The sequence below is a fragment of the Photinus pyralis genome, unplaced genomic scaffold (assembly GCF_008802855.1).
Source record: "Photinus pyralis isolate 1611_PpyrPB1 unplaced genomic scaffold, Ppyr1.3 Ppyr1.4_LG1, whole genome shotgun sequence".
NCBI lineage: Eukaryota > Metazoa > Arthropoda > Insecta > Coleoptera > Lampyridae > Photinus > Photinus pyralis.
In genome coordinates this window covers 50596842-50857719 of record NW_022170249.1, presented here as the reverse complement: position 1 = coordinate 50857719, position 260878 = coordinate 50596842, and the positions used below count along the sequence as shown (strand labels likewise).

At 36.3% G+C, this 260878-nt stretch overlaps 4 protein-coding genes across 7 annotated transcripts; 1 reads left to right on the top strand and 3 right to left on the bottom strand.

Moving 5' to 3' along the window:
* Positions 1–683: 683 nt before the first annotated feature.
* On the bottom strand, positions 684–5112 carry LOC116158690. 2 transcript variants are annotated; one of them, XM_031471514.1, is made up of 2 exons: positions 4538–5108; positions 684–4199 (listed from the first exon to the last, which is right to left on the bottom strand). In XM_031471514.1, exon 2 carries the CDS (start codon positions 3020–3022, stop codon positions 1496–1498), a length of 1527 nt encoding a protein of 508 aa, XP_031327374.1. In that variant the 5' UTR covers positions 3023–4199; positions 4538–5108; the 3' UTR covers positions 684–1495. The 2 variants fall into 2 exon arrangements, with proteins under 2 accessions (XP_031327374.1, XP_031327375.1); XM_031471515.1 differs by having other exon boundaries at positions 1688–4199; positions 4538–5112.
* A 12840-nt stretch (positions 5113–17952) lies between these two features.
* Positions 17953–21107, bottom strand: LOC116159743. The gene is made up of 9 exons (XM_031472820.1): positions 20577–21107; positions 20199–20320; positions 19996–20140; positions 19857–19942; positions 19670–19803; positions 19239–19447; positions 18705–18895; positions 18501–18657; positions 17953–18453 (listed from the first exon to the last, which is right to left on the bottom strand). The coding sequence occupies exons 1-9, from the start codon at positions 20641–20643 to the stop codon at positions 17984–17986; spliced, it is 1581 nt and encodes a 526-aa protein (XP_031328680.1). The 5' UTR covers positions 20644–21107; the 3' UTR covers positions 17953–17983.
* A 52828-nt stretch (positions 21108–73935) lies between these two features.
* On the top strand, positions 73936–229908 carry LOC116177615 (hemicentin-2). 3 transcript variants are annotated; one of them, XM_031496629.1, is made up of 14 exons: positions 73936–74224; positions 100481–100613; positions 114476–114690; positions 114828–114938; positions 114988–115194; positions 115780–115931; positions 126639–126783; positions 128476–128603; positions 163490–163649; positions 183079–183372; positions 214493–214849; positions 215065–215373; positions 221549–221601; positions 229196–229908. In XM_031496629.1, the coding sequence occupies exons 1-14, from the start codon at positions 74092–74094 to the stop codon at positions 229205–229207; spliced, it is 2409 nt and encodes an 802-aa protein (XP_031352489.1). In that variant the 5' UTR covers positions 73936–74091; the 3' UTR covers positions 229208–229908. The 3 variants fall into 3 exon arrangements, with proteins under 3 accessions (XP_031352489.1, XP_031352494.1, XP_031352501.1); XM_031496634.1 differs by lacking the exon at positions 221549–221601 and having other exon boundaries at positions 229196–229274; XM_031496641.1 differs by lacking the exons at positions 73936–74224; positions 100481–100613 and having other exon boundaries at positions 114554–114686.
* LOC116177636 lies at positions 196679–198180 on the bottom strand. The gene is made up of 2 exons (XM_031496653.1): positions 196817–198180; positions 196679–196765 (listed from the first exon to the last, which is right to left on the bottom strand). Exon 1 carries the CDS (start codon positions 198085–198087, stop codon positions 197008–197010), a length of 1080 nt encoding a protein of 359 aa, XP_031352513.1. The 5' UTR covers positions 198088–198180; the 3' UTR covers positions 196679–196765; positions 196817–197007.
* Positions 229909–260878: the final 30970 nt, after the last annotated feature.

The following is a 260878-nucleotide window of genomic DNA, read 5'->3' as shown; positions in this document are numbered from 1 at the left end:
ATAATTCATGGATTAAACGAACTTACCTTAATGATGTTTAATCCTAATTATATGATCCCTCGTCGAAGAAAATAACTGACATGTAGTAACTTCGCTTGGCGTCAAGTATCACACATTTAAAAGCTAAGCAAGCAAAAAGGAAAAAAAATAAATGGGTCCCCCGCCCGTAACCATCCATCAGCCGCTTGCCCGCTGACTTCATTCTAGTTTAAAGCCCCTGTTGCAACGGTCAGGGAGGGATGGGGGTGGGAGTTATTTTCTTCGACGAGGGATCATATAATTAGGATTAAACATCATTAAGGTAAGTTCGTTTAATCCATGAATTATATTTCTCCCTCGTCTCGAAAATAACTGACATGTAGCCGTTTAAAGTAAGTTGCAACAAAAGTTTCAGGATAACGTGTAATACCGTATAATATACCAATACTAATACATAGTGTAAAAAACATGAAACCAAAACATTAATCTCACTTAAATTGCATTTAAACTGTAACTACTATGTAAAACTGTGTAACTATGTAAAATTTAAACTGTAACTACTAAAGAACTAAAGACATTAGGGAGTAAGAACCGCCCTCGCAAAATGCGTACCATCTGTTACTATCGGCCTGTTGTAGAAAAGCGCGAATGCCTTGGATTTTTCGGTCCAACCCGCTGCTAACCGTATTGTATCAAACGAGATACCCTTCTTCGATGCCAGTGAGGTAGAGGCATGTCGAGTGCTGTGAGCCCCAAAATGGCTCGTATCTACGCCGCTTTGCCTTAACCCTGTTTTAAGCCATCTACTTATGGTCTGGCTGGTTGCAGCTCGGTAGGGTTTTTTATAAGTTATAAAAAAAACTAGAAACGCTACCTCGAAAGGAGTGTGTTTCTTTCAAGTACAAGAGCAAAGTCCTTGCGGGGCAAATGGAAATATTATCATCGAAAAAAGGCAATATGAGAGTTGGCTGAATTCTTTTAACTCTAGAAGTCTTAATGCGCTTCGAAATGGGAATTTCTATCTTATCAGATAGCCGCCGAATGTTATTAATTTCGATGCTCGCCAAGGTCTGAACGCGTTGTCCTGTGGCTAGCGCTAGTAACATCGCGGTCTTGAGCGTTAGAGTCTCTAAGGAAAGATGGGTGCTATTCAGCGAGCCGAAATGATTTAAAACCGTCGCGGGGTCCCACGTACTGCCATATTTTGGCAAAGGAGGCCTTAGAGCGCTTAACCCCTTAAAAAATCGCTTTACCCTTAGATCTTCGCTCAGGTTTGGACCAAACAGCTGTGAAAGAGCAGCCCGGTAAGAATTCAGCGTACTAAAAGATGTGCCCCGGTTAAATTGCTCAGTAAAAAACTTCAAAACCGCTGGTACCGAGATAACAAGGGGGTTTAAGTGTTCATTATCGCAGTATTGCCACCACATACGCAAGCCCCCATTATATTGCTTAATAGTATTGGGAGTTATTGAGGCTAAACAGATCTCTAGGGATTCAGAAGGAATCCCCATGGCTTTTAAGGCTTTGATGATACAATCCCGGCCACCAGGGTAGTTTTTCTCCATAGGGGATGTGGTATCCTGTTAAACAACAATAAATCCCTATTAGGTTTAAAAATAATTGGGGGGCCTTCTAACAGAGAAGTAAAGAGAGGGTACCACGGTTGGGAGCTCCAGAGAGGTACTATCAGTATGCCCCTGGCCTTGTCTGTTATAATTTTCCGCAGCACTCTTAGTATTAGTGCAAACGGAGGAAACGCATAGAAGAAAAAATTCTTCCAATCTATAGTAAACGCGTCAATAGCAATACTCTCCGGATCTCTCAACCATGAGACAAACTTTGTGCATTTGGCATTATTTTTGGTAGCAAACAGATCTATCTCTGGTTGACCAAAACCGTCCAAAATCTTATTGAATGCTGATACATTTAAGGACCACTCCGATTCAATCTTCAGACAGCGAGATTCTGCATCCGCAATGATATTGTCCGAAGATTTAATGTATGAAGCATATATAAACAAGTTTCGCGTTTCGCACCATTGCCAGATGATCCGGGCAAGTTCATTAAGCTTCGGGAATTTAATACTACCCATTTTGTTTATATAGGCCAAGGCCGTTGAGTTATCGACTCGACAAAGGATGTTGCAGTTACTTAGGTTTGCAGCAAAGCATTTCAGACCATAAGACACCGCAAGAAGTTCGAGATAATTTATGTGGTGATGCCTTTCTGAATCTGACCAAAATCCCCGCGATTTCTCCGAAGAACAACTAATGCCCCATCCAGTCAAAGAGGCGTCTGAAAAAATCTCAATACTGAAAACATCTAATCGAATCGGGTTTATCGCGCATGGTAAGTTGCTTAACCACCACTGTAATTCCTTTAAAACTTGAGAGGATATGTCCATTTCTTTATTATAGTTGCCTGATGTACCCAGCGCCAAATACTTTTCTCTTTCAAGCAGTTTCGTGTAAAGCCAACCGTATTTAACGGCAGGGCACACGGAAGTCAAAGTTCCTAAAACTGTAGCAAAGTCCCTGATTGAACAGCGTTGTAATAGCGAAAATCTGTTAAGCAATTTTAATGTTTTGGAGATTTTTGTAGATGGTAAACTGATGGACATATCTATTGAATTGTATACAAACCCCAAGTACTCAATCTCTTGTGACGGGACTAGTTGACTTTTCTCCAGATTCGGTATAAACCCCAAAGACGTGATAAGTTTCAGAGTCTCTTTAACATTGTGAACACAACTCTGACGAGTGTTTCCAAATAATAAAATATCGTCTAAATAAACTACTGAAATAAGTCCCTTTTTTCTAAGGTGTGCAAACACTGGTTTCATTAGTTTGGTGAATATTCGAGGAGCTACATTTAGTCCAAATGGCAAACAATTGTATTCATATATGTTACCTTCAACCTGAAACCTAAGATATTTCCTGTGGTTTTTATGAATGGGTAATAAAAAATAGGCATCTTTTAAGTCAATCTTGGCCATAAAGCAATTAGTAAAAAGAAGCCTGGCAACAGTGCGATGATCCTCCATCTTAAAATGCTCGCAAGCCACAAATTTATTTAATTTTTTGAGATTTAGGATGAATCTGTAAGATCCATCCTTTTTGGGCCTGAGAAAAAATTTAGACAGAAACTGATTTTTGCATGGTTTGACCTTGTTTATGGCCCCCACAGACAGGAGTTTGTCAACAGAGCGTTGTACCGCCGCCCCTGGGTAGCCAGACCAACCGGGCCTATTGGATATTCGCTGCGATGGTAATTTCCAAAATGGAATTTTAAGGCCTTTTACCCAACTTAAAATTACCCTGTCATTACAAAACAAATCCCACTTTCTATAGAAAAACTTGAGTCTGCCCGCTAGCACCCTAACCTTTAAAAGTGGCCTCGAAAACGGTGCTTCTTCGGGTCCCTCGGAGGTTGACTGAACTGCTGTGGAGCTTGTTGTCTGAGTGGGTAAGGAGCTTGTTGACGGAAATTGCCCCTTCCTCGGTGAGCTCCCCGCAGGACCCGAGTCGGGGCTCTGTAGTTTAAAGACCTTGAACTCAAAGCACTAGTGTTGGATCTTGACCTTGATGGTGTTGAAGCGGTTTTGGGGGGTCTTGCTTTGAGGGTTTTTCCACAGTCTTCCAAATTTTTGAAAACTTTTAACCTTTCCTGTAGATCTTCTCCAAATAGAAAGTTATCCAGGGAAATCCGCTTATTGGCTTCTTGAAATTCCTTACTCAGGTTGATAGAGATTAAGTCCCTGCGTGTGACTGTTTGAGAATGCCACAAATCCGCCAACAAACTCCCTGCCCCATATAACAGTTCAATATGATGCCTGTCTCCCCCCCCTGGCTCTGCTAGAATTGAACTGAGGACCTGGCCCACGGCGGAGATGCTGCCTACCACCAATTGTTGTAGTTTCTGCAATTTAAGGTCTCTTGCAATTTGCGACAGAGAAATGGCTTTTTCCAACATTGCATTTAATTGTGGTGCAAGTAATTTCTGGAAATTTTCAGGTGGAGGGAGTTTTGACAGAGACTTGTTCCTGTCTTCATCTGACAGCCCTGATTGCAAAATGCTTTCCCACCGTGGCACCAAATTACCATTAATTTTTGGCCCATGCACAATGGTGGGTGCCTCATTAGGTCCTAAGATGTCCAACACATCTTCACTTAGGGCCGCCGCTGAACCTTGGGCGGCCTCCCCTTCGAAAATAATGTTATCTAAAACAACGCCTTGTGTTAAAACTCAGAGGCACACAAAGCTGGCAAAAACAAAAAATGTTGTCAAATGTTTTCGCACATAGAAACCTTACTATGTTAACGAGAGTTCAAAAACTCACTGCTTGAGCTTAAAAATAAGCCTAGCGTCCAAAAAAAAATTTTGAGCGTTCAATAGCTCAGTAAATCATGTTTCATAGATTCATTACTATGAAGAAGAGTGCTCAACGACTCTTAATGAACATACCCTGTATGTTCTTAATCCTACTGTAACAAAAGTAGAGATTCTTCGAGTGCTCAATGACTCGGAAAAATAAAGGTAATAAAGCAAAGCCCCTTACCTGCCATTGAAACGTCCTCTGCTACTGCGTCGCTCGAAATCGGAGAGTCTCGACTGCGACGGACCTCACTAATGCGGATGGGAAATCCGCAGCGTGAGCGTGAACGAGAGCGAGAACGAGAAAGGGAGCGAGACCGTCGGTGACGAATAGGCGACGGACTGGCAGCCGCAGGAGACGAGCTTCTGGACGATGACGAAGACGAAAGTAAACGTCGACTTCTACGTCGCCGCCCCCGACCTTCAATTCCTTTAACTCGCCTCTCCAAATCCTCCAACACCTTCAGGATCCTGCCACTCTTCCCCTTAGGACTCCGTGCCCTAATACGACGAAACCCCGGCATAACCAAAACACTGCGCAAAGAACAAAAAAAGGAACGAACGGAAAAAAAATTTTCCAGACGTGCGAACGTACTGACACACAAACAAAGAATGAAGTCAGCGGGCAAGCGGCTGATGGATGGTTACGGGCGGGGGACCCATTTATTTTTTTCCTTTTTGCTTGCTTAGCTTTTAAATGTGTGATACTTGACGCCAAGCGAAGTTACTACATGTCAGTTATTTTCGAGACGAGGGAGAAATATAATAATAAATAAAGGATTTCAGATCTGTAAATTTCTGTCCTTAAATTTTTATTTGAATAATTCATTGTTGTATTAAAGTAGAACGGGCACAAAGAAAGTTCGAATGTTACAATATCATTTGTCTGTTTGTAATAATGCCAGATGAGTAATGTGGCCAGATTTGATTTAATTAATAATAAACGAACAACATTTTAATTATTGCAAGTTTCTCGGATAATCCAGATTTCCTTAAATGGGCGTCAATGGTCGATAATACTTTTCCGTAATCACGTAACCTCAATTTGGTTAACAAATTTAAATCTAATTTTATCATGTATGGTGTTACTTTAAATTGGTGTCGCTTCTAAACAGGGCGGCGTGCGTAGGATTGGTATTTTGATGGTTTTCCGGAGCAAGATGGTCGATGACTCAAATTTGTACTTGTGGGCAATGCCAAACTTATTTACTGATTGTCTAACGCTAAACAGTAGGACTATGTTGTGACAATTACAACTATAACTCTTCTCTTTCCAAAGTTTGGTAGGTTTGTTACCATAAACGGAGAGAACGACGAGAAAAAATACCATATGGTCATTTCAAACCTATTTTACCAAATGTTTCAGTGGAAACATTGAGACATATTTTTCAGTAATAAAGGGTATAGAAAGTAATTGGTCATTAGCATAGTGGAACACTTTCCGTCAGTTTAAATAAATAAAACTTTTATGTAAATAGGTAGGTACTTATAATAAGTGGTGCAGCATTTGGGAATTCAACGCTTTGTCAATGACGGGCCTGATTTTTTAATTTTTATTGCAGCAAATTGTGTCTCGGCCAACTCACCGAGAGTGCCATTTTTAAACATGAGTCACTGATTAAATACAAAAAGGGGTAATGGACCTCGACTCGACACTTTTGTCAAGTCAAGATTCATCCTAACACTTTTGTTTCTTTTAGCTCTAAAAATACCATTCTTAACATCTGTACCATGACAAATTATCTTGTGAACATATCATTATAATTTTGTAGGCGCGTTAAAAGTGGAAGTTTATCAGATGTATAATCAAGGTGGCGTAGGTCTTGGATTTATTATGATATTATGCTGAGATTATGGCAACATTCTTAACAGCTGGTTTCTTGTATACAGACCCCCTCATTCGCGTATGTACCGATAGTTAGTTGTATGTACTACATGGCGCCAGACCGAATACCTTGACATTTATTTATATTTTTCCAAACTACTCGCTCACCAGCACATGCTTTTTTCAATTACGAACTTGCTTAATTAATCGGTCGAATAAACTCGGTTTTGAATGTACGCTCCAATTAATTTGATTCCTTTAATTGGCAGGCCGATGTTCTTGATTATAAATGATATACAGCAGAGGTGTTGAATAATCTTGTATCGTATTTGTAGTTTAATTAGCCATAACGTATACACTACCATTCCGTGCTTATTGCATAAGTATTCATTATACTTGTTTAATTACATGCATTTCTCATTGTGGTCATTAACGAGTGGAGTAATCCCGTTTAAGAATCACTTTCCCCTTTCTACCAAGGTGCACTCACGCTTCAAAAAATCAATTTAAGTGCCGTATTATTGTCATATAAAATCTCGTATAAAATATAATAGAAACTAGATCAATCATTATCGAAATTAAAATTTTAATGTTGTTTATTCTATCTCAAATATTGTGTATTGGAAGTGGCTATCAACCGCACTTGCAACCGCCTGTGTAGTTGTAATGTTTTTTAAATGCCTTAGGTATAACTATAAGTAATGCACTAATATAATAATAATGTGCACTTCCAAGCGTTGAAAACAGCTCCCGTTTAATCATTTAATTAACTAAAAACGTACTACATTTTCATTCCGTCTAAAACCAATTGGGAAAAAAATACATGAGGTATGGACACACTAACCTATTTTCGTATAGTTAAAAGCGAGGTTAAAAGACAAAACTCAATGTTCGTACTTTCACTTGCATTCGACATGTTTTAAAAAATAGAAAATTTGGATCAGTTCCAAAGTTTCGGAAAAAGAGGAAATTAGCCATATTCGTTTTTATTTGTTTTCTGACCGTGTTTGAAAACAAATATCACTTTGTCATAGCTACTATTACAAGATGCTGCCCACAGATGTTAATTGCGACGTTTGATCTTTCAGAAACTATAATCATATTTTTATATGAACCGGAAAATAAGTACATAGTGTATTGAATAGGATTTTTTAAGGTTGGAGTCTGCATTTATAACGTTATGGAGATACTGCGTGCCTAATTTTCAGGCGAACCAGTGAACCGAATTTGTTGAAATTTATAGTGTAGTAAACTAATATAATTCTACACAAAATGAACAATTTTGAAAAAAAAATTTCAATTGGTTTGGGAATTACAGTCAAAAAACCGCTTTTTTTCAAAAAAAACTTCAATATGTAAGTTTACTCACCTACATTACGCCAATGAAAACCAAAACTTTTTTTGGCGTTTCGTTTTCCTGAAAATTAGGAACGCAAATTCTAATAATTAAAGGTTCACACCTTCACTCTTATCTACATAATAAATTATAACATCGTCCAATGATATGTAAAGTTCATGTGGAGATACATGTTGCACTCGTATTACACAGAAATACCCACCTACTTCCTATATAATATATAAAACACAATTATACTTTATATTCATTTATACCTATGTACTTACCGTTGGTAGGATCCTTATTCTATATTTATGTATCAGGCTATCAATAGAAATGAAAAGACACACTACCGAATTGAAAACCCAAACTTTGTTATAGTATGGCGTTTGATTGAATTAAATCGATTTATTGATTACTTAACAGTTTTTTGCGCATTTTTTTGGAAAGTAATTTTATCCATGGTAGGTATTCTAATGAAAAGTCTCAACGAAAAGAATTGATTTCTACCAAACACCATCCACCTCCCCTTATCGAGATCGGTTACTTCATCGGTACTTTACCTGATTTTCGCAATGTACGTATAATTGCATAAGGTATTCCTAAATGTGATGCAAATACGGAAGGGGCTAATTCTTGGTTTATTTTATGACTAAAAGTTTATATAAACATTCATAGTTCCGCAAACGTTTCGTTACTGATCTACAGGATGTTATAACTTCACCGTACACTTTATAAATTAAACCTGTAATTTGTATATAACACAAGATACAATTTCAAATGCGAACTGTCAAGACTCTAAATAAAATCAAGAGATTATCCAAATAAAGCTAAGGTCATTTTAAAAATTATACATTCATTTGGCTAAGTAGGTGCCTACCGAAAATTGTATTTTTATTTCTCGACAACGGTCGCAAATATGAAAAAATTACAAATTACCAAAAAGTTTCCAAAGAAATCATAAAATCAAATTCTTATGTCGTTCTATGTACCTAACCTGGTCTAGATTATACGATAAATCGAGAACGGAAACAATTCTGTTCTAGATGAGGTTTTCAACAATCGATATTTTATTGTAATTAGAAAGGTATGGTTATCATTTTAAGCATCGAAGGACCATTATAATTTTGTCGTTGCCGTACATACTGCACCATGTAGAATTCTTTAAAATCGATTCTTTACGGTTAATCATTTTTGATCTCCACGTATTTGCGAATAAAACTGTTGGATATTTTTATTACCATATTTAGTTTATCTCAAAGTTAATGTAAAAACCTATTTATTATTGGTGCATAGGTAGATAGGTACCTGCTATCGGTATAGGAACCTCTAACATTATACGATCTTGTAATTTATGAATATATATCTAATGATCGCTTATTTAGGTACTAATACTCTTATTTACACAAACTAATTTTTTACCTAAAGTAGTTCTATATAGGGTGTCTAAAATTGAGTAAGATAATATCTATCTTTGTTATTATTACCCATACTTACAGATTCAGTTAAATTGGCAAAATTGTGTAGTTTTTGATGCGGAGGGATATTTCGATGCGATATTTTGAAAAAAAGTGAAAATCGTTATTTTTTAAAAAGTTCAGATATTTTAGTAACAAAGAGTAAAAGTTGCAAGATTCGATGGGATAAATTCAATGCACGCAGAAAAAATTTTTCAAAATGGCGGTTTTCGAGATATTGTCATCAACTTCATCATTGTAAATGGATGCCGTATTGGATTTTTACTCATAGCATTGAATTTATAACTTATAAATTCAATGCTCATAGTTTGATACATGTTTTTTTTTCTTTCCAACCATATACCGGGTGGTGCCCAGCGCGACGCAGCATAAGGATTTCAATGGTAATTTCTTTATAGTCAATTACTAGCTCCCCTAATTATTTTAGAGCAAAAGTCTAAATATGTTTCTTTTAGAGAAAAAAATACTGCATCTGCTCATACTTTTAGTTATAATTTTCCGTTTTTCAAAAAAATAAACTTTCTATAGAACATACGCAGCCAATTTTATTCCATTCAATGCAATTAGTCTAGTCATAATACAAAAATTGACAATTATTTGTTACTTTCACACATTTGCGCATACGCCATTCTGCCCAAAAGCTTTCCAGCTCTTCCTTTATGTCTAAGAATTTTGTTTGATTCGGATTTCTGATGCCCCAAAAAGTGTGGGGTCATTTTTTACCCCAATGCAATACCTAACTCCCCATATGTATACTTTTACAATGCTTTTACTAACGTGGTGATTATAAAAACTACAGTTCAGCTTCAGCGCTAAATTTAATATTTAAGTAAGAAAGTCCGTAAATACGTAAACAAAATAAGGTGTCATGAAAGCACTAAGTATTTTGTTATATAAAAATATCAATTCACAAAACTGGAACGAACGTAAAAATAAGAAGGTAGCTAAACCTGAAATAAATGCAATTAAAATCTTATCATTTATATACGGATGTAGACGGATTTAATTTCACAAAGTGTGGGCGGCTAAAGATACATGTAAATATGACTCAGATTCTCGAGCAGGTAGTCGTATTAAATGATAAGGCGGAGTCCAAGCGTTTCAGCAAATGACGACTTCAATGACATCTGTTAGCTTTATGAAAGAAATAACGGCAAGAGACCCCAGCCTTAACGAAGACAGCGATGTATGGCACAATATGATTCTTTATTATGTCATTTAAAGGAACCATCAGCGGTATTCTGACATTTTGTCAACGCCTACTGCATTAAAATGTTAAAAATTATTTATTTTATAGGAAAAAGACTTGTTATTATATTTTTAACATTTTGGTGTGGTAAGCGTTGACAAAATGTCGAAATAATTAATTATACCTAATAAAGAACTCTATTGTGCGATACATCATTGTAGTGATTTTAGATTTAATTAAAAACGAATCGTAATGAAATGTGCTACGCGTTTTTAATTCAATTTGACGGTAATTTTAGACATTTTTATATCATATATTATTCAAGTGTAAAATATTTCAGCTAAGATGATGGAGTGATATTCAGCTCCGAAATCGATAGCTAAAAGAAAAAATAAAGCATTATTTTATCGTGTTACAACACGTACCTACTTACCACGTTGTAATGTAATTTATTAAGTGACGTTGCGTATGGCAATCTCACTAAGGCCCATGTAAATACGACATTCAGGTACTGCGGTGGTAATATCACAGATTTGGTGGTAATATGCAGGTAAATAATAACGAAAAAGTAATCCAGAACAGAAAACGATGAGAACTTAAGAGAAAAGTATGAGGGAACACTGAGAAAACTGCGAAAGAACACTGAGAGAAAACAAATCCTTCAAAAGTACGTATTAAAAATAATCCTGAGTGATAATTAGTTGCAAATATAAATCCGTTAAGCGATTCAATGGAGCAGTCACAAACACATCAGACATATTGTGATGGCCACTCCCAAAAGTCCTTATTCAGGTAGACACTTAAGTCAAATAAAAGCAATGGCGTATCGAGAAAATAATTTGCACATAACCACTGTACGCCGAAAAAATACAAGCGCACGCAAGACCAAATTAAGGAAGGGATAGAACAAAGTGCAGAAAGGTACAAAGCATGAACTCTAGCGACAAGAGAATGAAGTAAGGTCAATGAAACGTATAACATTCGGATAGCCTCTACCGGTGAAAATAAAGAACTAAAGTGATAACAAATGTACCATAAAAATCACTACATCTTAACCAAACGGATTTACAAAGGAAATATTAAGATGGCGTAAGAATATTGAATATAATTACAGTAACAATCGAATGTTAAATAAATTAAGATAAATGTTCAAGAAAATAAACGTTACACATTTCCTTTGGAAAAAGGCGATGTGTCTTGAAATAATATGTGGCAGTTTTTTTATATGTACAAAGTACATATTGTATTGACTGCCCTTTTTCATTACGAATACAACGATGTACGGCACACAAAAAGAAAACAAAGTTGGAAACTGTTGGTTTTAACAGGATGGTGTACCGGCGCATAACACCCTAATCGTACGACAATACCTCTCGGAAAATAAACAAATATTTTTTTTATGGTTTGTATCTGTTGAAATAACATCAGAACAATAAAAAGAAAATCGGCAAATTTTGGTGTTTCTGACATATCTTCGGAAGTATAATAAATATTGCAATTTAAACGTGTGAATGTGCATATTTTCGGCATATCTCTGCTTAGGGAACAGATAGATATCAAAATGCGGTTTTTACTGATATCTTCACTTTTTGATAATCATATCGCTCCGTTTGAAATTTTCGAAAAAACCTGCAAAATTTATGCAAATGTCCTCTATTACTCATCACATTTACTAAAAAGACTGCATTCATGTAAAATCTGATTACACGAAGAGAGCTTTTTACCTAAACTAAATCCAAGTACGTTCCACTCTTTAAAGAGATTTTCCCCCTTCCATCAAACAAATTTTTTTCTTTCAAATTTGGAATTTAACATAGAAATTGCTGTAGCTAATTATAGGAGTACAACAAGTAGAGTATATACCAAAGGATTAATGTGTGACCTAGTCGTCGGGATTAAACCACAATTTTAGTCCCTTGATATATTATAATATACTATTTTTGCTTACCGTTGTCAATCATTGTTATACTGGTATTCGTGCCAATTTTAAGTAATTACAACTCGCGTATATGTATAAATAATAAAACTACTTATGCCCGTTTGCACCGACGAATTTAAGCGTAGCTTAAATCCATGGCAACCATTGTTTAAATAATCGTTGCCATGGATTTTAAGCGACCCTTAAGCTAAACCCCGCTTAAATTTGTCGGTGCAAACGGGCATTAGTGTTCAATAACTTTTAGGAGATTTAGTGTCACTAGACAATTAAAGTTAATTTGTACATACCTGAATTAGGTGTCAATCGCATAAAAATAATTGTATGTTTCCCCTTCTACCTACGTCAAAACGCAATCGAGGGAAAAGGCAGATGATGAATGAAACGGGATCGATTTGTAGGGGCCGCAGTTTCTATAGTAACGGAAAATCACCTTCCTTCCAAACGGCTCCCTCTGCCACTCAAGCGTCTACACGTATCGTGAACAATGTAAGCATAACGTACGAAAACGACACTATCTTAAGGACTGTCTGCAACAACAAAATACGTATGCAATGGAAGTATCTATACGTCGATATAATTTCTCGTCAGTTTCATATTTTACGTTGCTCCAGGACACTTGAATAAAACGATATTTTGAGATATACGTTTATGCAGCTGATCTCCTATCTCGTAAAAGTACTTTCCGATAATGTTCGGGATTAGGGTTTTAGTCCCCCTATATGGCGTCTATCAACTGAATCGCAGTTATGTGTAATAAATCTCAAATCGTAACGGTCGATAGAAATACAACTTCTTCATTTAGGGGAATTAATATAAAATACCTATATTGCTTTAAAAATAAACAAGATTAAAGGGCCTTTTGATTGAAAATTCATTATTTATGTGCAAGGACTACTTCGACGAACAGTAGTATATTGCATATTGTTGTTGACCAGAACAACTATTTGAAATTAACAGTATTTGTCATACCAACACGAGCCTACGGGTGGAGTGTCACGGGCCAAAAGAGTGATTTTAATAGTTGTGTAAAAGTAAAATTTCTTTGTAAATGGCGGTGCAATTTTCAATACAACTTGGATTTCCCGTGCGATTTTTGTCCATTTTGTGTTGTCTAAAGGAAGCGTAGAGAAAATAGAATGATCGTAGCGAATTCTATTATTCAAGTTTATTGTGTGCCTTCACTCCAGCATCTTGGAAAATTTCTCATAATACACAAATATTGCTATTCTGTGTATTTATCATGATACTGTATTACATCGTTGCTGAACTTATATACAACAAGAAACTACACCCTTTCAAAATTGCAGTAGGTAGGTATATATTACATAACACGCGATTTCGTGCCGTGTGACACATCCTGCGAAAGCTAATGGCATTCCAGAGATACATTATTAACTTTTTCTTACGAGTCACTAAAAGTCTAAAAAGTTGCGAAAATAATGTGACAAACGCTTTATGTTATTGTTACACTTGGAAGCCACGTGCGCGTTTTGTTTTGTAATGGCCCAAAGGTTATGAGAAAACAAAAGGTGCGTGTGTGTTTTGCTTTCGGATTTATTTTTCAAGTTAACTAAATGCATAATTAGATATACTTTTCACGGCGACAGTCTTTCTCATGTTCATCATTCATAGGGATTTCGCAATCCATATATATTAAAAACCAAACTATAGGCTCACCCCTGTAGCTTTGATAAAATTCGTGATATTGTTATAAAAGCTAGATAAGTGAGAAAAGTTCCACAGTTTGGACGAATTATTCAATGCTCCGTTCTATGTTAAACGGAACATCGATATTTCCAAGTTTACCAGGTTGATTGCATTTCTAAAAACATTTTCGAAAGGTAAGCAACCAAAAACAGTCACAAATTCTGGACTTTGACCAAATCACTCGATTTGTTACGGATGCACCGGACCAAACATTTCTTGTCGTAAAAGTAACTACAACATTTTCCATCAAATAAATATAAATCATTTTAGGTGGTACTTATTAATGGGTTCGATATGATTTTGGTTACTGTCCCTAAAACAAGAACAAATGTGTCTCGATTGTTCCTGATTACGAAACACTATTGGATATAGGGTATATGCTGATCTTAAACCATCTACCTCAAGCAACCGCAGATTTTTCTTCAACTACCGTAACGGGAGGTGTACAAATCAATTTATCGGAATAAATAAAATAGGTCGGATACCAAAGGCAATAGCTAGCTACTTTCTTACAAATACTTAATGCGGAGCTATTTTCGAGACTGCTTTCGGATCATCCGCTTCTCATTTAGCTAACAGCGGTGGCGATCTTTTAACTATTAAGAGGATGGTGGCTGGAAATCTTCCACCGTAGCTGAAAGTTGTGTAAAAGGTTCATTGAAAAAGAAAATAGAAATTTCACAAATGTTTTCAAATCAGCATTGCAGATTGTATCGTGCTCAAGATAGTTTATAGACGACGATATACGAGTACAAAAAACAATGCGAATTTGCAGAATCGAGTGGAAGATCGGCCAAACTGTGCAAATGAAAAGCTCTGTAATATCGCTGTCCGAAACACACTTACCAGGCGTAGTAGGTAACCATGCAGTCGAGAATTGAGTGATAAACTTGAATGTTTATAATAATTGCTCCGTGAAAAAGTAGTTTCTAGTCTTTCGTGTAATTTTTACTTTTTGGTAGTTAACTTAGTTGATGAGAACATCAATCGAAATAGAAAAAAATCAAAAACAATCACTGAAAGAAAATTGCAGTTGTTATTATGTTAATTGCAAAGTAGAACACTGCAGAAAAACACACATATAGTGACAGCTACAAGTTGCACGAATAGTTTCTAAAAACTTGTCGAATCAATTTTGCAACAGTTATACTTGCATTATTCATAATCTAATCAGGGAACCATTGTAGTAAATTTTGCCGTAGTTTATTAGAATTTTCATGCATATTTTATAAACACTTATCGAAAATTGTAGCAAGAATTATTACAAGTATTTTCACATTTCTTTATAAAGTTATGCAACCACTACTGCAATTCTAGTAAAATTCAATTAATTAAAATATAAAATCATTGTAAAATTGCAGAAAATACTTTAACAGTATATAGCAAAAATTTACTGTTAGATTTCAATAGATATTAAAGTGTCTTATGAATTTCACTGCAATAACTTACAAAAATATTTCCAAAACATTTGACTGCTTATTGCAATCTTATTTAACGGTGCTACTTAATTGTAGTAAAAATTATCAAAAAATAAATACTTATTTGATTTATTTAAAAAATAAAAAGCATATTTACAATACATATGTTTTAAAATAACAAATAATAATTTACAATACATGTTTCAAAATAACAAACAATACATCATCTTTTAAGCATTTCACGAGAGGAAAGTTGTCACATAAGTCATTATAATTAATTACAACAAGCTGATCATTATCTTTAATTTCGTATGCTTGATATTTTTCGTTAAAATTTAATGTTAAAGTTGCAGAAACTAGAAAATAAACAACGTCCTCCATCACAAAAATATTTCGTAGTATACCAAATTCAGGTAAATTCCCGTGTACTTTCAAAACAAGTACCATTTCAGGTTTGTAAAGAGTGCCTAAAATTTCTATCCTTTTTACAGTAAATATATTGCGTGGCATTTTCAGAAAATACATTTTGTAAGTTTCATCATCAACTGGTAGTTTAGAACCAAAATTATTAATAAGTAATTTACTTTTATCAAATGTTATTATGTCATAATAAAATTTTAGTTGAGTTTTAATAGTTAATGTGTGAAGCATATTTTTATATGATCCAGAGATATTTGAAGTTAGTTTTGAAATTCGATGTTTTTGTTCATATCTCATACTCCAGAGATGAATTAAGGGACCGGACATGGCCAATATATTTGGGTAATGGACCATGTGATGAAATTTTGGTAGTAAATGTATCTGAAGACGTTTGCATAAATTGTGGTGCTCTTCAATTAACGACTTTAAAAGTATGTTTTCATTAAATTGAACGCTAGGAGATAATGTTATGTCCAATATTGCTTTTAGTGTAATCCATAAATCCCAGATCGGTAAATCTAAATTGGTTGGTATAAAATCTCCTATAAGTACACCCAAATATCTTGATAGGAAAAGCATTTCTGCTGCTGAAAACTTTAATTTGCCTTTTAACATTTCGAGTGTAATTACGGGAGGTTTATTGGCCGTTTCGGCGCCAAATGTATTGAAACCTAATATTCTATTGTTTAATGTTGTTAAGGAAAATAGTTGATATTCTAAAATTAACTTATTTAGAATTATAGTCATGTCATACATGCAGACTCCTTCTAAAAGGTCATGCATTATGTCTACTGCAAAATTTTCTACTACGTGAAAGTTTTTTATGTCATTCCAAATACTATTTTCTTTTATACCAGTTTGCGATAAGTCATTAAGCTGTAAATCTGATTCATAATTTTGAATAGTTCTTTTAATTGTATCGTCACTACAACAAGCAGTATAAGAAACGTTTTTTGGTATTTTACAAAATCTACATCTATAGGTCGCTGAAAAGCTTTCCGTAAAACCTAACATTGTGTGCAACGCAAGATTATCACCCAATAACAATGCTAGTTGGAAATATACCTTTTCTTCTTTATTTCCATAATTAACAACTATGCCCTCGGATTCTAAACTGTTTAGTTCATCAACAATTGGCTTAAAAATATGTTTATAGCCTAACCTTTTGTCATTGGTATAAAATAAAGACACCAAAAATATACTTTTCAAGGAGTAAAAGTACTGAGGTAAACAAGGTATAGTGCAATATACTGCACCCAATTTATTTGTTCCAGCCCGAGAACCTAACGCATTCCCCAATTCGTAGTCATCATAGTATAAGAATATCGGAAGAGTAAATTTATCAGTTAATTTCGACTTCCAATGTTTGCCTTGGGTAAAGTTGCTGAACACCTTAGAATTTTGCAATTTCGTTAAATAATGTTTAGTATCTTGCAATACGCTTGGTAATTCCAAAATGTTTTTAAACATTTTTGCCATACTAAATACTTTGGATACGTTTTCATGGGGCAATAAAACGTTGTCGCCATTTTTCTCAAGTAAAACCAACGAGTGCCCAATAACATGATCTGATGGCTCAATAAATGCTGATGATCGACTAAAATATTTAAACCTTTTGTATTCGGTATTCATTTCCTGAAAAATAGTTTTTAAGGCGGATATAAAATCTTTTAAATTTTTATTACAGGTATCATCTTGTATCTTTGAAAAGTAGTTTAACTCCAAAAATTCTAATATTGATATAAACAAAGATTCTGTTTTATGAACCACAAACTGTACAAATGATCTTGGAATTAAGGAGTTTGAGTACATTTCCAAAATATATTTTACAATTTCGTTTTTTAGATGTTCAATGATATCCTGAGCACTTGTATTTTCTTCTTCATTATTTTCTTCAGTATTGGTATTACGAAATGTGACTGGGTCAATATCATTGCTAGAAGAATCATCTATACTACTGTCGTACCTAGTGCAATTTTCCTTAGTGACTGTACTTGCATCTACTGTAATATTTATGGGTGTTACAATGTTTTGTGATGGAGGCGATAATTTTGAAACCCCGTGAGTTTTGAGGTGTTTGTACAAAGAGTTGATGCTGCTAAATTGTCTATGGCAATTACTTTGCTTACAAAAAAATGTTGAACATTTTTTCAATTCGTGTTCAATTTTGTAATGAAAAAATAATATTTTTGTGGATTTACAAGATTTTTGACATACAAAACAAATAAACATTTTTACTTCCTATAATAACAAAAATTGTTAGTAGTACGTAACTTAGGTTCCTAAATAAGACGTTAAAGCCGATATGAACCAAAGCATTACGCATTACCTAAATCAGACATCAATGCATTCACTGAAATGTAATTCCTATCAAATTTTGTATGAATGTCGTATATATATTTTTGTAAGAAAGTCCACGCCGCATCACATTCTTTAGAGTATTCTGCATTTAGAACATGACATGCCTTAAATGTGATATCTACAGCTTTCAATAAGGTATCAACTTTCAACAATTCTGTGTTAATGCTCACATAACAACTTTCGATGGAATCTATTTGCTTACATACCACCACGGGGACAGGTTGCGTAGTTAGCTTAAATGATGCTAATTTACGCTGCCTTTCCTCAAGCACACTTTGAACATCGCTACTCTCTTTAACAAAAATTATAAATCCGTTCAGTGATTCGATTTTAGATGGTCGCCAATGCAAACCCACTTTTTTGGTTTTAATGTTCACCGTATTAAACAGCAGGGGCAGTACACGCAACGCGAAAATTTCGTCCAAATCTAGAAACAATTACTATAAAGATTGAATGTATTTGAAATATTCATACCATCAGATTGGATAGCTTTATAGTCATCCAGCAAAGATTTTATATAAGCGTCCTTTTTTTGTTTAGCAAATGTAATAATTTTTTTCGCAACCATTGGCCATTTTACATAAAAGACTGTTTCTTTATTGGGGTACGTGTTGTCGAAATCAATTTCAAACTGAAAAGAACTATTGGAAGAAATATCAATATATATAAGTAACTTACGAAATGATACGACAAAGGACTTCTCAATATTGGGTATTGCTTAAAATATTGGTCAATGGAGACCATTCGATTGGCTCTCTCTTTAGTTGTGAGTTTCCAATAATCTAGTACCTGATTCTTAGGTTCAGTATTATTTTTAAGCCATAGTAGAATATCTTCGGTTTGTTCATCGGTATTTTCGGGAGCAGCTTCTGTTGAACAAATTGAAGTTAAATTACTAATTATTAAAGTTAAATTGCTAATTATTAACGTTTTATTATTTTAAATAACTACATAGGTAGTTACAAAATTTTATTAGGTAGAACCGTTGTATGCAAGTACTACTAATTACGTTTAAAAATTTTTGTGATTACCTGCCTGTCAAAATTTAAAAAAAATGTATACATATTTCATGAAATGCTGTTTTGTTTATTCTGCATTTTTTGAGAATAAAATTACTCATCAAACAAAATCAGTTACTTCATAACTGGTATAATAAACAACTTTTAAATAACATAAATCAACGTATCCAATGATTTTGGATTAGTTACATACCTGAAGTAGTTAAATTTTCTTTTTTTGCCAGCAAACCAAATTTTTTTAATAGTTGGCGTTGGTATAAATACACATTAAATAGTTTCCCTCTTGCTGCTTTTGGTTTTCCTGCATTATTTACATAGGGCACATAGTATACTTCTGGCCTTTCATGTAAGAAAAGTTGATTAATTTGATCAGCAAGGTAATGAAACCTTTCAGACGAAATCCTGCAAGAATTATGCACGTATTAATGAATAATTTGTAACAGATATATTTTAAAGCAAGAACACAATTAGTCAAGTTAAGTACCTAACCATACAAGGAACGAGGCACGTAAAGTTTGATAATCTTAGGTGCTCTTTGTATGGGTACTTGTGTCCTTAATGTTTTCATCAAGGTAAATATAACTAGTAGGTATCTATTGTAGAAATGAAATAAAAAATGGGCACCTTTTGGTAGTTGATCGCTTTAACTCCCGCCTGATTACAAGCTCACAGAGTTTATTTCGCATAAACTGTTTTCCCTCACCATAGCTTGCTATCACCAACTTCCCCTCCTCACAGTCTAAAGCTTCTAGAATGTCCTGTAAATAATTAAATAATAAAATCCATAAGTTAGGCAATATAATGAACTTACGGATGTTATTACGTTGGGATTACATTCAAATGGTGTGCCAAGTGCGGCACGTTGAGTATAAATGAATGTACTTTCTTTCAGCTCATCTTTAAATTAAAATCTTATAATTGGTAAATTGGTCTATAAATTATATAACTACCTAAAGGCAGAAGTGAGGAAGATGTTGACCCAGACGGAGCTGGAGATGCAGTTAAAGTAGAACTTATATCTGTGGAGATATCGTCACCTCCACCACCAGGGGACTCCAATGAATCTACGTATATTAGCTCATTCTCTTTTGATGCCTGTAGCAAATAAGAAATTTAAAAATACAATACAAGCAAGTGAAATACTTATTCGAACCTCATTAATTAAAAAAGTTTGGTATTTGTTCCAAAATTTAATTCTTATTCCAAATGTCGGAATGAGCTCTTTGAGATTCTCCAAATTTAGGCAAAGAAAAACGTCGCGATCAACTTGTTGTTCTGGAAATATAAAGCAGATAAATACATGCCGCACAGTAGGTACAACGCAATCTATTTAATCTTTTCTTATAATTTGATTTTTTTCAATTTAATTGTTTTGCTTTATTAGGATTGCGTAATGTAATGAAATATTATAAAAAATAAGTCAAACATTAAAATACATTACCATCGTTTAGCGTTTATGAGTATGGCGGAAGCGGAGGTGTAGGAAAAATGCACAAAAGAAAAATTGAAATACCTAAAGCAAAATACTTACCGTGAAATGACTCCACAAGATCTGTAAATCCCCATTCTAATAATTTGGTTTTCACAAACTCGTCCATCTTACCTAGGTACAAGCGTTTTTTTTTTGGATTAAGTATGCTCTTACAGTTAAACACAACACTGACGCAGTAACGACCATGTAAAAGGACGTGGAATTGCTTGGTTTAGCGCTTTCTAAGTACAACACAGTAGTAACTGATTATACAATTTGCAGCTTCGTATGTCGAGCTTGCAGTAAAAAGTGCTGCAAGTTTTGTGAAGGCTTTTTATTTATAAGCAAAACTATTTGCATAAATTGCGTTAATATATTAAATAAAGAGAGTATTGTTATTAGATATATTGCAGAGGAATTCACCGAAGTAAGAACACTAAAATAATGGGCGAACTTTTCTTGCAAAAACCTTAATTTTTTTTAAAGACGAATGTTTGCAAGATAATATGAAATATTACTGTTTGAAAATGTATTTCTTCTTACAAATTTTTGAAATTTCATACGCAATATCACTCGGGCAATTTTGCAAAAAAAATTTATAGTCATGTTTTTTCAGTGTAAATATACCGGGAACAATAAAAATGCTTCTAATGAAGAAAATAAATCGTTACTGTTACTAACTTACGGAAGAAGAACATAAAGAAGATGTTCTTTTTTATTAGTCATCGCAAAAATAAATCTGAAGACTGAGTGCTTTCTAATATATGTTTAGAAGGAGCGCATAAAGTAACAATCGTCAAAATCCACTTGACTTTACGGTTTGTAATAAATGTTATAAAGAGTACCTTTTTAGCGCTTATATTAAATTCATTCATATTTATAACACTTCATAATTGGGAATTTCGGGTTCTGATGTAAGAGCATATGATGTGGGCTCGGGTGTGGCAGTATGAGAGCGAATATTGACATCCGGTAAAGTTGAAGTTAATGGGGAATTGTATCCATGAGTAGTAGATGGATGTCGGAGATTGGCCATTGGTTCTGATTTGATATTGGAATTTCTTGTCGCGTAATTTTCTCAATTTCATACTCTGAAACCATATACATAACTTCGGCTTTCATTTTTGCTTTATCTATTGGCGAAAATGTTGAAGCTGACCGACTCTTAAAAAAACATATTTTTTTACTACTACCGTCTGATTACATAATTATTGACCTTTTTTTCACTTGTAAAGTGGGCTTTCTTTCTCGGTAGTTGTTCAAAGTGGTTAATAATGTGGACATTATTAACTACTAGTCAATAATGAGAACTGTCAAGCTGTCACTTTTAGAAATCACAACCCAAAATTTCGCTCAATAAACGTTCTATAAAATGTATAATTGCCACCACCGTCATTTGTAGAGAAATTACATACCTACAATTATCACATTTTGAAAAATCGAACGAAATTACTGTTGATTCTGTTTACTAACATGGTGAATATGGCGATTGTTCCAAATCGCGTCAGGCGTAAGGCGAAATAGTTCGACATTATCTTGCTTGTAACTGAAACTCAACTTACACAAAAAAAAACAACCTGGTCAGCCTCTAACGAGTGTGGCATGCTTATGTGGTGCAATAATATGAATGTTAAACATGAATAAGCAAATGTCTAAGAAATATTACTACAATTCCTAACATTTGGTCACACCTCTTTTATTGGCATGATACTTGGAAATTATAAGTAACCAAATAAAAATTTCCAATGGTGCAACATCGATTATTAACGAGCTCCTAGCGAGTTTATAATTTTGCGGTGTCTGTCCGTTAGCACGATATCTCGAAAACGAATGGACCGATTATTTTGCAGGTGGATTCTTTATCAAATTTGTAGATCGGAGTTCGTAAATTGGCAATGTAGGCCAAAAAATAAGGAAGACCCTTTTGACATCTTCGTGAGGTATGAACCGAATTGCATGAGATGAGATGAGCCAAATAAAACGCAAATACAAAAATTGAGCCTAATCGATCAACAGTCACAGTACCCTTTTCGCATCTCGACCATTTACAAACCGGATTGCAAACTTTCTTATTTATGAAGGTATTTAAATGAAATTTGATACATAGGCACTTGGAATAAAAGCAAATGTAGCGCCATTCTCCAAATTTGGTTTTGTGCAGGATATGCAGTGCCCACTTTCATATTTATGGAAGCAATTAAATGAAATTTCATACATATACACTTTAAATAAAAGCAAAACTAACATCAGGTTTAAAATTTGGTTTTGCACATGCTATAGCCATACCCAGGAGCGTTTTGTATATTTGTTTAGTTTATTTTAGTTTTTAGATAGGTCTTTACTAAACAAGTTGGGCGCTATGAGCAATTTCACATATTATGTTGGTTCGATTCTTTGCTGTGAAGCATAATTTTGTTGAACTGACGGACCATTCGTTTGCCACGTACTGCATATATTGGTTCCGTGCAGCCAATCAAAGGCAAAAGCGGGCAAATGTGTAATAGCATCTTACGAAACCGAAAGTCATTGTGTTATAATTGACATTAATCAGAATTAAATCCGTGTTTATTAACTGAACATCGTGAAAGGAAGTAATTCATTTTCCTAATAAGTCAGACAATCCTTAAATTAATCATCTCACTTACTTTTCTGCCAAATAACTCTTCAATTCATTTATTTTTAAAAGTAAAATAAAGTAATGGTGATTGAAATGTGCGGTAGAGTAAAACTGACAGCATTATTATTCCACGTAGACCGGTAAGGCTTTTTTCTTGCGAATATACACAAAACGGTACATTATTTGCCCTTTGAGAAAACAGAAAACGAAGAGAGAATTTAAAGTCAATGAAAAGTCAGCGTTTGTTTATTTTTTTCTATTTGTACGGCAATAGATACTGTACCCTTTAAGTAAATTTCGCGATCCCTTGTTTTAGTTTGGAACTTTTACAACAGAAATGTATATGAAATTTAATGTATAAAGCGAATGTGTCTTACACAGATGCATATGCTTTAATGCAGAAATCTAAACAGAACACTAATTCAGATTTAATTTTACAGGTGAACTACCCGACTTATATAAAAGAGGGCATGCAACTTCATATTCGAGCGTGATACAATGACACTTGTGGAATTCTACTTTTGACGATTCACACATAGAAAGAAACAAACATAATTTAATGAGATTCACTCGTAAGAACCAGGAAATTACTGTGGATCTCAGTGGAAGGAAAAGATGTATATTTTATTTCCCACTTCAACCGCTCAATCTTTTATCATGTACCATTAGCCTCTCGTGCCCTTTCTCCGCTGGTTAAGGTATTATTGTGGCGAATATTCTAGAACTCCGGAGAGACATCGCGGCACCTTCAACTCGATAAAAGATAGTCACCGGCATTAAGAGATAAAATCCAATGCGACGCACTTTTTTTCTCAACGAACATCCCAAGACCAAAGGGAGATTTTGGAATCAATTAAAAAGTTCGGCAACTCCAGGACCTCGAGCCATATAATCGCGACAGGAAGACACACCTGTTTAGGTTTATAAAAAAACCTTAAAATATTAGACAATTGAACACAACCGCACTTGCCAATTTCATACAATTTAAATGTTCTTCATCTGACCTACGTTAGTTTAATGAAGGACGAAATCATCTGCGGCGTGAACAGTTTCTCTCAAAAACTTAAAAAATTGTTACCACAAATGATGCGGGCTATCAAATTTGGACATAACCCTGTAAATACACTAACTTCACCAAGGGTGCTACTTATTAATTTAGCCCAAGGCGTCTTGTCATCGGCAACTTGCTATAAACAATCTCCAATTTAAATTGCAAGAAGTAATATATCTGGGAAGTAAGAGTATAAATGTACAATTATGTTTAGACACGCTTTAACCAACCCCGATGAAACGAAAAAAAAACGCAATAACAGACGTAATTAGATAATACGCTTGGTTTGTAAAGGCAGATATGATGTTAACGGTGTGATAGCGAAAGTTTTAACAGTTGGTGACTAGTTTGAGTAGTTAAATAAAGCTCCAATTTAGGTTGAATTTCACGAATAGAACGAGGACACATCGCATTAATTATTTAACGTAATGCAATATCCTCCCAATTTAAATATATGGAGTTATTGTGAATTAAACAAACACCGAAAACAGTATATCTTACATTAAATCGGAACGTTTGTTGCTATACTAATTCCACGGTAAGCAAGATTTATTAGTAAATTTATAGCCTGTCTGACTATTAAAATGCGCGGATATAATCATAACAGCTAGCGTGGGTTCTATTCATTCTAACGCTTTCTTTGTTTCTATTTTGCAATGGTCCGCAGAGCTCAAGAGAATTTCAGTAATCACGTGAACCTCATTACATCTTCATTAGCGATTGCGCTGATTACACACATACACTACGTGTAACAAGCCAAGCCCCCATGCATATATGAATATGCTATTAACGACGGCTTACAGCCGTTTGCCGATAATGTTGAATGCATTTTAGTACCTCGTCGTGCGGTTTTTGTTTAGAACATTTACAAATGTTAACACGTTAATGGTTTAACTATAAAATTATTAAAATTAACTACGATAGTTCCCTCGGAATAATTTCATTTTACTAGCTTTTAATGGTTGTATGAAACGTGAAACACTTCCAACGATACTCGAATCTATTGACAGCATGCTAGTGCTTTGTAGCACTAATTAATTACTGTGTTGTACGGTTTTGCGGTTGTAATCACGCAAAGATCGCAGGTACATGTACTAAACGAGTTGAATGTAATTGATACTACAGGCTTGTCACATAAGCTCCGATGCTCGTCATTAAGATGACGTCATTAATAATACAAAATTGACAAACTTTTTATAAGTAAGTGTACGGGTATATAAAAGTATCAGGAAATAGTGTAATACTGCTACCCAAACTGATACTATGCCATCAAAAATGAGTTTTTTAAATGTTATTTTGCCTTTATTTTTGAGTGGGCGGGGTTTCAGCCAAGGCTGCTATACCAACCCAACCCACTATACAATTACAAATATCCATGCACGAACCCGGATTCAAACCAGGGACCCTTAGCACCACAGTTCAGCTTTAACTGAACTGCGCTACAAGGACCTTCGTCTCGTTCCGTAAACTTCGTTCTCGTAACTACATTGTATGCTCGTTGTATAATATACGATTGTATAATGTATAGAATTTTTGCTACAGATCATGTCTAATACAGCAAAATACTCGGTTAACATTAAATCCGGATGATGACCGAAAAATTTGTACAATTAAATTGAAAAAAAAAATGACTGATTAAAAACCTTATCACACGGTTCGCAAATGGTCTCTTTTTTAGACATTGGTCTCTTTTTTCAATGCTGGTCTCTAAAAGTCTCTATTTTTCATATTTCGTCTCTAAAGTCTCTAAATTTTGCATGTTAAAAAAATATAATTCATAATTATTGATAACCCGCAGAAATTTTACTGTACATTTTTAGCGCATAAATGTGCTATTGTTTGCGTTTTGTCCGTCTGTCCGTCCGGACTCACTTCTGCCATTTCGAACTACTTCTAGGAGAATGGTCCTAGAGTCCTGGAATTTTTTGCAGTAGGTCAAATTTCGCTGTCTAAAAGGGGGCCCTCTCACGAATTATTTCCCGAGTTTAATTAAAGGTCTCAACTCAACGAAAGGAACCGTTTTCTACAAACTACTGCCCTTCTTTCTGTCCTCTTATCAAAGTACGGCGGGAGGGGGGGGAGTTATATCCTTCATGGTACTCTAATGAAAGGTTTCAACGAAAGGAATTAATTTCTACCAACCATAGCCCTCCTCCTCGACCCCTTATCGTGATCGGGTATATTCCCTCATACCTCAAGAACGGATTGTCGGAAGAGGGTACTCACAAAGGAGGATTGAGACGTCTGCAAGAAATATATCCATTGGTGATGTCAAAACAAAAGCTATTTCGGTTAAAAAATGCGCTTTATCTGCACAAGAGTTGTGCACAATGTATGTATACTTGTTTATTTATTTTACGTACGTAACTGTGTCAAATAAAACAAGTTAAAAAGTAATCGTAAACGATTTACATAAAGCGCATTTCCACTTGCATTCATTTCTCATTTGTAAGATGCAACTTCTGTTAAAATCGTAAAAATCCGGCCACAAATATGAAAGATAGCGTTGCACATGGGCAATCCATTGTTGACGTGCTACTTCAATTTCAGTTTATAAGAAGAATTTCATTTCAATGCTTTTCTAAATAAGAAAGTTGGAACTGCGCATGCGCAAACCTAAATTTTAAAACTAATTTACTATAACTAACTAATAAACTAAGATTTTCCTTAGTTCCAAGCGCCTAAGTATCAAATTTCACTTAAATAGTTCCATAGATAAAAAAAAAGTTGGCACGGCGCATGCGCAAAATAAAATTTTGAAACTGGCGCTAGATTTTCCTTTATTCCAAGTGCCTATGTATCACATTTCATTTAAATTCTTCCATAAATAAAAAAGGTGGCACTGCGCATGCGCAAAGCCAAATTTTGAAACTGGCGTTTGATTTTCCTTTATCCCAAGTGCCTATGTATCAAATTTCGTTTAAATTCTTCCGCAAATAAAAAAGTTGGCACTGCGCATGCGCAAAACCAAATTTTGAAATTGGCGTTTGATTTTCCTTTATCCCAAGTGCCTATGTATCAAATTTCATTCATATACTTTTATAAGTAAAAAAGTTTGCAATTCGGTTTACAAATGGTCGAAATGCGAAAAGGGCACTGTGAATTTTGAATCGATTCGATTCAACTTTTGGCATTGCGTATTATATGGCTAAATCTATGCCCATATTGAATTTCATGCAATTCAGTTCATAACTAACGGAGATGTAAAAGCGATCGAACATTAAACAAAGTTATCGTTCACACGGACAGATAGATGGACAGACAGACAAAGGAACAGACGGAGAGACCAACCGGCAGGCGACAGATAGCAATGCAAAATTATTAACGATCTCTAGGATCGTTAATAAACGGCAAAAGTGTAAAATTATGGAACATGTAAAAAACGGTTTTTTGTTTTTTTTACAATAACTTTTTTGTAAGCGGTACAGAAAAAATTCCTTCCTTGGTACAAGACTCGACACCATAACGAACCAAATAGCGAAAAAAGTAGAACAATAGCTCTTAAGATAAAAAACTAGTAGCGTCGCAAAGTTAGCGGACGGACGGACAAAGTGGCCACAATAGCGCATTTTTTTTTTATTTTTGTGGAAATGCGCTAAAAATACGGAATTGAATGGACAAATTTTAACATTTATTAAACAAGCACTAAGTAGGGCCGTAATTTGAAAGTGCATTGTTTACCTGAATACATGAATTAAAGCCATTAAAGGGTACAAACCACGAACCTTTGACAACTAATTTAAATGTAAATTTTTGTTTAATCCGAATATGGAAAAAATTCCACTGCGACAAAGTAAAACCCCTCAAGAAATTTCACGACCAATCGTGTACTTATGTTGTAAAAATGTCACAATTCATAGTAACCTATTTTCTGCATATCCTCTGCACGTTGAGAAATTTCAGATACGTCATATAAATATTCATTATTATGACAGATACCTCATACTCATACAGATTTATTTACGTTTAGAAGAGAGTAAAATCATTAGTCGAATCTAATTACACATATCTAATGCGTTTTATTACTAATTATGTAGACTACCGGTTGATATTTATTTTGTAATAGATGAGATACATAAACGGCAATATATCTAAACAAGTATAAATTGTGCACAACTCTTGTGCGGATACAGCGCATTTTTTTAAACCCAAATAGCTACATTTCTTGAAGACGTCTCCATCGCCCTTTGTGAGTACCCTCTTCCGACAATCCGTTCTTGAGGTATAAGGGAATATACCTGATCACGATAAGAGGGCGAGGAGGAGGGCTATGGTTGGTAGAAATAAATTCCTTTCGTTGTCACCTTTAATTAGAATACCATGAGAGATAATACTACTCCCCCCCCCTCCCCCCCCTCTCAGGCAAGTTATAGTTTGTACAAACCAATTTATTTCGATGAGACCTTTCATTGGAATACCATGAAGGTACAACATGTGTTACCCCCCCCCCCTTCTAAAGTTTAACTTGGCACCACTAAAGCCATGCGTATGCAAAATCTGAGACCAATTGATTGTCGATGTAAAAGTTATGCACGTTTTACTTTCAAAAACAGCGTCTCGGGAAATAATTCGTGGGGAATTTGATGGCCGTCTGGCACACCTTCAAGGTATAGACTACCTACTGAAAAACTTTCCAGGAACTCTGGGACCATTCCCTAGAAGTAGTTCAAAACGGCTGAAGTGGGTGCATATGGACGGACAGACGGACAAAACGCAAACAATAGCAAGTTTTTTTTAATTCTTAAAAAATGCGCTAAAAACACAAGAACTATTTATATCTTTAACTTTTATTTTTTTACTGCGTTTACGTGGGTGTTTTTATCAGTGTGTAACAAAAGTGGATCACTAAAACTTGGAGTATTTGTTTAAAACAAGTTAAAAAGTAATCGTAAACGATTTACATTTCCACTTGCAGTCATTTCCCATTTGTAAGATGCAACTTCTGTTAAAATCGTAAAAATCCGGCCACAAATATGAAAGATAGTGTTGCAAATATGCAATGCATTTTTGACGTGCTACTTCAATTTCAGTTTATAAGAAGAATTTCATTTCATTTTGAGACCAATGTCAGAATAGTTTTAAATACTACATTTCAAAAAGTTTGCAAACATTTGCCAACATCCTACTAAATAATTACTCAAAATGTAAGAATAACAATTTAAGGAACAAGACTAGGACAACAAAAAATTGAAAAAAACTGATAGACTAAATAGACTGTGTCTATATTCTTAAAATATATTATTAATTTTATATTTGTAGTATTTATTGAAATCTGATCTAGCGGCCTGGGCCAGTCCGGCATTGCATATTCCTTACAAGCTGTACTTTTTACTAAAACTGCTGTAAGTTGGATAGAAAAAGTTATTTTTTTAAACTTCCTTATTCAAAAGGTTATTTTTATTTATTCATAGAATGAAGATGGAAGCCTACGATACTTACCGGGCCTCATAGGCGGACAAGACAAATTTCCCATTTCACTTTCACACAAGTAGGTACCTATAACTAATAGTTATTTATGGTATAAGTGTGTTATATTACAAATAAGTCACGCGAGAAAAAAGTAAGCCCACGAGGCCGTCAGGCCGAGTGGGGTTATTTTCTCAAGTGACTTATTTGTAATTAACACACGTGCACCATACAAAACTGTATCCAACACCTCCTCAAGCTGGTTTAAAACGTGGAAATCTTAAAAACTGCGTGTTCCGCGAAAAGCTAGAGTGCATGGAATACAAAAGCAATAATTCGTTGCTATGGGGAATAATAAACAACAAAAAATTTAGTCAGAAAATTTATATGGATTTACTTATGGTTCCTGTACTTTATCTTGCTAGTGAGTCCATAACTCATTAGTGGGCTATATTATACCTTACTCGTTTAATTTCGTCATGATAATGACTGGATAACATAGAGGTGTTGGATAAAATACTTTATGTACTGCAAAATTCATATTAACGAAGATATAAGATATACTGCATATTTTTGACTGATAATATCTTTAATTTTATAAGTTTAATGTAAATTTGAATCTCACAAACACAATTTGAAAATCGATTACTAACAATTATTTGAAACATAATTCCTTTGCGCGTTCACTTATTCTTAAAATCGCGCTATTTACTTCAGCTGCTGAAAAAAAGGAAACAAGAGACCATTTCTTAAAAATTCCTTCTGAAGAACATTTTTGTGTCCTTTGGCCACAATTCATTCGATATATGTGATACAATTATAGCAATAACAAAAAATTTTCTCGCATGGTGAATTTTTCTCTGCGCGGATAATAAATGCGCGATTTTGTAGGGCCTGTTAAAACTATACTAATACCAGATAAGGCATTATATACGCATAATTGGAGGCGCATATTATTCTAGTTTAAGACACCGGGATTATAATGATATAGTTCCTAGAAAAAGAAATATGATGATGTAAAGATAGAAAAACGCGGATTTACTAACATCGTTTTTTCTTCAATACTTTAAACCTAAAAATTAATTACTTTTAGTGTTATTTAAAATTAACGAACAATTTTTTACAATAACTTTTTTAGCAATAAACGCAGAAAAACTTCCTTCCTTGGTGCAAACCTCGACACCATAACTAACCAAATAGCGAAAAAAGTAGAACAATAGCTCTTAAGATAAAGAACTAGTAGCGTCTTAACGAACGAGCGGACGGACAAAGTGGCCACAATAGCGCATTTTTTTTTATTTTTGTGGAAATGCGCTAAAAAGAAAATTAACTTTAAAAACCAGTTTTTATTTCAATGGAGAGAAAAACGACATTGAAGATACCAACGTGAATTAATGTCTAAATTTGCAAGAATATAATGCATAAAATCCCAATTCTTGTAATTATACCTACTGCAGCGTTTATATCAAGGCAGTGACCAAGAAACGCCGAAGCAAAGACGACATCCGGCCCATCCCACACAAATCGCCGTCGTAAACCTACACTTCAACGTTGCCATAGGATTGTCTATGGTTGGTTGCCTACGTGGCAGTAAGCATCCGATTATCATTACTTTAGTCGGCGATCGTACATACCCAGTCAATCTAGGTTTAAAAGTTTCAAAAATGGCCAAACATGTTCTTTGGACAAACCTCTGATCTTATCCTAAAACCCCACATGTGGGGGGTGCGCAACAGGCCGCCATTTTAGATTTTGTCATTTTTTTCGGTTTTTTCTCAATATCCCGAAACCTATTTTATAACCACTTATGCCCGTTTGCACCGACAAATTTAAGCGGAGCTTAGCTTAAGCGTCCCTTAAAATCCATGGCAACGATTATTGAGACAATGGTTGCCATGGATGTTAAGGGACGCTTAAGCTAAGCTCCGCTTAAATTTGTCGGTGCAAACGGGCATTAGATATACAAAATGAAAGCTCATTCATTAAATTTCCTACACCTTTCTAGTGAACTCCACCAGTTCCACCCAGCAGGCATCCTCCCTGGCTAGATCGCGATTTATTCCTAACGCATTAACTTTAACATATCGCTTCAGTTAGATACAACATTCTACGGATCTGCAAAGTGTGAATCAGTACTTAACTAGAACTGCAAGTAATCGCGTTCTTACACCCTATACTATGTAAAATAATGTTAGATATAGTAACATAATGTTGTTCAATATAAAAATAATAAGTGTGACATAAACAATTTCCCGGTTTAATTTAACTCTTGTAATAAATACTTCACATCCACGAGCCTTAACCAGATTCTGATGCTCAGAAGGTAAATATAATGAACTTATATTGGGGTTAGTCATTGTGCAACATGTTGGCGACCACAACAAATGTTCTAACGGTATGTAATTCTGTACCGAACATTGAGAAGTTTCACGGTTCAATCTAATTATGGTTTTTGGAAATGTGCGATGAAGATGTGTGTCTAATGCTTCAGTATGGAACCAAGTTAGTGACACATTAGAATCGTGTAATAGTGAGGGCAATAGGGCACTTGCAAGATTGCTGTTCTGTTCATGTATGTAGTGCGAAACGTAATAGAAGCATGGGGCAATCTTTAAGTAGCTTATGAGGGAATAAGTAAGAGTTGGGTATGAAGTGCTCATCACTACAATTACCCAGTACAAATAAAAGCTGAAATCAGATGAAGTGAAAATCGTCTTGAAGAAATTGCTATAAAAAATGAATCGGTAAATGACTGTAGTTACTAAGGATAATGGGAAAAAGAAAATTTTCAAGAAGAATATTAAATGTTATTCTTGTGGACAGTGGTCATTTAAAGTCAACCTGCCAATTCTGCCATATTGGAACACACACTAAAGAAATCGGCCGAGCCAAAAGGGATTTTTAACTTAAAAGTGTAAAGTTCCTTTGATGTAGCGAAAAACACGCTTAGCCGCTGACATTTTCCTGGTTTTTTGTTCGACAAAGCGTAAGAAATATCAGGTCCGCCGATTTGTACTACATGTAATACACAGACATATATGCCTCGTGATGAGGCATTTCCTTCATCCCATTATTTTCTTCTTTTGTAGGTGGTGAGAAGATTTAGGGCCTAAGTGAGGTTAGTATTGAAAGTGACAATGATTGTGATTAAAAATGTAATTATTGGAGTTCTTACTTATTATATTGTCTCCACTCTGTAAATATGCGCTTACAAAACCCTCACATAGAGACAACCATTCTTTTTAAATATAGAAGTACTTTATAAGAAGACTGTTGATCCTACATAAAAAGTTCAGATAACCTTTTCTGTGCAGACTCTGTAGCTACATTTTGTATTTCAAACTTTTTTTCTTAATCTGAATGGTTACTGATAACAATAGGAAAACGTGTTTGAGATCGCGGCCATTTTGTTTTTTTTTGCCCATAACATTCAAACGCACTATTTTTAAGGGTGCCAACATCGAAATGAAGTTTCCAGGGTCAAGTAAACATGTTGAGACTATGTTTGGGCAGTGGTTGATTATTTATAATTAAAAGTATTGGAAACTAATGTAATGAGATTTAATTGTAACAGGTAAGAAATATACGTGTGCATTGGTATACCACTAAAACTAAACTCCCCTTATCATAAACATAATATCATTTGTATACAAAATTCTCATACATGACAGAGACTACTTCCACACTTTCATCATCAAGGGAGCTTGTTTCAGTACATTTGATAGAGGACTATATTATGTAAAATGACACATTTACAAAAAAACTCATTATTTTAAGTAGGGCGAATGAAATTTTAATTACATATATAAATGGAGTGAAGTTCTTCGTAGGCGCAGTTTAAGGGCTGTATTGAGTAAACAATAAGGAAAATGCCTTGAAAATTGCTAAACAATAGACAACACTGTACAGACATAAAAAAATAATTCATATCTCTACGTGCGATTCTGTGGCACGTACAAGTAATGCTTTACGCTTTAATACAACAGCGGAGATTTTGAACCACTCGCATTTTAAAAGGATTTATTTTGTCGCATCAGTGCTTATAATTCAGGTATAGAATTCAATGTAAAATTAGAACCAATCACACACGTCACCCGAACATCACGTTACAAAAGACGAGCAGGAAACAGTTGAAGTTCATATGAACGATGAACTGAACTGGAAAGCGAACATTCATAATTTAGCTAGCAAATTAAGCTTTGCTGGAGGGATGCAATTAACCAAAATACAACAAATATCAATTATAACAGTTTCCTCTCATGTTATAAATTAATGGCTAAGTAACAAAGACATTTAAATCGTTTCGTTGCTACGTGCGCATATTCTTTAGATTATGTATTTTTGTACGGAACATTTTAGCAATTACATAAGCATTGATAGTGGGCTGCAAAAGCGTTGAACATATATAATTTCTACTGAATATAAAGCTCCCATTCATTAATTTCAAACGTTCTGCTATTTAGATGATACGTTTAGTTTTAACGTGAAGGACGTCAACACAATTATAAGGTTACCAGTAACCTCAATTCCGAGCATACAATATGCATTATCATTATATATTTAATAATTTATATTAATATTAAATAGGAGCTTGACACCTTTTTCACTTAATACATTGTTACACAATTGGTCAAATAAACCCTAGTTGATAATGGACAAACTATGTCATTTAAAAAATTTGCTGGGGCTAGCACAGATACCACTTGCGCATGCGCGATTCTGCCCTTTTATGACTATGAATATGTGTACCAAATTTGGTTCCAATCGGTTCAGCCTTTTAGCGGGAAATGAGAGTACAGACGCACCGACAGACCGACATCATCGAGATTTTGTTGGATTCGAATTCATGGAGCTTCAAAACGTGTATTTGGGGGGGGGGGGGGAGATTTTTTTTACACCAATAGAATACCTCCCTTACTAACGTGCGGGTGGTAAAAATCTGATATAAAAGCATAATGTCCACTAAGGACCCTGAAGTACATTACTGTGCCTTTGACAACCCCTGGTACACTGCATGCATGCCATATAGTCAAATTGTTGAGGAATTGTGGTTACTCTGGATGTATTGATAGGCGATGAACGAAGAAGGGTTGAATGGTCAAACGTGGACCGGCTTCAAGGGCAGGCAGGTTTGCGTTTTGTCAAAAAAAAAACTCCAAGCCGCATATTGAATGGCAGTCACAAAAGATTAAAGTACGTGCTTCACTTTCATCTGAATGTATTATGTTATAGTTTTTTTGTAGTGTACTTTTGTTAAATTAGTTACTTTAATCTTGGTTGCAAAGATTAAAGATAAAAAGGAAGCACCCAGGCTTTCAGAACGCAGGCTTATTAATAAGATGTTTGGAATCGTTAACAATCTTTTTCAATTGTTGAATTCAATTAACCCTATTGGTAAGCGATGTCACACTCCGTTGAAATAGATCAATGTATCCTCATCAACTCTGTGGATTATCTCAGCAGTATCAAAACAGTGGATGGAAGATTTTTGCATACGGTTAATAGGAATATGTACACAATTAAATTAATTAACTGTCACGTAAGTGATATTGATTGTGGAAAAGAACATTAAGAATGTGTTGATAATCACCGATGGTAAAATGCCGATAGATGACAATTTTACTTGACATTTTGTCACCAATTGGTAATGTCAATGTGCGCAGAGAAAAAAATTTTTAAATGTCTTGATCATGGATTAGAATGAGCAAATATATATATATATATATATTATATATTCACTTTCTTCGATACAAATTCAGAACATACAGCAAGATGGGGATGAAGTAGAGATTAAAATTCCACTCAAAATAAAAACGTCAAGAAAAGGTGGTACCTATACAGTCCACGCTGTATTTGCTTTCCTTTAAACAGAATCCCTGCATTTGTGCTGCGTCAACCTTATCTTAAGGTTACTTTGCCGCAAAAGGCTTTCAACATCTGCATAGTAATGATCTTGAAGGCGAGGCGGGAGTATAATTATAAGATCAAACGAACTTACCTGAAGTGAAGTTGCAAATTTACTCGTTTCTCGGCGTTTTATCTTGATCCGGGACCCAATGACTTTAGATATCAAAAATTAACAGTTTGTTTTGACCGTAGACGCACTTTCATTAATTAGAAACTCAAATCAGAGGCCCGTCATTTGAAATATTAGCACTAGCTCTTATTCGTATGTGTCACTGACGCCTGACCGTAACTCTCCCAATCATATCAACCGATTGTATGGAATGAGTGGTGGGCGCAAAAGGTGCCGATGAAGGATGCACTTGCTCGTTCGAATACGACGTTGTCTTGCTTTAATTAATTTAAAGCAAGCCTGAGCAGTCCGCCACCGACGTTTCTGTAGTCAAGGATATCGGAGGAATGAAACACGATGACCATAAAAATTCAGTCGACTTGCTCATGGCGAAGAATACTCTCCTTGGTCCTACTGTTAACCCATGATAGCGTAGAACTCCAACACCCACTGTTCGCCCATAGCGTAGGATTACTCTCATCCGTGTTTCAGCTGCATTTAACATCTGGAGCCAATCGATTTTTATGAGTTCAAGGATAAGTGCTATGGAATATGAGCCGGATTAAAAGTCGTGTTTCCGAATAAGGGGCGCAATTTTAATATTTGCCCTAGCAACCATTTGGGCATGCTACGTCACGGTTCTCGCCCACATCACAAGTGTATTTTTAAACTATTTTTAATCATTTAGATGTTTTGGAAGAACCAGGTTCAATCAATGTCAATTTCTGGGATTAGTGTCATCGTCCAGAACAAGAAAGGGATAATAAATAAATAAATAAATCCTCCTCTGCCTTTCCATTTTCAGTAGCGAGAAGATAGTTAACGGCAGTCTGGGTTTCATCTTCGCTTTCCTCATCAATCGAAAGTTCGGTGCTATTTTCACAGTCTGCGTTGCACTGCATGCAAATGATGGAGCATTTTAAACCAGCCTTTCTACAGCCACATGCTGGACCAAAAAAAGCAAATAAAATCCACACTTCAAAATTGCGCTGCGCATCCGCAAAACCCAACTTTATTATTTATATCGGAGAAAATTTAAAAATGTTTCCTGTCGAGCCCCGTACAATGTGGCCAAGAATTGTTCTCCCGCCACAGCTATGTTGAATCTGCACCTACTTCCTTAAATACCTTTTGTCTGATGCAATGCTTTGGTGCAATAATTTGTAAGTTTATCAACTGCTTTACCGAAGGGGAATTGATTGCTAAGTGTAAAATTAACAGAAATTTAACAACCACCGATATTAGATTCTCTACTGACACCGCTATACACTGTGTCCGAGTCAAGAATTAAGATTTTGTTGTTAGATGATACCATTGAATTTACAAATTATGTTATTCAGAGTTATTATCAGTTCATATACTCGACGCAATTTGAGTTTTTTAAAAGTGCACATGGGCTTTTGCACACAGTTCAACGCCCATTTAATCTTATTTTAAATATTGTTTGACTTATAATTTGCGACGGAACAATAAAATTATGAAATCCTGAGATGTTTTACATAATTTAATTAGTTATACTGCAGAATTCAGAACTTCGCTCCCCATTTTCTCAATTCCCAACACCGTAATTGGTATTACATATTTAATAACGGCGTATATCCGCATCATATTCGTAAGGTTTTTGCCCCTTTCATTTGCATTTTCGTTTTTCTTGAAAATTGTCTAAACGTTAATTTGTAAGCAAGCGATAAAGAACATTATTTTGCTATTCCAATTAGGCGTACAAGGTTTATTTGAGTAGTGAGACGTAACATATTAAAACTGATATGCTTGTCACGAAAGATTACCTTGATTGATTTTTGTTATGACTGTTACTTTTCTTGCGATTTGTGTACTCAAATGACTCGTAATGCAAATGCAGCTAAAATACCAATACACTAGTAACTAGTTCCTACACTCCAGTCACAATGACCCTAAGACACGTTATTTTTGTCCCTTCATCGGATACTTTTAAGCGCATTTTCTAACTCCTGTTTCTTGTTTAAATATATTTTTTTCACATTTTAACCACAAATGCTTCTAGTAAAGACAAGCATATCGCATATTCTAAAAATCAGATGTGCGCAACGTCATCTTTATTATTTATGGAGACATTATTTTAAAATTTTAACAAAAGATTCTTCTAGTAAAAGCAAATATATCGCATTAGGTGTGCGCATGTGCAGACTAAGCAATGCTAAAAGAATATTTGTGGCATCACTAGTGTGCAACCGATACATTTTGGTGCATGTTCGTTGAACATTGTATATGCAATTAAACATTGTATAAAGAAGGCCAACAAGATATAAAATTTATTCAAAAATCGCAATACGGAATTCGAAGAAATGGGTGCTATAATCGCTCTTGTCCTTCGCTTTCGAAAAAAAAGAAAGAAGCGATATTGGGTACCTCAGGTTGTAAGCAGCAGATTGTTGAAAGGGCAGTTTCTGCACCATTAGAATATCCTCAAAAGTTCTTTCAATTCTATCGTATTAGTGTTGGAGTAATGGAGCCCCATATAATAATTTACCAAAATACTACATTGACACGCTCCTCTACCCATATATCTCCAGAACGGATTGTCGGAAGAGCGTACTCATAAAGGACGATTGGAACGTCTGGAAGAAATATATCCATTGGTGATGTAAACACTTCAAGAGCGAATATCTCGATGGTTGGTCGGAGGAAAGTTATCTCCAAGGCAAAATGGATCGCCGAAGTAAATACCTTGACAACGAAGTGTCGGAAGCGGGTACGCATAAAAGGCAAGTGGAACGTCAGGACGTGACATATCTATTGGTGATGTCAAAGCTTTCAATGCAAATATCTGCAGAATGGAGTGTCGGATGATTTTGAATGTATGCCAGGCGGCCTCTTCAATAATCATCTACCAAGAAAGTGAACATAGATAGCATGCTACTACCTTATAACCCAACCATTTACTAAGCTATTTCGATTTTTAAAAAACCGCACTTTATCTGCACAAGAGTTGCGGAATTTATACTTGTTTCATATTTGTACTTTATTTGAAATATAATATCGTTACAGTTCTTTTACGTTATGCACAATATGCAACGATGAAAGTGTTTCGTAAAAAATCCTAAACGAGCAATAAGAAAATCCTTTGTGAGTAAGTTTCAGATTGTTTTTCCAAAAGCAAACTTTTAAACTGTTTGTGGTCGTTTTTATATAACAAAATAAAATGATTTTCCGATTTCGAAACTTTAACAATATATCAACAAGTTCACGTTGCTGGTTTCTCCTTTGTGTAGCACATTTCCCAAAAGGCATAATGCTCGCATTTAAAGTTAATCGTATTTTTTAATTTTATAATTTTTCACACACCTTTGCGGAATTATAGTCGTTCTAACATACTGGATAGATGAAAGGGAAATGCGTTTAGAAAAATGAAATGATTTACTTAGCAAAGAGAAACTGAAAGTTTTCTTAATTATCCATGAAATGAAAGTATCTCGGACATTTATGTACCTTTACAGATTAGGAAGGGAACTGCTTACAAGGATCGAAAAGTTCAGAAGTTTAATTAAGCAAAGTTAAATAATGGATAGACGTCTAAGTTTTCTAGATCTGTTTTGATTTATACCATTTAAATTTCAAAGCTCTTTGGATTACAGACCCGCTTACTATGGAAATTGTTCCAATATTAGCAAGGAAACAATGTGTAGTACTACTTAATAAGGGAATATAAGGTTTTATGTGCAAGAAACTCGTTAACGTGCAGGTTATCTGTACAAAACGTTATTTTGCGGCAAAATAACGTTTTTTTGGCAGATAACCTGCACGTACAGGGCTGAATATCCGTTAATTTGAAAATCAATGAAATTTATTTGTATTATACAAATAGAAAAATGAAATAATAAATGAAGGACGCGAAATATGTCTTTAAATCATAAGGGTTTCATCAATATATTCCAAGCTCTACGATAAACTGTGGGTCTGTCTAATTTGCAATCACTAAACGCTATTTTAATTCAAATTCGCGTACTAGTAAGTGTCGCTTAATAATTGCTGATATCTCATTAATAATTGTGTGTTCATTTGTAAATTGCTCTAACACCGCAACATAACGTGGTTCCATAAATGTATTAACTCCCTATAATTAAATTAACAATTTTAGGCAAACTCATCACTTGACACATATACAGAGTGAAGTGATATTGCTGTTAAATCCGACTTTAGAGGTTATAAGTGTTCATGTTTAATGAGAATATTGTGTATGCATCAGGTAGTAATAACACACTGCTGCTTCTCTTTGACGTACAATGTGTTTGGGATAATCTTAAATTATGAAGTGTTCATTGGGATCATGTAGTCAACAGATTTATAGCGTATTTGACTTTGAATTACAGAAAAAATAACAAAAAGAGTGTGACCGGAATTACAGCAGGCGAAAATTATTAGATGAAATTTGATTCCTTTTTACTTGGATAATTTAGGTCCCAACAAGCAGATACCGGTGTGCGATTTACTACGTGAGTGCAAAACTTATGATGTAATACCCCATGAAATGAATCGAGCTAATGCGTTGCGAAGTAAGAGAGTACCTGCCCTACTCTGGAACCAGAGTTCGCTTGCCAACCATCGCGCCAGAATGTACCGCGCACACCAGTTCTTCGGCTCCATGTTTGAATGCCTTGAACAAGAACTATTATTATTATTATTATTATTATTATTATGGTCGGTGTTTCTTGTGAGAACTCAGGTCTAGCCTGGTTAACTAATCGCACGGATTAAAATCAAGTAACGATTAGTGTCTGTGTCTGTGTCTGGTGAAGTTATGTAGGGTCCTTAAAAAAAAAAAAAAAAAAAAAAAATCGCACACGTACATTGGACATCTAGGGATAGTATGTAATTCGTACTCTCTGATGAGCTATGTGTCGTGCGATCTCTTTCGAGGTAAGCATTGGCTTCCATGGAGGTCGGGATGTATGTGCGAACCTTTGCAATGGGTAGAGTACCCTGTAAATAAAGGGAATTATTCTCTGTTAGACTCAATGAGACGTTTGGTACTGGAATAGTAGTACCGTCGATTTCTCCATTTTCAATAATTAGTCCTAAGGTTAGGGCGTAGTTAAGCGCGCTAGGACTTTTCATGTATGGTTGAAACCATAAAACGTCGGGCATGACGTGTCGATTTGGGGTAAACGTTGAATACTTGAATGGTGGATTAGTATCGTCATATGGACTTTGTCCAACTAAGTAAAATTTCGAATCAATACCTTTTGGAGGTGGTGTCAGTGATGCAGAAAATTTTGGGGCAGGAGCCATGTAATTGATATACGATGCGTATTTTACGTCATTCATTAATTGGGTGTCGGAAGTCACGGAAGAATTCGGTGTCTTCAGAGCATGCCAAGTTGGAAGAGTGGATGGCCAGATAGAATGGTACAGGATTGTGATGCCTGATGCCTTATCTAGAATGGAGCCAAGGCAAGGAGAGCCTGGACTGTCTTCCTTTATGAAGGATGAAACGTCGGTCAATATGTCGAGCATTATGCTAATGTTCTCCGCGTGGTAACACAGGAGTAGTTCATAAGGGTCGACGTTGGCGTCGTTTCTATATTCGGGGAACTCTAAATCCGTGCGGGCAAGGGTGGGTCTCTGAGTAAGAGCGCGGCCTACAACTGGATTAAAAACTTTCTCGAAACGGTTGTTTAACCAGTTCTTATGTCTCGCGATTCTTCTGTTATCTGTATTATTATTATTATTATTATTATTATTATTATTATTATTATTATGTGGATCCAGGGGATTCGCCATTCGATACTGTCCTCAGTGTTCGGGAAACGCAAGCGAAGGCGCTCGATAAGTCGCAGAGAGATTACCTACCTCTTCGATCCAGGCCTAAGCCTTTTTTCACAACTAAGACGATTTTTGACTTTTATCTGCAGCTGTATTGGTAAGAGTTTTTAGACGATTTTGTTATAGTGGTAAAAATTTTGAATCTCGCAGGGTTTGTTCTAATCGGAAGAAGTGTTTGAAGAAGTTTATGTCACATCGGAGAGCGAGACAATATTCAGGTGAGAAGGTGGCGCAGCCGCCGCCGAAAGCAAGGGTATCTCCCACCCTAGAAAACGAGATTTCCGAAAGAATCAAGTCCCATAAGAGGTTCTTTTATGAAACTTCTTTCTTAATGTACTATTAGCATTTCATTGGTCGATAATTCCAGGCGTCAACATTATTTAAAATTCAATTTATTTGTAGAAAAAAAGATATGTAACGAAAATAGCCATAAACCTGTTCCCCGCTAGCAAAACTAAAAGAAAAAATTACATTAGATGGCGCCATTTACTGCAAAGGGACGATTCTTCCCCCTCTTTGAATCATGGTAGTCGCGTTTTTTTTGGATACGTTTGAGACAGTCTAAATTCGTTATTTAATTAAATCGGTATTTACAGACTAACAAACAAGGCACGAGTTTGCAATGGTTACAACCCAATCGCCATTTAAAATAAAAGGCCTACGAGTTTTTAAATGCCAATAAAATAATCTTTTTAAGTACATTTGTAAACAACTCGAATAAAGTTGATGATTTATGGGTAAATAATTGCAAGAGATTTATTTCGGTGCGGAATTTAAGCTTTAGCTCCGTAGAGGTGAAATTAGATTCTTTTCATGCATAAAATGAATTGGAATTTAATTAAAGTGCCATTATAAAAATAGCGCCCCATACAAATTGTGGCTGTTGATTTTTCTATTTGCTCACAAGACACAATATTGGATTTAGCTCAGTTACGTTATTATATGGTCAGCGATTTGTTACATTTAGTAAGATCCTTTTATTATTTTAGCGGGCATTACCTCGGAACAGTAATGGATCTTTAATTTTCTAACCCGGCTGCTTGTTAAGTAATCAGAACTTACAAATAATTCTAAACAGATACTTTATACTTTAGCATATGCCTAGCATAGTCGCTTCTCTCAGAATTTAGTAAACTGTCGTGGAGATGTGTCCCTGGTAGGATCTAACAGGAGTGTATCTCCACCTGGGCTGCGACATATGCCAAAAAATGCGGCGGATTTTGTGAATTGCGGAGGTTGTGGTGGAGGGAGAGGGAGCTAACTGGGTGTTCCCGGAACCGAAAGGGTATGGCCACAGCTTCGCCATTGAAATTCTGCATTAGAGGGAACTATGCTTCCTGCTGATGATGGTCTCTCCCCCGGGCGTTCCATTACTTTCTGTTACCTCCCATCCCTTGGTCTCGTTTCCTTCCTTCTTGTTTCCCCCTTTCTTATTGTTCTCTTTCTGTCTCCTCCTCCTCCTCTTGGCTGCTTGTGCTTATGTCTGAGTCTTCCTTCACCTCTCTTACTCTTCTGCATTCTTTCTTCATTTTGTGTTTGTCTTTGCTCCATCCTTCCCATCTTTCTATGGGAATCCCCGAGGCAGCCACCGTTTGATCTATGGTGGTGTTCCATGTGAAGCAGGGTCGACTTACTTTCCATTCCGAGGTGCGTAGATTCTTGGCCACCTGCAATATATTATCTTTGTTCCTCCTGTTCATATGCCCCCAGTGTCTCGGCTGCCTCATCTTCAGTTTCCTGGTGTTCGTCTTCCCATTTAGTAATTCCCTTATCTGCTTTTTGTGAAATTGCTGTTTTCAATGAATTTCCTTAATGCCTTCCGTTCCGCGCTCCTCAATGTTTGTCTCTTGCTCTTTGTTGGAGCTATGATCGTGTTGTATCAGTATTTTCAAACTGTCCGGTATTCTCTTCTCTTGTATGAAGTTCCGGATTCCGTGTGTGACTGAATGCGTTGATTATTATGTCTTTCACTGTGTTGTGCCTATTGAGTGTGCTACTTATGTACGCTCCCAGATATTTTATCTTGTGCTTCATGGTTATCTTCCTCTCGGCTATTGTGATCTTTCCTCCTTCTTTATATTGGGTATTGCTTCCTGGGTCTCTTCTTTGTTTATTTGTAGGCCTGTCGTTTCCAGATATACCTCGCTGGTTTGGACAAAGTCCTCGATATATATATATATATATATATATATATATATATATATATATATAATATCACCTCTCAAGTCTCAATAAGATAATGTAAACGAAACAAGTATTAACCTTAAAACATACAAATAAAAGAATAATTCAGGTACATGTCCAAGCTCTAACGGCTGACACGTCATCTGGAATAAAGGTTGAGGAGAGTACTCCTTCAAGCCAATTTCTATCATCGTGCGAAAATTTAGTACCACCTTGGGTTCCAAGCTTCACGGTCATATAATCGGTGAAATTTAATAATGGCCAGTTGTTCAAAGCTGAATCAACTAATAGGCCTTTCATCTGGGAAATAGACAGTTGCGGGCTATCCACGGGGTATTCGAGAAAGAGTGCTATTCTAAGCATCTTCGCCACGTCGCGATTAACGTGTAACCCACGGGCAACATGGTCTAGGAATTCAAATTCATCATGTCTCAAAGCAACGAGCACTTTATGTGGGTGCACACTAAAACCAAAGTCTTGGGAAAGTCGACTGATCCGTTCAAGATCAGGATACCCCTAATTCGATTGGTATTCCAAAAGCTGAATCATCACCTAAAACTCTAGTACGAGTCCAAATTTTCAACTGAAAATTTGTTTTGTTGTTGGTTGGTTGTTGTTTAGTTGGCTATACGTGATAAGTACCGTATATGGTTCTGAGACATTGGGACCTAAAGAACGTAAGAAACTCAACACAATAGCTGGGCCCCAGACGTAGTCATACTTGGGTTTCATGGGCCGCAGGTTGTAAAAACCCGTAAAAAATCGCCGCACCCTATAGTCGTTTGCTAGTCCTGGTGAAGCCAAGAGAGCAATTGATGATCTGGCACTGTTAAGTGTGCCATAAGACGCTCCTTTCTCATAGCAACTTGTAAGGAAATCTAACAATGTAGGAACTGAAACTTCAAGCTATGTTCCCGGAAAGACAAAAGTGCCATCATCTTCGTAACGCACCCTCGTACTACTTCCAGGTTGACACCGCTATGGAAGATGGCAGAATGCTTCCAGTGCTGGATGAGAGTCCTTTATTACGGTAGGCTTGTATGACAAGAGACCTGCCACCAGGGTAAGCGTTGGGCACAGTGGGTGCTCCTTGCTGGAAAGAGAATCCAAATTTAAACTAGGCTCCAGAAAAACCGGACTATCTACTAGTAATGCCGTAAAAACTGGATACCATGGTTAGGAAAGCCAAAAAGGAACCACTAGGATTCCTTCTGGCTCTTCAGCAATAATTTTTTGTAATACCCTCAGTATAATGGCAAACGGTGGAAAGGCGTAGAAGAGCCAACCCCTCCAATTGAGATTAAATGCATCTATGGCAAAGGAGTCTGGATCCGGACCTAAGGAACATAACCCTAAAAACGGCTGTGGTAAAACAAAACCTACCTGTAGGCGTATGCGTAGTCACTATCGATGGCGGTGGTGATTCAAGGTGGCTAGCGCTATCCACGTCTAAATCGGCTTCTGAATTCGCATAAACGGTGTATTATCTGGCTCAAGTAGACGAGTTGTTACCTCCTTTGTTTGCATGTAAAGCACGCTGCTATTTTCCCCATGATCACCGGCACCGTCTGCAACGGTCGCAGAGCGAACACGTTTTCCCCGTGGTTTTTTGACCTTTTTTTTTTGGCTTTTCTCTAATGTCATTAATTAACGGGACTTAAAGACAGGGACACACACTTCTCGCCAAGAGGTCTGTCATGGCCTTTCATGTAGACATCACAGGTTGCGACCTTGGGTAGATAGGAAGAACGGTTAAACAAAGGTTAGACACTTAGGAGTCCATTAGGAGGGTAAATCTTTGATCTTTAAATATTTAGCCCAATGTTGATTAGGTATTCTATGACTATGTCATATGTGGATTTAGAGTTAGCACACAGGAGCGTAGCGATGTTCAACGGCAATTGTGTTCCTCTTTCGATTAACCGAGAGTACATATGATTAATGAACGGCATCCTCAACGCGCAATTAAAAAATATGTGATTCAAGTCGCCAATCTCCGCCCCGCACATACACATTGGCGAGTCAACCACCCCAATTCTGTGGAGATGAGAAAGAAATCGTCCATGTCCGAATTTAAGACGTGCAATTGAGACGTAGTATTTTTTTGGGATATGATGTTTGATGTACCATGGTTTGAATTTCACCGTGGGCTCAATTGTACTATACTGCGTTCTCCGTTCTTCATAGTACTCTTTCCAATGATTATTATCCCACTCGTCTAACATCTTGCCTTTAAAGAAGTTGAGGAGGTCGGACTTTGGGGTATCATAACTGAGTTTAACCCCATCTTGCGCTGCCTGTTTCGCTAATCCGTCTACCATTTCATTAGCATGTATCCCGGAATGGGCCTTGATCCAGAAAAATTTGACCATATGACCTTTCTGAATAATTTTAGACTCCGCGATGATTGCTGTAATTATCGGGTGGGTGTGAAAGTAATGCTTCCTCTGATTGATTCCGGCCAAAACACTCCTGCTGTCTGACATAATAGCAAGGTTCTTAGTTACCCTGTGGATCTTAAAGTATTTTAATGCTTCGAGTATTGCTATTGCTTCCGCTGTAAAAATGGATACGATTTCTCCAAGTTTAAATAACTTGGACACCTTGTTCGAAAGCTGGTAGAATGCACAACCAACTCCCTTCTTGCTTTTTGAGCCGTCTGTAAATATAACCTCCCACCCTTTTAGGTTTTCTAAGATATTATAGTACTGCTGTATAACGATGATTAAATTTCCCATATACCTTGGAAAGTACGTTTGGAGGATCCTAGTGTAGAAATCATGGTATGACGCCTCCGGTTTCTCTTGTACGCAAGGGGGCATGTTTATATCGTGAACGTAAACACAGGCAACTGCGAGTGGCGGCGATTTCTTTTTCGACCAAAAACTCGATGATTGGCCGTAAAATACGTCACTAAGGTTAAAACATTAAATCTGGTCGATATTCACAACACCCTCCATAAGTTTTTTCGCCTTGCTTTGGTATATAGTGTGACACCTAGCGATTAAATGAGGGCACTACATACTAATGATGTGTGATGAAGGCGAGGCGAGGGTATAATAACGCACATAACTCGTTACCGAAATCTTTTAATTTTACGTAAACGTGTGTATTGCACCACCTACACTCATGGTCAATTTCAATTAACCTACATAATCGTTCATAATCAAACTTATTAGTTAACAGGAAATTTCACTTCACTCGATGTGCAATAACATCAAAATTTACGAGACAAATTGAGTACAGAAGTTACTCCTACACGCAAAACAAACCTTCAACACAAACTAAAACATGGGGCGATAGACTTCGATCACATTTAAATGCAGTATAATTTTAACCTCTGCTTAATATAACTAATGTTAATATATGATTAACTACTGCAGTCAAGAATGTAGAGATAATTTAAGTAAATATTGCAGTTATTGATGGCATTCATTTCGAGAGTAATCAAACATTATTTAGCTCTGTTGTCGGATAGCATTTAAAATTTATGCCGACTGTATTATGATTATAAATGAGCAAACAAAATTTCAAATACATTTTGTTTACTTTAGAAGTATGTTACAGCAGCCTCCATTTATTTACTTGAGGAAGTACAACGTTTAAGGATTCAATGGTTATGATATAACATGCAGACAAGTAATATATTAGCGTATAAATTCCCTATTATTCCACATTTGAAATGTTTGCGTTAACGTAAACTCACAAATAGTACAAATGCATTGAATTCCTGTATTTTCAGCGTTGATATACTGCTTTTCGTGGAAAGAGAAACATTCTATGTTTTTAAACACGGTTCAAAAGTATTATTTGTAAACAAGATGCAGGGTATTTCCCTAAATGCGAAATCTAAACGCAGTAGATTCTTCCACGAAAGGGCGCACCCCTGGTTCGGGGTGCGAAAAAATTCTGATTTCGACGAAATGCCACTGCAATTCTTGGCCGGACAACGAAAATGGAGAGAATTCCACGAAATTTGTTGTGTACATACTTGATGAGTTAAGGAACAAAATTGACGAGTTTTTTAAATAACTTGAAGATTGGGCCTTCGGGTTACAAAGTGTCCCCCGCCTACTAGTGAGTGCATGTAGTTAATTGAAAATTTGCAATTTACGTATTTTATAAACGGTTTATTTAAGTAATAATTATAATAATATGCTTTATATTTTTTGTAAGTTGGTAAGAAACATACATTCAAAGTTAAAAACAGAAACGCGCAAAAAAAACAAAATCCGCATTTTGAAATGTTTGTGATAAGAACTGTTTGATATCAGGCGAAAGTTCAATTAATTTCAACGATGTGCGTTTTATTTCGGCGTAAGTGGGAATGTTTGGCGCGTTCTTTTGCAAATTTGTAAAGTTGGTGTTTCTTTAAATATGGGAGACAACAAAAGAACGTTACTGGTTTGCGACGGTTGGAAAGCGTACAAGTTTCTTTACGTTATTACTGAATATTGTTATTGAAGGTAGCGATAATTAAAAGAAACAGTAAGCAGAATGTAAATAACTACAAATCTTTCTTTACGATCGGTCATTTCCAATCTTATAGAAAAAGCCACGAAAACACCTTTAGTGAGTTTTCTTCTTTGCAACAACTTGCTCTCAGCCTCAGCGTTCGCTATTTACAATTTTATTGAGAATGTGATGGATGCAATGGCGAGTAAAAAATTCTATGGCTATTCTCTATGACCCTTACCAAGGTATTGGACTGTGTGGATCATGGTATGGTATTGGACAAATTAAACACTTATGGTATTAGGAGAATAGCAACTTCCTGGTTCCAGATCTACCTCTGTGGCTGGCGTCAGGGTAGTGTTCCCGGGTCCAGCTCTATTCCTCATCTATAGAGTCCACAATATTTGCGGATGATACAACCGTAGTAGTTCCATAAAATAGCGTTTTTGCAAGTGGTTGGAGAAAACACCTGCAACTCAAAAGACAATTGTCTTGTAACAGCATTTTATTCTTTGTTTTCAAACCTATATACGTTGTACACCAAGTATAATATGTTCCTAATGATTAGAATTTAGGTTTACTATGGACTTTTACGCAACTTACTTAAAATTAAACCGTAAATTACATATTTAGGAAGAGGGCATTTTAACACATTTAAATGATTTTGTTTAACAGACTTACGTCGTCAGTTGTTTACCTGTGCGTGTTTTTGTACAGGTGCGCGCCATAACAATTAAAAATGAAGCTAATTGGCTAACTATAAACAAGAAAAGGGATGAAGTAGGTACCTATCAATTGTATTTCTCCAGTTTGTTATGCTACAAAAACGTTTTACGGCAAGTTTATGGACTCTTTTTTTAGTATTATGTGTAGTTTATTACGGACGGTAAAACCAAAAGGAAATTTATGTGTTTATGCATTTGCTTTAGGCCTTAATGTATTACATAGACAAATCACGCTATCTTTCGGTATGGATGTTAATTCTGTTAGTAATCTTATTTAGAAGAACTTTAGGGAATACAAATAGTGGTGTACTTCACTATTATTGTATCTCCTATTCTCGGGCTTTTAAAGTAATGGTTTATATTGTTCCTTTTGCTCTTCTTTTATGTTTTGGACACGATTAATGGATTCCCCTTCCCTCTTACAGAAAGAGAGTAAGAGGTTCAACATGCACAGTCGTTCGGGAACATACGAAGGATATTTAAGTCTAACTGTACTTCTTTTTATCAAACGCTATTAAAAATAGAGTCGACTGGTTCAGCACATTTTAGGGGTTACGCTATTTTGCTGTTATTTATAACATTTGGTGGTTATAATATGCCGCGTGCTTAATAACGACGAAATTAAGACAAACTGCCTAATCAGGAATTTAATAATAATGAATAAATCATACAGTGAGTTTTTCTTTAAAGTGAATATACTCGTAGAATGTCTATTATCCCTATATTCACTTAAAAAAACCGCCAACATAATATATGATGAACATATTGCCGCGTGTCACAAACTGAACCAGCCTTTATTTATGCTTTTTTAGGTTGTGTTTGAATTTACGTTGGCGAAATATTCAATTTCAACAGAATGTAATATTTATTGCTGAATTGTAATGGAAATAAATTACAATAAATCTTTGGTTCGGAGTAGTCGGCAGAATGCTCGAAACTGATCTGCCACAGATGAATAATTCACCTCAACCCCGGTTCGAGCACCCGACCGTAGAAGATGCAAAAGGGAAAAAGATCCAAATTCTGAGTGCGTTTTCTATTATCTAAACATCCATTTCGAGTAGGGAGAACTGGGATTCCTATTTCGTACATATACCTTCGATAAGTTAAACCAAATGAAACTGTTTTTAATTAATTACTCCTTTCCCCGATATCGGAAAAATATGGGATCGATATCAAACTTCAAGTTTTATAAGCGCGCTTTATTACGTTTTCTTAAAACGTATACGTATTCGTAAAGAAACGTATATTGGCAATTTTTGACCATACGTTTATATTGCGTATACGTTCAATTGTGTTCGTTTTTCTGCGAGCGCGTATGGCGTTCGCAAACGCTCGCAACTGACGTTTTGTGGGTTATGTATTGGTTAGTGTTGAAGTTTTGACTCATGAGACTTGAAAGGTATCTACTAACAACAATGGATGAAGCTGTGAATGTGTTTGTAATAGACAATTTAGAGAATGCCGAACGCAATTATCGCCCGAATAGGAACCGTAATCCTTGCAACCCCATAGAAGTCTTAAATGAAGCACAATTTATCAAAATGTATCAGCTACTTCTTTCCATGAGTCTTGCATTTTCTTGCACGTCAAAATCGTAGTTTGTTTCCCTGCTATTATATCGGGGTGGTTTTTAGCAAAATCTACTAGCCACCCTTTTTGGTTTTGCGTGGTATTGCACCCTCGCTTTGGCGTGTCCATAGCGTTTTCAGTATTCATGCTAATCAATGCCCTAAATATTATTATTCTTTAATTTGAAATGACTGAGCAATATCTTCACCTCACCACCTAAGCTCAAACCCAAACGTCAATAAACGTCAAATAGTCCGTTTTAGTTCTAATCAATCAATAAAGGCGACGTTGTCATATGCACTGTACGTTTCGGTTCCAGGCAGTTACGAACAGTAGTCAAAAATTGCATTTGGAAAACGTATACGTTTTTAAGTCTTCGCATCTAAGCGTATACGAATAGATGCGACTGGTTTCAAAAATCGACCCCCAGCTCATTATACTCACTTGCTTTGCCGCAGGTCAAACGGCGAGATCATCGATATCACCAGGGGCCTATTTCATAAAGCTACTTTGCAATTTTTCACTCGTCACTTTGCATGTGCATAATTTTGAAGTGCAAAGATTATTATCTGTTTCATACAATATTTTAGTCAACGTAGCACTCCGTGTGTTATTAATGAAGTTATATTAATTTGAAAAATGACAGCCATAATATATGTATAAAATATATATCTTGTAATGATGCGAAATTTAATAAGATTAATTTCTAATTCGACTCCTGTAGGAATCTGAAATTAATCTAAATTTCTATCAGGAGAGGGCGGTAGTTAGTTAGTCATGCTTGTTGACATTCCCACCAGTACCATTACCGTCACCATTACATTCCCACTTCCCTCCAAACACTATAAAAGTAGAAACCGAACCAGAAGAGGGGTCTTAGGTCTTAGATCTTTGCCCTGGTCCTAAGCACCACAGTCCCATTCCCGGAGTGGCGGTTGTAACACCGCTCTCACTCTCACCCTCACCAGTTACCTGTCCCTGAATTAGAGCCGGCGGTTGTAGGACTGTGCTCTTTCCCCGTTACCGTACGTGAATCTCCCAGTTACCTGTCCCTGAATTAGAGATGACGGTTGTAGGACCGTGTCTCCCCCCCAGTTACCGTCCCTGAATTAACGGCCGTATAGCCGTGCCATTAATTGACGTTACCTGTCCTTCCAGTAAAAAGATGTGCCGGTCGTATGACCGCGCTTTTTCCCAGTTACCTTCCGTGAATTAAAATGTACCTGTTGTAAAATTTCGGTAGACGCTGCAAATGTAAATTCGCGCTCGCCCGGAACAAGCCATCCTGTAATATAGCCTGTATAATGTAAACTACCTGCCGGTTGTTTATATTGGATGTTAACCAGATTAAATTGTAGATAATCAAAACTCCCAAGGAATGTCAAAGGACCGTTTGACACATTCTACTTGGGTCGCATTCAACCAGTTTATTTAGTTTCTTTATTTTTGTAAATAGTTAGTTTGTGTACATATACAGGGTGACAATTTGAAAACTTACCACCCCCCATATCTTAGTAAATAAACGAGATATTTAAAAAAATCAAAATCCGTTTCGGTAATTCGAAGGGGGAATCACAATGACATAGTTGGCGACGCACCCCCTCACACCCCCTGCGCCCTAGCCACCCCAACTTTTAAATTTTAAATAGGGACTCCCCATGTGTGATACGTCATTGGAAAGCTCTGAAAAAATGCTTTCCAACCATACCAAATAGCATTACATTTAGGTTAGTAATATGGAAAATCGTATTTAACTTGAACTTCCAAAGCCGACTCGACAGCAACTCATTTTTGATCGCCAGTTATAATCTATTCTCAAACTCTTGTCGAACCTTTCCTATGTTGGTTTTGCAATATTTCGACATTCTTGAATTATTCTCTGTCTTAGTTCGTCTAAAGTTCGCCGGTTGCGTTTTAAATACAACAGATTTCAAATGTATCATATTAGTTTATTTTTTGATTTGCACGATAATTACTAACCTAAATGTAATGCTATTTGGTATGGCTGGAAAGCATTTTTTCAGAGCTTTCCAACGACATATCACACATGGGGGGTCACTATTTAAGATTTAAAAGTTGGGGTGGCTGGGGCGCAGGGGGTTGGAGGGGGTGCGTCGCCAACTATGTCATTGTGATTCCCCCTCCGAATTACCGAAACGGATTTTGATTTTTTTAAATATCTCGTTTATTTACTAAGATATGGGGGTGGTAAGTTTTCAAATTGTCACCCTGTATTTGTTTAATTATATTAGTTTAGTTTATTAAAATAGTGGTGACCTGTATCTCCGGCTGTAGAGCTACTCAGCATAACTCGGTGATCCTGAACCATAGGCAACCAACCATACAGTTTTGTATGGGTGAACAGGAGGAGGTTTAGGAAAAGGAGATTTTTGAGGTCCTTGGGTTACCAAGAAGCTAAGGGTAGCCGGTAACCACTAGGGCAGTTACAATCTATATCTAAAAATTACAAAGTGACAAGTGAAAAGTTGCAAAGTAGCTTCATGAAATAGGCCCCTGGTATCTACTAAAGCTTCAGGACCTTATCGTTCCAATGCTCGCTCTAAATTTACTATAGAAATCAAAACCTGCTACTAATTGCTTATTATATTTGAAATTCAAAAATATTAATTTGCCCTCTTCTTCTCTGGCAAGAGAGCTTTCAGCGGCTGCAAAAACAGCTCAGATACTCTCACAGAAACGATCGCAAAACGGATAAATTTACTACTTAACTTAAATGCGGTATCGGCGGAATACGAACAATTAAACAAAATGAAAACATAGACAACTCACTCCTCGTTTTCTAGCGCAAATTCGGAAACTCCTTAATAACGAAGCGCTCAACTTAAAACGCTTGTAGATACCGGGTGTTCAGCAAAGCCGGTCGACTTCACAAATATACGATGTGGTCATAACTTCAGGGTCGATAACGGGTGGTTCGTTACCATGTAGTAAATATAATTAATAAATTGAGGTGGTATTCGGCCCCTTTGTACTACCTCTCTGACGAGAGTTAGGGTCACAACTATGGGACATGAGGGTCTCGAATAGAGAGTTGCTTCTATTTCTATAATAACAGTATTAGATTCCTTTAAAGTTAGGACTTAAAATTTTTAAGTAGAACGCCAACTTTGTAGGTTTATAAATAGCACTGTTAATATGATATTATTTAAGAAGACCATCCTCTTCTGAATCGGGAGTGGTGTAACAGAATTCCCCAGGCAGTCGTGCACACTAATATCAAGTAAAAATAAGAGTTCCCCTGTGGAACCTTGATGGACGCCGATGTAACAGTCTAGATAAGCAACCCCAAGTTCATTTTTGATAAATGAGGTATTAATATTGTAATGGCCTTGACAAATAAGCTCTACGGTCTTAACTTAACCTTATTTCCAATTCTTCATCAGGTAAGGTATTTTCCCGTTTAGGAGACTGTAATTAACAGTTAATTAACAATTGCCGACTTTTGATAAAAATTATTGCAGATTCCATTTTAAAATCATACTGATATATCTTTGTGTAACTCGAATAGAAAGTTTCTAGTCTTGCGATTTTAAAATTGCGTCGTCTTGGTTTAAAAATCAAACACAGCGAGATTCAGATCATATAAAATCAATCACTAATTTATTCACAATCTCCTATAAATATTTATTTTATGAGAAGTCGTGTGTATTTAGTTAGCTTTGTTATCTTTTGAAACATTCCTTAAATCAACATCGTATACTACAACAGAAATAGCTAAAAGGCATTCTTTGTCTATCATATGTATTTTCACACAAGAACCATCGTGTAACTATGCTCGTTACCTATTTCCAAGATTAATTTCGACTTCGACTTTTTCAAATGATAACGGGAGACTCGGAGTAATATTTGCTTTGTAAGGGTTTCTCTCCGTTCAAATATCCAAATAAGATGAACATATTTTCTTTTCTTTTGTGAATCTGGATATTAGGAAGCTCGCTACGACTTGAAATATTTATGATATATTACAGTAAAAAACAGTTGGATAGGTTTTTTTTTCATTTTTATCAGAATGAATAAAAGTGGACCTTCACTATATGATACTTTGTCGTCATTTCACCATATTACTTTAAATAAGTGAAAGTTTTAATTTTGGTTCGCAGCTTATTGTCACATCACATGGAGAGAGCGCATGCGCATTCTCTCACATCGATGCGCTCACCACGATCGGCTGTTAAGCTGCATTTTCACGAGCTCGAAAACGACTTTTCATTTAAATTTTCACCGAAGAGCACGAGCGTAAACCGTAAAGTTTGGTATACCGCCCGGCCCGTGCTAAACAATACAGCAAGGTTGTCGAGACCAAAGCCTACCGATCGCTCTAGGACAAACGCAACACACCTATCAAATGGGAATGACAAAGAGAACGGGTCGCGCGTGTGTAGCAACTACACCACAGACAGCCGAGATAAGGTGGACCGCTGGCGGGCTGGGTCATTTGAGTGAAGTAACAAAAGAAATGTTATTTTTACATTCTTTCCATAAGCAAACCTTTCGGTCGAGTTTTTTGCTATTTATTTCTATTTTAGATGAACAAAGTCAAAAATTGTGTTTTTAAAATTATAAAATACAGAATAAAAATGATTTCCTAAGACGGTCAATTTAAAATTAGTACTTCGGAAGCTTTCTGGGCCTGGCCCATCGGATGCATTCGTCTTTTAACGCATAAAACCGATTGCATCCAGATTGGCAGATACTCCACTCCATTGGGCAATCACAGTCTACTTTTTCTTGGCAATTTTTGAATTTTATTGACGTTTAGTTTGTTGAAATTCTGCTTCGGATTGTTTTGAGTGGTGTGCAATTTAATTAACGGATAATGGTAAGTTCTAGTACACGTGTTCACTTTCAGCCACCGCTAGCATCAGTTCGAGTCGCCGTTAGTAATAACGAAGATTTATTAGATTTCTGCTAAAGTTTAAATTTCATAACCTCAGTTTAGACGACAAATTGTATGTTCATAGACTATGTTTAATTGCGTAAATGATACACATGTGTGCTGCTGCACCAAAGCTTTATATTGATGACCAACATACATAACAGACAACGTAAGTTATTTACAGCAGTACTAAATGACAATAGACTCAAAAATGCGGTACCTAATGAGGGGTACGTACCTGTCTCGTTAATAGCAAAGGACAAAAGAATATGGTCATGCAATTAAGACATGCAAGGTCAAATAATTTGCCTGGTCTGTCCATAGTTAGCGACACAAACATATACGGCGCCTTGCTGAAACGTGCTGTGTGTAAAATTTGTATATTTCCCATACATTAGATGTAAACAAGACTCTATTCATATTGTATATACTTTATTATCATTCTTCTTCCTGTTTCATTTAATTTATATTTAATTCTTCGTTTCCACTCAAGTTGAATTGCGTTTGGTAAGTTATTCTAATTAAATTTGAATTTTATTAAAAATAATTCTTTGTTGCAGTAATTTGCTGTTTGTGTTGTTTGTGCATTTCAATTATTATGCCTTATAAAAAACGATTACCGCATAAAAAATTACAGGCAAAATATAGACGAAAAATACCAACAGTCAAGTTGACGATATTGGCGAAAGTAATGAAAATTTAAATATAAACAATATTAACGTACCACCTGTCGAAACATCGATAAATGATAACACACGCGACCATCCGACTTTAGTAAGTTTTTTTATAATTTAGTTTAACATTTTTTTTAAATAATTTTTTTACAGAATTTTTCGTATGCTGATGAGGAAGACGAAGACGATAACGACGACGAATCCCCTAACAACAATGCTTACTTTAAATCTATTAAGGAAGGGCCAACCTTTGTCTGCACGTGCTGTGGAAAATTCGTGGACAAGATTAAACAAATTCTACAGATTTATTGTATTCGACATGCTACAAGAAGGTTTTAAAAGGCAACGTGCCCGAAATTTCCATAATCAACAATTACAAGAAAAACGATCCGCCGGAGGAGTTACGTGACCTTATATTATAATATTGGAAGAAAGGGTGGTATCGCCGAGGTTACCTTTCATGCAGATACGCACCCTCGGTAGTTATCAAAATAAATTTTTAAAAGGTCACATCGTTAACGAAATACAATCTGGAATGTTACATCTGGAATTCAACTTGAGGAAATCGCCGAGAATGAAAAGGAGGAACAAAACTGATACCGCACAATTTGAAGGTTTGGGAACGAGTAATGGAGATAAGATTAAGAATGGCATCAAAGAGAAACAGTTCGGCTTCATGCCAGCAAAGTTACATCAAATGCACTGTTCTTCTTGACACAGCTACTTGTGAAGTATGGTAAGTGTTGTAATGACGAATAACGTTTCCTGTGGAAGTTTGAGTATATCGGGGGAATCGACAAAAATAATCGTAGTTGAGCATGAGACTTATCTCTGAATCGTTAAAGGGATCGAATAAACACAGACTTGAATTTACATAAGCAACATTAATTCTGCGACCACAAATGAAATTAAACGCAAAATCGTATTTAACACAACTGTCCGAATAAACAAACCACGCACATGCGATCGATTACAAATTAAACAAACATCAAGAAATCTTAAAATTACTTCCAGTTTTCGAGTTATAAATCCCCAAACAGGTCGTAGAGACGTGGATTGTGATATCTAACTGAGTGCAAAAAAACACGCCACCGATGACTAATTTGTTTAACAGCGAAACGAAGCAACTAAACTCTGGCACCAATTAAACGTAGATACGCGTGTCTTTGCCAACTTCAACAGCAACTCCGCCTCGAACTTGACAAAAAAGCTTTCTTCTAACGAACGGCACTCCGGCCTCGAACTTTGCAAAAAGCTTCTTCACAGGGCCGCGACTCGGCCTCGAACTTGACGAAAAAGCATCGATCTTACGCCCACTCCAGTATTTAAACGGGCTACCGTCCTTAGATTGCCTTGAAATTTCTTAACCAATTAAGGACCCTAAGTATCTCGATAAGCCAATCAACAACCTGCGACAGGACGCGTCACGTACACGAAGGTTTACTCGAAATCATCTTAAATTAAAAAAAAAAAAAAACACTTTTTACGATTAAAAAAGACAATTACATTTAATCTTTTACTAAATAAACGAAATACCCAATAAATCAAGCCGGAGCTGTCACAAACTCATCCACAAAACAAAATTGAGATAAAAATTTTCTAAACCTTAATTCTAAGGAATACCCTTTCTTTTACAATGAAATAAATAAAGCCGACACGCAAAATAGTTTTGTGTTTATTCGTAAATAACCCCACGAAATTGATTTAACAAAAATTGTAATGAGAATTTGAATTAATAGTTAAACGACCGACATTCACTTCCAATGCCTAGATCTAAACCTCAACGTCTAAAACGACAATGTTTACACAGTACTTCTTAATAAATATCACTGTATATTTTTTGTGAATAACTCACATACCTGGAAAATTTTTCTCTAAAAATTGAAAGTTGCATAATCATGCTTCCTGCCTGGTATTTTTTGATACGTGTTGTTTTTGTGGATATCTTAAGTGTACCAAATACTTAATCCAGAAGTGTAAAATCATTCAACGATGCCGTGTTTTTTATCATATACTCAAAAATGAGACAAGGACATAGTGCAGAAGCCTTGTGTCTAATAAAATTCACCTTATGTGGTAAACAATAAGGTAGAACAAATGTTCTGCGTTGAGTTCAAACTGATGAGAGAAATACTTTATGAATAAGCTGTTACACGCGGATTTCGTTTTCCATGTGTTTGGCGATGTACACCGAATTGAGTAGGTGAAAGTGTCGCATTTTTTCATAAGAATACTCAAGTTAAATAGAATTTTATTTAAAGAAACAGTATTATTAAAAATAACTAGGCAAGTGGTAATGCAAATTCCAAATAAATTTTATAACGAGCGTTAACGATGCCAGATATGAAGGACCCAATGCATAAAATAAAGGAAGGAAATGACGAAACGAAATAAGAAAAAAAACGCCATTTGCTAAAAATAACCTACATAGAGACATTTTCCACCTCTTTACACTGCAATGCTATCTTGGGGCATCTAAACCGTTAACACAAAGTATCTAATAAATCTTCAAACTCGCACCCTCGTTAAAAATTTCGAATCGACGTCATACATATGACAAACAGAAGTTAATTAGTAACCCCATAGAGTCCGACTGTCATTACTCCGGAAGTGACACGAAATATTTTGAAGTACAAAAAAGCAGCGGGTAAGTGGAAACAACTAAATTTAGATTTAGGAAGCTGTGACTTTTACAGAAGTTGGCAGTAAATTTAAGGATATTTAAAAATAAGCTCCCTTGTTTTGATAGTTCAATTTTGCGTATAATATAGACTTGTAATATATTATATTAGGACATATTTGAGAAAAAGCGAAAGGATAATGTATGCAAGCACAGTGTAGCGCGTTAAATCCAATTTACATTAAGTTTCTTTTTCCATACGAAAACAGTTTCAAGCTGTTATGATCGATTTTATATAAATTAGAATTGTTACATTGTCTTCTTATGAATTGTGCAAATAGTGCATTACCCGAGTGCAGGTAAATATGCTCACATTCCATTTAACTGTGAAGCTCACACGGGCATACCAAGTAAATGATTTGTGAATATATGGACCACTACATTCCAACTTGTTTTATCATTCGAAATATTCTACATATGCAAATTCACGAAAGCAGACGTCCCCATGCTGAGCGCGTTTCATTAGGGACTGTTTTCGAAAGCACAATCTGCCACATTTAACCAAGCAAGTGATATGCCGCAATGGTTGAAGGATTCACCCAAACATGTCACTTAAAACTTAATCTGAGAGAAAGAGTGTAAAGCTTAAATATATTATCAAAGTTTTCCCTTTTTGTGATTCCGTTTCATTACAAGTTTTGTGCGTAAAGGTGTTAAAAAAATGTATGGTGTTGAAAACGGGGATCTTTCTTATAAATTACGTCATTCATTAAATTTTATATGATATTCCATTCAGTTTCAAACTTCGCGCATATTTATTTTATCGTCTTGTTTACAAGCGACAACTTTAATGTTGCATTGAGAGGTTTTTGCAAAGCTTTTAAGAAGTGTTAATGAGGTCTGGTATTTAAAAAGGTATGGCAATTAAGAAAACGGTTGTACTCACACACAGTGTAAAGTTGTATCTCTTAACCCATCTCTTACCTTTGACCTTTTCTTCCAAGAAAATCGGCCTACAAATAAACAACTTGTACTGAAGGCGATAGAGCGTTTTCGGTCATATATTAGATAAAGCTCAAAAAACATAATTAAAGTCGAAGTTACAGAATGAGACATTGTTACATACATTTTGTACAGACAGACGAACCTCCCGCACAACTGGTAACAACTTTTCAATGGGTCGGCGGTCTAGCTCTTCGGGTCGTAAGTAAAAGGTGATATTAAGGGCGCCAAGAACGAACCTCAAAATCTGATTCTGGGTTGCTCCCGTTCTAAAAACAACCACGGAGAAATCAGGAATATGCACATTCAAATTTGACCCAAAATAATAGGGTTAGGTTCAGTTTATAGTTCCACAGTAACAAAATTAATAATTTGAACTATTCTAATAAATTTAAAGAAAAGGTTGGCAACAAGGAAAATATTACGTAATGCAATTTAAAAAAGAATGACAATAACAAAAAATATATCGCAAGCTCGCTCGGCTAAATAAACGGAAATAAACGGCTCGTCCATAAAGACCCAGTTTATGTACTTGATATATAAATAGCTATTATTACTACACGAGTCAGTGGTATAAAACTAAGGCCTTGTTTTTAGGTCTGAATCCCCTTTTTACCTTACGTCGGGTATACTAAAGGCAAGAAATTTAGATACTTGTATCTGCCGTACAGTAGTACAATCTCGGTAGTTCTTAAGTTTTGTAAATAGTAGCTGTAAGATATCTTAACCTCACATAATAAAACTACCTGAAGGCCTAATTAAACTATAATTAGATTAATAAACGTGTTCTAAAGTACGTGAGGTCACCTGAAGGGTGTGTAAATGCCTGAAGGGCGTATAAGGTATAAGAAGTTCAATAATAATTAAAATAAAAACTCGTCGTGTTGATTCACCAAATTGTGTTGGTGTTAAGGCCCGTACGTGGGTTTTTATCTTTAAAATGAATGCAATTGAAAATGGACTTTTATTGAAATTAGTTTTTCGTTGTTATGACAATATTGCTCTGTTTTTACACACTTGATATATTAATTATAATAATGTTTTAACACTCGTGCAGATTATATTGTTAAGGCCCGTACGTGGGTTTTTATCTTTTTTTTTTCTAAATTACTTGGTTAAGATTAATGATAGAGAATTAGTAGTCTTAATCTAGAGTGGTGGAGGAATAAAATAGTGCATGAGGTTAATATAAGGATGCCAATTATATATGCATTGGTAGTATTGACAGGACTTAAGCTATGTCAAGGTTTTTAGGAAGTCCGTGACTCTTTTCGAGGATAACATGGAAGATGCAGCAGAGGGAGTACTTACAGACTGAGAGGTGGGGGCACAGGCTCTTTGGGCTTGCTACTCGCTTGTTTGATACATTTGGATAATTCAATGTAATAAAGGGTTAACGTTTTCTTTACCTGTTCTACATCTGTCCAGTTAATTGTGTGGACACGAGATTTTAGAAGAGATGATGGCATCACTCCCAAACATTGCTTTGCTTTATCTATGCCTTCTGGAGTACATGCCTCCAAGTGATACAGCACTTTTAAAGCAGTCTCCACAAAGAAGGTTGCATTAGTGCATTGGCCATGAAATTGGTGAATTAGGTCTTCTCGTTGGGATCCTGAATATTTACCTTTAGCAGGTAGGGAAGGAGTAGTCTCCATCAACTCATCTTGCTCTGTGTTTACTGTACCTGTGGTCTTGGTGGTTGACGTAGAAGCAGCCTCAAGTCGATCCTGTAATTCTACGGTATCAACGAGGACATTCTTTAAGTCAAGTACCTGGGATCTCATCTCTGACAGAGTACCCCCAACCTTTTTAACTAGCAATGAGAGGTCATCTTGGGCAGCCTTAAACTTTTGGAACAGTTGGTTTGCATTTGTCATTCCTCCCTTATCCCGGCAACTTCTTCATGAAGGTTGATGAGCAAATCCTGTAGTGGCTCATGTTGAGGGGGAGAGACACCCTCTATGGCGTCCATTCGGGTCATCATCTTGGTTTGTCTCTCCATTACAAATCTGATGGTGGACATGATACAGATCTGTCTTGCCTCTATTCTCTCTAATGATGACGGGGCATTCGGAGGCATAAAGAAATGATCACTTCCTCCGGTTGTTCCTGTGAGATCGTTAAACCATTCTTCAACAGAAATAGGGATTTTGTGGCAGGTTGAGTGTGATTGAAAGGAAGGGGAACCAGACCGTAATGATGATGGTATAGGGCTAGATTGTTGAGGTTTAGGTGAGATCACACATTCGCTTTGAGGTTTTAGAGGGAAGATGGAATTAATGTCCACATCTGGGTGCTCTTCGAACTCAAGAAATATCTCTTCTTGATCATGTCCCGACCTTTCATACTCAGGAAGTGTTATCATGGTAATCCCTTCTTCCGGATTAGAAGGCTCAGAGGATGTCGCAACGGTCTTTCTCTTTTTCTTTCGTTTACCTGATAAAATTTCTTTACCCTTTATCTTCGCAGTTATTTTGATCAGTATCACCCAGTTGTTGGTCGGCATCTTTGTGATCAGCACTCGGAGAATTCCGGCCTGACATAATCCTTTACAGTTTTATCAATAAGAGAGAGCTAATAATGTGGAGGGAGCCCTCTATTAATCTTTCGATAATAGGGGAAGGCACAGATAAGTGAAATTGAGGTTTAGGTGAAGGGCACTCCGTTATTCTTGATACGACTGGGTACCGATCTTGTACCTCTAGATTGCCAAATAGTGCAATTCACATTCAATCGATAATCAAAAGGTGAAGTAATTGTTGAAGATTATCTTTGCACACATAACCTCCTTTTTTACTTATCTGTGCCTTCCCCTATTATCGAAAGATTAATAGAGAAATAGCAGCAATGAAGAATAGAGGGCACAGACAGACACTCCAAACCTGATACGGTACGTAGATATTTCAATGATATTGGTATTAACGTTCTTCCTGAGATGACGACTGCAGGCAAGGTTTGAGACGAAGAAGACGAAGCTGTTCCAGAAACTCGGCCAAAAGTTACTCCATGTAGTCGGACAAGGACAAGTGGCTCCAGTTGATTGACGTTATAACTTCCGGGCAGTAGGTATACGTTTACGTAATAACGAGAGATGACGCACGAAGGTACAATTGCCGACGCCGAAAAATAAAAATAAATTTTCCTCTACACGTTCGGTAACTTATTTTTGGCGTGGGAAAAATTAAGGGAAATTTACTGAAACAGTCTACAATGACTAAAATGAAAGTATATCCTTTTGTGGATCTTGAGAGTGGTCCAATGAAGTCAAGCGACACGGCGACAAGGTTTTGCAATGATTGAATGAATGGCCTCCCATTCACTTGGGTCTGCGTTGCTCAGGTTTTGTAGTCTGGCATCTTGGGCCAGTAGTATTTTTGGCCTATTCTCGCAAAAGTTTCTGCCACGCCAGGATGCCCACAAGTGCTATCATCATGATGACGTTGTATGATCTTTAGCCGTTCATGTCGAGGGATGATGCGTTTCCAGAAATCATTTTCGTCAGCTAAATCAGGGTAAGGCATTTTAGATATTTATATAATTTGCTCTCGTCGATTCGCCATTGACTAAAACGGCGGAGTTTGGTACTGACGTTACGTAACATGGCTTGGTGCCAAGGATCTGTAACTGGAGGTTTATTTTCAGAAACAGCTTCGATAACTGGCACCGAACGCGATAAAGCGTCAGGAACTACATGGTCTTTTCCCTTTTGGTAGACTACCTCATAATCATATTGCTGCAATCGCAATGACAATCTAGGTAAACGGAGGGGTTTTTCAGTTCATTCAACCACTTAAGGCTGTAGTGATCGGTGATGACTACAAATTTACTACCCTCGATGTAAGGTCGGAATTTTTCCACCGCAAATAAGACAGCAAGGCACTCCTTCTCTGTGGTAGAGTAATCACGCTCGGCCTTATTGAGCGAACGGCTAATATAGGAGATTACTCTTTCTTCGTCATTAATCTTTTGGGTTAGAACCGCTCCTACCCCGTATCCTGAAGCGTCAGCTTGGATTGTAAAAGGAAAGTCGAAATTAGGGCATGACGATATCAGGTGCTCCTTCAAGGTAATGAAAGCTTTTTTACATTCTTCGGACCATTTAAATTTATGATTCTTTCGTGTTAGCGTGGTCAGTGGTGCAGTTAGAAGGTAGAAATTTTGAATAAATCTCCTATACCAGGAGCACATGCCTATTATCCGGCGAACTTCATGGACATTAGATGGTATCGGAATTTTAAGGATGGCATCCACCTTTTCAGGATCCACTAGAAGACCTTTGGCCCACATACCACATACCCCAGGCACCGTAGTTCTGGCTTGCAACAGCAACATTCGGCCTTATTGAGTGTTAATTCAGCGTTAAAGAGTCTATCGAGCACTTGACTTAGGACATATTATCACATAATCAAGATACGCAAACACGTGCGGCTCTAAATCGGCTTCAATGCCCTGATCAATAAAACGCTGCCAAGTGGCAGGGGCGTTGTGAATCCCAAAGGGCATTCGCTTAAATTGGAAGAGTCTCCGATTTGGCACGGTAAAGGCTGTGAACTGACGTGAAGACTGGAATTTGCCAGTAAGCATTTGATGTCCAAGGTGGTAAGAAATTGTGCATCACATAGTTTTTCGATGGTGTGGCTAACATATGGAAGAGGATAGGCGTCGGGCTCACTCACCTTGTTTAATTTACGGAAGTCAATGCAAAATCTGTAACTACCGTCACGGTTCCGCACCATGCCAATTGGCGAAGACCATGCGGAGGTGGACGGTTCTATAACATCAGCTTCCAGCATCCTGTTAAGTTCTGCATACACAACCTTCTGTATTGAGGGGGAGATGGGATAATACCACGATTGATTGGGGAGGACTTAGTAGTGATCACATGCTCCACCAATTTGGTACAACCTAACCTATTCCCCATTTTATTAAATGTGGTTTCTATTAAATGGTTTAATTGTGCTAGACCTTGGTGGATTGAAGGAATAACTAATACAACCATTACAATGGTTTTCCCTTGAAGAGTAAGTGGAAGAGTTATTGACCCTAGAGCTGTGCATTCGTTTCCATTCGCCACGGTACATTTAATCCTGTTTTTAACATTGAGCATGACAAATTCTTTCAGAATGTTCCAATATTTGACCGTACGGGAAGCTCCGGGGTCCAATAGTCCTAGGAAAGATTTACCAAAAATTGTGACTTCAAGATATGGCCGTTTATCGCCTTCAGCCTGACTCAAGATGAAGTCTAGCGCGGTGTCGTATTTTATTGTGAACTGTGGCCTCGTTAGAAGAATAGCGCGTTAGTCGACCCCTCCGTTTTCCTGACCCTCACGTTGACAGTTCTCGCAGCTGCGTACCGTTACGTCCCTTGCGCCACACTTAAAGCAATTCTTACGTAGAGGAAGGGTACAAGACGATGACCGATGGCCTTGCTGCTGGCAGTTCGATCGGGTGTAAGAGTCTTCAATGATTTTGCACTGAGATCGTAGGAGCGCAATGGTGGGAAAGAACCGTGGAGCCTTTTGTAGATAGGGAAGAAGGTTTCTAGTAATGTAGGATATGTGTGTACCCTGTTCATCAATACTTTGACGTTAATTTGAAAGCAGGAAATTGGCGGTAGTGGAAAATGATTGGCAGGAAACTTTTATATACCTTTCTCTTATTTTTCCACGTCCGCGTCTTCTAAGTCTTCCAATGGTACACCGCTTGCATCGTCAATCTGTGGAAGCCATGTCCAAATAAAAGGACGGCCCCTCCCGTTTGTCTTCCAACAATTCCTTTGCGATTTTTGTTTCTCTGTCTGTCCCGACTAACATATTCATTGCAGAAATTATAAAATTATTAGGGTATCTGCCTTAAAGATTGCCTTTTTTTCTGATTCAGTAGGTAATAAATTCCGCGAATTGATATTTTTCCATACTATTATTAGCGTGTGGCATCCTGGAATGTATACGCTGCATCTCGTTATTTGCAGTGTTAGTTACACATTATGACAGCCATTAACAGATAAATGCATGCAATTTACATTTTTGGCAAAAAGACATACTTTTAAAACGCGTTCATCAAAATAACATATACGCAGGACGCCAGTAACCTAATGGTATTAACGAAAAATACTTTTTGTACTAAAATATGCAACGTGTAACCAACTAACCATTAAGTCTATTTGAAATGTTTTTATATCATATTGGACGCGTTAAATCTAGCAAATGCAGCTGTCCTGTTTTTAAAGTAGCGAATATGCCTATAACAACTTTACTTTCCAATAAAGAACTTAGAGGATGTCAGCTGTTCCAAACTATTCTCAGAGTAAGTATTTTGGGCTAACGATGTTTGCGTTCCATACTAATTATATCCAGGTATTAATAACTTAAATCGAAATAGAGTTTGTGATTGCAGCAAACGTACACTAAATGCGACTACTTACTATTTGGCTACATTTTAGGTACAATTACCCCTTCTGACCCGGCGCGTAATAGAAGAGAGTTAGTGTTATCGGGTTATTCCCATCTAGTACGTCTTCTAGACAATGATAACCCTCTAACGATTCCTAAGTTGTAAACTCCTGCTCGGTCAAATTTACGACGAAGATAATTATATTGATAAGTTATATGAAAGTGGGGAGTTTTCTATTTTTCACGGTTATTTCTTAAAGGTTATGTGAATTGGAAAAGTCGCCTTTACACTTTATTGGAAAAGAAGCAGCCATGCACAGGATTTACGATATCCTTTACACGTAAATCGCGAAGTTGTTGGGGTGGAACGCAGGAGTTTTTAACAGATAGCTCATTTGTCATTGATATCGGCGTTCGCCTGACACGCAGTTATCACACAGCACCCAGAGTAATTGCAGAAATTTTATTGGGGGAATACGACAGATTCGATTTAATTCCGCTTTTATTCGACACAACAACCACACCGGATGTTGGAAAAAAAAACTCGCGCCATCCAAATCTAACGTGCCTTTCGAGAATTGTTGCACCGACGAGATTTAATTCGTTTTTAAATGCCAAAACCCTTATCGTAAAATGCTCGCTCATATTTTCATAAAAATCAACTGCAGGTTTTCCTATGGAAATTAGAATGCAAACGAGTTTAGCTTCACGGTAACGGAGAATAAAATGTAACCCAAAAATAATACGTTTAGCCCTTGTTTATCTACGGCGATTCCCAAATTTTAATTTAGAATACAAATTTGCATTGAAAATGTAATTCGTGTGTGTCAATACAGCGACGGAACCTGGAACAAATCATTAACCCACGAACACGGTTTAGCAATATAAACTTGTATTTGCAATTGTTCGCCATTAATTTTGGGAGTTAAAACCTTAAATAATAGCACCTCCAGACAACCTTCAGAATATAAAACAGAGTCCCGATTTTCAGGACGATATTACTATACTTATACCTTGGCTATCTATTTATGAGATATTTTGGCGGGATTTATTATTTGAAGTAACTGATTAACCTAGTTTTGCGGACGTCTTATTTTTACGTTTTGCATTTATATAACTTGGGAGCAGACGAAAGTTTCGTAACCAGTGCGTTAGCATCTACTTAATTTCAGAAATATGAAAATTGCCTCATTATTGTCAATGATACGGTTAGAACAATGATTCTTGTTAGACACGGCGAGTAAACAAAATAAAAAATCGTCCACCAAACATTTTAATGGTTTTCTGTCTGAGATGAAACCTTCAAAACAGCTTAAAGTGTCTGGTTAGTTTGTTGTTTCGAAGTAGAGTAAATGTTTTGGCTTTGAACTTGAAATATCTACTGTTGATAAAGTACACAGTTATATACGATCATTAAGAGCACCTGTACACGTGCACACTGAAAATAAATCTTTTTTTTTGTATAAAAATATATCCATAATTTGCAAATTGTTTTCGAAACTAAGAAGTTTCTAGACATCAGCGTGATGGTAATCGCTCTACATCTTGCATACAAATCATCAGTTAACTGTGGCTTTCAGATGCAAACAGGCACAGATAAGACATAAAAAACAGCTTCCTCATAAACCATTCGATTTAGATGGTAATAAGAGCTACCAAAGCGAATGTATAACCATTTCGTACTCCATGTGAAATAACTTTTCCGATGGCACCTCGTAATGATTAGATTATATGGCACCTTAAACTTAATTTTGTAATTGTTAAGGGCTGTTTATGCGGAAAGGGGGGTTGTTTCTAATTTTCGATTAAACAACATGAAACTTTGATGCAAATAACTTACCTACAAGATTCTTTAAGGCATTTTACGTTTTAATACTTGTATATGTTTTTGATAAGTTCAAATAAGACAAAATATATGGAAAAAATATACTTACAACTCAGTCTGTGCTGGGCGCCAACTTACAATGCACTGGGGGGAATAAGGAAGGGTTTGATCTCGTCCAGCACTACCGAATACACAAGAAGGGATTGATCTTCAAACTTGAAAAATATATTACTTAAAGCAAACAAAAATAAGACGGCGTTAACAATACTCACGGGTTCAGATGTAGGTATGTATTGATTGATTCTTTTGATACGACATCCAAACATTTCTTCAACCTCATTGGAAATCTCTTCCACTTCGGTTTGCCTACAAATCTAGTGGTACGTTTTCTCAGTCCTACGCTTGGAAGTTGTTTTAACACCTACGCAGCACCAAAATATCGAGAATTTCCATAGAGGAAAAACTTGACCGTCTGGTCGAACCTAACCTACTCACGAAGATTCGACCTGTTATTAATCAGGGGTAAATACACAAGAGCTTGATTTTTAATCGTATAATTTTATTTTTACACGAAAGCATTATTGCAACGGAAAAAGTTTTTTCCAATAAGCAACAAAATTTGAGTGAATTAAAAATAAATGATTTAAAACCAAGATCGAGTGTATTTTAGGAAGATTAATAAGACAGTAAATTTCACAACTACTATATTTTACGCCTTCCTACACGCATTTTTATCGTTGATAAAAAATTACCTAGCGTTTAATTGCTGATAAAAAGCTACCTAGCTTTTAATCACTTAAAAAAATCATCTGATTGGTTAAAATTTAAAACAATCACCAAGCTGATTGGTCGTACATTAATCACTGAAAAAAACCAAAGGGCAGTTGCTGGACTAAAATTGAAATTGTACTCAACTGCGGTATTGATATCACCTACGCGTATTTTAAAATGGCGTCATATTATTATTGTATACTTGTGCACTATTCCTGTGTTACCCATAAAAATGTAACCTATCCTTGTCCCACTTGTAGTATTGAAAATAGCAAATTATCATAATATCGGAAAACAAAAACGTCTGACTCTAAAATTACAGAACTGATTTTATAAGTTGACTATAGAACAGTTCTATATGTTCTGACGGTAAAAGGCATAATTGACTCGATTTGGATGCCCGAGGTTGTGAATGTAGTGTAATAGCCCAAGTCCAACCGAAAAGCAATTGTGCAACTCGAAACCAAAAATCAAAACTCCCACCAAATCTCACTGAAAATCATGGCACATGTTCGCCAAGTAACAAACCTGTCTAGTGAGATGACCTACGTTGTGTTATGAAACGAGTTGATCTAGGATGTGTGTGTGTCGCTCTAAGGATCGGCGAACATAAATAAAATGCAAGAAATGGGGAGAGTGAAATTTAATTAAATACGTTAATTACAAATCACATCAAAATTGCCCTCTCTTAGTCACACTAGAATAGCTCTAGGGACTTCATTGATTGCAAGAAAGGGAAAACCTATGATATCTACTCACTTCTTTTCCAATTTGCAGAATAAGATCGTGGCAAAGTACCATTGTCTTGTATAGTCGTAAAACTTCAAATATCAGCATAATTTGAACTCGAGCATAAAGGAGGGGGGGGGGGGAAATAATTCATTTTACTTAACTTCAGGGTCAAGCTAACGCAGATATAACGGGTACGCAGAGTTGGCGCTGCGTTCCCTCAAACCCTCCGCATGAACTGCCAACTAGCTCAGGGCTCTCCCCGTAGGACATTGAGAAGATACGAGGTTAGTAATAACCGTAAAAATCAATTCCGTTACGAAAAGAAACACTGGTGTATTCACACCGAATATCAAATCAAAAATAAAGTCCGCAATGAGATAGCGTAACACAAATATTCGTATATAATACCATAAGTAGTCGAAGTATTGTCGAATATTTTTGAGGTGCTCTCACGAATGCTAGTTACTAGCATGAGTGGAGCAGCAGCTCAAAAATAATCTACAAATACTTCGACTACGAATGGTATTCGGAGGAATATTCAATGAATCAAAAGAAAAATTAAGCATAATTACCCACGCGAATGTATTTCCATGACAACAATAAACGTCAAAATAAATTATTATATTGTTCATTCTTCGTATTACTCTTAATTTCAACATAATCACATGTAGATAGCTCACTATCGAAACCTATTTCATTTTCAGCTTCTTAATAATAATAAGCCATTTATTGGACATACTTCCACCTCAATAATATATAATAACAAAACAAGAAAACAATTTAAAAAAGAAAAAAAAGGAGTGTCCAAAGGGACAAAGTTCAGTCTTGCCAAAATTAGGCGACTGTTCTACCACTTAATCTCAAGAGTAAATTACTGTCTGCTAATTAGGAAATGGCGTACATGTAGCTTAAAATGACCAAGGTTTTAAACGAACCAGGTAACTCATTATAATACTTCGCTATATATGAAAAAGTACGCTTGTATAGCTGCGATTTAAGGTCGATTCTCACTAAGGCAGCGCGTCACAGCACGAAGCAGAGCAGGGCGATGCAGCATTTTAATGTAGGTATACACATTTGAGCATCAAAATACTCGCAGTTCTATGTCTTCCTTGTGAAAATGTGCACGGCAGAGGACACATCATCCAGTTCATCAGACGAAATCTTCGTGACTGCTGTTTGCCACCAACACCAATTAGATAAAAGAAAACGAAAGTATTGGGTCCATGACATATTTCGAGCCCGACTGGAAGAAGGTGAATTTCATACGCTTTTCAAGAGGCTGCAGGATGACGAAAAAAAGTTCTATAAATATTACAGAATGAGCCCAGAAAAGTTTAATCAATTACTAGAACTTGTTCGCGTCCCTTTAAGCAAGCAAGATACCAAATTTCGGCAAAGTATAAGTCCACATGAAAGGTTAACGGTTTTTCTGAGGTAAGTTGACAAAAATTTTATTATTTCAAATAGGTATTGCACAAAGGCACTATTCATAAAAAAACAACATAGGTGTATTCTTAGGATATAACGTAACATCAAAAACAATAAAATTAATGTAAAGGTGGATAGGGATGAAGTCCAGACAGTGTCTGCTGTGGTAGTATTTCCTGTTGCTGAGTCACACATGGGAATGACTGCTCTGTCGCTGCTGCAGGTGGAAACTGTTGAGTTGTTAATGTTTGTGTATGAGACCCAGACTTTTCATAGTAAGCAGAAGCAGCTTGGGATTGTGGGTTGTGGACATATGAACTGGGTGGGTGAAAGGAAGTGGATGGTTGGTTTTGCATGTAAAAAAGACTTTGTGTTGGTGTTGTGCCACCCAATAGCTGTAATTCATACGAATTTACAATTTGAAACACCTGCCTTTTGATTGAAGCTTGCTCTAGAGGAGGAAAGGTTGCAACCGTTTTGCCCATATTTATGAAAAAATCTAAAATCGAATTATCTTTTGCGTCTGCCCGAGCCGTCGATTTCTCTAAGCGACTTCGTTTCTTGTCGTTGATATATTCTTTTAGTATTTCAGGCAATGTATCTACTTTCTTGCAGTTAGGCTTTTTGCTTTTAGCAACTGTCGATACACTTTTGACACTTGACGCATTAGATTGTGGAGTATTCGGTTGTGAATAAGAAGTGGGACTCATTACATCGTCTCTTGGACTCGGAACGTCTTCTCCATCATCTTCAATCTGGTTTTCATCCACTTCGCTTCTGGTTTCATTACCATCTTCTTCCGATTCTTCTTCCTCGTCGCCATCTACGCGGTTGATATTGGACTGAGTTCTAAAAAAATTTTTAAAAAACAAAAATTTGCTGTTATGAGACATACTCTCTTCCTTTGATATGCGGCAAAAGAAATGACAATATGTCCCAATATTTCCATTTTTTAGTCGGTTTTGCAGCCTGTCCACTTTTTGTTTTTTGGCTTCTTGCAGCTCGTTGAAACCCATCCCTTAATGTTTTCCACCGTTGTTTGCACACATCACCTTAAATAATTACATTTTCAATCAATTTTATTGCAATTTCTTTTTAGATTCTTAGCAACCTGAGCAGATTTTCAAACATTATCGTTCAACTTTGTTATGCCACAGCCAACGAAAGACATCCTTATAAGTTGTGCTGAAAAATTTGAAAGCATTTGGAATTTCCCTAATTGTGTCGCTGCAATAGATGGAAAGCACATCACTATACAAGCACCTGCCGGAAGTGGATCCTTGTCTTTCAATTACAAGAAAACATTTTCTATAGTATTATTAGCTATGGTAGATCCTGAATACAGATTTATTGCTGTTGATGTCGGAGGATATGGCAAAAATAGTGATGGAGGATTATTTAATAACTCTAGAATGGGAAAAGCCCTTCAAAATAACACGTTTGGAATGCCCGAAGATCGGCCAATAACAGAAAATGGAAAACCGTTACCGTTCGTGATTGTAGGAGATGAAGCCTTTCCTAGCAAAACTTATCTAATGCGCCCTTACCCAGGTCGGGGACTTTCTGAAGACAAAAAGATATTCAATTACCGGCTCTCTAGAGCGCGCAGAGTGTCAGAAAATGCTTTTGGCATTCTTTGTCAAAAGTTCCGAGTTTTTTTGAATAAAATACAAGTTCATCCAAATAATGTAGATAAAATTGTTTTATCTAGTTTATGTCTCAATAACTTTCTTCGAAGCGACAACGTTTTTCTGAATGCTTTAGATGAAGAGAACTCCGAAAAGGAACGTCCAATTTTTATAAATTTACCTCACATTGGTGGTAAATACTGATGCAATTAAGAGAAGATTTTACAAAATATTTTACGTCGGCTGCAGGTACCGTTCCTTGGCAAATGGACACTGTTAACGCAGGAATATTGTAAACAATTGCTTTTATACATTTATCACATTTTTTGCCAATAAAACCATGCGTATGTTTAGCTTGACATGTTTTATTTTTTAAATTAGGTACAGGTACTCACCGTTTTTATTAATTTTTCTTCCAATCTCTGACCATATGTTGTCTCGTCTGATTTGGTTACTGTAATTTTTATTACTCATATCGTATAATTCAGGATACTCATTGACCAGTGAAATTAATTTTTCAATTGTGTCACCGTCCATTTCGAAGTACTAAATGACAATTTCTGCAAGTTCCTACACGCTTTGTGATTCACATCTGTGCGTCAGCAAGCAGCGCAGTGCGTTTGCAATGCTCGCAAAGCAATTCCGATGTTGCTGCTTCGTGAAGCGCGGCGCCGCGCTGCTTAAATGAGAACGGCGCGACCTTATAGTATGCATATAATTGTAAGCAGCATTATCCCACGCCGCGCTGCGCTGCGACGCGCTGCCTTAGTGAGAATCGACCTTTATGGTTAGGTAAACTACAGAAATCATGAAGTTGTTATGAGAACCGTATTTTATTATCGAGGTACGAGGGAGTTTTGGTAGTAATTATCTGGTGATATAAACATGCTGCATGTAGCCCTCTTCTGTTATACATGTTCAACCAATTCGTTTCCAACAACTTGTACTCAACTGTTTCATACTTACGAATGCCAAAAATTAATCGTAAGCAAGAATTTTGTATTTTTTTAATCCTTTTTTCTTCGAATTGTTTCTATTTAATTGACAATGGCTCTCGATTTCCTTAAAATTCGTATTCAGAACAATATTCCTCTAATTTCAACCGAATCACATACAGATTGCTTAATATGGAAACCTAACAAGGTATTTTTTCTGTTGCAATCTTGCCAAAATTACAATTCAATTCGAAATTGTAAAGAGCCACAATTAAATATTAACGTCTCGAGACGTATTTCATTGATAATGAATTTTATTCTGCAGTAGCGTTTAGAGGTTCTGGAGTAGTGCGAGTATGTATAGCTTTCGAACGCTTCCAAACTTTAAGGGGTTAATTTTCTGTAATAAGACCCTTTTACATTTAGTGACACTGCGTAGAATCGACTACCACTTCTATAAGTTGGACTATTTTCTGTTTAGTCAGTTAATATTTCAATCATCATAAAATCAATATCTTAGGTCGGCAATCTCGAAATAGCCATTTGCAATTTACAAAATGTGCATAAATCTATTAATAAATTTAGCTATAAAAAAACTGGAGTAGGAGTAATTGCTACTTAAAATTAATGTTAGGGTTTCCTCGGATTATCCCGCACGCTTTAAGTCACATGCGTTTAGTCGAGAATGCGTTTTTGGCGCGAAGAGGTACGAGTTCGTAAACAGTATATGAAGTGCTACGGGCGAAACTGAACGCGATTTTCTAATTAAAAAAAAATGGGTTAAACGAGTACGCGAACGAATTTCTATTATTTATGTGTTTATTTTAAGTGCGAGATGCGCGTGGAATTTTGCAAAAATGGCATTCAAATTAATGAATGTCAATATATATTGCTTATTGGATTTTTACTTTTATTGGATGTCACATTTGGGAATGATAATGAGGCGGCGCCCGAGTCTCATACACTTTGTAAGTATTTGGTTGAAATTTGTTGCGTTATTCGCGGACGTGTGAAATTGACTTCCTTAAATGTAAGAAATATTACCTGAAATTTTTCTTAAGACTTTTAACTGTTTTCTTGGCGGAAACTTTTCTTTGCATACAATGATGTAAAAATTACATGAAACATTTACCAGAGGAGATTTACGAACTACCTCGTCTCAAATTTACAAATAGTTAATTTTTGGCATTCTTATTTACCAGGATCGTAGTTGTTAGATACATTTTTGTACGTGGATGGATAAATAAATACAAAGGTACTTATAAGAATTCTGAGAGAGAGAGTCCATCAGTATGTCGTATTGCGTAATGTTTCAGCAACATCTTCATCATGTAGGGGAGTTAAGCATCACGGGTTGTACTTAATACTCTGGGTTAATGCCATACTTTCTTGCTTACCTTCCGATTGATGATGCAATGATGCCAGAGTAACCTGCTCTCTCACGTGGAAATCTAGCAGACCCAGAAGGGCCTCCATGACGGATGTGGGAGTTGTTCGCAGCGCTCCGCGAGGGTCTGGTTTTAGGCCACAGAGACACAAGTTGCCTACCTTTGCCCAGGAATTCTGAGCCACTTGACCCCCACCAGGTCGTCAGGTTCCCCCGAGACCTAGATGACCTTGCGGAGTCTAGGAAGGCAGTCTTCCTGCACTACCTTTAGGTGTACAGCTTCCCACAATTGCGGGAGGTTGCCAACCACTCAAGGGAATGGCTATTTTCGCACGAGATTCTTAAGATCTCTCGCCCGAGTACCTCCAACCCCTCAACATGAGTGCTAGTGTAGCGCCTTTTAGGGTGAAAAGATACTGGTCCAGAACCTTGACGAGGCGACTTTGTACCATATCCGCCTGGTTAGCCGTAAGCCTAGCCAGAGGGTCATTGGTATCTATGATCGCTGCGCGGTTCTCTAGCCTTACTGGGCCCGCCTTTTATTGTTTGGGGCTGTAGTTTTCCCTTCTTCGTCGGCGATTGGGTCGGTGTTGAGCCATCCGACCTCTTTTTTCTATCCGCCTACTCGTTTGTCCGCCTGACCGGAGATAGCTCTAGCCTGCCTCTGACTCAAGGTTGGGGGTTCATGAGAGGAGGATTGTTTGGAGGTGACTGTTGGCTTGTTTGAACCACTCAAACCCCCCAACCACGACAAGACCCAACACTGAGGGGGCCTTGGTTATCCTCTAGTTAGCACACAGTTATCTATCGCTATCGGAAGGTAAGTTTTAAGCTCTTTCGTGCCAATCTGGGCTACATTGTTTTTTATTACGGTCTCTAAATCATCAAGCTCTCCATACTTACGAAGACTGCGGATCAACCCATCAAAGACTTCAAGTCCCTAAAATTAAAACGCTGTACTCTGCATGGTACTCTCTCTTTATGGCAAGAAGGTTATGATTATGATCCTACCACATGCAAAACTTCATGTTTTATACGTTACTTCTGAATGTAAGATAATCTCCGTCGTAACACTGGAAAGCACCAGGTAAAGAATTAGTTAGATCGATAGCGTGTCGCCGTTTCACCGACAAAATTGATAAATAAGTGATAAATCGCCATGCTAAGCAAGATTCTTTCTTGTGGCATTAGTGAGGGACTATCTAAAAATAATAAACAGGTCTAAAATGAAGTGTTACGTTACAATAAGACAATTTGTCAATTTGTTACAATTTTCTGTCTATATTAATATATGTAAGGGTAAAACGATTAATGACACACTACACATTTGAGACTCTGACTATATTTTAATTAAATGTAAACCGATAGGCTATATATCGTGCTAAAAGCATTGAACAAACAATAATATATATTACGTTTAATTAACAGCGCTCCCCTTCTTAAAAGTGGAAGATAAATTTCGTCTAAATGGAGGGTGGTTTCTGTTACCTTTGCGTGAATGACCAACATTGATTTTTGAGATAATTATAATTAATTACCGAAATTGTTTCCGTAACACCTGGTGTACTGCAGTTAGAAAATAGACCTGAAAAACAGCTGCAAAATTACAGAAATTTATTATTTAATTCTAAATATAAATTAGCGTGAAAAAATTTACCTTAACATTTGTGAGGTCACGGAACTGTTTAGTGCACCCACACATGTTGATTATGTTTTTTGTAGTTGGAATTGTATTTAACTAATTTATACTCTCGTAATCGTATGTTGCCTCAAAATAATTTAAAAAGTGACACGCGAGATTTTCGTTTAACTCCATCTAAAAATATGGAACGCGGATTAATAAAATTAATACTGGGTTTATCGTACATTTCTAAAGCAGCTGATCATAGCTTTTTTAGACCAGTTCACGCTAAAAATATTTTACATATTTCCGTAGTAACAAAAATATCTGAAATATTTCTAGTTTATTTATAAGAAGTAACGTAGTAAAGTGTAACATAAACAATTTTCAATTACCCCCGTAACTTGAAAAGTAAGGTGTTATTTTTAGTAATTTTAATTATAAATAAATAAACATCCAGTACAGAAACCGTAATAAAATTCGGTCATTCAAAATTAGACCAGTACACATTTTCAATCTAGCATAAATCTCTCGTTTTGGCGTCGGTTCAATTGATTGGGTTGAAAATATATTATTGGCATGTGGTTTAGCCTAAATTTGTAAATTTGTGCCGTGAATCGTACGTATGGCATTATTAAAAAGAACACACGTGTCTGCAAGAGCCAGTATTTCATTTCGTTTCAACCCCCGACTGAAAAAAGTTCATTTAATAGATACATGAGCAACTTTTCTCTTACCAGAAGGAAGCAAAAACTATGTGTGTGGTAAAATTAAAGCTATCCCAGGCACCGACAAACGGTTTTAATCACATAGAATTTTTTTTGCCCGTTTTAAGGATGACAACGAAGTTAAATATTTTAAATTGGAATATGAACACAGTAATTCATTCCACTATTTGTACCTATTTGTAAATGACTCGTATTACTTCCACGAATAAATTACTAATTTGCGGTTCAACTTATTATTCCCACGAATATTTTACATACAATTATTCAATTTACTTACTCATCTTCAATTGGACCAACTGCTAATTGCGAAAGGGCGATCGCCCCTTAAATGAGTAATTGGGCGATCTTCATTTGAATGAATATCGATTATTTGTTCTAATTCTGTACTGCTAAAGGGAAATTGGCCGAATTGAAAAAGTTTGGAATGTTCTTTAATCATACTAAATAAAAGCCTACAAGAGGCGCCATTAATTTAATGAAGCCGTACACTTTTTGCAGTCAACTCGTTCATATGCGAATGGAATAATAACATAATATCAATTCGAGATTGATGCGGGTTATTACACATAAAATATATTGAGATCGTATATTAAAATCTAGCAGCATCTGGAACTTATGGAATAGTAACTTCAAATAATGTGATATTATGTTATTTTAATTCGAGATTTTCGTGAGATTATATGAGCGAACGGCAGATGGTTTCGTTTTTTACTACGTTGGATCGTTTTATGTTTTAAAGGCGGGTTAATATAGGAAAGTGAAATTAATAATACGATTAATGAATGAGTTCTTGAGTTTTACACGCGTACCTAATTCGTTAATCTAATTTTGCCACGAAGACTTTATTTTCATAATTATTATCAGTTTCTCTCTTTCTGATGCTGTAACAGCGCAAATCAGTCAAATTGTGCAAAATGTATCTGTTTCAAAGGCAATGTGTACAAAGATAATAAACGTTTTATGCATGTACTGGTGGTTTATTGTTCAAACAATTAAGATTGTACAGCATAGATTCACATCTCGAAAGGCGCGCCTCCATGGAGTCACGGAACAAAGCATAGGACAAGAAATCGAAGTGTATGTATATATGCTCTTAGATCGTTATAATTCAGTTCACAAGCTTCAAAATCGAAGATCGTTGCTTCTGTCCGTTCATGCGTATATAATGACATACCTACCTAATGGGCCACTAGTGGAACTTCAGCGAAGTCACAATTTTGTTCAAAATCAATTCATTACCACTTGCACGTTAGTAAGGGAGGTCTTTAATTGGGGTAAAAAATGACCCCCCCCCCCACTTTTTTTGACGGAAATACACTTTTTGAAGCACCAGGAATCCGACTCAAACAAAGGGCAGAATCGCAAAATTAAAGGAATTCTAAAGTTATGACAAAAAACGTGAACATAGCACTAAGCTAGGCACTAAGTAATGAGTAAGGTTTGGCTCCGAAATAAAACTATATCGGATGCAACCAAAAACTACACCGGAAAGTTAGCACCCAAATTTCTAGGCCCATTCACTATATATCCAAGAAGGACGAAGGAAAATCATCCGGAATCTGGCATGTTTAGGATTTAAAGCCATATATTGAATATGATGACCAGATATTTTTTTTGTTTCCTGTGTGTGACCCGGTCTCAGTTTATGCAATTCAAAAGCTATGGGCCGAATGCACAAACAATAAACAATCAGGCCGTTAGTTCATCAATATGATTAAATTAAATCTTTGATTAAGTTCGATTGGTATGCACAAAACAAAAAAACTTCTTGATTAACTAACCAAGGTGATTAAGCATTGATTAAATATTGAAACTTTGACATATGCCTGGCGTCGCCGCCTCTCCCAGGATTTAGTCAACTGTCGTGAGGATGCGTCCCTGGTAGGCACTATCAGGGACGTTTCATCACTATACTTTGTTGCCATCGCGCTGGGCCGCGACATATGCCAAACAATGTGGTGGAGTTTGTGGATTGGGGGGGTTGTGGGGGGGCGGCTAACTGGGTGTTATCCGACCCGAACGGGTACGGCCACAGCTTGGCCACTGGTATTCTGCCTTAGAGGGAACTCTGCTTTCTAGTGATAGCTTCTTCTCCTGGCGTTCATTGTCTTCCGATGTTCCTATCCTTTAGTATTTAGTAAAAATTGGCGCCGGCAACGTTGTACTTTTATGGAAACGTACGTAATTTTTTTACAAAGCCTACTTTTTGGATCGTGCAGAAGGCTTTTCTTTTTTGGTATCTGTAATTTAATAGTCAATTTATATGTTTGTGTTAACAATGGAAAAAACAAGATCCGTGGCTAAAACTTTACCGAAATGCAGAGAGAACATTTACTGCAAATAATTGATTGAATCATAAGCAAATATTACCGTCTTCTTATAGTAGTGACTATGTCCCGAGTTCGTTCAATAAAAGTTCCGCGCGGTTAAACTTCCATTGAGTGCTTAATTTTATTGAAAGTGGAGCTTATTCCAACATATATTTTTAACTGCTAGAATAATTTATTACAGTAGCTAAAATATCATAAATTAAGCACTGCTTCCTGATAAAGTTTCTCACCTTTAGGCCTCTCGATGCTGCATGCCTTCAGTCTTATAACAATTCCGATTACTCGTTTTTTAACAATTTAGTAAGGAACATTATAAACTAGAATTCAGAGTGACGAGCTCTCAAATACTTCCGCATTTCTGAAACATCAAGCCCATGACAGTTCGTCACAGAAGATTTCATTTCCGAATCAATCACCAAAAAACCAGTAAAGCAATTGAAGCATTTTTATGATATCATAAAACGAAGTGAAAGAAAAGCGGATGCATAGAGCAATGTAAGCAATGGATTAAATAGGGTATTAAATTATTGGTACGGTTTTAGAAAGAAAGGTATCGAGGGCAATTAAAAAGCTTTCGATAGGGAAATGGCGCAACAAAATATAGAAAAGCTTCAAGAAGAAGCTTTACTTGCCAAAAAGTGTGAAAAAGTAACCTAACCTCTTATTTCCAAGGTAGGGAGAAGGAAACTGGAGGAGGAAGCGAAAGCAGCATCACCGGCACCACAAGTGCTATCGATAATGAGTGTTATGGTAAAGCCTCTTATTATGTTACAAATCAAAGTTTGAAATTGCTTAGGTAATAAAAACATTGTTTTAAAGATGGCGAGTCGGTATTGCTATTGGAACCTTCCGCCCCAGCAATAATTCTTGCAGTGGCTCGAAATACCTATCCTTTTCATTTTCTTCCACACCTGACTGTCAATGTACTCCAAAACGTGGAATAATTGCTCCAAAACGGAGACCCCAAATCAAAAATAAGAGGTCATGTTTGCAGCAATTTAAAAAAATTACCACCTTCAAAAGTGGAAGAATGCTCGACTGGAATACTACACTCTCCTCATGGAGAAGAATTTTAGAAAACGCATACGATAATTCTTTTTTCTGCATACGAATTTGAGCTTAATCGGGGTTTAACAGTTCCGTTAAATTAACTAATTTAATCAAGGCAAATGTCATTTTTTTATCGAAACAAATGAGTTAACAGCACCGTTAAGCTTTGATTAACTTTTGTACATTCGGCCCATATGAGTTATTATTTTGCCAGCTTAGTTATTTATAAGGCGGTTAGCTGGGAGCTGATAGGAGATTTTTGAATGGAATTACACTCAAACTTTTTTTGTCGTTTTCGAATGTAATATCCTGCTCCTCTACTTGGGCCTTTACATCTTTCTCTTTTTTGTTCTTTATCTTGAGGTGGGTTTTCTTTGTAGTAACATCAGCTAAGTACAAGGGAGAGGGAGTGTTGTATGAGATTCTGGGGAGGGTTGTTGAGGTTTTTGCCTGGTTGGGAGACAGTTATTGAGTTCCTTTGCTCCTGTAAAGTGTCAGTGAATGCGTGATGGATGATAAGTTGAATAATAAATTGATGGATGAGGGTGTTTGTTGTATCTATGGAAACACTGGTCAGCGACGAATGGGTTCAATGCTGTGGGGAAATGACTTTCTCATATTTAACTTCTTACCCAAATTTTGTTTTCGTCGTTTCCATTTTCTTTGGAAGGTTCCTCTATCTGAAAGGGGGGGATAACGGTTTTACTCATTCCGCACTGATGTTTGTATGTTGTGTTGCTCAACATTCATATTTGCTTTTTTGCATTCCTTCTTTCACGTTCCTGATAAATTACCTTCTCCTTGGATGCTATCACTTGACAAACGTCAACCATCATGTCTGGTGTTGGTCAAAACCAGTAATCTGGAAAAATTTTCAAGAGGAGTTTTTGGCTACGATAAAAGTATTTTTGGATTTTCGCTCTGCGACTTTCAGACCACATGGTTAGACGTCATTTGGGTTCGTTATCCATCGTAACTTGGCTCCAATTAATTCCGTAGTACAACAACGTAAACTGGCGAACCAAATAGTTCAAACTTTGTATTTTAACCAACAAAATAAAACGCATGTCTACTGCTACTGTATTTCGTTTGGTCACGTGACTTTTCAATGATGAAGCATTTGCACTACCGAATCGATGCGTTAATCCAAATTCCCTACTACAGTCGGTAAAATGAATAAGTTGCAAAAACGGATTAGCGCTGATCATTGCTACCTGCACGTGCCGTTAGATTTCTTGACGATCAAAATCACTTGTTAGCAGAAATGTTAGGTGTTAGAACGGCAAAGATATACAGTGTAATTGATTTTGCGTTTCCAAGCGTATATTCCTTTTATTATTGGATATAGGAAAAAAAGCGTAAAAAACAAAAATACTCTACTTTCAAATTCTGATAGAACTGTATAGTGTATACATATTCAAAAAAAACCACGTGATTAAATTAACGCGCCTTTAGGTTTGCGCGCCCTGGCGCGAACGAGTCCACCGAAAGATGGCGTCAGTGAATTTTTTGACATTTACGAGTTTCGTTCAAGCAGAAAAGACACCGGTCCGTACTCGAACGTGATCGGTAGGTGAACGAAAATAATAATCCAGTATCGCAATAAAGGAACGCTACGGGTAGACCACACCTAACAATGCACAAGTGCAATAGACCGCTAACATACGGTCGACCGCACGTAACAATAGCACCCATTTTTTTTTAAATAGAATATCTTGTAATTTTAAACAAAAAATCTTATATCATAATTATTTAATAAGAGAGTTGTAAAGCATTAAACATATATTACAATATTCACAGCAATAAATACGGAAAAAACGATTTATGAACAATATGATAATTGACATTGAATGTTTACTGTTTTGAGGATCTCCTATTAATTATTTGACAGGTTATGTACCTAGGTAGGTATTAAAAATTTTTTATTCAGAATTATTTTCTTTTAAAATACGTCAAAATTTACATTTTATTCATTTAAAAGTTACTTTCTTGATGTTTCAATAATCCGATGCCCAATTTCCGCTTTCTCCATAACCAAGGGCGAAAATTTCTCATAAAAATGCTGTTGCGGAATGTACACGAGTATTCCTTGTTCAAGGGACACTGAAGAACAGAATGTTGCTGTAGCACTAATGCAATAATAAAATAACACAAGGGACCAAAACTCAATTTTTCTCGAACAGCTTTTGTTTTTAGCGCATTTTCCAACGACATTGGTCTATTGCAGCCACTTTCTCTGTCCGTACAAGGTCTCAACTACTCCTACAGTTTTCAATATATTGCTATGTGCAATGGCAAACTGTCAAACACCTATCCAGCTAGCTCAATTAAACACAGCTACTATCAAAATCTTTGATACGAAATTATTATAATTTTTCGGAGCACGTTTAGCATCCACTACTACGAAAAATCTTGATGAGCCTTTAATTTGATTAAATTCTAGAAAACTGTGCAGCCTTGATCCAACTCCACAATTCCAAGGAATTACATTACAAATTTTTATTTAAACGCCTAGCATAACCCTGGGTACCAACAGAAAAATTTAGCTGACAAGTCTTATCTAGGTCGTAGATTGGCCTAGATTAAACACAATAGATCATTTATAGCTGAAACATTTTTTAGACAGTCAATCAATAAGGCGGGAATATAGGCACCCAGGTTCAGAGTATACATACTACGCAACAAGCCATCGATTGAAGCAATTAATTAAACAAATGTTAATATTACCTTGAAACTGTTTCGAAATATCTGGGGGCAATTTTCCACAAACAGAATGCACAAACAAACACAAAAACCAACTGATGATGTTACTTCGGGATTGCATCTAAATTTCGATTTAGACGACATCAAGTTCGTTGGTATTACAGATGTAAAATTGGCTCTTCGATGGAGGAAAAACCCCTTTAAGGGCTACTGTGAAAGCCGAAGATAACACTCCGACTGACTTCTTCGCAAACTTCACTTCTTTAATTCACTTTAAACGGTGTAAGAATCTGTTGGGGCACTGAACTAACTTCCTTCTATAAAACTGTACAACCGGCAAGACGGAGTGTTGCAATAATACGCTCAAATACGGCGAAACTGCCAATCGCCACCAAACAAGCCCCGATTCACGTCTTCCTCTGCTATTTGGCACTTCTTTCCTCTCTCAATTTCCGCCTCTCCCGTACTTGACTTTGTGTCTTCGAAACACCTGTGTTTTCTTATCGGTTATCTTCACAACGTAAGCAGCGATAACGAAATATTATCGCACTAACTGGAGAGAACTTGAGATAAACTTTAACAAAACATTTCACACAATTAATTCCAGACGATTAACCCTAATCTAAATTTACAAATACAAATCAAAGCCAACTATTTAAACATCAAATAATTCTGAAAAAAACTCACATTGATCTCGAATACAAATGATATGATTAACATTGTGTTTAATCTCAAATAACAACCAACATTTAACTTTAAAAATAATTGAGAAGTACTGATAAATGCATGGAAAACGTGCTAAAGTTAGTTACTCTCCTTGAGACGAAAACCTTTTTAGATTTCTAGATTATGGTCGAATAAAAAAAAGACCCCATTTTAAGTATCACACTGAGGATCTGGCGGGAACTTTTAAATCATGAGGATGTTTTTGCGTAGTCGATATAAACAGGATTAATAAAACAAACCGGTGCAAATGGTACACCCTAATTTGTTATCTGTATAAGCGTACAAAAGGGTAGGTAAATCAAGTCAAGCGGTGATAAGTCGATAAGAGAAAGTGATTTGCTCTAATTCGTTTCTGAAGCTGACTTTGTTCCTGGTTTATTAAAAGCAATGGGAGTAGAAAAATATGATCCGAATGAATGGCGTTGAGGCTTGATTCCTCTAAAGGTAACCTGAAATGTGTACTTATGCACAACGGCAATAAGCTTGGTTTGTAACCCATTGCAAATTCAACAAAAGTCATCGAAGAACATGCTACTATGGCTTCTATTATGGGTAAAATCAAGTACAACGAACACTGGCTGATATAAACATATCTTCGATTTTTCTTCTCGTACAACAAGGGGGCCATACAAAATATCCTTGTTTTATTTATTTGTCTGTAAGACAGCAGAGCACTAGGTTAGAAAAGACTGGCCTTCTAGGCAAGCTATTGTTCCACCCCTGCATATCAAACTAGGGTTCATGAAACAATTTGTCAAAGTTTTGAACAAGGATGGTGACTGTTTCAATTTCAACTCTAAAAAGTTCCATAACATGAGTACAGGGAAACTAAAAGCCCGAATTTTTTATGGACGACAAATGAGAAGGTTTGATAAAGGATGAAAATGAATTATTTGTACGACTAATATTGAGAAAATGATGGAGCACGTTAAAGACATGTTGTCGCACTTCCAACAGCTTGGTTGCAATACGAGTATCAAGATACACTTCCTCTACAGCCATTTGAATTGTTGGGATGAGCGGTACTAAGCAAGAAAATCTTGGTTTTCTAATGTTTTGTAGTTAACATTTTTTTAAAATCACACCCCGATGTAATATTAGTCAAAATTCTATTTCATGTTACAAAAATGCTGTTCCCTTAATCAGACAACCAAGCGCAGGTTTTTCAATTTAAAAATGTAAAAAAAATTCTATCCATAACCGGATCCGGGAAATATGGGCATGATAGCACCTTTCAAAATAAATGCTTAGAATTTTGTTAACAAAGAACACTGACCTGTAGTTATTTTTATAGATTCTATTTTATTCTTGGCAAATAATTATCTTCCTAACAACAAAAGTTTATATAAAAGTGTAGAAGGTGAATGTTACAATAGAAATTTCATTTTATCACGCCATGTATTTATAGCGTGCGGTACAACGTAAATAAACTCCCATGTATTATTATTCTTTCCGATTTTGCAAAATCTTCTCTGTTACCGCAATTTAATTATTGAAAGTATTCGCTTTTTTTTTTAATTTATAAGCCTCTGTTCGATTCATAAATAAAAATGTCATTTAGGAAATGAAGATGCGAAAACTGAAAAAACCGAACACATATCCCGTTAGATTTTTCATTGAAGTTCGGTAGGGAAGAGTCGGCAGAAAGCACATCAAAGAAGTGTAATTTATGGTATTCGTTCATAACGGGCTCGGTTTTTATTTCTTATTTTCTTTTTACATCAAGGTAAATATAAATTTGCTTTTGCTACCACCGAATAGTAATCAAAAACTGCTAAAGCAATACACATTCTTAACCGCATTCCACATTTCAAATGCGAATTCGTTCATTTTCACTCGAAAGTGTAGGAGCATATGCATATTAGAACTTAACTGGTGTGTTTGCAAATACAACGTATGTTAAAATGTCATAAGTTATCAGCGGAACAATGAAGACATTGTCTGCATTATTCCGAGTATGGTCTATAACAATGGAAGCAAACTGCGGCAAAGAGACTATTTTCGAAATGGTGATATCAAAAGAGAAACGAATATTGTATGTAATAGTCGTACCTTAGAAGTGCAATGTTTAACTGGCAGTTTAAAATATTCATGACTCTGTAGATGGAATGTGTCAAGTGGCAAAAAGCGTTACTATGAAATTTAAACTATTTTTAAGCCAAACATTTCGAATCCTCCTCAATGGACTAGAAGATGTCCAGATGTGAACAATAGGATTCATTGGCACGCGCCCGCGGTGCATAGAATTCGAACAATGGCGCCAAGTTTTAACTATAAATCGGTTTTACGATCCTAAGAGTTGTCCTTACATAATATTATTTCATTTAAAATAAGTTTTGTCAACTATGGGAGCTGGAACGGTAAGCATTTCCGGGTGTAGCCCTTTCAATACCCCGCTAATATAATATTTGCGGTCCTTCCTAAATGGCTTCCGTGCGGATACTACAGTATTCCGTTTTTAATTAAAACATAATCTTGTACTAAATTACGAAATTTTTATATAAATTCAGAAACACGCCCGTATATTTGAAAATAATGGTTAGAATTTAAGGTTGAAAACCCGCATACATATACAGTTATTCTCGTCAGGCGTCACTATACTCTGGCAAACTGCCAGTTTCTGGCACACGACACTTTGAAACTCTGCTGGGGTTCTGATTCATTTATTCTTAGAAAGCGTTCTGTATAAATCTATGGATGTTACTTAATTGTACAACGTCCATTTTACTACAAAGAAATCCATTCACTTTTCATATACCACCGCAACCCCAATACTTAAATCCTCAGCTTCGGTAGTTTTTATATACAGTTGCAGCAGTTTATTAGGTGTGTTACCACCACCTGCTACTAATGCATTTTCTGTGGTCAGCAAAGCCTAAGCGGACTATAAATTAAGATAATTTGAAGCGTTATTTAATAAAGCTAAGCCGGCGGTATGCATTTTACTTTATTTTGCGTACGTAGGTAAACTAAAACAAAACACGAAAAGTCGAGGCATAACTCAACCGCATCCTTAGTAACGTTAAAATTGTGAGCACCTGGTTTTTCGTCGCACATGTCAGTTTAATGTCACAGAAATATAGCTCGCCGTCTTTTAGTTTATTTTCGGTACGCTCGTTTGTTTGGATTTTCAGGGTTCGGTCTCATTTTTAAAGACTTTTCAGGGAATAATAATTCTGTTACGTATTCCAGAAGCTCGCTTGAAAAAAAAGTAACAGACGTTGGTATCTGCATTTATTTTCGCCGAGATTCGTGCACTATTTAAATGTACTAATATTCATTTTAACATGAGTTTCTAAGCTGGTCTGAAATGCGGTTTTCATTTCTCAGCCCTCCCCTCAACTAATTTCTTCGCTCGTAGTAACTAATTCTAAATAGCAGATACGTTTAAACGAGGTTTCGCAAAGCTAAATATGGAGTGATGATTTCGCGAAACCGTCTTACATAAGTTCCTTGAGGTAAATGGTTTAAACATTTATCAGATTTATATTTAACCGACCCTAGTCACATTAAAGAGAAGTAGAAATTTCCGAAACGAAGCGAGCTTTAGTTTCGAAATCACTTACTTTTAAAATAAACGTGTTTGATCTCAATAAGTTTAGACGACACGTATGCGACAAAGTGTCTATGCCTATGCAAGCTGCATTTGAATTTTTTGTACGGTTTTCAATAGGAAATGGTTACAGTAACACGAAAAGTTCAAAAAAGTTTGATCGTAACTCACAGTGCACATTAATATAGTGCGAGCTAGAAGTAATGAGCCAATTTTATACTAATCCGTCGATTCATCTTGTGTATATTACGAACAAAATCAATTAAAAGTAGCAATTTTAAGAGCAGCTTAGTTGATAAATAATCAATTATATGTAAACATATTTAATATTTCGTCAGCTTGTATAACTCGTTAAAGATCGTAAAATTTAACACACATTAAACTCTATGAAATTAAAATACGTTTGAAGTTTAAATTTATGTAGAAAATATCACCTCATAAATATTAATGAATTAAACTTTAAAGGAGTAATAAGGATTTGGGAACTGTTTGTATATTTTTTATACGATGGTATTATCAGGGCATAGACTTGTATGCTAAAGTTTAGATTAATAATTACCATAATATTTATTGTTATTCTTAAGGTATGTTGAAACCAATCAAAACATTGTTCACATCGTATATTATTTTACGGGAGGTAGTAGCTTGTTGTAACCCAAATGTAAAATAGTTTCAGGATTGATGATATACGGCGGTATTGGTATTGCATATAATTATGGAGTTGCATTATAATACGATCTACCGATTAAATTACGTACTTAAGAGTAGGCACTGATTATGGTTTATTTATTCCAATAAAGTACTTTTTTTTCAAAAGCACAGTTTTTTATGGATTGTCATGATATAGCTCAATTCTTCTTCGGTGCCTAATAACAAATACAGGGCGTTACATTTGACTTCTACGTCTTTAATTAGGACATTCGGTAATCGGTATGCCCTATTCAATTTTGTAATTTTTTTCAAAATTCCTATCGCAAGATGGCGAACTCCTAAGGAGGCGGTGAAAAAAATGTCCACAAAATTTGGTATTTGTGAATGATGCATGGTAGCAGAATAGTTTACTGCAGGGTTGCCTGGCAAAATTTAGCTGCAATTACATTTAATTGAGAATATTGTAATTAATTTTTCTTTAAAAGACACCGTATAAGTCATCCCGTATAAGGTCCCAAATGTAAATACCTCTAAGTTAATGAGAGCGCGTAGAAACCAAGTAATACGAATATCGATGTAACTATTATTAAACTACGTCGACTCAACCGTCAGATATCGGATGTCTGAAGAATATATATAATATATATGACGAAGCGGTAGCAAAAAATTGCTTCATTTTCCAGCTGTAAAAAATTCCCATTCAAATCCTCAATAACGAGATAAGTGCAAATCGAAACAAACCCAATTTCAAAATCACAATTGAACATGAACCGTCAAAGATAGAACAGCTTCTTATTTAAAAGTTCAATCCACGTTAAGGGAACGAATAGGTCACCGGAAAATAAGAAATGAACGTTTTATAAAACTGCGCTGCAAAATTGCGTGGTTAAATTCCATCACTAGATGGAGCCATCTATCAAATCGCTTGAAATGTTACGGGGGTTCTTCAACAAGTAGTAAACCGTAAACAATAATGAAAATAAATCGTTACAATTTTCAATGGTCCTCTTTGCTCCCAGCTGACGAATATTTTTTTTGCATTTTTATTTATTAATACTATAAGATTTGTAAGTTTCAACAATTTACTCATGAGATGAGCATAGCGCCAAAGGTGGGCGATGTATGCTGTACGCCGAAGTTTTGCTGCAGCTCAGATTTACAGGGCGGGAACAATAAACCATTAATTCTTTTTTTGTCCAATTTTCAACTAAAAATTCGATGAGTGCTGCTTTTAAGTAGATATTTTTCACTGCATCCACGAAATTTGATGAACCTTCTTGATCAGATCCATCTATTTAGAAACGCTGTCCTTCAATCCTGCTCCTTAATGTGTTTTCGTTGTTTTATTGTAACAGTCCCGAATTTTAGAAATTTATGTCACTTGATGACTTGTTCAAATCGTTCTTCATCTGCGAAACATTGTGTAATGAACTGTTTATGTGGTTTTCGTCACCAAGGCCTCGACATATAACAAAAATTGAAATACCTATGATGCAATGAATCCGAATATACTATATTAATATAAAATGTCATAATTTTGTCGCTGGTTCGTATCTCTGGTAAATTGTTGAAAGACCGCTTGAAATTTACAAATCTTATAGTATCAATTAATAGAAATGAAACAGTATTCGTCAGCTGATTGTCCGCTGGGGTAAAAGTCGTCACTCGAACCAATGAAAATCCTCGCGTCTGTAAAAACAATTTAAAATATCTGGACGGGAACTGTTGCAAACGGCGGGCGAATTAATTGCAGCGTTATTTACGGTAGCGGCAGCTGAAACAAAACTCTTGAAATGAAATCAATTACTTTTAGTTCTATCTTTCACTCCTAGACATAAATAAATACTTTATTTATGTACAGTGATTATGAAAGTAGGTAAATTCAAGGTAGAAAACGGGTGCTTCGTTACAAGTGTTCCTTCTAAAATCAGCTACCGCCGTGGCTTATGCTAAGTGTTCAATCGACGAAATAATATTACGTTACCGTTATTTTTGTAAGAGGTTATGCTAACTTCGTGTACTAAATCGAAATGTGCTGGGTTTAACGTGTATATTAACATTAATGTAATAAAAGTAGTATAATAGGTATAATACACCATAAAATTTTAGGCTTAATTCGACTTATACACAAAATAAGCGACTTGAACGCCTTAGAGAAGAAGAACGTCGCAGAGAGGGTCACATTTTGCCCGTTCCGTATCGAAACCTTATGCACTCGAGAGGGAAAGGGGCACATCTCGCATCTTCCATGGACCGCATAGAACGCTTTCTCCGTATGAATTGCCGGGCCGATTAACATCGATCGCCTTGCACATCCGAGGGGGAAGGGGGATCTCTCGCATCTTACATGGGACCCCTTTTCTATACCGATCGCATTGAACACCCGAGAGCGTAAGGGCACCTCTCGCATCGTCCACGGACCGCTTTTTCGGTAAAGAACCTCTTTTTGTATGGACCGCCTTGCACATCCGAGAAGGGAAGGACACCTCTCGTATCTTCCACGAGCCACCTTTTCTGTATTGAACGCCTTTTTTTGTATGAAACGCCAATTAGCGTCAACCACCTATCGCATCTACCATGGGCCTTCTTTTCCGTATCGACAGTCAGACACTCGATAGGGGAAAGAGCACTCTCGCATCTTCCATGTGCTGCCTTTTTCGCATCGAGCTCTCGTTCTCTTGAGTAAATGAAAGAAGTAGTTATGTCATGTTTTAATTTTAATTAGATTTTTCTGCAGTTTTCCTAATTCGTAAGGTAAATATCTGAGTAATATAGAACCTTCTGCAGAGGCACCTCTAAAAAGTATTATGCGGGTCACTCTGCAATTGGGCGCAAGCCTGTTGAGCCCAGGGATAATAAATAAATAAAATAAATAAATAAATTGGTATATATTTAAATTATGAAGCATGGATAAAATGCTGCTCATCTGTAACTCACACGTGAATTATGTAAAACATACTGATATTGATATAATTACGCAGACATGTATGGTTTTCCATCAACATTTCTTAATATTTTTAATGTTGTTTAAAGTCCAAAACATCGTCGAAAAACCTCTTAAGAAATTGAAGCAAAACGCACTACGTAATACACGCACTCGTACCAATATAAAAATAATTATGATATGAAGTAACATAACCTTTCATTTCAATGAAATGAACTGAACTTATTAAGATATTGGAAAATTTCGGGATTCTTCCGCAAATTTTAGTAGAAAACGCTTAATTACCCTCAAACAGTTTTTTTGAGCTCGTAGCTCAGGGTCCGTATAACGCCATGCAACTAGATTCGCTATTAATACGGCAAGGTGTTCTTCAACGGGCGCATACTTGACTGGCGCGAATTATGAACTCCTGATGACGCAAAGCGTGACTTTCGTGTTATAGCATAAAACTTGTGTCCCTTATAAGCCCGTACCTAGGAAACATTAGTGAAGCTCTCCGGGAAGCCCGCAAAAACCATGAAGATTCGAGGACTATGGCAATTATAAAAAAGACAAAACCCGTCAGAACGTCAGAAAACGCTCCAGGACGCCGACAACATACGAGGTGTCCTTCATTAATGACCCCGATACTCCATTGGGTAAATATCACATTTTTCCATGCATCAAGGAAACACGTTTTTCCTACGAAATTGATGGACTTTGCCATCTGTTAGTCAAAATACACTTACTTCACATTTATGCAACACGTTTATCTTTTAAACGAAAGTGATTTTAGTCATGGAACATAAAGTTTGAATGGTTTTTTTTGTAATGAAATGTAATGTAATGAAAATTGGGGTTTATAAATAGACAAATCAGGCAATCATTCAATACACTAAAAAGAACAGAATATCGAAATGCTACGTCTCACATTATTTAGGATGGACGATTGGATAAAAATTAAATTGTGCGAGGGCGGTTGGAATAAATTGTAATCGCTCGATTTTGTACGAGTGTAGCTTAAATCTTACGTAAGTTAATTTCCTTTTGACAACCTACTCGTACTACTACTATAACGCTACGCGTACAAAGACAAACGCATCCTTGAGGAAAATTTAAATAATTTCTTTCCTTCATTGCACTAATCTAGCTAAATTACTCTAAATGTCTATTACTTGGGATAATTTAATGCAATGCTTTATATTCCATACACCTGAATAATTCTACGTACAAACATAACTAGATGGTTCATTTACATTTATTTTTACTAAATTTAGAACATACTGACATTGACCTGCGAATAACTTCAATATAAATTCGACCTATCCGCAATTCGTACCTTAGAACTTCTCTAGAAAGTTAGAAAGTGTAAGTTAATACAAACTTGATAAGATTAATCGAGTTTGTAGGTGTCTCGAAGACCTAAAATGATCAATCTACAAAGAGTATAGATTTGACCTGGACTTTTTCTGGAGACAGTTACAGAAATACAAAATTAATGAATTGGGCATTATTCTCCAAAATAGTGTCCTGTTGAAATGAAAAAGTAGGTACGATACATACATTTCGACACTAAAGAGAGCACCTAATACCACACAATGTTACTTTTAAAAATACTTTCACGAAGAAACAGCGGTCAGTGGTTCTGGTTATATATGACCGATTCTAACTCAAAAGGCACTAGATGCGATAAAGTCACTAGAAAAGTCAGTTTTTCCCGCAGCAAGCCCTTAGACTATAAGCCACCCCGCACTTGAGGAATGAGGACACCTGCAGGGGGGGGGGGGCTTTAATCTTGGCAATGTTTGGTCAGGTTTACCCGAACATGTACTCTGTAAATTGGAACAATGTGGGACACAGAATGTGGAGAGCTGTCTCCTCGCCTGTATTGTATCGGCCAAGCTCATGCAATGCATGTGCAATTTGTAGCAAGAGTAGATTTTTCCTTGATAACCCTGTACAAAATAACGCCAAACAATGAGATGGTTCTCGGGCGGTCTCCCTCGCGTGGCCTTTGTCTCACAAGTCCCATTTGACCTTGTGGTTTGCCTGGATATCTGGAGCTATTCCATTAGTGACAAGAGCGCAAGAGTTGGCTCTGACCGAGATCCTGGTTAGCTTGTCCCCGACCCGAGTTCAAGGGAGTTGCCAAATGATATTTGCTCTACAAAATAGTAGCATTCAAGCACTAGCCTAGAGGTAATCTTTCAGTGCTACTGGATATTCTAATTGTTTTCTTCACGATATTTTCACTGCGAACTTTACGAGCACTGGGCATTATTCCTACCAATACCATTCGAAATACGGTTGAAAACTTGTCTAGTGAATTGATGATTCGAAAGTTCATTTCTTCCGAGCAGGTACACGTTCCTGTGCATTCCGTTGGTATATATTGTTATAAGACAGATATATCAGGCATCTCCCGCATCGAAAACAATGCGGTAGTGCCCCTTCCTCTCCGCTTCATAACAAATTTAGAAACAAGTGTCCGCTCTGCCATCCAATATTAACCCCCAACTAGAATTTGATAGTGGCTAACCTTGCTTCTCATGTTGTTCCACCACTGATTTGTCTACACCCGCAAGCCTGCCCTCAGGACTGATCTTTCACATGGAGATTAACAGGAGACGGACAGAGTGTTGTAAGCTAGTCTTTGCGCATGGTTGAAAAGTGCATTGGTGGTTGCAAGTCTGATTCTGTGCTACCAGACAATTGTTCCTTAACAAAGGGTAGATTTAGTCACGGCAATGTTAAATGTACAGCCACAGAACAGCATTTGGGCAAGAACCACATAGTCTGCGGCTACATTGCCATAAGGCGCTATTCGCTTTTTCCGCATTAAGCTGTATATGCTTTCTCCAGATCAGTCTTTGTGGTTTCACTTTTTACTTGTACAGGGTGAATCAACGATTACGCAGACTATAACGTGCAAGCTTAGAATGCAGGGCACTATAAAATACCATGTGCAATTTGAAATCAACACACGCCGCTGATCGGCCAGCTAGCTCCGTTAGCCAAATAGTTAACAGCGTAGAGAGATATGCTCATACTCAGGGTAGTAGGTAAGTGAATTAAAAACTTTGACAACAAATTATTATAAAAGATTACAAGTAAATCTCCGTCACTAATACTTACTGGTGTTTCGATTCAAGTCTTTCAGGCGCCACCTAATTCCACTTACAATTTTATCTGCAGCCACCGGAATTAGGAAAGGTAGCTTCAGTATAAAAAGAGTTAACAATTGACCCACAAGGAAAATTATTGTTTATCAACCAAAGAGTATGCAAAATAAAAAAAATGAAATCTACTCATGAACTGTTAACGCAAAAATTAACCCACCAAAAACCCCTGCAGTTATGTGACACCTCGTACCGCTAAGCAACGACAAGTATAATTGAAATTAAAATTGAAACTACTATAATCGGTAGCTTGAGGTGTTGAAGTTAATCGTAGTAACGAGTTCTTTACCTTACAAGTGATTACTTCTCTAGAGTAATTCGTACTTGATAATTAAACAGTCCTAAAGATCAAGCATACTAATTAGACGTAAAAATTTCCACTTACATATGTGGGTTAAATAAACTGTTCATAGATATTTAGGTCTTAACAACAAAAAAGAAAAAAAAAAGTTGAAGGTACGTCACCGCTAACGATAAATTGTATCGGCAATTCCACAGGTTCCTGGTGTAACCAAAAATAACTCCTACGGAGGTAACAAAGCTTGTGCTCCAGGTATATTTCTCTCACGATCTACGTTCTGCTGCCCTTAAGATCTTATGGCCGTTTGCACCGACAAATTTAAGTGGAGCTTAGCTTAAGAGTAGCTTACAATCCATGGCAACGATTGTTGAGACAATGGTTGCCATGGAAAGTTACGCTTAAGCTAAGCTCCGCTTAAATTTTTCGGTGCAAACGGGCATTAATGAATCTACGGGATGTTTTACAGCACACGTTTATCCGCGTAATATTGTTTTCGTAAGTCAATTCACGTTTTGTACTTTGAAATTGTATAACGTGTAGGTAACCGAAACTCAACTTATTACGTTATATTATTAGTATTACGATTACAACATTTACCTTGCCAAGTCGTAAAGTTTATGTTTGTCGAAAGCGTTCGGCTTTTTGAAACGAACGTCTACGCCGGCGTTCGTTGCGGCAAGTTTCGGCCGAACAGCAGCTCCACTTTGTTGGTCAGCGGAGTCCCTCCAGTGGGTCGTGGTCGTCTGGGACCGCATCCCCTCCGCAATACACGGCGTCTTGTGGCAACTCCTCCTCCACGTCCGCACGTTCGATATCCGACGATTGATGTTTACGAACGTCTTCCGCCAAACGTTCGTAATCGTCCTGTTCCGCGTTGACGAAAATCGCACGTTCTAACTTAATGCGTTCGGCGTTACGAACATAATCGGCTTTCAAACGTTCGGAGGCGTGCAGCAAATCGCGTTCTTCGTTTCGCCACGGCACAAACAACATGAGATTCTCCCGACGAAAATTGTCGAGATCGGACAGAAAGCGATATCCCCTGAATCTTTTCCTCGTGTCGTTACTCAACTTGCGCACGTATCCGCTTTTGTCCTTGAGAACGTGTGCGTCCGCTGGCGGATTGGTTTTGTTCCGCGTGAAGTTGAAATAGGAGTACTCTGTTGCGAAACGGGCTAGAGAGAGTTCCTCCAAGACGTCCGGTCTTTGGACGTAGTGCTCCAACGTGCCCTTGATGAACACGTCTTCGCACGCACCGTCCATGGAGCGAAGATGCGCTTTCGATTTAGCCATTTTTACTCGCCGCTCGGGAGGAAATGTATTCACAAATACGTGGCCGACGCTACAATTCGTCAATCGCAGTCCGACGGTGTGATAAGCGGCTTCTTGCGCGGAAACCTCGCAGCTGCCGAGGAAAACGTTTCCCAATCGACGGAGTTTTTCCTTTGTGTTTAGGTCTCCATTTCTTATATGGGCCTGCGCCTCGATCATCAACTTGGATAGGCCCCTGTCCGATTTGTTGATGTAATTGACGATATACGAGACACAATTGTAAGGATCCACGATGAATTGGATATCCATGTTGGCCTTGTGCATTTCCAAAATGTTTGCATTATAAGGATTCACGAACAAATCGACAACGTCCCGCTTTAAAAAAACCTTATATTTGGTAAGGTCCGATCGTATGGCATCAATATATCGTCTTTCCGACATGGACAGCTTAAAAAGTAGATCGTCGAAGGAAACGTCATCCTCTTCGGTCGCCGCACTTCTACCGTCGAGATATTCCCGAACGATCTTGAGGTCCCGCTTCGCTTGCTCCCTATTTATCGCCGAATCGTCGTCGACGTCGTTGTCCTCCCTCGACACGATCGGTCCCAGGATTCTTGTGCCTCTCATGGGAAAAAAGGGAATTCCATATCTGCAGCAACGATACGATAATATTAACTAACGCTACTACCAACGGTTATAATTAACATTGAATTTAATACGTTAATATTAAGAAAATGGATGATCACTACTTACCTACAACGCGCCTTCTCTTGCTGCTGTTGCCGTTGTTGAATTTTGCCGCACGAATAGGAGTGTGTGTGCACTTGGTATTTGATTAAATCAGACATATGCACGTTCGACCTCGATGCGCTGACAAATTTGTCGATAAATGTTTCGCATTCGTCCCGTCGAATAAGGGCGCGTTTTTCAAATACACGACGGAGTGTAAGTGAGGGGCACCCCTGTGTTGAAATTCTATTCGATAATAGTGGTGGATAACTTCATGATCGAGAAAGATCCGATTTGCCGCGCCTTTTTGCCGCATCAGGGAGAACATTAATCTAATCCTATTATCAAAGTACCTCACCACTGTAACGGGGTCTTCGCGTACCAATTTCATTTTATTCGCGGAACTCATGTTCAATACGTCTTTGTCACTGTAGTTTTTGAATGGAAATGAGCTCGACCCACTTCCCGTCCGCCGACGGCAACGTAATAAAGAAGGTCGGAACACCCGGTTGGCGAATCATAGCGAACAATTTTTGCCGCTCCTCGTGCCAAAACGCCGGCGAACTCCTCATATTCTTCAGGAAGGAGAACGCGTTGTCTACCTTCACCATCTCTCTAACGGTGGTTGCGTCCAATATCCCTTACATTAATCGATCTATTCCCGATGGCGTTACGCTTTTGTCTAACACACAAGCTGATGCTGTCGAACATCTCCAGCGTCTGTTTCAATTTGAAATCGAAGAAGAGCTTGTCCGGTCGGCAACAATGTCTTTTATAATATAGCAATTCAAATTTTACAATTGACGAAAAGGACGTTTTTCTTAAATTATTGCGATTGGTCGGTGACGGCCGAGGACGTCCATGATAGATGGTCGGGAAAGATAATTCCTCTACAAACTTGTCTTTTATGAAAGACAATGCCTTATTGCCCTCGCCCGCGATAAATGTAGCCGTCGCCTCCGCCACCGTAGATGCGGCGTTGTTGTTACACAGCATCGTGTCATCTGCAGTAGGTCGATTATTTCCGCGCTCTAAAAAGTAACCTAATTACGACTACGTTATAACCCACAATAATGCTAACCTCTTATTCAGAGAGTACACAAAAGAAAAGAACTGGATACGTCCCAAATGACTTCCAAAGTTTACTATATGGTCGGTACTTGTTCCCCTACAATAGAACAAAAGAACATCGGTAACCTCAATTCGTGCACAAGAAAACACTTACGATTTGGAATGCTTGAGTTTTCCGTATTAAAAGTCCATTTCGGAAAAAAAATTGTAACCGAACATCCAAAAACAAATTTTCGGCACAACGGTTAATCGATTGATGAAAGATGCTTCCGATAATTATTACATCAATTCGATCATTGGAAACTATATCAAACACTCAAATTCGGGAATGTAATACGACCGATTCTATTGCAGGTTGCTAGAAGACGCCACCAGTTTCGAAATTTTACCCAAGCCAAAGCTACAGATAGTTATCTTTGACAAATAGTAGGGCAGTATTTGATACATGACCATATAAGGTAATTTGATGGTTAACACAAAAAAAGCAAAACAAACTAAATGTCCTCTAACGACAAGAACACAAGTTAAACCGGAGAGACAAACACAGAAATGCAAAAGTAACTAGAAATTGGTCGCATTAAATGACTCGAGAAAATTTAGAAAATATACAGGTGGAAATTGAAATATGGACAGAAATGTAAATATTATTTTAAAACTGTTACAAGACTAATTTAATTCCTTGAAGATACGATTTTTCGGTAGTGTTACATTTCAAAAATATTTTGAAAAATACATGGTGCGTTCACAAAGTAGGGTGCTAAAAAGGTAGGTACATTTTTTTAAATGGAATCCTCTGTATAGATAAATCTGTACATAAAAGTACTTACCGTCTAAGCAGCAATTATTACTTGGTTTGTTGGGGTAATTGGGTTTCCACTTTTCTAATTTCACTTTCTACTTATAAGCGAGTATTTTATCCTCAATGGGAAAACGATACATATTATGTACTTTTTTCCTATGGCGTATTAGGCTATGGATTGGAACGCTGCAATAAATCATGGGAATTTTACACCATCTGTCCTATGATTACTTTGTAGAAAAAAATTCACAGATTTCGCAATCCTTGCAACCATCGGAGACATTGGAAATGATAACCGTACAATGCCATATGTAAAACAAATAACTTTTGTTAACTTCATGTCAACTTTCTGATTAATAAGCGCCATAATATGCTCGTAATACTATCAAACGAGATGTCCGAGGATTTTAGTTTGGGATTAACAAAACAATTGAGCACTACGTAAGTAATAATAATGTATATTTTGCCCAACAGATGAGTATCCAATTAACGGACAAAATCCATACAACAAATACACAAGCAAGTACAGTAACAAAAAGAAAAATTTAAATATGAGTAGAATCTTTTTGTCTTTTGGACATATTAATCTTGTAATGGATTTATTAATTTTCTTAGTTTGTGAACCCCATTTGCCAATAAATGCATATTATTATTATTATTATAACAAAATTAAAAATACATCATATAACAAAAACAAAAAATATTTAACATTTCTTATAATATTAATTATTAAGAATGAAAATCTAAAAACTGAACCTTTGGCAAATACAAGATATCATAGTTTTTAGAAAACATGTCACAATACTTACACCTTCTATGAAATGGCGAATTCTTAAAAATATTAGAATTACAATAAGGTATGTAAAATGTATCATTACCCCGGTAACCAAAACGGGGAACATAAAAGTTCAAGTACGGGTACCGTAACAAATCAGGACAATCGACTTTATTGTGGATAAGATTATGGAGAAAAGACATACTTGTTTTTATTTTACGATTTTCTAGGGAGTCCATATTCGTTGCAATGTAAGTACCGTATCGACAGTATCCGCGACTTTTGCATAACCTATCGATCACGGCCGAGTACGGTACTATTGTTGCGACACCTTTGTCTTTTGGCCTTGAATGAAACTCGTAACTTTGTACCCATATACGAAAACATAAACATTTCCAATGTTAAAAAACAAACATCGAATTTAGTAGTTAGGCATATGTTATATTTTAGAATTCTTCTTATTTGTTGTTCGAATCACGATTAACATAGCAAGGGGTGGGAACACAATCGACAGATTTTTCGCATGGCGTTTGTTTATTTGCTTCGAAAAAATTCCTGTAATATTCAAGCATTTTTGATCACTCTGTGTAATAACATAAATAGAATCCTAAGTAAAAACTATTTGGTTAACTAACATACCTCGAAGGTCCCTTGCTGAAGTCGATTATTGTGGAAATGTCACTTCATATATATGTGAAAGGGGTGTATTTTTTGTATTCAAGTTCAGTCGATGAACTTGAAAATATCTGCTAAATTTGAGCTGTAATTAGGCATTGTTTCCAGAAATATTAACAATTTGCTTGTATGGCTACCGGAGAATTGTAGCCAGTGGGCATGCGGTTTCGGATTCGGTAATACAATTCGACTGTTTATGATTGCTGAGCTTTAAACTACGTTGATATCCACCACGCTCATCCAGACGATAGGGTCATATAAGTGTTTCTAACTATAAAGTTTATTGGTACAGACAGACCGCGGCCATCCTTTAACTAGCATTATTTAATTTAGATTATCATGTTGCTTACCGTTGAAGCTTCCACAGGGTTCTAATTAACTAGGATCGAGAGATTATTTAATCTCATTTAACGCCTGACCTGTAAGCTACTGTAAGACATTTCGCAGGATTAGTTAGTTCTCGTCGTATTAAATGCACGAAATACAAAATTTTAATATTTATCGGATATACGAGCGGATAATGGAGGACGTTATTATTTCGTACAATGCTACCCAATTATCGATTGTTTGTGCGTTACAGATTCATAATCCTATTAGTCGTCTGAAAACGGGCGATACAATGCAATATTTTTACCCTACCGTTTCCCGCAAATTCCGGCTCGATTGTTATAAACAGGCGGCAATTCGGCGCTTGTGTTTAATGAAATTATGTATCAGGTATGTTACAGCGAATTTTTTTTCATTTTTTTAGTGCCGGCAAAGGTAGTATGGGGCGTGACCGGTAAAGACGTCGAACTTCCCTGTGACGTTACACCGCCAATTCCATCAGATTCGGTTAAAATGATTTTCTGGTTTAAGGACTCCACGGGGATGCCTTTATATAGGTAAGGATGTTTAAAATGTTATCTATAAATAGTTGATTGCAGTGTGTTTTATAGCAAGTCGATATGTATAACATAAAATACGTAATTTTCCTACCCTTTTCAAGTAAGTATTTTAAAATGTACGGCAAAAATGGTGCATCGATTTCTCTTAAAGGAAGAGGGTTGTAAAGGATTCGGAATATTTAGCGAGGCTCCGGACGTATAAATCAAAGTACCGGACCAGGAGAACAAATCGCTGAGCTCGGTACTTTACAACTGCTCGAAGGTACAGGATATAGAGCCGCCAGACTATTCTGCTTGATAATCCTTTTTCCTGAATATTTTCGGTATAAGCTATTTTTAGACGTTGTTACGTAGACGTTATGTATTAATAATAATGGCTAAAGAGAATACATATATTTCAGTTGCCGAACAGTCATTTCGTTGTATCTGTGTTTGATTGCTTTTTTTACGTAAACATTTAAAGAGAGATCCAGTTAAAAAAGTACCGATTTATTGTGTCGTTTCGATTGAAACCGTTTGTTTAATGGCACAATAAAATATTTCTACTTCAACCTACTTGTAGCCGTCAAGAGACTGGTCTTATAATTTGCTGAACCTGCAAAACCCATCACGCAGTCGAGCTATCAAATATGGGAAGCCATTTCGTTATATTCCGTCTATTGTCGAAGGAAATAACGCCTGTTTTACGGGATATTTTATACATTTGCATCCGCGTCTCTCGTTCTGGTATTGTTTCCTTTACGCCGGGGAAAATAAAACCCGTACTTAAATTTCATCCCGTATAAAAGTGGGGTTAGTTCATGTATTTACACAACTCATATTTAAAAGTGGAGAATGTGTGCTTGTTAAATGCTTTTTATTGCCCATTTGCACGAAAACTGTTAAATGCCCACCGTGGTTTTACAAATAACTTCGCAGAAAGGAATTGCAGCATTTGTGAAATTTATTACTTTGTGAATATAAATTGAAATTTTCCTACAAAGTTTTATTATTTCGATTTTGTATTAGATAGGTTTTCACGGTATCTCCCTTGCACCCCTGTGATCGATACACATACCATAAGATTATAAGGATGATTTAAATTTTCCCGTACGCAGAGATTTCTTAAAATAGGCCACAGTTTTCGACTTTTCAAACGTAAAAGCGTGGGTTACAAAACTATATTTATTTATTGTGTACGATTCAAAGTTCAAGAATGTTGTTTTTTTTTTGTTACCTACTGCCAAGTCATATGTTCTCCGGGAAACTTCTGGCATAAAAATAGTTCAAAATATTTTTGGTTATGTAATGCCGGAAGTAACAGGTTAATAAATATTTTCACTACGACGTTCAAAGCCAATATATTCCGCAGTAAAAAGTGTTTTTACTACTCTTAAATGTGGATAGTTTACTGGTTAGATTAATATTCGCATCTCCAAAAAAGTGTAAACAAACAACAGGTGTTTTATAAAATCTGTTGTCTATCTAATTAAAGTTGTTTTTCTAATTTGTTTACATAACCTTGGGCAATAGCGGAGGCTGAAAATATAATAATAGAGTACATATTTAAATATTATTGACATATTAAGCCCTAATACATCAATGGGCTACTATCCCATGGTAAGAAAAAAGAAGAAAGCATTCGTTTTCACCTCGCTCATTTTTGCTACGCAATTTGTAGATTATACTGTGCATGATATTCTGAATTTCACATGGCACACAAGATTATGTAAATTATAAAATAAAGATACTGAACAGTTTCAAAGAAGTAAGAACTCCCTTGTAGCGGTGGACGTATAGGGTTTAGTGTGGGTAGTCTGCAACAGGAAAGCTTTAGTATAAAAACGAAACACGTAAAGGTCTGAAAAATACTGTTTGTAACGAATACTAATTCTACCCAAAAATTATCGGTTCCTTAAGAGCACAGGTATTCCAGCTGTAACGGGAGTCCGTTAAAATTCAGTCATAGAAATGTCGTATTGTGTAACTGACTGTGTAAACGTACCTGACTTATGTCGCTACTGGGTTGCTGTTGGTAACGCAAGTAAAATAGCTTTTAAGTCAATGGCATCCGTTATGACTTATGTTATTGTATCGTGGATAAGTTTCTTATGATATTCGGCATACACTTGTTGCACTCACATAGAAGATATTTCTGTTTGGTAGCCAATTCCAGAAAATAATATAAGAAGACCGATTCTACGTAATTTTTGCTCTTTATGGCTGGTCTGCCTCGTCAATAATGTTCAGTAAAGCGTTTTTCGTACACTTCTAGCATATCACATTTAAAAAGCACAACACATTTGCATTGGTCCCATACTTAAAGGGAATATTCCTTTAGGTAAAGGTCAATATTGTATCAAGTGTAATAATTTTATTTTTGTGAAAGTGACGGAACGACTTCAAAGGCACATTCAGATCAAGCCTACAGATTAATCAGTGCATTGGCGATTTTACAATGTAACTGCTGGGGTTATTATCCACGCCTACCGAACTTACAATGTTTAATAGCAGAAGAGCAAATCGACATTATTTACATCCAAGAAACAGAATTTCCGGATTTCACGCCTCGAAATTGCACAAACATCAAGCTTTCTGTAAAAATAGATCCTCCCATCCACAGTAGTTACATTTATTAAACTACTAAATCCGCAACAAATAAATCTCATAACCCTATCCCGTAGCGGTATGTAACATTTACATCCCGCCTAACCAAAAAATTACAGAACAGGATTTAGTGGACATAAAACTACCTACCCCCTCCGTTCGTGCTGATCGGAGATATTAATGGTAGGGGAAAAATTATCGAAATCGTACTAACCTTGTCAAATCTATGCTCTGTAAAACCTGAAAATATGACTAGAATCTAGTAACCAAATTAATACTCGTAGATTCACTTTATACTGACATGTAATGTGGGTTGCGTGATGTACGTTTCTTTCACATTTGAATAGATTTCATTTATGCTTTTGTGTTATTATTTGGGAGGAACTACGTGTTCCTTCCTTTTCCTTTTTTTGCCAACATCATAATTTTAAAAGCAATTTATAATAAATAGGTAATACATTGATAATAGGTAATAATCCTGGATACATTTTTGACCTTTGAAACATTATTATGAATTGTAGTTTTAAATGTTTTATCAGTTGTAATACTACACAACCCACATTATAATTTACAACAAATGTTAAGGTATTGAACAAATTCAGAACAATTAATTATACTCATTATCAAACAGCACAGTTCACTGCTTTATGCATAAGCGACTTAGTTAGTGTATTCCTAAAGTTCACTAAAACTGTTACTGTCCTCCGATCCGAGTGAAACAATTAATGGTTCTATAAATGTGTCCATTAGGCCACCCAATCTACATATCATGCCTTCTTTCCTTAATAACGTGTTGCACACAATTCCGCCAATCGTTAGAGCTCACATTTGCAACAGCGCTATGAAAAAGTTCCTGCTTTTAATTTGAAAGTTCTAATCTTCGATGCCAAATCATTATTTATTTTTTATTTTTCCCATATCATTTCAATTGGATACCCAAATATGATATTTACCTTACCTGCGGTAGATGCAATCTTCAAAACAAGAGTAGCAAAATTCATATCCGGAGAATCAGACATTTGTTTATAAGTATTTATAATAAACTGTGTTACGTTCACTTTGGGCCAACGTGACAAAAATTACCTTAGATAAGCACATGGTAAGCTTAGGCAAAGTAGAAGTGGGTCGGGGTGAATATGGGGTTCTTCTACACAAACACAAATAAGCCAAAAAGGGAAGGAAACAGTAAAAGTAATCCGGATAGGCGCCACTTGGTCTTTGATAAATTTAGAGAGAGAGAGAGGGAGGACTACTTACTAAAGGGATAAACAAGGCAGACTAAGAGATCCTTGTTCTCGTCTTACTAAACTCGAAGGAAGGCACAATTATGGGGAAAGAAACATAAACAATATTTGATGGCATAAATGCGGGTGGTTTAATACTTTAATACAATGATCTCAAAATATCATAAATCTGACACTGTAATATATAGATCTGGTATGTCAAAATAGGAATTTAAAATAATCTCTAATAAAAAAAAACAAATGAGAAGCGTGAGAAGCCAACACGTAGCCGGGGAAAGTATTTATCCAAAAGGGGCTTCCGCAGAAACAACGGAGCTATAATCATTAAGTGACTTTCACACAAAGTAATAATCACAACTCGTTAGTATCAAAAACTAAAATGTAATCAAACGTTAAAAGGGAAAAAAACGACGCAAACAACTAAATTTACCTTTGAACTACGGTCGCAACCTTCTGAGCTCAGAGGACGCGAAACTGCAAATCTGTAAACAGACAGACACACAAACAAAAAAATATAAGAAGGGTAATGATTCGCGTTGCACAATATATCGCATAAGCAATGGTTAACATAAGACACGAAGGGTTATTCTTATACGTAGAATTGCAATCAATACTAAAAAGAATCAAAAATTCAAATGACTACGACAAAACAAAATTTGGTTCGACTAAGGGTTGGTTTTTACAATCGGTATGAGATATCAAAAAGTGACATGAAGTCTTAAAAAAAATACTATAAAATGTACAAATAACTGAATCTATCTTCAATGACAAAGCAATCTTATCAATTCAAATGAAAACAAACTTACACGAGCAAGTTCTTCAGAGTAAAATACATAACGTTAATTGAAATTGTAGAAATTTACTTCGGACAAAGTCTCGGCAATTTTAAGAACTAGATCACAAACAAAAGTAGTTAATATGAAGGATAAAATACAGTAAACTAACAAATATAAGTATCGGAGTAACACAAATATGATGTCGATCGTAGATGATATTATCGTTAATATAAACTTTGGTAACGACAAAACTAAACGTAATCGGTAACTGGGTATACAAATACATACGAACGATTTACACAGTACCAACTCCACACGTCTTTTTATTCAGACACTTACGTTTCGGAGTAATCAATCGTAGGTCAACGAACTTCGAAAAATTGGGTCATCAGTTCAAATCGGTTTCGCATGAAATGGCGGTAATTCTCAGTCGATAAGGTAGAAATATGCAGGGCGTTTTTGACTGGTAATGGCGTCGAAATTTCAATGGAATGGAATCTCGAAAATCGGGAATTCGCGTTTGCACTTTGAAATATCAATGCACAATCAGGAAGCAATTGGTAACTCCAAAATAAGATGTAAGAAAACTCAGGGAGTACGAAAGTAGCCGTAAACGGTCTTAAGCTTGTAAGATAAATCCGCAGAAATGCGTCAGCGAAGTTGGAAGTAAGATAATAAGAGAAAAACTTCACTAGTCTTAATACAAACTACATAATTATAATATCCCAAAAAGGTAGACAATAATGTCAAGTAAGTGTAATGGCGTGTAGCTCAAGTACAAGTCAAGATCGATTCGAGTTCTTCAACAAGATCTGTGTGCGCCAACAGCGAGTGGGAGAAAAACGCGCAACAGAAATCTAGACGGGAAGGTTTTAAAAGAAAGCTATATCACAAATAACGGATCGGGTTACAATGTGAACACCTAGATGGCGTAAGGATTGCTATATAAAGGTAAGAGTTCGCATAATGTTATTCGAAGAAGAAAATAACGTCACAACTGCTTCTCGGAGACCGATAAATGCCCCAAGTTTAAGCGACTACGTTTCTTCACTTATAATTGCACAAGAGGTTTGTATTTTACCGAGTAAATTTGGGTTGTTTAGGTAATGAAAATCTGTTGCCTAGCAATTAGATGAGAAAAACTGTCAACTAATAAAAATGCGACACCGAATCTTATAACCCAACCATTCATTAAGCTATTTCGGTTTTAAAGAAATGCACTTTTATCTGCACAAGAGTTGTGCACAATTTATATTTGTTTTCGTTATTGCTAAATATGACCACTTGACGTGGTTTCGAAAACCGACAAAAGTTAGAGACTTTATGGAGGTGGCAGAGGTTTAAATGTTTTTTCAACCATCGACCTTATGTGGGGTTATCATCAAACAACAGTCCACAAAGAAGATATACATAAAACGGCCATTACAACACCTTTTGAACTTTTTGAGTTAGGCTGTAGGATGCAACTCGGTTTAAAGAATGCAAGCCAAACATTCCAATACCTGTTGAATAATATGTTGTACGATTTCCACCACAGACGACATTCAAGTAGCATCAAAATCGGAAGAACATAATATCCTACACGTCTAGAGCGCATTTAAGAAAATCTTGTCAATTTGGGTTAGTCATAAATCCAAAAAAATGCGTTTTCGGTCAACCGGAAGTAATATTTTGGGCGTTCTGGTAACCAAAAATTGAATCCCACCATTACTTAAAAAAGTTGAAGCAATAATGAAGTTTCCGTTTCCCAAAACAACGAAGCACTTAGTAAGACGTACTTGCTATTTTGACAATATGATTTGACATTATTGTTAAACCTGAACTTATGAATCTGTAGCTAATGTAGATAAAACAATTCTAGAAAGTTGCATAAAACCAGAACTTCGAATAGCGACAGGTGCTTTTCGCACCAGCCCTATAGAAGCCATACATTGTGATTGTGGAGTACCAACGTTAAATCTCCGTAGAATGCAGTTAATTATTAATTACGTCACAAAAATTTCTGTCTTACCAAATCATATTAATCACCCTATATTGAACAACGTAGAAATTCAGAATATGTATAGAGAAAGACCATCCGTAATGAAACCCTCAATTATAAGGTATATAAACATAAAAGAGGAGATTAATCTGGATACTTTCACATTGTTTATGTGCCCAATATTAGAATATCCGTCGTGGGCAAGCTCCAACGTAATCTACCGATTGGACTTAACTTACCACCCTAAAGACAATACACCTGCTGAAGTATACAAAATGCAATTCTATAACATCGTAAATGAATATACATATGACAAGATTGTTTTTACGGATGGATCGAAGAGTGAAGGTAGAGTTGGAAGCGCTATATATTCTGAACGGAAAAGCTACTCCTGGTCCTTAAACTCAATATCAAGCATTTACACGGCAGAACTTTACGCCATTTGGCAAGGAATGTTATTTATAGACCAAACACATATAAAAACATCGATTATATGCTCCGATTCCCTTAGCGCAATTAATGCCCTTCAACACAGCGAAACTAAAAACCCTCTCCTCAACATGACCAAATCATTACTTTATAACGTAGCCCAACGACAAAATATTATTATAATATGGACACCAGGACATGTTGGGATAGAGGGAAATATGGCAGCAGACTTGGCAGCGCGTACTGCGGGTGCATTTGGGGAAATCGACGATATAGCAGTAGATCAGGAAGATTATAAGAAATATGTAAAAAAGACCATCTTACAGCAATGGGCGACGAAATGGAGTGCATCTGAAACAAAATTGAGAAGGATTAAACAATTCATTACACCTTGGAAGACAAACAAGATGCTGACAAGAAGGGAAGAGGTAGTCATTACAAGATTGAGGATAGGGCATACTAATATGACACATTTACATCTTCTGGGGAAAAGCAGAGAGCGCAGATGCGCGAACTGTGACATACAACTTTCAGTGAACCATGTTTTGCTAGAATGTCCGTTATATGTAGAAGTAAGGCAGGAACTGGGTATGGCTCGTGAGTTGCAGACACTATTTCTAGATGACCCGATCTTCATCGGAAAACTTCTTAATTTCTTGAAAAAGACTAATTTATTAAAAGAAATATAGAAATAGTATGTAAAACTTAACAAATAGCTAATGGCCACAGTAGCCGACGCTATATAAATAAATAAAAAAAAAACCAGACGTTTTGAATATTAAATTGATCCGAGAATCAGTCTAGAAATCCAAACAATGTTGAATTAGATAAAGTATATTTGGGTCCAGAAGTTATTTTACTATATCTGTGGCCAGGAGTCTCATTTCGTCTGGAATGTTTGGATTCCTAAATTGAATGCACTCACTAAATTTATAAACGTTTCCCCTTTAAGAGCGAATCTATGCAAATAATCAAATTAATGAATTTCTTAGAACCGAAAAATATGAACGATATTCCTTCTTGCTAAAGTTTCTGCCAAATTTAATAGACGTTTAAGCGATAATAATTCATTAGATAGAGAGTGGAGATTGTTACGCAATATGGATTTTAATAAGGATCCGGATATTATCTCTTTCTGGCAGGAGGTACATTTTCAAACTTTCGGATTGGTAATGAAATTTTATTAGCTTTACCTCATAGTTCTGCCGCAGTTGAAAGGAATTTTAGTGGAATTAATATAAGTAAATAAAGAAAAAACCAGAAGTCGATTAGAAACTCCAAGAGAGGAAGGAATTTTACGATAAAAAATATAGTTAAAGAACAAATTAAACAATGCTTTAATTTTCAGGTTACTGACTACGTTAGGATACATCGTCGTACCATACACTACGCATGTTTGAAACATTTTTGTATGCTTGATTTTCAAAAACTTACAAATAACCTAATGTGGTATGCATTTTGTAAAAAAAATGTTTTGATACCTGGTCACTAGACCTAGACCATGGTGGCATGCATTATATCATGACTGCGTTCGCATTCCAAAATAGTTAAGGGAAAGGGTCAAATATGACGTTTCTTTTCGCATGCGCAGTGAATTGTACTGCGTGGACCATGTAGACTAAAATCTCTGCTTCAGTCACACTTAAAAATGGTATTTTCTTTGATGGATTCAGAAGTAAGAAATCCAAAATATTAACAGCTGCTCAAGTTAATAAGTTTTTACAAAAATCGCTGCGTGTATCAATACTATTATTTGGTGGGGATTTATTTGCCTTTTTTGAGTGGGCGGGGTTTCAGCTAAGGCTGCTCTACCAACCCAACCCACTTACATTTACAAATATCCATGCCCGAACCAGGGACCCTTAGCACCACAGTTCAGCTTTAACTGAACTGCGCCCCACGGGCCGGCCCTTCACCGCCATGGAGGATGACTTTTGGGGCACTATAACTAACTTTCTTCTATAACAGACTTTTATAATCACAAAGACTGACTGTATCTTGAAATTTAATTAACTCTTATCGCAATCACCGACTTTAAAATCGTGTACGTTCGTTTCAGCATCTTCTACTTTCCAATACGCGGATTTATTTCGGTACGAGACTCTTATAACGACGCGTCATTGACCTAAGATCAATGAAACAAACTGCAAAGGGTATGCATCCTTTTGGGTAATCGAGTTAATTTTCGATAGTGGACCGTTACATTCAAAACGGTGCTGGCACAAATATAAAACGCCAAGGCTCGGTAACTCAGTCAAGACAGGCGTTTTAAATAAAGCCACCAAGAAGACCGGGAGGTTCCTCTATATGTAATCTTAGGCACTTGATGGTAGTATATAATATGGGAAAGTACTGTAGGAAAAAACTAATTGTCTAAACCATCGCATCTATAAGGAATTTAAAAATCAATTTGAATGTATTAATATAATATAATAATAAATTTAATAATAGTAAAAGCCAATTTAATGCGCGTTAAACTTGGAAATATATTATGGGTAGCAGTACTCTAATTCATTCAAAAAACATTGACGTTACGGCAAAGTAAAGCTCTGAAACGAAGATAAGAGGTGACAAATGCAGTTAGATAGGCAAAAACAAAATTGACATCGATTAATCAGTGCTTGGTCGCAAATACAAAGTTATTGGAACGCAACGAGACAAAAAAACTACATACTGCCAGGTTTTTCGTTAAATTAATTGAGTTTAAAACAAAGGGAATTGATGTAGATTGTAGCCGTGACGACTGGAGATCTCAAAATGGCGGGCGTAGGTCATGGATCATGTGGTAGCGACAGGACAGCCCCCCCCCCCCTTTAAATTAGGGCGAAACATATTCAATGGAAATAAACAAGCTAACAACAAAACAAATTCTCCAAGTGGGAACAATTTTGTTCACACATGTAGGTAACAAATCATTTATTTTTATAGAAGTATGAAAAGGGTTGAGTTTGATCAAGTGCAGAGAATTGTGATACATGGGCTCAGGGCCAATCAAGAGGTGAACTTTCCTTGGTATTCTCTCGGTGTTTTTTTATTTTGGGATTTAATTAGAGAATAGAATAAAGTTCAGTTCGATAACGCTTTGTTATACTTCTTCCAACTCCTTGCCGTGTGTATAAACCACGAAATAAAACGTTTGTTTATTTTTTGTTAAACGAAATATAACATTTGTGCCTAAGCATTTCATTTGAACAATGTAACGCCTGGTATAATGTCGGTTAACTTTTGATTGTTCACTTCTCCGAACTGAAAAAGAAGCAAACATTTGTTGCTCCTGTTCGCCAAGTTCGATTTAAGAGTATTTACGGTCTGAATACAAAAGAAACACAAAAAAGAAGGGATCTTAGGGTTTCCAGAAACGCTAAATAAACTTGAAAATTTAAAATCTGCACACGTGTTACTGAAATGAGAGAAATAAAAAATTAATCAATACGGCAACCAAACGAACGTTATTCGATACCTTTAGCAATAAATTTTAACATTCCTAAAAACGGAAAATAAAGCTTAGGCAATCAAATAGGAAACATAAAATTCGTGTGGCTCGTGTGAAGGGATTTTTCACGTAACGTGTAAATATACTCGACTACCTAAAATTAATATTTCGTGTAAAACATTAAACATTTTTATGTGTTTCGTAGCTGACGGATTATTAAATATCTTGTTTCCAAGAAACGTTAATCTTTTCGTTTTTATGAAACATAGATAAAATCTCATTCTGTTGGTTTTTCTGTATTTTAGGCGTTGTTTTCTCCGCATGCGTGTATATCGAGCATCTAAAAATATCATACCCCATATTTTTGCATTAAGAGCAGGATTACGATTTCGTTATTGAGGGGGAAAAACAAACAGGAGAAGACGTAATTATGACAATTACAATTTTAGACTTGATGTTATAAATCACGTGTTATATTAAAGGGATGATTAGTAAGGAGTAGGTCTGTGCAGCTGAAAAACAATAGCGACCTTTCTTATACCCTTCAGAACATGTGTATCAATTTTCAAAGGGACGTTTCTAAACAAAGTTATCGTGCACACGGACAGACAGACAATACAAAATTGTAAACGATCTCAAGGATCGTTAATAAATAAGTCACTCCACTAATCGTTGATGAGAATGACTTCAAAATGCCACAAAAGCTAGATTTACAAACAAAATCGCATTTAGTTCCACAAACACTCGGCTTGCCCAAATTAGAGACTCTAAATTTATTGGGTTCGTAAACACACGTCACCAAATTTAAAATCAGTAACAATCCTTAAATCTAATTAAACCCCATCTTTCCCGAATACTACGTAAATGAAATCTAACCGAAACAATTTTAACGTTCATCAAACAGATGACAATAAAAAAAATGTCACTTACTTACACTTGTAGTCTTAAGAGGTTACGCGGACTTCTTTTTGTTGAATTCAGATGCTGTCTTGTTAATTGCTGGTTCTGATGATCTTAATCTTAATTCAATAAATTAGAGGAGTTAGTTTTTTCCACAATAAAATTCGTGGTAATCAAACCAATATCCGAAATAAAGGCTTGAATATGAATCGAATTTTATGGTATTTTTATTCGTAGTCATATCACTCAAAATATATATGATTTGGCCGAAAAAATACCAACTTTCACTCTGGTGAATTTCGGAACGAATCTTTTACCGCGGCCACTTACTACATGGTTCTCCTTTGGGAATTTTATACAGAATCTCTCGTAGTCCCAAAAACGAATGAATTAAAAAAATCCATACCTACAGTAAAGTAGGTCGTTCTCGTTTGTTGGTAAAGATGAGAAAGCTATGGAGTGGAGTGTGAAATACACAAAAATGCAGTTAGAGGAAGAAAAGAGAAAGTGTGGGGCTATGCGTTGAAATGCGACGAACTTGGGGTTCGCGCACCGCCGGTGAGCCTTTTAAATAAAAAAAATCCATAGCGGAATAATACTTTCAATTTAATTCAAAGAAAAATAAATATACAAACGGACAGACTCAAGTGCCACCAAGTGAACGGCCTCGCGCCTGGTCAAGGTCGGCGGCAGCAGCGGTCTTGCGGGTCGGTCTGGGAAGCCTCAGGTGTAAACTCAACCGGAGAAACGACAGCTCCAGGAATCGAGCGGGTTCAGAAAATGGCGGCGGTCATTTCGGAAAAACTAAAACAAAATTACGACAAACTTCCTAGCGGAAGTGAAAGCAATAAAACACAAATCCACGAAATCGGCAGAAAGCCGTATAAATAGTGAAACGGAAAGTAACAAATAGCTTACCTTGAAATTAACGGAGCGGTAGCACAAAAATTCGACAATTGTAATGAATACAATGCGGTATCTTAATGCAAAAGGCAAAAAGATTTAAATACGGTTAAAATACCAAAAGAAAAATCTGATGATTTAATAATGCGGTACGGTAGCAAACGTAAATTTACGGTAAAGCTCAAAATTTCGGTACTACATACAAGGCGTAGCTGCGAAAATCCAAAAGTAAAAAGCTCCTATTTCATAGTGCATTTTCTATTTATCTAAATGTTCATTTGAGCATGTTGACACTCACGTAGGACATTGCGTAAATCGGAGGTTTTCCGCTGTAACCCATTCACCTAATTACGGCTAATTATACTTATCCAAATAGTCGGAATGAAATTTCCAAATTCGGCAGTCCAGCAATACCATTTTGTTCCTTGGAATGTGGAATCAAGCGGCGTAATCTGTTATCACGTTGATATTTTCCTTAAAACAAACAAACGCAACCACCCTATACTGTTTGCATTCTCGCTTCTCGGCCTAGAGAACTCAAATTAATCTCCCGAACTCTTTCAGCTTAATGTAAAGTTTTTATAGTTTGTTACGTTTGTCTCGAATTGTATATAGTAAAGGGACTTTACAAACTCATCTCCAATGGTGGCCTTAGTTACCACCATATAGTCAAAGTGGATGTCCAACATAAAAAATTTACATGGGAATAACATTAGTCACATTTATCTAAATACAGGGTGATCACTTGAATTTCAAATACTTTATGCTTAGTCAAATATGTCTATAAAAACTGTTCTAATCAAATAATTCTTCGTTTCGTAATTGTACACCGTTTATTAAAATGCTTCATATGTGTACGGAATTATAAAAGGATATGTTCCAGCTAGGCAGACGCGATGGATAATATAATAATAAATAATGTACTCTTATTTCTGGCGAATGAAAATATGTTGAGCGCATTTTAGAACGCGCCAATTCACTACTTTCATTCAAAATTTTACTGTCTATAAAATAAAAAATTGGTTCGCATATCGATGTTAGATAAACTTACGTCGGTTTGTATACGTGTTACCAGACAAGGAAAACAAACAATTTGAGCATCTGCCGATTGAAAAGCGTCGCTAATTGCGCTTCTACAACGCCGCGTTTGTATAATTTTGATTTAAGTAGCTGTTCGTCATCTCGAAATTGTATGTGTGTGGCAAAGTTGTCATTTTCCCCACTTGTAAAAAAGGAAAGGAATTTAGATTAAAATAGTATTTTATGTAACTGAGTAACTGAATAAGAATGTTGTGTGAGCTTTATCCTATGTTACTCCTTTAATCCCGTATTCTAGAATAGAACTGTGAAAAGGGAAGGAAGGTATTTTTAGAGTTCCTGTCACCAAAGCGACTTCAAGAAGTTTCTTTAATGTCCACTAACAAGGTAGTATCATCTTTGGGGAAATAGTCTGTCCTTTTTTCCGCTTGATTTCACCTCAAATACGGTTTACTTCATGAAGTTTCTACAACTTTCTTTTGCTTACCTTTGCAATGATCACTAATGTGTGCTACGTTAGCAGAGTTTCTATCGATTATGTAGTGTGTAACCGATTATTTTAATTACAGCTTGGACGCAAGAGGGGGTCCGTTAAGTGAAGCATCGCATTTAGCAATGACCGACGAGCTCGGTTCCCGCTCCTATTTTATAATCGACGAAGAACCGGCTAAAGCTCGCCTCAGAATTCAGAAAATCAACGCGGAAGATGAAGGGGTGTTTCGATGTCGCGTCGATTTCATTAACTCGCCAACACGCAACTTTAAAGTTAACCTAACTTTAGTAGGTCAGAGTTTTAACTCATTTTACTTTTAAAATCGATATTTGAATCACAACAGTTATTGTTTAGCGTACAAAACAAAAATTTGCATTTTAAAGAGATTTTTTACTAAACTTCTTTATTGTTTACCTATTCTCTTACAGTGCAGCCATCTCAGCCGAAAGTCTTTGACGTTGAGGGTAAAGAGGTTAACTCAGATGCGGGACCTTTTTTAGAGGGACGTGAACTGTTTCTATCCTGTCAAGTAAATGGAGGTAAAGCTCGAGTTCACACTTAGTTTATGTTAATTTTTAAAATTTGTAGGTCGACCGCGTCCGTCAGTAAGTTGGTGGCATAATGGAACTGTTTTGGATGGTGTTATTGACTCTTCATTAGAATCGTACAAAATTGTTAATGACTTGGTAATATCCCGCTTACCTCGAAACTTTTACGGAACCTACCTGGAGTGTAAGGCATCCTCGTCTCATCTTGCCGGCGATATCGTACGAAAAATCTCCCTAAAAGTCTACCGTAAGTGCGCATACGGACTAACAAAACTGTCACAATAGTATTTACTAGGGCAAATGAATCATATTTTAACGCAAATTGTTTACAGTTTTATCCAATTTTGCTTTGTTGTAAAGTTATTTGAGATTTATCGTAGCGTTATTGAAATTTCTGTCACATATGATTTATGAATTAATTTTACTGGATTTAAATTGATATAAATGCAGGATTTTGTAATGTGTACTCCGAATATTGAAACGAAATTTAATCTTGGAAAGATACGTAATGTAAATAATGGAAGAGCTTGTAGAGACTGCGGGTGATATATAAGTTTTTATTTGCGCAAAATAACTTACAAAGAGTAATTTATAGGAAGAACAAATTAGGGCCGTCAGTTGATTTTAACCTAAACTCAACAACCACTATAAAAATAAATTATTCCCTTAAACTGCTCCCTGCTGGATAGTCGTGCTATAAACAACGAAAGGAATGTTTAGCGGATTGAATCCGATTTAAACGCGCACACAATAAAAACCGACAAAAACGTAGCCCTTCCATATAAACGCCGATGGCTAAAATTAAATTTTAATCCTTTTTATAATTTTGCAGTGAAACCCAACAAGGTAAAGATCGTTTCGCCTAACGATCTTCTTTCTGTCAACAAGGTGCATACGATACGTTGCGAAACTTCAGGCTCCTCGCCTCCTGCCAAGCTTTCGTGGTTTCTTGGTGGTAAACCTATTAAAAGCTCTACCTTGACAGTAAGTAATTTTTATTTTTGCATTAGTATCTATAACATAAGGAAACTTTAGCCTTTAATAAAATAACGAAGAAAATAAGTGCAGAAAAGAACCGCAGCAAATTAATTACTTACCGCTCGAAGGGAGTTTTAACGATATAAATTGAGCTACATCGGAAAAGTATTGGTGCCGTGATGAATACGAATAGCCTGTCAAAATTTTGGGTTATCGACTCATTACATTAATTGAACTGAAACAGAAATAAAAGTTAGTCATCTTAAAAGTCTACATCCCTATAGTTCATTTGGAAATGTGTCATTTAACATACTAAAAGTCTCCGCGTGTTGAAGGCAAACTTCCTGCGATGTTTTAAAAATATCTACCGGAAATTGTGGTACATCAGTTTTTCTGCTACATAATTTTTCCTGCAAACTTTTAACTTTTTGCCTTTTTTACTAACAAATTTAATAATCCGGATTTTATAGCTGCCTTTTTTTCGACTTCTATTGAGGGGATATTACAGAAGCACGAACGTTAGGACTTGAGCGGAGTTTATACTGTTATCGTAACCATGACTGTATATTTTTATTGAAGCCGCACTCTTCCGGACGCGAGATTTAATTAATTAAATTTTTGTGTGAATGATGTATAATTACGTTGCTTGAAAAGATGGAATAGAAGCGACTTAACCCCATGAACGTATGAAAACTGATTTTTTTACGTACAACATGACTATAAAGCGTGAAATCGGCTTGAAAATAGCAAGGCATTAATTGATTTAGCATTAATTACGGTATCCTAGTATTCTTTCAAACTTGTGCGTGAACGAAACAATTTTAGCTTTCATAAAATGTATCTGATAATGTAACTAGGTAGGAAAGTCTCACTAAAATCTTTGTTACTTAAATACTTGAAGATTAGTTATTTTGTAAAATCTTACTTTTATGGTCCTAACTACGCGGTAAATATGTAAGTACCTATACCTACAGTCAGTAACTGTATTTGGATAATGTCATATGTACATTTTACCTTAAGCAGCGCATTTATTCACAGAATTTCGCAAGAACACAAAAAAGTGTACACTGATACTAAAGTACCTAAACCTCTCGCCAGGAAAGATTGCCGGTCAGAGAACACTATATCCCGGTCTACAATCTATGTTTTTCTAAAGATGTGAGCGACTTCCGGGATAGTATCGTGTCAATGTTGACAAAAAGACTTTTCGTTCAACATTGGCACGATCCTATTCCGGAATTCGCTCGCATCTTAAGAAAAACATAGATTGTAGATCGACACAAGGTGTGCTGTGACCGGCAATCTTTCCTGGCGAGAGTTATATAGCATTTTACCCCCAATATGGCGACCAGAACGAACTACCAATCAAAAACGAGATACCCGGTTGTAATCACTGTTCTAAATTGAGATATACCTAGAAACGATGTAATGCCATAAACTTGTGAAAATACAATGAAAAGCATTAAGGGCTTTTAATAGAAAGGAATCCGCGACATCCTATCAAATCTTGTTTTTCCCGCGTAGACAATTACCATTATTTGAGTAAGCAGGTATACTGCTATTGAGGGTACAGGTTTAATAAATCAATTGTCCGAAGGCTTCCTGGATTTACGAAAAATTACAGTTGTATAAGAACTATGGTAATTAGGCCCTAAATCGGTAAGGTCAGGAACGGTTTATGTAAACAATTAGAATTCGTGCTACTTTAATGGATTTTCTTGATTAAAATTTACAAAAAAAAAGTACAGATAAATACAAAAAAAAAACTTCTAGACCAAACGAGAGTCTCGTCGAGACTGATGGTTAGTCTTGTCTCGTCGAGACGACACAAGACGAGACTGAACCTTGGTCTCCAAAATTCGAGACCCTCCGAAGCATGGTAGATGGAGATGGGCTGTACCACTAAAAACTGGCACGTTGTGGGATTCGAACTCACAACCTGTGAGGTTAGAGTCCTAGTCTTAAATCGCTACGCCAAACTGACTACAATAAAAAAATATATTCAAAAAAAACAATGTCAAATGCCGTAACGATACCTACAGGACTCATTTCAAAACGAACCATCGGGTGTAATTTGCAATTCTGGTAAACTGAAACAACGAAGTTTTAAAAACACCTTCATTTAGATAGTTATTATGGGGACATATGGAAGAATTCCCTTAGTTTTAGCATTTACCCCCGTACCCTTAGCTTATTCGTTTTTTTTGTTGTATTGCCATTCTAAACACTATAACGTTTTGTATGTTGTGTTAGTCGTTATTTACATTAATAGTGTAGTGTATTTACTAGTGTAGACATATTTTTTAATATTTGTGTTCATGTTTTGTGACAGTTGAGAAAATTTCATAAATCCGCGGTGGCTTAAAAAAACCAAAGTCTTAGAATAAAATAAGTCGGAAAATTTAATGGAAGGAAAGGAATAATAATTAACAAAATAAATAAGATACTCCTGATTGATCGGCGGTGTCGGTCAGGATCCTCGAGCGCCACCACAGGGATGCGGAGCCCTGCCTCTGGTCGGGACGGCGATATCGTAGACGATTACAATTGCCCTAGGTAATCGGTATTCAGGAAAACTTGATATTTAACGGATGGAAAAAATTAAAGCAACTTGGCATCAGTTCCTCACACAAACGTGAACTTCCCAATGAACTTCGGGATGCAAATAAAATTAATGATTTTTTTATAAATTTAGCTGAGACGGTTACATCTGATGAAAACGCACTTATTCAATATTATACAAGTAATGCTTTCAGAACATCATCCACTCAATTTAATTTTAGTCTCGTTACTGAAGTAGATGTTTTAAAAACGTTCTTAAATCTTAAGAGTAATTCCGTCGGATGGGATGGTATTAGTCTGTGTATGTGGAAGTTATGCTTACCTTACTTGGCTCCCATTATTACGCATATTGTGAATTCCTGTTTAGTTGATGGCATTTTTCCTAATTGCTGGAAAGTCGCCAAAGTTATACCATTAGCCAAGATAAACGATCCTAGAGAATTTAAAGACATCCGTCCAATAAGCATCTTACCTTGCCTGTCCAAGGTAGTAGAAAAGATTATGGCGTCTCAAATAAGAACTTATTTGGACTATGAAAATATACTTCCACGAATGCAGTCTGGTTTCAGGCCCGGATATAGTTGCAATACCGCCCTTGCGTATATTACTGATGCCATTATGAGAGCCATTGATAACAACAACCTGGCTGTACTTGTTCTTTTGGATTACTCAAAAGCTTTTGACAGGATTTCACACAATATACTTATAGCTATTTTAAAGCACATAGGTTTTAGTGGCAGCGCATCTAGTTTAATTAATAACTATATATCGGGCCGAAGTCAATATGTTATGCTGGATGGCGATGCCTCTGACACCCGTCCGGTGGTACTTGGTGTCCCTCAGGGATCTATTCTAGGGCCTCTTCTATACATTATCTACACCTTGGATATGGTGAGTGTACTGCAACACTGTGGGTATCACCTATATGCTGACGACACGCAATTATTTTACGAATTTCCGGCACACGCATTAGAAAAGGCATGTACCAATGTGAATGCAGATCTAGAAAATTTGATAGTTGTTTCGGAGAGGCACGGGCTAAAAATAAATTCGCACAAAAGCTTCGTGATGTTGTTTGGTAGAACTAAAGCACGTAACGTGAATGCGCCACAGCTTAATGTAAAAATTGGGGAGTCGCTCCTTCCGAATGTTGATAGCGTCAAAAACCTGGGCTTGACAATTGACAGTACATTACGATTTAAGAAGCATGTGTCGGAACTTTTACGCATAGCATACTTAAAGTTAAAAACTATATTTAACAATAGGCATGTTTTAAACCGTAAACTTAAGATTATGCTATGCGAATCTCTAGTTTTGTCTCAATTTACTTACTGCGACAATGTATATGGCCCATGTTTGGATGCCTTTGACGTCGGAAGAGTTCAGCGTGTGCAAAATTCCTGTCTTCGGCTAATATTTGGCCTGAGAAAATACAATAGAATATCGCATAAATTGGTCGAAATTAAGTGGCTCAATATGTCCAATCGTAGAAAGCTAAACCACGCATGTTTTATTCATAAAATTATTTCCAATAAATTTCCTCCCTATCTGTACGAAAAAATTCAATTTAGACATAATTTACATAATCTTAATACTAGAACAAAGCACCTTATATCAATTCCTAAACATCAAACTGTCCTTTATCAAAGGTCTTTTAGCTACAATGTCCCGAAAATCTACAACTCCCTTTCCTGTCATTTACACTCCTGTTCCCAAAAACGCTTCAGAGAAAACCTTAGATTAAAACTTCTTGAGCAGCAACAAACACACTTGAGATAATATGTTTAATTTTATTTTTTATTTTCAGTTTCGGTATTTTCAGTTTTATTCTGTGTTAAAAAAAAAAAAATATTATCACTGTCATTTTTTTTTTCTTTCCATATTCGGATAAGTACATTCACTAGGTTCTATGTTGAATAATTATTTGCCATTATCTGACTTAGCACAATAAATTATTAAAAGGGTTAAGTGGTAGAACAGAGTGTAGTTTGTACTACATATCTGAACTTCGCCCTTTTGGTATAACGTATAATAAAATGAGTTTAATATTCACTAGAATTATGTATTGTTTCTCTGTACGTTATCCAATAAATGACTATTATTATTATTATTATTATTATTATTATTATTACCTCTAAAATGAGCATTTGCCTTTTGATAAACTCCGGCGGTTTCGGGACGGGTTTTACCAACCCGCGCCAGTCCATTCAAGATAACATTGAAAATAAAATATTCATTTTTAATTAATTCTGAAAACCCCTACGGTCCTAAACATCTGAGCGACATCTCAATCGGCTAAGGAATTAAGCGCGCATCCAACGATATCAACCTTGATGCATTCGGCTATTGTTTTCTGCAACCCATTTAATTAGTCGCAAATTAATTACACTTACCTAAAGGGTCGCGGTGGCAGTTCAGAATTCGGATTTCCAATTAACACCTATGCCTAAATGACCTCTGGTATCTATCACGGCGATGTGTGTTATCTCCGGCTGCACGCCGCAGTAACCGATAAGCGTGTCATTCTCGCTGCTAAAACCCGTTCTAATCCTGGTTTTACTTACTATAGGGAAACTAAAAATGCTGATTAGTTAATTAACGGTGCGGAAAGGTAATAATATTATTGCTCCCTCAGCTTCTTCGCAAAAGTTAGTGCAAGAACCAATGGAAACACCAGAAACTCCAAGAGTGCTTTCATTACTAACTGTATTACTCAAACTAAAAACAACCGTTCATTTGAGGTTTTTATCAAGGATCTTATTTTCACGTATTGCTTAACACTCTCGAGCCATTCACCCTTTATTACCACAAATTCTCTTTTAAAACCAGTTTTTGTTTCAGGTACGGAAACGATTATTATGTCATCTTTAACATTGATGTAATGTATTAACATTTTGCACAGTTCTTCTCTGCGACATGCTCCGGAAATACCCTTAATTAATACGGGTCTAGGAAAGTTTACCGAAAACAGTTTACCGAAAAACAATTCACCGAACTGGCAATATACCGAAAGAACAATACGTCGAATTTCAATTTACCGAAAAGCAGTTTTACCGAATCACACTTTACTTCCACATTAATTTACCGTTTAGGAGATAATTAGCTAATATTGTCCTAAGTCTTGGTAAGGTGTGAAGGAAAAGTTGTTAGAAACAATAGTATTAATTATTGATAGTATTAATGTAATAATTGTATCAGCAATGTCATCTTGGACCTTTCCTGTTTAATATAATAGTACATTAACAAATTCCGACGACTCGTTCAGTCGCAATTCGCGTTTGAAGTTTGGACCCAACCATCAGTAAGATCGTGGCCTTCATTTTTTTTTACCTACATTGCCAATTCACGAACTCCGATCTACAACTTTGATAAAGAATCCACCTGCAAAATTTTATTGTAATCGGACCATTCGTTTTCGAGATATCGTGCTAACGGACAGACAGGCGGATGAACAGACATTGCAAAATTATGAACTGGCTAGGACCACCTGAACTGTCAACAGTTTGCAAATTGGGCGTAAGATCGTTTGGTTGAGGATGGCGAATTTAAAAAAAAAACATCTTTTCGGGCGAGCACATTTCCTCCTCGATGGTTATGTTAACATTCGGTAGACTTTCCTTTCGGTAAAACTGTTTTTCGGTCAATTAATTATTCGACGTATTGTTCTTTCGGTATATTGCCGGCTATTTCGGTTTTCTGCAACCCATTTAATTAGTCGCAAATTAATTACACTTACCTAAAGGGTCGCGGTGGCAGTTCAGAATTCGGATTTCCAATTAACACCTATGCCTAAATGACCTCTGGTATCTATCACGGCGATGTGTGTTATCTCCGGCTGCACGCCGCAGTAACCGATAAGCGTGTCATTCTCGCTGCTAAAACCCGTTCTAATCCTGGTTTTACTTACTATAGGGAAACTAAAAATGCTGATTAGTTAATTAACGGTGCGGAAAGGTAATAATATTATTGCTCCCTCAGCTTCTTCGCAAAAGTTAGTGCAAGAACCAATGGAAACACCAGAAACTCCAAGAGTGCTTTCATTACTAACTGTATTACTCAAACTAAAAACAACCGTTCATTTGAGGTTTTTATCAAGGATCTTATTTTCACGTATTGCTTAACACTCTCGAGCCATTCACCCTTTATTACCACAAATTCTCTTTTAAAACCAGTTTTTGTTTCAGGTACGGAAACGATTATTATGTCATCTTTAACATTGATGTAATGTATTAACATTTTGCACAGTTCTTCTCTGCGACATGCTCCGGAAATACCCTTAATTAATACGGGTCTAGGAAAGTTTACCGAAAACAGTTTACCGAAAAACAATTCACCGAACTGGCAATATACCGAAAGAACAATACGTCGAATTTCAATTTACCGAAAAGCAGTTTTACCGAATCACACTTTACTTCCACATTAATTTACCGTTTAGGAGATAATTAGCTAATATTGTCCTAAGTCTTGGTAAGGTGTGAAGGAAAAGTTGTTAGAAACAATAGTATTAATTATTGATAGTATTAATGTAATAATTGTATCAGCAATGTCATCTTGGACCTTTCCTGTTTAATATAATAGTACATTAACAAATTCCGACGACTCGTTCAGTCGCAATTCGCGTTTGAAGTTTGGACCCAACCATCAGTAAGATCGTGGCCTTCATTTTTTTTTACCTACATTGCCAATTCACGAACTCCGATCTACAACTTTGATAAAGAATCCACCTGCAAAATTTTATTGTAATCGGACCATTCGTTTTCGAGATATCGTGCTAACGGACACACAGGCGGATGAACAGACATTGCAAAATTATGAACTGGCTAGGACCACCTGAACTGTCAACAGTTTGCAAATTGGGCGTAGATCGTTTGGTTGAGGATGGCGAATTTAAAAAAAAAACATCTTTCGGGGGACACATTTCCTCCTCGAAGGTTATGTTAACATTCGGTAGACTTTCCTTTCGGTAAAACTGTTTTCGGTCAATTAAAATTCGACGTATTGTTCTTTCGGTATATTGCCATTTCGGTAAACTGTTTTCGGTAAACTTTCTGGGAGCGAATTAATACTACCTGTGGTCCTTTAAAATGTATATAAAAATAGCGATTCATTACCTTCATTAGTGAATAAGTTGAATCAGGCGCATCTCTTAGGATTTTAAAACTTGTTCTTCGTCAAGAATTTTCGATTTCTTTGGCGTATGACGTTCTGCAGCTCTTTTCAGAAATGCTATTAGATTCGGGTACTTCGATATGTCTACATTCTGTTTAATGTAAAGGCATGACTTGACCATGCTGTATATTGATTCTCTTCAGCAGACATTTTTGTGTGAAACTACACAGAAAGATTACCCAAACCAGAAGTTTTAAAAAATAAATTGACAATTCAAATTTCTAGATTTCTACTTTATCGACATAGAGGACTTTATTTTTTCAAAAGAATTATAATGTCGCAAAAATCTCTCGAAAAGGATTTGAATTTATATAAATTCGATTTAACTAATCCTTGCAAAAAATAGCAATTTCTTAGAAAGTGATTATCATAGTTGCAGGTAATGGTTTTATTAATAGGTTTGTTTTTCGTCAGAGGTCACTGTTCTCTTGCGTTTTAAGTTCCAGGGCTTCTTAGGCTAAAAATCACAAACACAGTAATCAACACTGCTTTAATAAGTATCAAATTATACACACCAATGGTGTAGTGGTGGAATCTTCTAAATAAATAAATAAATAAATATATAATCTCAGTATTCTCCTCTGGAAGCTCTTCTATAAACAAAATGAAATAAAAACTACACTTACAAACTTTGAACTTACCTTGTGATACATAAAAAAATGCCTCAGCAGCTGACGCCCAAGGAATATCTGGGGAAGCCACACTCTCTAGTGCGTAAATGCATTTCCTGTCGATGCAAGACCCTTAATGCAAAACTGAGTATAATGGTTCCTCATACCACACTGATTGTAAGATAATAGTAACATTAGTAAGGAGTACTTGCGAAAGAAATTCAAATAAACCACCTTACAAGCAAACGTAGTACAGATAAAACCTATACTTACCTAATCAGTTATTTATTTATTTATTTAGTCTTACGGGAGAGATTTCCCTACAAAATGTATTGCTATATAGCAATACTACTCAAAGCAATATAAATCAACTTCCAGACTAAATGAGCACAAAATTTTAAATTAGCAAAATTAGCACAAAATTATAGTGAAAGAAAATTATGAAAATATCGATGTTGATACTATAGCGTGAAGTTTGAGTGTCATCAGAAAACGATGAATTACTCATTAATCTGATGAATACAAAATTTTAAATTGGCAGCACAAATTAGCACAAAGATGAGATACTTGGAACGTAATTCCTTAAGTCGACACTACAACTTCACGAACCCGATCTTTTAACACACTTAAAGCAACTTCATAATCATAACCATCAATGAAATTATCGGCATCCTTGATAGGCAAGATTTAATAATAATAATAATAATATTTTGCCATCATAATTCATAGAAAAAATAATGAACATCGGCATTGTCAATACATAAAACAGAAACATTAACTAATTATAGTAGTCAACTAATTTATACAATGACATAGAGATCAGGTATCGTTTGACAGCTTGTTTAAATTGAGTTTCAGGCACAATAGACGTTATTTCAGGTGGTAATGAAAAAGTTTTTATGCACGAATAGTATGGCCCTTTTTCAGTAAATTAAATTTGACTGGGCGTAATATTTTTCTGATTTACAATGGACACGAAATTGTTCCATAAATGCTTTGTACTCTGTAAAAGTACCACTAAAATTGGGTAGAGATTCGCGGCGCGGCATTAATGTTGAAAAGTAAATTGATCGAAAGTATCGATTACATACGTTTGGTTTGACCTCCGCATCGATTGGATTTTCCGGTTCAATTAAACAATTCGCTTGCGTTAAAGCTGCATAAAAAACATTTTCAGCTGCAGAAACGAAGGCATCGACATCGGCATCTTTTAATTCTGAAATTGTTGTCTTAAATTTTTTATTAAACAGTGAATTGTGGGTTCTGGAGGACGGCCATGAACGTCATAAATTGGACGGAACGCACGGAACGTTAGGCGAACGGAGCACTGATTTCGATAATCAATTTTAACCATTTCTACGCATTGTTGAAGCGTGTAGCGTTCCATGGTGAAATGACAGGGCTAAATATGTATTCATGCCAAATTTGACAGCTATCGCTTTAGCAAGATGGCCGCTATGCGCTGTCAAAGTTCGATTCATATGAGGTACAATCTTATTTTACGCGCACTGTTATTTTTCGAGGTTTCATTGCATTCCAGGAATTGATGATATCTTTGATCTGAAGTTCATCTACGATGTCCATTTCAAAATGTAAAAGCATTAACGCATTCAGCCTTTCATTTGACATTAGGGGAGGTAATGCGGTGTTGACATACCACAACCAATAGAAACAAAGGTACGGTTTTGTTGGTTAGCGACGCATAATAAACCTTTGTTTCTATTGGTCAATGATGGAATGATTGTATAGACCCAAGATGAGATTTTGAAAATATTCTACATCATTTTGTTTGCAGATTATAAATAAAAGTTCAAGCTCCGCATGTAAAGCGTAACAATCGGGTCTGTTATACGGAGGGAACAAGTTTAGTAAGTTCTCTACTGCTTCCTCTTTTAAATATCGAATATCACGTTGGGATGGTATATCACATACTATTAAATTTCCCCCTACTTCCATAATTATATTACAACATATTACAAATCAAAACCTTTATTTAAAACGCCAGATTACATTGTCGCGCGGACACATGGTGTAAACAAATGATTTCCGCGGTTTTCATTGAAATCGTAAGATGATCACAGTGGTAAACTCCGTAGTGTTATTGTGAAAAAATAAGCAGTCACAATGTTTAACAATGGCATAATTGTAAAACACATTTTTTCGTCTCAAAACATCGAAATGTTCTTTGTAAGACAACGAATTTTTTGTTAAATTTTTATTTAGAGGCGGTTTTCGTTTTTTACCTAATATAAGAACACAAAACTCTTAACCAGCATGAAATGATAATAATGCTTAAAATTAAAAAGCTCTTTAATTTTCTCAAACAAAAAAAAACGGAAAATGTGTAAATAAACGTCTTATTTGATTGAAGGAGGAAGTGACGGATTCGTTTACGACCAGTCTACTAACGTTGAATGTTGAAGCAGAGGACGATGGAAAATATCTCGTTTGTCGTGCAGACAATCCACGGTATCCCGGGGGATCTACTGAGGACCGGAGACAGATACATGTTGCATGTAAGTGTGCCTTATTACGCCACCTGTTTGGTTAGCTTAGCTCAGACATGTACACGGCCTAACGTTTATTGGCGTTTGAAAGGAATCCTCAACAATTTCGAGTTTCGGGAGGTTGAAATTGTTTTTTGTTTATTCGGCGTATTGAATAAATTAACTAACGACAACGATATCGTAGTTAGTTAATTCTGTAATTCATTTAATAAACTCGTCATGCACAAAACCCCAACTAAGAGCATCGTAACGTATACCTCCCTTAATCCAGTTAGCTGTGGTTGCAAAGTCCAGGACACAGACTGACCTAACATTTGTCACAAGATCCGGTTTAACCGCATAGGCTGAGCTACGGCCAAGGGTATCGTTCCTAAAATTTCAATTATTGTTTACTGCACGTCGGTTGTTTTAAGAAAGGTCCGACATGGTCCGACCAATTCCGTTTTATCTGTGTAAGGTTTGCGTATATTTATATTTTGATTGCGCTGCTCGTTTTAATATTATTCAAACACCCGTTCCCAGATTCTTGTAGAGCAAAAACGGGAAACTGAAAAAGATATTTAAAATTCAAACGTTGCACGAAAACCTGTAATTGCTGTAATTTAATATTGAGGGGTTTTATGTACAGTTCAGTTGATACCTTCTCAGTATCCCAATCGTTAGCCAAATTGTCTGTGATATTGAGATATATTGCTTGTATTTTGGAAGCATCTAAATTAATGTAACGTACACTGTGGCAATCATTTCCCGTAGGGCTTTTATGCGATTTTGGAGCCTTTAAAGGGAAACCGTATTCATTGTTAACAAAGTTATACATTATTTATAATTTCATTGATTGTTCAGAACAGAAAACTATATTTGGGAGCAAGGAAATATAGGAAAACCGAGTGTTTACGGGGTATCACATTTGCATAATTTACAACCTAATACATTTACATGAACGTATTTACGTAAAGGGGTGAATATTTTTGTTGCTTTGTTTAATGTATTTCTTGGTAGCGCAAACAATAATGTGCAAGTCAGGTCGAATTTCTATGTAAATGCCTCACATTGTCATCTAATAAGCTCTAGAAATGGTAGGATCACGTACTGGAAAACGTTCATTGCTTCGGGATTAGCTCTAACACCATCTTTACAAAGGTTTTGATGTTACTTTAACCGGGTGCAAAAGAAATGAAAGCCGCTGTCCGAATTTCCAAAGTGGATAAAAGAAAGGTCAATGTTTCAACATCTACTAGAAATAAAGCTGGTTAGATGTTAATCCTGACTTCTTTTTTGTCCGCTTGCGCTATATATTTTACTTTATAACAGTAATTTTGCGCTTAGAAATGGGCGAAAAAGCATATTTATTTAGAAAGTGATCCTACCCTTGCGTGATTTTCTTTTAACCTTGTCCTAAAGAGATACGAAACTGGTACAGCCTTAGTGATCGGAATACAAACTGCCGAATTTCTGTAGTCCCGTTTCTAAAACGAGAATCATCTTCAATTCCGTGCAGGTTTACTGAAAAAGAAAAAGCAAGAGCTTTGTTGAAGACATCGCGACGTTAGCATACCTACTTCTGCTTTTCCAGCTGTATTCGTACAAAATTTCATTTATAAATCTACGTAAACCATGTCGGTGACTCCTACGAAATAAATTTACGTTAATACAATCTGTAAGGGAATACTAATACTTATTAATTGGCGGTAATTGTTTCAGATCCTCCCAAGGTAGCGGTAAAGTCCGACACGGGGTTGACGTCTCCAGTTAAGGAAGGAGCTAATGTAGTATTTAAGTGCGAAACTGTGGCCCGTCCCGACCCACACGGTTATAATTGGTACCACGACGTAAGTACATTCAAATTGAATACGAAAATTCTTTTCATGCGATCTCTTTGTTGTACAAACGGAATTGAATTCGCTTTCCTTTGCTTAATTGCAAGAGTCTGGGTATTATTTGAATGCAATTCTGCAGAAAATGTGAATTTACAAGTTCTTCTTGGCAACTTTTCGAATTAGAGAGTAATAGCAGGTAATAAATCGATAATCAGGTTAAACACGTAATTCAATCATTTATAGCATGTGCACTGCATTCGTTCTAAGTTTACCGACCACGTGATCAATTTCTTGTACTTTTATCAAGTTACATACCAAGTTATACTGTTTCTCTTCTATCTATATACGACATTCCCAACAAAAGAATTGCTAGCTTATGCATCGAAATTAAGCCCCAATATACAGGGTGAGTTTTTTTTCATTTTTAGTATAGAGATCTCGTGACCATGACAGACACAAAGTTGCTTAAATGGACAAAGTTATGCAGGATGCTATGCTAATTAATTTTACCATTCAAACTTTCGTGTATCTCTACAAATAGCGAAGGTATGAACCAAAAACCGAATGCGCTGGCGTTCGCTTATTTCCAAAGATACCAAAAAATAATTTTAACTAACCACTAGCGGGCTTCAAGTAAATCACAACTTTCTTATTTCTTATGGACACCATATTGGATTATTATGTCACTCGATAGAGGGAAAAATTACAAAACCAGTGATACTGAACACTTGGTTATGGGTCTACGCCCTTTTACTAAAAATGAATTAGTCGCTGCGACAATATCAAGAATGGCTCTTTCTAATTGGGCACAAATAGATTAAAAGGACGTGAGAACTGGGGAAGGTTGTCGTGCAGGCATACTACCAGATGGAGGATTGTGGAATGCTGTCGAAGAGGAGGAAGATAAAAAGAAACTTGTTGGAGGCAGATCCAAGCCGATTTTATTGTTTGATCTCTCATTATTCGTTCACATTCGTTCAGCGAAAAATGCAAAGGAAGTTTGGGACGGTCGTTACAAAGCATTTGAAGATTCTGGATTAACTAGAAAAGTTGGTTTTCTGTGCAAGCTTGAGAATTGCCCATCGATGGAAGAAGTTGCAAAGGCAATCGAAGTAACTGCAACTAAGCTAAGCAATGTTGGTTTGTTAATGAACAATGGATTGGAACGTTAATGTTGACTTGTCTTCCAGATAAGTATCAACTAATGAATATGGACATGGAGAGTTTAGCTATAGAAATTACTAAAACTAAAAGTTTTTGGATGCAAAGCAGTTATTCATACTCCAAAGAAAAGGTGGCAACTGATATTGCTTCGGAATCTTCACCCCTTTACTTTTACTTGATTTAAACGACAGTGACCTTAATATAATTTTAAATGTAATAACAGCAATTTGGTGGTATAGCTTCATTTTAAGGGGTACTTGGAAAACTTCTCTGTATACGTTAACATATAACGTTTGGGCTTAGCACGAACTAGGCTATTCACTTTTATCACGACGAATTAAATTCTCTAGCTCACCAAGTAGTTCTATAACAACTTTACAACCATCAAGACTGACTGCCTTTTACCAAAAAAAATTGATCAATTAAGGCTGACTGCCAAACACCGAAAAGTCGCAACTTTTAAAGTTCGTTTCACCTTTTTAACAACTCTTGCTTTCTGCTTATCTTCAACTTAATTAGCTTTTACATACGATCATCTTATCGTAAGACCTGTACTCCTGAAATTCGAGTACTTGTACTCTGTACTCTTTTCTCACAATAACTGTAAACCGTTTTACCAGGGAACATTCAGACTAAATTAAGTTGTTAATATATAATAATAATAATACAGCGAATATCAAATAACGTTCAAATATGAACATTACGATTCCATACACAATGCTACTCTGCAAGCGATACAGGAAACATTACTTCTCTTTTGCCTTCCATTTAATGCACATTGTGTGCAACTTCATTTTTTGAGCATGAGGTAAATTAGGAATTGTTGCTGGACCTGGGTGCTTCCTGGTTGTGAACTGACCAATCTGTTGATCTGCCAGTGTAGTCGTAAATTGCAGATGACTTATTGGTTTTTTCTTGGGTTGAGTATTCTGAGAGTCTCTTTGTGTAAAATATAAGAATTTACTATTTCTAAACTATCCCCTCCCCTCCATGTGTATTTTACAATCTACAATTGATTGGGGACATTGAACAGTTTCCGGTTTGCACGAACAAAGTAAACAAATGTAATGAAGTAACGACCTTCTAAGCATAAGAAATACTAGGAATTTTCAACGTAAAAGTGCGATGGTAGCAAAGATAAAACCCTAAACGCATTCTGAATTCAAAACTGAATAAACTGAATACGTTGGCAGTGCACCCTGCATTAGAATATCATTAATCCTCACAATTCGGGGAGTAAACAATTTTTATTGTCTCCCCATTTCAATACATATTGCGTCGCGTTTTTTGGCCGACGTAATCCAATGAAAATTTAATGTATTTTACTAGTAGTCTCTAGGGAGTCAATTTATTGAGACTTGTTCTCTATTACGAATTTTCTAAGGTGTTGGCGGGCGCATTTTCAAAGCACATTTGCGAGCGTATATTGAGTTCAACAATGCTTTATATCGAAACTTTAAATGTTAATAAAAAAAGTTAGCTTTTATTTTTTTATTCGTTTACTCTCATTTACAGCTTTAATAAAACGAGGAAAATTTAGCTATGTTTGAGAGTAAATACCATTTATTTTATAGCATATGTTAAAATGACATTTTTAGGGTTTGAATAAGTAGGCTAAGTCGTTCTTTAACCGTGAGGATAGATAAAGTGATCACTTTAACCGCTAATATAGATAAAGTGAAACAGATGATTGTGCATTCAAATGACATCTGTCATACTTATTTAAAATGTCACGCGGAGTTCAGAACATATGACAATGCTTTTCTATGGAAACGACCGCGATGGCAGAACCTAAGCTTGCTAGTTTTGACGTCTAAATTTAATTCAGAATTGTCAGGAGCGTTACAATGGTTCCTTCACCGTAAGGATAGATAAAGTGATCACTTTAGCCGTAAGGGTAGATAAAGTGAAACAAATGATTGTGCATTCTAATGACATCTGTCATTCTTATTTTAAATGCACGATTTAAAATGACGTTCAGAACATATGACAATTCTGTTTCCATGGATACGATCGCCACGGCAGAACCTAAGCTTGCTATTTTTGTCTCTAATTAAATTCAGAACTGTCAGAAGCTTTGCAATGATTTATATTGCTTCTGCTATAAAATAAAGTTTTGTATTATGCACGACTATAAAGGGAAACTAACCATCTCGTGAAAGTTAATTAACATCTTTCACTCAATGATTAAAATATCCCTTTATCTTGTCTTGTATAAAAATTAATAAATAACTACTATATCGCTTCTGCTATAAAATAAAATTTTGCATTATACACGTCGATATACTATACTATACTATAAATATTACTTGTATAAGGAACGACGATTTTCGATGACATAATGGAAAGTGATTATAAACTATCGTAGTTTGTATAGTACATATTAACCAACAAGCTGCGTGTTCTAGTATAAAGACAAAATAATAACACGTGTCAATGTTCAAAAACGTACTCGAGGAGGCACGCAAACTGTATTCATACAGTAGTAACATGAGAAAATGTCGTTTTTTCGCATTTGACTTCGAATATCTCATTAACTATTGCTCCGACGGAAAAAAATGAGGAAAAATGAATTTGTTTAGAATCGAATTGTATATAGTGTCCAAAATAAGAGTGTCTATCATGGAGATCTCTAAAATCATAGAAGATAGGACGATGGTCACATTAGAGAAAACTTGCTCAATGCTTTAAAGAAAAACCAGAAAATTCCATTTACTTCCGAAGATATGCCAGAAAACCGAAATTTGCCAATTTTGGTTTTTATTTTTTTCTGATGTTATTTGGACAGATAGAAAAAAATAGAAACCACTTTTTGAACTCCACAAGACACCGTTGACAGATTTTCAATACAATGTTTCGTTTCGGAACTTTATTTTTTATATGGCCCGTAAAAAAGTACATACTTTATAGAGTAGCATTTTTGATTACGAATCCAACGATATACTTCACACACAACAAACAAAAGTTTGAAACTGTTGGTTTCAACAGGATGGTGCCACTGCGCACAACGCCTAATCGTGCAAGAATAGATATCGGGAAAAGTTTCTGTAAAATGAAAAAGTTATTCGATAGGTATTCTGGCACGATTAGAGCCTTGTGCGTGGTGCACCATCTTGTTGAAACCAACAAATTTTTATTTTTGTGTGTGACATATCGATGGATTCGTAATTAGTAATGCTAACTCAATACAGTATGTACTTTTTCTACGGGACCTATAAAAAACTCCCAATCTTGGGCTCTAGTATAAAAAAGAGGACAACGATATGAAGGGTTATGTAGACGCAGATTGGGGCAATTCCGTCGACGATCGAAAATCATATACCGGATTGGTGTTCATTCTATCAGGTGTAGCGGTGACATGAGCTTCAAAAAAGCAACGAACCATTGCAGGCCGAATATATTAGTCTCACCGACGCGACCCTACAAAAGAAGCCATACATCTAAATCAATTTCTCGAAGAATTAAATGCTAAATGCTAACTCCCGTAACTTTGTTCAACGATATTCAAGGTGCAACTAATCTGGCACGAAATCTCGTACAGCATGCGCGTTCCAAACACACCGATATTCATGTCACTATTCGAGAGGCTTTGGAAAACGGATGTTTATGAAAATTTGTACCAGGTGCTCAGGAATTTTGTTTTGAAAATGTGAAAACTGGTAACAATAACATACTAAAAAATTAGAACCAAACTCATTGACTACTGGTCTAGTAAGCGACTCTTTTTAAAGCGTAGAAAATTGGTTTTATGACCCGACTTTTTGTCTCACCGCGCCGCTAGTGGCACTATTTAAACCTAAAACTTATCTGATTTTTAAAGCTGCAATTCTCTAATTTGTAATGTTTTCCGAACGAAGCTCTACACGTAATAACTGCAAAATTAGTACCGCAAAAAAAAACGGTAAAGATTTGTAAGCCAATTCAATTAACAGGGACGCAAACACAATAAAGCGATAAATCGAAACAATTAAAGTATCCTAACATTGCCGATTTAATTATTGTAAAGCTTTTCCAAATTTTAATGTACGTGAGCGGTATAATAAAACTTTTGTATTTTACCCTTGCCGATAATCAAATACATTTACAGTCACTACACCTATTTTGTTGAATTTCAATTAAAATTCATTAATATTCCCGAAGAATTTCGGTTTTAATTTTGTTGTTCATTGGGGGATGCTACAAAATGGAAAGTGGTTAAAGAAATACTTTAATTGAATCGAGAAATGCAACAAAACTGCACGAATAAAAGGGGTGAAAGAGCTTGTTTATATTGAAAATAATGATGAAAATACATGGGTATTCATCGGCACTTATTTTTTAATGCCAGCTAATCTAAGGGGTTGAATAACAATTTTGTGCCGTTTCGGTGTTTCCATTAAGTTTAATTTATGTAAATATATTTTGTAGGCATTTCTTCCAAGCAAATGCATTCTGTCCTCATTTTTGTTCCAAGGTTTTCAACGTGCTGCATTAAAAGTTAAGTAATGCTTTTTTTAATAAGAAGTTTTATTTTAATTTGTTTTCCTCTCACAGTTAGAAAACCAATTACTTGTATCCACATTAGCGCCGTATAATTCTCGCTAATAAAGAAGATTAAAATAATTGAATTTTGCGTGAGAACTGAAACATCTTTACTCTCGAAAAGTATAACACTAATCTTGTGTTTAATTAAATATTCACACTTTTTGCTTGCCTACACAAATTTTGTAACACCATTTCGTCGTAAGACGATACTTAACTTGAAGTTTCGTTTGGGGAATATGAACGTCCACAATTTGCGTCTTGCTGCTTTACTTAGCTGTATTGAATTGTTCACAAACACACACGTTTGACTTCATTTTTGACGATTATCGTTACTCTTGTCTCTTTTGAACACATTTAAAATAATAACCTACTTACATTTAGAAATATTCGGAAAGGAACGGTAAGAGCTAAAAGATGAAAAACAATTTGCAATGCAAATACAAATGACTTAAATTATTCAACGTACCATCAATCATAATGCAGTACTCTTTTCCGTAAATCCTCAATTTTTATATATGTTAAATTGGCGTGCGCTTACAGAAGTCTGTTTACCAGGGGTGTACTTTAATCAAGGAAAGCAAACCCAAAAGTTCAGGGGTGGACAACCCAGTAGCTATACGAACAAAAACGCAAGGAATGGTAAAGAAAAGTTTTTACCCAAGTCAAATAACTTTAGTTTGACCACGATTTTGACTATTACCTTTTATTTCATTACAGTAGTTAACGAATTGATGTGCTTCAGCAACTAGACTCAGCCTTCTCAATAAAGCGTCACTCTTCGATAACAAATAAGCATTCGATTAACATCATCAATGCAAATTTATTAACAGAATCATGCTCACTAGTTGGCAGAATACGTCGGTGAAAAAGAAACAACGAGTGTATCGAATTTTGTGTTTTTCGCGGCAGCGTTTTCGTATGCGATTTAAAGCGTGACGGTTCAAGACATCTTCCCAATAATATCGACTAGTTGTCATTAGGTACGCTTACCATCAACATTTCAAACAATGGTCCGAGCTGAGATAGAAAATGGCATGAACTCAAATCAGAAACCGACGTGCAAAATTTTAATTGTACTCGCAAGTTCAAATCGCCACAATCGAAAATGATTATCGGAAAAATGTCATAAAAACTAAAAAGCGTGAAAATATAATTGAGCGTTGCGGGATTAAAAGCTAGCAAGTAATGGATGTAAAATAGGTAACACAGTTAATTCCTGCAAATGACTTAGTAAATTCCTTCCGCTCTTTTAATATTGATTTTTCAATCCCATTAGTGGCACCATTGATATACGTGCCATTTCGGTTTGTATAAAAATTCCTTTCTATCTTCTATTTGAATTAATAGCGTAAAAATAAATAAATTTTAGTTAAATATGCCTTGAAAGAAATGCCGAAGTGCTTCTTGTAATTTGATTTATGCTGCTTTATGTCAACTGCGCCGCTATTAATCACAACGCAAGTCAACTTTTTTAAGGCCGTAAAGGAAGCGGTATATCTAAAAGAAATTTTATTGCATACGCACACACACACACAGCAATAGTCCGACAAAGTTTTATAACTATTACACCCATTTCTCATACGATTTCTATACACAAACTTACTAAAGCTTTTTTGGGGTATTGATTGCTGCGGCATCGCGTTTACTTTTGTTTCTAAGAGATCAAAGACAGAAACTCTGTGTCATAATAATTTGCCCTTAATTTGTTACCTACAAAATTTATTATGTTGGCTTTTCGTATGAGGGCAGCAAACAATGAGAATTGTCCCGTTTCACTTGATATGAAAGGAGAGCTTATTCACTTTGTCTCTTTGGTTACAAAGCAATAAGACCAGCTCGACGTGAATAAAAAAATGATCTATTTTTGTGAAAATGTTGACAGGAGCAAATTGTGTGTATAACTTGGAGGTTTGTGGTGAAAATAGATATCCTAGTCATCCCCGTGTAACAGCGTTTTTTTTTAACATTTTACAAGATATTTGAATCAATTTAATATAAAACATGGACCTCTAATTAATTTCACTTGTGGTTAGTGATAAGATTAACACACAGTCCGAGTTAAGAATGGTAGTCCAGTAGCCTTATACTTCAGACCTTACGTCAAGTCGGGTAGTTATGATTTTTTGCCGACTTGCTTAGGATGTTGGTCCAATGAATAATCCAAGTTTGTGACCTCGAGCGCCGAACGCAATTTTCTCAAAAATCGGAAAAAAAACGCGAAATTTTCATTTTTTTTTCAGATTTTGGTCATAAAGTACTACTTTTCGATAATACCTCCGCAGTACGTTTTTAAAGTAGACTAAATTTGCTACAATATGAGACCTCAAGTGTCTCTACAGGGTTTCTGCTCATGCCACATGATGAATTGAACTAAAGTATTTTCAAGATCATCTTCCGCAAATACCGAGAGTACCCATCAACTTTATTATTTTAAATAGGGGCCCCCTATTTTTTCTACATTTTGCAATGTATCAAATGACTCAAACAGACAAAAAACTCTAAACCAAAGATATAGAAGGAGAGTCGATGTTGTTTTCGACTGGTATGATAATTCATCAATCAAGAATATAAAGCATGAGCTAAGAGCTGATGTCAAACTTCCCCTAGTCGTAAAAATTCACAATAACTTGACAAAAATACCAACTCGGTGGTCCCGGTATTTGTTGTTTATGATAAACAACAAAATCTAATACAGTATATCTTGATTTTATCTGGCTGTTTTTAGAGGAAATTTATGTTTTTCTAAAAAGGATACATAAGTGATCTCTGAAATGGTAAACCTCAACAGTAATCATATCGAGGCAGATACAAGAATGTCTCTTCATGTTAAAGATTGCCTTGTTTCGGACCTACATGTCCATCATGTGATCATACACAGCCCAGATACAGATGTGTTTGTCCTTGATATTAGATTCTGGGTAGAATTTGAAAAACTTGGCTGCCAAGGATTATAGATTCGAGTTGGCACAGGAGACAAAACAAGAGGATTGTAGAAAAAATAGGGGATCCTTATTTAAAATAACAAAGTTGATAGCTACCTCCGGTATTTGCGGAAATGTGTAACGGTCTGCGGATTACTTATACCTTTTTAATTAATAAATTATTTGACATAGATTTATGACCATCCTGTAGTTGTCCTGCAATTGTATTTTCCGTGAACTGTAGGTCAGGAATGTTAGATTATCTGTCCATATCTCTTCAAGGCTAGTTGAGCTGGTCACTTTTGCTCGATTGTTTCCTGCATAAAGGCATTTTTAAGAATCTTCTCTGACGCTTTTGGAGTTTGGCTTTTTGGCCTCAATTTTGAATAATTGGATTTGTCTCCTTCTGCCGTGGAAGCTTACTGAATATTGGTTTTGATTTGGAGTTGTTGGAGTTCGGGAAGCTTAGAAATACCTACGATAGTTAGTTTTTTTTGGAACGAGAAGTTTACTTACTGGCCTTAACATCTTAATGGGTAAGCTTAGCCGAAGTCTTTTTATGCAATACTCCAGTTCTGCTTGTCCTAATTGAAACAACCTTTGTAGCCAACAAATAATTACCCTCACCGGCAAGACTAATATATCTTATACCTGTTGGTCCATACAAGATATCGGGACTCCGAGGACGGATCTGTTGGGTTGGTTGCCGCCTCCGGACAAACTACAAACTACGAAGATAGCATTTCATTTGCCACCACCATCAATTATCTATACTTCACACCTGATTTACGGAGCCGCCTCCGCTACATTGCTCGCTACATCCACCATCGGACCTACAGCCTACGATTAAGTATACAGCAGCCGTAAGATTTTATGTTCGTGTCATCGTCCACCTTCTTGTTGTGTCCCTTATTACTTTGCATCGTTGGAACTAGTAATTATAATTTATCATTAATGAAGATTAATTATTGAATGACTCACTGTCATAATTTTGGGTTATGTTTATATGTGCTACGAAGGTTAGCCAACTTCAAATATAATTTGTCATTTTGTTATATATATATATAGGGTGCGTCAAAACTTTCAAATTTCAATTTTTGAGTCAAACATTTAATCTGTAAACGTATACAAGGGAGCAAAATTCTATTTTAAAATACTACTTTCATATGATAAAACTATAGGCCTCTTATGTGATCACAGGTACCTGCGCAGCATAAGTCCCTGAATAATAACTCTGGTATTTTAGGTTCGTAGCTTCCATTGCGAAACAGCTACAGCCCTTGTTGTTGGTTATTATTTTTTTTGTAATCTCAAATTGTATTAGTGTACCCTAGAACGAATTCTATTAATTTAAATATTTCGTTATTGTTTAATTACATTATCAGAATTAATCATAATTATACATGGTTAACCTTCTTTGTCTCTCCGAATTCGGAACTTCCCTTAATATAATTATAGCTTATGAGGTCAAGGTAAGTTATCATTCCTGTCAGGTATGCCAGTATTGGGTAAATTGACCTGGCGCCCATATACAAACATCTGAATCTGAACCCATACCTTCCCACTGAGCGCTGGCAAACCTATTCAACTACCAAGGTTGTAGCAAATGGCGCCATCTTGAAAATATTTTAGGTCAATTTATCATGTGCCAAAACCCTTCACGGACTTAGTTTGATTTTTAAGGGTCTCCATATCTTTCTGACGCTCGTCAAGAATGACCCTGTATAGACCCAATAGTTTCCGAGATACAGCCTTTCAAAATTTATAATTTTGCACTTCGCAAATTTAGCAAGATTTTGGCGTTCAGAGGGTTCAGAGTGACTCCCTCCCCGGAGAGAGGGTTCATAGTGACTGCCAATCACATCTGTACCTGAGGTAACCTGGCCAGGTTGAAGCTGGTTTTCGTGACAGGCGAAGATTGACTGCAGCGCGTCAAGGTTGTGGGTATTGGGGTACCTCCGTATAGAGCAATCATGACTTGCTTTTCCACTGCTATCTCGTCAGGTGTAGAGTTGGCGTCGAGAAAAACCGTAGCTTCCTTTTCAATTTCCGACTATGGACATCATTTGCTTCTTCCATAAGTCAAAGAAGCAGGATGTCAAGTCACAACCACTAAAGGCATCTGCAATCTAATTGATTTTCTATACTCGTATCTATACTCTTGAGACTAAACAATAAGTAGTCAAGTACTAATGCGACGACCTTCGGTAGTTCGCACGCAATCAGTGAGCTTTAAAATTAAACGGAAAATTAATAAAAATGAAATTTTATTAAGAAAGAAAAAAATAGAATCACAACTCAATAAACTCTACGGCAACGGTTACAACGGTTGTTTGGCGGATTGGTCTCTGAAGCCTCGGACAAACTCAAACGGAGTAAACGGCAGCTTCAGGAATTGTAAACGGCAAGCGGTAGGCAGCTACTGGGGAATGCTAGAACAAAATTACAGCGCACAGCAATTTCCGTAAGTCGTAAATAATCGGATTCGGTAGCGGTATCTACCGGAAAGCAAATGCAGGAGAGAACAATATCCCCGCTTTAATTATAAATTAATGGAACAAAAAGTAAGTAAGCTTACCTTGCAATTAAACGGAGCGGTAGAAATTACTGTGCAAGAAAAAGCAAACATAATAAAACTTAGATCAAACCATAATAAATTGATAAAAGGTAAAACATTTCCTCCATGGGCACCGAAGGAGGTAATGTGCTCATAATGGAGGCGGCGTTCCCCCGCTGAATAGCGATACTTATTCGTTTCAAGTATGGCGTGGATCTCATGTCACCAGTTTTGGCAGCAAGAATTTTCCCGAGAGAATCAACAAAATCTCTGCCTTATCGCACCAAGGTCCAAAAGATTCAACTGCAAATGGTAAAAAGAAATAATGTTGGTCGATGATATCCTTATATTCATTTTCTTTTAACTTGGCAGCTTGCTGAGCGGCCCCGGCAGCACAGGTTGACGTAATTCGTAGTGGGACGGAGCAATGGTACCACAATGCGTTGCGCCCCAAACAAGGATCTGTCCATTTTTCCACGGGATCAGGGACATTCCATCAGGTCGCTTTCCGTCGGTTCTTGATAAACCTGTTGGCTCGAGAACAGAAGGGATATCCACAGATGCCAAAGCCCTTCTTATCAAATCTACCTAAACTAAATGTTAAACCAATTTTTAGACGGTACGAATGCGAAATAAATTTACGGAGAAAGGCTCGAAACTTCGGTTAAACGTCAAATGGTCAGTGTTTGAAATACGGTACCGTTACCAAAGTAAATTTACGGAATTTCAAAAATTACGGTACTTACGAACTTAGCTTGAAAACACGAAAAAGCAAAAGATCCCCTTTAAACAACGGCACATTTTATAAAAATTCAGCTATGCCATGGAGGGAACGACGTTTTTTTCAGATGATACAGCGTATTCGGTTATTTACTTAAACTTCTTTAATTTATTTCTCGGCTTCTGGTCATCATAAAAATCGGGGACTTGCAAACATATGGAAAAATTAGACAGCATCCAGGAATACCTCTTACGTTTACTGCAACACATTCAATTCTTACTTAATTGGCCGGATTGAAATTTCTAAAGTTGGTAATCCAGTAAGGCTCATTGTCAATTGGAATTCCTTAGGTCGGCAGAAAAGTCGCTTATCAAAACTGATATCGGCGTAAACCTCCATGGCCTTGCAGTTTAAATGCTCGTTTTAAATTGACATAGGAAACCAGAATAATCTAAATAATTATTTAACGGAACAGAAATTCCAAAATATTAATTTGCCTCGTCTAATTAACGACACGAGCTTTTGAATGTAACAAAGATAACTGAAATATCTAGACGGGAACGGTTGCAAACGGCGAATTACTTTTGTGTACGCTAGCGGCGGCTGAAATACAACTCTACAAATTACCTTTAGCTTCTATCTTTCATTACAACAATTTAAAAAAATTAAATATAATTCTCAACATAATAATAGACTCAATTTTACAAAGAAAGTCTACCTAAGTATTGTAAGATTTCAGTTGCTAAACCTGTTATTGTGGGGTTTAAGTCGTTAACATCTGCCGTAACTCTTGAAATTCTCTTCAGACCTTGAGAGGTAAAGCTCCTTTAAGTAGGATATCTTTTCCATAATTCACGATGCAGGATGAACCAATTCTCTTCGATTTTAATTACCAAAGAGAATTTTTGGGCCACTTGAAAGAATATTCAAACAATTGAGCAATTGATTTGTTGGGTAGTATTGATTGGTCTTGATGAAGAGTTCTTTATCATGCTTATTTAAATGTCCAATGGTTCGCATAAGTAACATTTCCCTGTCCTATAATATGGCACTTTATTCCAGTATAATACTCAACTATCAACAACAGTCCAACCCTTTTGCTTAATACCCTCGAACCCTCCAGTATGGTTTCTCCATATGAGAGAGCTTTCTTCATATTTTGGCTCCCATTTTCTTCGAGGCCCAATCAAGCATTCCGGAGGATTAAATCGTGATACTGTAACGGAAATGCACCAGACATGACGTCACCTTTGGCGCTCTGGAATTTTCTACGCGTATTCGAGAATGTACTGGACTTACATTGCTTGCGTGTATAAATGGTTGCGGACCGAACATCGCGGCAGTCTACTACCGAACGAGTACGTAAACATCGAGCACGGAAAGTTAAATTGCGAAGTGTGAGTGATATAAATAATCGATATAAATTTGTGAGTGATATAAATAATCGATATAAATTGTACGGATTTTATAGTGTTTTAGTTCTGTTTAATAAATATTGATATAAATCGAACCCGAATTTATAAATAACGTTACAATACGATGGCCACTGTACATTTTGTAAAGAAAATATGGAACAACATTTCATAAAGATCATAGTTGATTGCATTTGCTGCTTGCTGCACTCCTTGGAAAATTTAAGCGGCTCAGACCTTCCGCTTCAATTCCGTTCATGACAAGGAAAAAACTGTCGATGTGCGAAAAGATATTGACTATTAGTTTGATTTTAAGATGTAATCACAGATATATGGGAAAATAATTGGTGAAATAGTACTACAGCGAATTATATTACATAAGTAATTCTAGAGCTATATAATAGTAATTACGTACCTTGTCTATCTAATTATTTTTAACGCGAAGTCTTCCCGCTTGCCACCAAAAACATTCGTATTCAATTTACTCGTATAATAGAGTTGCAATTTATTGCGTTTTACCACTTTGACTACCGACCGTTAACCTGCGTTAATTGATTCGGCGGTGCTTTGCGAAGCTGGGAATCTATAAATAAAATGGTTCTCTCCTCATTTAATAAATTTCTGTGTAATTTGAAGTTCCTTTATCAACTTCGTCGCCGGCAGTGAACTCAGCATGATGCCTTTTTCCAGTCCATTCCGTTAGCCACTTCAGTTCCCGCGATTCGGAACTTTAAGAACACATCATCAAATCGGAGTCCTCACTCGGTGAAACACATTAAAACGACATCACTCTTAAAAACTAAACAGGCCGGATAGATAATACGATCCAGACAGCTTTGGACCCCCAACACATACATAACTTCTCGCTAGTACTTTTTCTTTTATGAAGTATGTTTTACACTAGGGAAATTTTGAATTTCTTTCTGGGTTATTATGTGTGATGCATTTCCTTTTTATACGTGTTCTTCGTTTTGATAACGTAAAATATAAAATGGAAAGAAAGAACATGATATATCCCGTACTTCACGTTTTATATTTATTATTTATTCTTCTTGCTTGAAAACTTAAATTTCTTTTATTTTAAACCGCCATGTCGCACGTAATTTGCAGAATTCATGATATAGGGGCGCGGATCTTGCAAAATGGCGCAACTGGCCATGAAAAAAGAGGATTTTCAATTACGATGCTTCTCGACTTACTCCGGCGTTCGTTTTTTTTTGTAAAATATGATTTTTATTTTAGGATTCGTGCTTAGATTTTCCGAGCACGTATACTTCTTCCTAACATATCATTTTTGTCACCTCGCACGGAAAAAGAATGTTGCTACTTGCATCAAAAACGTAACGTTATCAATAATACGTTACAATTACAGACCTAGTTATTGAAGAAAACGGAACAAATACGAGACGTTCACAAATGAAAAGGAAATTACGACGTATTGTCATTTTCAAAATAGATTAATTTGCGATTGTGATTTTATTAGCCACTATTAACATAATAATGCATTCAAACTTTCACAACGTACTATCGCAATTACATGTATCGAATTCTGAGCAAAATTATAAGGACACTCGCGGAGACCACATAACCTTAAAAGTTACGTGGAAAAATGATGGAATTGTATAGGAAAACTGTGGCGTCGTGCTATTTTATTCCCTCACGAGCCAGTATACATATAATTATGAAATTTGTATCACATTCGTGTAAAGCGGGATTCACATCTATGATGTTGCAACTGAGATGCGGCATCACATTGTATGCATCTTTTGCGTTCACATTGCTCAACTGTTCGGGCATTTTTGTTGCTCATCAAGTTGCAAGCACTTAGAACGTGTCCTAATTTCAATGCATCTCTAGTGCTTTTTCTAGGAGAATTTGTAATACCAATGGTTTACAGCTAAGTTGGTACCACTATTTGTTATGATGGATGCTTTCACCGTTCCCACGGTGCAGCTGCAATAATTACTAATAAAGCAGTTTCTTCAAAATTTAAAAACGGTCAGCGTAAGGTTTGAATAAATTTATATGGAATGCCAACCATAAACCTGTATGTTGGTGAAAAAAAAATTCCTATTGTAGAAAAATCGGTGACCCGAGTTGTTGATGCACAGGTGTAAATCGGTAAGCAACTTACTGTTGCTGCTGCAATTTGATGCAGCCTCAAGTTGCTTAGATGCGAATCCAAGAGTCTGAACTTTCTGAACGAGCTAGAAGCGCACACGAGAGAGTACAATACAAACAGGAGGGTAATCATGGCAGGGGAAATCCCAGTTCTTCAGATCGCCCATTACCGATCGTAGGGGAACCTGCCTAGAGAATTGGAGTAACGCAGATGTGGTTTTCCTAAGGAGGAATCCAAGAGCTACCGACCTATCAACGTATAGTAACGATGGAGAGAATAGTAGGGTAATACATAAGGGAAAAATTCTTTAAGAAAACCCTCCCATCACACCAACATGCATACCAAGGGGGCGCTCTACGATATTATATATATACAGTGAGTTTTTTTAAATGGGAACATAGGAGTTTGCATATAATATTAATTACCCCATGTTCGATTTAAAAAAAAACACATCAATCTATGAGGTGTGCGCGGTTCACATTCCCAAATCGCGCAACTTGTGTGACTATGAACAGCAACTCATAGTCTTTATGATGAAGAGCACTCGGTAAGATTTTTTAAAGAGGCCATGTGAGGCCATAGCAACTTTAGGATACATTTTTCTTAAACTTACAATAACTTGACCTCACAGGCCACGCACTGACACCACAACTCATTGTGAACCAACCCTTCAATTATTTGTAGGTCATGTGCACCTGGTATTCTACTAATTTGATCTATTCAATACATAACTGAGGAAAATAAATACCGAAAACAATTACAATAAATGTTCGAAGTGTAATCCTTGACATTCTAAGCAATAACCTAACCGATTTCGGAATTAAATTGGACGGTGGTATTTTTAAAAATGTGACAGCTGTCAATTGTATCTACTACTCATTTGAACTACTCTCGGAACTACTCAATAGATTGATGTGTTTTTTTTTTTAAATCGAACATAGGGAAATTACATTGCATGCAAACTCCTATGTTCGCATTTAAAAAAAATTCACTGTATATAAAATGGCCAACGCACGGAAGTATGCGTTTTCGTCTGCAATCGCGCACGGCCTCACCATCTACTGGTACACGGACATTACGTCCTCGTCTCGCTCGACGCCGCATGCGGTGCACGTAACGTTGTTGCAATATGTTACGAGAATTTCTTCCCCGTAACGCGGCGGCAACGTCCCCAACAAAGCCGACATAAATTCCTGGCAATCCTGCTGCAGACGGTTTTTCCAGGTGCCTCCCAGGTGAGACCGTAACCTTGAGGTGTCCGTTTAGCATATCGTTCAATATATGTTCCAGTGCCGTCGTGCCTTCCGTTATATAGGCCACTAATGGCGGAACGCTCAATAAGTACTTTATGACCGAATTGGCGTAACACGACACCCCATCGTCGTTGCGTAATCCGGCCAATTTTGTTAATTTAAAAGGAATGGCATATTTGTTACGAACTTACTATCTCCGTGGATATTTGTGTCGACGACCATCGGTGGACATTGATGAGAAGTATGAGCTTGAGGAGCTTCAAGAACGACTCGAGGAATTGCTTGGGGAAGTGCTGCTGCTCGAGCTTGAGGAACTTGAGGTGATGAAATCCGTTCCTCAATGTTCTTGATGCGCGTCGAGATTTCGTTGGTTGTCGCCTCTTCTTCGTAAACGTTTACGACGATCGGTTTATGGTGACCAAAAACGGTCGCTCCGATGATTGCGACGGCACGTGCCGCATCGTTGGTCAAACACCAATCGATCGACGTGTTGTCCCAAGTCGTGGATTTCTTCCCCGTTAACGATTTCAAACCTTTGGCCGTTAAAAATTTCTCTAATAAAGAATTCCGCGCCCATTCGCAATTGAAATCGCCGACCATAAGCAGACGTTCGTGAAAATCCACATGCCCATCCAAAAATTCTACGACGTCTTTTTGGTGTACGGCAGGCGGCACGTTAATGGTTAATTGGTGTTGATCAGAGTTAGAGGCCAGTCGGCTAAGTTGAATTGCGTTGCTCCTCGACAAACGCACCTTCTATACGGCATTATACACCAATTCGAAATTAATTGTTGTTCGTTTAACGTTTTGTAACGACATAATTCCGAACTGCCTTCTTGTTGTTGCATTAGGATCGTCCGCATCTTCTTGTATGTCCGACCGTTTTAACCAAGTCTCCACCAAGACGACAACGTCGGCCGTGCAAAATTGAGGATCGGTGCGTATTAGACGTTGGTGTTTTGTATAGCTTTGCACGTTAACATATGCGATACGGATTGAAGACGGAAAAGTTATACATCGCGTCCATGGCGATTTGAAGCTGACGATTAACATCCGATTTGATGGTTTTAATTTCGACGTCGACAGGGTCCTTGTGCGAGGATACAGGTTGTTTAAATTTATCCCCGAATAGGTAGAGACCGGACGCTTCTCGCACACGACTGCGGGCGACGTATAATGCACTTTTAGGCATATATTTCTCCAATTTCAAAGCGACGTACTTATACGGCGCACCTTGGGCCTTGTGTATTGTAATGGCTTCGGCCGGCGTTATGGGAAATTGTTTTCTCTCCACGGCAACGTCGGAGAATCCCTTTTTGACTTTTAGCTGACGCGTACACGTAGTCATTGGAATGCGTCCCACTTCCAGTTGACGTTTTACTAACGTCGTCGTCGTGATAAAATTTTTTTGGCGGCAAGTCCAATCTGAAATAGAATATTACAACGAAAAATATCGTTAAAATTTAATCGACTTTGACCATCCCGTCTTCGTCATCGAACTCCATCCAAATTCGTGATGTTTTCGTTCCTCTCTCCTCTCTCGATGGCCCGTAAAACTCCACACGCCCCGTTTACCAAGCCATCCGAGACGTCGACGTTTACCGTGACCATGTAACGCGCTCCGACGTGCAAAGGAACGTTGTCCGGTCGGCAACCGCGCGACCGCGTTCAGAAACTGACATTTCAATCGGTCGGTCACATTAACGCCAGCTTTCATCGAGTCTTTGGCTTCGGATAAGTAAATGTCCTCCGTGTACATTTTAAGCCGCTCCTCGTTGAACTTTTCTACGGAGGCATTAGTGTGTAATAAACATATGGCCTGTCGAGGTATGACGGACGTGTCGAATTTTTCCCCGATATGACGACTTTCGGCGGTCATCGTGCCGTTGACCATGTTGTTGAGGGCCTCTGCGAAACGTCGGTCCTCCTTTTGTCGCATGACCTCCGTCAACTCGTAGTATCTGAAATATGTATTTATAACTACACGGAATACGTAAAATAACATTTTAAAGATTTCTGTCCGATGGAATTTTGATAAAGGTAATAGTTACTGAAAAAAGTTAAAAAAACACGTTTTTTTGACATTTTAGATGGGTCCTTTATGTCTCTCCACAGCGTTTATTTATTAACCGATTGGAGTACATGACGGATCGTTACAAGGGAAATATAGTTGTTGGGGGCATCTTCTTTCGAATTGGTAAAAATTCACTTGGGGTAAGCGGGAGAGACGAAGAAAGTTTTCGAATTAAAACAAAAATTGCAATGTAATATTTTTTCAATTAGCGAAATTTTATCGAACAACCATCTTCACCACCACCCACCGAATCGAGAAAGAGCTTTCGATCTGTCAGTCCTTCCGGTGTCCCGGCCCAGTGAGGTTTCCCGTGTCGAGTCAAATTAAGCCGCAGTCTCAACTCCTGGTACCCTTCCGTCAATTCCTTTAAGTTTCAGCTTTGCAACCGTACTTCCCCCGGAACCCGAAAGCTTTGGTTTCCCGGAACCGCCCGCAAAGTCATAGAAGTAACTTCGGCAGATCGCTGGCTGGCATAGTTTATGGTTAGAACTAGGACGGTATCCGATCGCCTTCGAACCTCTAACTTTCGTTCTTGATCGATGAAAGCGTTTTTGGCAAATGCTTTCGCTGAAGTCCGTCTTGCGACGATCCAAGAATTTCACCTCTAACGTCGCAATGAATGCCCCCATCCGCACCCATTGATCATTATCTCCGTCTGTCGTTCCACAAAAACCCAACAAAATAGAACGGAGGTCCTATTCGATTATTCCATGCGCGTTATAAAATAAAATAATAAACAGAGACACGGCATTTATCTTCGAGAACGCAAACGGGGGTTCAGTAATTGACGTGACGATGGTCGTCGAAGAAATTGCAGCACGAATAGGCGCATGGACCGTACGCGAAGAGGAAACTAGCATGTAATCAAACGTTATACCCAGGATTCGTTTAGTCGAGTCGTCGAAACTCAGGTGGTCACAGCGTTTTGAGCTCAGAAGGGCGTTTTGCTGCCTTATCTGGAACAGTTAACAAACAAACAAACATGAGGGATAGTGAAGAGCGCGGCACATAAATATCGCGGTAGTCTAACGTTCGACGCTCGGGTACTCGAATACTACAAACCGTAATTAAGGCTCAACAAGGATCAATAATTAAATATACGTAATGACACAAGTAACGTAAATAAAAATCGTAGACATCGGTTTCGGAATCGGTCTCAGTTAACTTCAAAAACTAATTTACAAAGCAAATATTATATTCATATAACAAACCAATCTGAAGCATAGAACGTAATCAAACTAATATGAATGAATCTTCGGAACGGAAAAAGTAACGTAGGCAAAATCGGGTCTCCTTGTCGGTAAGGTGAAATCTTTGCGACCTAAAGGTGGTCTACAGAGATAATCGAAGCAATTTACAAAAGTAATATCTCCAAAAGATTTAGTAAATTCTTGCAGTTAAAATTCAGTAACAATATTCAAGTCACCAGGAATAATTAATGTATGTATCACGTAATGTCACCAATCTCAATCTACCTGGTCCATGTAAAAAAGTGATGTGACCTAGGGTCTGCGCCAATGTAAGTCGAACTACTCAGGTATCGAAGTAGAATAAAGAAAACGTAAACCAGAAGAGAAGATTAGGAGAGAACGATGAGAGAAGACAAAGCCCTAAAAAATTTACGAATAAATCCGTACATATCTCACAGCTAACTACTAACTAGCAGCAACACATCAGAAATAGAGAGAAAAACTTCTAAGAAGTATGGTAATACACACTACAAAGAGCCCTTTTTCAGGTAAACATACGTCAAGTAAAAGTAATGGCGTATGTAAAAAAGCAACCACTATGAAAGCGGTATCTTCTCTAAAAGGAACAAGTATAGCTTGTAGGCAAGACAAAATTAAAGAATTAAGAAAGATTATCAAATTTACTAGGTATACGATTTTAATAAATTGTGAAGTTGAATCGCTGGGTCGTGGGTCAACTGGGTGCGTTCCCTTAGGTTTACTAAGATCGAAAATTTCTGATCCCTCAATCTCTATGATACCATGATATTTGACTAACGACCTACTCCAAACTCGTATTCATAATCCAAACGCCCTAATAAAATCAAAAAAGTGTTTGATAGTTGGTCGAGCTCTATGATACGTTATTTAATAAATGAATCACATGCTATGTTCGGTATTTAGAATAAAGAATTGGTTTCTATGTTCCTTGCAGTATGAAATTGCAGTATAGAAACGTATGAAACGTGAATGAATTTAATACGAAGTAAGGTTCAAATAAAAGAAACGTGATAATGCCTAATAATATGAAATTTCGATGAATATAAATAGATTGTAAAACAGTTGGCTGATATAGTTTTCCCCACGGAAAAATAACTTTCCTTAGCGTTTTGAGAGATCGGGAATGGAACAGGTGGAAAATGACTACTCCTAATCGGTAAATCGATACGAAATTCGTTACGTTTTGTTTTTAGAAAAACGTTTTTATCTGCTTTCGTTCCAATATCCTTTGTAGTATTCATCTCATAGAAGGTATCGGCCATTGACAGATATTGAATAGGGCACTCAACACTTCACGTGAAATGCACACATCCTTGCAACCTCTTCAATGAAATCACTCGCGAGAAAATCAAATATAGATATTACCCAGCAACTTCCTCTGTATACGCCACACATCACCAACCTGCATACAATCACACTAACACGTTTTTTGCGTAGGGGATACATGCAGTTGTTTGTTCACTCCATTCGGAAGGTTCGATGTTTGTAAACTTTGATACTTCGTCAACAAAGGTTTACTTCATTTAACTTTCGTGTTTTCCCCTTTTCGAAATTCGTAAATTTTTCTCTGGCATTAAAATTTCCATTTAAACAACATCAACGTCCCCCAGACAAACTTAATTAACCTTCAATATATTTGTTTGTTCCAGCAAACATTTTCAAATTCGGCAACAATACATTATTTTCAAATAATTTAGAAGTTTCAAACCGTTCGTGACATCCTGCTTACGGAAATATTCGCACAGACTTTTTCAATAAAAATAACATTCCTTGTTGACTTTCCCTTCCATAATAAATATTTATTATTGTGATCTAAACCATCTTTAATACAATAGTCATTCATTATCTTTTGAAGTAAACACAAAAAAAATATGGTCCTCTGCTGACTTCGCCAGAAACTTTTCAGATAAATATTTAATTGAGCATATTTATCAGATTCTCCTATTCGCAGCAGAATAATTTATTTAAAATAGTAAACGTAAGGAAGGTGACAAATTATCCTTTACGTCGGTGAACATTGTTCCTAAATTATTATATTTATCGCATTAGTTATAATAACGATGTTTAATGCGTTAAGTGTGTGTAATAATAATATTTATTCTAAAAAAGGCAGTACAGAATTAGCTTAAAATCGTCATGATGCAATGAGTAATTAAAGTAAAATTATAAATCTTAAAATCCAATTGTAGCGGAGTTTTGTGAATTGAATATATTATACACGGAGAGCTGGCTACAGAAAATTGTTAGTTATTGTTACGTGGCCGAACTAAGAAACTCACAAAGTAATAGACTTTTTTTACGCTAAGTTAATTCAAAATCGGTTCAGCCCGACCACCAAGAGTACGGCCTGGCCCTTTGTAATGGTCGGTGGAGTAGCAGTTTGGCGGATCGGTCTCTGAAGTCTCGGGCAAACTCAAAACAAGTACACGGCAGCTCCAGATTCTAAAGGGCAAGCGACGGCCGGTAACTGGTCAATGCTAAAACAAAATTAAAGCGCACAGCAATTTCCGTAAGGGGGCGGATTCGGTAGCAGTATGTACGAGAAAGCAAATGCAGGAAGGCGAAACAATATCCCCCCCCCCCTATGTAATTAATGAAACGGAAAGTTACAAAAAGCTTACATTGTAATTAAACCGAGCGGTGTAAATTACTGTGCAAAAACTCAACGGTATGAATGCAAAATAAATTTACAGAAAATCAAAATCGAAAAGGTCAAAGATCGATGATTTAAATACGGTACGGTTGCCAAAGAAAATTTACGGAAAAGCTAAAAATTACGGTACTGACGAACGTAACTTGAAAGATGCAGAGTGCAAAAGATTTACTATTTGGTCAGTCATTCATCAAAAGCAAAAAAAAAACTCTAAATAAAGCGTTTATGTTATTTTATTTTTTTAAATTTAGCTGTAAAATATGCTTACAAACACAATAGAAATAAACATATGAAACAACAAACGTCTAAACAATTAACACAAATGTACCGAATTACATGTTTACGTTACATAAAGTTGCCAAACGGAGAGGGAACGTAGGAAATTCCGTGGCGGTCGGCGTATTCGTTTAATACTGTCAAAAAATTACAACGTCTTTAATTGTGCGGCCTACTGAGGTCCTAAAAATCTGTAATTGGTCCCAAAATCTAAATCAATTAAGAGCGCTTTTTTTGATATCCCACACGACTATGTGGAATGATTTTAACTGCAACACATTTAATTCGCTACTGTTAATTTCATTTACTTAATTGACCAGATTGAAATTTCTAGAATCGGTACTCCAATTAACACTTATTGTTATTAGAAATTTCTCAGGTTGGCATAAAATTCGCTTATCAACATAATAATGGCGTAAACCTGCACGGTCCCGCAGTTTCAATACTCGTTTTAAATTAACATAGGAAACCAAAATCTTTTAAATAATTGCTTAGCGGAATTGAAATTCTAAAATATTAATTCGCCGGCTCCGATTTTTATGAAATTTGGAATGTATATAGGTTTGCATGAGGAATCACAAACGTCCTATTTTGGTTTCGGTCCGTTACCCTCTTTAGGGTTTTTGAGGGTGTCTAAAGTTTAAAAGGGCCAGAATGACTTGAAAAAAAATGTCATTTTTTCGGATTCTCTGGCTAATGTGGCAGAAAAAACTCACCACACAGACCGCTTATACCAAAGACATCCCTAGTGTTACTGTTTTTGAAACAAAACGAGGAGGACTACGTCAGCAATTTATTCTTATGTCGTTGCATATTGGGAAAGAAGAGAGATCAAATGTGGTTCCAAAGAGGAGTTGTTCTCAGTAGATAAGTCAATTATGGGATAAGGGGGGGGAATGTTTTAGGAGGTGATAAGCCACGTGGTAGTTCTCATATTTCAATCTACTGATGAGAAGTTAGATAGCAGCATGCTTCTGACGCACAATAGCATCGACGGTCGATGATACGATGGGACTTTCAAGTAACTCTAAATCCGTGTCCACCTTGACGCCCGGGCAGAGTAACTCGAATCACATTTCGAATGTTGATTGAAAAGCAAATTTTTTGAAACCTTTCCTTGAGTGTCATCAGGTATGCCAGCATACTCTCTGGTGGATCTGCTATGGTTCCCTCATCCAGGTACCAGAGATTGAGATATGAAATCAGGTTTTGGATTATTGGGTGGATCACATTGGTGAGCTCCGACTTGAGAAGGTATTGTATCCGTTCCGAAGAAAAGTGAAGAAGGGGTTACATAACACTGGTATAGGAAGCCGTAGATGGAGGGTATTTTGTGTTTTATTTCTGCAAGCATTTGATCGAATTGAATGCATTTCTACAGTTCCCAAAATCTTGCCCATCCACAATTTTCATATTTTTTACATCACTTTTCCGAACCTGCACTTCGCCAAAAATCAAAATACAGTGGTGTTGAAATCCAGATTCATTTTTAATTTCAACATTTCATGGAACTGTTCACCCTATCAACATTCCAAGTCCACCTTAGATAAATATTTTTTCACCGTTGAGATACATGGGAATTGTGAGATCTTATTATTCCTCTAAAATTTATAACTAAGTCCTGGAATATAAGAACACAAGTAACCACTTTTGACAATTTTACACTTTCCTTCAGTAATAATTTTTAAGCAGAGGGCAGCTCGAGTTGATCAATTTTCTTGAAAATTTCGTCACTATTCATTTCGCCTGTTTTCTATCTCGTTTCTTTTAAGTCGTTGGTTATTGATTTATTCTTTTCTGCAACTCTCTCCACGCCCTTCTAAATTTTTCTTCTTGTCAACTAAATGTTTTTAACGATTTATGCCTTGGTCTTTGAAATATGATTTATTGGTGACATTTTTGGGCGCATCCATCAAACCAATACCAACGTAACAAAAGTGATAATTGTGTAATATGTAAATTGAAAAATACTTCCGCTCTGAGTTGGTCATAATTATCTACTTTTTTTGACAAATACATAAATATTTATTATTATAAATATTTATAGAAGCTTTAGTGAATATAATTTGTGTCCCAGTTACTATATTAGCCCAGTCAGAATAGGAAAAATAAAGGAACTAATTCATGTATTACCAGTTCCTTCAGAATTGTGTAAGGGACGTTTCCTTAATCAACATAAAGTCCTCCCAACTACCGGCTGTGCTAAAGGGGGGAGGGGAGTGCTAGCGACTTTGAAGGTCCCATTTTATAGATTTTTGCTTACAACGTGGAAAAGGTATGCTATAGCAAAAAATGTTGTACATAGAAATGAAAGCTTATTAAATTTGCTATAACTTTGAGTGGATACACAATTATGAAAATACGCACCGTTTTTATGTTATTGACTATCCAAAGTTGAATATTTTCATATGTGGATTATACATATCAATGTAGTATATGACCAATACCTACATCATAATTTCCTTTGGTTTTTTCCTTCCAAGAAACCTCATCGTAACTGCATAAAGGAGAAGTAGTAATTCGAAAGTGGATCGTGCTATACATATACAATGTGTAACAGATATTAACAGTATACCTTCTAAGACTAATTTTCGCTGTCCGAAAAAGTGAATGTGTAGATGTTGTCTTCTTCATCGCCGTCCTCGAAGACCGGTGGGCCGTTAAAGTACGCACTTGTACATCCACACGCTGAAGTGCAGTTGATGCCCGTCTTACGACACCCACACCTCGGGCCGCATCCAGTTCTAGTTGTTCAGCGGCAGAAGATGGAACTTAGGACATTGGCCGGTGCTGGCGGGTCGCTAGTCTTGATGGGGTGGGACATTCGATCCTCTCCTCTCATCCAACCTCACCGCTGTTGAGGGTAAATCCCGCTATGCGGATCGAGTTGGCTAGTACGGACATGTGTATAATCCACATATTCAATCTTGTTGGCCCAAAAACGGTGGGTTTTTTTATGAAAGTGTATAGAATAGACGTTCCCCAGCCGTCTATTGGTGAAAATGTGAAATATAAATTTGATATTTTTATAGTACTTAATTAAATATAATATGCTGAACATTAAAAAATATATAGATTGGGTAATATTTATTTGACAACTATTACAAATTGTTTAGCAGAATGTACATATGAATTTACATTTTACTCATCACTGCTTTGATTTTCTCTCTCTAATCCTAGAATACAAGTAGAATTTATCAATACTCTGTGACAAGTATTCAAGGGAGTCCATTTGTGCCGATATTTATGATAACCTCCCACCTTATCATCATCCTCAAACACTATACTTCCACTTAAACGGCAAAATGCCATACGTACAAAAGTATAAAGAGAAAAACGTCAGATTTTGATAAATGGCAAAAACAAGCAGGCAAGCATCAGTAGAGGCAATAAATTTGTTATCGCTGTGATAAAAGGCTGACTGGTCATTTGTTTGATAATTTTCAACAATTGAGCAGAAGCATAGAGTCATATGATTAATGCATTATATTCTCTCCATTATATAACATATAATGCAACTCATCTTCTGTAACTATATTTGGGTCACGTCATTTAGGAAAACGAAAACTGAAAAAAGTCCGAAAATGATTTCCATAAACAAACCCCGACAACACTTAGCTCTGGGGGTGCTCGCCAAACTCCCTGAGACAGCCTCACAACGGTTCCGCTAGTGATTATTGGACCGCTCCCTTCGGTAGAATGGATGTCAAACTACGAGTAAAAATCACTTTTTTAGGGCCCGGGAACTCCAAAATATCGTCAATAAAGAAAGAGCCCATCGTTCGGTTTGGTGGATTAATACTTTTTAAGAATGATCTGTTAGACCCGATAAACTGTTGTTTTTTAAATTGGTATCTAATAAAACTACTTGAAGTACTTAATCAATTAAACTACAAAATTTTACTATATATCTTACACCCACAATTTTGTTAACTAGCCAAAAATTTGAACACGAATCAGAATTACGGTTGATTTAATTCAAAGGCAACATCTCCTTCTTTGACACTTTCTAATTTGGTACCCGATGTTAAGCCGATTACTCGGAAACAAATTTAGTTAGGTTACTGTCAACTTTCTTTATACATCTATCCAGGCCTGCTGCTAATTTTCCTAGAAAGAACTAATTAAAGACGTCAATCAGAACAAATAAAACGGAAAAAAGATTGATATTTGGGTGTATCTGTCACAGTATTCGATTTTTATTATCAAAGTACATTTCGCTATCCATTTAAAATGTTGTAACAATGCTGTCGACAATGAAAGCAGACATTTTATTAATGTCCAAAGAGCAGACACAATCCTACTTGAGCTTCGGCGGGTTTAGAACGAAACGAAATTTGAGAAATGACGCGAAATGAATATATAGGATAGATAGGTATCTGGAAATCCAAACATAGATAAAGTTAAAGCCAGTGTCTTGGTGATCGATGAAAGCGCGAATAGACAAATGCCTGTTACACAAAAACGGATGCCTTTTATCTTGCGCAAGATAGTAGGTTGTCTAACTTAAACCTGTCATATCAAATGTGTATTGAGCTTTTGTCTAACACCCGTCATCCTCGATAATTAATTAGATAGTTTAATAAATGGCGCTTTTCTGGAAATATTATCCTAGAATCAACAATGCGACTTTCACGAATTTTAATCTTCTCTAATTTGGCGAAAAACACGGCAAAAACAATAGGTAGAATAAAATTAAATAAAAAGTAAAAAAGTCGGCAATAAAAAAGGTGAGCACAGAGCGTATTCACGTTAATTATTTTAATTTATATCTTCAAGTTTTCCTTTCTTGTCAGATTATTTTGTCTCGGTAGCACTGAAATAAATTAGCTTTTCACAAATTGAACTGAGAAAAGTTAATTAACCGAGTGACGAGAAAATGGTATTCTTTAAATACGAATCGATTAATTGGCAAAGTCTACTTTCTAAGTGTGTAATTCCGGATCGCTCTTTGTGAATTTTTAAATTGGCCGAGGAAGTTTTAATTTTTCTTTAATATAAGTTCATGTTTACTTTAAATTTTCAATTTGGACGATTCCGAGTTGTGACCGAAGCAAATATACTTAGGGTAGATTTTAGAATAGCTTTTGAGGGTAAAGCGGTAGAGAAAAAATTGAAAACCCCAATTGAAGCGCGCAGGTTGAGAAATGAAATTGAAAATCAACGCATACGAAAACCTCTTGTAAAAGTTTAAGGAAGTAATGAATGGAAGTTGCGGTAGATTTTGAATATAAATACTTCTTAAAGCCCGTTTCAGGTTTTGACAGTCTTGGTATTATTATATTGACTGATGCATTTCTTTGATAATAAAGTATTCAATCCTGTTAAAGTCTGCCTTCCATTGTTGTCAGCAAAAACGTGCGGCGTTAAAACGCCAAATACAGAAGTGCGGTTTAAAACGAATAAGAAAAGTTTTAAACTCGCATTTGATTTTTGCACGGTAAATTATTCGAAGGAATCATTCCAAAGTGTACCCGTTTATACAACGATTCACCCAACAGCTGTTATACACTCATCAGAATGGCTGCAAAGTTTGAAAACTTGGATTCACTGTGACATTTATGTTAGTAATGATATCATTTTGACTTTGCTAACTCTGCTCGTTGGGAAGATAATTTTACTGACTTCGGTCTCAGTAATCGAAATTCCTATTACTAGAATTAATTGTAGATTCATTGTGACAGAATAAATGCGAAGGCAAAAGTTCAGGTTAAAGTACTAACATTGTGAAGGGGTCAGCATACGATTAACGGAAAAAAAATACAGATATACCAATTGCGGCAATTCTAAATGAAATAATTTGAGATGTAGAAGCGTATGCCTCGGTTCTAACGAAGCTAATCGTATTGCGTAACGGCACTTCCGTTTCTTCTTTCAATTGTTCACTCGATGGGTCGTTAAATCGTCTATACTTCAGTTAATAATTCAGAGAAAGCAAGCTTTAAAAATTTATTCTTCCAAACTGCACAAAAAAAGGTTTAAATTTAAATTGCAAATGTTTCGTAACCATGAAAGAGATCTAAAATTAAAATATGCCGGGTAAAATTGCAAATTGAGTTAATTTATTTATTTAAAGTTCCCTATTCCTTGCTATTCGTTTTTCGTTACGCTATGTATTTACAAACAGCGAGGAATGATTAGTGATGTCACACAAGCTTCTGATCTGTTCTGAACAAAACGGAATATTTTTCATAAAAATCGTACTTTACATGCAGAATTTTTCGGTATTTGTTATCATAAAGCCTTTCTATGTCTTCTGGTATGATGCACTCATTGAGTTAGAAAACTAATGGAGGGAATCAAATGCCGGCCAGACGTAGACCACGGGAGCCAAAAGTGGCCTCTAACTGTGATTAAAGTACCACACCACTTCCGTTATCATTAGCGTCTCACTTCAGTGGCGTAGAGATATAATTTTCTTTCCACTAATAGGAATAATACAAAAAAAACGTATAGAAGGAGTAAAATACATGCTCGTGGTAAAGTAAACAAAATAGACAAGGATGGGAAAGTATGCAGGTTTAATATAATCATTGATTACAAATCTAAATATATATACATCAATGTGTTCCATTAGTATAATTAAGGCCAGTTTACTATAGCCACTACAACTCCTATTAAATTCATGTTGATCAATACCTACAATTGATTGGTTGGTCTCAGGTTCATTACAAGTTTTGATAGTACCTACTGCATATTTGACGAGATATTTGATGAACATTTTCCTGTGCAACCTTTGGTCGAAATCACAGTCAGTGAAACGTTGTGAGCACAAAAGTAAATTTACAAATGTTAGGTAACCATTTTGCTCGCAGTACTGGTTCGTTTGGAAAACTAAGAAACATAAAGTAGGTACCTACAACCTCGCCTACAACATGATAAATGACATGTCTTACCGATGAAAGGAAATGCCCTCTTTCTTCCCTTTATGAGAAATTTTGCATGATACGCAGCTAATCATTCTCAATTCACAAAATTGCGTGTGATAAAAACACTATGCGGCGGTTAGTTATTTATATAAACCAGAGCACAAACCGATCCGAAATTATTAGGTACTTTAAAATGGCAAATTTTATAAAATTTGAATTTGGTGGAAAACTGACAGTGACAGGACCCGCGTTTTCATATGTCAAATAATGTCGGCCAAAATGTACCTTCACGGGAACCTATCCACGCGAGTGGCCTCTATCTGTGGCAACTTCCGTCTACAAAAAATCTGACCCCCTCTACCATTATATTCCCTCCATTAGTTTTCTAACTCAATGGATGCACTTCATTTATTTATTTTAAAGTGGGTGGGATTTCAGCCAAGGCTGCTTTACCAACCCAACACTCGATACATTTACATTTCAATGCCTAAACGTGGATTTGAACTTGAGGTTCAATTCTACTGTGCCACACTTTACCTTCAAAAGACCAGTCAGTTTTCCCCTGCTTCTCACAGTACAATTAAATATCTATAAGTTTTAAGTCGCCGATAATAATTGTACTACTAGTGATATTACACCCGATTATATTGTCAATATTCCCCTTTTATATTAAATGTTGTCTACGCATTCATAATATACTGCCTCTCCCTCACTGGCAACGCTTTATCAACATTTCAGCAAGCTTGGTACGAGAAGCTCGACTCACCGTCTCTCGGAAAATTAATATCTACCACGTGTACGGACAAAGATCAAGCATGCTTACTTGCTTTACAAGAAAAAGAAACTGGTGCATGGTTACAAGCTCTCCCTTCTACCAGATTTCAAAACCTAAATAAAATAAATACCTACTTTCCAAGGTCGTTGTCACGTCGTACGCAACCTTCATCTTGACATACTTTCCAAGGTTACCGCAAGGTGACAAACGACCTTGAACTGGTCCAGGTTCGGCATTTTATACCTAGTAACTACCAAAGCTTCCTTGTTTCATTTTCTCTTTGAGAGTAAATAACAAAATCAACTTGAGATTAGCGTACGGTAAGCTCAGGCAAAGTAGAGATGGGTCGGGGTGAATATCGAGGCTCTTATACACTAGCAGCAAAAGGGAAAAATAGTAAAAGTAAACCGGATAGCCTTTAGACAAATTTCAAAAGATAGACGAATGATTGACGTCCCAGTCGAGGGTGATATAATGTATGATCTCAAAATATTACAAATGAGACACTAGTATATATGTTACGGTAAGGGTACATAATGTGGTAATTGTATACAATTACCGGTAATTGTATACATTTACCGGAGTCTTTGGTAAAAGTAGAAAATAATCTTAAAAAACTGCAAGCGCAGTGCGTTTGTTTACCACGTGCATGTGTGATCCTATTATTAGTCTGCAGTGTTGATTCTTCGAAAGTGTTTGTATCTGTTCTGCCATACAAAATTTGCCTCTTGTTATTGATTCAGGCAAAAAAAAACTCTTGTTTTTAGGTTAAAAAAAAATAATAAAAATTACACTTCTTAAAAAAACTATTTGAATTTATTGTTTTTATTTCTTCTTTTGATATCATTTTCTTACTTTTACCGCTGGTCCTTGGTCATTGTATACAATTACCGGTAAAAGCAGATAATTGGGAATAATTTCGTACATTTACCAGTGACTTTGGTGATTGTATACAATCACCAATTATGTACTTTTACCGTAACATATAGATCTGCAATGTGAATATTTAAATTTGAATTAATTTTTAGTAAAAAAGGGGATCAACACGTAGTCATTAATATCAAAACAGGCTTTCGCATAAAACAAGGGAGATATAATTGTTAAATGACTATCAATCAAAGTTAGTAAATACAATTCGATTGTATCGAATACCAGTATGTAATCAAATGTTAACATGAAGGAGTCGTCGAAAAAAAACCTTTGAACTCTGGTCGTAACGGCCGTCTGAATTCAGAAGGGCGCGTTCTGCCTTTCTGTAACAGATAACAGCACAGACAAATAAACAAGAGAGGTAGCGAATAGCGCGGCACATAGAATATTGTGAAAGCAATTCTATAGCGTCTGACACTCGGCAATCGGATACTAAACCGTAATTAATACTCAATAAGAATAAATAATGCAACTTTCGTTAATTAACCAAAAGCACATTTTGCCTCGCCCACGGATACAACTCGTGGGCAAGACAAAATGTGGGAAGGGATAAAATTAGAAGTACAATGGGAAACATCTGCACGATCTCCATCGGCAAAACAAAGAACCATTATAATAAGAAATGTATAACACTGGGATGTTCTCTAACGGCAAAACAAACAACTAGCCAAAATAACTCTACTACAAGAATAATTTACATTTAAACTAGTGCATTACAGAAGAAATACCTAGATGGCGTAAGAATATCAAATATACACGAGAGTAAGAATCAAAAAGTTACTTAAATGGAATTTAAATCAGGAACTTCCATTCTTCTAGTACAAGGTGCGGCCCTCCTTTTTTAAATGCGCGCCATTCGGTTTAATTTAGCACCGTTGGCGTCCTGGACCCGAAATCAAATCTTCTGTGGGTAGTACGAAAAGACGAAGAACAGGAGTCAGTGAGAGCTTCACCACGGCGTTCGGCGTACAAACATGCGGCTTGGACTGTTTCTTAGCCATGGAACCCATTTTGATTTGTGTGGTGTCATCAACAAACAAAACATCCGCTACTGGCCTGATACCAATCCTCAGAATTGTACCAAAAACCGTGGCATTCCCCATGATTATTATTATTATTATTATTTATTTCCATGCTTCATTACAGGAATTTCCCAATTGCAACGAAGCAGTTCACTTGTAAATATATACATTCACAAAACAGATAGACAGAAATAAAGAGAACTAAACCTAACTTATAACATCGATACTAATAATTGTAATGGAAATAATAATGCAGGTGATGGAACTTAAAAAATTGATGAATGACATTATTTAACGTAACTTATTTAACAATTTATAATTTAAACTTAAAAAAATTAAAAAAATCATAAAAGAAAAACTATTAAAAAAAACTATAATAATGGGCAATGAATTCATAAAAACTACACAGTATCAATACAGACTTTGAGAAAAGAAGATTGAGAAGCAAGAAATATGTCGATATGCAACGAAACATTGTTATAGAGGCGTAACATGGCAATTAATGGCGAATGAAATTGACTACGATTGAAATAAGTTTGTACTAAAAAATTAACTTGACTCAGTAAATTGATGTCATTAACGGAACCATGAATTAACTTGAAGAGGAAAGTTAATTGAATGATTTTTCGTCTCCATCAGGAACTAAAAATTAAACTGTTATCCAGCATTTGGGAGATTGTGTTAATCAAAGATCTTACAGGCACATCTTTTTCCTTGAACGAAGATCTCGATGACTAACAATAAAAAATTGATGCTTCATAATGCGCAATTTTTACCCATAATATCTAATTTCTTTGGGAAAAAGGTTAAAAGTATGGGTTCGCTGAGTACAAGTATAATACGATGTAAGTCAGCATTTGAGGCAGTTGGGTGCCAAAATCTTCATGGATACATCAATTTCGTTCAGTAAAAGGATCAAACACAGAATTTGGGGATAATGGTGGACAGAATAGGTACATCAATTTTCTTGGTATAAAAGTAAATCGTACGAGTTCGATTACCAGCAGCTAAAAATTGATATTTTACATGTTGATGGGCAATTGTGGGCATTAGTTATCAATCCCTATAAATACCAACAGAAATTTCCTTGCGAAAAGCGCCAAAGATAGCCTTGGGATACTGAAACAATTAAATTTCCATTTTAAGTTACCTTTCCAGATTTATTTGATGATATAAGAAGTGATTTTAAATACGGACACAGAGAAGTTTCCACAAGCAATGGAATCCAGGGCATGCTCGGCGAAGTTCGTTAAAAAAGTAACCTTGTAGTGATTAATACTCAAAGCTTGAAATGAAAACAGGACGGTAAACTTTGAAACCTATCCTAGAAATGACCACTTATTTAAAAGGGTTCTTATGCAAATAACATAAATTGAAAAAGTTTTAACGAAACATTAACAAAAGTGCTTACAAAGGCAACCCAACTCTCTCAGAACAATGTGTGACAATTTACTACATCACCGGTACGGGACTACAGGTACGTATATACAAACGTGTCCAAAATAACCATGAAACGAAGTGAATATAGTTAAAATACCATAAATCCGTACAAAATGTAAAATAAAAACCGGATCTCGCTTATAAAATTCAAACGATCTACCTTTACACGTTTCACAATAACCCTTCTAAACCGCCACCGGGTTTCCAGAGCGTATCCAGCATCGCCTTTTCTTACTGTTCCCAGGTTTTCGGTTTTCTGTCGTGCTCATTTTCGATTGCTCCGTTTGAGATAACAATTTTCCATTTCATTCTCTCTAACAGTCACCTGTGAAATTTGCACGAGTTTTGATGTTTGACGCCCTAAATAGGTGCATTATGCACTTTCCAAAGATTAAATGAGTTTATGAACGCAAACTAATTCCAGAAGGGAGTTTGCATATGTTCTCAATAGCCTACAGTAAAATGATTAATTAGAAAAGAGGAAAAATATCCATTCGTTGATGTTTAATTTGATAAACGTCACTTTGAGTACTGTCAAATAAACTTTATTGTATATCCCAAATAAACATATCGTTCTAATTACAAAGTTGTTCTTCCAAATTATGCGAAATTTGAGGTTAACTTTGTTGGAATTTCGTTCCATGACAAGCCTTCCAAGTTTTTAAATAAATAATTTCACTAAATGTTTTATGATCGGCTTGAGTTTTAATCGCGGGAGCGTGCCTCGTAATAGAAAAACAACATTTAAGATAATTGCCAATTAAAATAAATCTATATCTTTTAGCGACACCCATATTTTCATCCAAGCAATTAAGTCCTAATTAAAGGCCAAACAGAATTTCCTTCGCAACGAAACACCTAATTTAATTGTACAATAAAGAGATCGTTTGATATGTATTTCTAAAAAGGTTCTGCTGAAAATTTAAAATTGATTGTTTTCCTTACTTACGTTTTAGGGCCACCTAATTCAATATAACAATACGGCAGGACTTCAACCGATGGATAACATCTTAAGAATGGCGAAAGTAACAAAATCGTCTGATGGCCAATATTCCTGCTCAGCTGCAAATACCGAAGGAGAAACATATAGCTCTCCTTTTACTCTCACAGTACAATGTAAGTATTTCTACCGTCATTATGTCCTACATTTAGAACCGAAAAATTGAATTTATCGACAAGTAGACCACCTGCTGCCAACGTTGAATGTAAACGCATTCAAAAGAATTACGAAAATGTCACCAAGACTGTAAGCTTTGATTAATCTTTTTTATTTATCTCGATTTTATCAATTCCGTTCTATCAAAAAGTAATCAGCTATAATTGTTAGGTTTTTATTACTTATTTCCGAATACTCTTTCGTTGAGAAAGAAAATTATTTTCACTTCGAACGAAACTCATTTCAATCTCCTTTTCGATTATTTAAACCAAATTACCGATCTTATTTCGCCAACTTAATAAATATTCCAGCATTTGACGATTTAAATATTAATTTGAGAAAACTACACTGTGTGTCTTGCAACTCTCGAATATCACAAATTTGAATCTCATTCTGTGCTAACGCTTCGTATTCGCCAAGGCACTCCTGTCTCCGCTGTATGTGAATTCAAGTTTGATATTTAATAAAAAAATAATTCATTTGCCATATTTGAATATGTTTGGTATTCAATCAAATTTCACCGGCAATCAGTAACGGTGGCGGCAGCTGATTGCTCTACAGATGTCGCCGTTTCTTAGTTGACCACAAGGCAAAACATCGGTTTTTGTTAGACACTGGTTCCGACATTTCCTCGGAAATTGTTCGCCGAGCGTCGATGCCGAACCGTGTTAACTATGCGAAGCAATAAACGAATGAATTTGGTTTCAATCACAATCGGCCATGGAATTATTGCCATAAGAAATACATTGGCATTTTCAAAAACTTAAGTAATGATGACGCAACCGCAAAATGCCTGCCAGAACGGTACTTTCTTAATTGACTGATAATAAAACATCATTTAGAAATTTTCTAGCTTTGTGGAAAATGGGTTAGCCGGATGGTTCGCGAGCTCTCCCACTATTGGGATTTATCTGCCGAATATGTAACCCTCTAAAACACTACCAAGTTTCTTTGATTTACTGAAACTTGAATACTGACGATAATGTAATGTAAGAATAAGGCCGGATGTCCACCGCATCGGGCCGACGAAGATCGGTACGATTTGAATCGCGCACCTGCATTTCTACTGAAGCCTGTCAACAGACTCGACTATTGTCGGGACCGATCGAAATCACAACCGACTATTTTAGCCCGTTGTCGTCAGTCGTGACAGTTTTTTTTTTTTTCTGTTGACAGGCTTCAGTAGAAATGCAGGTGCGCGATTCAAATCGTACCGATCTTCGTCGGCCCGATGCGGTGGACATCCGGCCTTAGAATCTAATTCAGGCCGTAGCGATCTGAGTAAAATTCTTATTACGCTATAGCTACACGGATACACAAGAATATCTCGAATAAGCGAAACAAACATAATTTTCTAAAGTAGGTGCGGTAAATGTTATTTATCGTTCGACAATGAAAGAGAGGGGACCTGTAATAGAGCGCGCGCGCGTGAAGCAAATTGCGATCATGCTGCCACCATCAGTGGCGCCCGCTCGGGTTTTAAATTAGGAAATAACAATTTATTTATACTGCTATCATGATATGGCTTACTCGTGTGTACAATTGTCGGACATAAGATTAGGTTCTTATCTGAATAGAGATACAAAAAGACGCGATAAACGTAAACGTACCATTCGCGTTATAATACGCACTTTTTGTTCAGTTTTGATCGTTTCAGAAACTGGGTGCGCGATATAAGCGCAATATTATTGAAAGTATACTTACACAAGTCATTTGCCGAATCCGTTGTTGGACAAATGACTTTTAATATTGAATGAACGCATTGTGTATCTTCATCGGTGGTTTTCTATTATTGAATTGTTATTCCTGAGTTTCAAGACCAGATAAGTGCAACATTACATTCTTAATTGTTTACTAATATTTGTTACTGTATGTTTTTCCTATACATGGCCTGTGCGCAATAGTAAAACAAGTAAACTTACCCCGAATTTTCCGTACCCATTATTAATAAACCTTTTTTTTTTTTGTTAAAAACGCATAAAAACTAACTGCATTTTGTTATTACTAGAATTTATCTTTTGTTAGTTTTATAACAATTTTGTGTTTTTTTTTAATAAAATAAAGTGGATCGATCATATTGATATTGTAACGTGATTTATAATTTCGGGTTCGATTTATATCAATGTTTATTAAACAAAACTAAAACACTATAAAAACCGTACAATTTATATCGATTATTTATATCACACACTTCGCAATTTACATTTACGCGCTCGATGTTTCATACGTACTCGATCTCGTTCGGTAGTAGACTGCCGCGATGTTCGGTCCGCAACCATTTATACACGCAAGCAATGTAAGTCCAGCACATTCGCGTACAGTCTCGAATATTCCTACACAAATCCCACTATCGCGCGCGTAGAAAATTCCAAAGCGCCAAAGGCGACGTCATGTCTGGAGCGTTTTCGTTACACTATTAAAATTTCCATTTGCCTAAAATGGGCTTAGGCAAATATTTGCCTAGTCGAATAGCATTTAAAAACTCAAAAGAACCTTTCACCCAGGCAGATAGCATTTGCCCGGGAAAATGCCATTTGCCTGGAATCACTATTTGCCTACGACATATATATTAATACATACACCTTGAGTAAAATTCTGTATGTAAAGCACACCCCGTTTTTGAAGCGATCAAAACCGAAAAAGTACACATTATACGCGGGTATAATGTACGGTATGTGTTCCGTATGCTCTAATAACACTTTGCAACACATTTCGCACTTAATTAATGCACACATCTATTTGGTGACGAACCCTGCAATGTATTTAATAATTTCTTCAGAAATTGTGCTCAATATTACAGAGTTCATGATGTAATCGTGTTCTAACAAATCATTATTGCAATATCTTCCACTTCTATTTCATTGTTCCAATTAATTGAAGCACTAATTATTTGTCCGTTGCTTCCTTGCGACGGACAAGTTAAAATAGGGATAGTATCCAGAGGGCAACTCCCTACCCCACTATCTCGCAACTCTGTTCTTATCAGCAAGCGGTTGTATGCACTTTGAAACTGCCTTGAGGTGGGGTTGTTGTTCCATCCACCCCTTGACCTTATGGAAGAGAAAAATAATTCCAGATGATCCTGGCTTATTTTATATAATTGAAGATATGTATTTTGTAGCTACACGTACCTACATAAGTTCAAATATCTTCAATGATCCTTTGGTGTGGAGATTTCTTGAAGCCAGGTGTCGTCAGGTTTCAACTGTTTAAAATATCAAAAATGTTGATTATTTTAATAAAATTTGCCGTTGGTATACAATTTTCAAAACCTTCTATATCTGACTTCTTACAGTACTCAAGAGCATCTGCCACCGAGTTGCTCATCTAATCGGTAATTTAAAAACAGAAGGGTTACGCACGCATTCAAAATTGACTCGAACAGCAGCGTCGTTAATTTTCACCGCTTATTTAAATGATTGACACCTCCACTCTAATTCCTTCGCCTCGTTACGTAATCGAATTGATGCCCATAATCAATGCAGATGTCGTTTAATCGGGACTGATGAATTGATTTGTCCGATAACAGCTTTTGCACAATACATTTGTCCACATAAGACTTCTCTCTTACGCGGTTTTAAAATAAATGTTACCTTATTTTTGCGTCCCTTGAATTTCATGCCCTGTAAGGGTTTTTCGGTGGGCACGCGGGTAGCTGCAGTCGTGCCCCAGGGTCTCTAAATAAAACTTATTTACACACCAGTTTCCTTTTATTTTTAGACACCGTGTATCTACACCACAGAATACAGAATTATTATTTAGTTGGTATCCCTGGTGTTGTCGATACGGTAGTATTCTGCTATGCCGTTGCCTCAGGTTGCGGGTTGCGGTAAAAGGGCAATGGCGGCGATCTCAGGTGTCGAGATGTCGGAGCTGATCGCCTCGGCTCAGCGGTACTCTAATTTGACCGGTAGCTGTAAGTTTATCGATTAGCGGGTTTTTATCCGGGAGTTGGTAAGCTATCGATAAATCGGGGTGCGAATGATTGGTGCCGCCGGGTTCTATTTCAGGTGAATGACACCAGCACTTCCGAATACTCGGCCCGTCAGTGCGGTATGGTACTTATGCTAGAGGTGGTACACAGGATGTGACACGGCCACTACCCCGTACACCACACTCTAGGTTGAAGCAGAATCAACGGTCGCAAACTGGAGGAGTGCAGGTCGAAGGTCCCACAGTTCCCAGTTCCCGTACTTTGACTCGCCTCGTATCTAAGGGACTGGTGATAGTATGGTAACGAAAATCAAGATGTGACACGGCCACTACCTCCGCTTAAGGTTCACAACCTTACGACTAAATCAAGCAAGCGGGAGTTGGTTACATGCGGGTCACAGGCCCCACAGGTATCGAACTTCCGGGTGTTTGAGGGTTCGTCTTTCACGGACTGGATGATTTCTAATGAATGGCGAGGTTAAAGGTGCAGGGACAGGTGGGTTAAGGATATAAGCGGAACGGAAACGGTATCGAATGCAAACGGGAAATCGGATGAATGATTATCAGTTTTAGGTCTGGATTCAGGTTTTCGGTCATCAAATGACAGGATAGAAGTGTCTTCTAAAATCAAGGGATCCTCCTTTTATACAGCCATGATTAGGACTACGACTAGGAAGTGGAAATGACACTTGATTAGGTTATCATTAATGATTAGTTAGCGACATCTATTGATGTCAATGTAGTGCATTTGTAAAGGAGCGTCTACACGCTCCATAAATAAAGGCACGGGTACATTGTTACCTTACAGCCCTCATTCAAATACAATAACAAACCCCAAATTACTTATACAAATTCATGGTTTACAATACATAAAGAAAAAAATAAACATTACAATGACCATGAAATAAAATCCTGAAATTCTGTGTCCATTTAGCAAAATGCCCTCTAAATAAAATAAATTACAACATTTTACAGGATGTCCTGTCTAAAACCTCCAATGTGAAACCCAAATTACCTTCATATCACGTAAATGTTCAACGACAAAGTGGCTCGCTCTTATCGTCGGCATTATTTCAACCTAGAGAACGAGGCCCACTGCAGTTTACACAACAATATCTATTGGCGGTATCAAAACTTTTAGTGCAGAACGGAGTGTTGGAGGAGGGTACTCTCAAAAGGGAGATAAGGTCGTCTACACGAAACACATCTACTGGCGATGTAAAAACTTAATTGTGAATATCTCGAAAATGTTATACGAAGGTGAATAAAGAATATGTATTGGGCCGGTAGCTTTTTTTAATTAAAACTTTGTTGCAAATGATTGAAAAATGGCCTCTCTTTTGTTTTTTCGGTGCTTTTGGATCAATACAAATTTTAGAGTCGATAGAATAAACGACTATTAACATAAACTCGCCTTTTAATGTTTATTTGCAACTTTAGTGTGCGAGAAACCCCCGCCTATTACATGGTGGAATACAATGACGGCGATGCTTCGTTAATTCTTATTGGTTTGCCAACTCTAAAGTAGTCGACAAAAAGCGCTCATGCAACAGAAAATGACTTATCTCTTTCTCAAAGAACTTAATTCGCCGCATAAGATTTGAAACCTTATATGACCTGTTTTTATCACGTAAACATTTCTTATAGCACATAGCTACAATGTTTTGTTCATTTGTACGTGAATATTCAGTGATCTTATTTACTTTCCAAAATTAAAGAACAATTAAACAACATATTAAGGGATAAATCAACAAAACCACAAACAAAGAACAGAAGCCTTGTCATTTGTTATCTGTAACATCGCCCTACAACGAGGTACGCCTTCGTTTTTGCTAACTTTCGGGGATGAGTGCAAGCATCGGTAGCTACTGAACCACACTTGAATGTGGCTGCGTCTAAAGTTGCAATCAACGTAATATTCACGATGTGCCCCATTTTCAAAATAGTTTATTTTCGTATGCTGTACTTGCATAAAATCTAAAACATGAATTTCTCATTAAAAATGCTATTTACCTATGTAACAGATTCCACATTCCTTACAAATTGGTATCCTTGACAAATACTGTTTGGTAAAAGGCGGAAATCGAACAATGATTGTTCAAATAAGTGAACCAAATAGTCTTGCATAGATACAGTATGTTATGTCTTGCATTTAACGGTCATCTTTCATAGAAGCAGCCATTTTCGCACTGGCGCTTGGCAACAAAATTTACTTATCGGAAAAGTAATCCCTTCGGACGTTACCGTACATAACCGAGTGTATTTTGTGTGCACCCTCATCATGACACATATCTTCTGTATTTCAATAATCAATAAGATAAAAATAATCTAATTAATAAACATTCTAGAAAAATGTTCAGTTTTGTGTTTTTATGGTAATTAAAAATTGGTGGGCTTGAAAGGCGCTATGAATCATTCCAGAATCGCTCGTTCATATTGTGACGATAACACCTGGGAGCAATAAAACCGCATGCATGCCTTACATCTTCATAATGTAATTCTCATTTCAGCCAAATGCCTTGTTTTTTTTGCGAACCAAATGGACTATTTCTCCTCGTTTCAAATTCCGTTGGTTACAAGGAAGAGAGTTTTAATTATTCAATTACGTTATTTTTTTCCAATTTTACTCACGATTTTAAAATATGGCGAACTGCGCGCTTGTGAAGTGGTACGGGTTTGCGTCACTGGGGCGTAATTTTATTATAAGCAATTCTGTGCTGAAATGAAGCTTCGGGGAAATCCGAAATGATCTCGTAAAAAGTACATTGAGGTGTATTGATAGTTTGGAAAAAGTCTTTGTGCAGACTTTCTGCTTACATTGTGAATATTTATGAGAGAAATAATAAACGTTATTTGGAAAAGGTAGTTTTACAATAAATGTGCATAACATATGCTGTCGCAATTTGAATTGGCTCACTTTACCGATTGATCCCTTTCATTCCACATTGAATTGTTGATGTTACAGGTTGTCATGTAGACGTGTTTCGAGATGGATACCGTGCATATACTTAATTAAAGCCGGTTTAATGGAATTCAATTGAATGCAAAAGACCAATTATTGTCTTTATCGGCAATACAATCCCCTAAACTAAACGGTTTCTGCACTTACCCTTTTACATCAAGTTAATATAGTCGTATTGGGAAATTAAGGAAATTACTAAACGCTGCGAGAGAGCGCGCAGGTCTTCCAGCGATAAATAGAGTGTATGCAACCAGATAGTCAACATCTGCTCTGTGATTAAGCGCCGTTATTGTTATTCCTACCACCAGACTAGCTCGATCAATTCTAATCCAAGTATGCAGATTATTGCAAGTCATTTCATTTCCATTATTGCTTGCTTACGGTTCAGGTCTGATTGACTTATAGATTGCGGTTACATCATTCAATAGCAAGTTTCGCAGACATATAAATTGTAAAAGATACAGGTATAGGAGCGGTACTAGATTTTATGGCGCTTGTAATCACGAAAGAAAGTTTTCTGTGCGTGAGTAACCTGTCTCGATCACTTGTTACGGACACGCGCTTCTTTTTTACCGTCGAATTTCGTGGTGGTTTGTGGATCGTTAGGGAGTTTCCATTTTAAATTTGTCCGAAAGTTGCATAGGTCTTTTTGACTTAAAACGTAATTACTTCTAGTAGGTAACTGCATTTCCATGATAGCAACAGTGTAAACGGCGGGGTTATCAAACAAACATGATCAGCATGAGTACATTATGTGAAAACATCCGGTGCACCCTTTCGAAAAACCCGTTATTTCTAACGTGCATATAGAAACAAATTGAATCGCGTGAACGTAGTAGCGTGGTCTACAGATTAAGGTAATTGATTAATGTTAATGAAGGAGTGAGCACATGATTACACAATTTTTAACTGTTGAAGCTTTATTGGAAGTGATTTAAACGGTACAATCTAACATGCAATAAAAGAAATTCATTAAAATCAATCATTGCTCGAGTGCTTCAACTAGTTTCGGCTTCAAAATTTGTAAAAAAAAAACTCGTTTCGAGTTCAGAAAGCAATCAATTTTGCACCCCATTCTTAATAGGCTTCTTACACGTGGTCAAATGTGCCCAAGCGTTTGGTAGTTATTGTGTTCACGAACAGACAGACGGACACCATCAACTCTCCTATACAGTTTGCATAGCTTAATAAACCTTGAGACGCGGGAGAGCGCTGTGACCCTACGGGATCATTGGATTTGATCCATTTTCAATAGGCATATAGGTCAGCTGTGTAAAGCTTGATATTACCCCTTATTTTACCATCACGTATTGATTCAGATTTGAAAACCGGTCACTCGAAGATCTCTTTAAGAAATTTCACAGAAACCAGCAGGAAACAATCTCAAAACATCAAAAGGTATTTCTAATAGTGAGATCGCTTAATGTAAAAATTTTAGATTATATTTACCAGTTGGATACGAGCACCAAACTTGTTAACAAACAATTTCCGAAGGGTTACCACTTCGAGGGGTTAGTAAGAACCTTTCTTATAAGGGTTCGAACCCCTGACAATTGACATTTTTCTCAGAAATTTAAAACATTTTTTCCTTACAACAATTTTGTGGGCACTAAAAAGTACTTTTTCTACGACCTCCGTGAATTTCGAAACGACTTCTGTTGACAGTTTTGACATTTGTAGATACTTATCCCTTCCAAACGCATATGATCTATTCTAGATTTTTTCATTACGCACGGGTGTAGGTAATGGATACTATATCATGCCCCTAAATTATACGTTATGGCCTCATTTTAAGGGAGGTCGTAGAAAAAGTATGGTACGTAATTCGGCTGTAGTTTGCGTATTTATAGGTTCGTGGAATTGCCGCACTCATCGTCTTCTATTGGGTGGTTAAGATGGGGGAAGTCCTAGTCCAGTAGGCGTAAAGGTGGTAAGCCAAATTTAAAGATTGGTAAATTTAATATATTTCGGTTGACTTTGCAACCTTCATCAGAAACTAAAAAGGTTTTAATGTGATTATTCGATACTACGGATAAGGAAAACTTACAATTTATTATATTGGTCCGAAACTGGTGATTACATTCATTAGATTAAATTTATGACACATAGCTCTATTATTAATAAAATTGACTAGGATGTTGACAGATTACATATTCAAAAACACAAAACAAGCCAAAAGGCAAAAATTACGACATTTAATCCATGCGGCCAACAGGTGCTATGTTATTTAAATTTTTGGCAAGTACAAATTTTAATAATAAACTAGAAAGTGACTGGTACCAACTTAAGTGATATTGAAAAAACCCTAAAAAGTATAATGTATAGGTTGTATCTTAAAAAGAGACAAACAAATTGCATATTGGTTTTGTACAAAGTCAAATTTTTGACGGCACATTAAAACTGCACTACTTTTAAAATTGACATAACAAAATTGTTGAATTGGTAGTAAATTACTAACCAAGACTGAATTGAATTGAAAAAAGGACGTTATGATAGGAGGTGACAGGTCTTGCGTTATGTCGGAAGTACCGTATTTGTGACCTTCGTTTTCTTTTTGGTGTAGGGTTGCGATAATAAAAAAGTGTAGATTGTGCTGAGGGCATTGATGTCCGTTTTCTCGTTGACACAGATCTCCATGTTGTTCTGGATGTGGCACATTTCCAAGAATCTTCTTTTGTAGGTGTTGGTTTCATTTTCTAAGATGGTAAAATTGTGAAAGTTGAAGATGTGGCCTGTGAGATGTGAATGATTACTCAGCGCTGTGGTATTCGGTTTCAACTTGGCATCCCTTTTGTGAGATGAGATCCTCTTGCACATCTTTTGAGTTGTTTGACCAATGTAGCTGAACTCTCAGTGGTTGCATGGGATGGAATATAGCGCATCTGATATTTGGGAAGGTGGTGTTTTGTCTTTGAGTCTGGAGTAAAAGACATTCATCTTCTTAATGGCAGTGTTGGCGATCTTGACATTAGAAGAATTAAATAATTTGGAGATAAGGGGTGTGAGGGTAGGATTGTATGACAGTTTCTTATAGATGGTAATTGTATTATCAGTAGGTTTTTGGGGATTGTGTACAGGATTATGTTTAGGTATACGGGGTAAATTATCGAGGAGATTCGTATACAGGATGTCAAGATTTTTCTTTATTAGTGACTGGTGACACATTTTCTTAATTCGGTTTTTTAATCCTATGATGGTGTTCATCTTTTGCTGGTAAGGGTGTTCAGATGAATAAGGTTCCTGAATTGGTTGGTTTTCTATACCAGTCCAGTATGGTAAAATTGTATTCTAACCGTGTCACTTTGGTGTCGAGGAATGGGACCCAGTTCTCTTTCTCTTTTTCTACGGTGAACTTAGGACGATTGTTGTAACTGTTAAAGATGTTGAGAGTGTACTCTAGGATTCATTATCGGGTACGGCACATATCACATATGAGGTCGTCTACGTACTGCCAGATGAAAGGGAATTCCAAGTTAACTTCTTTTACCACAAAATATAGTAAATCGTTCATCACTATTTCAGCAATGGATGGAGAAATCGTGCCTCTCATGGGGCAACCATAAATTTGAGAATAATATTGATTATTGTACGACCAGCACGAAACGCAATTTATAAGCAAAATATATAACAATACGGTTAAAATGTGAACGGGGCAAGCACAGTTTAACAGATTAAAATTTGTGTAAAACAATAAAACTATAATTTGTGTAAAACACGTTAAAAACAAGAGTAAGTATATCATCACAGCCGGGTTAGTGGGATCACAGGGTCTATCACGGATTATGCGCTAGGGTCGTCACGGTCCACAAGTTTTGAGGGTTTTCGACCTCTTTCCACCGCCCTTATGGCCGCCTTGTAGTCGAGACAGGTCATCGTCCACGGTGCATGCCCTACTTTGTCGCAGATTAGGCACTTCTTCTCGTTTGGATGTTCCTCTAATTTTTTGGGGACCATTACAGTGGCCGACCTTTGTCCGCTCTCTGTTGACCTCGGCTCGGATATCTCTATGGTCTTTCCACCCCTAGAGCAAACAAACAATTCAGGATTATTTTCTGGAAGGATTGAATTTTTTTCAAATCTGCTTCTAAAGATTGAATAGTATCTACACATGTTCAACTTACCCTTGCATTCAAGAATTAGCTTTTATTTGTTAACACGATGCAATCAATTACAATTAAGAGATCGCGTGTAATGCCAACAGACAAGATAAAGCCGCCTAGTTACGCGCTACGTGTGACACCTACCTGAGAAACACACTTGAAAAAATCACTAGGAAAACGATCACCAGCATCACAGCAAGACGGCAACCACGATACCGATAATCGACAGCACTCCCATCTCCAAATCTGAAAGTAGGAATTAGCAACGCAAACGGAATACGAACAAGTCAAACACGGGCATCCCTCCCCCTGTAGTAAAACAAGAGCGTTCTTCTATGCTTGCATGCGTTGATTTTAAAATGATGACCTACTGTCATGGGCAGTGGTAAAAAGGTATGGAAAAAAAATTAAAGCGCTTTAATAAAATCATGTCCAACTGTTTCTGTGTTCTCCTAATACAGCGAGGCCCTTGAATTTATTTTGAAATAGTATTAGGGTCAATGGGGGCGCACACCACGTTGAGGAGATGGAATGAAGGTGAAAAGGATGTGCGAAGAAGTTTTCAAAGGAGAAGTGAAGAATTTATTTATTGTTTTATGCAATTAAATATCTGTTGTGTATATGTAAATTCTTTGCCAAGGCAAACGTTTTTATACCCACTAATGCCCGAGGATTCACAAAGCTTGTTATAAGGACTCGTTTCCCCTGACTATCAGTGGCCAATTCCATTTTTCTTCTCGAGGTTCGTTGCATAGACAAACAATTCGTCCGTCCGTCCATATGTCAAACAGGAAAGTGCTATTGATTTGATAACATGAATTGAAAAGAAAAATTGGATTTTTTTGATACGTTTAGCGTGTATAGTAGTAGAAGATAATGGTCGAAGCCAAGAGAAAAATCCTATTTTTCTATTTCGGTGTCACAATGATGATTTTGTACAACTGTTTTCAAAACAGTTGTACAAAGACAGTGATTATAGTCGTTTTTTTTGGTAACTCATTTCTTAAGTTGGCAGTTACTAGTTCGTACAAGTAGGTACTTCATTGGGTCCTTCCATGTTTGAACTTCAAAATGTCAGTCTTACTATACGCTGCCAACCTAAAACTTAACGGCATAAAAAGTGTTCCCAACATAAAACATGTTAGTTCTAATGTTCCCTATAGTTTCTGATAATGATTTTTTTAATTAAATTAAAGCACCGAAATAGAAAAAATAGTATGAAAAACGCGTGTTACAATGCTTTATTGTAATACTCCTATCTTGCGGACACTCGTGGCTACGCTTCGCGTCGCCACTCGTGCCACAAGATAGTCGTATTACAATAGGTCGCATTGTAACACTTGTCTTTCAATATACTATTTCCCTTCTCAAATAGCAAGCGATCAATTGCGAACAAAAGGTTGAATTTCTTAGCGCTTAATAGTTCGACAGATATACACAGAAAATCCATATGAACGGTAAACGAAATGAAAGAATTCCAGATTAAGAACTCGCGTTAAAACATACCATATATATTGCAATTAGGTATATTATGTTTTTCTTCTAATATTTAATAATATTCGTTCCTGTCAATTACTACATCCATTTTAGATCGACTAACTGAATTTTATCTTGCGAGGCATATATCTTATGTTAGTGTACTACAACCATCTCAAAATGGGTGATAAGTAACGGTCGGCGTAAGTAGTTAATCACTTCTACTAAGGAAATTAAATAAGACAGGAGATTGGTCTTCCCCCATTAATCACTAATGAGTAACAGTGATACCTTACATACATCGGAATTTCTTACGGACACCCCCTTAGCGTTTACTATTAAATTGCACAGCGACCCTAAAATCCCTGAATAGTAGAAAATTCAGAAAACCGTATACGGGCTTTATGTAACAAAGCAGATAAGTCCTTCGTTCAGTAACATATGCCATTACAGACAGTTAGAAAAGGGCAGTATCAAATGTTGCATCATATCACCCTTGTCCCATCAGGAATGTGCATGTGGCATATCGGGCAGCATGTGGTGACCGCAATTCGATTTACATGTGGGCAAGTTCTCTCGATCCTCAACTAGTGCATGTCTCCTCATTCTCTGATTGCTGATGCGATAGACTCGGAAGCACGCATTAAAACAATTATAGAATCGTGTTGTTTGGTTAATTGCTACTGTTTTGCTTGATTATGTTTACCTTATCTGCCACCATCTTACTGAATACTAAGTGACTAAGTACCGGTATTTATATGCGTAATTTTCTCGGTATCAAATTTCTACTCGACGCAAATGGCGCAAGATAATGTACTTACCGAAAAATACGACCTTAATTGACACACTGGGGAAAATTATTCTTCTAAGGCCGGTGAAAGCGGTTGTTAAAATTTAATAAAACGTTACTGGAAAGTAATTACTTGGAAACTCGCACAATCCAACCAGTCAGTAAATTTAGATGACATGCAATTCAGACTGGTGATATGTCCAATAATTTTGCTTTGTGAAATTGGTCCGATTCCTAATAGGTTTACGTTTCGTCTTTATTTACGTTTTAGAGCTTTTAAAATCTTAGAATTTTAATATAAAATTTTCAAATTCAGTTTTTCTGAGCCTTGATGATGGGGTAAATATATCACACAATATTTACCAGGGGCTTCGTATTAAATTTAGACTGAAAAGCTTCTTTATGAAATGTTTTTTTTTCTGCCCGTCCATACCAGTTAATAATAGTACAATAACTCTAGAATAGAGAATGGTTATCGAATTTTCTTCTCGGCAGCTTATGTCTGCTGCTTGAATGACTTCACAGACGACTCTTTGTCCAACACAGATAAGGGTTATTATTACCGATTGAAATTTAGGTTTGATGTCAATTGTAGAACTCGATCCGTCGGTTGATTAATGTTACTGTTACTCATTACTCTTACTTATAGAAGAAATTAAATCACGTTTGATACTTGATACTTTGACATATGCCTGGCGTCGCCGCCTCTCCTAGGATTTAGTCAACTGTCGTGGGGATGCGTCCCTAGTAGGCACTATGAGAGGCGTTTCACCACTACTTTTTTACTTTTTGGAGGACTAGCCACTATTCATTGCCCAATAATTATTTATACCCTTCAAGGGTCCCGTTCTCTTTCCTTATGAAGCCGTGCACGTATAAAATTCCCTATACTGACAAATTTATACATTTATCAAAAAAAACTGCAAAGTTATCAAGCACAAAATTTGAGAGTACTTGGGTATCGTTGACTGGTGTCCTATTGTTGGGTAGTGGGATCTAAAATTCTGCATATACAGGATGATCACTGATAAATTGAATTTATTGATATGAGGAAACTGTTAGGTACTTTAACTGTAAAAATATTAACTCCAGCAGGCTCTTGTCGTTTCTTACGGGGTTGATTACTATCGATGGTTATTCGTAACAGTAAATATAACTAGTGATCAAGATCGATGGTTAAAATTTAAAAAAAATAATATTTTTAGGGCATTTTTTAGTCCACATGCTATAATACGTTGACATATTTCTCTTTTCAAATATAATTTGGCAAACACACATTTTCATATGAAATAGACAAAATATAAAAGTCCAACTTTGAGAATTAGGGATAAAATAAATATAATGCACCTACTCATATAAACACATAATAATTAAATCTAACATATTGTTGTGTAAACAATGTCGGGTCGGACGTTGAGGTTTAGGTCCAGGCACCTGAAGTATCAAACGCTCATTTCAATTCATATAATTAATCTCGTGAACGGATAAACACAAAGCGATTTTGCTTATCTAGCCCTTATCCAAGGTGATTGTTTATTGTTTCGTTGCAAAAAAGATCAGTTCCTAGAATTTTAAGGATAGGAAAATTTTTATCTGTTTTGTTAATTCATTTGTAACAGTTCAGATTTGATTTATTGGGTATTTCGTTTATTTTTATAAAAGATTAATGTAATTATCTAGAGATAAGGATCCCTTTTAATCGGGAAAAAAACTTTTTTTTGTAGGAAATGTATTTTAGATAATTTCGCGTAAAGTTTATGTAATAAGCGTCCTACAGCGAAGCTTACATTGGTTTATCGAGGTTCCAAGCGTAATCGGTAAAGAAATTTCGATTTGTTAGAGAAGGGAAGTCCGTTTAAATACCAGAGTTTTTGTCTAGAATAGGCCGTTTTGTCGCTGAGTTGCTGTCTTTAAATTGAGATGCCGCGCGTCTTTAATTTATAGTTTGTTCGACAAAGAAAAGTCAGCAGTCAAGAGTCCAGCCTAGTTGGAGTTGAAGTTTTTAAAGAAATTGTACGTAGCAACTTTTCGGTATCTTATTCCTTTGGAAGAATTATGTATTTCAGTGATGTGTGACGGCGTCTCATGGCGAAACGTTGTGGTTTAGATATTTCGTTGGATTTGCGTTATCGTCTTTATTATCCTGAAGAAAATTTTTGAACGTGGAGGTGAATGAATTTGAAATGCATTTTTACCAATTTGGCACTGCGATTCTAAATTAGTAAACTATCCTTAAATTTATGTAGTGACGACAATTTGCTCGAACATAGAGTCCTGTGAGAATTTGACGTTCTTGGTGTATAGGGATTAAAATATGTTTTAGCGGTTTCTTCCTTAAAGCCCCTTTTCAATTGTTGAATGGCACCAGCAGATGCTACTTGTGGTATTTTAGAAGTGTGCTACTTAATATATTTCAATTAATTAAGAATAGCATTTAGGAAATTTGTAAAATTGGTTACTAACGTTTTAGAACAATATTCTTGTCACTGAATATCTTCCGAAAGAAGTTGCTTTGAAGAGTTTCGGGTGATCCTGCAAATTTTCGGTAAATTTTTTGTGAAGTTTACCATATAAAGTGTTAGAGATGATATATCAAAGTTATCTTCATACATAGAAGTTAAGCTTCTCATAGAACAAGCCGGTTTTCGCTCAGGAAGAAATTGCTGCGATCGGAACAAAATGTGTAGATTTTGTTTTAATTGGTAAGACCGATTTCAACGGCCGATAGTAAAAAAATAATTTATCAGTTTTGTAACCGTTCCCGTAAGAATTATTACCTGTAACTAATCAGATGTGTCGCAACAAACGGCGTCTGATTATAGACTGTGTTTACTGTTATTGGAAACGCGCTAAATTATAAAGATTTTTTTATTATACCTGAATCACAATCTCCGTTTTAAACACTCAAATGCGTGCGAAAAAGGGCCTTTAAAACACACGTGCTTTAAAGTTGCTAAGTAACGATACTTCAAGTATGACTTTTGAAACTGTCATCTGGATGAAATAAAAAATCCTCTTAGGTCGCTTTCTGTAAATGCAGAACATTTCTTTGGCTTTTGTACCTATCCTTTGGTTGAAGCTTTCACAAACGCGCGTAATTTAAGGTATGCTTCCAAATCTGTTCCCCTTTTTAATCGCAGCATTGCTTTAAAGTTTTGAATGAATGCACCAAAATATAGATTTAAATACCTTTGACATTTCCTTCATATATGCCAGCATTATGGATGCATTTAAGACTGTATTCGTAAGTAACTTCCTATTCATCCATGGAAACAACTTTTCATATTCTTTATAATAGGCTTTAAGCTTTACTGGAGTTGGATTTTACACCTACCAACGTTTGTTTAGATTTTACAACAATCGATTTAATGGGCGGTGTATTATTTTTTTCAACGGAAATCGTTTAATTCACAAGGACGATGATAAGCAAACGTCAAGTGACATTTCCATGGCAATCGTGAAATTACGAACACCCAGCCCACTTAATTAGACATGTATTCGAGTATAACGTCAATATGACTTCATTGTATTTCCTATTTTTAGATTATACTGCAGGTATAATAAAAAATACTATAAGATACACGTGTATAATTGGTCTTTAAAGCACTTGCAACGTTAAAGGCACTCCGCTTTGCGTCGTGCCCTTAAACTCGTTGCGCGTGCTTTAAAGACTTGATTATACACTTGTATCTTAATATACTATTATAACGAGTTTTCCAGAACTTTATAACGAGTTTTAATTTTCGGCCGCTTTGAGACTAGTCTCATTCCATTTCCTTTTGAAGGTGCAGGTGACTGGACTAACTTCACTTTAAATACCACCTTTTGGTCAATTTTCTCTTCTTGTTAGCTTGTAATTCTATTTCTTCAGCTTCTTCCCGAAAAACGATGGTCGCAATTATTTTTTTTTATAACTCACTGTCCCGCAACACAACCACAGCGAACGACAGAACCGACGCGAATGTGTAGCTTCCATTATTTCTAGCGCCAGGAAATAGCGCCTGAATTACGCTCCAAAGCTGCAGCTGTAGCACCAGCATAAGAGAAAAAGGCGCTTTTCCCCGCCGCGCGTAAGTCGGCGTCGGTCCATTACCTTTATATTTTCTATAATAAGCGAAAAGCCTAATAAATCATATCCAAACTGTCACAAACAAATTAATGAGCACATGATAACTGATAAGTGCCAGAAATGCTTTGAACCATCAGTTGGACAACCGATCTTTCTTGTCGCAGTTAAATTTCTCTGTAGACAGTTTCCTATGTGATATTTGTTTCTATGGAAATTGATTGTTAGATACGTTCAACTAAGACACGAAAATCCCGCCATTCGTGTGAAAAATGGTAGTTGGTGTTTTGTGTTTCGTAAGTTGTTAAAACGAAGTTTATCGCATATTGCAAATGAGTTTGTATGGCTAGTTTATTTTAAATGGTTGTATTGACAATCGTAATTGAGACTTGTGCGAGACATTTGAAATTCTAATGTTCGTCAGCTGCAGCGCTGTTCCCATAATGTAATTCTCTATCACTTTTTCTCAATCTGCACAATAGTTATTTACATAAGTCAGGAAAATGGCACATTACTGGCGAGGAAATATTGAAGTACAAGACCCCTTTAATTTTCGAGTCAGGTAATGTCATTTTACTGACGAGTTTTGTATTAAATTTTACCCGAAATTGTATTTTAATATAAAATATCAATTTTTATATACAACTTTTGATTAATGTCAATCTGTCAGTGATGACAGGAATCATTATAGACGTTGAACAATGTCACAGATGCGGCCGGTAAAGTGACAAGCGGCAGGAAACGTAGTCTGCTCTGCCTCTGTCATGGAAACTAAAATGTCCTGACAGAAAGTAGGCATGAAAATGAAGGTTTCGCGACGATTTGTCTGTTATCATCTACTTTGTTATTAATAATAATAATAATAATAATTTTATTAATGTTAAACGTAGAACAGTCTACTTACATCCTTCAGAGCTCTATTATAATAACTAAAGTATACCTACTAAACTAAAAAGTTTACATATTTTGCAAGTTGGTGCAGAGAAATTCACTGTATGAATAAAATGCGTTTTTTGACAGAAATAATTTAGTCCTGTTTTTAAATGAATTGTAAGGTAAACATTTAATGTTCGGTGGAATACAATTATAAAATTTTTTTGTTATGAAATCAAAACTATTTTGGGTTTTAGTTAATCTACAATAAGGTACAGATATACAATGTTTGTTGCGAGTATCATATTCATGAATATCCAATTTTTTTTACAAATTTCTGCTCATTGCGTTTAGCAAAACAGAGGCATGTATGTATAAAAATACAGGGCAATGTGAGAATTTTATAACTAATGAATGCCTGACGACAATCTGCTTGAAATGGAAGATGAGCAATGATTCTTACATCTGATTAATTAATCCTTTGTTAATTATGACATAATTTTGATGTCGTAGCTTGTATCATTCCTTTATTTTTAATTATGAAAATAATTGAGCACGTATAGTATCCATTTTCTGCTTGTGTGGCTTTATAATGGTACAAGCAAGCAATTTTAGTAGGTTGAATAGATTCAAAAAGCTCTTGAATGGAGTCCCAGATTAATGCCGTACACGTTTTTGTTAGTATGGTGGGAGTGAAATTAAAATGAGGCGAGCATTTTAAATCATAAGTTACGGACTTATAGTAAAGAAGCGGCGATATAAATCTTATGCTTTTGTATCTACAATAGATTACATTATAATATATGTACAGTTAATAACTGTCTGGGATATGAAAGATGTATTATATTCTGCCATTTTTGGAGTGTATAAGTATTTCGTTTGTATCTTGAACTGAAAAGCAATTTTACTAAGATAAAATCATCTAGTGGTTATAAACGTAGACGTAATTCAGAATATATCCTTTGTAACAAACGTGTCTTCTGCGTTTTCTGGTTTCATAAATAAGTAGAATTTATAGTTGCATGCACTTCGTGACTTCAGTTCTTAACGTCAACGGCTGCAGATGATGAGTCGTTGTCACATGCTACCGTCCCCCTTTATTTATCACTCTTTTATTATGTTTTTTCCGCGAATGTCACAAAGAAATGCAAAGTAAATTAGGGTACTCATTTTTGTGTATGAATTACAGATGCCCCACGTTGTGCTAAAGGATTTGAAGTGATGAGAGTCGGAGCGCTTTCTCACGAAGCTCTTACTGTTGATTGTCACGTCGATGCATTACCCGAGGTAACGCGGTTTTCCTGGACGTACAATACGAGCAAAGGAGTGCTTCCAGTGCAGGGAGCAAGAATACATAATGAAAACGGCGTCTCAACGTTACACTTTGTCCCGGGCACTGCGGATTTGGAATCTTTAGCCTGTTGGGCCACCAACAGTGTTGGAAGACAAGAAAAACCGTGCCTGTTTTACATAATACCCGCAAGTAAGCAAAGTAGTTTTAGTTACCCTGCCTACGGTTAAACATCGATTTTCTAATACCTACAAATGTTCCCCACTGTGATCACATACATATTCATAATTTGTGCCGAGTAAGAACTAACTTTTCTCTAATGCACCTAAAAATTTGATTTGTTTCACCGGTTTACGAGCTACGGTTTGGTGTACAAAGAGAAAGCTTTTAGTTGCAAGAAGAACATAGGAAGGATGTACACTCATCATTTTCTTTCATTGGCCATTAAAACAGTCCATTAGTCCATTTGGAGTATTGACATGAAACCGTATTAAACCTGACCCACATACGACGTGTGCTTTCTTATTGTGAAGAGACAAAACGGAAAACTTTCGACTTGCAAAAACAATTCATAACTTTAGGGTTAAATGTACTGAATAATATTACATAAAACCTGCGATGTGCGAAAAGCTACCATCTAAATTTCCCCTAATTAAGACTAACCCAGTTATCATTACATTATTCTGAAGTATGAGTTACAATAGGATGAGAAAGTGGAATGTAATATGAGATAATACACTCTAAATTACAATGAAGGGGGCAATTTTATAATTCCGGAAAATTAAAGTGCCAACCGCTCTTTAACGATATATACAGCGTGGCCAATTAATGAGAATTTGTATTTGATGCTTAAGGGCATGTTTACGTAATTTTATCAGACTAGAACAAAGATTCATATGTGACTAATTACATAAGAAAGGAGTTCTTGCCTTGTGGACGTATGGAGGCTACGCCGAACTGTGAGGTAGTCTCCGTTCATATACCACGAGCTACATTCTCCAAAACCCTCCTTGAAGAAGAAAGTTTTCTCCTTGCTGATATGTATACCGATTAATTCTAAGTTTCTCCTGTTATCAATAATGCACTGGAAGAAATTGAGTCACCACTTTAACGCAGCGTTACTACTTTCTCTTCATACTTGTTCATACGATGATTGGTAGAGAGTAGTCCCAACGTTGTGTTTTCCGCGTTCAACATCCCCATAAGCTGGTTGGAGTGTATCCATATTTTTATTTCTCTTAGTACATCTTTTAACCATTCTTTCGTGTTTTGATTGAATTGTTGGATATCATCCTCCCAGGACAGTCTGTTGTAAGAGTCTTGTGTCTTAGCGATATGCCCTCCTCCTACATACACATAACCTCACATTACAACCACAACAAAGTCAACCGCCCCATCAACATCCACATCTTTTAAAAAAAATTTCTTATGTTACCACCATTCATCCACTTATTATATTTTAACTTTGACGCTACGGCCTGAAGATGCCCTCCTCCTAACTTAATAGCTTTTAATGTCACAAGAAAAGTGCCTCTAGTTGATATGCCAGAGAACAGGGAAGCATATTCAGGAGTTGGAGGTAGACCTAGTTTGCCATAAGCTGCACCGCAAGTTGTTCGCTGATATTTCGTGGTCTTAAGAAGAGGTTACAATTAAGCCCGAAGGTACCCAAACTTGAAACTTAGATTCGGTGTACTTTTTTTTTAAACAGAGAATTAGGGAAATGTCCTACCGCACACCGTCGCCCTGCATCTTTTCGCGACGGTAATGTGGGGCTCACACCCACTAAACCCCTTCTCCCTTAATCTCGAAGATATCCGCCTCTGAGCATCGCTCAAGCATTCTTCCAGAGGGGTCTCTATCCCCTATTCCCTTCTATTATCTAGCTTCTTTTTCTCCCGTGCCTATTATTTTCACAATTAACTGTGCTACTATTCTCCATTTCTTTTCACTTTCCAGCATTGTTTGGATTATGTTATCCTTTTCTAGATCCGATGTACCTAACACGAAGCGGTCTTGGAACTAAAACTTGATCCCTCGAAAAATAATAACACATTACGAGTCTACCCCCGAGAAAGTAAACTGTTAACAATTCCTATCTTTTATACTTGTTTGTTCATCAAACAACTGTTAAAAAAATAACGATTCGTTATAAATAACAAACGACGTTCATCGTGTGAACCCTTCTCGTGAGTTGGTACTTTGCTCTGATCTACCTAGATGAAATGCTAAAGATGCTTTGTAGTTTAGTTTAAATGTTAAAGAGTGTTGACGAAATTCAATTACGTTAACGATTTTTACTCTTTGTAAAGTTCTTAAGCGATTCCTTTTTATAGCTACCAGTAGCATAACGTCAGTAAATTTAAAGTATCTTCTACTAGTACAGATTCTAGTTCATTCAAATGTGTTTAGCCTGACGTCGGTGATTGAGACTGCAGTATATTAATAGCAAAGGGCAAGGATATTTTGAAATTTCAAACAAGAATTGAAACCGTCATTTTATTTTAGTTGTTTATATTTCAATGCAGCTTTATTCAAATGTTATCGTGACGAGCGTTATTTTCACATTCCCGGGTACGAAGACGTCGGAACGTTATAAATTAAAAATGCCCTTTTATAAAGTTTTTGTTTTCCCTCATTCAATTTGAGCCATTTAAGCTATAGAAAAAAGAAAAGATGATAAGATGATTGTTGTTAAGCTCAAGGGAATGAATACCTTCGATTATATTGGTAATTTTGATTCTTATGTTTAAGTTATTTTGAGTGTAACACAACCACTCAGTGAATTAATCGTGTATTTAAAGCCTACATTCCAGTAAGATATAAGTAAAAGCTTTATGCGGGTCACTCTGTAATGAGGGTCTAGAACAAGAGGGACAAATAAAATTTAATTTAAAATAATACAAATCTAAACTGCAAATGCTTTACGTTCATAATTGTTATTAATGGGAAGTAGACAAGACAATCCAAGTTGTATTGTCGACCAGAAAGGTTGTTTCTTAATTTAATAATTTGAGTTCATTTCGTTAAACGGTGCCTAATTCAAATTTTACCGATTTTATGGAACTCGAAGAAGCTTTTCTATTGCTTTTAAAAATGAGGTAATGTGTTCTATCTTGATTGGCAAGGGTGTCAATATGAAATCATATGTATTCATTACATGTATTAATGGCATACGAATTTGAAAAATTACTTAAAAATAGAACTGATCGCTCAACAGACGTATGATATACGTTTACACGCTAGTTCTAACCTATGTAAAGAGAAAATTGCGGGGACAGACGTTACCAATCATCGCCCAAAATCTGTCGTTATCTCTAGGTCTACTAGAACAATTGGTAAGAATCCAGATACGGGTCGATGCGAATTAAAAAAAAAATTGCAAAAATGCTTAGAAATGGTCTGTTTTTTCGAAAGGTGGTAGTTTTTTTTGCGCAAATGTGCCCGGTTTCGCACAATTTACAAAAAAACTGTTTGTAGTAGTTCCTTGAATTGGAATTTGGAAGTTTAAGACATGTTGTTTGTGTTATAATTATATCGTTTGTAATTTATATTTTATACTAACTATATTATTAGATAATAATGACAACTGTAAATATGCCTGTTTATGCATACTACAAGAAACTATTAAACTTAATTGTACAATAGTTGGCGCTACGTGTACATCATAAAATCAATAATTTTGCTCTATATATTTTAGCGTTTAGAAGGGTTCCAATTGATTTCTGCTTAATTTTCGTAATAGAGAAACGTAAGTAAAACAATAACCTAAAATAGTTACATGTGCTTCATTTTATTAAGAGAAACTTTACCATAACAATAACTTACGATAACGCACAGTGCAATGATCTAAAGAATGCAATGATGCAATGTCTCCTTAATGATTTGTAGAAGAACCCACTGTCCTCCGATTCTTCGTCCATGGTTGTACTTCCGGTTCTTCGTTTCGTCGATCTCAATCGTGACTCCTTTTCCACCTAAAAACACAGAACGGCGGGTTATATAATCAATACATACCTCTTTGCAAAAGTTGCTCCAATCGACGACCGTAGTCTGGAAGATGGTAAGCTGCTCCGTGACGACGGCTTGTCTGGGACGCGGGGAGATCGGTCAGTAAGCAACGAAGCGGCAAACTGTCGCAATATCCTTCGCAGCTCGTTCGAAGAAGGTGCCGGACCTAGCTGAAACGGAATAAGAACAACGTTTAGTAATCTTCTTCTTCGGCACTTTCCACGTACGTCGACATCTAAAACGGAAACGGTATTTTTGATTTGGAAATACAGTCGTCAAAATTTTGGGTTAGCCCTTCACCACTTATTTCCCTTCAATGTTACGATAGTCAATAACTCATGCCCTGAATAATTTACTTTCCATGTCGACGAATCTAACGAGACATTTGTTCATTGTAAAGAAGGTCACATGATTCCTGAAGTGTAATAGCGGAGCCAAGGTGTTCATGCTTCATATTTGCGAGAGCCCGGAGACATTTTTGGGCATTTCGTATACCACCAGTGAGCAGCTTGTTGATATTAGGGGAGTTAGATATCGAAAGAGTCACTAGCGTTTTCTGGTATTAGATATGAGTGACCTAATATTACTCTGAGATTTGGTACCCAAATAAAGTAATGAAATTGTTCGGGCACCCATTTGAGAAAGTTTTTGTAAATGTTGTTGTTTTTGTTGTTATAAGATTCCAGTCGAGCCTTATTTATGGAATCCTTTGGGTGAAAACAACGCGTGTTCCTATTCCTGCCAATCGTATGACTTCAAAGCTGTCACTCTTGTAGTATAATAGACAATCTGGATTTGCAAATGCACAATTTTCGAAATGTTTGCATCTTCACCAGATTCATTCTTTTTGCGGTAATGAAAAATACAGAAATTCATACAAAATTTTAACATTCTTAAAATCTTCAATTTCCATCCATGTTTATTCCTTGAAAAGGATTGTTTACACTGTACATTCGTGCGCGTTGTTGCCAGTCCCATGCCGTCATTATCTTAAACGGGCACATTCCTTCTGTGATCTCTCAATAAGAGCATGACATGAGTCTACTTCTAATAAGTGCCCTCACTTGGTTTTTTGTTTTCCTTATTTATATAAATTTGTTATTTCGAACTTTCCGCCTAATTACACTCCTTTTTAGCGCATTTCCACAAAAATAAAATAAAAACGCGCTATTGTGGCCACTTTGTCCGTCCGTCCGTCCGCTAACTTTGCGACGCTACTAGTTTTTTATCTTAAGAGCTATTGTTCTACTTTTTTCGCTATTTGGTTCGTTATGGTGTCGAGTCTTGTACCAAGGAAGGAATTTTTTCTGTACCGCTTACAAAAAAAGTTATTGTAAAAAAAACAAAAAACCGTTTTTTACATGTTCCATAATTTTACACTTTTGCCGTTTATTAACGATCCTAGAGATCGTTTATAATTTTGCATTGCTATCTGTCGCCTGCCGGTTGGTCTCTCCGTCTGTTCCTTTGTCTGTCTGTCCATCTATCTGTCCGTGTGAACGATAACTTTGTTTAGAAATGTTCGATCGCTTTTACATCTCCGTTAGTTATGAACTGAATTGCATGAAATTCAATATGGGCATAGATTTAGCCATATAATACGCAATGCCAAAAGTTGAATCGAATCGATTCAAAATTCACAGTGCCCTTTTCGCATCTCGACCATTTGTAAACCGAATTGCAAACTTTTTTACTTATAAAAGTATATGAATGAAATTTGATACATAGGCACTTGGGATAAAGGAAAATCAAACGCCAATTTCAAAATTTGGTTTTGCGCATGCGCAGTGCCAACTTTTTTATTTATGGAAGAATTTAAACGAAATTTGATACATAGGCACTTGGGATAAAGGAAAATCAAACGCCAATTTCAAAATTTGGTTTTGCGCATGCGCAGTGCCAACTTTTTTATTTATGGAAGAATTTAAATGAAATGTGATACATAGGCACTTGGAATAAAGGAAAATCTAGCGCCAGTTTCAAAATTTTATTTTGCGCATGCGCCGTGCCAACTTTTTTATCTATGGAACTATTTAAGTGAAATTTGATACTTAGGCGCTTGGAACAAAGGAAAATCTAACATTAGTTTTAAAATTTAGGTTTGCGCATGCGCAGTTCCAACTTTCTTATTTAGAAAAGCATTGAAATGAAATTCTTCTCATAAACTGAAATTGAAGTAGCACGTCAACAATGGATTGCCCATGTGCAACGCTATCTTTCATATTTGTGGCCGGATTTTTACGATTTTAACAGAAGTTGCATCTTACAAATGGGAAATGAATGCAAGTGGAAATGCGCTTTATGTAAATCGTTTACGATTACTTTTTAACTTGTTTTACTTACTCACAATGCCGAGTTAATGCGCATGCATACCTAGAAGAGCTCGCCAGAGCAATTGGCAAATGAGCTGCATTCGTCGCGATAACACAAGAAATGTTTTTGTGGTAGTCATTACATACCGTTGGATGTAATTACCAAACCTTCAATTACTATTCTTTTACTGTAGCAGTCGTCATTGCCATTAACATCCAGTTTCTTTGTTGTCTCCATCCAACAACAGAAAGTTTTCTTCGAGATTATGTCCTATCAATTTTATGTAGATTATGCACCTAACCAACATCGTCCCAATATTAATTAACTATTTGTATCAATTTATTATTCTTTTCAACTACCAACCTTTTGCCCATAAATAACGCTTTAAACCAAATAATATAGTCAATTAAATCGAACCCTTCAATAGTCGTCATTCAAAAGGTGGCAGCTCAAATTTGCTTTCGTCGTGCAACGCACTCTGTTTGGTCCTTCTTCGCCGAATATTTGTTTGTTGCTTCGTTGGTCATCCCACGTGAGTTAATCCTTGGAAGTTCGCACTTTGTAATGCCTCGGAAGAGCGCTTTGTTTGTTGTTTATTTTTGCTTTTCCGCTCCTGATTGAAAAGTCGTTGCGTGCCGTGCCATTACAAAATCCAAAGTAGCTCCTATTAAACAGTAATCGATTCCTCAGCTGCTGCACTTTTGAGCAAGTAAGTTAAATTTGTTGTGGAGACTTTTGATGGTTTTATCGTCATTGAGAATATATTTGCTACAATTTTCCTTACCTAGATTCGTTTGCTGTTTCTTGTTGTAGCTGCCCCAGGTAATTTAGGCACTCGTATTAACGGACCATAGTTTCCTGAGTTTAAATCAATTTTTTGCATCTACACATTTATTAATCCCATAATATTATAAATGCCCAAACTAAACTAAATATGCAATTGAAGTGCTAAGCCAAAAATATTTACCCACGACCACGTGAGATATTTTTTAAAGTACTTTAACAGAAGCCGGAACTGAATCAAGTATTGAAGAGAGGCTATTAGTCAGAAGCCTCCATACATAGCACGTTTGTAAACAGTATTGAAAAATATTTATAATACCATACATTTTCTTCTACGATTTTTTCATAATACAGGGTGGGGCACGGGAACCAAGTGTTTTTGGGAAATCAAATCTGCTTGTTATGTCCGTTTTCGTTGACGCACTGCTGAAGGCGTTCAAAAAAATTGGCATTCCACTCTTTCCATCGCTTCCTATAATTTATCTAATGTACTGGTCCGCGTAGATACGTGACTTGAGGTACCTACCCCCATTGAAAATTAATCACATGTAAACAAGTCAGAAGACCGAAGGGGGCGTAAGATTGGGTCACGAGCGGGAACAGAATCATCTCGATGAATATTGAATCTGGGGCAAAACGCACGCTGAACCCCGGGCACCGAGTCGCCACTCCTGACATCATTAACTTCCACGGCTCCATGACGGGAACTGCTGAAAGTGAAATGCTATGAGTCAAGGAATGGAATGTCACCTGCTGCATGCCCCTCCCTTCCCTAATAGCAGAGTACTACCCATTCCAAAACACTTGCTTCCCGTTCCCCACCTTGTACTAGACAGCAGCCTTCAGTTCCGTCGTCATCCATGGCATCCTATCGCGTCTTGTTGGTTATTGCGAGAATTGTTCAGCAGGAAGCATTCCCAGATTTGTTTTTCAATTTACAAATTAAACTGTATCCCGATGGTTTGCCAAATTATCCTCTATGGTGTGCGATGGCAATTTGATTCGTGTGGGAAAATTTCTTGTTGCACTTTAATGCCAAAATCCTATCGTTATCCTACCTTTGTGTCTTTCCGTTCATTTTTCCTCCAAAGCTGCGCATTTAGAAATCGCCGTGCCTACTGAAGCGTCTATGGGTGCTCTTAGACGTTGAATTGCTCGGCGTGGACGTTGTTTTCAAATATTTAATTATTATGGGAGGAACTTGGTTGGTGCACATAGATAATTTAACCGATTAATGAATCAATCCGTTGAATAGATTCACAATCTTATAACATAGTCATTTAACCCACTCGCTGCTCTCCAGTGTGAAGAATTTTCGGGGGACGGCGTCAAATCAATTAATCTATTTAGTTAGGGTAGTATATAACTGGAGGAATTTAACACAGTAATTGTGGAAAAAGAGGCAATCTTAAACTCCAGATCCTAACGACTTAAATATTCTCACTCCCGGACGTTTTACCACTTTACCATAGCCACTTTCAATGCGTTGTCAGGCGACGAGCAAGCATTATCAAACAGAATACAATCAGTTTCTAAACATAAATAAACCTTACAGTGAAACCTGTGAATGGGTGATAACATGATAATAGTATTAAATGCTGCCATAACGCGAACCAAGAGCGTCGGACCTATGGTTGTGTCGGCATACTCATCGGGTGATAAATACTGCTGTGTAAACAATGTCGGTTTGGACGTTGAGGTCACCTGAAGTGAATACGGTCGTTTAATTACTAATCAAATACCATTTCAATTCATTTAATTTTTCTGGTGATTCCTTATGGCTAAGCACAAAACGATTTTGCGTATCTAGACTGTACAATGTGTTTGTTTGTGATTAGTTCCTAGAATTATTGATGATAGGAAAATGTTACCTCATTTTTCTTTATCAATTGTTTTATTAATTCATTTATGTAACAGGTCAGATTTGATTTATTGGGTATTTCCTTTGTTTTATAAAAGATTGGTGAAATTATGTAAAAGTAAGGATGCTTTTTAAGAGGAAAAACACCGTTTGGTTTCGTAGAAGATGTTGTATTTTAGAAAAGATAATTCCACGTAAACTCTGCCTATTTGACTGAAGAATACGTCCTGTAGCGAAGCTTTGATTGCTGTCTCGAGTTGCCAAGCTGAGGTAATTGGTTCAGAAATTTAGATTTGTTTAAGGCTGTTCTTTGGAAATTTAAAAGACGCGCGTTTCTACATTCAAGTTTGTTGGCGAAGTTTTTTGCTTTTATTCGTTTCAACAGATTCTTTGATCGTTAAAAAGAAGTCAGTACGTGCTAATCAAGAGTCCAGCCAAGTTGGAGTTAAAGTTTTATAGAAATTGATCGTAATATTTTTGGGATATCAGTTTTCATTGAAGTTGTTGTCCACGTTAAACGGACAGCAAATGTTGTGTGCTCAGAGTTTTATTGGGATTTGTAACCAAACACTGTAATGGCCGTTTGCACCAACAAGATTAAGCGCAGTTTAAAATCCATGGCAACCATTGTCGCAATATTCGTTACCATAGATTTTAAGCTACGCGTAAACTAAACCCCGCTTAAATTTGTCGATGCAAACGGTCATAAGTAATCTAAGATTCATACGTGATCCATAATGATCGATGCTGCTGACTCTTCAGACAAGATTGCTGGGGAGCGGCTAGCTACTCGTCTTTAGGTTGAAAGTTTTTCAACATCGATGAGTCCCAGCGCAATCATGGGTGAGATGGTTCGGTCGATTGAGGCGAAATCCTGATCTGAACCATATCCTTGGCCATGGACTCGTTTACGCCTAAAAGCAGGACCGCCTTTCCGTCCTGTTGTGTCTCGCCACACTTCTGGAGAGACGCTAGAGTGCGTAAACACTTTGAAATAAACTTATCCCGGGGCGTAATAATTATTCCTCGTCAAAATGCTAACAATGCATCTAATTTTTTATGTACCCTCACAAAAAAAATCTCAATGTTGACTAAATTTCTCAACTGGAGAGACTCGGTGGTCTCAGCTTCCGAAAATTCCAAAGAATTTATTAAACGACCTGAGATAACTCGTGGGAACGAATCGAAAAAATCTGACATGAAAGCCGTATCTGGGTCGCACAATGAATTCGAATAAACACAATTGTGATTGACAATTTATTCCAAAACACACAAAAACAAATGAAAATAAAATCCCCGAAAGAAGAAAAAGCTTACAAAGCTTGTTTGGACATATTACGCCGCACGCAAGCGGTCGACAATTAAAATAAGAAATCCTTAAATTACTTACAGTTTTTTTTAATAATCCAAATAATCTGGTCGTACAAGATTTGCGATACAAGGTGCATTTAACTCACACAAACGCCGACACCTTCTGAACTTCACTTATAACACAGAACTAGATGTCAAATAAAACTGGTTTGATGAATAAGACAAATTTTCGGTGGCTGTTCGGAAGGTGAGGAACTTATAATAAAAAGAGAGCCTTAACAAAACTATCCGTAATCGGACAACACTCGATAAACTGTTCAGACAACTATGGCTAACTTGCCTCTGCACAGATTTATTATGACGAACTCTGTGTCTTCAACAAAACAAATACCTAGGGCTGACTGCCCGTAATTTAACGTAAACAAATGTACACGCTGTTTTACCGTCGCGAAAAACTAACAGCAGCAGAGGCAGCCCCGTTTGCGCATTGTCTCCAGTATTTAAAGTACCATAAATAAGGACGGCAAAGCTTTTCTTTACCTTCGATTCAAATTTCCTAACTTAAATGATGCAAAAGTAAAAGAGGGCGTGTTTGTCGGGTCTCAAATACGAAAGTTGTTCAAAAAGCCCCAGTTTGATGCAGTTTTACGTATAGCAGAAAAAAATTCGTAGATAGTTGCAACAAACTGCTGGAACCCTATACAAAATTGAAGTGCAACATGTGTAGGTACACATTATATGCATTTCTTATCTTGACTTATTCCTGCAGGATCATCCAACGCAAAACTCCCCAGGAACTTTACAAGAGAAAAACAAAAAGACGCCGTTCTTAATCGATTTGGACTTTTTTTGATGTTTTCAAAATGTAATCTTTACTTTTTAAATTTTAAATAGGAGCACGTTTTTAAAGTGATTTACTTCACTAACAAATAATAAATTTGCACTAGTGAAAATTAAATATGTGCATTTTATTCTCATTTAATGAATCCGATTTGAAGAAAAAGCATTTTATAAATTGTTTCATTAGAAAAGTACCTGGCATCAAATAAACTTTCCAATTAAGTTGACGTGATTTTTTTTAAAGTGAACATAAGGAGAAATGGATTTTATGTTCACTTTTAAGAAAAGCACGCTGTACACATAATAAATAACACACGGGTGAATAAATTTAAAACCGTACTTCATTTCAATACCACCATGATAAGTGAAAAGGAAAGCCTCGGTAACTAACTAAAATAGCAATACATCCCTTGTCGTGTACAATTGCTCATATACATACATTGAAATGCCAATACCGATTAGTTCATGCGTTTGTTGGCGTATTGTGAAAATGGTGATAAATATTTTATTATTGCCTTTTAATGCAAATTAGGCAGAAAGGCGAAAAAATACACCAACCGCATTCATATTATCCGATCTAGCCGGTAGTACTTCTAATGAGATCATATTTTACAGAGAAAATGAAAGGAAACTTTATAATGCTCTTTTAATTCAACTTTGAGTTTTTTTATTCTAGCTGAATCTTGGCCAAGTTTTTTCCTCTCTGAATATAGATTTCGTCAAAGCGTATAATTTGTAAAGAACGAGGGGATTTTATACTGATTCTATGCATCGAGTGAGATTTACAACATGTAAAACTATACCTGATAAACTTTGTCAACTTTTCGAAAGTCATTTAAATGTGAGACTTTTGGGATTCTATCCAAACATTACGAGAACAGAAAAAGTTGATAAGATAAAAGTATATGTCGGGATACCTGTCAGTCTAACAAAAACAAACACCCTACGTGTTGTGCGCAAATACAGTATGCACCTTGAATACAAAATATACATTTCATTTTATAAGAAAGCATCCGAGGGGGCTGCTAGATTTCGAATATGGAAAGGTTAAAGCGAGTAGAATATTTTGGTTCGTATATAACATTTTTGGTGAATGAGTGGGTGTACCTTTTTCGTGCCATCCTTACGGTTCGATACCGCTTATCCGAGATCCCAGCCAAATTCCCTGGACGGTGTCATTCAACGCGGTTGTCTCATATTGCAAAAAAGTAGACAGCTTTATACAGACCATTACTTATCTAATACTTTTTGTTTCGAAAGAACTGAATAAGAAACTCATAATTCCAAATAAAATTCGTGACAGTTATGTAATATATCACAAGGAAAAATATCAATTTATCACGGAATATTTTGATAATTACAAGAAAATCATAATAGTTTTAACGGATCTATAGGTAGCAAATGCAGCTTTAGTATAGGCGCAGTATGTCAAAATCCGAAATGACGATGTTAAATTTAATGTAGTTGCTGAAATGACAAATTATGCTAATACCGATTTAGAACAAGAACAATTTTCGTTCATTCTTGACAGCGATGTCCGAAACAGTCTGTTAGAAATCCTACCGCCCTAAGCATTATAATTAAATTTCTAACGGATTTAAATAATTTTCAACATATCTATGTGATTTCGGAATATATTTGAAGAGTGTTAAAAACTCACCACTAAAAATCGAATGTGGCACCCTAATATACAAGGCAATTATAAGACCTGTCCTCACATACGGTTGCCCAATATGGGGTAATGCAAGCGGCACGCAACTGAATAAAATTCAAGTTTTTCAAAACCGAGTGCTTAGAATTATCGTAAACGCTCCATGGTACGTCAGGAATGTGCAAATCCACCGAGAAACCGGGATACCGCTCGTAAATGCTTTTATTAAAACGCTGTATAAACAATACAACACTAAACTACGCATAAGCCCAGCCTGTGAACACTATAATCTAGGAATAAAAAACCTACATACCCGCCTGAAACGAAGATTACCACAGGATATTTACTTATCGGATGGAGATAGTGGATAAACAGTAAATAATTAATAAACAGTAACGAATAGTGAATATAAACACATAGTGCTTAAAACAGTGAAAGATTAATACCTGTGCTACAAGCCTTGAAATAGCCAAATTTGGCTGAACGGGCTTAATAGAATTGTGAAAAAAAAAAAATTTATCAGAAGCATAAATGTCGTTGGGAGGAAAATGGGCTCAAAATGAAAAAGTTAATTATATGAAAAGATAGGGCGCCACAAACTTTTACCTATTCGGTAACAAAGTGACAAAGGCGATTATTAACATTTTTTCGATAGAAATCTTTTCACGTTATCGTTTTGGGCTAATCTTGAGCTAGCTTTACCATATCGTACTCTTACTCACTTAATTAATAAAATCAAGTATAATAAAAACCTATAATGTTATTATTTTCTATGGGCTATCGATTTCGCCTTATAGGGCTTCATCAGGCCGTAGCTGAAATACATATATATGGTGAACGCGTGAATTTTTAACAATTTATCTTACCGTCTACTGAATTACGTTTTTTAACAAGATGGAAATGTATGATGTAAATGTCCATATTTTTATATAAAATTGAATGATGTATGTGTCTGTGTGAGCGCTGAAATTGAATTAAAGGATAGTAAATCATATAACAGAAATAAATTAATTACTTACATGTATTAAGTGCAGTGTGTGTGTATCAGTATGTGAGGTTATGTATGAGGCAGTGGCGTGTTATGTGAATGGGCAACGTATTTATACAGATGATTATCATTGAATTCAGTTATGTCATTTATTAATTTGAAATTAGGATCTTGTAACGCTTTGTGAATTTCATAGTGTTCTAGTATTGTTAATTTCTTGTAATTGTTGGTTTTGTGTAGAATTTTTGTATTGTCTATTGATATTGTGTGTTTTGTGTTATTTATGTGGGTACCTATGGCTGAATGTGGTTTGTTTTTGTTGTGTTCGGTGAATCTTGTTAGAAATTTTCTTGTGGTTTGTCCTATATATATGCAGTTGCAATCGTTACATGTGATTTTGTATATTCCTGATTGTAAATAATGTGGTTCCTTTGGTTTGTAGTTGGTTAGAATCTTTTGTAATGTAGGGTGTGTGGTGTTAGTGAGGGTGATGTTGTAGGGGTTTAGTGCTTTTTGTAGGTGTGTATGTATGTGTTTGTAGTATGGGATGGTTATGTATTTATTGCTGTATTTATGATGTGGATATATGTTTTTGAGCAAATGTTTGTATTTGATTCTTTTAAAAATGTTATTAATGAGGGTAGGTTTGTAGTTGTTATTTTGAGCTATTTGAAGGATCGTGTTGTATTCGTTATGAAAATCTAATGGGTTTAGGGGGGTGTTTAGTAGTCTATTAAAGAGGAAGTTGAAGGCGGCCATTTTTATGTTAGGTGAGTGATAGGAGTTGTAGGGTATTATAACATCAGTGGTAGTTGGTTTCCTGTATATATTGTATGATATGTGGTTGTTATTGTTATATAGAGTGATGTCTAGAAAGTTAAGTGTGTTATTTGATTCTGTTTCTAATGTAAATTTTATGTCTGAAATATTGTTAATAGTTGTGTGGAAGTGATGAAGTTGTTCTATTGTCCCAGTCCAAATGACAAATATGTCGTCTACATATCTTAACCAGGTGGTAACATGTTTGAAATTTGGTAGATTTTTAATTCGAAGTTCAAGGTGATCAATAAAGATGTTTGCTAATAGTCCACTTATGGGATTTCCCATAGGTAGACCGTCTTCCATTTTGTAAGTTTTATTGTTAAACATGAAGAAATTTAAGTTTGTGACATGTTGAAATAATTTTAGTAGAATATTGATGTCGATTGGATCGAGGTTGTAGTTTTTTCTGAAATCATCGTTATCATATAACAAATCTGAGAGTATCTGTAGTGTTTCTGTTTTAGGAATATTAGTGTACAAGTTTACAATGTCGAAAGATATCATTGTGAATGTTTTGTGTTGGAGTTGTAGTTTGTTAATTTCTTGAATGAGTTGATTGGAGTTTTTTATGGATTGTGTGGATTTGTATTTAAATTTATGTATCATGATGTTGTTTAGTAGTTTAGCTAAGTTGTGTATGGGTGAGTTTGTTGATGCTGTAATTGGGCGGATTGGTTTATCTTGTTTGTGTAATTTAATTAAACTGTAAAGGATCGGAATTTTTGGGTTTCTGTTTTTTATTGTGTATGGTGTGTTTGTGAATTTATGTAATGTGTGTTGTGATTCAAGTAATATTTTGTTTGTGATTTCTATATATTTATTGATTGGATTGTGTTTTATTGTGTTGATGTTATTATCTGAAAAGAATTGTTCCGTTTTTGATATGTAGTCTTTGGTTTCGATAATTACCAAACCTGCGTTTTTGTCAGCGCATGTAACTGTGAGGTTGTGGGTTTTGATTTTTTGTTGTAAAGTTTTTATAGTGTGTGTAATGTTTTTATAGGTAGTGTTAGGAGTGTATTGTGATTTACTAACCTTTTTGTTCAGGATTTTAATGACGTTTTCTTTGGCGTGGTTGTATGCTGGAAGATGTTTTAGTGGAGCTTCAATATCTATGGAAATGAGATGAGGTGAGTAACAATTAGGATGTGGTGCGAATTTGTGGCCTAGATTTAAGATTTGTTCTTCTTTTTTGCTTCAGCTACGGCCTGATGAAGCCCTATAAGGCGAAATCGATAGCCCATAGAAAATAATAACATTATAGGTTTTTATTATACTTGATTTTATTAATTAACACGACAAAGCCTATCAGTTCTATATAAATCACATCTTACTCACTTATTCAGTGTCTTAGAACAAACCGTCAGCTTCAGACCTATAGGTGATGATGTAATAGTTATTTATGTATTAAGGGCATAATAGTGATGTTTATATTCTCGAGGGCGACGAGTTAAAAAGCTCGAGGGTCTATGGCCCGAGAGCTTTTTAGTCGCCCGAGAGTATAAACATCAGTTTATGCCCGTGGTACATACACAGTTTTATGTTTTACAAATAGTTTTCTTCTTCAAAATTCGTTTACAAAATAATTCATTATGTTTGATCGAGTATGCGTGGTTCGAATTTGTTAATGTGATTGAAACCATCCAAACGTCAAACGTAATTTTAAATAATTCAATTCATCGTGAATGAGCAAGAAGTTCCAGAAACTATACGAAATAAGGCCAATCTTGTGATTTAGTAGGTATTGACAATTAATAATTGACGTTTCTAATTTTCAATGACCTGCAAATATTTGTTTGTTTTGTCATTAATTGCATGTTAGGATCTATTTTTATTAATTTGGAACTTTTTTTGTTTAGTATAGATTACACTGTACACTACTATAGATTCTATTGTGTATTAGAATTGGACGATACGCCTGTAGGGCAATAAATAATTAGAATTAATTAATTAAATTAAACAAGTTAAGTTGCAGTGAATCGCAACTTTCCGATAGACGCATAAAAGGTACCGGGTCCATTTTTATGAAAAAAATCATTTTTGAAACGTCTTCAGGTGCAGGAATCTTTTTGATTCTAATCGTATGCTATGAACCACCCTTTAAAAGCCACTCTCAGTCTGTTCAACGAATGCTTTTGTTTTCAAGCCACTGTTGGGTGGTAGCGGGGATCAAAACAAGCACTTTTTCCAAATAAACCGAGGGTCCAATGTGTTTCGTTTGGGAGCCACCCTCACAAAAGTGGTGAAATTTGCTTAATTTTTTTCTCGGCAACCATAAGAATTAGAAAAACTGGTGGCACGTCTTTGAATGCCCTTTCTGATTTTGCAAAAATGTGTTCAACATTCTTATCACGAAAGGGCGCGAAAAAAATTCTGATTTCGACGAAATTGGGCATCTGGTGGCTTTTGAACATGAAAATCACAAATATAAAATTAGTTTTTTTAAATTCGAAAAAAAAAAATTCCAATGCAATTCTTGGTAGGACAACGAAAATGGAGAGAATTCCACGAAATTCGTTGTGTACAGAGTGGCCAAATAAGAATGCGAGGTACTGTATCTGGGAACCTGTCCATTGTAGAGGCTTGCGGTAAGAAAAGTTATTAATAAAACGGCCACGAGAAAAACCTGTGAAATGGCCGCTAGGGGGCGTAACTGCAATCTGGAATCTAAAAAAGTTATGTTTCTGTCAATTCCGCTATATTAACCTAACAAAAAAATGCCCGGTCTTGAAGTCGACGATATAGTTCAGGCAATAAAGAACATATGAGGACCTTAGCTTGCAAAATTAATGGTAGTTCTGGAAATATGCTTACTTTATGTTTTTTAGGTTGCTGAATCCAAATTTTTAACTTCCCACCAAAAATTCCCTCCGCAACCCTCCAAAATCTTGAAAATAAGAAAAAAATATGTTAAGAAATCGTTTTTATTTTGTGGTTTCACGAATAAAATACCTACAAATTTTTAAATGTAATATAGAATGCATCCAAAAACGTCCTAAAACATGGTTACGTACTACGCACGTAGGGGGCGCTGCCGTGCGTTGAAGTATGCTCATTGGCGATTCAGGCGCACTTCGCTTAACAACCCACGGCGTTCGTGTTCGCTCTCCCTCCACCAACCCTGAACCTCCAACTTTTCCCCACCCATTTTCAGACAGACAGAAAACATAATACAAGCCTATGTCCAGAACTACCCTGAATTTTGCATCCTAAAATGAAATATTTCCTGGACTAGATAATTTGAACCTTTTTTGTTTGACAATTATTGCTGTATCTCTTAACAATGAAGTGGTGGGGGGTATTCAAAGGTTGTATCTTCGAAACGGTTGAGCCGATTTTAACAAACTCGGGTTAATCGAAAAGAGTGATCCTTCGGCTACAAATATTATAATATTTAAAGTTTTGATAGTTTCACATATCGCCGCTTGAGGGCTTTTATCGAAATGTTGTCAACACCACCAATCTCCATTTTTTGTTCCGTTCATCTCCTTCAGAAATAGAGCAAGCCCGTCTTCTAGCCCTACAAGAAAAATAATCGGGTGCCCTGCCCTCCGCTGTTCTTAGAACTCTTTTAAATGATTCATCTTTTAGAACTTCGATGTGCGTCCGTTTGGGTATATCTGTCTGTGTGCCACTTTTTCCTTGCTCCTATCGATATTTGGGTTATCATAGCCTCTCTTGTCTCAGGAGTGCTGGGTGAAGATCACGACATGATACGATTAATGGTATTAGTAAACGCGTTCTGACTTCTGCAGAAACTGCAAAAATTCCGACTACTTTCGGAGATGTCCGGAAAAAAAACGAAATTTTGCAAAATCGTTTTTATTTTTTACTGGTTATTTAACAAAATTTTTCAAAATAAATGATACATTATGGCCACTTTTTTCCCTCTACAAAGATGCTAGTTTTAAATTTTAAATACGACGTTTCGTCTTCGGTTAACCATCATCAACATTGTTGTTTCTTATGGAACTAATTTTTTACTTTTTGTGCCTGCCATTTGATAGAGAATTTTTTTCTGATTTCAAAAATCATCACAATTTTTTTAATATTGTTAAAATATCTTCTGGTTTGGCTAGAAAAGTTTGTATTGGGTAGTGTTTGTACGTAGTTTCTTGCGTTTTTACGAATTAATATTGCTATTTCTGATTAAAAGATAGTGATGTTTACATTTTTGAAATCAAAATCTCGTATCACTTGGCACAAAAAGTAAAAATGACTTCTACAACAAAAAAACAAAGTTGATGATTACTGGAGACCTCAAACTTAAAATCTAAAAGTAGCATCTTGTAGAAGGAAAAAAGTGGTCATAATAATGTGTCATTTATTTTGAAATATCTTTTTTAATAACTTCAGTAAAAAATAAAAACGATTTTTGCAAGATATTCGAAAGTAGTCGGAATTTTTTGTTTCAAAACTGCTTTTCATCATTGAACATGGCGCTAGATTTTCAGAAAACACATGTAAAAACAAAATTGCCGAAATGATGTCAAGTTTACGTAAAATACACACGTAGTGAAAAGCATTACAGCACAGATAATTTGATAAATGTAAATTCGCGCATGTAATTATGCGGCTGGCGGAACCAAAACAAACCAATGCAAATAAGCTCGTCTACAATATTCGACAGTCAACGTTACTTTCAAATGAGTAGAGTGTAATAATAAACTTTGCTACAATATTCATAGCGCATATAATAAAATCTTGTTGTAGAAGATGTAAATATACGACACTATTAATTATAAAGTATGCTGCACCTAAACCCTTTTAGCACTCAACAGATTCATGAAATATTCAGAAAATCCGGGTCTTAATCAGTATATATGTTGTTAGAGAGCCTTTAAATACGCTACACGTACTCTTAGATGTATTCTGATACTCTCCATAGACCTACACAGTAAAGTGAAATTGTATTTCCCTTAATGTCCATTATCTCTGGTAAATCCTTTTTGCGCCCACCAGCATAGTAAAACTTTAAGTGGCAATAATCACAATGTTGATGTAACAGAATCTTGCCATTAGGAAAAATGTTTGTATTAATCAAACGCGGTTTGTTTATAATGAAAGAAATACACTTCTCTAACATTATCAAGATTAAAACAATTGATTTATTTACTGACAAAACTTAAAACTAGGCGGCACGTCCAACATTTTATACATGAGATTTTAGTCTAGATATAAAAATAGGCGCTCTTTACGTGTAATTTATATGTAGTACACTTATCGCGATCCCCCTCTATATTTCATAAAACACGCACATTTCGGAAACTTGAAACACTTGTATCAACGTAAACAATTATTCTCTTAATTAAGTTTATATATTATATGGTCTCTAACGTTTATGACTTACAATCTTCAAAATCAAATTTTGGTCTAACCTGAGAACAACCCTTCCCTTTTGGGGGAACCAGCAAGCAAGCAAGCTATATACTTTGATATGAACACTTAACTTTAAATTCTATAATTTCGAGGATGAGTAGGGAGAGAAAAGTAGAGAGAGGGAGAGGGAGAGATGTAGGAAGAGAGTATAAAAACATTAAGACCCCATCAATTTCGAAAAATAATCAAACGGTACTTAGTACAGTGGGCGTTTTACAGTGTGGATGAGTGTCTAAATTCCACTATATCTATAGGTGTATAATGTAGGCCAGTCATTGGGGATTTTTACCTGGAAATAAGTCCGGAAGTAATTTCGATTTAAAATGCTATACTTGTTACGACACCACCCAAGAGGTAAAGTACACGGCGCGTTTTTTTTAACGTGGTTTCCCCTGTAGGCCTAATCCACTTAGGTACTAAAATTATCTTTGACAAAGGCCAGACGGATCTTGCTCGTTGATTTCCATATCTTCAACAGGGAAAATGGTTACCTCAGCTTCAGAATCGATATCGATTTCCTTTTACTTTTCGAAAAACGCATAGTTTTGAAGATATTTGCAAAAAACCGATTTTGTGAATTTTAGTTCTGGACATCCAAACCTGCAAAGTTTCAAAACTTCCGGACTTATTTCCAAGTAAGCCCTATTTTTGACTGGCCTAATGTGATAATTTTCCATTTGTATAATGACGATTGTAAGCCGTTTCTTTCTCTCTATTGTCCATAGATAGGTTTTCGATTGAGATTTTGCACCACGCTGATGTCTTGATATATTATCAGCGTCCTCTAAAACTGTTTAGGAAATTCTGCGGCCTTCAATTTATACTGAACTCTATCATTTTCAAGACTATAATCCTTATCAGCTGGACCATACTTGTTGACTTTTGAACTTCCTAATACCGAGTTGTAATACTTGATTCCACCAGTCTCGGAAGTACAGATACTAATTTTTCGTGTATCTTCGCTTATTTTTTTATTCGAGATTAACAAAGCTGCTCATGTATTTTCCACCTGACTGTTCATATAGGTAATTCTTTATACAATAACAAAAGCACGTTTCACACCTTGTTAGTGTACGAAGCCCTTAATGCATATAATCCCTTAGCTACAATCGAGTTGTAATTTTCTGCAGAGTTTGTATCTGTGTCGCCCATTCACAGCATTACGAAATCTTCCTATGGTGGATAAACGGCACAAATAGTCACGTATATTTGTATCTTTTTGTAAGTCCACAATAGGTTATTACGGTATACCGTAGATTAAATTATTCTGCAATACGGATTTTTTGAAATCCTCACATATTATGGCCGTCTCTATTGCAATCGAAGTTTTGTTCCAATTCCGGAATCATGAGTGGTCCTGAAGATCTCGTCCTCTACTACACAAAATGCAGTATTTGTTTTTGACACCCATGTGCAAAAATTTGTTGGTTTTGGAACTAATTATTGAAGCCTATAAAACAACTTTTCATTTTTTTTTTTAATTAATTCTTATTGCATATTTACAATCTGTTCCAGATGAACAATAAGTAAATTTTGTAATAAATAGCGCACTAAATTAACTACGACATGCCGACACCAATCCATTGAAAACTCTCTTACTTATACAGGGTGTCCCTAAAAGGTCTGTACAACGCGCTACCAGGGGTTCTTGGTATCAAAATAGGACGATTTAACCCAACTTACCTCTATCCAAAAGTGCCTCGGTAAGGCGCTATCTACCGCCAAAGATTAAAAAAAAAATCGTTATTTTTATTTTATCGGAAAATGGTTTTGCCGATTAAATGAAATTCGGGATGTGAATGTCTAATGTAAAAAGGGTCTTTGTGATATCATCGTTTTGATTGTAGTTGCTATGTAGGTGGTAAAATACTGACCATCCACATCTGAAGAGGTCTAAAACTTTTTAACTACTATTTTGACAGTTCTGAATTTTTAGACACTGATAGACAGTTTACTTGCAAGCATTTTTTGTCTCTTGATGAATATCGCTATCTGTGATGGTTTACGAAAAAAAAAAATTTAGGCATGATGAATGGCATGCACCATACATGCGATTGTTCCTCAAAAAATCAGAAGATGGCTGTGAAACCTTAGAGTGGCGTAACGTTTGTTTGTTGTTTCTTAAACTTTAACAATTTACGTTTTGCTTGAAGACTTAAAATTTCATTGTTAAAATTGTAATACCTATGGCATTTCAATACAGTAACGTAGAATTAACTGATATGTATTTTGGATACTGTCGTGGAAATGGTCGCCAATGCGATAGAGAGTATACTCACAGGTTTCCAAACCGTCGTGTACCAAACCATCAAACGTTTGCGGCTGTTGAAGGCCGTCTTCTTGCTTGCACTTATGGTTTTTGAGGAACAATCGCATGTATGGTGCATGTCATTCATCATGCCTAAATTTTTTTTTTCGTAAACCATCACAGATAGCGATATTCATCAAGAGACAAAAAATGCTTGCAAGTAAACTGTCTATCAGTGTCTAAAAATTCAGAACTGTCAAAATAGTAGTTAAAAAGTTTTAGACCTCTTCAGATGTGGATGGTCAGTATTTTACCACCTACATAGCAACTACAATCAAAACGATGATATCACAAAGACCCTTTTTACATTAGACATTCACATCCCGAATTTCATTTTAATCGGCAAAACCATTTTCCGATAAAATAAAAATAACGATTTTTTTTTAAATCTTTGGCGGTAGATAGCGCCTTACCGAAGCACTTTTGGATAGAGGTAAGTTGGGTTAAATCGTCCTATTTTGATACCAAGAACCCATGGTAGCGCGTTGTACAGACCTTTTAGGGACACCCTGTATATTAATATTGTTTGATTATGTAAGTATTCCAATTTTCATGTTGAACTTTTCATAAATTTCATAAATATGATGGTTTAATACTTACTCCAGACAGGGAAGATACGACCTCTTCTCCCAAGCTCCATCAGCGATAGTTGTGTCATCTAGATTTTTGCATTACAAAGTTTCTTCTTGGACAGGTAAGGCCATTCATTGTTGATTCAGGTTAAGTACTGCAGGTGATATGCTTTGATGGTACTTTATGTAAGTTTGATTGGCAATTTGAAGAATGCGCATTACACCGAACAATTCGGTTAATTGAGTACGTTGTAACATTTTTTGTTGTTGATAGTTTTCAAAATTCAAAATTTTATTCACCAGCTGTTTGGGTTGCGGGAAATCAGGAGATGCGGATGTCCATTCTTCAAATTTCGAAAAGGTCATGGGAAACGGGGTCAAATATTTGGACAATATTTGATAAGTCTAACAATTTAAAGGACATTTTTACACTTGAATGCTATCTTTTGTGAAAGGTGCACTAGACTTTACCAATGTCTTAATTACTGTTGGTTCAATCAGTTTAAAGATTATTTTAATTAGTCACTAGGTTTAGAGATTTTTGATAACATAATTAATTAGTCACCTTTTGGCTTCGTAAGATTGGGTTTTGGAACTTGCAAGCCTACCGATTTATTCGGGATTTGGAAAGTCACAAAAGTTACTCGTTTTAAGCCGACCACCTGGTACGTACACTTTTCTTTCACGACATATTCCTGATTTGCCACAATTTTAGCTTTTTAAAACCCGGGAGTAATCCTTGGGACTTGCAATTGCTCGACTACAAGCAATACCTACTTCGCACCGGAAAAGTAAGCGGGATTGATTTAAGAACGTGGGTCATCAGAAGCCGCAGTAGATCAAACCAGCGGTTCCTTCATAACGCCGAATTCCAGTCGGTGGCCATCGAAAGGTCAGTTCTTTCCGTTTTACTTGAAGAAGCTATCACCATCCTAGCGACGAGCTATTTGTCAAATTCGTTACTCTAAATTACACCTTTGTTACTGCTAAATAATTGTGATTATGTTTACCTGCGCTCAATCTCAATTCAGGCCTAATTCGGGAAAAAAAAAGACATCAATGCATAGGAGTAGGCCGTAATCATTTTCTGGGTTCTGGACGCAAGTTTTCCACTTATATCTTACTTTAACTAAAGACATTTAAGTAATTTGGTTACCTTACATAAGGTTGAAGGAGTGGTTAAGTTGACACCACCGGTAAATTTTTTTTTCATATATATACAGGGCGTCGGGGAAAACAAGCTTGTTTTTATACCGTTCACGCTGGAGCTAATGAGAGCACGGTCATATACTTGTCTTGCGTGAATGAACAAAAAGGTGAACGTATTCCGGCAATCGTCTCACTTATCTAAATTTATTGGTTACCTTATACTTGGAAAGTAAGTGATCAAACGTCAATTCTACTTACGTTGAGCGTTGCAAAAATATATTAGTAATTGTTAAAAATCGAATCAAATTACCGAGGATTTTTATATTCGTATGTATCCATCTATTTTCTATTTTTCTTTCTGAACATAAAAAAAGAGTTCACAGCTACTCTGAGTTTTATTTGCACTTCTACTTAACTGTAACTGCGTGGCGCCCAGGTAAATTGGAAACCTGAGTGAGGTAAGTGGATCAACCTACGGCCCATACGAGCAGTCGGCAACCCTTTATGTTACGCTCCAGTAGCGTTACAATAAAATGGTGCCCAACGTCCAAAAGCCGATCCAACTCACTTAGGCATTTTTCTAATTTTTTGCGCGATCGGTCATTTCTGACTATTTACCATGGGTGTTTTCATGACAGTACGTAGAATTTACCAGTTGCTATGATTACGACGACGCCAAAATTACTTACCGATCTAAAAACAGAACAGCAAAAATACTTACCGACGCCTTTTTAAAAATCAACAGTCTTACATTACATTTAATATTTAATTATTGTTAGGTACATTAAACGTACAATTTGTGCTGTTGTTTCCTATAGAAAGACGCTCATAAAGTCATAAAGGAAGTGCAAAGCTAGTAAACTACATCAGACACATGCACATTTTTATGAAATTATTAATTTCAATTTTGACATTTAAACTGGTTACCTAGTGATGTACACCATACCACTTCGATCATTTCGATTTATTCTGCTCGTTAATTTCTTAGTGCATATTTATATTGGTTGGATAATTTTAATTTCGATCGCGCAAAAAATGTTATAAGCACGTCGAACGTTAAGGGGTACCGTTCTCAAACAATTGTCTTCGAACGGTAAAAATCCCTTACCGTTCTCCATACTTAATATACTATTAGGTTTAGTTTTAGAGACATTTAGGGAACTTTAGGATAAAAATTAGGGATAGGATAGGATTAGGTTCATTATAGGATAAGTGTAGATAGTTAAATAAATTAGTTTAGGCATAATGGAGGTAGACAGGTTAGCAGCAGGGGAACTAGCGTACGAACTCAGGATAAGAGGGGTTGAACCATCAGGTACTGTGGAAAATTTAAGGAAGTTGCTGCGACAAAGCCTAAAAGCAGAAAGGTTAGATCCAACATATAAATATCCACCCAACCCATATACGTTTGACGAAAATGTTGAGGCAGTACGGGAAACATTAGAAACATTAAATTCATTAGTATCTGAGTTCGACGATTCAATCCATGGGGGTTCTTACAAAAAAATTAACACAAAGATTATTCATATAGAGGGGAGGATTAAACGTATTGAGTATACAGATGAAAATGAGACTGTAATTGTTAAATTAATTCAAACACTTTCTTCTATCCGGGAATCATTAGCCATAAAAATTAGGGAGTTTGAAGATAGTTTAGCCATCTTACAGATAGGGGGAATTGAAATGGTACCCTCCGAAATAAACACTTCGACATCAACTCCAGTCAAACCAAAAGAAACGGGAAATAATCCCACCGAAAAACAAACCGCAACTTCGGTCAAAATAAAAGAAACAGGAAATAATCCTAACGAAACAAAAAACTTAATTCTAACAAAACAAAATAAAATACAAAATTCTCAAAGTTGTTGGTCATTAGATGTCAAACCAATTCCGGTAGCGTTACAATGTCCAATGCCAATTTCTATTGGGCTAATAACAGCGCCCCTAGTTATGGGATTAAATGAATGACTGCTGCCAGTATTCTGTATTGACAATATCATTGCTTCCACATAGACTGCATTTAAACATAAAAATGCGCTTTCTAAACCATTACGCTTTTCAGTGAAAAAATTAACATCAAAATAGAACACTGAAACTCATCGTGAGTAGTTGTATAAGGTGGAAACTGGACCGTTCATGGTCGCTACCACCTTGGTGGTGACTTCGGAAAGTAGGTCAAGGTGAAGTTCAAAGGTCATCTGCCACGCGACTGGACTGAGCTTGGAAAGTAGGGGTTTTCAGGGTCATCAGAGGTCAGTGACCACATTCTGTTGCCATATTTCAATTTCAAGGTTACCAAAAGTCAACGACCTCATTTTTGTGGTGATTAAGTGCCTTATTAGACGAGGAACTGTGGCCCGACTAGTTACTGAGAATTTGTTCTTATGGAGCTTATTACACTGGGAACACATGTCGACCCTCGCAAAGAAGACTGTCGTAACTCAAATTTTGAGATATTTGCAATTGAAGTAGTTGAGAAATAATGGATATATCTTAATTATTTAATTATAAGTGCTAAATTTTTCGTTTTTTAACAAAGCAAAGAATTTTTAGGTGTAAATTGATGTTGCAAAGAAAACATTCTAGGATCGTGATTTTTTTGGATTTTGAATGAGTTACTAGTCTTCGTCAACAAAATTTTTATTCAAAAACAACTTATTATAATAATACAGCTTATAAAACTGAAACATTTTCTATTTTTGGATAATTAGATAAAAATCAATAATTAACATTAAAGAATAATACAAAGTTATTCTGATTCAGAGCCATCCTCGTGGTCAATAAAGCTTTCTTCTTTGTGACTATCCTTACTTGTAGGCCGAAGGGAGTTGTAAAATCCATGATACATCGCTGGTATCAAGTTGGCGCTGCACAAATCCAAAAGGCCTTTTAATTTTTTTGCATCAATAGGTAATATTTCTTGGTATAATCTTGGTAATTGATATTCTTCTTCTCGTGTGCGTATATTTCTTTTTAGATCAAGTTCTCTGTAATCATCTCCAAAATTATATGCAAAAAACACTTTTTTCTACAACTGTCAAAAAAACCTGTCATTTTCTGACGGATTTCGAAACGCGAAGTACTAGATTTTTAAACGGTTAATTAATAAGTAAGGTTGCTCTTGACAACGTGCGCGAAATCGTCAACAGTGAAAAAAAGTATTTCGCGCACGGGACAAAGTTGAACTTAAACAGCAATTTAAATTAACAATCGGTTCAGTTGTAGAAAATTGTATTGTATATAACGCTAGCGCGAAGTTATTTCGCGCATTTGACTGATATTTTAACTCGGCTTCGCCTCGTCAAAATACCTTCAGTCTCAATGCGCGAAATTGAACTTCGCGCTCTTGTTATATAAATAACTATTTTATTATACCTGAATCACAATCTCCGTTTTAAACACTCAAATGCGTGCGAAAAAAGGCCTTTAAAACACACGTGCTTTAAAGTTGCTAAGTAATTATACTTCAAGTATGATTTTTGAAATTGTCACCTGCGTGAAATAAAAAATCCTCTTAGGTCGCTTTCTGTAAATGCAGAACATTTCTTTGGCTTGTACCTATCCTTTGGTTGAAGCTTTCACAAACGCGCGTAATTTAGGGTATGCTTCCAAATCTGAAGATTTAAATACCTTTGACATTTCCTGCATTAGTGATGCCGCCGAGACGAGCACTTGCACTTGCAACGTTAAAGGCACTCCGCTTCGCGTCGAAACATTAAACTCGCTGCGCGTGCTTTAAAGACTTGGTTATACACTTGTTTCTTAATATACTATTTACTCCTCTTCGAAGGACCCTACAGAGTAAAAAAGAAAATTTTTGATAATACTTACGTACTACAAGGCATCGAAAGTGACAAAGAAAGGGCTACTTTTCATGCTTCCCATCTAAAAAATACTACCCCAGATCTGAAACATAGTTTTTTAGCTAAAGGAGCTGCAATGATTTTTTTTGTGCACTTACCTGAAAATGTAATAATTTTATGTCATTTTTCCTTTGCGTTAGATAAATAATTAGTTTATTTCCACGCTCAGATTGTAACTCACAAAATGTATTCCCGTCCAACTATCTACTTGTTATACTTATGTATTGTTTTTCCAAGAATGCCCGTTGCACGCCATTAATTTGTGCAGATTAACCTATTTTCTTTACGGTTACTCTGCAGAAATTTTTAGGGGTGGGCGAGATATAACGAAACAGTTTCCTTAAGGTGTATTTAAACTTTAAACCGCTAGATGGTTCCGCTTGTATAATTAAAATTTCGTCCTTGTCCAAATTTTTATGTGGAATTTTTCTTTGTTAAAAAACTGGCTTCTGATAACTGCGCTTGGCCTGGCTATTGCGTGGCGCGATACTTTCATTTCCGTTTTAATGTTGAGCCATCTAGCATCTAAAATTTAATAAAGTTTCTTTGTCGAAAATTAGCGTGCGGTTAACTTTATAGGTATGTAGTACATCTATTTGTGTTACAAAATGTAATTTGTTGGTCTCTTACGGTTAACTTTATAGCGGAAACGCAAGAATAAACTATCTGGGTGTGGACTTTTTTCTTTTACACCACGAACGTTACCAGGCCCACGATCGACGGAATTGGATAAGAGAGGAGTTCCACTTTAGGCCTTCGGGTTACAAAGTGTCCCCCGCCTACTAGTGGGTGATCTAATTTCGCATGTACTTAATTGAAAATGTCGCAAATAACAACAAACATCGATTTAAGTCGATATTATGATTAAATGATCAAAAAATTCGATGTCGATCACGGTATTCAAGTCTACAAATTCGATTCTAAAAATCCCGTGGCTGCGGGTGGTGCGAAAATGCTTTTTAAGTAAAGTTCCATTACAATCAATAAGCATTATTGCAAGTATCGTGATGTGTCAGCGTCTCTATCTCCGCAGTCTGCGCATTGGTCCTTCATACGTTTCCCGATCATTTGTAGATACAGAGCGTTCTCTCCGTGGCTCGTGAGAAATTGCGTGAGGTGGTATCCCACTTCTCCGTGCCTCCTGTCCACCCAGTCGGATAGGTCTGGGATGATCCTTCTAGTCCACGACCGCCTGCGCCCCCATCTATCGTGCCACTCTTGTCGCAGTCTCGAAGTGTCCCATCTGTCTGTCCTTGCCATGACCAAGAGCTGACCAGGCGGCAAGGCAGCAACCACTAAAATATCGTCCGTCTGTACGGCTCCTCCCGTGTTTGGCATTAGGTTTCTGTGTCTCGTAGCATAGAATTGCTTTTTCGCATGCTAGGCGTGCGTGCTCCGTGAAGTGCAGACACTTGTCTCCTCCTAAGATTTTGATGCTCGTCTCCGCGATTATCCTTTGGCCAAGCACATCCAATGTGACCTGGCCGATCCTCCGCTTGCCTGTCATCATAGCCACCTTCGTCTTCTCAGGCACTAGCACGGAATTGAAATGAAAAAAGTCGACAATAGTCAAAAATACAAAGGGAGGAACGATGATAGGTCTCTTCGTTTCATCCATATTACGATGCGTTGGATGGCCCACATCAGCCTTCGCCCGGTGTCGTCGACGTCTCTACCGGTCGCCACAACCGTCAGGTCGTCCGCGAAACCGAACACTTCGACCCCTTCTTCGTGATGAATTCGGAGTACGCCGTCGTACGTTATGAGCCAGAGCAGTGGCTCTAGAACGGACCCCTGCGGCACCCCCGCGCTATCTTTGAACTGCCACTTCACCCCCGACGACTTATCCACCTTCACTTGTCTGTCGGTGAGGTAACTCCTGGTCACGTTTATTAGGCCAGCTGAGACTCCGAGTTCGGCCATCGCCTCTAGGATAGAGCTCCTCCGTGCGGTGTTAAAGGCATTTTTCACGCCAAGGGATGCTACGATACACTCGCCTCGTTCTCCACGTTCCTGTGTTTGCTGTCTGTACCCTCTCGGCTATCTGGTGCACCGCCTCGGTTGTTGACGCCCCTTCCTAAATCCGTGCTGCCTGTCAGAGAGTTTCCCGTCCACCTCCGCGCTGATCCTGCTCTTTAGCACCTTTTCGGCTAATTTCCCAGCGAAATCAAGCAGGCAGATAGGCCTGTAGGAGCCCGTCGTCTTGGGGACGAGAACCAGTTTATAATGCTTCCATCCTTAAGGATATTCGTCTATAACCTAACCTGACACCTCACCATAAGCGCGTCACGAACTAATGTCTGTCATAGCTGACCCATTATCTACTATCGTACCATCGTGATTTTAAAGAAGATAAAAAATTCTGGATATTTACAATTCTATGACCAGATAACACCACTTCTTCTTGAGTGTGATATGGCGAGTTTTGGGGAAAGATCGTTTATCTCATGCCGCTTAAATTTCTCAGTGAGTAGATAAGTACCGCCCACTGTTTCAATTTCCACCTACACACTAGACTGCGAACTTTCATGCTAAGCTTAATCTTACGTTAAGGCAATACCTAACAACAGCTTGAAATCGCCGTCCAACACTCCGAAAAATTGACTCAATGCAAGCACAACAACCACGCTGGCCTTCACTTTAACAAATAATCTTGAACTTGATAACACATTTTCTTCACAACGTTAGCACGTACTCGGCCACGAACTGGGCAAGTTCAAACTCCTCTTCTAAGTAAACGGAACTCCGACCTCGAAAATTTTATACGAAAAAAAACTGCTTTGACGAACAGCAGTTGGGCCTCGGACTTAATTCAACATTTCTACTTAATAATACAATTTTTTGTTTCATGATTAAAATTGCCACGTTATCTCTAAATAATTTCCTTTATCTTTTTCAAATAAACACAACGCTCAATAAATCATATCGAAACTGTTACATTTGTATTATCACAAATAAAATTGAAGTACAAAAATTCCTTAATCTATCCATTCCAAGAAATACTCTTACCAGTTATAAAGAAAATAAGCAAATAAGACCTTGACTACACGCTCGAGTCGCAAAATTGTTGATGACATTAATTAACAATTAGGCACCCGAATGATTCCAAATATCTTAAAACCAAATACAACGTCCCACCTGACATTGTTTACAGAGCAGTATTTATATTGTTACGGAAAATAATTGAACTAGGGCTTTCAGTATTAATTCACACGCTTGTAGATGACGAATGGCTCACCTTTTGTGGCAAATGCTTGTATAATAAGCGCGTTTCGTTTTACAAAACGTATGATTTCCGATCGCTCCCGAAATTACATGATGTTAAACGAAATTCTTTAAAATTATATCCATATCTAAATAAATTCTTTCTGAAAATAAAATTATTTATCAAAGAAGCCAATTTGTTTGGAATTAGAAATCTTGGATAATTTGCAAAATGTTATCATTTTCTCTATTTTCAGGCAGTCCCGAATCCCCGCACGGTTGTAGGCTTCGCAACTCGACTACCGGAGGAGTTGAGGTGACATGTGTTGCTGGAAACGACGGTGGGCTCCCGCAAAGTTTCGTTCTTGAAGTTACGGACATCGCAATACCTGCACAACCGCCAAGTGTTACCACCTTAAGTGATCAGGGGGAACGGTCCCTACCGCTATATCGAGTATTAGGGGAACATCCGACTTTTCGGTTGCATAGCTTAAAGCCGGATAGAGAATATCAACTTTTAGTGTATGCGGTGAATGCCAAAGGTCGCAGCGCGCCTCCCGTTGTACTGTCCAAAGTTAAAGTGGAAGTCCCCGTAGATACAGTTCAAGAGAACGGTAGGTTACCCACGGGATAAGCTTAATTTAATTAAAGGAGACACTAACAATAACAGAATTCGCGCTGTGCATGTCTAGTAGCTGTTGAGTTAATTTTAGCCGAATCCCATTACTTTAAAATTGCCAATCATTATCCCTATCTGCAGCAGTAACATTGCTAACCGCTAATGAAATGATTATTCCTTGTATAGTAAATATTTAATGTGGTGTTTTAGGATCTACTGTTATACCCATAATTGCCGGAGAAGGATCGCCTCCGACATCACAAAGTTTAACTCTTATCCTATTAGTGCTCACCGCAATCGCTTCCCTTCTTATAGTGGGTATCATCTCTGTCGCCACAATTCTTGCATGCAGGAAAAGGCCGCCTGCTGTAACAGGACAAAGTACGACAAGACACAAACCACCAGACGATATGGAACTTTCCGAGGCGGGATTTAGCGAGGGTTTCCAGAGACGGAGCGCGCACTACAGAGCGAGTTTATACTTACAAGAAATTGATAGAAACTCCCGACAAGCTACGGGTAAGTAATTTTATTAAGGAACTGCATTAACGTTTAATGAAATTTTTGCTTTACTTAAAAAGTACCAATGGAATTAGTGTTAAGGTGCCTTTGTTTCGAAAGTTTTAGTAATACAAGTTAGTTCTGCTACGGGGGATTAATTTAAAATATATTAAGGTGGCACAGGGAGAGAGGGGCGGATTTGCTTTAGTATTCTACACTCGGTAAGGTTAGTCGCAACGGTAATCAGAGAACTAAATGCCACTGGTCGGATGACACACGTGTTCATAACTGCTGGCGCATCAGCAACCCTTAATGCGGAGACTCCGAGGAACTGTAGACGTTTCTTGCATATAATGCGGCCCAAGCTGAGGCTAACACCGCTCTATTAAACTATTAACGATGCTTATATAAGCATTCAAACCCTCACTACGTTATACCGTTTCACCGTATCAATTTCAATTGCCTTATTTGCATTTACAAATAGCTTTTAATAATTTGGGTTTTCCTTCTTTGTAGCGTGCTCCGATTTAAATTTTATGTAAACGTCCAATCGTTGCTATAATTAAAACGAATTGCGCGCGCGTTTATAAAATTTTATAGTATGCAGATAAAGTCCTCTTGTAACAACGACGGAATGCAACACGCGTGCTTGTTCGGTACTTACCTACATGAAAACAAAAGATTCAGCAACTTGCCTTTAAGCATATTTTCATGAATATACATTAAATTGCTGATACTTTGTCTACATGATTTATTTTAATTCCGCGGTATTCTTGTGCTCTCGTGTTGCATTCTCGATCCCGTGGTCACTTCACGTAATTACTAATGTAAATTTCTTATGAATTATGCATTGGTTTAATTAACTAATTATCGGATAGGGGGTTGAATCGAAGGCCAGTTAGTTAATCGATGGCGAGCTTTTATCCACTTGATTAGCTAGATACACTGAATTAATTTCAAATAATATTCTATCAGCTGTGCATTTCAAAGGTTCTCAAGTTTAAGCTTTGTTTCTATAGAAATCCATTGCTACGTACACGTAATTGTCATCTAAGAGTACTGGTCAGATGAGATAGTGTGTCTTTTTATTCCGTTTCCAGATGTGGTTAAGTAGAATATGTTGGGGTAGTGTCATTTTTAATACGATGATGGGGAGGAGGCAAATTTCATGAAAAATGCCCATAGAGACATACCAGAGTTTAGCTTACTACATTGTTAGGATGTATGAGGATAGTGTTAAACCAAGTTTTCAAATTGAAGACCTGTGCTAGCTGAGTGGTGGTCGAAAATCTTTTTCAATTTTTCGAAAATATCACCATTTATTGCACGAAAAGTAACGTATCATTTACGGAGAGTATAAATTTTCCTACAATTTACGACCAAAAGTAGTCTTTCAAATATTAAATATTTTTTCTAAAAATTGTCTTAAGTCCACTAATTAGAGTATCGGCTTCTATACTATTCATCGCGGGGCTATTTTTCTGAAATGTACGCAGTTTTAGAAAATGTATGTACCTTTCATTTATAAATTCATGTATAAAAAATGGGAAACTTTAGTGCCTGATGATGACCTATTTCATTGCGAACAGCAAAGAAGAAAAGGTATAAGGCATATTATACTGTTGTGTAAACTGCAGGGGTCTTGTTTATCTAGGTTTAATGCCAATAATGAGAGCGAGCCACCTTGTAGTGTAAAATTTACGTGCTATAAGCGTAATTTAGGTTTAGCATTGAAATTTTCAGGCGGAACATCCTGTACAATGTTGTAATTTATTTGTTTAGGACCTGAGGAACACTGTCAAATTGACACAGAATTTCGGGATTTTGTGTAATGGTCATTGTAACGTTTTTTTTTGTATTGTAAATTGTGAATTTGTGTATGTAATTTCAAGGTTGTAATTGTATTTAATAAGTGTATGAAATTCAAGGAACGCATAAATAATGAAACATTTAATTTAAACTCGACGTAAAGAAGAAGTCTTATCTGGACAAATATGTGTACAAGCTGTTATGAGGCAAATTATTGGCCTAGTGTCTCATCAAAACCAAAAAGTGTTATTAAAATTAAAAAATCTTATGTGCAGATCTGGATACAACAAGTTGAATAGAAATTTTCAAAAAAAAGTCACTTTATAGGAGATGTTTCCAAAAAACAAAAATATTCCTCTCAAATTCACAAAAATTATCAATTCAGTCTTTGTCTTTGTTGAACAGTGCGAGGCGAAGCCGAGCTATGGACCGCTACAAATCAGAGCGAGGCGACCGAGCATACATATGTCTAATCAAAACCAAAAAGTGTTATCAAAATTAAAAAATCTGATGTGCAAATCTGGATTCAACAAGTTGAATAGAAATGTTCTAAAAAAAGTCACTTTGTATAGACGATGTTTCAAAAAAAGAAAAATGGTCCTCACAAATTCAAAAAAATTATAAATTCAGTCTCCTCAATATTATTTTCTTACCGCTCCAAAACTGAAATTGAGAATTTTTTTTTGTTGAACGGTGAACAGTGCGAGGCGAAGCCGAGCTATGGACTGTTTGAAATCAGAGCGAGGCGAGGCGGCAACGCCGCCGGAGCCGAGCGTATATCTCATAAAAACCAAAAAGTATTATCAAAATTAAACAATCTTATGTGCAATTATGTGCAGATCTGGATTCAAGTAGTTGAATCGAAATTTTCAAAAAAAAAACTTTGTATATGTGATGTTTCCAAAAAACAAAAATATTCCTCACAAATTAAAAAAAAAAGTTAATTCAGTCTGCTCAATAGCATTTTCTTACCGCACCAAAACTGAAACTGATAAATTGTCTTTGTTCCAACCTCAAAGTACGTGTTAAAATCTGACGAAAGGAAAACATAACTTAGACTATTTCTTGCAGAAGTACGGTAAAATGAACAGTGCGCGGTGAAGCTATATGGATCGTTACCAATCTAAGCAAGGCGAGGCGGCAAACCCGCCGGAGCCGAGCGTATGTCTCCTCAAAACCAAAAAGTGTTATCAAAGTTAAAGAATCTTATGTACAATTATGGGCAGTTCTGGATTTGTTAAATAGTTGAATCGAAATTTAAAAAATAATGACTTTGCATAGGTGATGTTTCCAAAACGCAAAAACATTCTTCGCAAATTTAAAAAAATTGTCAATGGCCCCTCCAAATGTCGTATAGCGCATGCGCAATGATGTGGGGTAATTTGATCGAAATTTTTATGGTAGGTTCATCTAATTAACCTTACCTATATTCTCACAACCATTAAGCAAAAAAATTAAAAAAATAAAATAAAAAATTAAAAAAAAATTGACAAACGGTAAACCACATAAATAAAAAAATAAAAAAAAATTTAAAATTTCTTTTTAATTTATACGCGGTGAACCACATAAAACGGCGTTTGCTAATTAAACGGCGCCGATAGGTCCGTAAGGACCTCTATCACTAGTTTCTATATTGTAATAGTATCCAAATTATTACCCTTATTTTAGCTTTTATGTCGACTTTTATCTTTCTTCGGATATTTGTCTTAACGTCGAGAGCGAGTAAACCCTGTTCTTGTGGTGGCTAATTTTTTTTTATTTTATTGAACTATATAGATTTTGTTTTAATTATTGGCTATCATTATTCTTTATTTTTACTTTCCCTTGAGCGGCCTAAAATTAGACAAATTACCAGCGACTGATTACTCTAAATATCTTTACTTCCCTCCTAGTATTTGACCAAATAGAGAGGGTGTGAATAGGTCTCGGACGATGCGGGGTGAGGAAAAGGGTAGAGGTGCAAAAGTGCCCAAAATGCTAGGACACGCATGGCAGAGAAACGCAGAGCAGCAAGCCGTCCAAAAAACTTGCCAGTCTATTCCCACCTTAAAACACAAATACTATTAACAAACAAGATACAGCGTTGTACGTATAGTTTATGACACGACGGCCTATGATCTCAATCAACTGGCATGCTTCAACTGAACGCACTGAACTTTATTGACGATTTGTTTTACTTTATAGTGTGGAAATCGGCAGATTATATTTCTCCTGTTATTCTTGAATAATAAAAAAAATTCCAACACGCTCGAGAATGTCAAGGTAACGTGTCCACTCCCTTACATCATTGAAATGTACACTTTTCAACACCTAGTCAACCCACCTTACTTTAATCTGACGCGCACGAGTATTTCTAACGATTGATTTTTTTTACTATTCCGATCACCTGCCCTAGATCCACGATCCTATATTAAGGGTTATATGTGGTGGAGGTACTCGGCAGGGTGCAAGGTAAGTACATCCCAAAATCCCCTATTGGGCTCCACTACTACAATTCATTTGCGTGGTTTTATGAAGTCTTAATAACACTAAAGCTATTATGAAAGCAAGTGGCCATCTGTCATAAATGACACGGTCTTAGATTAAAATACAAATCAGTACCTAACGTCCTTGAAATTCGCTGAATCTCTCGCGTATTCTGTATGCGGGTACTGCTATCGATGCCTTGCATACGGGTTTGCCGTACAATTTCACTGTGGTTTTGCATATACAACGCAAATTAGAATTATTTTCCACGTACTGTTACTACCACTTTAATTACGTTGTAAGTCACCATTACGGTTAAAGTGGTACTTTATTAGCGGTAAGCACATTCGGGTTGTTCAGAAATCTTTCCGTTATAAACTTGGTCCTCAAAAAAATTCGTCCGCTTCTTGACAATTATCATAATTATGGTGCATAATTTAATTATGCACCGCTACCATTAACATGTAATTTCAGTGCTGCGAGCGCTCAAAGCGACTTAACTCACTTTCCTCCCGCAATTTAATTCCACTTGTGCGCCTTTTAACTTGAATATAATCTCATGATAAAAATACATGTGGTCTTTCATATGTACAAATTTCCTTTAATCACAATGTGCTCCACAAAAAATGTATTCTTGCTCACTTCGCTTTAACTTGACAAGGATTTCTATTTTTGATTTTCTAATTTCTAACTATATTAGTACTGAAATTAATATACAGGTTGGTGCATCTTAAACAACCTTAATAACTGAAGAATCACATTAGCTTCCGTTTACCAGTGGATTCGTTTAAGATGCGGCACCATGTATATTAGTAAGATTATAGATACAGCTCATGGAAGCTATGGGCAATTATTTATGTCAACGGCCTGTAGGTTCAATCTAAAAACTTCCATAAATATGAAGAGCAACAAGAATAAATTAAATAAATTCTCAACCATTTTTTTTCATACTACATTTCGCTACTGATCCACTGTTGTCTAAAATATTATATTATTTCTGTTTTAAATCAACATTAAAGCATTTAATAAAACTCGTGTAGCTATGTTTTTTTTATTTAGTCAAATTATTGGATGGGATATTGCACAAAATCGCCGCTGGAATTTAATTTAATCTATGTTTGTCGAAAAAATTGTAACAATATGCAGTATGGCAAACAGCAAATAACAGGCCAATTGGAGATCGATATTTATTGTTATACGCGCACGTGTGTAATCCACAAATAAAGAATAGAAGCTCACACAAAGCTGTATTATTAATTTATTATCACTGCAGTTTTTCTACAACGTATTGATTTAATTAGTCAACCCGCTGTTTACTTCGTTTCTAAAATATTGTATGTGAAATGGAATCAAGGGGTGCACAATACACGGATTTTCGTAAAAATACTTATTATAAGCATAGGCATAGGAAATTTCTATAATCAAATAGGATATAACCGCAAAGTGAAAATACGACAATTAGTGTAGGTAACCATTCGAATTTTCCTTACTTTAATTACAAGCGAAATTAATTAAACGAGTACATTATGTTCACTTTGTATCTATACCTGTTATTGGAATATTTTATCAGAACCGACGATCTCTTATTTGGTACAATTTTAGCAAACCCACACAAGCCAACTTGCGGCAGTGAAAATGAAACCGCAGTACAGTGTCATTTTCAAAGCAAACAGACACGTATAGATACATCACTATTATGTTACTTTTTAATTAAATATAGAGGTACCTAACTTTGTATTGTACAGTAAAACCGGAAGTAAAATATACCATATCTAGGTGTAGATTTATGCGTGTTAAATATTTTTTTCGTCGAAGTGTACGCGTATGAGCTGGAATGCACTGCATAGTGGAATTATAACGAAGTGTTCTTCCAATCATGTATCTACAATTAAAACTAAATTGTCTATTTTATTTTAAGGACTCCCATTTCGTTTTCATCAAATTCCTCGAGCTGGTTCGATTAAATATCAAGTGAGTTGAAATGCTGCGGAGTGTATCTGCCCAGATTAGATAGCTATTATTTGCTCCATTACTAACACGTTTTTTTCGGCACTAATTCCCAGTTTGAAGTGTGATTAGAGGTTCAAAGTTAACTGCTTCAGTGAAAGTGGCTTGCTGCTGTATTTCGAGCTGCTGGTGCACTTGCATAAGTACGTCGTGATTGAATAAGGTTTTATGCTATAAAAACACAATTGCTCTCTTTACCTGGAGATATTCATCTCTGAAGATGCAAGGTAGGATATGTTCCGAAATAGAGAGATTAGTTTCTCATACAGCAGTCCGAACATCGAATTGAGAAAAGAAACATTATGCGAATGAACTCAAATAAATCAAATGAACCTGTGGAAGGTTACATAATTGGTTTTATTTGTTTGTGTATTTAAGACGTAGAAGTTAAGAAACGTGGGTAAAGGAATTATTGCGTATTTGAGAATTATTTAGCAGATGTTTGATAAGGGGTCTTTATCAAAGTAAAATTTAATTGATTTAGATAAACGATGGTACATGTGCAAAGTTGTAGATAAGGAAGTGTGATGTAAATAAGAGCTCGCATTTCGTTACCAAATATGAAAATTGTAATGGAAATGGTCATTACTTAAAAAGGATGGCACGCCGATCTAACGAGGCGGTCTCGGTTCATTTGACTCGGCGTACGTAACAGTCCGTTGCGTGTAAATTCAAATACTCATTTTTCCGGTAGTCAGCCGGTGTTTCGAAAACGATTGTCAGTTAAATTAGAAAGAAATGATACAGGAATAGTTTCCGATTGCTGTCCAAAATTAGTGTTTACGCAATTAGTTTCAAGTTATAGAAGAGGAGGTGATTTTTCAATTTGAAAGTTGTGTCTTCGTTAAAATTAAAGTTTGTATCCGAGCGGCCAATTCAACAATGTCAATCGTCATGGAACCACTGTTGGTGATTCACTACCTCCCCTTATTTGTTTGTTTGTGTTGTTATCTGTTACAGAAAAGGCCGAAAGCGCCTTTCTGAATTCAGACGGCCGTTACGAGTTCAAAGTTTTTTTTTTGATTTTTGACGACTCCTTGATTACATGTAATTATATTCCATACAATCGAATTGTAATTACTGCATTTAATTGATATCTTTAACAATTATAGCTCCGTTTTCTACGGAAGCCTGTTTTGATTTTAATCTGTATATTACAGTGTCCTATTTGTAATATTTTGGAGATCATTTATTAAATCATCCTCGATTGTGACCACAATTCTTGTTTATGTTTTATCCCTATCACGGAGTATTTCATTTCCTTAGCTTGTCAAGACCAGAACAAGGATCTCTTAGTCCGCCATGTCAAATTGTTAATGAGTGAAAACCTTTCACTAGAAAGAGAAACTACAACTTCCCCAGTACTCTCACGATTTGAAACGAGATGTCGTTAAACAAAAAAACGTCAGACGAGCCACTTTATAGCTTGACAGAAGAGTGATCTCAAATTTTAGCCTCTCAAATGGGATCACCAGGAAGTATCTCATACCCCCTAAAAGTGCCGAATTTGGGGACACACTGTACGTCTGATAGATTAATAATTTTCGTTGGCTTTTAGATTTCTGCATTTGGTACAATAAATAATAATTACGCGTTTTATCATTTAAAATGTGCATTTCACCACGCACTTACTGAACACTTACACGAGAAATTAACCATGTTAAACTTTTACAAGTACGCAATCGATCTCCGTATTAAAAATGAAAGGAGCCCCACTCGAATGAACATTTTTTGTCGTTTAATTAATTACAACAAACTTAAGGGAAAGCGAGTAGCGGTAAAAAAGCAAAGCAAACAGAACAGATCAAGTAGAAAGTAATTGGTAATCTTACAGGAAAGTATCCACCTAGTTCCAGTAGAAGTTATTTACAATATTACGAGAGGACTTGTAAAAGATAAGGGCGACGTAGCTAATTAACTTAATTCAATTTGTGAGGGACCTTTTGATTTTTTTATTTAATAATTCAGTTCGTTAAGGGAGTTTATACTTTTAAACAAGTTTAAAATTACTCGAGTTCGGTTTACTGAGAAGGGCGTGGGTGCAGTTCTATAAACTGAATTTTGGTATGCACTATTTGCAAAAGTCATGTAGATCCTACATAAATTCAACAAGTTTGTCTCGGAGAAAGAGAGAACTTATCGCATTCGCATCCGAATTATTGTCTGTGGCCCCTGCGACATTATATCTAAAGACGAATAAGTGGTGCATTGCTTATACAGGGTGTCTATTTTCGTAAACGGACAACACGCATTAAACTTCTCACACAACAATAGGGCTGACTGCTCGATTTAGTGTAATGTAGTGTACACGCTCTTCAACTGTTGCGAACACTAGTAACCGCAGCAGTCCCGTTACCTTGTTGTCTACAGTATTTAAAGAAACACCACTTCCACCACCAAATAAACTTTTAAAAATGTTCAAATAACTCGCCAAATTCCCCACCTCATCAATGTGAAACGCGCAATTCTTCGAACTCCCTGCCTCTTCGTTATCAGCGTATAAAACAGCGATAAAACACATGCGTTCATTAATTTTCACCTGCTAAAACTCCTTATCGCAACGATCGGATGAAACATTTTATAAATAACGCCAAATCAACGAGATGTGTCTTGCTTCTATCACCTTATCTAAATTAAATAAATTACAAAAGCGACAACACAGATACAAATTCAAATGAAACAAACCAGATCAACAGTTACTTAATAAGTTGAATTCCCGTCACTATTTTTAGGACATCCCAAACAATCGAGCACTAAAGAAACGCTTCTCATAAATTTTGTGTGGACTAGAAAAATCGGGTACAGAAACGTTGGGAATGATTTACCAGGTGTTCAAAGATGTCGATGTGCGTGATGTGATCACAGATCTAACCGGCTTTGACAATATGACCGTGCACACCATTATCACGGAAAATTTGGCGATGCTGATGATTTGTGGTAAACTCGTCCCGAAAGTAAGGACAGACTACCAAAAGCAGAGGCGAAGACCTTCTACAACGCATTGAAGAAGATCCCGGCTTTTTGGAAATCGTAATCACGGGTAACTAAACAATGGCTCGAAAGAGAAAATCCAGAGTGAATGCCATGCTCAACAACACAAACAAGTAAAAAGGGTAGTGAATTGCGCTGCAACTAAAATATTGCGAAATAGCAATATCTGAAAGGATCAATAATTCGAATGACTTTGACACTAACAAAAGTAAAATTTTGATCGACTTACAATTGTCTTTACAAAAGAGAAATCGGTATGAAAGCATAAGCGTGACGTTAAATACAAGAAAAATACTGTACGATACACAAGTAACTAATTGTTGATGAATTGCTCCATTTAATTAGTGTGTGGCTAATGGTAGACGAATGTATTACACTAATTTTTATTGAAAAAGTTGTTCACTATCGATTTCGGACGGCCTCGTCCATCATCAGGCGATACGTCAGGATAGTTAAACAAATCATGAGAATGTAATAAAGAATGTTGACGTTATATCTGAAGAATAATTTTGAAAATCTGTTGAATTGTGAAGGATGAAAGGCATGTATGGTGAAGTGAGGTTAACCTCTACTGAATAGCAATGCATTATAATTAACTGAAGATGTAAACAAGCTAACACGTACAAAATCTTGCGAGTAACATGAAAATTGTAGATATCCACTTCGGACAAAGCGTCGGTAACTTCAAAAAGTTCGTGTGTAAGTAGATCACAGGCAATGTTAGTAGAATTGAAGGAGCCGGTAATGTAGAAACTCATCTATAGCGTTCTTGACCTGAAAATGGCGGACCTCCCCAAATGAATCTACCTTGCGTGATATTGAAAAAATCCTAAATTCGGCGGTTTCCACAAATATCGATGTAGAAAGCACAATCCGGTAGATAATAATGAAGAGAAGAGTAAATCAGAATACGCACGGCCTAATGATGGGCGTTCAACCGAAATCGATGGCTTTAGAAAATATAAGCTTCACGTTAAATTGAATTTCTCATTTTACCTACACACCTGTAAATCGTAATTGTTTTGTTACGCACCGTAAAACGGCTTTAAAACTTGTAAAATATGTCCGCAAATACGTCAGCGAAGTGCAAAATAACAAGAGAAAAACTTCACTAAATTTATATAGAATCAATAAATATTCCAAAAAGGCTGACAAAGAAATGTCGAGTAACTAAAGGCGTGTTTATTCTAGAAGTAATGATCGAATCACGTCTTTGTATTAAGCAGTGCATGCGCCGAGACGAATTAAAGAAACCTCTGCACGGCCTCGGACGGCGAGACAAATAACTATGTGGAAAGTATCTATAACACGGGAATAAAGAACTATAGGTAACAAGAAATCTATACTAAAATAATAACAAGCCTACTACAGTTATTAACCTACATCTAGAAGTAGTGGATTACAAACGAAACACCTAGATGGCGTGAGAATATCAAGTAAAGACAAGAATACTAAATATACACTACGAGCGGAAAGAATATAAATAAAACTAGGAATCTACTAATTACTTAAGCGGAATCCAAACCGATAGGTAGCAATCTTCGAAAGTGTTTGCATTTAGATCCATCCAGAACACGGCACTTAAATACCCCATTAATAAATGGTTTGGGATCTCGATATAGGTAAAAGAAAGATAATTCATTTAAATGGCATAACCTAAAAATAAACTTGTCAACAAAGAGGAATCCTATGAAAATATCTTTACCTAAGAGGATATATATCCACTCCCCATTCGCGTAAAGGCGGCGAGATAATAATTTAAACAATTTTAACGTGATGATGACTCTGGAATTTTCCAATATATCATCTTTGGCAAAAATTAGAACGTGCCCTTTCAGTGACAAAAGCAAAAGTAATATTTTCTCAATCCCAATAGTACTAACTACTCCTAACACACTAAGAGCGCATTCAGTTAGTGACACAAACCAAGAGTACATTCAACGAAACGTTACAGGGTCTCGGGGCTCTAAATACGTTGCATTTTCTGACTGTAGACGTTGTGATTTTTTAAATCTGTATTACCGGAATCGATTCTGAATCTCAAAAGAGCCCACAACTTTCCATCCTTCTGTTGCGGTCTCGTTAAAGAATCACTGCCATCATCCCCTCTTAAAGGCCTTCCTCAGCACAAATTTGATAATAGGTTTGAGAACGACACTATTAATTTGAATTTCAGACGCACGATGGAAATTAAGCTTGCTCATAATACCTTTTTCCTCTCCAGTTACAATTTTCAAAAACGATGTGACTAATACATTCTTTATGTTAGTCCCTTTTCATTTTTGGTTTTTAAATTCTTCTCTTGCTTTCTTCCAATCGCGGAAACCTGCTGTAAAAGTTAATTACCCCAAAGACTTTCGTACCATACAAAAAACTAACGTCACTAAAATGTAAGATAATTAAATGCAGTTATGCAGTCTCCTAATTTTCAATTCAAACTAAAGACACGCACATGAGGTGAGAAATTACGCCCCCTTTTTCCTTTTAAATTAATTACCTTTGGATTTATCTGCGAAATAGTTATTGACAATCCATAACAGCTATAGGCTTTAAAGGAAGGTAAATTTGAAACCATCACTATGAATTATTTGTAAGTAGTTCGAAAGAGCCTCAGATGTAATACGTTAAGCAATGTATTACTACTAATTCAATATACGTTTTCCCATCGGCTTGTTATTGCAAAGTAAACAAAGTCTAAATAGATTTGTCAGATCCCTATACATTCCTCGATAGCGATCAGTCACTAAGTTATGTTCGCATGTTACTTTATTATTTGTCATGGCAGAAAACGTAAAATGTTTACCCACAATTAATCAAAGAATTTGAAACCGTGCCGCTAGTAATTAAGCTTCCAAATTGGGACACAGGTGAGAGTATCTAAAAATCATTTGCTAACGATGCACATCGATAAATGTCGCTTTTAATGATGTAGAAACGGCAATAATTTATTTTTACAAGAACGTACAATCTGCAAAATGTCTAATATCATTAAGTTAATTTAGATCAGATAGCTTGTATATGAGTTCGTGATCTAATTTGAAGGGAGTATGGAAACGGGTTATTTCATTATTTTTCACAGTTATATATGCGAAGTAGAGTGTTGCATGTTTCACTCGGCCTGTATTTTGAAAATAACCGACGTGTTATCATATAATCTACGGCTATTACGCAAAACGCGATACATGATAATTTTATAAACTATAATTTTTTATACAACTGAATTCAAAATTGAGACATTTCTTATAAAAGCCGTTATTAAAGCAAGATAATATAATTTCAAAGACCGATGTAATTAACACACCGAATTTCTGTATTAACACGCGATTAAAAGCGATTGTTGTTATCGTGTAAAAAAAGAGCGGCAATTATAAACATTGTCTACCTTTTGTAGCTATCGGCGTCGCTTTTTATGCTGTATCTCGTGATAATGTGACCAACAGGTAATTAATGTACGTATAGCGTGTTACTAAACAAATGACAAGTGTTAAACATGAAAATGAATATTTGAACCGGTACAATAAAAGAGACATTGTGAAATCGTTAGTGCTTTATTACATGAACCTAAATTAATTTATACTCGTGTCCAAACTGACCTTGCATACAATTTTCAATTGAATGAAAAATACAGCAAGTAACTATTAATCTTCCCAAACAAAAGCACAAAAGGGATTTTATTACTTAACCTTCTTTTAATGAAGGGATTTTATTCCGCGAGAAAGTAGCTTCGATCCGCCAGGACTAAGGCTACCTACTACACGCATTTCCCTAAGGATCTCGATGCACGTAGCCACGCCAAGAATTATGGTTTGTTTAGATGTGAGGCGAAGGTAGGTTCCGCGATTTGTGATCTCGGAGAATTTAGATCCGCAATTTTTTCGACTTTTATTAAGTGCTTCGCAGAGGGCGAGTTTTATAACTGTAATTAAACGTACTTTTTCATATTGACTGAAAAAGCCCACATGTACAAACATCGGATTTCTTGAGTAAATGACGACTAAACTGCTACGTATCCTGAATTAGCAGATACAAAGCCGCAAAAGCCAGCTGGATTCCTTCGATAAGGCTGAAAGATTTACCCTCGTTCCATTAAGGTATGAACGTGTCCTTTCATTTGAGCCAACCAGCAAATGCGTAAAGACCGTTTGATTTAGTAGCAAAATACCTAGTGAGAAAAGCTCATATAAAAGTTGCTAGTGCTAATTTTTATTTTCATTATCGTCGTTTTTTCCCGCCTTTGTTAAGTAAAGATGTCTGAAAGCAGGAGCGTTAATGGGTTCCGTGAAACTGATTTTCTAAATTGTTTTTGAACGAAAGGTATTAACGTTCCCCTTTGATAACAATTTCTCTCGAAATTATCGTTCACTAAAAAGGCGTCTGTTTGTTTAGTTAATTAACAATTTAAAAGAGCTCCGGCATTTTACTTCAAATAATCCCGTACCGCAGATTTACTAGCAGAGATTTTCAATAGGAATTCCTTCTTAAATTAATTTTGTATTACACGCCATCAAAACGGCCTTTAAATCACATACATCCTTACAATGTTTAAAACATGAATTTTGTGTTCCAGGTCCAGACCTAATCCTTACACCCACCGCTTTTTGTGTACAACAAAGTTCCGAATATTAACAGATGATTTTGCTGACGTGGAAAATAAGAAGCAAGAAAAAGTCGAAGGGATCTTCAGAAAAACTCAGCATAGGTCTCAATTCAATATTTTACTAGTCATTCCAACGCGAACCATATGGAGAACTGAGAATATTTTATGTATACGTCTTCTAAATCCTTTTTCTAATACTATCCATAGGTTGGCAAGTTATTTTTATTACCAGTTTTAGGAATCATTAATTTGTTAGGGTTTAGATTTTGTGATATCCCCAATTAATTGTGTTTTAACCTATAAGTTTGTACGTAGTTTTCTGGTTTAAGGTTTTGTAAATAATTTTAATTACTTTCGAACTTATTAGCAGATTTCCTGTAATTTTATGCAATATGTAGTACTTGTAAGCGCGTTAGGTTTTCGAAACGTAACTTCTGTAATTTTACCACATTAAGTTCCGTTTAATTGTCTGGCGCAGATGTATTGATTCTGTTTTATTCACGTGCAAATTTTAATAATACACGTGTGTTCAAAGTTGGTGTTCATATGAACCAATCTCACATCAATCAGTATTTTAATTTAAGCCGCTACCTCCTACTAAATTATTTTTTATATTTCATAAAATGATAGGCTTGCCTTATGTAAAATTTCATAGAAATAAAAGAATTTGAGTATTGTCTTAATTTATTTTATGAAAACATGCAAGCAGATATAAGAAACGTCTCCCCATAATCTAGCAAATTACGAGCACATATTAACCACTGCAGCTGTGAGTGTGTAAATTCAACATTCATTATTATTATTATTATTATGGAACTTTCTGGAATGTTTCGACCTGAACACAAACTTCCAGCGAGTAACACATTGGAAATGAGCATCTTGAAAAATTAAAACATCGGGATGGTTTTTCAGTGTTGGTGTAGGTCAGACTACTCTTCATATGGCAAAGGTTGCTTAAGGTATACCGAGGTCGTGTAATATATTAGATCCTTACGTATGAAATTATCGTTTTATATGGAAAAAGTAAAACGAAAAATTCACAGATTTCGCAATCCCTTCAACCATCGGAGACATTGGAAATGATAACCGTATAAGCCATAGGTATGTAAAACACAAATAACCTTTTTCTACAACTGCCAAAAAAAACCTGTCATTTCTGACGGATTTCGAAACGCGAAGTACTAGATTTTTAATCGGTTAATTAATAAGTAAGGTTGCTCTTGACAACGTGCGCGAAATCGTCAACAGTGAAAAAAAGTATTTCGCGCACGGGACAAAGTTGAACTTAAACAGCAATTTAATTAACAATCGGTTCAGTTGTAGAAAAAATATTGTATATAACGCTAGCGCGAAGTTATTTCGCGCATTTGACTGATATTTTAACTCGGCTTCGCCTCGTCAAAATACCTTCAGTCTCAATGCGCGAAATTGAACTTCGCGCTCTTGTTATATAAATAACTATTTTATTATACCTGAATCACAATCTCCGTTTTAAACACTCAAATGCGTGCGAAAAAGGGCCTTTAAAACACACGTGCTTTAAAGTTGCTAAGTAACGATACTTCAAGTATGACTTTTGAAACTGTCATCTGGATGAAATAAAAAATCCTCTTAGGTCGCTTTCTGTAAATGCAGAACATTTCTTTGGCTTTTGTACCTATCCTTTGGTTGAAGCTTTCACAAACGCGCGTAATTTAGGGTATGCTTCCAAATCTGTTCCACTTTTTAATCGCAGCATTGCTTTAAAGTTTTGAATGAATGCACCAAAATATAGAAGATTTAAATACCTTTGACATTTCCTTCATATATGCCAGCATTATGGATACATTTAAGACTGTATTCGTAAGTAACTTCCTATTCATCCATGGAAACAACTTTTCATATTCTTTATAATAGGCTTTACTGGAGTTTGATTTTACACCTACCAACGTTTGTTTACATTTTACAACAATCGATTTAATGGACGGTGTATTATCTTTTTCAACGGAAATCGTTTAATTCACAAAGACGATGATTTTTATAAGCAAACGTCAAGTGACATTTCCATGGCAATCGTGAAATTACGAACACCTAGCCCACTTAATTAGACATGTATTCGAGTATAACGTCAATATGACTTCATTGTATTTCCTATTTTTAAATTATACTGCAGGTATAATAAAAATACTATAAGATACACGTGTATAATTGATCTTTAAAGCACTTGCAACGTTAAAGGCACTCCGCTGCGCGTCGTGCCCTTAAACTCGTTGCGCGTGCTTTAAAGACTTGATTATACACTTGTATCTTAATATACTATTATTAACTCGGACCACTCCCAACCTAGCTCGTGTTGCAAACGTCACCTTTCAGAATAATAATCGTCGTAAGATGCTCGTAATACCTTCAGGGGAGATGTGCCAGAATTTTAGTACCGTATCTATAGTATTCGCGATTTTTCCTATAGCATACGAAGAAGTATAACGCTTATGGATTTTAGCGTATTGCTGCAATGTTGGTTACATACCGTTAATTTGTTGCATGCTGTATAGTGTATTTGTGAGAGCAAAGATCCATTCCATGACGATGACGATCACATTACAAGACCATTTTCACTTTTATCTATAATTCTATAATAGAATTTGAAGTCGGACCTTTATGATTATGTAGATTACTTCTTATGACGTTATGTGATGAAATTGTTCTAAAATACTTCTCGTCAATTTTCTTAGTGTAATTTAGTCCATGGTGCTACACACTCTGGATTTTGTTACATGGCAAATTTACCTACTCTCTGGTATTTCTAAGCAAACTGTTGACAAAAACCTCAAAATTTAATCGGCTATTTTTATGTATCTACTTGGGATATTACTGTTGAATATAAATGGTGTACTTACTTAAGGAATGTGTAATAATAGTAATAATTTTGAAAAAAGATGACCTGAAAAATCACCATTCAATATGTTAGAATTTTGATACCTATATAGTTTTCTACTAACCTTTCTAAATATTGAACATTCCTTGATTTTTGTGCATTTTTTTTTTTTTTGGTTCAACAGGGGAATTATTTTTTGGCAGCTGTACAACTTTGTTCTAACTATTAAGTCCAAAAGAAATTGTTTATGGTCTCTGCAAGTATCTGTTGTGTGTATCCACTGGTGAATCTGGGGTTTATTCAATAACTTGTGTAATATGCTCATGACGTTTGTTCAGAAAAAAAATTTCGTGTGTTTAGAGCAATATGAACGCACGACACAACATCATCTTGAGGGTGGTGTAAATAGGAATACTCATCACAGCTTTTAGAATAGTCTCGATTAAGTATTAGCAGTTGCGTCTGATCATCTAATCCAAAATGGTCTTTTATTAGCGCATCGCGACATGTATCGCACTTAAATTTATTTAAAGTTTTTGCGACACCATAATCGGCAAAATATACCACTGAACACGATTCCAAATTAAATTCAGCACCTGTATTAATTTCATCGCAAGAACTATCCTTACTGCTGCTATCTTGTTCTATTGATGAGGGGTCTTGTTGGTTTGACGTACATAGATCGTTGATGGTTGGAGTTGGATGTGTGACTGCGATGGTCTCAAAATCGCTTCTACTAAGAAACGCATCTTCATCATTTTCGCAATTCCCATGCTCGCTAGATTTCTCCAACGCCGAAACTATGATTCTTTGCAACGTTAATCTAAACTGTTGAGCAGATGGGTTCAAATCAAATCCCCTTCGCTGTCACACAGTGGAAAATAAATTTTCTATGGGATCTTGATTTAATCGATTGGTCATTAAATATGGATATGAAGCATTAGTGTCTCTCCACAATTGTAATATGCTGTTGATTGTTAATCACAGACCGTCGAAACAATACACCGGTCGGCTAACCGGTGACCATCTTTAATCGATTCAATAGCATGACTTAATTTATTAACAATAGAAGTGTGCGCAGCTACTGAACACTTGTTCTCGTTTGCATCAAACATATTTTTTGAATTTAGGTTGTGAAATAAATCGTTCATAAACAATATACGAGTAAAATGATCGGTATTTCACATTGTTGGAGACGATAGTTCCCTGGATTGTATACAAGTTATCAAAGCTGCATAATATGATTTACTAAAGACCAGCACCGCAAGCTTCACACCCATTCTTTGAAAGTTATTCGGACGAATGTGGTTTATTGATATTTTGGACAAGGCTGTTGGTTTGTTCACTTTGTTTATGTTAAAAACGCTCACAACATCGCTCCACGACACTCATTGTTAACTAAAACGTCTTGGTCTTGGTATTTCTGACGCTTTTAATCAAATGCGGCCCGTCAAACACACAAAATTTTTTTTTTTCACAATTCCAAAAAGGGGTTTTCTGGAGATACATTCAATATAGACCGGGAGGCAGCGTACATAGTAACTAAACCATAAGCGACAAAATATTCGACAATACAGGCTGAAAGTACGTTGAAAATTAATAATAAAATCACTCGTCTGCCAGTCGTAAGTGGCAGCATTAACTTGGGGCGGCGCTGAATAGGTGACTTCTTTAGGTGATCAACTAAATTACCAAACTATAAGGGTCACCGAAAAGATTTATATCAAGAACTTCCATTTTTTCCATAGTTTTCAAATATGCTATGGCAGACGATTACAAGTGCAGCGTTGATGGCGACAGACGGCCTTCAATGTAGGGAAAAACACCCTTCGCCTTATACTACATTGTCAATTGAGGTTTGTTTTTTTAAGTGTGATACTGTAATGATCTTGGCCTGCTACTATCTTGGCGGTCTAACGCCAACTTCAAGTCACACCGGAATATTTGACCATATTCTGTATGGGTTAAAGTTCAGGCACAGGCGAGAATTCACCTGATTCTGTTCTTCCACTTTGCCCTCTCATTGATAATTAAACTGAAAGACGTTGTGCAATGGAATGACAGACGAAACACAATTACGATAACGATCGAATGATGAATTGTACTGCGATGGTTCGTGGGTCAAAGATGAAATTGTGAAACTATTAAATTTTGACGGTCAAGCACCATTTTGTGGATGTATTTTTTAAATCGAGGTGGATCCAGTTTTTTGTACCAGTCCGGTAAAGTTATATAAATTAGTTATTTGATACGTAAAGGATCTCTCGAATAGAGTTGTATTATGATATGGAGGAGTAAGTAAATATTTCAATCTAGGATTAGTGCTGAACTTAATTTTATCATACAAGTATGAAGGTACTTGTGTCTCAATGACTTTATGGAATAGTAGGGCAGCATGAACGATTTTCCATATTCAACCAGAGTAATTCATTAAATTTGGGGGAGATATGTTCACATAGTAGAATTTTTGTATTTTGATTAAAAAGATGACGATTATTAAAAATTAGTTTAAGTTTCACGTATTCTTTTCTAATCATTTCAGATACTTGTTTTTTAAATCTTAAAGAGTGGTCTAGTGTTATTCCTAAATACTTCAAATGATCTTTAACTGTAAGCACCGAATCTTTTACAAGTACACGTATATTAGAACTGCGATCAACTCTGTGTTTATTCCTACCAAACAGAATTAACGATGATTTGGATGCATTGATGTTCAAACCGTGTGCCTCAGAGGTTTCAACCAAAGTCTTAATGTCTGCATTGAAATTCTGAATCGCAAGCATTGTGTCTTTTGGGTGAAAATAAAGATACCTATAGGTATAATGCTTGCAGATTTCCATACATCTGGGATAGAATTGGAAGTTAGACAAAAGTTTATTATATAAGTAATATAAAGTACTATTTCAAGACAAGCCGTACTTAAGCCGGTTACAAGAAAAAGACCATGAACACACATGTTAAATCGTATTTATTGACTACCCCTAGCGACTCTATAACTTGATCTCTTAACACCCCTAAGAACCACCCGAAAATCGCTCATTCCCTGCATTTCACGCATTTCTAGGATAAAACTGGACTGCAGGTGTTTGAAATGGTAAACACATGTGGTCTTCCGAGAAATTCCATCCGTCTCATCTTCGCTCTCTCCCTTTTCTGTAATCCCACCAGATTTCGGTTGGCAGCTTGTGTAACTAACACGATGTATAGGGTGCTTCGTATCGACAATCATATTCACAGGACGTTGCTAAGGTTGGGACATCTCAATAACTTGACTAATATACGATTTCTTTGACGTTGCAGCTTTTGAATTTTTCGGCATTTTATGCGCAGACTGTTCTCGTAGTCCGTTATAGATTTATTACTTGAGACCATCTTCGGGGGTGTGTTCAGTATAGATGCATCAAGTGAGAATGGCGTGGATTTGAGTGATGGATTCCAGTATTCTTCTAGTAGTGACTGAGAAGAACTAGTGGAAGGCGTCGAAGGGCATAATTGTCGCCTTATAAAAATGTAAACCAGAGCCTTTCTGCTTAGAATTGTACCCATAATAATTGCATTGCGTGTAAGACATGATTCAACAAAAAATAAAACGAAAAAATGCAAAAAACGTACTTGGGGTTCAGACAAACCAGAACAGAGGAGTTAAACACACTGAAATGACCGCAGATGAAGAGTTAAACCTGTGAATATAAAATATACACTAAGAGAAAAGATAGTAAAAAAACGACCAAATTTGGAATGGTGTGTCCCAAATCTGTTACAAAACATGACTAAAAACAACTAGGAGGCATATTAACGCGTTAAGGTACTTGGGCGCGTATTACTTATTAGTACAAAAGTCTTGACGTCACTACTATAATGACGTAAGTTGATTTAAACTAATGTAATATGTAATACGTTAACGTCTTGATATGTTGCAGCTTTTGAATCGAGTTTATTGTATCGCAGCGAAAGGTGTCTTCATTTTGTTAGTACGATTGTTAACTGCAGTACATGTTAACTTTAAGATGATTTTAACTATCAGTAAGACGTTATTTCTTTAAGGTAGTAGGAATGTCAGTAAAAGGTAATACGTTGTTGTTTTTCTTAAATAAGGACTCTTATTAAGTTATTAGTAATAAAAGAAACCAAACAATTCAAACATACCTCTGGTTCAACATTAAAAGTACTAGTGGCTGCTTTTAATCGTTGTCTCTACTCTTCTAGATGGCGCCGAAACTTTACCCTCGGCCCTGTCACCGGAATCGCTGCAGGTCCGCTTCCTGTACCAGCCTTAATGTAGCCAAGTCTATTTGTTCTTCTGAAATTACCATTAAAAGTATCAGATATTTGGCTTTCAAAAGTTATAGTTAACGTTCAAATGAAAATTGAAAAGTCTAATGATCATATTCTGCTATAATAAGCACTACTATTACACGATCTGACTCAATGAAAACAGTTTTACTTACCGGAAAATTTATCGATGTGGGACTGGAAGCCCCATTCACTTAACAACAACTTTGTCTCTTGGTCCATTAAATCACAAAAATTTAAACAATGGTAATGGTAGGTATAGCACGAATTTAACAGCGAAGAAAGCTTCTGAACTGCAAAAGTCGTAATGGAGAACCACGATTAGGTTGTGCATAATTGCAATAAGAAATCTGAATTTACCTTACTGGCGTTCATTGTCTTAAAATAAAAATAGTACATTTCGCAGATAACGTGTATCATATCACAGAAAGTGCTATATTACCTAATTTTATATTGTCCGTCCGTCTGCCTGTTTATCTGTCTGACGTATGAGAAGCCGTTGATTTAGGTACGTTAGCGATGTTGGGGTCATCAAGGGATCATTTCATAAAGACAGTATAAGTATTAATAAAATCGACACCTACTAAATTTGATACACTACACCTCAATCGGTAAGATGTGGCGATCTTTTAATTATTAACATGCATCGTATGACGAGTTAATGTCGTCGTGTGTATATAGTAAGCATGCTGTGTTCTAAACAACAACACATCATATTTTGGAGTGCATTCCAGTAATATCTTATGCCTATAATAACATGTAACAACTTTAGAGTTGAAACGGTATGTTTTCAATGAAATTATTTCATTCTAAAAATAAAATGAGTTAGGTTTAGTAGTACAAGAACAATATTGTATTTAATAAACCTCTCGCCAGGAAAGATTGCCGGTTATAGAACACTTGATCCCGGTCTACAATCTATGTTTTTCTAAAGATGTGAGCGACTTCCGGGATAGTATTATGTCAATGTTGAACAAAAAGACTTTTCGTTCAAGATTGGCACGATCCTATTCCCGAAGTCGCTCGCATCTTAAGAAAAACATAGTTTGTAAATCGACACACGGTGTGCTGTGGCCGGCAATCTTTCCTGGCGAGAGTTATATAATACAATCGATTTTTCTTAGTGTATATATTCAAAGGTTAAACTCGGTGCTATACTTATTTTTATGTCTTACTAACCTATCATAGCACATTTTATATCTGTGATACGCGGGCATAAAGTACCACTTTATGCCCTAGGGCATTAAGTATCACCATAGTAACTCATTTATACTTAATGACAAAACAAACAAATATTTGCAGGTCATTGAAAATTAGAAACAATTATTAATTGTCAATATCTACTAAATCACAAGATTGGCCTTATTTCGTATAGTTTCTGGAACTTCTTCCTCATTCACGATGAATTGAATTATTTAAAATTACGTTTGACGTTTGGATGGTTTCAATCACATTAACAAATTTGAACCACGCATACTCGATCAAACATAATGAATTAATTTTGTAAACGAATCTTGACGAAGAAAACTATTTGTAAAACATAAAATTGTGTATGTACCACGGGCATAAACTGATGATTATACTCTCGGGCGACTAAACTTTTAACTCGTCGCCCTCGAGAATATAAACATCACTTATGCCCTTAATACATAAATAACTATTATAAACGTGCAACGTGCGCACTTGCACAGTATGTAATTTCTTGGAATTCATTGTAGGTATATTATACATTTTTCATTCCTCAGAACAATAAGGGAAGTTTATGAAACTAATAGCTATACGTGAAACCAATAAACCGAATTCTATACCAAAAGGCGCCACAGTATTGGAATTTATTTTTTTGTAATGATAATTAAGCTACAGAATAAAGCGATACAAGCTTTATAGTAGAGTCGATAGTGTCCATCTGTTCGTCCGTGAACACGATAACTACCAAACGCTTGAGCCGATTCGGTTCACACTGTACACAGTTGGCCTAACGTGTAATAATTCTATTAAAAATGGGCCAAATCAGAGCACCCCGTACATGCATGTATTTATCATGTTCAAAAACATGCACACAATAAACATGACTTTTTTTTAATCTATTGCGAGCTGAGATAACATGTTAGTAATAATTTAGTACACTATTCTTGAATTCAGAGGGAGTGCCGGAATTTGCTTTTCGCCATCTATGTTCAGGGAGAGTCTCTCACTGCCACAAATTTATACAGCATGGAACCTCTTTATATTATTTACTCTATGCCTTAAGCAAACCCAAAAGTTTAAATCAATTATTTTTAGGTGTGCATATTTACAGTGATAAATATTCTGTTTACTTATGAACCATCTCCATTTCACTAACACCCAACAATATTCGCTTTTTTTAAAAATTAAGTAACGGATTTATCGGTTATGCATAATGCTGTACTGCTAATTTTTGAAAACGAGCATTTTTTATTTAATATGTTTTTGCCTTGCAAGGCTCGAATAGAATGACTATTGGCTGGATAGTGGACTAATACTTAAAATTCAATGAAATTAATATCGACAAAATTCATACAGTTGGCCAGGAACGTCACCTTGGCTTCAGTATAAAAATATCGATCGGTTTAATATCGAAGTGTTACCTCATCTCTCAATTAATCATTAAAACTAATACAAGTAAGATACTAATTGACACGTTTTCTACAAGTTCAGTATCTCTAAATTACGTTCAACAACAAATCCCCATGTCGTTTTCCCTTAATCTATCTTTCCCCATCCCCGCGGAGATCATTACGTGTAGGCAGAAAGCGCAATCTCTCCGAAATAGAAAACAAGCCAAATTCAATACAAATGTAAGGAAATAAATCGCTGTACGTCAATGCGATACAAATTAACCAGTATTTAACGTATCTATTGTGTACGCCCAATGTGTAGGGCTTGGTTGACATACAACAAGTGTACTTCATTATAGCACTCATTAACCAATTTGCTTAATCAGTCAATAACTCTGTAACGAGATGAACGTGGATTGAAACGTGTTACGAGAAGGAGGCTGTTCCATTTAATTGCGGCAATAGTTTGGCATTATAAACGGGATGTCGATTAGTTTCGGCGATTCGTTCATATAATTTAACACATACAGGGGTGTTTAAAAAATGTTCGCAACTGGTTTAATCTACTCGTCGCAATTTTAGTAGGCACAACCCAATTACTGTAATTAATACATACGAAAATTTGCGTGTTGGTCCGTGTAATGCTGCTATTAATGATGTGTTCATTTAAAACAGAACTAATGTGCCTGAGTTACCTCCCTAATATGTATAATACAATTTATCTAACCCGCGTTTCAATCATTAACACTAATTAGCAGGATACTACCTAATTGACAGGTATAGGTCTCTAGAAAGGTGCAATTTGAGAAGCTGGTCATGTGGACTAGAAGTTTGAGCATCGCCTGTCGATTGATTGATTCGTAAGGTATTAAAATGGAGCGGAAAGTCCATGTTAAAAGCGAGCGCCAAGCTAAATGGGACGCAGAAAGTTCTTGTATTGCTATTAGATTCTAATAATTATAATTTCGTTATGTCATTCTGGTCCGGCCATCCGTACAGTCCGTGTCGGCAATTACAGGAAAAGGGCTTTACGTTTTTCAAATCTGTTTGTAGAACGTGCATCTCCTATTTTGAGCGCAATCGCATGAGTCATGATGAATCGACTGAATTAATATTTACAATGACAATTAGAACAAAAACGTTGTACATACTGCTGTGATACGACGCACAAATTTAGTTTGCGTAATTCTTTTATTAATCAGAAAGACTGATTATGCTATAGATTGTTCATATTTGTGTTCAAAGTGGAGGTTATTAGAGAAAACTGCGAAATTATTGATTTTATTTAATTTGATAAGACATTGTAAACTGATAAAAGTGCAAAGGTGAATTTTCTATCTTATTAAATTATTTATTACAGGTTTTATTTTCGTGTACAAGGGAATGGATTTAGATAAGATTGGCACAATTTAGTTTAAGGCAATTGCTAAACTAATTGGAACAAAAACTCATTCATACTTGGAAGATCAATTACGGTCGCGTACCAATATCCATTATCTGAACCTGTGTCACAGAGGCTCAAGTAGGTATATAGGGCCGATGCTGGCGCAGTTCAAGGTCGCTCGCCACCTGGTGGTGACCTTGGAAAGTAGGCTAAGGTCACGTTGCGGTGATCTTGGAAATCAGGTCAAGGTGAAAGTCGCTTGCTACGTGGGCGGTGGCGGTAACCTCATTATCAAATGTCATCCGAGGTCATTGACCCCATTAAGTTTCAAGGACATCCGAAGTCATTGACCCCATTAAGTTTCAAGGGCATCCGAGGTCATTGCTCCATAAATTTTATTTTTAGGGACATACATTGATCTTATGGTGATAAATTACATGTTCGAGGTCTTTCCGGGTCAATGACCCCAGTTGTAGTGTTACATAACATTTTCAATGTTATCAAAGGCCAACGACACCACAAAGAGATGATTGACATATGACCTTAAAATCTGACACCACAAAAAATGGATTAATTGCCCTTGGATGACTTCGAAAATGTAATTCGACCACATAAAAATGCAGTCATTGACCTTGTATGCCATTTAAATTTTATAACGCCAACATGGGGCCATTGACCTTTGATGGCATTGAAAATTGATCCTGACAACACAATTGAGGTCATTGGCCTTTGATGACATTGAAAATGTTATTTAACCTTGGGGAAATGACCTCGATTGACCTTGAAAATGTAATTTGACACCGCAACAACACGGGACCCACAACCTCGCGTGACCTTGAAAACTTATGGGTGGCTATAACCACGGATGACCTTGAAAATGTAATTGATAACAAAAAAGTTGGGTCAATGACCTCGGAGGACCCTGAAACTTAATGGGGATCAATGACCTCGGGTGACCTTGAAACATAATGGGATCGATGACCTAGGTTGACATTGAAAATTAATGGGGTCAATGACCGGCGTAAGACGTGTTGTGTTGTGTAGCGGAAGTTTGTGCACGATTCTGGCGGGAGTGGTACCAAAAGAAGCGCGTTAAAAAACCGCATCACACCCAAATCGGACATGAACTAAGGGCGTAGTGAATTTTTGAAGTTATAAATAATTGTGTGTCGTACAGGGACGAGTAGGGTGTACTTGGTTTTATCATCGAAAAGCGGTTCCAACGATACCTAAAATGCTGAGAGGTTGCTGCACCCCATCAGGAAAACTACCCATAAAATAAGGGAGTGTCTTCAAGTGAAAACGGAGGGCTGTAAGTAGACTGTAAATGGCGTGTATGGACCGGAAATAAGTTAGGGGTAATTTTAGTTCAGTTTAAGAACTCCTCTTGTGCCGAATGTATAATTTAAGAGTGCTAGTGGCTAATGGATAAGCCAGAATAGCAAAAAAATGTCCGATGAAAAAGAGGTGGTGCCAGAGACGCCACTGAGCACCCAGAGGGCAACACGGATGAGGCGCGACACCGACGAGGATGGAAGTCTCAAAAAGAGGCGAGGCAAGGAGCGCGATGAGGTTGATATAGTATCACCGAAGATGGGCTTTTTATCAAGAAGTCGAAGAACACCAAAAGCGAAGTGGTTATAATGCAGGAACCACAGAACAAAGAGATTCTGATCAAAATCTGAAAAAGTCGAAAATGTCGCGGAACTACTGAATTTGACGCAAGGTTTTTAATGTAAGGCTATTGGACTTCTAAATTAAAAATCGATATAGATGCCCGCGAAAGCTAGTTAATGGATTGGGTAAGGTTTTTAATATTAATAATGTGACATGTGCCTATTTTTTATGTTTTATGTTAGGCTACTGTAACTGTTTTTTAAGTAATTAATTCATGCTGTTGCATGAAAAATATAGCCCATTAAGGATAAGGATTATCAAATCATGTATCGTAACATGCATTAATAATTCAAACTACTACAGAAATAACCACTTATGTACACATTAAAAGTGATGGAACTAATTTCACGGAAACTAATTTTGTAATCTAGAAATACTTGTAGCGTTATTACACGTCTCGTGTTTTGTCAAAGTGAATTCGTTATTACTTACAATATTAGAGGACACTTTGGCATATCCAAAATTTATTCATATCGTCGACCTAGTTCTAATAAAAAGGTAATTAGAATGAACGTGTAAGAAGTGTAAAATTTTTCAAAGCTCAGCAAATGTAGTATATACCTACCATCAGATATCGTACACCTGATATACGTTCGGTTATAATTGATTTTCACGTTGCGTGTTAACTTTTTTCTATCGATTTCGAGCCGATCATTCTTATAATAGAATTTCTGATTAGATTTATTCTGTAATACTAAAGCTGGATTACCGAATTTAATTAAATAATGTATTTTATTACACTTTTCTAGTTGGCTGCCGCGCGCCGTATTCCCGCAGTATCATTGGGGAAATTATATAATAAATTAATTTTAGATACATACCCAATTCTGAAAGGCACTGCTAATTTACTTACGCTGTTGAAGAAATCCCCTTGTAGAGATCTCGCTTTAAATGGTATGAATGACAAGGGTTTAGATTTACCTGCAAAATCCTTGGTTAGACGGACCGGCTCGTAAATACACAAATTTCGGCCAATAAAATGTTCCAAACATCTTGTAACGTAAACCAAAGTAGGTGAATCCCTCCATCAATTCACATTTTTCAGCGCCCAATTGTAACTCGATATTATTGACATTGATCAATACGAACAGCTTGTTCCAAAATACAGGGCAGGGATGGTCTCATTTCTGACAATAAAGGTTGTAACATATACCTTACAAATTGTCATCGCCACTTTAATGCCGGACGTTAGCGGTTTAAGTACCGCCGTTACCAATGGCAGCGCATTGGCGGTACTGAAATACACTTCTGCCTTCCGGTATGTTTACAAGTTACACAATGTAAAATTTCTGACATTGGGATAAATTGGCATTTGTGGCTTGTCATTTGTTATTATTTTTGAACGTTGAAATGTAGAATACCTGGGAAAGCTTTGGTTTTTCCCGTACCTTTTCTTAGAAATATTACATGCCAATCGTTAGTGCTTGATTGTGCACGAAAAGGTAACCCAGCACGCGTCCACCCCTTTTTGAGGTGTCAACTTCACACACAAATGATCCTTTTTGCATTTTATTGCGAAAAGTGCCTATTAATTCCGGGCCAGGGAATCAGTCAAAATCCAAGATGGCGGTTGAATTTTGTATTTTTCATTAAAAAATGCAGAACTTTGTTATTTCAGTGAAATTTTGCAAAGTATTAAAGTGACCACGATTTTGAAAATAATGAAATAACGTCTATAGATATTTTTTGTACTTTCATTTTTATATAAATATACTGATGATTGGTATTGAATCACTCAAATTGCCTGTTATATATTAGAAAAACGTTATTACACAATAGACTTAAAAGACCAAAAAAAATACATTATTTGAACAAAAATGAACAAAAATTAAATTGATTTGGCTGTTTTTCCACAATTCAAATAATCTTTACTTGTACCGGGTAACCCAATAAGACTGTTCCTCGGCCATATCTCGGGAACCGTTCGTCGTATGACTTAGGGGTAAAAAAAATTATTACGTAAATCGGTTATGAAGAATCGCTGGAAAATATTTTCAAGTTCTAAAAATTACCACCAGAGGGCGTAACTGCCATCTTAAATTTTAAAATTGCATTTTCTTTAAATTTCGCATAATAAACTACACATTCTTTTTCACATTTTTAAAGAGAACCAGTTTATCTATCATTTTCGTAAAAACCGAGGTAAAAACAAAAACTCAGTTATTTCAAGAACAAAGATGGCGTGGGGCGTTCAATTGTTTTTGTAATAACTTGCTTTAACTTCTTAACCGTTTGACCGATTGTAACATTTTGGTACCGTTGAAAAGAGCATTCCTTGGGCAACAAAAATCAAATATAGGTAGTTAATTTAGCTGAATCCTTCTCCGCCAGGGGGCTAGTTTTCACACTATGATCCAAAATCCTAAAAAAATCCAAATGGAATATGACTTTTCTTTATAAAAAAGTAGCCAAATAACACTCAAAGAGGCCAGTAAAAACCGTTTTTCAAAATCTCGTTCCGAACCTCAAATATTCATCAAATATCACATCGAAAATAATATTAATCGCTTTTCCGCGCTGCTATAAACAAAAAGGATTGTATTATCAAATTTAGAAAATCCTAAGAGGGGAAGGTTGTCAAGCGACGACTCTATGTCGGTGTATATAGGAAGCAGTATTGCCCATACTTTCCAATATATCATAGACAATCGTCTAAATCTAGAATTGATAGGAATCAACTTGAGTAAAGAAAAGACCTTCTTCTTTAAGGAGAGATTTGGCGACTTCACATCGCAGTTTGGGGTAGAAACCGCTACTATTACACCACAGGGAAAGAACCCTCCAGAATTTCGCCTCCATTGCCAAAAGAACGAATGGAGAAAATCTGCGGAACAGATTTATTGGTGAGTGCTTGGAAAACCCATTGAGGTTTGAAGAAAGGATAAACAGGCAAAAGATTTCAACTGTTGCAGATGAAAATAAGAGCATCGTCAAAAGATCAAACGGAAAAGTAATAGAGGTCAAAATGGAAAGGGATTTGTTGGGAAGAAATTCTAGTACTATCTATGGAGAATAAGGTAGATATCATGAATAGGTTTCTTATCTTTCCCACTAACGCTGTTGCCATTATCTTTATGCCATATCGATGGCATTATGAATAAAACGGAAAAGGCGGGTAATATTGCATCCGAAAATCCTGACTGCATCGTGATCGATGGGTTTTTCTTACTACACTTTTTGGGGGAAGCACCACCAACTTCCGGGAAATTGGCTCAGTATGTTTAAAGTAGAATAGATCTTGTCAGTAGAATTGTCTTCCATTTAACATGCCAAAGTTATCTAAGAGCATCGGATACAGATATCCTTATTATTATCTTGGAGAATGCAGACAAACTTTTAGAGAACATGTCTGTCTGTCTGACGAACAAGCGCTCACCTTTAACAAACCACAACTCGGTTCGTATTGGTCATAGAGCAATCTTTAAAAAAACACTCTCTTTGTTATTTTAAAAGCTACGATTTTGTTCTGTATAGTTTTTTGAATAAAATGCATACTTTTAGAGTCTTTCGCGAATAACCAATTAAAAACATTGATTTTTCCTATGAATAACTTATACTTTCGGTTGCGAATAACTGGAGAAGTATTAACTGTACAAAAAAAATGTTTTGCTTAAAATTAATTTTTGTATACTCCCGTGGTCAAATTACAATAAACAATATCCACCCCCGAGATGGGGTGGCAACCAACCCCACGGTAGAAGCGCCCTTTGGCATGATATAGATTTTGGTCCTTAAGCCATTCCCTACCTACTGTCAAAATTTCAAGTTAATCGATTCATTTTGAAAAAATTGCCAGGGCCAAACTTCATTTCCTGGTGCCTGTAAAGGCCGATTCAGAGTTCCGTAACGGTATGAGGTACGAAATAAGAAATAAGCGGTAACGTAAATCCGTAAGAGGTAAGGGAAGACCGTTTGCGTCATATGTTGTCAAACTGACGTTTGAGATTGTAGTACCAAAGGTTATTTTGCTTTTCATAGACGTAGGTAAACGAATATGGATAGTGACATCATAATCATAGCGCTTCTAGTGTTAATACACCTTCAACACAAATGTTTAACGGTGGAATACCTTCTCATCTTAATAAACAAACCTTAATTCCGTAAGAGATAAGGTATGAAATGGAAAAATCCATTTCTTACCTCTTACTACTTACGTCTTGCATCTTACGGAAAAACTCTGAATGTCACCATTATAATTTGAATGTTTATTTTTCTTATTTTTTATCGTTACCTCTTACAGCTTACCGTTACGGAACTCTGAATCGGCCTTTTTGTGTTTGTATTTTCGGGTAAGGTATGGGTTCTAGGGAACTACCCATCGATTATCCAATAGTGTCCCATTTACCTGTATTGTGGATATTCGTCAACGTTAATGTTGGCTTCGACACAAAAGTTTTCAACAAAGCCACTGTCCCTTATCGTGCTTCATGCAGGCAGCAACGATTTGCTACAAAATATTTCGTTGGTGCGTCCCAAAATGGTGTGAAGTTGGCACGGAAAACGGGTACCCAGTACCTCAAAAAGGCATGAACGTGCTGGGTTTCTTTTTCGTACACAATCAAGCACTAACGACTGGCACGTAATATTTCGTTAGTGCTTCCATTACCGGGCCAACTTCACGCACCTCCTTTTCTTTATAGCACCTTATGAGAACTTTATTTTGTGTGTTTTGTTTATATTTTAAATAATTCAAAAAATATTCAATCAAATTATTAAATGAGATGAAAAGCACGTAGTTTGTAGAATCGTAGATACGTAGGTATATTTGAATACGAAAGTTTAGATAAGAGTATTCGATTTGCTATGTGAAAAATATGTACTCCCGAAGTAACTGTTGTCGCCATAAACAAACTGAAGGGTATACAATGTAGGCGCATTTCCGAAGATTGATGAAGCAATCTACAGAAAAGCATCAAACCTTCCGCATAACGAGGACGCGATGTAACGTGACAAGACAAGTAGTAAAGATGCCGCGGAATGGGTGATGTAGTGAGGTGTAACGTTGATAGATCGGAAGCAGCCACGGCTTGTCGAACATCCCTCGAACTCATGTTATATTACAGAACGGATTAACTCTGATTTAATCGCTTTTTTTCGGGTCAAGCCCGACCGGCTGGCAGAAAGTATTTCGAAGTGTCAACAATTCGTGTTCGAGAAACTGATATTTCGTTTAGCTGTCGAGAGAAAATGTCCTCATAAATGCGATTTTCAACGAGCAGAAACACCGTTAGACATTTAGATAAGCAATGATTTTAAAGGAAGCCTGAAGAAGGAACGCTCGAATTTATGGCGGACTACGTTTACTACAGCTGCTATTTTGATAACCATTGTTAGATAAATCTTGAATTTTAAAAATAATGCCAGCGGTATTTCCTTAACTTTATTGCTTTTTTATCCTGATTGAAACCTTTAAATTCGTTGCCTTAATACTGCAACTTGCCCGAGCCTTAGACAAACTTCGAATAAAATTAATAAAAAAAGCTCGAGGTTTAACTTAACTTAATAAGTCCTACGTAGAGGTCTTTAGAACGCAGGTGTCTTTGATTGTGTTGTTTAACGTCAAGTTTCTCTATACCTTCACTTTGTGGAATATTCGGTTCAGTCATTTGCATATTTAGGCAAATGATACGGTAAACTTCACACGACACTTGCCATCTGATATCATCCAGCGTCAGTACGTCTTCTTATTATAAATCACCACCTTAAAAACAATTCTTAATACCGTGCTATAAATCGTTGGACTATTACTTAAGTTATGTATGTAGCCAAATTCCTTCATCAATCACATCTAAGAAATTATTCTTATAATTTTCCACACTACACAACCGCCAATTATGCTAATATCTCAATAATCGAAATTATACGTTCCGTAAGTTTTAGAAATAGATTTTACTTGATTATGTGTTCTACCAACGAATATCAAAACATTATTTCGCTCGACTCCAGCAATCGGTACTACGAGTAATTATTATTTATCGACGGCATATTTAAAAAGAAAAAGGTATTGATAAAGTGGTTTGTGCAATCTAGGCGTTTAATCAAAGATCTCGAGGTAATATTCCGTTGGTTTTGGTGATCGAAGCATTTATTTTGTGGAAATTTTTCAATGGTACTTGGAGCATCCAAAGCGGCTTCGATAACAAAGATGTAATGGGCTATAATTTAAGAATTTCTTACAATGCCTTTGCATGAGAGGATTGAAAGAATATGTACACGAATAAAAATATACAAATAAGATAATTTATTCTTAATCTGGTTGACTCTAGGTACGATGCGGTAGGTACTACTAGAAATCTTCTAATTGGTCAAAATTTGACTTTACCTGTGATTGGTTAAAACACGAGTCGGTATTACGTTGAAAAATAAAACGAATGATGAATTTTATAAGCTGGTAGTTTCTGTTGCCAACTAAACTGTCGACTTGTTAATGTCAAAAATCCAATCGTGAAATCGTTTGATCTAGTTCTGCTCACAGTGCTCCGTTTTATATTTTTCCTGTGTGTGCTTATCTTCAAAGACAGCGCCACCTATTAATCTCTGACACGTGACAAACGGACAAAATATGCAAAGTGGAGATGATTAACAAACAAAATGCTACGTTGACTAAAATTTTATGAAACCAATAGTTTTTGCACTTTTTAAAATTATGCAATTGAAAAGTGACAAGAGAAAAGTTGCAAAGTTACTTTATGAAACAGGCCCCAGTAGCAAAATTAAATTTGCAAGATGCTTGTTCTGTCTCTAATTTTTATTTGTTCTCAAGTTGCTTGTAAGTCCTAGTGTGACAGTTCGAGTTAATTTATTAGGTTTTTCTTTTATTTATAAAAGATAAATTGTATTCTTTGGTAGAATTTGTTAGAATTATTTCATAAAATTGAGTGTATACGTGCGGAATATTTAAGGACCGTCGTGTTAGCTTTGCTAGCCAGTTTTATTTGATTTTTTTCAACGATCGACGCGAAGAAGAAGACGCTTTTTGTCAGTTTGGAGGTGAAGTTACGGTTCGTTTGAAGGTGCCTTTTGCCAGTATCGAAGTCGAACCGTTGTCCGTTGGCAACGGCATTTTTTCGTCGTTTAACCCAAGTTTTCGGTTCGTATTGTTAGAAGTTTTTGTGTCCAGCGTCGTGCGTTGGAAGAGATAAAGATTTATTTGTAAAAAAGGTAACTTTTAATCTCACTTTGGCCGGCCGGCAGCAAATGCGGTCCCGTAGAAGAACGTTTGTAGAAAGACGAGAAGTGTACATGTACCTACCGGGGCAGTGTAATGAACAACTTTAGTGACGGATCTACATGATGTGGGCTCGGCAACATCTGCGCCCCATCTTCGAGCGTGTTATACTAATCTGGAGATTTTTCAGTTTTTTCGTATCTTCTTCCACAGTTTTGGTTCGAATGTTCCAAATTGGTGTCGTCGGAAGGGTCTTGTAAACGCGCACAACTCTTGCGTTGCGGAATTTTGTCTTTCTCACTAGGAGCGAAATTAACCACCTTTGTAAGGAGCGCGTCTTCTTTGGGCGCCCAAAAGTTTCTTAGTGCCAACGCCGTTGATAAACTAAAAATGAAACTGGATGTGTAGCACCCGGCCTGGAGTGTTGATTGTCCATTCTACAAAAAACGACTCGATCAAGAAAGAAACAGAATTGATTTTTTAGGCCATCCCCAACACTAATCAAGCAAATAGGTACGGATCAACGCTCTCAATCTATTATCAGAACGTAAGTGGAATGCGAACGAAAGCGCAATCTTTCAGAAATAAATTAGCAATTACAAATTACGACATTATTCTACTGACTGAGACCTGGTTAACGGAAAATTTTCATGACGCTGAGTATTTCAACAATCAATATGCGGTCTTTCGCAATGACCGTAATTACGAAGAAATGAAGTGTACCATGAGAGGCGGAGTTTTAATCGCAGTCAAGGCCGATTTGAATGCTGAAAAATTGGAATTTCAAAGTGATCTAAATGAAATATGGGTTAAACTTAAAATTAATAATACTTCATACATTCTTGGTGTTGTCTACTTTCAACCGAAATTTGGTATTGACAAGTACGTGAGTTTTACCAAAAGTTTAGAAACAAGTGAAAACATGTTGCATTCATCGGAAGTTTTAATAGCAGGCGATTTTAACCTACCACAAATTGTTGACGCCACGTATAATTTCGAAAACGCGAGTGCTAAATGCAAAGTAATTAAAAATATAGCTTCGATGTACAACTTAAAACTCATTAATACAGTTAAAAACTGCAATAATTGCCCTTGATCTAATTTTAATTATCTTAAACACGGAAATTAAATCTGCTGTCGACTCACTGGATAAAATTAATCCACTTCATCCTGCACTAGAAATAGTGTACAAAGTCCATAGACCAGCTAAGCGAATTACTAAATTAACCAACTTCAATTTCAAAAAAGCAAGATTTTCTTAAAATGTGTAATAAATTTACCATCAAACTTTAGGCTTTAATCAAATAAAAAATGTGACATTAATTAATCAAAGCTGTCTATATAATATTAGCACATTCTCCCCTAGTTATTTTGAAATGTAGTCTTGTAGATACAACGGTAGTTTTCTTTCTCGTTGCGATCTTCTTTGTTCTTCTGTTAATACTGGGTTGGGGAAGGAATTGGATTCAATGACAGGAACTTCTGATACATGAGGAACAGCTCGATCAGATTCAAAACTGTGATCTTGACCTGTAGATTCTTCACGACCAAATATTGAACTGTCCCCTGTTGGAGCCAAATGTTTTAAAGAAACCGTAACTTCCTTCCCATTTGCCCGTCGGATTAAAGCATATTCTGGATTTGCCTCAATCAGATCCACTTCTTCGACCAATGGACTGTACTTGGAAGTTCGTACATGACTCTTCATTAGTACCTTTCCTGGATTTGCTAACCAAGAAGGTATAGCTATTCCATTTGTCGAACGACGTGCATGGGAGAACATCCTTTCGTGAGGAGTGCAATTTATAGATGTACATAAAAGGGAACGTATGGCATGTAATGATTCTGGCAAAACTTCTTCCCATCGCGAAGTCTCTAATGCCTTATTCTTCATAGCCAAAGACATGGTTTTCCATAAAATTCCATTATACCGTTCGACAAGTCCGTTGCCCTGAGGGTTATATGGAGTAGATGAACTCGTAGCGATGCCTTGTGTATGAAGATAGTTAATGAGATCTTTCGAGAGAAATGATTGTTCCTCTGTCAGAATGAATATATGCAGGAGTCCCGAATATTGAGAAAAGATTGTAAAGGTTTGTTTTAATCGTAGCAGAGGTCATATCCCGACAGGGGTAGGCAAAAGGAAATCTTGTATATTCGTCAACAATAGTCAAAATATACGTATTCTTAGTGTTAGAAGGGACTGGTCCTTTAAAATCTACATTGAGCCTTTCGAATGGTCTTGTAGCTTTAATCAGATGATTTTCTTGAGATTTATAGAATCGAGGTTTCAATTCTGCGCAAACGGGACATGCAGAAGTGATTTGTTTAATTTCTTCTAAAGAAAAAGGTAGATTCTTTGATTTGATCCAGTGATACATTCTGGTAACTCCTGGATGACACAGAGATTTGTGTAAATTATACAATTCATCGTGATTTGTGGCTCCACAAATCCTCGATAACGCGTCAGCTACTTTGTTGAGAGAACCAGGACGATATGAGATATCAAAGCTATAACAAGACATCTCTAGTCTCCATCGCTGAATTTGATCGTTTTTGATTTTACTTGTATGTTGCAAATTGAACATAAACGACAATGCTTCCTGATCAGTAATAAGTTTGAAATGTCGATTGCACAAAAAATGTCTCCACTTTCTAATACTCTCAATAATAGCAGTAGCTTCTTTTTCTATTGCAGGGTACTTCTTTTCACTTTCGGTAAGAGTTCTAGTAAAGAAAGCAACAGGACGTCCGTTTTGTGTGAGAGCTGCAGAGATAGCAACATCTGAAGCATCTGTTTCGACAACTAGAGGAAATTTCGGGTCCACACATACGAGTAAAGAGTTGGCAATGTCTCTCTTAAGTTTTGAAAAAGCTGATGTGGCTTCTTTTGATAAAGGAAACGATTTGCTATTCATCAGAGGACGAATCTTTTCAGAGAATCGTGGAATCCATTTCGAGTAATAAGCAAACATACCGACTATTCTCTGTAAAGATCCTTTATCACTAGGCGGAGAAATTTCCAACAAAGGCTTCAAACGATCGGGATCCGGTTTGATCGAACCTTCACTTATAAGATGTCCTAACAGTTTAATGGAAGTAGTAGAAAATTTACTCTTCTTCTCGTTTAATTTGATATTGTATTTCTTTGCTACTTCAAGGAATTTATTAAGATTTTCGTCATGTTCAACTTTATTGCGTCCGCCAATTGTAATGTCGTCAATGTAACAATGAACGCCGCAAAGTTTTTCAGTGTCGACTATTTTATCATTAAATTTTTGGAAAGCCGGTACCCCGTTAGTGACACCAAAAGGAAGTCTTGTAAATTGATACAGTCTCCCGCAAGCTTCGAATGCCGTAAACGGTCGTTCTTCAGCACAAATTGGAACTTGATGGTAGGCCGACTCAAGGTCTATTGTGCTAAAATGACTATATTTGGCTACTTCCGAGATCACCTCCTCCACACATGGTGCTGGGTAAGCATCTAATTCGGTGAATTTGTTTATAGTATTTGAATAATCTATGACCATGCGTTTTTTATGATTAGCATTTTTAGTAACTATTACTTGGGCCCTCCATGGAGAGGAACTCTCCTCAATTATTCCAGCTTGAAGGAGCTTGGTTACTTCTTCCCTGATGAATTCATTATCTTCTGCTGAATGTCGTCGTGACTTTGTTGCAATAGGTTTCACATTAGGGGAGAGGTTTGAAAAAATTCGAATTGGTTCTATATTTACATGAGGAAACACTGTAGCGCTAGATATAGAAAGGGGCGGATTGGGACCACCAAAATTAACATCAAGTCGCGAATGCGATTTTAAGATATCATGGCCCACAATAATATCAGCACATAAGTTTGGTAAGACTAATAGTTTGGTGTTTATATACATGTGATCTAATATTTTCAGATCTATTTTAACACATCCTCTTACACAAGATGACAATGAGGTAGATGCCATGGATACTGTAATTGTACCTTCAGGGAAAATTTCAAACCCATTAATAATTGTAAATTTCTCATTGATATAACTGTTGGAGCTACCAGTGTCAATTAGGCATTGTGCTATTTTTCCATTAATGTTTGCTACTATAGTAGCTTTAGATAGAGTTGGTAAGGAACTAGCCCCAACAATACTTGCAATGAATGTTTCTTCCAAGGATGATTTGGGTTCAATTGAATCATTAAGAGCTGCAGAAGTTTTAACAGTTCTATTAGTCTTCTTGGAAAGGCATACTTTTGGATAATGTCCAGCTTTAGTACAGTTCGTACAGATAAAATCACGAGCTGGGCAAACAGAGCGCGGATGACGAGATCCTCCACAAAAGTAACATTTGTAAGTAGTACCAGAACGTGTTGAATAACATTGGTTATTAGATATTCCATCAGAATTTGATGTACTTGTGTACGTTTCTGAATTTTTAATTGCTCTTTCAATTGATCGAGCCTTTTCTTCTGCTTCATCTAGTTCAAGGGACTTGTTCTCTAAAAGTCTCTGTCGTATGTTAGATGAAAATAAACCTGCAATAAAGGCGTCTCGAATGTAATCTTGTTTGTTTTGTTCAGCAGATACCGCCTTAAAATGGCATTCCTTGGCTAACGACTTGAGAGCAGTCAAATACTGATCAATTGATTCTGTTGAGAGTTGTTTTCGAGTTGCAAGTTGATGTCTAGCATAAATCAAGTTTTTCGGTTTCACATAAAGGGCTTTAAGAATATCTATAGCGGCTTGGTATGTTTTACAATCGTTAATGTATTCAAATACGTTAGAAGATAAAAAATTTGACAGTACCTGCAACTGATCTTCGTCTTTCACTACATATTCGGATCTTTCAGTGAAGTTTTCGAATAGTCGAATCCAATGAAGCCATTCTTGTTGAGCCGTAGGACTATCAGGGTTTGAAGAAAACTTGTCTGGTTTAAAGAGCTTTTCCATTTTATTTTATTTGATTAAATTGTAATAAATTTACCATCAAACTTTAGGCTTTAATCAAATAAAAAATGTGACATTAATTAATCAAAGCTGTCTATATAATATTAGCACAAGCATTATGCGGGAGAATAATAAATAAGGGCTATTAAACTCGAAAAAAACAAATTTGAAAGTGCACTCTTCGCCTCTTGATCACACGCGGCTTAATGAATTTTTTGCTTTCTATTTATTATTATGGTCGGTGTTTCTTGTGAGAACTCAGGTCTAGCCTGGTTAACTAATCGCACGGATTAAAATCAAGTAACGATTAGTGTCTGTATCTGGTGAAGTTATGTAGGGTAAAAACCCTGGTAAACAAAAAAAAATTACACCGCGCACAATTGCAAATCTAGGGATCTATGTAATTTCTACTTACCAAACATAGCTATTGATTATTATTATTTATTAATCTACTGCTATTACTATTATTATTTTTACTATTGACTACGTTTACACGGTGACCTAACGCCTGAGTTATAACTCCTAATTTTAGTAAAACCGGAGTTATGCGTCGTGTAAATAGTCATATAAACTGGTTTTATAACGTCGGTTTTATAACTCTACACCGCTCGTGGCACAGGCGTGACGTTATAAAGCCGGTGTTATTATGCGTGTAAACTACGAGTTTTATAAATCCTATTTGCTAGTGCTACCAACTGCGATTGCAGTCAGGCAGGCGGGAAAACTGCAAAATATCATAACCTAACAAACTTACCTTACCTTCACAAATCGTATGTGATTTGTGCTTACCTTCTATTTACGAAATTGGTTGAAAATGTGCTCGAATAAAAATAAGCGCGATGCATGGGAAGTAGAAGAAACTCGTTACTTTTTACGACTGGTTAACGAGAAAAAAATTATAAGATGTTTAGATGGGAAAAAATTTAGAGCACTGGAAGTGTTTGAACAATTGGTGGAGCCTATGCATAACTCTGGTTATTTAAAAACCGCAAAACAAATGCAAACCAGGTTCAAAACATTAAAGAGTAAGTATAGGATTTACCAATGCATTTTATAGTCAACCCAAGTACTACGTGAAGTATACACACGGAGTAATCAGAGTTTTCAGTAACTGTAATGCCCAGGCATTTTATGATACTTATTTCTTATAGTGCAATACAACCAATGTAAACGAGATCTAACAAAAAGTGGAGAAGGAAATTCCAGGCCTCACTTTCCATACTTCGATGAAATGGAAGTATTATTAAGCAATCGTCCAATTGCAAACCTTGATGGTGTTGATTCTGCTTCGTCTACATCTACCCAAGGTAAATTCCGATTGTTGCCGGTACGATTCGCTAACAGAACGTGCATATACTTAGTTACATTAAAAGTCAAAGTTTTTTCGTGGTGATACCGCAAAATGTCGCTCCCGGAACATATTGGTCCGTGTTGTATAATGTAAATTAACCTTATGACTTGTTCTTAAGAGTCCAATTCTTCACAGGTACAAATGAAGAGGAAACGGAACTTGATGACACATTGGTAGAACCAACATCACCAAGTAATGAAAGTGTGACCGAGGAACCAGAACTTCAAACCCCACCTTCAAAAAGGTTGAGAATTGCTGAAAGAACGGGCAGGAAATCTGATCAACAATGTTTAAGTAATTTTGCGGAAACATCTAAGAAAAATGCAATGGAACTTCAAAATGACTTGCTTAAAACACAGTTAGCCCAGATGAATGAACAGTTTGCAAAACAAAGGGAATTTGAAATGTGTTCATGGAGCACGAAAAGGAAGTGGTTCAAGAAGCAACTACTACATTATTACATGGCTTCAGAAACATTTTCAGTCCTTACATAATGAATATGCCATCAACAAGTCGCGGACCAATTCCTCAACAGCATGTTCAAGGGTGTCTGTGTGTACAATGCACCAATGCATATCAATAAAATAAATTTCATATATTTATTGAATAATACTATAATATACGTGTGCAATATTAATTAGGAATAAAGAGTTTTGCGAAGCGGAAAATTTACTTCGAGATAATCTGCAATTGCATTTCTAATTTGATGTCCTGTTAAATTTTGCCGTTCACGAATTACATTAGCATTGGGCTGAGGGAAAGTAAGTTCTGCTTCTTCTACTGCTGTTGTCCATTGTGCTACAAATGATTCCTTTTTTGATTCCACGATATTGTGTAGAATACAACATGTAGTTACAAGATGTGGTACGAAGGTGTAATGTACATCAAGTCGCTTTAAAAGGCATCTCCAACGAGATTTCAATCGTCCAAATGCAATTTCTACACTAACTCGGCCACCATTTAAATGTACATTAAATGATTCCTCCTTTGGGGACAGTTTTGCTGATTTTGTATACCCTTTTATCAGCCACGGTAATAAAGGATATGCAGGATCTCCCATTATCATGTAGGGAATTTGTACACCCTTAATAAGTTTCAATTTCTGTAAAACAGATTCATTTACGTGTGTTGAGACTTTAAAAGTGTTTACCTTTGGAATTAAAGCATCACAATCATTAAATAAGGCGGACTGTCGAAAGACTGCGGCATCGTGACATGATCCTGGGGCTTTGCAATTAATATTGCGAAACCTAGAATGCAAGTAGATAAAATTATTCTTGACTAATATACAAATAAACAGACCGAAAAGTATGATCAACAACTGCTTGCAGTATAATTGATGCCCATCCTTTGCGATTATAAAATCTCTATAACCATTCTGATGGCTGGTAAAATTGGATATGTGTGCCTCTACAGTCAGCATGCAATTGAGGAATATGAGTACTCTTTTTCATAATTAAAAGGCATGTCAGCACATTCTACCTTCATTTGGCATGGACAAGCAAGATTCTCATTAGCTCTTGCATTAATCGCGGTTTACTTTCGTCCTATGATGCACTTCCAAACAGTTGAATTTATGTACACCAAGATGTGGTTGGCCAGCAACACGATATTCTGCGCAGCTTGCCAAGTAATACAAAGTTTATAGCCACTTGTTTTTTTCAACTGACAAGGGCTCTCTAACTTTCAAAATGAATTTTCACATGGGTTTTAATTCTCGCCGTTTAATTGGGTGCACAACCATAAAAGTGTGCTTTTTCATGCGAAAGTTCTAACCAATATTCATCACAAAAAATAAACCTAAGACCGCACATATCTCCCACCAGTAGTGGCTTCTAGTTTCATCAAATGGATTTGTAACTTAACCGTAATTATAGGTCAACTGTAAAAGTTTCTAGATGGAGGGTGCCCTTTTCTATCAATATGCTTAAAAAGTAATTGAGTAAATGTGTTTGCGACTTTTAATTACTACTTTTTAAATATTCTCTGTTGCAAACAGGATATAATGCGTACATATAATTTGAATAATACTTTAAATAAGCACCGCTATAACTTCCAACATTTTAAATTAAACAAACAGAAGTTTATAACCTCAAACTGAACAGCGTGAAGTTGACAGCACTAAAGTTAACGTTGGTTAAAATGGTTTCTAGATTTCTTAATATGCTAAATTCAAACGGGTGTTATAACTCCAGTGGAATTTATAACTTCACAGTCGTGTAAACAGTATACCTAAACTAGGAGTTATAACGTCAGGATTTATAAAACCAGCGTTAAGTCACCGTGTAACGTAAGTCAATGATTATCTACGATTATCATTAAGCTTGGTAATTCATTATCATAGGTAAACTAATGTTACAGAGCTAATGATAATGATCATGTTTAATTTAAGCGACACAAGTCGCACATGTCGTTTCCAGTCTTTTCGGAGACTAGTATGCCATTTTTAATTTCTGGGACGCTCAAGAGACACGAATGGTGAATGTGCCTTTGGCAAATACGACACATAAAATGCTGCTCTTCATCGCTGACATCTTGTGCGCAGAATAAACATTTAGTACTCATTTTAGAACTATTTTGGAGTAAAAGAAGTTTTAATTCGTTTCTAAATTGGTTCATATTATGAAAAACAGTTAACGGAGCTTCAAGAACTAACTGCCTAAAAAAATATATAAGAAATGCTCCGCAATTGTAACAATCATCTTGCTTTATATGTTTTGGAACAGTTACTTTCAAGGTGCTCTTAAGCCTAATATGTTTTGCTGCCATCAATTTTGTTATCCGCGAACTCACCAGTTTTTCTCGTAACTTTTCGTGATATAGTGGGTCAATTATTGTAATTTCACTATCTTCTATTGTAAGGTAACAATGTACCCGTGCCTTTATTTATGGAGCGTGTAAACTCTCCTTTACAAATGCACTACATTGACATCAATAGATGTCGCTAACTAATCATTAATGATAACCTAATCAAGTGTCATTTCCACTTCCTAGTCGTAGTCCTAATCATGGCTGTATAAAAGGAGGATCCCTTGATTTTATAGGACACTTCTATCCTGTCATTTGATGACCGAAAACCTGAATCCAGACCTGAAACTGATAATCATTCATCCGATTTCCCGTTTGCATTCGATACCGTTTCCGTTCCGCTTATATCCTTAACCCACCTGTCCCTGCACCCTTAACCTCGCCATTCATTAGAAATCATCCAGTCCTTGAAAGACGAACCCTCAAACACCCGGAAGTTCGATAACTGTGGGGCCTGTGACCCGCATGTAGCCAGCTCCCGCTTGCTTGATTTAGTCGTAAGGTTGTGAACGTTAAGCGGAGGTAGTGGCCGTGTCACATCTTGCTTTTCGTTACCATACTATCACCAGTCCCTTAGATACGAGGCGAGTCAAAGTACGGGAACTGAGAACTGTGGGGCCTTCGACCTGCATTCCTCCAGTTTGCGACCGTTGATTCTGCTTCAACCTCGAGCGTGGTGTGCGGGGGTAGTGGCCGTGTCACATCCTGTGTACCACCTCTAGCATAAGTACCATACCGCACTGACGGGCCGAGTATTCGGAAGTGCTGGTGTCATTCACCTGAAATAGAACCCGGCGGTACCAATCCTTCGCACCCCGATTAATCGATAGCTTACCAACTTCCGGATAAAAACCCGCTAATCGATAAACTTACAGCTACCGGCCAAATTAGAGTACAGCTGAGTCGAGGCGATCAGCTCCGACATCTCGACACCTGAGATCGCCGCCATTGCCCATTTTACCGAAACCTGAGGCAACGGCAGAGCAGAATACTACCCTATCGACAACAAAACCAGGGATACCAACCAAATACTATTTCTGTATTCTGTAGTGTATATACACGGTGTCCAAAATAAAAGAAAACTGGTGTGTAAATAAGTTTTATTTAGAGACTCTGGGACACGACTGCAGCTACCCGCGTGCCCACCGAAAAACCCTTACACTATAGAAAAAACAACCAAAAAATAATGTACACTTTTGTTTACAGGAAATACTACAACATTTTTACCAAAAGATAATCCGTTTAGAAAACATTCAGTCATTTCTTCATTACCAAAGATTATAGACGATTTAGCAACTGAAAGTATTTGAAATTTTTCTCCGTTTATTTTGTTGTAGATGTGAAGACAGTGATCTATTATAAAACTACTAATTAGATTTTTTTGATTCAGGGTAATGTAGTCATCGATAAGTAATATCCATCGTAACCACATATCCTCTGTTATTGTCCAGTTCTTTGTAATAATTTACGTCGTTTATGAGGCCGTTATCCAATTGTTTGAGGGTCGACAATGTGCGCCATTTTCTAATTTTCAGATTTAAATCTAAATCCGGCCTAACTAATTTGGGCAACATATAAAATAAGAAAAAATCTTTCAACTTAACCTCCATCATTCTCCAAAATGACCGATTTCGATGAACGCGTATGGTTTTGTTGCCCTTTAAAGTAAAAATGAACAAATCGCACCACTCTCGATCTACTAGTTCTAAACATCCTTGAATTTGGTAATAGTAATTATGTACCACTCGCACACTCCTTTGGTCGACATCTAAAAAAATCGAACTTATAATCTTCAGGGTGTACATGACGAGCATGTTATAAGGGCACTTAATTTCTACTAACCCATCTTCACCAACTAATCCATCCGGTGACGCAGCAATAAATGGAAGCTCTTTATGTATAATTAGACCAGTTATTTTACAAATAAATCCTGTTTTTGAAGAATATTCTTCTCTAGCAAATTTTTCGAATTCTAAACCAGGCAAAATGGCGGGAGTTTTGATTTCATTGGGATGTAAAATGTTTTTAATTGCACCTTCATATGAATTTTGGTTTTTAATTTTGCATATTCTACCCATATGCGACGAAGTGACCCTGATCTTCCTTTCCTGCCTCCACCTTTCGGACAAATTTTGATCTTTTGTAATTTGTTCAATCATCGCCGTCTCTTCTGAGCTTAAATTCATGCGGTTCAAAAATAAATCACATTCCTTGAAAATATTATGGGACTTGATACAGGCAATAGTAGTAGATTGAGTGCACAAAGTACAAATAAATTCGTCGTCTAAATGCAGATCCGTTTTTTCTACACAGGATTGGTGAATCCAGCGTAGACACTTATCGCACTGAATCCACAGAGTCAAGTTATTATTCATCCCGTGGCCGCAATAAGCGCATTGGGCTTTATCCGGATCATCTTCTGAGTATATCAATGCGTCAGTGTGAAATTTACTATCCTGTTTTTTTAAAAACCTACCTGAAAAGTGAGAGTTTGTTCGTTGACTTTTCTTTCTCCACACTGCTTGAGAATTTGTTTCACTTTGCGGATCTCCTAAAGTTAATCGTTTTTTAGAAATTCCCAGATTACTTTCCACTTGTAGTGATAGGA

Bases quoted from the DNA above. Each gene is read 5' to 3' on its own strand.
- LOC116158690 (XM_031471514.1), bottom strand. From the start codon at position 3,022: ATGGAGGATCATCGCACTGTTGCCAGGCTTCTTTTTACTAATTGCTTT.
- LOC116159743 (XM_031472820.1), bottom strand. From the start codon at position 20,643: ATGGACGAGTTTGTGAAAACCAAATTATTAGAATGGGGATTTACAGAT. The intron at 19,804-19,856 runs GTAAGTTCATTA...AATTATTTACAG, and splicing joins ATCCCAACGTAATAACATCC to GACATTCTAGAAGCTTTAGA. The intron at 18,896-19,238 runs GTATGTAACTAA...TTTGTTCAACAG, and splicing joins AGAAAATTTAACTACTTCAG to AAGCTGCTCCCGAAAATACC.
- LOC116177615 (XM_031496629.1), top strand. From the start codon at position 74,092: ATGCGCGTGGAATTTTGCAAAAATGGCATTCAAATTAATGAATGTCAA. The intron at 114,691-114,827 runs GTCAGAGTTTTA...ATTCTCTTACAG, and splicing joins AGTTAACCTAACTTTAGTAG to TGCAGCCATCTCAGCCGAAA. The intron at 128,604-163,489 runs GTAAGTACATTC...CTTACGTTTTAG, and splicing joins GTTATAATTGGTACCACGAC to GGCCACCTAATTCAATATAA.
- LOC116177636 (XM_031496653.1), bottom strand. From the start codon at position 198,087: ATGTTTAACAATAAAACTTACAAAATGGAAGACGGTCTACCTATGGGA.